Source organism: Sphaeramia orbicularis, chromosome 16 (genome assembly GCF_902148855.1).
Source record: "Sphaeramia orbicularis chromosome 16, fSphaOr1.1, whole genome shotgun sequence".
NCBI lineage: Eukaryota > Metazoa > Chordata > Actinopteri > Kurtiformes > Apogonidae > Sphaeramia > Sphaeramia orbicularis.
The window spans coordinates 8,021,108-8,307,332 of NC_043972.1; the positions used below are offsets into that span (position 1 = coordinate 8,021,108).

Consider the following 286,225-nt stretch of genomic DNA (forward strand, 5'->3'; position numbering starts at 1 on the left):
AATAATTGACCCTGTTACACATGTATTTGATAGGATGAATGGTTAAAAAGTTATCAGATATTTTGGATCAGTAGATGCATTTTGCTGTTTAGTTCTTTGAGGGTTATTAATAATCCAGTTCCAGGGTTTTAGATCATGCACAGTCTGCAGTTGTTCAGTACAGAGCTGCAGAAACAGAACCAGTGGCATGTAAGAAATGTCAAAATAATAGGTTATTATTTGCACTCGGTCTCCACTCTGCCCTCCATTTTTAGTGGCTGTCCTATCCCATATCTGTTGTTTGGGAAAGGCGCCCTGTAACTAGGGATGAAATGCATTGTGCGAGGCTCTGCTGAATGTCACGCACTGAGGGGATGAAGCAACACCTTAAAAATGGCTGCAGCCTCCGGACATGGCACAAATGGCAAAGATGGTGTCAAGGTGACCTGGCACAGAAGGAGTAGCTTTTCTTCGCCGCGCTATGGGACCATGAAGATGTTACATGTGGCCCGAAGGTAAATGAAATACCTAATTAGAATAGTAAAAAAAATGGTAAAGAACACTCTGTGGATGTGAAGAAATGCAGAAATGTCACAGTAATTCCAACCAAACAGACCCCCCCCCCCCACTGCAAAAGTGGGGGGGGGTGGATTGCTGTCCACTGCAAAAGACATTCCAAAATAAATAAATAAATAAATAAATAAATAAATAAATAAGTAATGCATCTGAAAAAAATGTTGCATCATACTGTTTCCAATCAAGGCGATTATTTAATGTAAAAAAAGCCAAATCTGTTACTTATCTAGTTCTCTGAAGGATATGGGATAAAGGAAGGCAATCATATAAAAACAGTGCAGGTCAAATCTGTCAGTCTCAGACCTCAATCACTGCTGAAATCTTTAGTTTTATTTAGAGCTATGTCAACAACATGTGTAAAGCCAGTTCGCTGCACCAGTAATCCAGAGAACTAACCACCGATACCAACCTTTAATCTGGGTGCCAAGGACATCATTTGTTTAACCTGCCACAGTGGTGAGTGTTGTTACTACGTCTAAATCTGTGATGAAATGAGTTTCCTGATTTCCCAGTGGGGGTCAGACAGCGAAAGGGGCGTGGGGGGGGCTTTGCTCACAGATGTTTTTTCCACTGTTGTTCAGACTGATGCAGTGGATCAGGTAGGAGTCAAGGGCAGAGTGACTGTTGTCTGACTGGCATCCACAAACTGTAGACGGAGGCTACAGTTGTCTGATTAGAATATCCTTCTCTCAGTCCTAATTATGTGGAGCTGGAACAGAAGCGAGAGGCTGAGAAGGCCCTGCATCATTAGGTTTAATCAACCCTGCGTACCCTGAAACAAAAACAACACACACATACTCACACAAACACACACACACACACACACACACACACACACGGTCAGCCTGACGGTGAGTCAATACCTGACATTCATCATTTTGGTCGAGCCAGGCTTTTTAATTACTGCAATGAATTCCCTACATGGCTGTATCCACCAGTCACCTGCTATCTAAACTGGGCTTATTGTTGAGGTTTTGCTTTGTCTAGACACAGTTTAATGGATAAATGGTCCAGACTGTCTAGCTTTATTTTCTCTTTGGTAAATATGAATGTATTAGAGAAATGGGCCTTACTTAGGGCTATTGGACCCTGAGGAGCCATTCATTTCTCATTGCAGTGTCTCGTTGCATCATTGCGATGACCTACGTTTGATGTCAAATTACTAAAAAAGATCGTCCTGTTACCCATTAGTCTTTTTAAAACTGATTTTTCCCTGGTGTCTAAAATGTGCAGGATGATTACAGACGTGGCACACAGCCAAACTGAGAACACATCAACAACAAGTGCTGTGTGAAAGGCTGTGTGGATGATTTGAATATCATCAGTGTCACAGCCCCTGAGTGACGCAAGCCTGCACTCTTTGTATGACTGCATAAAAACAGCCATTTGCATAAATTACATGTCCTGAGAGCAGCTATATTGCCCACCATAAATGCCTTATTAGACATGATGAGGATTTGATTGGCTCTTCTCAGAGGAGCAGAGGACACGCAGTCACAGACTTGGATTCTGATCATCTTCATCTATTTGGTCTTATCAAGACACTAAGTTTTGCATATGTTTAGTGAATGATCTGTAGTTTGTATTAGGGCTGCATTTCATTTGAGAGTCTGAGATATTAAACAGCGTTTTATTGAATGGTGATTAGAACCCAATCCAGTGTTAATCCTGCTGCCTTTACTGGAGGAGTCAATAGACTATGGGGTTGAATCCAGGAGAGGATCACGGCATACAACGACCCCTGCAGGCCGATAGTTGTACTGCAAACCACCCATAATACTTCAGAGAAATACAGTTAAATAAAATAAAATAAAATAAAATAACTGAAAACAAAACGAAAATTACTAAAAAAACAAAAACAAATAAATACTACTACTACCACTACTACTACTACCACTACTACTACTACTACTACTACTACTACTAATAATAATAATATAACAATAGCAGCAACAACAAAAGCCTTAAAAGTGAGTTTTTAAATAATATATTTTATGATGTGCTTAACCCAAGCATGAAACTGAGGTCATAAAATAATTTCCAAAAGAGTTTAACCAATTGGTAAAAATTTGAGAAAATATTAGAAATTACTTGGTGACATTATAGTCACATTTTAACATAATTTCTATACTCTGTACAGTCAAATGTGTTCTGTGTGAATACGTGCCAGTTAAAGACCATGAATGTGTTTTATTTAGTTTTTTTTGGGGTATTATTATTTGCTGCACCGCAACGCATCACGGACGTTTGTCCCTTATCGGCTCCTGTACGGACACCCGGAAGTGGCTGCTGTTCATTCATTGAGAACACTTTGAGAGTTGTTTTTGAATGAATATTTTAAATGAACCCGTCATTACTGTAGTGCAAAATGCGAAGAAGAACCGAAGCCCCAGCAACAAGCAAAGAACAAGGCGATGCTGATAAAAAGGTAACTTGGCGTTAACGATATCCGCTACATGTGATAGTTAGCTCTCTGCTAACTTTATGTAGCATTAGATGACAGGTAGCTGTTCAGCAGCCTTCACATCTGCTGCATGGGTCTCATTACCGTCAATCAGAAACAGAAGTAACGTTATGGCATTTGCATAGAGCAGAATACTGTCACGTTGCCTGTTGTTTTTTGGACAGGAATAAAACTAGCCAATCCCTTTTCCTATTTTTGCTATTTACAGGTATTTAGACTCAAACCTGCTCCTACTTTAACTTGGATATAACGCTTAAGTTCGAAACACGTCCAACAAATAATGAAATAATATAAAATAATATCATTTGACTGTGTCTCACTTCCACCTAAACTTCAAAACACATTTATTGTTTCAAATGTCATATCATTCCTGATTACACACATGGATAATTGTCAGATTAGTAGGCTATCTTTTTTTTTTTTTTTTTTTTACTTACTTATACAGTACATATTATATATTTCATACATCGTTTACTCTTTTTTTGTTATTACTTCTTCCCTTGTGTCTCTAATGTTGGTTGCCTGTTGGGATGGGCCTATGTTTTTTTGTTTTTACTGCTCTCATAACCAAATAATTTCCTGTAAAGCTCAATAAAGTATCTATCTAGTTGTTCATGCTTCTGATGTCACTTTCTTTTCTTAAACCAGGATCAGGATCAGCGACCACAAGGCCAAGCTGAAGCTAAAAGCAGACTCTCTTATGGTTCTGTGCTCATAAACATTGGAAAGTGTCTCCTTTTAATCATCTTCATTCCTCCATTTCTCAACTATGCTTCACTTCAGAGAGAGGGACAGATGCTCATCCCTGAAGGTACTTTAACTCAATTTATGCAAAGCCATAGTTGAATTTTTAGGGCAAATTCATGATTTTTATGTTAAGTTAAAGGGTTAAATAAACAGCCTGTATGACAAGTATGAGCAGATTTTCCTGTGAAATTACTTTCTTTTGCTAAGTGTCATTATTGTTTGTATTCGGTTTCCTCTTAAAATCAAGATGGCCAGATGGTTGATGTTGGTTTGGGTCAGAAGATGCATCTTTACTGCAAAGGACAAGGAAAACCAGTTGGTAATAAAAATATTTCCTGCATTGTAACAGCCTGTATTAGATGGTTTTGTTTGAAATTCTTAAGTATGGTCTATCTCTATGCGCTACCGTACAAATATAAAACTCTAACTGAAATTGACCTTAACCTAACCAGTCCTTTTTTCTGTAGTTATATTAGATGCACCAACTGGAATGTCCTCAGACATTTGGCTCTATGTCCAGGAGAGTGTTGCCACGCTAACAAAGGTAAGATATTGACACATGAATCCTGATATGTACAGACAGGTGACTGAATTAAAAGAAAAATCCACATAAAATGTCTTACTCTGTGAACTTCACTGGGGGGGATAAACACGTGTCCTCCAAATGATATCATCCTTTTTTTTGGTCATGAGGTGACTGTGAAGACCATAGCATATTAATCCACATTATTTTATACTCCTCAAACCATTTAGTGAGCCTTCATGCTCTATAGATGGGGGTGTTGTCATCTTGGGTAGGACCACCCCCATCACTTTGTTCTGTTTTTGTCATCTGTCTGTATTACATACGTTTATAAATTAAATTTTTCTGTTAAAACAATGGGCTTAACACTGGGGTTCCCAAAGTGGGTTACGCATACCCCCAGGGGTATTTGGAAGACACCCAGGGGGTACTTACTGGTAGGTAAATTCAACACTGATATAGATCAGCCACTGGGACATTGTTCAGAGTGCAGAATTCCACAGGACCACAACACTTAATACACTGAACTGACACAGAACTGAAATCACACTGCGTACTGCTGCATCTAACATGTAGCTCCGCCCACCTTCTCCAGCCTCCAGAGGAAAGAACACCATAAAACAACATATAGAGTATTTGGAACAATAATTCCTATTCTATACTATATACTATCACCAATTTGTCATTTCTTCCATCAATTGCCACAGTACTGCAGTAGCAAAATGCACAGAAGAATGCACTGAAATATACACCATACAGTATATCACCACAGTACTGTGGCAACAGGAGGCTAATGAGTTCATGTAACAGTATCCATGATTGGCTCTAGTACAAATGCTAGCATTTGATTGGTGTGTGGCAATAGTCAAACTGATATTTTGTGCCACAGTACTGTGGCAGTAGACATTGCTGTTTAAAATAGATGCATCTGACTGGTTGCATTTGAAGAGGGTGCATAATCAATAATGACTGTTCTGTGATGATGTGGTTTTTGTACAAATCCCATTGAGACCGCTATGTCCGAGACCAAGACAAGACAGAGACCAAATGAGTTGAGACTGTGACAAGACCGAGACCACAAAAAACTGGTCTTGAGAACTACATCACTATCAAAGATTCAAAGATTTTTTATTGTCAAGTCACTAGATGCACAGGACATACAGAGAATTGAGATGCCGTTTCTCGCTCACCTTGTTATTAAAAAAATAGAACAAGAATAAACTAGAAAAGCACTCGGTGAGCGCAGACCTCCGCCAAGGTGGATCTGCCCCCCCCCCCAATCACCACCAAAATTTTATCATTTGTTCCTTGTGCCAGTATCAACATTTCCTGAAAATTTCATGAAAATCCATCCATAACTTTTTGAGTTATCTAGCTAACAAACAAATAAACTAACAAACAAACAAACAAACAAACAAACCCTGTCAAAAACATAACCTCCTTGGCGGAGGTAATAAGAGGTATAAAGAATAAATATAATAGAATATAAAATGTGTACATCAGTCTATTTACAGTGGCAGTGGTAGTGCAATACAGTAACAGTTATGAGGTGAATAATGGTTCAGAACGGTACCAGATATGACAATAGTGCAATGTTTGTAATAATGCGCAGTATAGAGGATGACTTGGCATGTTTATACTGGTTTTTGTCTTTGACCAGATAAATCCACTGTGGTTATCGTACCCTGGAAGCAGCTCCTACTAATGTGGTGGTGTTTGTTGTCAGGGGCCAGTAGGGACATTCGTTGCAGTAGCTCTGCCACATCCTCTTTCCTCAACAAGGGCTCAGCATAGCAGAAAGTTGGGGCTGACAGGCTGCCCCTTGTCGTTTGTCTGAAATGCAGACCAAATGAGGTCACAGACTTGTTTGGGAAGGGCCTAGTTACATCTGACGCACAGAGCTAAATCACAGCAGCAGCAACAAAAACAAACTTACAGTGCACTGCTGGAGAAAGGGCGATTTTCTGCCACTCTGCCATCTTGCATATTATAGTTTGTATCCAGGATTGAGTTATTTTTTAGAGCATGATGTTATTTAAAAACCATGGTGTCTTTTTTTTTTTGTCACATATGCAGGTTTGCACCTATGACAGAATGGGACTGGGCTTCAGCAAACGGATGATGCAGAATGAAACCACAGGAACTGAAAGAGCTTGGGGGATGTCAACGACAGGACGGTGAGCTTCCTCTGAAGTTTTAAATCCCTCTGACACAGAATATCCATGTTTTCACCTCCTTTTGTCACGTACACCGCTGCTTTACACAAAGTCTACATTATAAACATAATGTCACTGCTCGGAGTTGCCCTGAAATGTTTCCAGAACGCAGGAGTGGGCTGTTTTACACCTACAGGGCCATCTGTCTCATTTTCCTGCTGTTGCTGACTTTGCAAAGTGAATTAGTGGAGAATCTTAAATGAGATGCAGCTCACTTTACAGCGCTGGAGCTGTTGCATCTGTATGCAACACAGGTATATATGGATGAGGACCTGAATCTGCTGTGGAGCTTTTACAGGTGACCCGGGCCAGGTTTATAATACATCTTTAATAGCTGTTTTAGTTTCCGTGGTGACCTCTGTGATGTTTGTGCCAGTTTAAGGACACAAGGCTATAGTAGGAAACCAGGATTGGGACTGTGTCATTGACCTGAAGGCCACAGATGTGGTTGATGTTTTTTTTTTTTTAACCTTTATTTAACCAGGAAGTCTCATTGTGATTAGGAATCTCTTTTGCAAGGGAGACCTGGCCAAGGTAGCAGCCATACATAGTCCAAACAACATAAAACACATACATGATACACAATGAACTATAAAACACAATAACAACTATTCAACCCTAATGGCATCAAGAAAAACAGTGACATTCCTCGTTCACTGCATTCCCCATGATACTTTTAAAATCATTAACAGAAATGAATGTATGTAGTTTTACAGTTTTTTGAAGATTATTCCACGACCATGGTGCATGGTAGGAAAATGGTGTTTTTTCAAAGTCTGTCAGAACTCGGGAAACAGTCAAAAGCAAAAACATGGAGGAACGTGAATGGAAACTACTAGAGCTAACAGAAAGAAGATTACTGAGGTATTTTGGGAGTTTACCCACCAGAGTTTTATAGATAAACATAAACCAGTGTTTTTGTCTATGGATGGTTAATGATGTCCAGCCCACTAAGTCAAAGAGAATGCAGTGGTGAGTGAGAGATTTAAAAAAAAAAAAGAAGCAAACTCAAGACCTACCTTTTTAGTCTGGCTTTAAAAAAAAAAAAAAAAAAAGTTTATTTATTTATTTTGTTTACAAGTTTTTAAAATTTATTTCTCATTTTTATCAGTACAATCTAATCTGCTCAGGTTGAGGAGCAGGAAAATAAACGAAAGAACAGAAAAACACACAAATGAAAAGAACAGCCTGTGTTGGCGAATATTTTAAGGTCCCTTAATAGATACATTTGTCCTTGAATGTCAGACATTTTCACCAGTTTTTCATAAAGAGATCAAGTGTGCCTTTTAATTAAACCTTATCTCCATGTTTATTTTTTATGTTTATTACAATTATGTATTTATCTATTCATTTACTTTATTAATCTGTTTTCTAGCTGGTATAGTCTTCTATTTTGTTATTTATTTTAATTTATCTCATTTTAACTTATTTATTTACTTATTGGTTGATTTAAATTCCTCTCTATTTTGAGTTTTTATCCTGCCCTAGGTGTTTCCTCACTAATGCTTGTGCTTCCTCAGCCCCTGTCATTTTTTTGAAGGTTGTTCTTACTTTAGTCTTTACCACCACAAAGTCTTTCTTTATGTGTGTGTGTGTTTTATTGTTATTATTGTGTGAAGTACTTTGTGTTGCACTCTGTTTGCATGAAAAGTGCTATATAAATAAAGTTTGATTGATTGATATCTATTGCAATTCACTGATTTAGATCATAAATAACTGTCTATTTAGCATTTAGTGCAGTTATTTTTCTTATGTGGGCACCTAATTGAACAAAAATAGTTCTCTCCAGAGCTGTGGCCAATGATAATTTTTACTGATTAATGTGATGGGTATTTTTTAATTGATCTAATCCTTGTACTATATAAACAAATACACAAATATAGTGAAAAATGGCTGTTATTACTTTGTACAGTGACACACTGCAGAGAAGACACATCAAATTCTCTCACTGTAGAAAGTAATATGAAGATGATGACAGAAAATCCTGAATACACTGTTGCGTTTTGTGTGTCTCAAATTCACCTTTGCTTTATTTGTTTCATACTCTGTATGGACAAAAGTATTTGGACACGTTGAATTCCAGTGTTTCTTTTCTAACAGGGGTCTGGGATATACAAAACAGTAATGACAAATGTTATAATATAGTTTTATATTGGGATAAATATCAGTGCATTGCATCAGTTAGTTTTGATTCAAATGTTATCTTTGCTTCCAAAATGCCTCAGAAAGGGTTTTTACTTAATTTCTCTCAACAATAATTTCTTTTTTATCCATGACTATGATTTTGAATGTTCTGCCTCTAAGTTTCTGAAACATTTTTCATGCTCTGACTGTAAATGATATTTTTTCTTTTTTTTTAACCACAACTAACGATGTACTTTCTTCACATCTCACTGAGGAAGAAAAATCTCCCATTAAACTTTAAGGAAATATTGATGTTTATATCTGAAATTTAGCATGAACAAGACATCTTACATCTCTAGCCATTATATGTCCCAATACTTTTGTCCAGATAGTTTATAAACATCAATATTTCCTTAAAGTTTAATGGGAGGTTTTTCTTCTTAAGTGAGAAACGAAGAAAGTAGAAGGTTAGTTATGGTAGAAAATGATTATTATTCCAAGTTAAGGAAACCTTTAAGGAAATGTTAATATTTATAAGCTATATAGACAAAAATATTGGGACACATCATGGCTACAGCTCTAAGATGTCCTAAATGAGACTAAAATCGTAGTCATGGAGAGAAAAAAAAATCAGAAAAATTATAGCATATAAGCAAAGATTAAAATTTAAACAAAACTAACCAATGCATGTATTGATGTTTATAAACTATATGGACAAAAATATTGGGACACATCATGGCTACAACTGTAAGATGTCCTTTTTATGCTGATTTGACATAGAAACATCAATATTTCTTGAATAAAACTAACTGATGCAATGATATTTATCCCTATATAATACTATGTACTGATATTTGTCATTATTCTTTTGTATCCCAGACCCCTGTTAAAAAAGAAACACCTGAATTCAACATGTCCACATACTTTTGTCCATATAATATACATTAAATATCCTCGGAGTAGTGCTCCTCGTCCTCTGCGGTTTCCCAGATAGACCCTTTTGCGCCCCCACCCCCCCACCCCATCACACTGCAGTGGGGTCGGGCTGTAATCTTCCCGTCTTTGACATCGTAACACTTTTGTCGAGCCTTAAATCTGCCTAGAGGATGAGCGGACATGCTTCGCCAACGGTCAGCAGTCTAGTTTACCTTGGCATCTGGCCCAGAAAGCTGGCGGTCGCACATTTCAGATGCAGGCAATCAATTTCCCAGAATTCAATATCTCAAGGAGTTTGATGACTACCTAACCTTAACCCCGCGAGTCTTATGAAATCTCTTCATTTCAGCGTGCCACCTCAGGTTTGATTTATTAGCACAACAAACCCAGGACAACAGATGGCTCTTGGAGAGGAGCTGCTGCATCTCATGTAATGATGATGCTCCCTCTGATGATAGAAGTTTGCTGGTGATTGTTTTTCCTGTGGTGTTTTGCAATGGAAAGCAGCCAGCAGCCCCCCTCCTTTATCTTGTCATTTGTGTTTCAGCCGGGTTGTTTATTCTGGGACATGTGTGCTATTGTACCCAGAAAGAGATTAAATTGAAAAATACTGGTGACCTTAACTTTCATTCACTTTTTGACGTTGTTCATTTTAATTTTAGGATCTCATTTCTTCTTCTGTCCTTACATTATTGTTCTTTCTTAATTATGACTCTTCAGTAGGTTCTTAATAAACCTGTTAATGAGGAGATTAGAGATTAATGAGATTAATGATGGCCTGTCGTATTCATCTTTCATGTCACGAGTCCTGGGCCCTCGTCGCTGAATAAATAAACCTGGCCCAGTTTACTGTGTGTCCTGGTTTTTGCGCGGTGACAGATGAGTGTTGTTGTCTCGCAGGATGGTGGATGATCTGCACCGACTCCTGCAGGCGACGGACGTAGCCAAACCCTTCATCCTGGTCGGGTCTGAGCTGGGCGCGCTCAACGCCAGGTTCTACAGCCACATTCATGACGTGTAAGTAAATCAGAAGAAAAGTGTACGAGTCATTATGAGACTGAATGGTCAGTGAAATGGATGATTTAAAGATTTCAGTACCAAACCTGTAGATTCAGTTACATTTTTAACCCATAAAGACCCAGTGCGACTTTTGTGGCAGTTCCCAAATGATTTTTTCTCTATTTTTAACCTTTAGTAAGTGATTTATCACTGTTTATTATAATATTATCCTCTGTATTTAGCATTTTTTGTGTAAATCATGTATTTTCCTGTATTTCATTCACTGATCATGTAGATATTCATAAAAGCTCAGATTAAAATTGAGGGTTATTATATCAGAAACAGAGAAGACTGAAGAAAAAGTGACCTTTTCAGTAAAATATGTTATTAACCGAACATAAACCAAGCGTCTCCTTCCACTGTCATTTATCAAACTCCATGTTTTTTTTTTTTTTTTACTGATGAATCAGTGTTGTAGACTAGTGGTTCTCAATCTTCCCTGAAATGTCCTCTTTTTTAGCCAAGTACCCCCAACTCTCGCTTCAGCATTTTTGATTGAAAAAAAATTGGCAAAATTTGTTCCTGTGCCAAACTTTGTAAACAAGCAACATATACTTAACTGTAATATATAAAAAATGACACATTTTTTAAAGCAAATTTTGTGTGCAAAATAGAAACTGAAAAGTGCCCTCTTTCATTGATAAGAAAAATAAATAAATTGGTCATTAATTAATTAGTAAACCTTTCATCAACACAAAATAATTCCTTATCTACTCAGATAAACTCATTTTGAATAATCTAAAATAGAAATGTTCTTAAAATGTTACCAAAGCGTAAACAAGATGATTGACAATAAACCTATTATATGAATGTATTTATTGCGTTTTATGTTTCAGCATTAATTCTCTGTTTTTATTTTGTATTCGATACATGATGACTTATTTAATGTATTTTCCCAAAAAAAATGTACGTACCCCCTTGGCTTCTTCCAAATACCCCTGGGGGTATGCGTACCCCAATTTGGGAACCCCTGTTGTAGACGATGACTGTGTTTCCACATTCACTACGGAGCCTCTGAACGTCCAAATGCGTCATATCTGATGACCATGAAAAGATGATAAACTGTATTTTACACCAGTTATTTACATGGACTGCTGGGATTAATGGATCAACAGGTATTAAACAGTTTAGGTCAGTAGATGAGTTTGGTCACTGGTGGATGCTTGGGTCTTTATGGGTTAATGAAGGTCAGAACAATATATCAAATTAATTGGATTAATCAAGGTTTTATTTTTCAGAAAACTGTGAAAAAAGCCTAAATTTCAAAATTCAGATTATTCCTCCAGAGACCTTTCTTGCCCAACAAATTCTTAATCTTGCCTGTTTTCTTCTTTTCATACTGTGTATTAATAAGGAATGTGTTTTACATTCATATGTGGCAGATAGTTTCAGTTCAAATTGCCAGAAAATCAGCTAAAATAGTTTTTAGTCCATAAATGCAGAGAAAACAATTTCTCTGTTGTCAGAAACCTGAGTTCCAGTTCCAGGGTCACAGCTGCCAGCAGGATTTGTGATTCAAATGTGATCACAATGTTTTGAACAGAACAAGAAAACAATATTTGTGTTGTGGAGATTCCAAATATTTGTATGAGAGTAGAGGAGAAGATCTTCTTGTTCTTTTTGTTGTCATTGTTTTTGTTCTTAATCTTCTTGTTCTTACTTTTGTTCTTGTTTTACTTCTTATTATTGCCATCATATTTATTTTATATTAGCCTGGTTCATAACAGACAGTGTGAAGCACAACACTTACATAGTTTTATAGTATTAAAAGCAGAATGAGATGATATTTCCAATCCATTCATATAATGATAATTTATATCCACTTGAGTTTGAGAATAATTTCACATTTTATAGCATTCCTGAAAGGAGTCTTTACATTTACAATATTTGCTACTGAGGGATTTGTATTAGTCTCTGAATTACAGTTTTGTAATCTGTGTAAGATCCAAATGTTTCTCAGAATATTCCTGAATAATCATATGTGATTGATTTTTCCACTGAAGATCTAATTAAAAGCGCCTAAAATGACACTAGTCTGTGAATATTTAAATAATGTTAATTTCAGAGTTGTAATTACAGAATACATGTTGTTTTCCTGCTCTCCTGCAAGTGTATTTTTACTCTATCTATCTATCTATCTATCTGTCTATCTATCTATCTATCTATCTATCTATCTATCTATCTATCTATCTATCTATCTATCTATCTATCTATCTATCTATCTATCTATCTATCTATCTATCTATCTATCTATCTATCTATCTATCTATCTATCTATCTATCTATCTATCTATCTATCTATCTATCTATCTATCTATCTATCTATCTATCTATCTATCTATCTATCTATCTATCTATCTATCTATCTATCTATCTATCTATCTATCTATCTATCTATCTATCTATCTATCTATCTATCTATCTATCTATCTATCTATCTATCTATCTATCTATCTATCTATCTATCTATCTATCTATCTATCTATCTATCTATCTATCTATCTATCTATCTATCTATCTATCTATCTATCTATCTATCTATCTATCTATCTATCTATCTATCTATCTATCTATCTATCTATCTATCTATCTATCTATCTATCTATCTATCTATCTATGTATATATATATATATATATATATGTATATGAGGTGATGGCTTGAAACTCCAATATCACACCTGTAAGAGCTGCGTGAATAAATTATGACTGAGATGTGATGAAACACTTCAACACTACGAAGCATTACAGTCTATAAAAATACAATAAGTAGGAAAAAAAACAGTTGTGAGAGCTGTATTGTCTGTCAGGTCCATATGCTGATCAGTCTGTCAGTGTCCCGTCTGCCCATTTATTGTTCCCAAGGGCTTTCGTTTTTTAAAATCACATCACAAAAGAGTCATTTTTAAAGGCGCTCGGTAAAATTCTGCATCAGCTTTGTACTTTTAGCTGAATGATGAGTAAGTATTACAATATGCGGGGACTATTTTCAGCTTTTGATTAATGCACACGAGGGAATATTCGTCGCAGTAGAACATTGGGGGACTGACTCAACAATGTGTAAATTTTTTTTTTTTTTTTTTTTTTTTTTGAGGCAACATTATTCGCTGTTGTTTAAATGAAACTGGATGAATATTAACAGACGTAGCCTGATGCCCTGGCTCTTTAATAAAATGTGAAAAGTGCTTATTGTACAACATTTTTACAGCATATGGGATGCAGACTCTCTTAAATTTGCTCTTGAAAAAAAATAAAAAAAAATTCCAGTCCCCATTTCCATCATCCCCTATAACTCAGCCATCTCAGAGACAACACGGTGATTAACGTGACAAGTGGTCGTACCAGGGATGAAAGATTTAGTATTTAATCAGACACGATGTTACCGCTGTTAAAGGGAGAAAATTAAGTAGTGGTGGGTGGGTGACACTTTTCCAAATGGAAATATTGCCCCTGGATCTATTGTATGTCTGATCATCTGTCTGAGGACGGACAAATCTATGAAGAGACGGACGGGATGACGCCATCCATCTCACGCTCATTACGCCCCGGCCAGGAGGGTAACGTGGACGGGGGGGAAGTCAATGAGTCTTACTTCATCTGAGAGTGTGTGTGTCCTCTCTTTGTCCCCAGGCAAGTGTCAGACCTGGTGCTGATTGATCCCATCCCAGAGGACGTTTTTGAGGAGGACCAGTGGAGGGAGTACTGGTGAGTTCCAGGAAGGATGAGATTGAGTGGGGGGGGGGGAAGAGAAGAGAAGATGAAGTGATGTTGAAAAAGCAGAAACCAGGGAGGGATGTGAGAATCCGGAATGGAAAAGAAGATTGAGAAAAGAGGAAGGAGCCTAGTGTGGAAAGGAGGACGATAAGGAGCTCTGAAGGGCAGAGAGGAGCAGATAAAAAGTGAGAGCAGAAGAAAAAAAAAAGAAGAGGATTAGGAGCGAGGAGAAGCTAGCATGTTTCACAAGTGACGCTCCAAACTCTTCCCTTATTGGCTTTTATGTGCAGATTTCACCCACAGTTGATTATCTTTCCTGGGTGGGGCTCATTAGCATGATTAATTGGAGGCCAAAGAAGCTCATTAGTTGTTCACACTCTTTTAGCGTGAAGCAGATGAGGGGAGAACGAGGGTTGTGGTGGTGGTCGGGCCTGACTGACAGACAGTGTAATAACACTGCTTTAATCCTTCAGGCGAGATATACTGTATGTCAAGTGGTAGTCATTGTCGCAGCATATATCTCATTATGCATTAATTATCATATAGGAGAAACTGGCTGTTATTAATGATAAGAGTGTGCGCAGGAGGAATGTTGGGAAAACTGTCAATTATGCAACGCTAACAGCAGCTCGCATTGTTTACAGTGCGAAATGTAGAGTGTAGCATGTCATGTGGAATCGTTTAAAGGTCTTTTGCTGAATTATTTAATTATGTAATTTTAGTGGACAATGCTAAGTTTTTAGCTGCAACTAACAGGCTAGCAACGCTGGCTACGTAAACAAATCTGTCCGTTCTGTTTTTGCAATTTAGAGAACAGGTTAAGTAGCTTAGGTAGGCCATGACTTATTATGAAGGTGCTGTGTCCGTTGTCGTCGTCATCATCTTCATTAGCCATTAGCCATCATTAGCCTCATTAGCCTAGCATTTCTTCAAAAATCTTCTCTGACAAAATTACTGGTTGGATTCATTTAAAATTTTATATGTAGCTTCCTTGGGAAAGCATTTACAAAGTTTTTTCACAGTTTTGACAAATTTTGATTTTTTTTTTTTTTTGTACAAATTTTCGAAATATTAAAAATTTGCCTTTACTTAAAATGGTCTATATTTTGAAGGCTTATAACATGGAAATGGTTAAAGATATTAATATAGTTAGTACTACACTTGTGTATATACTATAGTTAGTACTAGCACTGATACAAAGTCATATATGGACAGTCATTTGGATCCATGACCTTTGACCTTGAAGATTCAAGCTCAAGGTTACCAATGTTTTGACTTCAACAGTCTTCTTGTCCAAAACTACTGGTTGGATTCATTCCAGATTTTTATGTAGCTTCCCTTAGACAGTGTCTACAAAGTTAATCCACAGTTTTGACAAATGTTGACTTTTTAATTTTTGACGAATTTTGGAAATATTAAAAGTTTGCCTTTACTTGACGTCCATGTTTTGATGGTTTATAACATGTAAATGCTTAGAGATATGAATATAATTACTATTGAGCACTGATAGAAGTCATATACAGAGTCAGCCAAAATAATGTATACACACATCAGGAAAAGAAAAACTTGCATAAATATTTCAATACCAAATTTATTCAAACATCACAAGATTAATACAAGTTACCTTTGGCCTCTACAATTACAAGAGGTGTTCAAAGTGGTGGCCATTGGCTTCCAGACATTTATGTGTATGGTGAACTTCATGAATCTGTGAAATTGTCCGACGTGTAGGAGGTTCTGAACCAAACTCATGCCTCCATTGTCTTTGGACTTCAAAAACATTGTCAAATTTGAAGTACCACTTTAAAATGGTCTTACAATGTCTCAATCGACAATTGTACCGCCACCATGTTTTAGACGTCACTTGTTGATGCTACATTCATGAGGATAATGCCATCTGTTGGGAAAACATCATACAACAGTACACAGTGTTATTGTAATTTGATCAAACTTTTCAAGAGGTATCTATGTGTATAGAAGTACTTATATAAATTAAATATTTATGCAAGTTTTTCTTTTCCTGATGTGTGTATACATTATTTTGGGTGACTCTGTATGGACTTTAATTGAATTAGTTGAGTTCTCCTCCAGTGACAGTACCGCCCACTTCTATTGGCAGATTGATCTCCTGCATCCAGACCACAGGACTCTAACATAGAGACAGAACCTGGCAACCTCACAAATTCAACAAAGCAAATTGACTCTTGATAGAACATGGCAATTTTACAATTTAAAGAGCAGATTAAATAGTTTTTTTTCCCTTCTTTTTTGGATTTAATGGCTGTTTCTGCTGCCATCTGCGATCAGGTCTGCAGCGTTAATACGCGCATAAAAAAGTACGGCAAAATAACTAATCTCATTTTGGCACGGTCTCACGACTTGATGCATCTGTAGTTCCGTCCAGCGATATTAGCTCACACGTTATGTAAGCATGAGTCAAGCCAGATAAGAAATGGATCCCTGAAAATGGCCTAATTTGTACGTGAGTCAAAGTGGAGCAGCACCATTTATCAGGGGTATGTGTCCAATTATCCTCTGATTAATAGGCATTCATTTCACTGAGTACATGACAGTGCAGCCACAATCCAATTACTCTATAGAGAAGCAACGGAGAGATGAAATGAACCAAAGACTTACATTTACTCTGCAAAAAACAGTTTTATCATCTATGCCTGATTTCCACGGAGGAGTAAAAATAGAAGCAGGAATGGGATATACAGTATGAAGATGTAAGAGATGCACCTCCACGCATCACGGCATCCATTTTTTTTTTTTTTTTCTTCTCTGCTCCCTGTTTTGTGTTCCCTAAGCTTGCATGTAGGTGTGTGTTTCCAGCTCAGATATGGGTTTATTAGCTGTCGGAGGTCTTACAGTATTTGGTACACAAGATAAGTAATGCAGAGGGGAGCCGGGCTGCACCTGAGCGGGATTGTGGGAGACCGTATCAGCTTTGCACTGCAAGCAGAGGATTTACACATCAAAGACCTGCTCATTAACAGAGGCTCACTCCCAAAATTAGTTCTGTTACATCCTACAAAATGACTCGCTGCCGTCTCCGGAGAGCGGCGTTTCCGGTGCGTGCATGTAGGCAAACGTGCACCGGGTCTGGAATCGTTGTAAGGGGTCATGTGGGATTTTTTTCCTTTACAGCCGTCGCAGCATGTGTCTCATTTCCTCACGGGCATAGATAATACTTCCTGATGAAAAACCGAGCAGTGGGTCTTGCAGCAGAGATTAGGAGAAGCCCTGGCATAAGTCTGGACAAATTGCATTCAGGACAAGAGCCACTGTTGGACTGACTCGCTGCTGTCAGTCTTTGTTTCAGCAGCTCCAGTGATGGAAGCCTTGCATCGTCACACTCACATTCCCCCCCCAGTTTCCCTCCTTTACACACTGATCTCTGTATTTCTACTCCACTCCTTATGGACGTCAAAGTCACATACAGCTCAATTTTAACCAGGACCAGCACAATGTTTTTCTTTTTTTTGAAATGATCTTTTTATTAGAAAGGCAAATGTCCGTCACATATATTAATTACATAATCATTCATAAAAATACAATAGGATGGATGCCAAAATTTTAGATCATTATATCCATTTTGCCCTTCTCTAATTTCTTTTTTTATGGATTCTTAATTTTTAGTTGAAACATAAATACAACAACACAGAACAGGGGAGCGCACCACCTCATACAATCATAACTTCACATAAAAGGAGATAGATTAACACAAAGCACGAATATAATCAAATGAAATCTGATGTGGTTGGTTTTACGTACTCAGTCCATTTAGAGCAGATTTTATAAAATGTTTCTTCTTCAGCTTTGAGGGAAAACGATATCTTCTCCATAACATAAATCTCATAGACAGTTCCAATCCATTCATCCATGGTGGGCGGTTCTACTTTTGACCATTTCCTTGTAACTGATTTCTTACTGGCTGCCAACAGTATAGCCAATAATTTTTTGTCTTTAATGCTCCATGACTCAAACGATAGATTACCCAAATACATGGTCTCATATTTAAACAAAATGTTTACATTAAATACATTTTGTATATGTTTGTATATCTCTTCCCAGTAAGGTCTTATAACCGGACAGTCCCAGAAAGTATGGAAGTACAGTGTTTTTCAACCTTGGGGTCGGGACCCCACGTGGGGGGAATTCAAGATAAGATAAGATAAGATAAGATAAGATAAGATAAGATAAGATAAGATAAGATATGCCTTTATTAGTCCCACAAGATGAAATTCTCGGTTTACAGCAGCAAAGTATAAAAGCACACAAGAGCAAACGAAGTGCAAAATCAAGACAAACACAAATCAAGAAAAATATATGCACTTTTTACAGCTGTACACATGCTGATCATGCCATAGGTTTATTGCACGGTTTACTGTACTGTTTATTGCACAGAATTTTTGGAGCGGAAACGGGGTCAAATGGGGTCACCTAAAATTTCTAGTAATTTATAAAAAAACAAAACAAAAAACAAAACAGAAAACTTACTAATACAAAATATATGGCGAGTTGAGAGAGACAATCACAATACAGACTTTTTTTCTCAGAATTCTGACTTCAGTCTCAGAATTCTAAACTTTTTCTCAGAATTCAGACTTTTTTCTCAAAATTCTGACTTGAATCTCAGAATTCTGAGTTTAATCTCAGAATTCTAACTTTTTTCTCAGAATTGTGACTTTTTCTCTAAAAGATAAAATAAAATTAAGGTCCTATATATATATATATATATATATATATATATATTTTTTTTTTTTTTATTATTATTCTAAGAAAAAAACATCAACATTCTGAGATTAAAGTCAGAATTCAGATTTTTTTTCTCATAATAATAATAATAATTAAAAAAAATATTTATTGGATCTTAATTTAAATTTTTTTTCCCAGTGGCTCTAATCATCTTCTATACTTGACTGTTAATGTCTCAGTGTCATTTTTGTACTTTGCCTTCAGGCTGGATCGAACCCTTTGGAGGGCCAGGTTTGGCCCACGGGCTGTATGTTTGACACTCCTGTTCTGATATCTGTACAAGTGATTTCTCGTCTCAGCTCTGGTTCCAAACATATAAACACTATGCACGACCACGTCTTTTTCCACTATCAGCTTTAATCTGCTGCTATAATAGGATTGATCCCTCTACTAGAATCTGGTAGAGGGGGATTCACTTCCATTTGGCCACAAAACAGCATCAGATTGGACGTTAATAGTGGCTGATTGATCTGTCTTCTAACAAACTTCAATAAGGACAATACAAAATATAAAAGCTCATGTTCTGCTTGTGGAGTTTGTAGGTATGGCTTTTACATACCTGGATACATAAAAATATCATCAAAATATACAGTTTTCATTCATAAAAATACAATATGTTACAGACATAGAAGTACAGTGAAATTAGCTGCACAGTAAAACAGATTTAGGAGGATTTAGGGTGATCAAAATGCAAAAGTGGAAAAAAAAACACAACCTTCAAGTAAGTTTTTGTATTTTTTAGGCTGGTTTAACTTGGTATGTTTTTCTAAATAAGTAATAGGTGTGTTTTCCTTGACAACTAAGGAAGTAGATTAAAGATGAGTCACAATCGCACACTGATGGATCTGGAAAATCTTACACAGGGTAGGTTTTGCAGGGTTGGATGGAAGGACAGAAGATGGGAAACCTTATATAAATGTCAGTGGATTTAATGAATGACCCACAAAAATACTCATAAGCTATTTGTTATTATATCGTGCCTTGTATCCACACTCCTACCCCAGTGTTCTGAAAGCAAAACAGGAATCAGACCAGTGTTCTGAGAAGTTTGTTGGCATAGTGGCAAGGACAGCTTTAACCCTTAGATGTACGAGAGTCTGGACCCGCCACTCCTCCATAAGGGGGTCAATAATGACCCATGTTAATATCAATGTGATTTCATGTCACTTTTGTCATGTTAAAAATAATCATTTGTATTATATTTTAGTCCACAAAAGAATGATTTCATGTTTGAATTTTTTCATTTATTTTTTTACGTTTTGGAGGTCTGTGCTGTCTTTTCTAGAAAAGCACTCATAGAGCCCAGACCTCCACCAAGGCAGATCAGTGCCCCCCCCCGATCACCACCAAAATTTAATCAGTTGTTCCTTGTGCCAGTATCAACATTTCCTGAAATTTTCATCCAAATCTGTCCATAACTTTTTGAGTTATCTTGCACACAAACAGGCAGACAGACAGACAAACAGACAAACCAACGCCAACAAAAGCATAACCTCCTTGGCGGAGGTAATAAAAGTGGGTTTCGATAAATATGACCCCTTTAAGTATCAGTCAGACTCTTAACGAACCCCAGGGGACTAGGATCAGGACCAGGGATCAGTTCGGGGATATTTTAGTCACTGTTTTACTCGACGACTTGTGTTGGTCTCAAAGTAGGAGTTTGTCCGTACACACACATTTATTTGCATGTCGACCGTTGCGTGTGCGCGTTCACCTTCCCTCTCCAGCTGCGAGTGTGTGGGGTGTAAAACTAATTTACCCCATGGGGAATGTATCTGCTCTGAGCTGAAACAGTGGGGAATGCTTTGGTCTAATGGGATGGTCCTCGCAATTTAATGAATGCTGATTGATTGGCAAACTCTGCGTTTTCATGTACTATTACTGTGTTTAGTGCATCTCGGTCCTCACTGGAGAACCACTTGAAAGTCCTCTCACCCCCTCCTTCTGCATCTCCTCTCTTTTAACTGAGGTTTTTTGGTAATAATTTGAATAATTTTAGTTTGATGCTGAGAAACGAAGTCTGACAAAGGCTTAGAGGAGGAATCAGAGGAGTTTCAAGTGAGCTTCTTTAATGTGTGCTCTGTGTGAATGTGCAGGGCTGTTGGCTGTTTCATCTCTTCATGTGTGTGTGGATGTGACGTGTGGAAGTGGCTGCTGAGGGGATGTGAAGTGATGAGTCTGATGCACAGCTGTGGCTGCAGGTTTGATTGAGTTATGAAACCCAAAATGAAAATGACACCGAGCCTCATTCATCATCCACCCGGTCATTAATATGTCATGAGACCAGCACACAGTCATGTTCATGTAAACATTTACACACTACCATAGTGGATGTATACAGATGCACACACAGTCGCACACACACACACAGACGCACACAGACATACATACACAGACATACACACACACAGAAACGCACACATAGACGCACACAGACACACACAGCATCCACATCGGTGTATGTTGGACGGACATGTCTCTCACCTGGAGCCTGTTCTGTCTGACGGCCGGCGTCTGACTGTCACCGTGACAGACGACCGCTCACGGCTTCAAACCGACGCATTCAGCTGATTTATAACGCAGAACACATTTAATACAGTCCTGGTTTTATCCTCCCACAATGCACTTTGTTAAGGAGAGATTTACACACACAATACAACCTCATCTCTTCTACTCGTTTCCTGTCCTCTCCTCTTGTTTCCTGTCCTCTCCTCTCCTCTCGTTTCCTCTCCTCTCCTCTCGTTTCCTCTCCTCTCCTCTCATTTCCTCTCCTTTCGTGTCTTCTCCTTTCCTCTCGTTTCCTCTCCTCTCGTCTCCTCTCCTCTCCTCTCTTTTTTTTGCACACTATTCATTAGAATTTCACAATAGTTAAAATACAGAAGTTTATTAGCACATAAACAACACTAACAAAGCACTAATTCTGACCTATTTTTCTTCTTCCTTTCTGTCTCTTGGTTCTACTGGTTACTTCTACTATTACCAGGTTCGTTTCTGTCTGTGCGCTGGTTTAAGTCGGTCGTCCTGGTCTCATGCTGGTGCAGTAGTTCTGGTCTAATCCTGTGACTGATCACATAACCTCCTCTGTGTAGGTAATTAGATCTCTGTGTGATATTTAATTTGTGCAGTGATGATTTAGCATCACTAATATTGAGCTTGGCAGAGACTTGGAGAGTCACATGAAACAGGAATAATTCCAATACTAATATGCATTACGCACACATCCACAACATCTCTGACCAGGATTTGCTGGAGCTCCAGCCCTGCAGGCTCCAACAGTGTGTTATTCATTATACTTCATACTGTGGTTCTGTAATGGCTCCCATTGTGGCGGCCTCCTCCCTTCCGTCCTCTCCTGACTCAGCTGCCTCCCCCTTCTCCTGCTCCTCCCCCCTCATCCAGAGACTCCCAGACGAGTCAGGAATGCCAATTAATTGTAATTAGAACCACTGTAAGCGTAACTATTGCTGTTACGCTCCACTAATGAAGCAGGGCTGCCGTGGCCCCTGTGTACTTACCCCGGTGTAATCTATAGTATTGATGCAGGGAGGCATGCTGGGAGTGGACAGGGGATGCTGGACTTGGCCTGATGCTGGCTATGGTACAAGAGTGACACCTTGTGGTCGGTGGTAATATTGCACCTAGATTTTTTTTTTTACCATTAAAATGAAAGCTTACTTGCAATTGGATGTACACTACCAGTCAAAAGTTTGGACTCACCTTCTCATTTAAATGGTATGAGATGGACCACAGATGGCCAACAAGTGCTCAGCATCACTGCGAACTCCTTCAAGACTTTTGGAAAACATTTCAGGTGACTACCTCATGAAGCTCATCCAGAGAATGCCAAGAATGTGCAAAGCAGTAATAAAAGCAAAATGTGGCTATTTTGAAGAATCTAAAATGTAAAACATGCTTTGAGTTATGTCACGCTTTTTCAAACTACATAATTTCATATGTGTTCATTCATAGTTTTGATGCCTTCAGTGAGAATCTACAGGGTGGGGAAGCAAAATTTACAATATTTTGAGGTAGGGATTGAAGGACAGTGTATGACCAATTAGTTTATTGAAAGTCATGAGAATTTATTTGCCACAAGAAAATTGACATAATACAAAATGTTTTTATTCTATGTGTCCTCCTTCTTTCTCAATAACTGCCTTCACACGCTTCCTGAAACTTGCGCAAGTGTTCCTCAAATATTCGGGTGACAACTTCTCCCATTCTTCTTTAATAGTATCTTCCAGACTTTCTCGTAATAGTTTTGCTCATAGTCATTCTCTTCTTTCCATTATAAACAGTCTTTATGGACACTCCAACTATTTTTGAAATCTCCTTTGGTGTGACGAGTGCATTCAGCAAATCACACACTCTTCGACGTTTGCTTTCCTGATTACTCATATGGGCAAAAGTTTCTGAAAAGGTATGGATAATAGTGTTAGGTATGATTATGACATCAATATATGTTTGGTTTCAAAACAATTGACATAGTGCCTGCTGAGAAAAAACAACTAAATGTTCATTGTAAATTTTGCTTCCCCACCCTGTACAATGTAAATAGTCATGAAAATAAAGAAAAAAAAACAGGTGAGTCCAAACTTTTGACTGGTAGTGTATGAATTTCAGGTTTAAACTAGTCATATTATTGGTCTTTATGAAAAAATACACTTGATTCCAAATGAATAACAAATTCAAAATAAAATGTATCCCCATGTTAAAGGTAGGATTGTTTGTATCTGTGAAATATAGCAGTATATAGTGTTGACACTGTTTTTCTAATGCTAAGGTTGATGCATCTTAAATCTATATGTAGTCGTACTGGAAACATGACATATTTAGCAAAGTGCGGTTTGTTTGACATCATTAGATAGTAATATATAAATGCTGAAGAACAATATAAAGCTCAAGAATGATTGGCACTATTAGGGTGACATGACAGTGAAAATAAAGTCCAGCTGACCATCGGAATCAGAATATAGATGATGAATCCCTTTATCTTTAGGCTTTTACTTAATTTCAGGTCTGTTTTGCAACCTAATAATCAACTATGAATGTTGCTCTGGTGTAAAACTACATTACTGAGTGATATAATATGTAAAATAATAATTTTTTTTCATTCTTTGTTTACAGTTTTTCCACATTTTGTTTCCAAATCAGTATAAAACTCACTGAAACTGCGGGTTTTTCCATAGAGTCCAGTTGAACACTGAATATGCGACTATAGATGGTTAATCTCTTTATCTTGGGGCTTTTTTCTTATTTCCAGCTCTATATTGGTACCTGAGTTTCTTATATAAAGTTGCTCTGGTGTAAAACTCCATTACTGAATGATACAATATGTAAAAATATTCTTTTTTTTTTATTGTTTGTTTACAGTTTTTCCTCACTCTGTATCCAAATCTATCTAAAACTCACTGAAACTGTGGGCTTTTCCATGCAGTCCAGCTGAACATTGAATATCAGACTATAGACGATGAATCCCTCTATTTAGGCTTTTTTTTTTTTTTTTTTTTTTTTTTTTAATTTGAGCTGTTTGGTACCTGATTTTCTCATATAATATTGTTCCGGTGTAAAACTCCATTACGGAGTGATACAATATGTAAAATAATAAATTTTGTTGTAAAAGAATTCATTTTTTTTCTGTCTTTGTTTACAGTTTTTCCTCATTCTGTATCCAAATCAGTTTAAAATTCACTGAAACTGGGTTTTTCCATACAGTCCAGCTGACCACTGAATATCTGACAATAGATGATTGATCCCTGTATTTTGGAGCTTTTTCTTATATAATATTGTTCCGGTGTAAAACTCCATTATGGAGTGATACAATATGTAAACTAATAATTTTTTTTCATTTTTTGTTTACAGTTTTTTCACATTTTGTATCCAAATCTGTAAAACTCACTAAAACTGTGGGTTTTTCCATACAGTCCCGCTGAACACTGAATATCTGACTATAGAAGATTAATCTCTTTATCTTGAGGCTTTTTTCTTAATTTCAGCTCTGTTTTGGTACCTGATTTTCTTATATAATGTTGCTCTGGTGTAAAACTCCATTACTGTGTGATATAATATGTAAAATAATTCATTTTTTTCTGTCATTGTTTACAGTTTTTCCTCATTCTGTATCCAAATCAGTATAAAACTCACTGAAACTGTAGGTTTTTCCATACAGTCCCGCTGAACACTGAATATCTGACTATAGATGAATAATCTCTTTATCTTGGGGCTTTTTTCTGAATTTCAGCTCTGTTTTAGTAGCTAATTTTCTTATATAAAGTTGCTCTGGTGTAAAACTCCATTACTAAATGATATAATATGTAAAATAATTCTTTTTTTTTTCATTCTTTGTTTACAGTTTTTCCCCATTCTGTATCTGAATCAGTATAAAACTCACTGAAACTGGGTTTTTCCATACAGTCCATCTGACCACTGAATATCTGACTATAGCTGATTAATCCGTGTGTTTTGGGGCTTTTTTCTTAATTTCAGCTCTGTTTTGGTACCTGATTTTCTTATATAATGTTGCTCTGGTGTAAAACTCCATTACTTAGTGATATAATATGTAAAATAATTCATTTTTTTTCATTCTTTGTTTACAGTTTTTCCACAGTCTTTATCCGAATCACTATAAAACTCACTGAAACTGTGGGTTTTTCCATGCAGTCCAGCTGAACACAATATATCTGACTATAGAAGATTAATCCCTGTATTTTGGGGCTTTTTCCTTAATTTCAGCTCTGTTTTGGTACCTGATTTTCTTATATAATGTTGCTGTGGTGTAAAACTCCATTACTGCGTGATATAATATGTAAAATAATTCATTTTTTTCTGTCATTGTTTACAGTTTTTCCTCATTCTGTATCCAAATCAGTATAAAACTCACTGAAACTGTGGGTTTTTCCATAGAATCCAGCTGACCACTGAATATCTGACTATAGATGAATAATCTCTTTATCTTGGGGCTTTTTTCTGAATTTCAGCTCTGTTTTAGTAGCTAATTTTCTTATATAAAGTTGTTCTGGTGTAAAACTCCATTACTAAGTGATATAATATGTAAAATAATTCATTTTTTTCATTCTTTGTTTACAGTTTTTCCCCATTCTGTATCTGAATCAGTATAAAACTCACTGAAACTGGGTTTTTCCATACAGTCCATGTGACCACTGAATATCTGACTATAGCTGATTAATCCCTGTGTTTTGGGGCTTTTTTCTTAATTTCAGCTCTGTTTTGGTACCTGATTTTCTTATATAAAGTTGCTCTGGTGTAAAACTCCATTACTTAGTGATATAATATGTAAAATAATTCATTTTTTTTCATTCTTTGTTTACAGTTTTTCCACAGTCTTTATCCGAATCACTATAAAACTCACTGAAACTGTGGGTTTTTCCATGCAGTCCAGCTGAACACAATATATCTGACTATAGAAGATTAATCCCTGTATTTTGGGGCTTTTTCCTTAATTTCAGCTCTGTTTTGGTACCTGATTTTCTTATATAATGTTGCTGTGGTGTAAAACTCCATTACTGCGTGATATAATATGTAAAATAATTCATTTTTTTTCTGTCATTGTTTACAGTTTTTCCTCATTCTGTATCCAAATCAGTATAAAACTCACTGAAACTGTGGGTTTTTCCATAGAATCCAGCTGACCACTGAATATCTGACTATAGATGAATAATCTCTTTATCTTGGGGCTTTTTTCTGAATTTCAGCTCTGTTTTAGTAGCTAATTTTCTTATATAAAGTTGCTCTGGTGTAAAACTCCATTACTAAATGATATAATATGTAAAATAATTCTTTTTTTTTTCATTCTTTGTTTACAGTTTTTCCCCATTCTGTATCTGAATCAGTATAAAACTCACTGAAACTGGGTTTTTCCATACAGTCCATCTGACCACTGAATATCTGACTATAGCTGATTAATCCGTGTGTTTTGGGGCTTTTTTCTTAATTTCAGCTCTGTTTTGGTACCTGATTTTCTTATATAATGTTGCTCTGGTGTAAAACTCCATTACTTAGTGATATAATATGTAAAATAATTCATTTTTTTTCATTCTTTGTTTACAGTTTTTCCACAGTCTTTATCCGAATCACTATAAAACTCACTGAAACTGTGGGTTTTTCCATGCAGTCCAGCTGAACACAATATATCTGACTATAGAAGATTAATCCCTGTATTTTGGGGCTTTTTTCTTAATTTCAGCTCTGTTTTGGTACCTGATTTTCTTATATAATGTTGCTGTGGTGTAAAACTCCATTACTGCGTGATATAATATGTAAAATAATTCATTTTTTTCTGTCATTGTTTACATTTTTTCCTCATTCTGTATCCAAATCAGTATAAAACTCACTGAAACTGTGGGTTTTTCCATAGAATCCAGCTGACCACTAAATATCTGACTATAGATGAATAATCTCTTTATCTTGGGGCTTTTTTCTGAATTTCAGCTCTGTTTTAGTAGCTAATTTTCTTATATAAAGTTGCTCTGGTGTAAAACTCCATTACTAAGTGATATAATATGTAAAATAATTCATTTTTTTCATTCTTTGTTTACAGTTTTTCCCCATTCTGTATCCGAATCAGTATAAAACTCACTGAAACTGCAGGTTTTTCCATGCACTTCACGGTGTAATTGTCCTTCACGAGAGCTTGAGGCCTCATCATTGTACCTGTCCACGTCTCTTCTTGTTGTAATAGTCTGAGGAAGCGCTCGCTTTACAAGTTTTTTAAGAAACGGTCCTTTGGTGTAATAGTTAGTTGAGCCTCGTGTAATAGTCTGTGTTTAAATGTTCTCTGCTCATTGTAATAGTTGGCAGAAGCTCGTGTAATAGTTCGTGTTTTGTGTGTGAGCAGGCTCTCAGGTAACAGAGGCCCTGCATATGGAATGAGATGGTAATGAGGAGGAGGAGGGGAGCCTTATCACTACAGGGCCAAATTCCGACAGTGAATTGCGCAGTTGTAACAAAAGTAACAGAGCGTCCATTCAGCCTGCACTAATCCAGATGGGAAAGTCAAACAGCAGAAAGTCCACGGCACAAACTCATTTCATCACTTTATTAATTTAGATATTGCCTCCTCGCTCCTGTGGGGAGAAAAAAAAAAGAGCCCCTCTGAAATGACCAACATCGGTGAGGCGTTTTGCTCTACATGGTTCCCCCACTTCGTCTCCTCCCGTTATCTGTTTAATTCATCCCGCCAATCTTGGCTGTCTTTACCCACTAAATTTCCCTTTGACACGCATGCCTTGCTTCGCATAATCCTCACTCCGGGGCAGAATTAAAAATGGAAAAAAGAGGAGGGAATAGGACAGGTGGCTGGAGAATCCTTGAAATAATGTTCAATGCCAGACCCAGGAATGATTTGACCAGATTTGAGCAAAGGGGGCGGAGTATTTTTTTTATTTTTATTTTTTCTTCTTTTTTAAATTTTTTTTATTTTTGGAATCAAGGTGTAAGAAAAGGGTGACAGGTGGAAAAAGTGCAGAGATGGAGAAGTCCCTTAAGAGGCAGGTCGAAAAGTCAGTTCTAAATTAAGGTGCCAGAATGACTTCAGGGCGGGAAAACTGTGGCAAGGAAGATGAAAATGTCAAAACGTCACTCTCCGGAGGTCTGATTCAGAAAGTTTTCCCTGTCTACGAAGACTGAAATTAGAACAGTCAACTTGTTTCTTCCGCCCTCCTCTGCCTGTATCTATTATTGACCCGTACGTATCGTTTCTCCTACGTGAATATGGCAGATATGTTATCTTTACGTGGCTGAAAAACCTGTCTCCGCTGTTTTTTTTTTTTTTCTGTCAGCCTTATCTGACCAATCAGAGCTGACATGGTTTGCCAGAGCTTGATATTCTTTGGGTGGAAACACGCCATATCAATAACAGGTGAAATGGAGTATTTGGTGTGTGTGTTTTGGCTTTATTCTGATAGTGACAGTAGACACAGATAGGAAACGAAGGAAGGAAAGGAAGAGCTGAATCCAGGACGATGCTTTGATAAACGCTGAACGCTACAGGGGCAACAGAAAAGGCTTATTTTACACATGATAAGCACTTATTTATGATGTAGGTCTGATATAAGGCGCATAATGTCAGTGAAGCAGCGCTGAAAACGGACTATTAGGAAATACAGTCTGCTATGACACTGACTGAACGTAAAGTTACACCTTCTGTTTATTAGCACTGATACAGTTTGACTTTTAATCCAATATTTACTCATATTTCCACCTATATCTACAGATAGGAAATGAAGATTCTGCTTCTGGTCAATATTGTGTTTAGAAATTAAGCATCTGGAAAGAAAGAACCAGCAGATGGAGTTGGACTGATGTACAGGGTGGGGAAGCAAAATTGACAATGAACATTTAGTTGTTTTTTCTCAGCAGGCATAACGTCAATTGTTTTGAAACCAAACATATATTGATGTCATAATCATACCTAACACTATTATCCATACCTTTTCAGAAACTTTTGCCCATATGAGTAATCAGGAAAGCAAACGTCGAAGAGTGTGTGATTTGCTGAATGCACTCGTCACACCAAAGGAGATTTCAAAAATAGTTGGAGTGTCCATAAAGACTGTTTATAATGGAAAGAAGAGAATGACTATGAGCAAAACTATTACGAGAAAGTCTGGAAGATACTATTAAAGAAGAATGGGAGAAGTTGTCACCCGAATATTTGAGGAACACTTGCGCAAGTTTCAGGAAGTGTGTGAAGGCAGTTATTTAGAAAGAAGGAGGACACATAGAATAAAAACATTTTCTATTATGTCAATTTTCTTGTGGCAAATAAATTCTCATGACTTTCAATAAACTAATTGGTCATACACTGTCTTTCAATCCCTGCCTCAAAATATTGTAAAATTTGCTTCCCCACCCTGTAGAGCAGAATCTATAGTTAGATGAATTGGAAGGGAATTAAACAGTTAAAGGTGGTTTATTGATCTGTCATTTTTAATGTATTACACTGGGTTACAAAGAAAGGTTTTTTGCAAGTTGTCTAGGTTTTTTCAACTGAATTAGGACCATTTTGCACCGCTAAATCCAAAAATGGCATCTGTTTTTCTCAATCAGGTCAGGTTTTTTTGCTAATTTGATTTTGAAAAATTTGATCTTCTCACAAAATTGATTACATTTTTGTGACTTTATCAGCTGATTTTTTTTTATATAGTTCTCACCCAAAATAGGTTTTGAGAGAAAAAAAATAATTTCTAACAGGATTCCTGTTAGGTATAATGGTGTATTCACCGCAGATGTAGCAGAATACGTCAGGCTTATTTTTGCAAGATCTTCTTGTCGAAGCCATTTCATTCACCTGTAATATTAAAAAAAACATTAATCATAAATTGGCAAAAGTCAAATCTTCAGAACTCGTTTATTGCAAGAAATATGAAAGAATTTTGTATCATATGATGTGAAAATGCCCATAAATGTAAGCAAAAATGTTAAAAAGCCAATATGTAGCATAGTTAAGAAAGTTGACCTGATTGAGCAAAATTAATGTGATTTTTGGATTCAGCACACCAAAATTATCCTAAATCAGCTGAAAAAATTTACACAATAAATTTGTTGTTGACCAGTGTCATTATTTAGTGATTTAGTGATTTATTCCGAACATGCAATGAAATTTAACATGTATGCACTTGCAAAACATACATAATAATACAAATATCAAGAATCATAACAATCTTAGTCAGAAGAAAAGCACAATAATTTCATTTACATGCCTGAAAAGGGGTGGGAAGAAGTATAACTTATTTAATCCCACCCCCTCTCCCTACAATATTATAACTTTTATTTAACCCATAAAGACTCAAACAGTCACTGGCAGCCAAAACCATCTACTGATCTAAAATGTTTAATAAGTTCTGAACCACTAAACCTATCAATGCATGTAAATAATAGGTGTAAAATGCAGTTTATCATATTTTCATGGTCATCAGATATGACCCATTCAGACATTCAGAGGCTCTGTAGTTACCGTGGAAACACAGTTGTCTTCTACAACATTGATTCATCAGTAAAACCCATGGAGTTGGATCAATGACTGTGGATGGAGACCCTTGTTTTTACATTCAGTTATTGATATCTTTACAGTAAAAGTCACTTTTTCTTGACTTTTCCCAGTTTTTGATAAAATAACTCTCAACTTTAACCTGAGCTTTTATGACCATCTATATCACAGGTGTCAAACATGCGGCCCGGGGGTCAAATCCGGCCCGCCAAAGGGTTCAATCCGGCCCCTGGGATGAATTTGTGAAATGCAAAAATTACACTGAAGATATTAACAATCAAGGATGTTAAAATCATTTTAGGTCATTTCAGTCTAAAGTGGATCAGACCAGTAAAATACTGTCTTAATAACCAATAAATAATGAAAACTGTAAATTTGTTTCTTTGTTGTAGTGTAAAAAGAAGTAAAATTGCACAAAAATGACTATCCTTTTACAAAAAATGTGAATATCTGAAATGTCTTAAGAGAAGTATGTGGAATTTTAATAACATTCTCACTGTTATTTAATGTTTTGTGTATTTGTAGATCCACTGTGATCTCTAAGTTGTGATTCACATTTATAAATGATAAACTGAGGCATAATGTTGTTAACATCGCACTTATTTTACTAAAGAATTTTCAGGTTGTTCATGTTTGTTCATGTTATGTTCAAGTACAATTCGGAGATGTAAACATTTTCATTATGGAATTTACTTTTTTCACTCAAAAGTTATTATCCTATTATTTGTATTATTTTACTGGTCTGGCCCACTTTGCATCATTTTAGGCTGTATGTGGCCCCTGAACTAAAATGAGTTTGACACCCCTGATCTATATGATCCATGGATTAATGGTGGTAATAGCAAGTATTCCTAGAGACATTATACATTTTAAAGGAATTCATCTCAGAATATGGGAATTCACTGACAATAAAAGCAAAAATTAATAATAGAGGACAACTCAGCATGTGTCTTCACAAAAGAATTCCCATATTCTGAAAGTAATTCCTTTAAAATTTGTACTTTTTCCAAGAACACATGCTATTACCACCACTAACCAACTGATCATGTAGATGTTCAGAAAAGCTCAGATTGAAGTTGAGAGTTATTGTGTTAAAAACTGAGAAAAGTCAAGAAAAAGTGACTTTTTCAGCAAGGATATCAATAACTGAATGTAAAAAGCACCTCCATCCACTGTCACTGATCCAACTCCATGGGTTTTACTGGTGAATCAATGCTGTAGAAGATGACGGTGTTTCCACGGTAACTACAGAGCCTCTGAACGTTCAAATAGGTCATATCTGAGGGCCATGAAAAGATGAATAAACTGTATTTTACACCAATTATTTACATTGATTGATAGGATTAGTGGATCAGAACTTCTTAAACATTTAGATCAGTAGATGGTTTTGGTCTCCAGTGGCTGTTTGGGTCTTTATGGGTTAAATAAAAGTTGTAATAATACATTAAAAATGACGGCTCAATAAACCACCGTTACCTGTTTAATTCCCTTCCAGTTTGTTTAACTCCATAGATGCTGCTCTACATCAGCCCAACTCTATCTGCTGGTTCTTCCTGGTTTTCCAGATGCTTAATTTCCAAACAGGAAGTTGGTCAGAACCAGAGTCTCCACCCAGTCCTGCAGAACCCAAAATGAAACCACCAATAGACTAGGAGATGACTAATACTGATAGGATTGATCGATTAGATCTGTGTTTCTCAAACCTCAAACTGTGAGGTTGGTGAAGGCTTGTCAGGGGGGTCATGGGATCACTGCTGGGTGTTTTTTTTTTTTCCAGGTTAGAACATGTATCAGGTGGAACTAATGTTTTAGTGTTGGAGCACCCTGGACTCATTTTAGGGATGTACAACGACCAAATCTACTCCCATGGTGATATGTCACTGGATTAGACAAAGACTTTAGGTTTGGACAATGGACAAGAATTGGACTGGAAAAGAAAAATGTGACATGTTTCTGTTTTTTTTACAGTTTGTACAGTTTGCACTTTAATGTTCTGAGATGTGCAATGAAAATGGGCTCACTGACCCACTGATACTGTTAAAATGTTCATCTTTGTTACCAAAATGTGTTTGTTGTTCAGAAAAACTAACTTTATTCTCATATTTGTAAGATAATTGCACATTTCCTATTTTTATTTGGAAAAATATTGTCACAGGGAGAAGTCTGGTTGAGTTTATTTGTATTATTCAGGCAAAAATCTAAGTTATTTTTAATTTGCACAACAAATTATTCAAGGAAAAGCAAAAAGTATTGATATGATATTAATGTTTCTTTCAATAAAAGTTATAATTGCACCACACTTACAGTGTTGTTGGGGTTGAGGGGGGGCTGCAGATTGTTTGTCCTCCAAAGGGAGGCCAGACGGAAAAGATTGAAAACCACTGGATTAAATTTCCAACCTTGAATAATTATTTGTAGTTGTAAATACACCTGTAATATTGGAAAATATTAAGACGTTGCTTTGTGCTCAGATGATTATGATCTACGTTTGACAGTGTTTTACGTCCTTTCAACGACTTATCGATGCATTTGACAGTAATTGACAATAATGATACGATTATTAGCTGCGGTGCTTAAACCCCACCTCTGTATACGCCCCGTGAAAGCTTTTTAGGTCAATAGCAACTAATAGTTATTGATGGTTATCGATGACTTTTACGACCCACACTTTGTCAACCACTGTACAAAGGAACGCAGATAAGATATGAGGCTCCTGGGTTATATGTCATGCCCAGATCTGCAGCGAGACGCTTTGAGACAGGCGGCGTGTCGTGGTGAGCCGGGGCTCATCTACACTGTGTTGGCTTCGTGTCGGGGCAGGCGGCGGCGTGCGGCGATGGCGGCAGCAGGCGCGCTGCACTATTGATTGGGCTCCACAGGCTGAGACCAGGCAATTCAGAGCACCAGTGAGCCGAGACCGATTGGGCCTCCTGAGTTACAAAATCCCAGAGCTCTTCTTCTCTCATCTGCCAAAAAAAGAGTATTTCTCATTCCCCAGGCAAATGTTTTCGAGGAGAAAAAGTTTGAGATTGCGGGTTGGAAAAAAGACTCAGGGAGAGCAAATATTCATGTGTAACTCTGCTTGTATCGTTCGTATCATTATAAACTCTATATCAGGGACGTCGAGCTCAGTTTAGTTCAGGGGTACACATTCAGCTCAATGTAAGCTCAGATAAGTCCGACCAGTAAAATAATAACATAATAACCTATAAATTATGTAAATGACAAACTTTTCCCTATGTTTCAGAGTGAGAAAAGTAAAATTAAGTTATGAAAATGTGTACATCTGCTAATTCTTCTTTAAAAAACTGTAAATAACATGAAAAATCTGACAAAAATAAGTGCAATTTTAACAATATTCTGCCTCAGTTTATCATTTACACATGTGCATTACAATTTGCACATTACAGTGGTTCTACAAATACACAAAGCATTTAGTAACAGGCAGAATATTGTTAAAATTGCGCTTATTTGTCCTAAGAAATTTCAGGTTGTTAATATTTATTCAGGTTATTCACATTTTTTGGGAAAGGACAGTTTATAAGTGTAAATACTTTCATGTAATTTTGCTTTATTTTATGCCAAAACAAAGAAAAAAATTTGGAGTTGTCACTATTTATAGGTGATTATGGCAGTATTTTACTAGTCTGACCCATGTGAGATTGAATTAGTCTGTACATGGAACCTGAAATAAAATGATTTTCAAGAAAACCAGCAGTAATTTTTGCATTTCACAAGTTAATCAATTAATCCCATGGGCCAGATTGGACCTTTTGGCGGGCCGGTTTTGGTCCCGGGGTCATATGTTTGACACTCCTGCTCTATATTTATGCTGAAGAATTGCTGGTGAGAATGTCATAAAGACTATTTTGTTCTTTTTCAGTGTTTTTGAATTTGTGGAAAAAAGCCAGACTCAGTGATGCAGCGATGATCAATACTTTAACAGCGGATCAGATGAGTTTGTCATTTAGCTGAGACCAAGTTTTGAATTAAGAATGAAATGCACCAGAGAGGGGAGTCAGTGTACCCACCAAATTTAATAAAAAACCCATGCATTTTACATTTTTATGCTAGTTACACACTCAGATAAAAGACGAGCGAAAACCAAGTCTGCAAATACAAGGTGTTGAATGTGTAGACTTCCTCATTTCTAATGCATTTGATTCTCTTTTAGTGCATTATTTAGATTTTATCTCTCATATACTGTCATCATCTTTCCTCCCAGCAGCAGCAGATGATTATTTTCAGCGAGAAACATCTAATAAAGTAACGTAAAGTACCAAACAGACAAACAGGGCTAACTAGTGACACAGTCAGAAACCTAACATCTGCTTGATTCTCATGTTTGTGTGCTCTTTTGACAAGAAAATATGAAATAATGTTAAATTGCTGTATGCTATTTATATGTCTGTGATTAATTAATGCTAGTGCGAGTTGGTCTGCTACCAAAGTTTGATGTGTGTGTATTCTGTGTGTGTGTTAAGGTATGGGAAGCTGTTGCCATCGCTCCAAGCCAGGCAGTTTTCAGCCGCTACAGGGCTGAGTCGCATGCTGATTATTCTGGGGGCGATTGAACCGACTATCAGAGGCGAAAATGTCTCCGAGGAGGTCATCCAACGCCAGGTCAGGCTCGTGCACACACACAAGCACACACACACATACACACACACACATACACTTCAACGAAGCATGGGCTAAAAAAACAAGAACATCACATGATTTTGTGTCACAGTGGAAAGACACTACAAGTCAGAGCTGATTTGGAGACAAATAAGTGATGATTCTAAAAATTCACACACGAAAACAGATTTTCAACGTGCACTGTACGGACAAAAGTATTCGGACATGTTCAACTCAAGTGTATTTGTCAAATCGGCATGAACAGGACGAGCTGTAGCCATGATGTGTCCCAGTATTTTTGCCCATATGGTTTACAAAAACCAATATTTCCTTAAAGTTTCATGGGAGATTTTTCTTCCTCAAAGAGATGTGAAAAAAGTAGATGGTTATTTGTTTTAGAAAATGAGTATTTACAGTCAGAGCTTGGAAAATATTTGAGAAATTTAGAGGCGGAACATTTAAAATCCTACTCGTGGATAAAAAAAAAAAAAAGTAAAATCCAAACTAAATTAAAAATTTAAACCAAACTAACCAATGCGATGATATTTATCGCACTATAAAACTATATTATGATGGTCATTATTAACCCCTGTTAGAAAAGAAACACCTGAATTCCCAATGCTTGTAGTTCTTATAGTCTTTTCTTCTCCTAAATATGAAAAAAAAAAAAAAGACCAAAACCTTTACTTTGAGCCATTTCACTTGCATTTCTCCCATCTTTCCTCTGCAGCCACAGGATGGTGCTAGTGTGAGAATAATCAGGTCTGTTGCTCACAGGAGATATGAGTGGATGATGATTGCAGGAATATTTGTTTTCATATTGCCAGTCGCTGAATTTGGCACGAGATGACAGCAGACGTCATTTTTAAATAAATGAAAATTGAGCCGGTTCTCTGAGCCGACATGACACCGCAAATGCACTGTATCTTGTGATGCCTGCTATATTGTAAACTCAGCCTTTTGACAGGTCATACAGTTCCTGAGGAATAAGCTGTTAATATAAGCTACAAGCTTTTCCCCGTGTATTGCAGATGAGTTTTTTTTTTTTTATTTTTTTTTTATTTTGTATGTGTCCGTATTAAGATCTGCTGTGAATCACGTCCAGTGGCAGACACTTCAGCCTGTCATGAAGTCCTGTAGTCATTTTTATTTACCATAAAAATACATCCTAGACACAGGGGGTAGTAATAGATTCCAGGGATGAACAACAACCAATATCTATGGTAGTATGGGGAATGTTTCTCACCTTCTGACACTCAAAGGTTGCAAAAAGAGACAGAAAGATTACAGCACAGACGCTAATTCAGTCATTTATTGTATTTACACCCTTCAGTCCTTATGCGCAAATCTTTATTTCTCTCACTTTAGCTGCCCTCTGTGAACACTCAGTTAACATTTCCAACATCTGTTCGGAATTAAATGTTTTCTGCAGCTGTGTTTACGACGCAGCGATGCCTGCTCGAGGTTGAATGTGAGCGGTTCGTTAAGACGCCTTGTTCGCCGCTGCCAGCCACCCACGATTTGATGGCAGTAGTGATGAGGGACCTATTTCAGCTTTTCAAGTATTACAGTTGTTGCCAAGGAGATAAGGACATCATTGTGCTTGAATTCTCCAAGGACAGAGAAAGGTTTTGTAGACAGGCTAGTGAAGGTTAGAACGTGCACACACACACACACACACACACACGCACACACATGCACACACACACACACACACACACACGCACACACACACACAAGCCACCGAACTCAATAGAGCATGCAGTCCATTTCTCAAGGGCATGTTCTGTAACCACTGCTTAATTGAACTGAATCAGAAATGTTTGATTCTATGTTAATGTCTATCTGGTCTCATCACGTATGGGTTAAAGGCGGAATTTTGCTCAATTTAAGAATTCGCATATGTTGGAGTAAACTGCTGAACTTTTTTTCGCTCTGAGCTGAAGAATCAAAGAAGCAGGCCCGAGATCGGAGATGTGATATCTGTTCTGCCCGGAGCCGCCTCATGAATGTGCAGGACACCAGCTCCACGCCATTGTTACCGCCTTAAAGGAACAAGCCATCAATGAATTCTGCATTTCTATATGTACTTCCATCAATGACTTATTTACTTCTCGGCTAAAATTTGCTTAGAGGTCTTATTTATGTCTTTGTGCATAAGAAATCAATCTAAGTGAATCCTCAAAGGAACTTTGTGTTGGTAAATGCAAGTTATTCAAATTTACAGGATTTCAGTTCTGTTGAACTATGAACTATGTTTTCAGGTCAAAAATGTCCAATTTCATCACAATTAATGCTATATTTTCATGTCACAAATGGCCAAGTTATATTTTAAATGAATTTACCTGAAAAACAAATATTCTATTCTTTTAGATTCCCCAATTTTTCTTCCCAGATTCTATCCTACGTATCACATGTTTTGTTTTTACATGTTGCAATATGGCGTATGGTGCTGATCCATCCTGCTTATGTTACGCCAATACGTACATTAAGAATGTCACACATCACTGTTTAAATCAACAGTTTTCTAATAATGAGCATTTTTATAAAGAAATAATTCTATATTATTATTTACTCTTTAGTCTGATGATAAACTATACAATAAATAATTCTGATCCTAGTTTTTGCACAGGGATCATTAGTGTAAACGGTGACATGGCTGCTGAGCATCAGTATGATGGGATCCACAACAACCATGTCACATCTGTCCACTGACACATTTTGTGTTTTTGTGTCAGCTGTTATTGTTTTAGATCCACAATACTAACATTTATGAATAAGAGGAGAATTAGCAATAGTAAGTATACAAGTTTATTCCTAATAAAGTACTGGTACTGACCAGAGCATCATGGGTAATGTCACGTCCGTCCACCAGCAAAAGTTTTCACATACACGTGCTATTCAAAATCCAATATTTCTGAAAATAGAGCTTCCACTGTCAAATAATATCAGTAGTCTGTGCACAAATGTATTAGCATTATTTCAACACAGTTCTATGCATTTCTTACAACTTTTTTTTTTTTTTTTTTTTTTACAAAAATGGCCACTCATTTGACCCCCGAAGTAAATTTTAGCCGTTGTGTAATGCAGTGTTTGAGAAATTTGGGGATAACTGAGACATTCTGAGTGGAGCTTCAGTAGTATTCAGTCCAACATTCCAATGGGATCAGTGAAAAAATTGCATAATATCCTATAAATGATGTCAACTCCAAATTTTTCTCTTTGTTTTTAGTGTGAAAAAAGTACAATTACATTATGAAAATGTTTACATCTACAAACTATCTTTTAAAAAAATGTAAATAACATGAACAACCTAACATTTCTTAAGAAAAACAAGTGGAATTTTAACAATATTATGTCTCAGTTTATCATTTACACGTGTACATTACAACTTACAGATCACAGTGGATCTGCAAATACACAAAATATTTAATAACAGGCAGAATATTGTTAAAATTACACTTACTTCTCTTAACACATCTCATGTTGCTCAAATTTGTTCAGATTCTTCATATTTTTTGGGGAAATTAAAGTAAAATTATGTTATGAAAATGTGAATAACCTGAATGACCATGTACAAACTGAAATTTCTTATAATAGCAATTTTAACAATATTACATCTCAGCTTATCATTAACACAATTTACAGATGACAGTGGATCTGTGACATTGTTAAAATTGCACTTATTTTTCTCACATTTCAGGTTGTTCGTATTTGTTCAGGTTATTCACATTTTATTGTGAAAGGATAGTTTGAAAATGTAAATATTTTCATGTAATTTTACTTTTTTCATGATAACACAAAGAGAAAATTTGTAGTTGTCATTATTTCTAGGTTATTATGCTAATATTTTGCTGATCTGATCATATTGGTCTGTATGTGACCCCTGAACTAACATTTTGACATCACTGATTGTTTATATCTTCAGTGGAATGTTTACATTTCATAAATTAATCTCACAGGCCAGACTGGACCCGTTCACAGGCCGGTTTTGGCTCACGGGCCATATGTTTGACACCCCTGTTCTACATTTATTCCTGTCTTTACCTGAGAGATGCCAATACCTTCCAAAAGTCTGTCTTGCTTTATTTTTTAACACAGCTGTGTAAAAAAGTTTTTGGACACCCTTAAAATTTCACTCTCAAATATTATCATGAAATATTTGCTTTTGTGTTTCAAAAGGTGTGGCTGCATCACACAGACACAAACAAATGCAAATGATTTTTTTGGTTTATTGTTAACAAAAAAATAACGAAGCTAAATTCTTGACAGTTTCATCATCATGTCCTGGATGTGTTTCATTTTCTTCTGAAACATCCAGTTTTGACCTAAACTGAGCACGTGCAGAAGGAAGCATGTGGGTTTGGAGAATGAAACAATATGACTTAATGCAATATATCATAAATACATAGGGTGTCCAAAACCATTTTTCCACCTCTATCTACAAAATGAAATGTGTATTAACTGTTTACCCATGTTCTGTATACACTCTGTAACCAAGAAAGTGCATTTAACTTCTAATCTCAGTGTTTTTCCCTTTTAACCTCCTGAGGCCCAGCGATGCATGTTTGTCCTCTGTAGGGGACACAAGTTTGACAGTTTTACTTAAAAAATGCTGTCCATTGCAAAGGACGTTCCATTAAAAATGAAAAAATAAATAAAAATAATTGTAAAAATGTATCTGAAAAAACTGTTGGATTTTGCGGTTTCCAATCAAGGCAATTGTTTAATGTAAAAAAGCTAAGAATGTTCACTTTTTCTGGGTCTCAGGAGGTTAAAATGGAACAAAAACAGTTCCATCTCTGATATAATCACATCAGTAACACATTTTCAGTGAAATGACTTCATTCACAGGGACAATCGTAGTGTTTCCGTTGTGGACAAAAAAAAAAACAACAAAAAAAGTACTACAGATCAGTCCAAGTTCCTTAATAATCTCTGTTTCTATCTCTTCTAGAAATACTTACTGAGTAACCCTGCCCATCAGAGCAGTGCTGTGGATGAGCATTACTTTCTGAATGAAAGTGTTGCTCAAGTACGGTACGAGAAACATGCTTAAAAACCCAGATTTCGCATTTTTAACTTTTCAGCCTTTCTCATTCTCAATATGGAAGATGAAAAGAGAAAAAAAAAACTACATTTTGTCTTTACCTTTGTTTTTCTAAAGAGACATCACAAAGTTTAAGCCCCTCTCCAGCAGGACGTCAGTGAGCGTGATCACTGGAGATTGTTTTGACCAAGAAATACCAGAACACCTGAACCAGGTGAGCGTCTTTACTGCGTCTGCATGCCTCCACGCTGTTTTATCAGCTCTTGGACTGCGACTCTGGTGTATCACATACGCAGTCGCAGAACAACGCTGTGGTACTGATTGTGTAAAACCCATAAAATATCATCTATTTCCTGCACCAGATGGTAGCTAAGCTTCAAAAGAAGTTTCTGGAGGATTCCTACCCATCAGCCAATCATATTCACATAAAAGGAGCAGACCGGCGAATGATCTACAAGAAGCCATCTGCCATCAGCCAGCACCTGAGGAAGCTAGTCAACCAACGACAAGCCAAACGGCGGAGCGAATGACCCACACTCCAATGAGACCCCAGCAAAATAATTGTTCAGTATGTTGAAAATAGCGTCTAAAAATGTAGAATTTTTTTTTTTTTTCTCAGTCTTTTAAATTTTCTATCCGGTAAAATCCAATGATGGTCTGTTTTAACATGTTTTTCCAGCGGTCTGTTTTGTTGGAGACGTTGTAGGTGACGATAACTGGAGAGGATTCAGTCTGATGAAAAAACTGCAGTGTCTTAAGATTCAACCAATCTCATCTGCGAGGTGGTTCACTTCATTTACCAGGTTGGCAAGTGCTAAAAATGAATACATTAGTCCTTATCAATGTAAATGTCACACGTCACTGCTCAACCCTATACTTTTTATTTCACGCAGCTCTGTGTTAATACTCCACCATGTTACAGCTATGGGGAGAGTTCCGAACCAGACTCAGACCTCTGCTCACGGACTCACGTTGAGTCCATTAATATTATACATAACAGACAGATGAGTGTGGCTTACCGCGTTAATTTAGCATTTTGTAAATAATAAAACATTACGTTCTCTTGGGAGACTGTGCTGCGCTTACTGCCATGGAAAACATTAGCTGTTATGATTAGGATAAATGTAAAAGAAAGACCAGACAGCATTGGTTTATCCTGAGGATTTAAGTTTAATTATGACACCACATCAAAATAAAAATTTCCAACAGATCTGGAATTTAATTCCATCCATATACATGCATAGCAACAACGTTTTAAGAAACATTTTCTCCCATAATCAGGACATTGGAATGATCATTTTACATCAGTATCCCCACTGACCTCCCACCCATCTTGTTCATCAGCAATAAACTTAATTCTTGTACAACTTCTTTTTTTCCCTATGGGGTTACAAATAATTATATGCACAGTCCCCATTTCATAATACTGCTTTCAGTAATGTTCCCTCATTTACAAAGTATTGCATTGAGAGCAAATTTCAAAAAGGGAGACCAAAGTGTATCATCAAACAGAAATACAAGTACTATACAAGAATGCTGCCATCCTCATGAAAACATCCACATCTGAGTTGAAGAAAAGAGACAGGGACAAACAGCCACATATGTATGCAAAGCCATGTGTATATGCCAGAATGTGAAATGCAGGGTTGTGCCTGGTTATCACCTCCAAATGGTGACTTTTAAGGCTAACAAGTCATTAGTAGCAATCTGCAAGTGACATTTTAGGCATATACAGAAACTGGTACAGCAAATAAGAATACACAAGTGCCTCAGTAGCTATTTTTGTGTCTAAAATGCATCTCATTTTTGTATTGTCTATTGTTTCATTGAGCCTACATTACAGTGTAAACAATATGTGTGCTACACAAGAATGACTATACAATAACATTACAAACAACTCTGATATAAATTTCATTTTGAATTTAAATTAAGATCACTACTCCTATTAATACTGATTGTAAAATAAATTAATGTGAAAGTGGCACCAATATTATTCTTGATTTATTTTTCTTTTCTTTTTCTTTTTTAACCAATGGTTTTGCATTTTTAAGTCGTAAAACAATGAAAGAAGAAGCTTCTCTTGATTGTCCACAAGCAGCGGTTAGCACTGCATGATGCACTATTCCAGACACAACAGTGTACCAAAACAAAGGAGAAAAAAGGGGTAAAAGTTGAAGGGAAAAGGTGTAGGAGGGAAAAGAAGAACAGTTCTTATTCTTCGGAACTTATTTTACATGCTCTGCAGCATGTGATGAACAGTAAAACTTCTTATGGGTTATAAAGTTTGACAGGTTGTTGAACTGGATGTCACAAAGGCGGCAGTACTTGCCGCTTCCAGAGCCGTTCACACCTTTATTGGCCGCCGGTGCCGTGTCTTCACTCGGGGACTTGGCGGAGGGCGACATGTTCTCATTGGAGTCAGCCTGGTTCTCAGTGGGCCACGTAGGTGAAGGGTTGGGGGGTTGGCCCTCTGGCTGAGGCTGGTTCTCCTGTTGGGGTGGAGCTGTGCCTGAACGCTCCTCAGGCTTGTGCCCCCCGTTGACAATGACCATGCTCCGGTTTTTGGGCAAAAGGGGAAGTGGCTCCTTGCCAGGGTGGGGGCAGCCATTAGAAGCAGGTTGCTGGGCTGTTCCTGTCTCTCCCCCCGCTCCAGAGCCTCCTCCGTTAACACTCTGCTCCTGTTCACTGGCCTCTCCTTGCATCACTGGTCCCCCCGCCACATAATCGGTTGGCTTTATCCCAAAATAAGGGGATATCTGCTCAGGACCTTTCACCTTCTTTATTGCTCCAGGATAAAGGCAGTGGGGCAGAAACACATTCTTGTTCTCGTCCTTTGAAGGGATGAGCTGGGGCTCAGCAAAAGGCTTGAGTCCCGGCACAGGCCCCAAATGAGGGGGGAACATGCCTCCATTTTGCACCATCACCTTTCCATTGCCATTCTTCTCACATTTGCCTGGGCTCTTATCATAACCGTCATCAGGATTATTATTGCCTTCGCTCTTCACTTCTGGGAACAGGGCAGGCTCCAGACTGCCCGTCTCGTTGTGTTGTTGCTGCTGTTGTGGTTGTTGTTGTTGCTGCTGAGCAGCAGCGGCAGCGGCAGCAGCTGCAGCGGCTGTTGCGGGGCAAAAGTTCTGTTTGTGTGCCAGGTAGTTCTCCACTTTGTTAAAACTTATCTTGCACACAGCACATTCATGATAGTCCAACAGTCTTTTAGGGGAGCTACATGTCTTGTCAGAAACTGGCGAACACTTTTTGCTGAGATCGATGGGAGCGTCCAGCTCCTGCTGCTCGGTGGTACTGCATTTAGGAGTGAGTATAGGTTTAGTGACAGTCAGAGAGGCCTCCAGGTGTTTGGGTACCATGCCTGGAAAGATGTCACAGCGGGGGTGGAAGCGGTCTGTAAGGCTCTCCACAGCTTCCTGGGATGTACAAGGGTTCATGGGAGGAACACCGAGGAAACCAGGCTGACCCATAGGAGGCCTCTGATGGTCCTGGTCAGGGAGACACATCTCGTACATCTTCCTGCGCTTGCGGGTCCTCATGGTCCTCTGCATGGACGGCACCTTGTTGGCAGACATGCGTTTCATGGGGGGGTCGTGACGTGTGGCGCAGTAGTACTGCTTATGGACCATGTAGGTCTCATGACGGCTGAAAGTGATATTGCAGGCATCACAGGTTGTCTTGGTTGGGTCATTGTCACTTTCCACTAAACCCGTACTGGGGCTTTTCCCCTCCATCTGCTTTCCGTTCAGCCTCTCCTCAGCCCCAGTTGGAGTAGAGACTTTCTTCACCTGCCCTGTTAGATCCTTATCAGGCCCTTTGGCCCCAGCATTGATCATGTCCAACACATTGGAGTTCAGACATGCGGACTGCATAAGATGGCTGTCGGCCTCTGTCGGGTGGCAGCCAGCCAACATGCTAACAGAACTGTGGCCACTATTGGGGCTCACAGCCTCAGGGACCTTATCTGACAGGGCAGAAAAGTCAGGGGACTTTGTCATGTGTTGCCAGCGGCTGTTACAGTAGTGCTTTTTGTGGACCAAATAGTTGTCCAGGTTGCTGAAAGTGATATTGCATTCGAAACAGGTGGCCCCTTTGGGCATAAGAGGACTGTAGATGACAGGGGGGTAGCTGTTTCCACCATGGCGCAGCCTCCGGTGAACTAGCTCTGACATTTTAGCCAGAATCTCAGAAGCCTGCGGGACTACTGAAATGTCTTGGGAGAAAGCAAACTGAGACAAGAATGGGCCCATGGGAAATGTAGGCATGTTATGCTGCACAGGGGAGGAGGCCAGTCGGGGGCTGGAGGGCTCAGACTTTATCCTAGTGTAAGAAAAACTGGCTTTGCTGCCTGGGTGGGCCTCTCCCTTCTGAACAGACAGCATGGGCTTCTTCTCAGCTTTGTCAGGCTCTCCGTCTGTGCTGGTCTCCTTGTTGAGGGCCCCTTTGGGACTTCCCAGCAGAGCATCCTTCCTGTTGGCCAGCTCTGCGCGGGCCTGCTGCTGCTGCTGAAGGCTTTCCTCAGGCCCCCTGGGGGAATGCTCGGTGCCGTCGCCTTCCCTGTGAAGTTTGCTGCCGTGCCCATGTAAGTCCTGATGCTGTAAGAGTTCCCTGTGGCTCTGGAAGCTGATATGGCAGTGATTGCATCTGAAGGCCGCCTGTGACAGGTGAGACATGATGTGATGCTGGAATGTAATAAGAGAATCTGCCGTGTAGTTACAGATTGTGCATTTCAAGCTGGTGCCAGGAGGGAGGCTCTCTTCCATTTTGACACCTGTGAAGAAGATAAAAGGGAGAAATGCTCAGAATCTCGCCTCCCACTTCTCCTTTACAGTTAACTGTAGAAACCATCAAATGCTCATGCATTATGCCAGGCTTTTTCCCTTCCACTAGATTTTTTTGCTCAAGGATAAACTGTCAGCTATGCTTGCTGACAGCAGGACGTGTGTATTTCTGAAAAGAAATGACAGTCATTTTGAAACCTGTGTAAAACTCTAAGCCTTTGTTGTGTATTTGTCGAACAACACATTTTCAAAAACTATTGAAAATAACCACAAACAACATGAGTATTTTCTTAAAAATATATTTGTTTTGTTAAAAAAACAGTCTTTTTTTCCCCACTCACCGCTGTGGGAGGTGCTCAAGTGCATCTCCAGGGCCCGGGCTCCAGAGAAGCTCTTGTTGCATTGTGGGAAGGGGCAGATACTCGGGGTCTGGTGTGGTCCGGTGTCATTCTCCTCCACCACCGTCTCTGGCTCCCTCTGTCGCCCGCTGCAGTAGTACATCAGATGGGCCTGCAGGTTCCTCTCGCTCCGAAACCAGATTCCACACGCCTTGCATGGGAAGATGTCCTCTGGAGGGACACGGAAAAGGACAAAGGGGATGCGATATCAGGATATGTACAGTACTTTCATATTCAAGCACAGAGTAAGTCTAAAGATAAAGAGCTTGCACACATGGACACACATGCATAAACACTCTTCTTTTGTATACTTCTACAGTTCTGACTCTCAAAGCCTGTGTTAAAAGGCTTTTCCACCAAATCCTCAGCTGCTGCATATCGCTATGTTGCTACCACTGGGTTGGTGCCCTTTCTCAAGGGCAAACAAGAACACTGGACCATCTGCTTACAGAAGCCTCCCTGTTGAGCTGAACCCAGATAGCCCTCGCTAAGTAAACAAACACACTATTTGCATGAGGCGTGTATTTTGCAATTAACATGTTAGTTTGAGCCTCAATGTGTTTATGTGAACCCAAAACTTGAAGGTCGATGGCTCTTATCTCCAGTGCAGAGACTCATCTGGGTTAATCTACGCCCGGTGGAGACGACGTTTCTTGTTAAGCAGGTGACTGAGTGCAGGCTGCTGTGTATATGTGCGTGTGATAGTGCACGCCTAAACAAAAGCGTATCTGCTTCCAGCTCTGCGTACGTGCGCCCGTGTTTGTGCGTGGACACTCACTGTTGACGATGGCAGTGGGCAGGATGGAAGCCATTGCGGCCTGCTGCGGCAGGAGCTGGATGCTGTCCAGCAGCCTGGCTGGGTACATGCCCTCGCTCAGAGACATGTGGTTCACCGCCTGCAGACGTGAGTCAAAGTCCACCGCAAATGCCACCAGCTCCTCGCCCTCCATCATGTTCTTGGTGGTGGTGCACCACAGTTGGCCACCTGGACAAAACAGAGATAGAACAGACCTTTAAATGCTTGCTGTGAGAGGCGAGAAAAGCTTTGCTATATGTACACTTTAGTACTAGTGGCATTAAATGTCAGGGCTGTTATGCAATGGGAAAGAATTATTTTTGTGTGATCCTTCCCAGAGATTCAGTGTTTTAATAGTGTGTTGCATAACTGTGCATGCTGTGAAAGGAAAGTACACAACCAGGAGATGGTATTAGGACACATGTGTAGAAGTAGTGCATTTGGAGATTCTATGGGACAAATAACGCCAATCACTGTCATATTTTCAGGAGTTGTCCAGTGATCAAACCATTCTGGGAGCAGCTGTGTGATCATTTAAATAACATTTTTTACTGAAATAATTCCTTTTTAGTGTGAAGCCCTGTACTTAGGAGATATTTAATGTGATAACTGGACTTTGAAAGATAAAAAACTGTTGTTTAATGCTTTCGGCAGCGATCAAAAAGACTATTACTATAAAATGGTTAAAGCCTGAAGCACCCAAAACCGAAGAATGGATCGATGTTGTACAGGACATTTACATTCTGGACAAGTTGACATTTTGTTTTAAGGGTCAAAGGGAATCTTTTGTCACTATTTGGTCAAAATGGACAAACTATGTAAAACCTGTAATTGATGTGAATTGAATGTATCGGTTATGCGAAAACATTTACATGATATACATTTTTGTTGAGGTTGATGTAAACATAGACAACTTAGTGTGTTTTATATTGATATTGAGTTGTTATGATGATATGATAAACGGGTCAGCGGTAAGGCCAAGCAAATTGTAAACTGCCCTGATCACCCACTTTTTGGGGAGTTTAATTTGCTCCCCTCTGGTCGCCGTTTTAGGCTTCCTCAATTGAGAACTGGACGGGCTAGGGACTCCTTTATTCCTGCGGCTATTAGGAATCTGAATTCACGTAGCTGATATCTAGTTTTTTTGTTTTGTTTTGTTTTTTTGTTTTTTTTCTTATGTCAATTTTTAAAATCTTTTATGTGATTATTTATTTTTTAACGCTCGTGGCCATATGACAATTAACTTGTGTACTGCCCAATTGGACCTGTTCTTTTACTTGTGTTGGGAGGGAGAGTGGCTCCATTGTGTGTTGTCCTGTTTTATGTAATTTTATTGGTGTGGCATATGGGGGTGCTGTTTATGAGTATGTGTTTCTGTGTATGTGCTTATGTGTTTATGACCCCTGCTGCACACCGAATTTCCTTTTCTAAGGATAAATAAAGTTGAAAGTTGAAGTTGAAGTTGTTGATGAAGTAGGGGAGTAAGCCCTCGCCTCCCGCCCACTTTTTTTCTTTTTCTTTTTTTTTTTTTTTTTTTAAATTTGTTCTATATTCAACTAAAAATCTTGGATTAGCATCTTCGTTCAAATTCAACATATTGAATTGTACCTGAAAGCTAAGTTTTGTATGACATGCTTTTCCAAATAAACAAAGAATGGGAAGAAAAAAAGAAGTAGAGCATTTAGCAATATCAAAAGTGGAATATGTGACATTTGCACATGCTCATGTACATGTGCAAAGTTTGAGTCTGTGTTGTGTTGGGTCCTGGTTGATGGAATTAACAGATTTCATTTCTAAGATAATGCTTGCTAAAGTATGCACTGTTGTGTCGTTAGAGTAAGATTCATGTACAGGATGATCATTTAATGGTTAATTCACTTAAATTAAAGAAAGATTCTAATCATTCTGCTGCTAACTTAATGCAATGAAGGTAATCGTAACTTCATTATGTTTTCCTTAGTGTTGGTTTTATGAGGAAATCTGTTTTTGTGTTTTGGGTAAACCAACCCCCTCCATATAGGGTAAATCCATAGGTTGCCACCAGAAGGATAAACAGTCGTCTACAGTGCCATTGTCAGCTAGAACACAGGTCCTCCATACTATTAGATTGTTGTGTTTTGGGATTAAGCATTCCTCTGAAATCTTCTGAACATATTCATTAAGTCAGAGCAGGGGGGAGGGGGCATGAGGAAGGAAGAAGGGTAGAGGGAGAGAGTGAAGGTTTTAGCTTAGATAATATTTATCTCGGCACATGACAGGCTTTTCAGCTGCACTTCATTTTCCATTGAAGAGATTAAAGTTTTTAATATGACTATTTACAGAAATCTGGCTGGGGAGATAACAACAAACTATGATACGCTCCCGCTAAATGGCAGAATTAGGACATTGTTTCTGAGGAAAGCTGGACAATTAATTAAAGCACGCTGTTAGCTTTCAAAGATGTGCAAACATACCGACGGAGTGTCAGGCTGAGAGGGGACATGTGATTTGAGTCCTGGCTGATGTGGAATAAAAGCGAGTCCTGAGGAGAGGTGTGAAGGCAGGGGGACACAGCGAGAAACCCCCACACATGAGGAACACTGATTACTCATGTTTACACAAAACCCATGAATCACCAGGTTTAAACCCACTCTGTCGCCACAGTGGAGGTGCTCAGCTGAGGCTCCGGATGAAAACAACCCACTATTTTGTCGATTTATGGGACGTGGAAAACCAAAGGATGGAAAGAGAGCTGCTATAACTTTCCAGTACCCCAGCACGCGTCACATTTTAATCATTGTTAGGGATTTGCAACATTACGTTAATGAAACGCTTATGTTTGACATCAGTGTTATTAATAAAGCCTCTTTAGCCTTTCAACCTGCAGCGACGGAATGAAACTAAGTACATTTACTCGAGTATTTTAACTTTTCCTTGTTAATGTTACTGTGTACTTCTACTCCTACTACTTTTACCACATTACATTAACGTCATACTGCTTTCTCTTTGTGACCACAATTGCACTGTCCAATTTTTAACCTGCCTTTTACTTTTTAATCTGTTTTATTGTTTGTTTTATATTCTCCTGTTTTACTCTACGGCAGGGGTGTCAAACTCATTTTAGTTCAGGGGCCACATTCAGCTAAATTTGATCTGCAGTGGGCCGAACCAGCAAAATAATAACACAATAATATATAAACAATGTCAACTCCAAACTTTTCTCTATGGTTTAGAGTGAAAAAAGTAAATTTACATTATGAAAAGGTTTACATCTACAAACTATCCTTTCAAAAGATGTGAATAACATGAACAAACTGAAAAAATAAGTGTAATTTTAACAATATTCTGCCTCAGTTTATCATTTACACATGTACATTATAATATAAAAAACACACCAAACATTTAGTAACAGGCAGAATCTTGTTAAAATTGTACTCACTTCTCTTCAGACATTTCAGGTTGTTCATATTTTTTCAGGTTATTCATATTTTCTTGTGAAATTAATCTTTGTTTTAGTGTAAATACATGAAAATATTTACATTTACAAACAGAAAAATTTGGAGTTGCCATTATTTCTATGTTATTATGATAATATTTTACTGGTCTGACCCACTTGAGATTGAATTGGTCTGAATGTGGAACCTGAACTAAAAGGATTGTTCATATCTTCAGTGTAATTTTTGCAATTTACAAATTCCTCCCCAGGGCCGGACTGAACCCTTTGGCGGGCTGGAGTTGGCCCCCGGGCCGCATGTTTGACACCTGTGATCTCGGTGTCCTTGAGTGCCAAGAAAAGCGGCTATAAATAAAATAAATGTATTATACTTATACTTTTTAAAAGATAATGTGATATGATCCAGTACTATATGATTAATCTACTGTTTAAATGGTCTTTCTTGTATTGTTATTGAAAAAAAAAAACAGTTGTAGTCTATGATAATGCAACACTTTTCTCTATAATGTTTTTTCTTAATGATAATTTAAATTCTTAGAGGACATTTTGCTGATGAATACAGTAGTATACAAAAGTCAAGTCCATCTTTAGCCTTGTTAATGGTCTCATTAACAATAATGGTCTCATGGTCAATGGTCTATTTCTCATTCTTTTTACTTCAGATACAAAAACAGAATACAGGAAATATGTGCACAGCCTTACAAGACGCATGAAAAACTGAACTAAATATGTTGTAAAGGTTAACCCTTTCATGCATGAATTACGAGAACCTTAATCAACATTTATTTCCTGTTTTTATTCCTCTTTAGGCATGAAAAAAAAAAAAAAAAAAAATCAGACAAAATTTTCTTATGAACCTATTTTTCATAGAGTTCCAAAAATATCCGTTTGACACCATGCGATGAATTTCTGAAGCAAAAAAAACATGGATTTACTGATATATCGTGTGAAAACTATGAAGTGAAAACATTTTTAATGCTGCTAATCTGCTGTTTTCTCACATTTTAACAAACTCAAATACTAGTCATTACTCACTTCATGGAGATAATATGCAAAAAAAAAACCCCAACTTTTTTGTTAAAAAAAAACCAGTTAATTGCAGTTTAGTAACAATAACAAGCAATTGATTTACTTTTTTTTTTTTAAGTTTAGTTTATTTCAAATATGCAACAAGACAAAGTAATCTTACTTAGTCTTTAGAGATAAAACAGATAGTAAGAGGTCATGGAAGAAAACAAAAAAACAAAACTTATACATATACATGACTTCATTTGCACATTTGAAAAGGAGTGGGAGGAAGTCTAATTTATTTAATCCCCACCCCTTCAACACTCAAACATGTTACTGCAGATCTGGTTTATGTAGAACAGCAAAGTTACACTAATGGTATGAATTACAGTGGATGGGATGATGCGTAAGTGTCCACTGTGTTGGCTGATATGGAACTAAAACAACAAAATCCATAAATATACAAGAGCAGAGCTTTGAATAGCTGTCCACTGTAGTGACCACTATGCATGAAAGGGTTAAAGTCAATATATAGTGTGGCCCCTGACCCCTTGACATGAAGCAACACCAACAGTTAGAAACATCTGACGTGTGTTGAATGCAACCTGGTATAAAATATCAGTAAATTAATGCCATAAATATATATGTATATATATATTGTCTGAACAAAAGGGTTAAAGACATGTTAAGTACAAAGGGAGGTCACACTAAATATGACCGCTGTGGTTTATAGAAGCTGTTTTTTTTCCGTGAAACTATTATTTTTCCTGCTGTTCACCCTTCACATATCTCAGATTGGATCTAAATACGGAAACAAATGCATATGTGTGGTCAATAGAACGTCATTAATGCAACAAACCTGATGTTGGACTAGGACTTTTAACACTGTATGTACAGGGTGAGGAAGCAAAATTTACAATGAACATTTAGTTGTTTTTTCTCAGCAGGCACTACGTCAAATGTTTTGAAACCAAACATATATTGATGTCATAATCATACCTAACACTATTATCCATACCTTTTCAGAAACTTTTGCCCATATGAGTAATCAGGAAAGCAAACGTCAAAGAGTGTGTGATTTGCTGAATGCACTCGTCACACCAAAGGAGATTTCAAAAATAGTTGGAGTGTCCATAAAGACTGTTTATAATGGAAAGAAGAGAATGACTATGAGCAAAACTATTACCAGAAAGTCTGGAAGATACTATTAAAGAAGAATGGGAGAAGTTGTCACCCGAATATTTGAGGAACACTTGCGCAAGTTTCAGGAAGCGTGTGAAGGCAGTTATTGAGAAAGAAGGAGGACACATAGAATAAAAACATTTTCTATTATGTCAATTTTCTTGTGGCAAATAAATTCTCATGACTTTCAGTAAACTAATTGGTCATACACTGTCTTTCAATCCCTGCCTCAAAATATTGTAAATTTTGCTTCCCCACCCTGTACATGATACTTAGAATTTAGGACCTGAACTTGCAGTAGATTATTCCAACGGTCATATTTCTACTTTTACTTAAGTAAAAGATCTGAGTACTTCTTCCACTAATGCATATCTGCTGGTGAAGCAGTGAAAATTAGACCAGCACAAATGTGTCAAAGGAGTAAAACGGTATTAAAATATGCTATCTTTTAGAGTCCCATTTGTGTGCAGGCGTTCTCCCTGTGAATGTGTGTGTGTGCATGTCAGCGCCACTTTAAAGAGCAGTGCCTATCTGTCGGCCAATCTGCTGTGACGAGACACACACTTCAGGCCGCTCCACTTCATCGTTTTGATTCTGTCATACCACACACTGCCTGGAGAGGCCCTTTGAATTTTTATCTCCTAATTAAAATAACAAAACTCCTCTCCACTGTCTGCCCAAGTTACCATCAAGGTAGATACAAACTGCCACTGACAATGGCGGGGAATATATCGCAGTCATAGCCACAAAAGTTTCTCTCCTCTGTACGAATCTCTCAGTTCAGACGCGCTCGGCTAACAAAGAGAATTATGAACCAGGCCTCGATGCTCAGATAGAAATCAGTGTTTTTGGATCAATCTAAATCAAAGATTCTGAATGCTCTCCTCAGCCGAAATGAAGCAGATTATGTGGAGTTTGATGAAAATGTTCGACTGCATTTTTGACAGCGGAATATGCACTCAGATTGCATCCCTTCAGCCAAGAATGCTACACATCCATCTGTTGTGTGTGAGAATGCTGGAAGTCAGTTTTTAGGACTGCATGTCCCAGTTTTAGCGAGCTACACAAAACACTGAGGCAGCACTCTGCTTGTTACAGTCACTCAACCACGACAGGGTACAGAGATACATGTGCACAGGATGCAGGGGGAAGGTACCTACTATTATTCTGTCGTCAACTGAATTAGACATCATTGTACTCCGGCTTCTTTCGTATATTAATGCAATTTTGTCTGTTTGTAAATGCATATTCATTCCAGGACATAAATGTACTTCCTGTGCATATAATAGTGCAGGTAGAATTTTCACAAACAAAAACTGCGCGTCGTAAAAATACTGCGCATAGGTGTCAGGTGGGCAGCGCATACACACACACACACACACACACACACACACAAAAAAACATTCCATGAAGGAGCTCTTTTCGGAGATTCGTCATGGCTATTTTCCCCTGACAGCCTTTTCAAGACAGCCGATTTAAATCACAGAAACACAGGTGAGCCACCTACGACAATAGTCCGATCTGTATAAATGAGGCAGCGAGGAAGGGGGGGTCAAGAGTTAGAGCCAAAGACCAACACCGTAAGTCGCAAAACTGGGGGAAAAGGCTGGGAAAAGTGCAGCTTGTGATTTGCACTTGTTTGCCTGCTAACTGTCTGCAGTGAGCTGCCTTTGTGCAGTGGCCAATGCAGTTGGAATGAAGGCTATTGTCTAAATCCTCCTGCAGAGCACCTGATAAAAGAATAAAGAACTATGACATATTCTAAAAACAATGGAGGAATTAAGGGGAGACAATAGGCCAGCTGCCTCATTAAAACAATCAAAAACGGCATCCTGTACGTAGTCCAGATAATTAAAAACCACTGCTTCCTACAGTCTCTCAATACCATATCCACAGCTCACTGAGGCCCTGAGACTATGGCTCCGCTGGCTAAATGCCCTCTCCTCCCTCTCCCTTTGATTAATGGTTTATTTGAACATGTAGTTGAAGATGAACATATGAAGGAATTCATGAAACAAATTTATAATGCAAACCCTTTTCCCCCTATAAGTACTTATAAACTAATCAAACGTCTCAGGATGAATCGCGGGGCGGGCGGTGTGTCTCCTCCCCCTTTTTGCCTAAAGCCCCAAGAGATTTCAAAGTGCAGGCATCACGGGGCATTTTTTAAATTTCCTCACTTTAAATGACTTTATAAGAAAAAGGATGTGTACAGTATCTGTGTACGTATGGGGGGGGGGGGGGGGGGGGGGGGGGGGGGGGGGTAGGCCAGAGTATAAGATACTTGAGCAGAAATGAAATTTTTTCTTTTTTTTTTTCCATGCCCTGCAAACCGCTACCTCCACCATATCTTAATGAAGCCGCAAACAAATCTCTCATGCCTCGTGCAAAGCTCAGAGACAACAAAGCAGCAGAAATAACAGAAGGGCCTGGATAATTAAACTGGCCTGAAGACAGGTATTCAAATGTTGGTGTGTAAACAGCACAACTCTTTAATAGTTTAGCTGTAAAATGCGTAGTTAAGCACATCAGCACTTGCCTCTCCCATCTGTCCAAACACATTACCATTGCAGGGGCCATTACAGCACTGGAGTACAGTCCCACTGCACCACAGCCACGTATTATGGGAGGGGTTGGATGGGGCTTGTGGGAAAACCAACATTGGCCCGTGGCATCATCTGATTGCATCGTGGGTCGTGTATTATACAGCACCGCCGTGCACTTTGGAAGTGTGTGAAGATATGTTACTTATCCAAAATACATGGCCCAGTTAAGTACACATTAACCCTTTATAGTTCACTCATAGAAATACTCTGTAAGTTACAATTTCAACCTCAGTTTTTCAAAAATGTTTATTGTTCTGTAGAAAATCAAGGTCAATGAAGTTACCATATTGGGTTACTTACCCATAAGTGGCAAAAAAAAAAAATCAGGAAGTAAATATAAAAATACAATAAAAACACATGTAATGGGAAAGGAACACGTATTTTAGAACATTAAACCAACATAAATGCTGATCCATAAGTGGCAAAAAAAAAAAAAAAAAATCCAGAAAGTTGATATAAAAATACAATAAAAACACATGTAACGGGAAAGGAACATGTATTTTTGAAAATTAGTCCGACATAAATGCTGATCCATAAGTGGCAAAAAAAAAAAAAAAAAAAAAAAGAATCCAGAAAGTAAATATAAAAATACAATAAAAACACATGTAATGGGAAAGGAACATGACTTTACGAACATTAAACCAACATAAATGCTGATCCATAAGTGGCAAAAAAAAAAAAAAAAAAAAATCCAGGAAGTAAATATAAAAATACAATAAAAACACATGTAATGGGAAAGGAACACGTATTTTAGAACATTAAACCAACATAAATGCTGATCCATAAGTGGCAAAAAAAAAAAAAAAAATCCAGAAAGTTGATATAAAAATACAATAAAAACACATGTAACGGGAAAGGAACATGTATTTTTGAAAATTAGTCCGACATAAATGCTGATCCATAAGTGGCAAAAAAAAAAAAAAAAAAAAAAGAATCCAGAAAGTAAATATAAAAATACAATAAAAACACATGTAATGGGAAAGGAACATGACTTTACGAACATTAAACCAACATAAATGCTGATCCATAAGTGGCAAAAAAAAAAAAAAAAAAATCCAGGAAGTAAATATGAAAATACAATAAAAACACATGTAATGGGAAAGGAACATGACTTTACGAACATTAGACAAACATAAATGCTGATCCGTAAGTGGCAAAAAGAAAAAAAAATCCAGGAAGTAAATATAAAAATACAATAAAAACACATGTAATGGGAAAGGAACACGTATTTTAGAACATTAGACCAACATAAATGCTGATCCATAAGTGGCAAAAAAACAAACAAACAAACAAACAAAAAAATCCAGAAAGTAAATATAAAAATACAATAAAAACACATGTAATGGGAAAGGAACATGACTTTACGAACATTAGTCCAACATAAATGCTGATCCAGACCCCTGTCCACATCCACACGATCCCTTTGAACATCATTCCTTACATTAGTACCATTACTTCATGGTACCAAACAAAGCAACTTTTTATTTTTTATTTATTTATTTTTGTTAACCCTTTATTGGGCACTCATAGAAATACTCTGAAATTCAACATTCCAACCTTAGTGTGTTATTGGAGGACATAACAAGAGCGGATTGCTTTTATTTACTTTTTCATTGTTACGTAGAAAATCAAGGTCAATGAAGTTACCATATTTGATTCCTAATCCATAAGTGACAAAGAAAGAAAAAAATCAAAGAAGTAAATATAAAAATACAAGAAGAACACATGTAAGCTGAAAGGAACATGTATTTTCGAACATTAGACCAACATAAGTGCTGATCTACGTCCACATTATCCCTTTGAACATCATTCCTTATATTAGTACCATTACTTCGTAGTACCTAACAAAGCAATTTTTATTTTTTATTTATTTATTTATTTTTTTGTTAACCCTTTACTGGGCACTCATATGAATACTCTGAAATTCAACATCCCAACCTTAGTGTGTTATTGGAGGACAAAACAAGACTGTATTACTTTTATTTACTTTTTCATTGTTATGTAGAAAATCAAGGTCAATGATGTTACTATATTTGGTTCCTTACCCATAAGTCACAAAAAAAAAAAAAAAAAAAAAAATCCAGGAAGTAAATATAAAAATACAAGAAAAACACCTGTAAGATGAAAAGAACATGTATTTTTGAACATTAGACCAACATAAGTGCTGATCTACGTCCACATTATCCCTTTGAACATCCTTCCTTACATTAGTACCATTACTTCTTAGTACCTAACAAAGCAGTTTTTATTTTTTATTTATTTATTTTTTTGTTAACCCTTTACTGGGCATGCATATGAATACTCTGAAATTCAACATTCCAACCTTAGTGTGTTATTGGAGGACATAACAAGACTGGCTTACTTTTATTTACTTTTTCATTGTTATGTAGAAAATCAAAGTCAATGAAGTTACCATATTTGGTTCCTTACCCATAAGTCGCAAAACAAAAACAAAAAAAAAAAAAAAAAAATCCAGGAAGTAAATATAAAAATACAAGAAAAACACCTGTAAGCTGAAAAGAACATATATTTTAAACATTAGACCTACATAAGTCCTGATCCAGACCCCTGTCCACATCCACACGATCCCTTTGAACATCATTCCTTACATTAGTACCATTACTTCATGGTACCTAACAACACATTTAAACTCCTTGTTCATGCAGAGGTGGACCTTACAGACCCTGTAGACCACATTAGACCTGAGATTGTTGACTCACTGTCCTGACTGGGACTGTTGCAGTGTGTGTGGAAATTACCAAAAATAGTCACTTTAAAGGTGAAAGGTTTTCTCTCTGTGTTTCCAGGTTTCCAGGATAGTTTATATGTTTCTTTGTCCAGACTGGTGCTGATGTGAAACTACCTTTTTCTTCCACTGGCTGTGCACTAACTGCTGGTCTTAATTGTGAAGGGAGGCCAGTTTGCCTGAAGCCAAAGAAAAGGTTGTAATTAAAGACCTCTACTCTTCTTGTCTCCAAATCAGCTCCAACTCCTCCTGGTCAAATAGGAACAAGCTCCTCACACCGACGAATATCAAGTAGCTGCACGTCGTTAACCGCAACTCCCCGACAAATCTTTATCATAGAAGTAATAAATTACAACTGTACACACAAACAGTTTTCCCCCCCCCCGCCGTAAACTTCCCCTGCGAGGCCTGGATCTTGTGAAAATATTAATCATTTTGTAGATTGTCGATGAATAATATCTGTATCTGCACCTGACAGCAGACGGTGCACAGACAAACACTAAACAAATCCACCTCATGAATACTGGTAAATATTTGGACTGTTTCTGGATCATCAGAGTCGAACACATTAGGATGAGTCATGGCTGTCAAACCGCCGTCACAATCCGAGCTGGAGCGAGCAGAAAGGAAAACGCTGAGTTAGACCCGAGCGGGAACATCATTCACAGGGTCAAACAAGCTTACTATTATTGACGGTACACTAAACTAGAATTAGCTGACTCTACTATTATTTCACTAAGGCACTGACACAGATTGACTCTCTCCCTCTCTATCTCCTCCTTTCACTCTCTTCCACTCTCCTCCTTCCTTCATGTTCAGGCTCGGCCACTAGGAGGCACTCTTCTCATGCTCAAGCTGCAGCCGGTGGATGTGTTTTTGCTGTGATGATGGTCTGTTGATGCAGAGACGCCTCAGACATGGCATAGCAGCCAGTCTGCACATACATCTTTGCAGGTAGGTGCTAAAGATCTTATGAGAAATGTATTTGCAACAAAATACATTCAAATGGCCTTTTGGTTTGCCAGTAAAATATGTTAAATGGTTAAAATAATCTGCTTTTTTTTTTTTTTTTAACTTTTTTTTTTTTTTTTATCTTTTGTCTGTCGCCTGCTGTGTTTCTGTAATCACAGTAATCAGATATGCAAGAAAGCCTTTTTCACTTTATAAATCAGCTGATATTTATGTATTATGCATTAAAAAAAATGAAACTTCTAGTAGGTCACACAGGCTGATATTTTCCATCAAAACAAATATTGTTTGGTAAATATGTATTTCCAGACCCTGACTTGTCTTGTCTTGTCTGCCACCCCGAATCCCAGATTTCACTCCTTTACAGAACTGTGTCCAGACTAATTTTAGCATCAAGTGTTTTTTTGCAGATATAGCCAGTACCAAGAGCTCATGGATGGCCTTGAGCGAATGGCACGTGGGTCAGAATCCACAAATTAAAAAGTCCTCCCAGGGGAGCCTCGTACACACAACCTCTACAGTATACGTTCACAGGCAACAAAGACATAAAAGCAGCACAGCACACAGAACGGTGTCATTTAACACACATCTACAAACTGTTTGAAGACAGAAAAAGCCGTTAAAAACATCATAACAATCATGTGATTCAGCAAATGTTTTACTGAGCAAAAATTAAATCTTTCACTTTGAAATTCAGAGACATTTCTCTGACTGGTCTCTGGGGAGTCGTGGAGCTTTTTCAATACTGTGAGAATGAAACTGGCAGGGGGATGTTTGCCTGGTAATAATGTTGTAATAATTTTGAAGAAGAAAAAAATAGAAATGTGAATTAGCAGCTATTTTTTGCTCTATTAGGCTGCTCTGATAGAGCTTTACAATTTTGATTTCAATTTGCAAGTTTTTCCACAAAAAATTAATTACATGAGGATGAGTTAAACAAACGCCACCTGTATTTATATAATTCATAAATAATAATGTGAATGCAAAGATCCCCCCCCCCCCCCCAAAAAAAAAAAAAAAAAAAAAAGAAAGAAAGAAGAAAATGCACTAACAGTATTTGTTACAGTTATTTCTTAGTTAAGATTTGTGGCTTGGCGTTTTTTTTTTCTATTGGGAAAATAAAAATGAAATTAGATTTTTCATGAGCAGTAAATTGATGTCGCAAACATTTTACACTTTCTATATTAAGAGTAACACATGTGGGCTGTGCTGTCAGTCTGAGACAATACGAGGCTCCAGTTCTTACAGTACAAAGCTGTTCTCCCTCATTAGCTGCCACACACAGTCAGCTCCTCCCTGTCCACGGTAAAGTGGAGTAGACTATTAAAGGAAAGCTCTGACTGGCTCCTCTCCTCTCCGCTCCACTCTGCTTTATTCTTTATTTGGACAGGTTTGTCCCATTGAGCACTCTATTAGCTATCCTGCTCTGCGGGTAGTGCTGCCTGTGTCCTGGTTGTGGCCAGTCGACATGTGTTTACTGCGGCCCCTGCTGCGGCGGCAGGCTGGTCGGGGGCCCGTCCTGACCAAGCCCTGCTAATGGGACCAGAAGACCCCTTGTGACAGGACGCCGTGTTGAGTACCACAGCAGACCTTACCCCTCCTTCCCCTCCAGCTGCGGCCCCATGGCCCATGTCCTCCTACCCATCATGCCTCAGCGGGAGCAGGTGAACGGCGAAGGGCCAACGCCGGCGAGCTTGGTTTTCCTGGGAGAGCGGCGCGCCATTGCCACGCGCCTCAGTGGTTCCTCCAACATGGCTGCGGCCCTACGCCACATGGGCTGGCTGGCCGGTCCGTGTGTGTATGTGTGTTTGAGGGGGTGTATGGTGGATGCCAGCCCTAATGCAAATGCTTTGCCGTTTAAAAAATGGGAGCCTCTCTCCTCCTCTGTCTCTCCTCTTTGGAAAGGTCTATTTTGGCCTTCTGGTGCTGGCAGTTATTTTTTTCCTCTCCAGAATGACAGAGCGCCAGAGAGATGCACCTGTCATCCATTTTGGAATTCAACATTATTGATCTGTTCATGAGGAATGGAATTTATGAAGTTAGGTGTTTTTCTCCAGGAACGCTTATTGATTTTAAGCCTTAGAACAAACAAGCGTTCTCCTCTGCAATGTGTGCCTTATTTACCAGGATGCTCAATTGTTAGTCACAGCTGAGCAGCACACAGAAAGAATGTATAAGCACATGCTCAGACACACCTCCACGCAGCAGTCACCGGTGCAACGTCCCAGCATGCCCTCTGTCACTGCACCCCTGTAATTTTACATATTGCTTATAGTATGCGCTAATTAAATTTTCTGTCAGTTTGCAAGAGAAATAAATAATCTGCAGCTAAAAGGCCTAATTGCGTTTGTCACATTGTGTCTCGGTGGCTGGTGCATCGGGAGCACAGCCGCTGCCCTTGCTCATTGCCATTCTGTCGTCCTGGCAAGCCCCGGCGCTGCCCCAGGTATCACCACGCGGCCATCTGGAGCCGACATCTGTCTCTCTATTGATCACAAGGGTTTAGCACTTGATCAAACAGACTGCGACAGGAAATTGCTCTTTTCCCCACAGAAAAGGCCAATCGCCTGTGTGAGGGTAATAGAGTGGAACTGAGATGCAGCACCAACGCGGTGGGCAGGCGGGCACGGGCACAGCCAGGCGGGCAGCAGTACGCCGGCGCCGGACGCTGTGGAGGTGGCAGGCATGGCACGAGCGGAGTGGAGCGGAGAAGCCCACTGCCACGTTACCGAGCCAGTAGGGCCGTGTTTCTAACCTTTGCGCTAATGAAACAGGAGAATTTCTATTACAGGGACACAAATTATTAGAAGTTGCAATCACGGCTGTTTGAGCAGAGCATCACAATGTGCAGATGATCACTTCTGATTGGGAAAAAAAAAAAAAGGAGGCTGAAGAGCAGACTCTCACTTCCTACATATATTAATTTTATTGTCTAAGCCAACAGCTGTCTGAAACTGCTAAAAATGCTGCATGCAAGTGAAATATACGACATGATAAGTACACCAGATGGTGAGAAATTAATGTATTTCTTCTAGGGGGAAAAAAAAAAAGAGTATTTGAGCATTAATACCAGGGTTGCAGCCTGATATTGGAGAAAGGCTTTTTGTCAATTTTCATCATAATTAAAACATATGACACAGGCGAATTCAGCTGTGCAGTATAAAACACAAACCTTTTTTTTTTTCTCTATGAGTTTAATATGTAACTGAGCACCCGAGTGTAATGTTTCACTAGTGGGAAATCCCTGACAAGGCTGCAGTTGTCTCTTGCTCACTGGTATCCCCAGTGGAGTTCAGCACACTGTTAGTGCCTGAGGATCAACAGCTCCTGAATGTGTGTTACAGTATGTTAGCTGAGGCTGCGGTCCACATCTAAAATTGTGGTTTCTCACTGCTCAGGCATGCTTTCGAGGCACTCACTGTAACATCATGTTTAGCAAGTATGGACAATTTGATACTGAAGGTGACATTTATTCAGCATTGTAGAAAATATTTAATTGTTCCTGCAGAGAGCGAGATATGTTTCCCCTTGCCTACAGTGCTGGGATTGTCCTTTGGAATATGATGCAAATTTGGGATGAAGCAACTAATTCCTTCCTTGCACCTCTGTACACCCCCTCCCTCGATCTCTCCGCCAGCCTCCATCCTCCCCAGACACGAGGATTCTGATTAATCGTGTGACCGCCCCTCGTTTTGCATTTTACACAATCTCACAGCGCCACGGTGAGATGTGTGAGGTGTTTCGCCACTTTTGGCAAGCTGAAAAGATGTAGCCCAAGGAAGAACAAGTCGAAAGTATGAGGGAAAAAAATATGACCAGGGGACGTGATAAAAAATTATCAGCCAGTGTGTTTTCCTGTTTGGTTTTAATCTACATTTAATTAAATTCTTATCTGCTGTGTGCTTATGGCTGCATTTGAATGGCGAGGCTGCATTCATTATGAATGGTAAAATTGAACTCAGTACATTGTGTGTGGCCCAATAAAGAAACAAGACTCTTATTGCAGTGCATGCACAAGCTCCAACAGACATGCGGAAAAAATAAGTCAATTAAGATCGGTCTTTAAATTACTGCTGTATCAAAACAAGGGGCGGGAGCATGCTCCATAATAGAATCCTGACAGGGGAGAGCACAGTTGACTGTTGTTAATATACATCCCATTTGATACAGCCAATTGTATTAGCCTGTTTATGGAATGCACACAGTTGATGCACAGTAGATTTACTAGTCTGTCATGATAGTTCATAATCAACAGTGCTTGGGGAAAAAAAAAAAAAAGTTGACTTCTATGAATGTAGAGGTCAAATAAAAAATGGCTGCAGCAGTATAATAAGAGTTCCTCATAAAGATTCTGCTGGTTTATCTGAATGTTAGAGGTCAAAAGCAAAGGTCAGAGACAGAATATGTGGACAATGCTGTACGGGGGCCACACCAGATACCGAAGAGTTAAATCCGAGGGAACACAGAAGAAAAGAAGAATAACATTCAGCTCCAAAATTGTAATGCTATTGGCAAAAGACACACGGCTTATAACGGGCGGGCGCCACTTCATAAGCTAAGAACAATATCCCATAGGCAGCACCCCGGAAAACGTTGAAAAAGACTGTGAGCCGATACTACAAAGTTGGGCCCCGGCAAAATCCCTAAATCTTCCCGTTTGCTTATTCCGAGCAGCGAGGGGGAGAGGGAAGCTCCCCGCTGCCTGCCCATGTTTACAGAGTCATTCTCATCTCTAGGCCTCGCTCATCCACGGCACTGACACACGGTGTCGACATGATTAGGGGTCTGCCTTTGCATAGGGATGCGTGCGCGTACGGGGGGGTGGAGGATCGGCAGATGAATGACTTTGGTGCATCGGAGAGGGATCACAGCAGATAATCGCTCCCGACTGCTGCGCTGGAGCTCTTAGATCTGGTCTTTAAAATAATGTTGGGAGTCAAGTCTCTCCAAAGCTTTTCACAGGTTATCTTGTGCATTTTATGTTTGCAGTTTAAATCTTAACAGGACACAAGCAGCAAGGGAGAGCAAATATGTCTGCAGTCGGAGTAAGCGGAGTGGAAATGTTATTCCGAGGGGTTAAGATTAGCTGTTGCAGGGGCTAAGGAGATGAAACTCCTCTATTCCAATGGCTTTCATTCGTTGAGGGAAAAACTTGGAATGTTTGAATTTAACCTTGGGAGGCGAGATTCCTGCGAGGAGCACGCAGGGAATAATGAATCTGACCTCACGCTGGAGCTGACATCACTCAAAGGCATTGAGTCAAGACAAACACCAAATCTACTTAAGTACCTTTAAATACAGACAACCACTAGCACACAGACAGTGAGAATACAGTACGACATAAATTCCAATATCATAAATATCGCTATCACACAAACAGAGTAGTCATAAAGTACGGCTGCCTGTGTCTGGGACTATAAACCTCTGGCGTTACTCATAGGGAATAAACACACATGCACAATTTACTGCACGAGATTCCCCCTTTGTTTATCTTTTAAATAAGCACACTTTATCACCCTCCTGCATAAGCAAATTGCATGCAATGTGTGTTGTTTTAACATTTGATATGCTGTCCAGAAGATTCATTTCTCCCTACAAATTCAATTGTCTTTGCAATATCCTGCTGCCATAGGCATCAGGCCCCATCACCTGTTCGTTATCACTGGCCGTCCTGTTTGGGAGCTCTTGAAACGGTGCCATGGCATTGACTCTCAGTTAACAGCAGGTCTCTGAACTTCTCACGGTTGATGGCGGAGGCTGGAAATTACGCTAACAACTAATTAACATCATAAAGAGCGTTTAAATGGACCGACGACACCTGCAACCTTCATTTGCACACGCTAACGTAGAATTACCTGTGTTTTTATTTTTGCAGATAACACATGCATTTTTAACACCTTTTAGAATATTCATTTTTCCGGGGCTGACTTTAGAATTGGCAGCACTGTCCTTTTTACTATGTACTGTAAAAAGCCACCAGGCCAAAATAATAATTGTCAAAACAGAGCGCTGGCAAAATTCCTACAGCTTTTTTTTTGTTTTTTTCATTTTTTCTTTAGAACTACATGAGTTTGAGTGCACCTTGAAAAAAAAAAAAAGAAAAAAAAAAAAAGAAGAGTGCAGTGCCATATTCTGTGCCTGAAATGACACATTCCATTTCTAATTTCTATTTGAATATAAAATATTTCCAGGCGGCAGACATGGACCTCCAGTTACTGGTCCGAATAACAAAGTGCTGCCTGTCAAACTGAGACACTTTGCTGGCTGGCTGAACTAAGCTGGTTTAGACTGACAAGTCTTCAACGGTGGCAGCCTCAGACTCCACTGGCGGTTCTCTGGAGTCCTTTCTCATTGCCGTCACCAGCTCCCAGCTTCAGATTCCCTCCCTCCTTCCCTCCCTCCCAGCCGGTGAAGATGACTACAATACAGTCAAGTATCCCTGTTCTTTGAACCTCCTCCTCCTCCTCCTCTCTGTGTCTTTCTTTTAAAGGTCTGAAAAAGCAGCTAACTTCCACAGGACGGTAATGCACTCACACCTCATTACAGAGCCACATTATGGACTACAGCAGTAATACGGCTTTAATCTTCTCCAAATCATTATAAATGTCAAGCTGGGGCCAGGGACTTCCCAGTCTACTGCACCGATGGCTTAGCCTGCTTTCCCCTCTTTTCCGTATTAGCCATAGCCAGAGAATTACACTCGCTGCCAGATCCCCTGAAACTTTCAACCCTTTTGTTCCAACAGTCAATGTACCATTAACATACCCTTTGAAATTGTCTCTCTCCCCTCCCCAAAAAAAGCCCCAAACAGCTAAATATGAAAACAGTTGATACCCCATTCGCCGCCACATACACCGCCCGTACCTCCCCCTTCTTTTCCTTAGCCTCTCTTAATGAGACGCAACATCCCTGTCTCTCCACTGAAGGATCCAGACTTTCTGTGTGATAGAGAGACTGCGGCTGTTTATTAATAATGAATTTGGATGTTTGCGTGTGGAATGTTATCAGTGCGCACACAATCCCACCAATAGTTTGCCCTGATGGGGTAGCTGGGTTCCTCATTAGCAGAACATATTTAATCCAGAAGTTTCTTATCAAATGTCACACCTGCATCTCTAAATGGCATTTTCACATTCATTCGCCTGTATTTGGGAGATGAGGCTCCAAGGTGCTTTGCAGAGATTAAGAAGGAGAGAGAGTGCAAGCTTATTTTATCATTTAGCGGGTCTGGAAGGAATCCAAGGAGTTTTTGTCTTGTTGTTGTAATTAGAAAGCCTTTTAAGTGATAACGCCTGCATAGGAATATGAATATGTAGCGATCAGGCCAGTCGCCCCCCCCCCCCCCATCCTCCTCCCGTCCCCCCCCCCCCCCATCTCGCTCTCTCGTTCTCTGTCTCTCTTCCCTTCTCTCTCTTTCTCTCTCTTGGCTTTCTTAAATTGTTGAATGCTGAGTTTTTGTTCTATGTACAGCAAGGATTAACTCAGAGCTTCAGAAGTTTAATGAAAGACTTGAAAGTACACACTTTTTCTTGTTTCTGACTGTGACAATGTTTCTTTTTCCTCAGCCAGGGCGGACATGACATGAGTACGATTTCTGTTTTAAAACATAAAGGATGGACTTTTTTTTTTTTTTCTCCCTCCTTAAGGACACATTTCAGCAGCAGGGCGCGACAAAACCAAATGTACTGTAATAAAACAAAACCTATATTGTTTGGTACTTACAAACAATATATCCACAACTAGAAGGAGTTTTTAATAAGGTGCAGAGACAGACGAAAAAAAAATAAAAAATAAAAGCACTACAGACTCCCAGCCTTCACAGAAATCCATGTCAAATCATTTGGGTATTATATTCCCTGCATAAAAGGTGAAATATTTGGTATTTCTGTTCCGATGCTCCTCTCCAGTCAGAAAAAAACGGGGCAGGTATGCAGCCCTTCTCTCACTAGTGGCATTTACTTCCTGTGTATATCCAGAAAAGCGGCTGCTAACCATCGAGCCAGAGATAAGTACAAAACTGAGAAGTATTGATCCAGTAATAGTGGTTCACGCTTTGACTCTGACACCTTAACCCTGCAGACATAATGTCATAGCCTCTTATCCTTTCCTCTTAACACAACCTGCCTATCTCCCACAAGCTGTCACCTCTAGTAATACGCTTCTCAAAAGCTCCCCTAAATCACTGAAATCATTGCACTTTCAGACATTATTTATTTTCCCACCTCTTAAAAGTGAAGCATGATTTACAGTTCGGTAAAAGGTTGTGCTTTTTTTTTTTTTTTTCCTCTTCCCTTTTCCTACTCTTCCTCCATTTCCCTCTAGACCTACTGGCGCTTTTCTGTCAAGGTAATTCCATTTCTACCACTGTAAGAGCTGCTATGTAGCAATTACTATGTTAGGTCTGTGTAATTGTGTTGGCTTACAGCGCATGACAAATACAGTCAGGCTAGACCCTGCATAGTGATCCCAGATGTATGCTGCTTTAGACGTTTTCATTAATTGAAAGCGTCACTGTGTAACAGTGCAGTAGTACACTCTGGCAGGTATGAATGAAGTCTAATACAGCTTAATTACTCCGCAGCTAAATATGTATTGTAGGAATCCCTTATGTGGGGCTTTTTATCTGTTACAAATCACAAGTTTAAATCACTGGAGGGTGGGACGGATAATTAGTGAGGATTTAGGCATCCAGAATTCTAATAGAAAAATGCTCGAATGGATCCAAACATCTCTTGCACACACAAAAGGCTGTAAATGATCAGACGTTATGCCCACACTTTTTTGATCGATGTGTTTCAAAAGGCTGCCACAAGAGCGGCTAGGCCATCGCTGAAGGATGCCAAACGTTGACATTATATGCAAATTTTGTTTATTATCTTGCAGGCAGCACAGATCCTGCCTTGGTTGGGCTGGTGCAGCCCACAGCAACTTCCAAGCAAGGTTTATGCACAAGGGTTTCTAATTAGCTCTCTGAGGGCCACAGTTAGTGCAACACTTTTCACAACAGCCTTTGGGAAGTTGAACGCTAACTTGGAGGGCTCCATATGTTGCCCAGGAGGCCTGAGAGACAGACTGATCCTGTGATTCTACTGTGATAGGAAGAAAAGTAGGCAAAGGAATCAATGGAAGCTAACTCTGCAATCATCGTCGTTAATGTAGTTTTTGGACTGCCTTCATTGTAAATCCGTCTACATGCAAAGCCCTTGCATATTTATGCGAATACGTCGACAGCCAAAAGCGCTTTAACACAAAGAAACAACTGTAGCAACGTTTACTTACACATGTATGTACATTTAGATGCACTAAATGAAAGGGAACGCAGAAATGCAACCTAATTTTAGCACTTTCACTGACCCTAATAGAAAAATAATATTGATTCACTCCAGTCTTTTCGAAGGTGCTCTCATGTTGATGATAAATCTTCGATATCCGTGTAGAGTGGAGTCAGAGTTTCACTTGTAGGCCTTAACTCTTATCTCTTGGTACTTACTGAGATTTTATTTCAAACACTTTGATCTTTTATCACCTTCAAAGCTGCGTTTTACTGAAATAGCAGCCAGTGCACCTTCTTGATCCATTCTCTTTTCTTGAATTGCCATCTCAGTTTTATTTCCTTGACTCTCAATGCGCAAGTGTTCTGTTTTTGACCCCGACGGCACAAAAGAAAAGAGGAAAAAAAAAAAAAAAGAAAAGACGATCTGCCTCATTAACTGAGGCATCACAGTGGCTTTTTCAACTTATTGTCTCTCGTACCTTATCCAGCCCTTCATCTTAAACTTGGAATAAATTAGAGCGATAACGATCGCGTGTGTGCCATTAGTCACAAATGAAGTGGTTAATGCAAAAAAAAAAAAAGGGGGGGAAGATAAGGATGAGATCTGATGCCGATTCATAAAAGGGAAGGCAGATTGTTGTAAAATGGCAGATAGACCGTGCAAATTGGGTGCTGACATCATGAGGCGATGTTATTACCAAATTAGCTTGTGCTGTTTTCTCCGCTGATCCTGATCACAACCCCAAGGAATTGCAGTGAAAGGATACTATTGTGTGGAGCCCAGACATTATTCTTTGAACAAATACTTGAGATTATACAGGAGGCGCTGATGCTGCCTTTACTTCTAAAATGTATTTGCTTTTCATACATTTCATTCGTACATTTGATGGTGACATTTTAAACAATTTCTCAATTGAGACGTGATGCATTACGGGTCAAATGACAGTCCTGGGTAAATAGAAAATGGAAGAGGATGGGGTCTCGATAAGGGAATACTGTGTTTGTTCAAGTTTAGTCTGCTGTCTCTGTTGGCTCTGGTCTGTCTTTTGTTCGGAGGTGAAGCTTGGTTTACTATCTTACATTTAACGATGACCTTCCAGCCTCATATCACTAGTATTTGAGAGAATAATTTGTACCAGAGGGACAATTTCAGTCTCTGATTTTCATTTTTTCAAGGAGAATATTTTAGTTAACTAAAGAGAGTCGACACAATAACCCGATTCAGTGCAAAGGACAATTATCATGCAAAAAAAGCGCCCAATCGTAAGGCTGATCGTAGCATCCTTCCTTTCTGAAGAAGACAAACTGGTAGATTGAAGGTCTCTTGAATCCGGGCTGTCACTGGGGGTAGGGGAGCTCTTGTAATTTGCAGAACTGAATCCATGGAGCGGGCATAAGGGAATAAGTTGGAAGGGGAAGAAGACAGAGAACAAACCTGGCAGGCACGTTGAGGCCATGCCAGTCCTGCCTGCGCCACGCGGTGTGGCAGGGGGGCAGTGCCAGGAAATGTGGCAAGAGGAGGAAAGATCAAACAACAAGGGCTGCAGATCTCCACCAATCTGCTCTGTATTAATGTCAGAGCCAAGGAGCAGCTGAACCAGACGTGATCCACAATGTGTGACAGCGATGCATGTGTGTGCCTGTATGTGCGCGAGTGTCTATATGACCATTCGCTGCAAACTGGACCAAATTCATAATGGCCTGGTGGTATGAGAGACAACTCTGCCTCAGAACTGCCTTAGAGTGTGAAACATTTTTCCAACTTGTCTTTCGAAACTTGAGAGCAACGAACACTGCTTTTCAGATTGCGTTTTTTCACATCTTCGCAGTTATATTCTCAAATGCGAGCGTCATTATTTACATACAAATGCTCATGACGAAGGCATTTTCAGGTCTATTTTGTATTTTCCGGGTGTCAGACACACTGTAGCCCATGATGGAGTGGTGGGAACCTGGTGCCTGTATCGACACGCCTCTCAGCTCCAGTGGGCTGCACACCCGGGCCTGCATCCTGCTCCAAAAACTTGTTCTATATAGCTGCAATAAAGCAAGCAGACGGCAAATGAGCTCCACGCTGCCATCGCTCCCTCCCGGACAGATGGCAAAATTAGACAATATGCTTTCCAAAATTACACTGAAATCACATGGCCACGTGTCTGTCTGCCTGTCTGTCCATCCATCCGTCCATCCCACATGGCATCACGGCCATCTTTGCTGGGGTGTGGCGCCTGGGCAGAGGCGGCACGGCGTTGTTTGGGATGATGAGGAAGCCGGAGCCAGCCTCATTGCTGTTGATTGATATCGGAGCTGTGCGATGGGATGTAGGGCCAGCAGGAGCATCGGTGGATGTGGTGAAGAGAAGGGGAGGGGTACATGGGCAGGGGGTTTGTTGGTGGTGGTCGTAAGGGGGGGGGGGGGGGGGGGGGGTGTAGCTGGGGAATGAGCCTGTTCTATGACAATGCATGATGAACAGCCTGCTATTTGGAGTGCATCTGCAGGAGCCAGTTTGTAGCGCCGGGTCCTTAGAGAGATGTGGGAGGAGAGCAAATGTTTGAGGAGCGGACTCTGCAACTGCTGAATCTCCCAGCGCTCCATGTATTTTGGGAGTGACACAGAGCGTCTTATGACAATATTAGCCTCTATCCCTTCTTGTCTTTTTGAATAGGATCTTGAACTACAGACTGATAATGGTATCTCCACTGATATGGGAGTCTCTGCTGCGAACTGGGAAAGCTCTGCTGTTTCGGACGAATCTCTGTTGAAAATCTTGTCTGAGGGAAATTACGTTATTCCTCTGCTGTATGTGGTCCGAGATAGAATCGTAGAAGTTGGCAGCTTGACTGTCTTGTCATGTAAATAAAAGAGGAGGCATCTATCTGTCTTATGAAACGAAAAACACTCCCCCAAAAACATTTTTTTTTTTAGATGCACGAAAACAGAGAGAAACACCGATATCATCCCTAAAAAAATTCGTTAATAATTGACTCTTTGCTACTTTGCATTCTAGTACACAGCCCAGGCTCAGCTGCAATGATTTAAGTATCAATATGAAAGTGAAAAATGCCTTCTAATTGACTGCATAGACATAAACACAGCCATCACTGGGATAAAAGTGGGGCTGCAGATGGCAGGATAGTCTGATTCTGGACAACGTCATGAGCGTAGCAGCCAGACAACGCAAGTAAAAATTAGGAAGTTACACAGCGGCTCCAATAGTTGGGACTTTAGTGAAGAGACTAATGGTATATATTCAGTAGAGTGATCACAACGGCCGAATGGACTCTCACTTGGGAGAAACCTACGTCCCCTCGGTGAAGGCTCTGTCTCTGTCTTTGTGGCCTGTTCAAGCAATTACGCCCGGCTACATGTTTTCATATGGGAATGGATGAGGGAAGGGAGGGTGTGTGTGTGTGAATGTGTGTGTGTGTGTGTGTGTGTGTGTGGGTGGGTGAGGAGGGTTGGGGAGGGGTGGGGGTGTCATGTGAAAAAGTCATTTTGGCTGTGCACTCTTCAGTTCCGGTCATGCTCTGTACCGACGCAAATTAAAACCTCCCCAGTAGCCTATGTAAATATGCTGCCTACTGCGCTGCGCTTTAATGAGCCATGATATGAAAGACATCTAAAACCAACGGAAAATAACTGGCCACTTAAAGGTGTGGTGCGTCTGACAGGTGACAGGTAGAGCCAGGTTTAAGACAGGGGAGGTGGTGGTGGGGGTTTTGCAGGATGATGGGGGCAGACCAGCTCTGGCATTCAGGAATAATCTGGAGCTGTGAGCTGCAAGCCAGGGGAGAGTAACCAGCTTTTTAGCCTCAGGCATTTCAAAGAATTCTGGGTGGTGGTGATGTAGAGGGAGAAAAGGGGGGGAGCAGGTGGGGATTGTGTGTGTCTGTCTGTGTGTGTAGGTGTGTGTGTGTGTGTGTGTGTGTGTACCTGGTGTGTATGCTTGCTCATTTTTAAGGGGGTGGGATGTTGTTAGGTGAGAAGTGAAAGGAGACAGTTACTATGTCTCCTGCCTCGAGACACAGCTCATTGTCACCAACTTAAAAAATGTACATAATTTTCCTGCGTGCAGACACACACACACACACCGACAGACACACACACACACACACATACACACACACACACACAGCACTCAATCCTCTAATAACCTGTCTTCTAAAAACCTTACAAGGATTACCTATCTGGAAATCTGCTTTGTATGCAGAATGTGATGGCGGAATGGAAATGAGCAACTGTTCAAGATGGCGCCTACCAAAAAGGGAACCACATCTGCACAAACCGATTAATCCGAAACATTCAGAGGAATCTCAAGTCATTTACAATATCACAGAATCCATAATCAAGATTCACTGCCAGAGTCTGAGTCTGCGGCACAGAGTCAATGCCCAGTTCAATGAGGGCTGATGGAATGTATAATTTCATGACAGATGCACGCATTCACGGGGGAACACAGGGTCATTTTAACATTCACAGGCAAAAAAAAAAAAAAAAAAAAAAAAGAAAAAAAATACAACAACTTGCCCTAGAAAGGAAATGCATACCCAATTATTAACAGGCAAAAATAGGCAATAACAAATGAAATATGTAACATGTTTGTTCACTGATAGCAGAGCATTCATAAAATGCAAATGCACTATTCATACAAATATATATGCTGCTTTTAATAGTATCATACTGTATCTTTGCAGCTATTTAACCACACTGCATCCTATAGCTATAAATACATGTCTCTAATTGGACAAATCCCTGTGTATGCATAACATTAATTAGGATGATCATGTTTATTGTAAAGATTATGAGCTTATTTGTTCTAACAGGTGACTCACAGAGAAGACATATTAGAAACAAACCACTGCGTTCTTGGAATCGTAGTGGGAGGAGACCAATTTAATGTGTGTTAACTTGAATGCAGAGCATCCCAAATGTGAAAAAAAAAAAAAAACAGGACGAACAGATATGTAGATTTTTTTAAAAATCTGTGGCATGGTTTGTGGGTTTGAACCTTGCCAAGCCATGCTAAATCCAGTCTTTAAAGCGACGCAGCGAGCTATAAAGGTAGGAGCTGGCTGATAGGCTGGTGAGATCCATTGTTGTTGGGCCATCTGACAGTCTAACTCATGAGGACGAGGGAAACAGAGGAACAAACCAGTGGGGTGCCTTATGAATTTAGACTAAGTTGAGATGCAACATTTGGACAAAATACACTCTCTCCTGTGAACTGTCAACAAATGCAAACCAAACCCACCAAGAACTGTACTGCTGAAATGCATTTTGCCAGTTCCTCTTTGTAATCTGTCATACATGGGGGCCACTTTGACAACACGCGCCAAAATTGCTTATCTGGGGGTTAATGAAAGTAACAATGTGTGGTGGAGAAATAAATCGCGCTAACATTGCTGTAACATGTGACATGTTTAACAGAGGTGTGATATGTAAATGTGACAACAAGCGTTTTAAACCTGCACGAATCATAGTTTTCTTATTTTTACATTGGATCAAATGATGTGTTTAATGTGAAAGCAGCTGTTAATGGCACTCAGCCCCCTCTCTGCATCCAACAGACCTTATTTTTAGCAGCAGCAGCTCTGTTCAGTAGTCAAACTAGGGTGAAGCAGCTGGACTATTCTTAGCTGGTAAACATTACGGCACTCCTCCAAAAGCAGACGAAAAAGTAGGGAAAATACCTGCAATCACCAAAGTTTGGTGTCATGGATGCTAAGTAAACAAATTAGCTACAACGATTTTGCAGAGTAAAAGGCCAAAAGTGTGGTTTTTAAGCTGTTTTTTTTTTTTTTTTTTCTTGTGCTGCTTAGTGGCCACAAAATAGTAAAAATAAATTGATGCAGCTTCAAAGCCATGCCAAAGAAAGCAGCAGTGCACGATAAAAAAAAAAAAAAAAAAAAAAAATTAAAATCGAAGGTATGAGCTATGATGTGAAGATGCTGAAACATCTATGTGAGTTTGGGTCTTTTTCTATGCCACTTCTTCCCACCCTGATTGCGGAAACACTTTACAAGGAGGCCTCGGCAACTTTGCGTGACCTTGTAGGGCTGAATAAGACTGTAAAATTGATTCAGCTCCTGTAATAAAAGAGCACACACATTATCAGCATTCTAATTATAATTAATACAGGCAGCGGCGGCAGACCCATTATTTACGATGGGGGCCCATGGTAAGCAAACACAATAATAATCTGCTCCATATTTTTATTGATATGTTGATGAATGGCTCTCTTTCACACAAAACACCAATGGAATGTCTCAGTGGCCGATCATACAAGTACTGATTATTTTACTGCCAGTTTCCTTCACCCTGCTCCCCTCCCGCCTCGCCTTCCCTCCAACCCTCTCCTCTTCAGTCTTTCATTAGCCCTTTGTTTGTATCACCTTAAGTCCCTGACTCCAAACCTCATTACCGAGAGCTGGGTCAGGTGATAGAGTCAACTAACCTCTAAGAGGTGAATTACTGTCAGAAATAAACAGTCCAACGGCAACATCACACAAACTACCTCATGTCCTGCAAAGAGATACCCAACGTATTGTGGAGGGAGTCGTGTTAAAAATCTCCTCCTTTTTTTGTAAATGAAGTTATAAAATGGAAATGTTCTTTTGAGTGGGAATTTAAGACCCGCTCTCTGCTCAAACAAACTCGTTTTTAATGCATCCCCTTCACTCGGTTTCTTGTTGGCTTTCTCTTAGACCCTGAAAATCATCTGGCCCTCCCTGTGTTTAAATGATGATCCAGTAGCATAAAAAGCTTTTTTCAAAAATCATCCTTTTCTCTGTGGATTATATACTAGTTACAGAATGTAGACCGCTGGCAAACAATAAGAGAATACTGCTATATTAAACGGTCTCTGAGAGATACATCTGAATTCTCTCTATCCAATGAATATCTGGTTTAGTGAACACAAAAGACCCTACCGCCTCACAGTCACAGTGTGTAAAATAAAAAGACAGCAACCTTCATATCTAGGTTATCCTTTATAATTAGGTATCTATGTAGCTTATGCCATTTCCCCTGTTTGATAATTGTAGTCCATCCCTCCTAATTTTGCAGCGAGTCAGAAAAAAATGCTTATTTGTGCCTATCTTCCTTATTAATTCTCCTCACAAATCCTTGATTATTTTCCAATCCTTTCCTCTGATATCTCTGGCTCTGTTTGTCTGTTTCACTCACTCCTCCACTGAGCAGTCTGCCTTCCTTCTCAATCGCCTGTTTTGTTTCCCGTTTTAATGAACAGTTGGATTCTTTTATTTCTCTACAAGTGCTGGATTTGCCTTATCACCCCCCGTCCCTTTGAGGGTTGCCAATTGGTTTTATCCATGGATGTATCATTTCTTAGGCTTCCTCTTTTTTTCTCCACAAAGAGAAAGAACCACTCCGTCAACAAGCCTCTCCGGAGCCAGAGATTAAAAACCTCAACATCACCTACCTTCCAGCGCTACTCCCAACTGGTTTGTGTAAAACTCAATTAAACTTGTCCCCACTGAATTTCACATTACAGTACATTAAAAGGAAATTCTTCAAGCGTGATGACAAAGCTCAAACCTAGCTTCAGAGCCGCTATTTAGGAGCTTTCCTAAACGTTGTAGTCTTCAGGGTTTTAGCCTCATGTCGACGCGAAAAGCGCTAAACACAAAAACAAAGAAAAGGTTCCTTTTGACTTGGGAGAAAAACAAACTTTATGATTCATTTATTTACAGACACGCTGAAAGTCACTTCGTCTGCTTGATACGCTGCATGCAAACAACGAGGCCTCAGTCTATCAATTAAGTTCTCCACAATAGGTAAAAATGCTGGTGTTTGATGATAAAAGGTAAATACTTTCAAAAGTAACCAGGACATAATGATAGTTGTCAACCGTGTGACATTAGCAATCTTTGTAAAATACAGATGTTAATCTTTGGGGGGTTTGCAGATTTTTGATCTCAATTTCAGAGCCTCAGTGAGTCGATAACAAATTATTCCACCGCCTTCATACAATCTGTCTGGGTGAAAAGGGAGTGTTCAGTCAAGCAAAAGAACACTGAAGGTCGATGTGTGTGTTAACTTCATTCACATGTGATAATGTGCTTTCAAACTACATGATAGTGAGCCTGAATGCAGCGGGGGAGGGATTCTTAAGATGTCGTCCCTGTATCGGGAGCTTTGACGCTTTTGTAGTTCGTGTTTTCCTTCTGAGTGGGAGAGAACAAGCGTGGCTGCAAACGTGGAGGGTTTCCTACAAAGCGGAACCGGCTCAGCTCGGTTTGGCTTGGCTTTCCTTCAGCCAGGTCGGCTTTACAAGGGAGAATCTGGAGATATGCTTCTCCCCTACCCTCCCCTTCAATTTTTCTCTTGTTCTCCCCCATACAGCCATCCCTCCCCACAGCACAGGAATTTAAGGGCAGCTTTGAACCGTCTCAGTGTTCTTCAACAGTGTAGAATGTGTGTCAGCCTGTGCACATTCGCCTCCCGACAGCCACCCAAAGGTGTTTTCGTGCTGAGATTAGTGGATGAGGTGCAGTCTGTGTTTTGGGCCAAACATGCCCATCCTTTGACATGAGGGTGGACTCCGACTCTGCCTGGGCTACAGACCAAGATCACTCCCTCTTGTCTCCTCTGTTTCCTCCTCAATCCTCTCCAACACATGACATGTGTCACTGCCACAGATCTGCACTGGAAGATACGACCAGTTCAAGGTCAGGGCAAATCCCCAAAGCAGAAAGGAGACGAGAGAAAATCCCATAGACCTTTTTTTTTTTTTTTCAACTGATGGACTATTTAAAAAGTTCATTTTTCTTAAATACTCAGCATATTTCATGGTACTATAATGTGAACGCTATATTGTGAAATCTCCATTAGCCAAAGATGGTCGCTGCGCTAATGCAATGGATATGTCAATTTTCTTGTTCTGGAAAAAAGAATTTTTGTAGGGATTTAAAATCCATGTAATATTCATATTTTCTATTTCACAGCACAATAGCCAGTGAGGAACTAAAGTGATTATACATAGCCAGAGTCAAACTCTAGGGACGTTATCTATTATAGTTTAATAAATCAACAGAGAGGGAGCAGGGTGCACAAATATTCTTTAAGCATATTGGAACAGTTTCCGCAGCCATGTGATAAAAAAAATGGGATAAAAGTATTTAAATAGTGCATTATTTTACATGGAATTACATGGAAAGATTAATCAGGAAGTTCCAGCATCATCAGATATTTTCTTGCCTTAGGTTAACGTGGTCTATGTGAGATAAATGTTCCTGTGCCGCATCTTTTCTGCAACAAAACTTTAATTAAGTCCAAGTTCCACCAATGACAAAATGTTATTCAGTCCAAAAGCCTTTTCGGAGGCCAGGTTAGCTCAGACAGGATGGAGAAGGGGGCACCATGTAATTATTTGGCACTTACAATGCCCTACACTTCAGATTTCTGAGGATGGCGAGCAGAAAATCTGTTTACTATGGAGCCGAGTTCTTCACTCTTCTGTGTGGAGGAAGCCTTTGAATAATTCATAGTGAGAGCCATAGGCATATGCAATGGAAAAGTGTTGGAGAATATCACACCAAAGATGGCATCCTCTATTATGTGCACTGTGCCCGGCGTGCCCACAGACCTCACATAATGTAATTGGATAAAAGTCAGATGCTGCATATTGAAAAGCAACATAAGGCAGCGATATTCTTCCGAGTCTCTGAAATGTGCTAATTGACTCAAAAGCAGCTACAGGAAAAGATTGCATGGCTTATTGTCTTCATATATTTATCTCCAACACCTCATTACTTTTTTGTGCAGTTACAAGAAATAAGTGGAATAAATTTACTTACTACAACTTGTGATCAAAAAGCATGACCTCTCCCAAATAGAGCAGGGGGATGAGTAGGGGAGGAGGGGGGCCCTTAAATTAGAATGTCATTATTTGCATTTGATGCTGCGAAGATGTTTTTGTTGTCATTTTACTTTTGTTGACAACTTGTCTCATCGGGATGTTGCTGACTGAAACCGTGTGACGTGCTTTTTACATATCAAAACTGCCAAGCCTTTCATTTAAAGAGACTTCATCTTCCTTGACAACATTTTTATTGACAGGTAAAGCCCCGGAGATTAGACACGGTGGTCTAATTAGTCTCTTCTCCCACTATTTACACACTCAAACCCCCTGAAAGGAAAGTGATCCGCACAAAGCCAACGCTCTGAAGAGGGGACGATGATGGATGCGGTGGCCATCTAACTGTAGAAAGGAGTCGTAGGCTTGCTTAATTCCTGACATGAAATATTACCTGCAGCACTCGACAGAGCAGACCTGCTTGGATGGCAGCGGAGATAGCATCCATCCTTTCAGTATAAGAAACAAACAAACAAACAAAAGCTCCAGGACCCCTGACCCGACAAAGAAAGTACAACTGATAAGTTAGTACCAATTTCTCTCTCTTCTCCTGCTTCCCTCGCTTTTCCTTGAATAGCATTTCACTGCCTTTGGCCCCAGTTTCACCTTGCTACGCCTGTGCCCTTCTATTAAAGGTGGTAATGGCTGCCAACTTCCCTCAGGCCTTCTTTTTAATATTTGTCACTCATGAAAGAAAGAGAGGGGGGGGGGGGGTAGTAGGGAGATGATAAATCTTACTTTTGCCTGCTAAGGGCTTCTATCTCCCAAACAGAATAAAATCCAGCCCAAAACACTGCTGTGCGCATTAGGAAGCTGTGGGTTTAAGCCTTGTCCGCCATGATCAAACCAGGATTTATGAAGCATCATAACTCCCGACAACATCCAGCGGCTTATTAATTTTATATATTTCTGTCCATTCCCTGATATTTCCAGCCTTGACAGTCACTCAAGATAAGCCAAAAGCGTTCTGACAGGATGGAGTGTATATATATTTTTCACTGTTCTGCCGCTCCCCTCCAGTTGAATAGGTTTAGCAGAAACCTTGAGACTGCTGTGGTGTGATTTGTCTCTGGTTTTTGTCTTCACTTGCAACCTTCCCATTTGTAAAGGGCCCTTAAATCAGCCCTGCGCTCTGCTGAGGCATGAGAACAGGCCAGACAGAGACAGGGAGGGTGTGTTAGTGAATGTGTGTGTATGTGTGTGTGTGTGTGTGGGGGGTTATAGAGGAGGAATATTTGTGTGTATGTGTGTGCATGCATGTCTCAATGTATGTCTAAGCGATGGGAGACTGAGACAGAAAAGAGAGGGAAGGAGGAAGGTGATTGGCTCCATCCGAGTATCGCACATGCGGTTGAATTTTAATCAAAACACTCACTAATCACCATTTACAGACTGTCTATATAAAGGCCTGTTCTGCGATATGAGAGGGCAACATGCTGATAGGGTTTAATTTAACTAGAGTCTAGGTCGGAGGCTTGATTTAATGTGGCCCACAGGAAAACTGAGCAGAAAGGAGAGCGGGAGAGAGGGAGAAATTGTACTTCTTTATGTAATGATCACATAAGTTCACATCAATACAGCCCTAACACATTAGCAGAAACAGTACATGAAAGTGTGAGGCCCTCTGTGGGCAGCATCAGCGACACAAGCCGCTCTAACTCTCCTGACGGCGACTTCACGGCTATGACAGGCCATGAAAAATCAGTTCTGGATCCTGACGGGTTTTTAAAGATAATTCTCTTAACCTCTTAAACTTTGATTTCCTCTTATGTTCCCCTTAAGGAGCTTAACGTATGGAAAACAAATTTCTGTAACGCGGTGTTGGTACTTATATGTTCTGTAGCTTCCACACCTCTTACTACATATATGACACTTAAATAGCGTGAAATATGTTAAAGTTGATCCCGAAGATGCAAAGAGTCAGTATTACATTGGATATTTAACCTTTGGCGGAAAATCGTGCTTGATTTTTTGACTTATTTTATTATTAATTAACCTTCAGTAAAGATACATCGGTGCTAATTTGAATATTCTGTAAATTGTTGATCTTTGGTAGGTGTCTTTTCCATAAAATCCATCTTATGCTTTTAAGAATGTAAAATTGTTTCTGTTATTTTGTGAAGAAGTTGATCTCTTTTAGACTTTTAGAGTTTTGGGGCACATTGGATTGAGGCGTTTCATTCATTGTAACCTGGTTAGTTTTCCAATATCAGTGAGATACATTAAAAAAAATGCTTATGGGGGTTGAAGCTCCTAAATGATGACGACACAGGTCACAATATCATTTTATATTATGATAAATATCATTCCAATAACTGTTTTTAGGGCTAATTGTGTTGGTTTTGTCATCCACGCTTAAAAAATGCTTCAGAGTTGCTTAATTTTGACATTTTTTCATCCTTATAATTGTTTGTTTAATCGTTTTAAATGTTCTACCTCTAAATTTCTAAAATATGTGGCATGTTTTGACCAGAAATAATCATTTTAAGCTACAAATTACTATCCTGTTTCTTCAACTCCCACTCAGGAAGAAAATTCAGTCTTTAACCTCTTCCTTCCCACCTAATTTGTGTTCATTTTCTCCTGTTGACCAAGTTTCAAAGCTTATAACTGAAGAACCACATGGCTGAAATTAACCAATCACACGTCATTGGAAAGGTAATGAGCTCTAGATTCAGAAAATTGCCTTTTTTTGGTATGTGGCTAAAATATAACCTGAATTACACACAATAGTCCCGTTTGCTTTGATTGTTATGCGGGTGATTCTTTCACAATACTGTAAAATAAACTTAGAAACTCAGTTGCAGAGAATCTAAGCTAACAAGGTACAGCATTTCTATACTGACAAAAGTCGTACTGTAGAAACGTTAATGTACCTAATACAAAATGACTGAACTGCTGTTGATCTGATGGGAATGGAGCGGTTAAGCCTAAAAGAAATATTACATGTTCTGTGCTATATTTGGGTCATTTAACAGGAAAAGACATACCAAGAAAGGATAAATATTTGATTAAAATCCACTTGGTGGCGTCTAAAAAAGCCATCACACGAAAATGGTGTAAAAAGGACCCCCCTAGCCTAAATAATTGGAGAGACAATGTGGAAGAAACTCTCAACATGGAGAGACGTACTTATGTCATAAGACTACAGCAAACAACATGTGAAGATCGATGGGAAAAGTGGACAATGTACAGGACGACAACTGACACTATGTTCTAAATGTTCGTGTTGTAAAATTTCAAAAATTAAACAATTAAAATTTAAGTGTAAAAAAAAAACCCTAAAAGAAATATTGATTTGACATCGATTATGAACATTTTCATCATAGTATTTCAGTTGGAAGTCCTTCAAGCTGTAGGTCTAATGTGTCTCTCTCTATTTTTTTTAATCTGTCGTCGCTGTCGGGAGGAAACCTCTTATGTCCAAAACGGTTACTTTTCAGGAAACTGGAAAAACAATGTATATTCTAAATAAGTGAATGGAGTTAAGAGATATAGTCACAAGTCGTTTTCAACACTTTCACTGGTTAAATATTTCTACAACCATCAGGCCAATGTGAAGACTGACCAATAGAATCATTTTATGAGGAAAAAAAAAAGACCAAAAATGGACTTACGAGGTTTCCGTCCGACAATAATGCTTTACAATGTATATATCACAGTAGAGATTGAAATCCAGTAGGATTCGTAATCCTACTAGGACAGATAGGAATTTTAGTTTGTCCTAGGACAAACTGAAATCCTATCTGTCCTAGGGTTAGGGTTAGGGGTTAGGGTTGGGGGGGTTAGGGTTAGGGTTAATCTTCAGATCCTAATTTCTTGTAGGATTTCAGTTTGTCCTAGGACAAACTAAAATTTCAATCTGTCCTAGTAGGATTCCTATCTGTCCTAATAGGATTACGAATCCTACTGGATTTCAATCTCTACTGTGACATATATATGCCAAGCTGTTGCTCAAAATGTAAAGGAGAAAGAGTAGTTTGCCAAATAGCCATTACGTTTAGGAATTGTATAGCTTATTAAGAGGAAGTATAACATTTTTCAGAAATAGTTCATTTTCTCCTATTGACCAAGTTTCAAAGCTTACAACTGAAGAACCACATGGCCGAAATTAACTGATCACACCTCATTTTAAAGGTTATAGCCTGTAGTTTCAGAAAATTTCATTTTTTGGGGGTGTGTGGCTAAAATAGAACATGAGCTACACAGAATAATCCCATTAGCTTTGATCATTACACAGGTGATTCTTTTACAATACTGTAAAATAAACTTAGAAACTCAACTGCAGAAAATCTAAGCTAACATGGAATAGCATTTCTATATTGGCAAAAGTCATATTATAGAAACTTTAATGTATTTAATACAAAATGACAGAACTGCTGGTGATCTGATGGGAATAGCATCGTTAAACCTAAAACAAATATTGATTTGACATTGTTTATGAACATTTTCATCACAGTATTTCAATGGGAAGTCCTACAAGCTGTAGGTCTTATGTGTCCCTATATATTTTTTTTATCTATCATCTCTGTCAGGTGGAAACCTCTTATGTCCAAAATGGTTATTTTTCTGGAAAAATGTTGTATATTCTAAATGAATGAATGGAGTTAAGAGATATAGTCACAAGTTGTTTTCAACACTTTTCATTGATTAAATATTTCTAAACCTATCAGGTTAATGTGTAGACTGACCAATAGAATCACTGTATGACAAAAAAAAAGACCAAAAATGGACTTAACCTGTTAAACCCTGACCATATTTTTGGGGGAAAAACGCCTAAAAAGACATGCCCAAAGTAAATGAAGAATTACTTCACAATAATAAGGTTCATATGGATGTTCTTGGTGTCTATGGACATTTAGAGACCTCACATAATCTATTCCCATTGTCTAAAATATTGTATCTATTACTATGCCTGAGTAAACTGTAACAAACTAAAAGAGAAATTCGAATTTTTTATCCACGCCTGTTTTTTTCGGCTGAATTGACGATGATATGCATAAATTAATTGTTCGCGTCGGAGATTTTTTAATAGTGTATATTTCACCCCACAAAGATTAAAAATCATGTTTGAACATTAAAGTTTGCACTAAAATACACTTTTGATGTACTTTTATTAACATCAGGGTCTAAACTTTGAGCAAAAGTTGAAAAAAACATCCATTGTCCTGATTTATTATATATTTATAGTAGATGAATATTAATATAATTTTTTCAGGCCCGCCGGCGGGCCGACAGGGCTGAAGGGGTTTTAAGAGGTTTCCGCCTGACAACAATGCTATATAATGTATATATATCAGGCTGTTGCTCAAAATGTAAAGGAGAAAGAATAGTTTGCCAAGTAGTAATTACATTTAGGAATTGTATAGCTTATTAAGAGGAAGTGTAACATTTTACAGAAATAGTTTGTTTTCTCAGCCTGGACAGGGTTTCCTTTCACTAAAACTAACTTTCTTGTCATGCCAGAGCTTTACTGAAGCCTCCAACAGGTCTGCTGGGGCCTGGAGCCTCTGATGCTGCTCTCACCGATGCCATCCTCACTCCTCTTCCAGCTGCCTCCTCTCTGGCTTTGACCCCAGCGAAGCTAACTAGCAGCGGTGGCTATCACACCCAGCAGTGTCTGACTAAGACCCTATAGCGAACACCAGCCGGCTGCAGCCACAGCGACTGAAGCACGAGGTGGTGAGGAGGCAGGCAGGATGTAATCTCCAGGAGCTGTTGATACAGGGAAACACACAGGGTTTGGGTCAAAGGGATTAAAATGGTGGAGGTGCTGGTTGTAAGAAGGAGAGGGGCTGAGGAATAGTGGCGGGAGCAGCGGGCGAGCCACCCCATAACAGAGAGGAGTGGGGAGATTACAGGGAAAATGGCGTGAGGGGGATTCCTGCGAGGAGAGGGGAGGAAGTGACTCCAAATGGCATTGGAACACAGCATTAACACCGCGCTATTCAACAGTATGCAGGCTTAGCGAGCACAGGGCATCAGGAGACGTGGCCGTGTTTGGCGCGCTGGTCAGGTGACGCTCCGGTTCTATATGTGACAGGTGTGAGGAAATCGAGTTAGGGAGGGGTGAACAGGAAGTGCTTAGAGGGGCTGGAATCTTCACAGCACCACTCCAGGACTTTTGTCTTTGCTTCCCAAGTCGCCCTCTGTGCGACTGCGACTGTGTAAATATTGGCGTTTCCACAGAAAAAAAAAAAAAAAAAAAATTCAGATTTTAAACAAATGAGGCCAACTCCGCCGGGGTAACACTGAGCGAAGACGTCTGAGGTTTTAACTGAGCCCTTCATGCCTATGCAAACCTCACATGGTTTGGATAGAGTTCCATCAACAAAACATGTCAATCACTTCGCTGTGAAAAAGGGGAGAGATACGAGACTGAAACCTATCTCGTACAGACCCAAATACTGTACTCACGGCTTCCATTTCACAGTCTGTGGGTGAGCAGGGGTTCAAAAATCTTACATCAATTTTTTTTTTTTTTTTTTCCCCTTCAATCCGGCTATCCAAGGGCTCAGATTCCAGTTACATTTCACATTGAATAGACTTGTGTTTCCAGCAGTCTAGTCCTCTTCTAGTATGCTGGCTAGTGGAGCGATGACAGATTGGTTTCCACTCACTACACGGGGGAGCACAATGGAGTGGCTTTGACAGAGTTAAGAGAAACAGTGCATCAATGCCCCCCCATCTCTCTCTCTTTTTTCTGCACACACACACACACACACACACACACACACACACACACACACACATACATACACTCCTCTATTCCACTCTCTCCTTTTCTTCTTTCTCTGCCTCTCTCTCCCTCTTCCCTGGGGCTTAGAGAATGGATGGCCCTGTCTGACCTGGACGACACTGATGTCTAGTCCTCTACACTACTGTACCTACAGCACGCCTGTCTGCTCGCTCGCCACTCTGTCCACGCTCTGCTTTCACACATACGCAGGAAACGCGCGCGAGGATCCGAGCGCCCGTCTCCGTCACCCGCCGCCAACAGGCAGAGGTCAGCAGAGTTCAGCTGAACGTGAAGTAGAGTTTAACTCATAAGGAGGACGTGATACTGTCACCGGAAAGACTCAGACCGAGGCACCTGCTCCAATGAGAATGATAAACTTTACTTTGAACGTAAGTGGGAATGAAACTATAAAGGTTTAACAACACTTTATGTCCGGAATGGAGTAGGAAGAAGCCGAACTTATATTGTCCTACCTCAATTTTATATGACTTCGCTAATCGGCTAATGTATACAGTCTATAAAAAAGAATAGGTCAGTTATTAAATTAGTGAAAAAGAAAACAAATGATGACATATCATTACCTGTTACTGTTAGAGACCTGTTCATTGGTACTATATCTCTGGAAAATAAGGTTTTTATACATCTTCTTAACCCATAAAGCAGTATTTCCTCATTACTGATTAACCCATAAAGACTAAAACATCCACCAACAAACAAAACCATCTACTGATCTAAAATATTTAGTACCTGTTGATCCCTTAATCCTATCAATACATGTCAATAATTGGTGTAACATGCAGTTATTCATCTTTTCATGGTCATCAGATACGACCCATTTGGACGTTCAGAAGCTCCGTAGTTACCATGGTAACACTGTCATCTTCTACAACACTGACTCACCAGTAAAACCCATAGAGTTGGATCAATGACAGTGGATGGAGACTCTTGTTTTTATGTTCAGTTAATGAGAGATTTTATCGAAAAAGTCACTTTTTCTTCAGTTTGATCAATAACCTTTAAATAGACTCTGAGTTTTCATGAACATCTACATGATTTGTGAATTAAATATCCTCCTGAGACCTTGCAGGGCATTTTTGTCCTCTATAGGGCACAAAGGTTCAACAGTTTTACTTAAAAAATGCTGTCCCTTGCAAATGTTATTCCATTAAAAAATAAGTACATAAATAAATATATACAATTTAAAAAATGTATCTGGAAAAACTGTTGCATTATGCAGTTTCCAATCAAGAAAATTATTTAATGTAAAAAAGCTAAAATTTTCACTCCCCTGGGTTTCAGGAGGATATAGGAAAATACATGATTTACACCAAAAAAATGCAGAAAAAGAAGATAATAATAGAAAAAAATGGTGATAAATCAGTTAAGAAAGGTAGAAATAGAGAAAAAAAAATCATTTGAGAATTGCCACAAAAGTAGCACTGGATTAAATTTTATGATGCTTTCACTCTGTTTGATATTTAGTTCCATTTTATTCCACAAAACCACTCCACAACATGACGTTCACATCCTTTTAAGTTCTGTTCTAGTGAAATGTTTCATATTTAGTTTCTTTTTATCTGTGAATAATTTCTGTATGTTACTTGGAAGTCGTTTATTTCTTGATTTGTATGTTTGTGCTGTTGTAAATTCCACCAGATCCCTTAATTTGAATGTATGTGAATAATAATAATAATAATAATAATAATAATAATAATAATAATAATAATAATAATAATAAATTTAGTAATCTGAAAAAGAAAAAATGATCCCGTCCTCAATCAGCGCCTTCCAAGCTGACGGTCTTGATCATCTAAAAACAGGTCAGTACATGCATTTTCTGAAGTTTGATCAATGAATAATTGTAACATTAAAGATAGCGAATGATCTTAAATGAACAGAATCAACCCAGACGCTTCAAATGGTGTCTAACATAGCTCTACAACATAGATCTATAGCAACAACCTGGGTTTGATTGTCTATACTGTCTCTAAAAAAACACAAGAATTAAAGTTGAGAAACAAGTTATCCTTTTTCCTAATATAACAGCTAGGACCATAGAGTTTAGAAAAGAAAAAAAGAAATTCAACACCAAATTCCCACTACAGGATTTTTGCAGTGTTACAAAATAAGTCCAAATCATACCACCAGTTAACCCTGAAAGACCTCCAACTATGTCGGTGGTGACTTCCAAACGAATTTCCTTCTACATTTAACCTTCAGGCCAGCGTTCCCATGCGCCTCAGAGGAGAACCAACAGATATTCAAAATCTTTTATTCCTTCAGCTATCACACTTTTAAACTCTGACAGCAGTTATTTTAGTCATTTTACATGAGATTTTTTTCATGTTAGCAGAACCAACAAGGTCTTTTAGTCTTTTAGCCTGCATTGGTATTTATTGATTACTTATTGTCGATTATTTAATGCATTTATTCATAGTTGCTTCCAATGAGTTTGTATTTGTACACTGATTTGTGTTTGTCACATTGCACTTTGGATGTGATAAAGTTTTCTGAATCTTAATCTGAACCTTTACAATGAAAGATCACCACTTATTACTGTATTATCCTCTGAATTTTGTATTTTTTAGTGTAAATCAATGTAAATCCTATATTTTATTGAGCGATCATGTAGATGTTCGTGAAAGCTCAATTACATAAAGGATTATTATAACAACACTGCAGAAAAATGGACTATTTCAGTAAAATATATCATTAATTGAACATAAAAACAAGTGTGTCCATCCACTGTCATTGATCCAACTCCATGGGTTTTACCGGTCGATCAATATTGTAGAAGATGACTGTGTTTCCACGGTAACTACGGGTCATATTTGATGACCGTGAAAAGATGACAAACTGCATTTTACCTCAATTATTTCCATGTATTGATAGGATTAGTGGATCAACAGGTATTACACATTTTGGATCAGTAGATGCTTTTGTTTGCTGGTGGCTGTTTAGGTTTTTGAGGATTAAAATGATTTATCTGACGTGCAAAATTAGCCTTTTGTCAGCGTATAGATACCAGTAGTGCTGCTGTATGATTCATGCATCGAAACCAAAGATCTAAACCTTTATGGTGACAAGTTTTTTTAGATCTATCGGGTCAAATGTGAACTTGACATTGTTCTAACATGGTAACAGTACAGTGTATCTGCACTTTACACAGGTGAACAAACATCATGTCTACTTCAGCCTCTGCTGCTGATGATGAGACTCTTCATCTGAACCTCTTTGTTTGGTTTGGCATCCTGTACCATACTCGACTGCCAAAACCCAATCTTGATTGCGGCTGTTCTCATGTACGTCCATGTGAGTCAAACACAAAGATGAACCGTGTCTTGGCCGTGCTCCTTGGACGATTACGCACAGGTTTATGAAGTATTACATCCTTAAATCATGTTAATACACCTACGCATCTCATTGTTGATCCTACTTCATGCATCTCTGTGTCCTTACCCATGGCATTGGACTTAAAGAGCGGTGGAATAGCTAAGATCCCCTGACCAGATTGCAATGATAAAACAACCCACAGATAAGGTACTAGTCCTGGAGGTGGCTTGCAGTTGTGTTGCTCCATGCACCGCAATGAGAAAAGAAAAACTGTGATATCACACAGATACGGTGCTCTAAAGACTATAGGGCTATGTGTTTTTTTTCATGCAGGTGGATGTACAATCAATAAAATGGATTAGCTGCAAAGGTATGTATAAAGGTTATCGCCGAGTTCTCCTGCATGAACACAGTGGCGACCCTGCAAAACAATTTTGTAATGTGTCAAGCTATTTCTTCAGAGAAAATCTGATTATGGTTCGCCCTACCTAAAAATTGATTTGCAGGGGTATACATTACCAAAGGAAAAATAGATCCCGTTCTAGTAGACCCTATATATGGCTTCAATGCAATTGTTGCAGCTCTACTCTCTAAGCCAGTCGTATCGTTGGAACAGCCGGTGTTGTGTGTGTTTTTTTTTTTTTTTCTTTCAGGAATGCATCAGTGTTTTTCTTCCTCTGTCATGTTCTTTTTCCCCCCTCTCGGTGGGCTTTTTTTTTTTTTTTTTCGTAGTATGATCATCTCCTCCCTCCCTCAGTGCATCAGAGTTGCACCTAGACTCAGTTTCACTTGTCTGGTTCCACATGCTGCAGTCCTGTGTCAACCCTCAGAGAGACTTTAACTGCGTGGTTTTCCATCACGCTGACTGACGATCTAAACACCCCTCCACCCCAGTGATTCCTCTATCTCTCTCCCTCCATCTCTCTCGTTCACACACATACACACACACACACACACACACATATACACAAACTGTGACCCCCCACAAGCCTGATAAAAAGACACCAACACCACCACCCCCACCCTTCTTTCCAAAAAAAGCAGTGCGGATGTGCAAAAAGGCCCCTCTCTCCAGCTCTCAGCTTTTGTCTCTGATTATCCTCGCAGACACACACACCACTACAGCCCCCTACATCCTCTCCTTGCACATACACACACTTCTTCTCAACCTGCTCCTGGATCTAGTGTGTATATAGGGGGGGGGGGTTTGACTCTGACCAATGGCATCCAACAGCAGGGTTTTATCCTGAAGCAGACTGACAATGCTTTTCACACCTACTTACCACAGCAGAGATGGGGGCGGTGGGCTGGATCATACCCAGGCCTAAAAGCAGGCTAAGGGCTTTTAGAAGACACACACAGAATGGACTCTTTAATTACTGACTCAAGATCCTGCAGTAGATGAAAAAAAAAAAAAAAAACCCTCGCAGAAGCTTATTTTCATTCCGCAGAATTTTTCAATGAATATAAAAATGGTCATTGATTATGCCGTTAAGGGAGGGAAGTTAAGAAGTGAAATATAAAGTACATATAATCACATTAACTTGCAGTGATTAATGTAATAAAATGTGATCTTTTTTCCCCATCTGTATTGAACACATTCAATACTGAGGAGACATGCTCCAAATGTTAAGAAGCGGTCCTCAAAATCCACTTAACCAGTTCAAAGACGTCTGCGAAAGCAACACAGATAACTCATAAAACATGCTTATACAGCGCAGATAGAGAGAGGCTAAGTGCGAGTGCATGTGCATGTGCATGGATGAAGAAGTGAACAAATTTTTCACTAAACATTGACTTTTGATGCCTGTGCGTTTGTGTGTACTTGTCAGTTTATGTGTGTTCGTGCCGCCCGCACTTCCAGAAGCACAATCAGCCTCCCTGCATGATCAATACCAAAGCATTTCTCATCATTGATTATGCAATTATAGAGAAGTTAAGTCTGTGACAGGCTCTCATGTAGAAGCGTTAACCAGGGCAGCTGGCGGGGCAGACAGAGAGGAGGGAGGAAGCTTCCTCTTCACTCACTGTTTTTTTTTTTTTCTCCTATTTTTTTTTTTTTTTTTACGTGGTGCTTAAAGTGAGCTCGGTGTAGTCCAGGTACTTCACTCAGATGATTATAATGCCACGAGGGTGCAATACATCACTCTTATTAGCCACACTGGAGCACAATGGTATCATAATTAATGGTCGCAGCAGGATTGAACGCTGCCCTGACATGGAAAAGTGGGCCTACTTAAGCTCTACAAGGCATTTAAATATGCAGAGTGAATGGCACAACCCAAACCCTCCTGCTCTAAGGACAGCCCACACTCATTAGCCTGACACCCTCCGTGGCACTGATACAAGGACGACCAGGCTATACACGCTCACACATACAACGCAAATCACAAGCACACCCTCCAAAACGACCATGCATGTGAAACACTGAGCAACACTGAGAAAATGTTCCATGGTGATATAAGAGAAGAACAATCTCGTCCCCTCATCAGTGCCCATCACTTCTTTTACATTATCTCCCTGCATTGTTGTTTTTGTCTCAAGGCTTAGCCCACAGTGAATGCAGATGGACATATATGTGTCAGCAGCCATTATGTGAATTTTGGGTAATGGCGTTTGGTCTGTGTGTGTGTTTTGTAGTGAGTGTGGGTGCCGTGGCAGAGTGTGGTGTCTGGTGCTCGTGCTATACTGTCTAGCAGAGGGAAACCGGCTGCGCGGCGGGAGAACAATGCACATAAAAGGCTGTCGGAGGAAGCGTCTGGGGCTGACGTCTTTCACACGGCTCTGAATGGAGCAACGGCGGCGCGTGCGTGGGGTGCGTACGTGCGTGTACGGCCGTGTTTATACATGCTCGTATGCTAAGGAGTGAAACGGAAAAAGAAAAAAATAAAGCCCAGAGAAACGCCCTCTGGAGTGTTTGTAGTGTAGTGGAAAATAATGAGAGTGTGTGTTGTGTCATGTGTGTGCTTGTATGTGCATAAATGCCTGGGCTCCTAAACACATGTGTGGGATGGTTAAGTCCTCTCAGATGGCCATATGATGTGGATTTCGCTGTCCTGAACCCACCACACACTGCCCCACTCCTCCTCCTCCTCCTCCTCCTCCTCCTCCTCCTCTTCTCTATAAAGCCAGCCTTTTACAACTTCCCCTCAGTTGCTAATGTGGAAGCTTCAGCTACAAGACGCACTACTCAACGGCTGCCAAATGTCTAAACCAGCCGCTCCTCTCCACCCGGCTCGCTCCATCCTGACCGTACCCAGTTATCGCGTGGCTCAGTGCAATCAATTATTGTTGCAGTGGAATCATTAATAATTTCCTAATGAAAACGATTCTGTTGATCTCTGTTGTCTTTTAATTAAACATAATTAGTCGGCTGCTCGGAGCTGTGGTGGGGACTCCTTTAGGGTACAATTTTGTTTTAATACACTGATAATGAAATTTTTACATTGTGTCAGTTGTTTAGTTATTATTCAGTCACACTATTTCGCTATGTTCCCAGATAACAGATAATAACCCTCGCACCTCCTATTCGCCGCAGTCATTTTAAAAGAGGAGGGTTGAAATGAACAATTAAATTCTGAACTGTAAGACTCCTCTCCTCTCACCGTTTAGTGCTGCATGCTGTCAGGGAAGCTGTGCAGGTTTACGCTTTCATTTCTGCTGAAAGAAAAAAAGCCTCAAATATCGCTTGTACTGTACAGAAGCACCGTTTCAAGGCTGGTTTTATTTTAAGAAAAAAAAAAAAAAAAAAAAAAGGAAGTCAAATAGGCTACATCTGTCCAGACGGGTCATGTTAGTTCATCTTATGCCTCAGAGGTCTTCGGCTGTGGAGCAGTAGAAAGAGCAAATGAAGGCATAAAAAAGGATCTGATTGCGGGGACTTAGAGAATATGAAATAATACAAAGACACAGCGAGTTAGCTAATTCTGCACTGTCCGGGCTTATGTAAAATGGCCTAGTTACATTGGTCAATTTCTGCTCGAACAATAGGCTAAGTTGCTCTGGAGACTTATTGGACATGCTGTATCTGAATGTGGTCTGGCTTAAGAGGCTTACAGTTGAAAAGTTTAGGTGACCTCTGAATAATGCTGCATATAATGGTCACAGTGACTGTGTATAGTTTCAATGGGCTCAGATATCAGGTAACAATGGGCTAAGTACAATGAAGGCTCACGCTGAACATGAATGGAGTCATACATTGTACTTAAGGCCTAAAAATGACACTTGTCATTTATTTAACTGCTCAGATTGGACTGTGTCTAATAGCTACAGCCGGTGGGAGGTTTCACTTACAGGAAACATGGAGGAATTCTGCATTTATTCGCGGAAAAAACTATTAACCATCAAGTCGTCAAAAACAATGGTTATGCAATCAAGTGCTAACTCCTGAGTGTGTCGTGTGACTAAAACAGACAGAAAAGAAAACATGGAACGCCTAAAAGCACTGTTTTTCTCAGTACAATGCCATAGATATTGATGTAAGAACTGAAGTGATTTTGGTTATTATCAAGAAAACATGGAAAATGGATAGATATCAGCTCTGATATTCAAGTCTTATGAGCTATTTTTGTTGTTATCATTATATTTGTCCAAACAAATGTTCCTTTAGTTTTACCAGGCATTAACATGAACAAGAAATTGAAGAAAACAAGGAGTTGTCTAATAATTTTTTCTGCAACTGTAAAAGAAAAATAACAATGAAGTAATTCTAGCAACATGGAAAGTGTGATAGCTCCTGTAGTAGACCTGCATCTTTATCCAAAAATGATTAATAACACATCACACTGTTGCGGTGGATGTCTTCTGTCTTTATGTCCGTGAATGGTGGCGCTGTTTACTTTGATTCAATCCTATATACAGTTGCGGAAAACTTATTAGACCACCCCTTGTTTTCTTCAATTTCTTGTTCATTTTAAAGCCTGGTACAACTAAAGATACATTTTTTTGGACAAATATAATGATAACAACAAAAATAGCTCATAGTAGTTTAATTTAACCCTATAACACCAAACGTATCATATTTGATACATGAGTTTTGAAGCCTGTTACATGATCAGTGTGATATTTTTTTCTTGAAAAACCTGATGTATAAAATTAAATACATGTAATACACAGATAATCCACCGGGGGGAGAAATTCATTCACCAGAGGCCTTTCCAGTGACACTACAAGACTGTCATTAATGAGGAAGGAGGAAGAACTTTGACAATTTTGCAAAGGAATTACCAATTTGTTAGACATGTTTGTGTTATATTGGGTTTTTGTTTGTTCAAAAATAATAATTGAGCACTGAGACCTGATTTATCAAATATGATGCAAAATTGAAACTCATACATGGAAATTGATAATTGAAAAAAATGTGTTCAGAAGGACCAATAAAGGCTCCAGTTTCAAAGAACTGGAATTTTTTTGTCAGTGATTTAATGGTGCAGGCTTTACAGGGTTAAGAGCTGATATCTATCCATTTCTCATGTTTTCTTGATAATAACCAAAATCACTTCAGTTCTTGCATCAATTTCTGTGGCACTGTACTGACAAAAACAGTGCTTTTAGGCATTCCATGTTTTCTTTTCAGTCTGTTTTAGTCACATGATACACACAGGAGTTAGTACTTGATTACATAACCATTGTTTTTGATGACTTTTGATGGTCTAATAATTTTTTCTGCGACTGTACAGTATACCACCGTGCAAGTGTTACTTTTAGTTGTGTAATATCTCCTATATATGACACCTAGTGCTCTGAAATACCATCCTGGTGTACATGTATCATCACCACGTCCCTAAACCAGCAGTTTGACCACAGTAAATAGCATCACACCTGGAATGAGTCTGCGCTAAAACTTAAAGTCTTTCCAGTCTGGTGGGTTTGTAGCATCTGAACTGAACCTACGCTGATAAACTCCTGTATTCAAATGCAGAAACAAACTGAAGCAGATTTTTTTTTCCCTTTGCTGTTAAAATCTCTCCTATACTTTCCAGCTGCATTGTTTATCAATCTGTTGTTTATCTGTACAGAAAACTCTCCACTGGTTTCTACCTCGTCCTCTCTCTCTGCGTCCCTGTCTGTCATCCTCTCTCTCTCCTCGGTCTCCGGCATTACTGTAACATATAATTACTCTGCAGACTTGCTGCCTGTTTCTATAACTTCAGCAGTTCAAAGAAACTGTCGGAGTGTGGAGGAGAGCATTGTGGGAGTTCCAGGTGGATTTCTCGATAATGAGTTAGCGCAGTAGTAGAGTTGAGAGTTTTAGTAATGGCTGGCTGCTAAGGCTCTTCCTAGGAGTTTAATGTAAAACAAACAGGGCCATGCTGACAGCCTGGGAAAAACAGATATTGCACTTTTCCACTTTCACTTCAGGGCTCTCGCTGCCTCTCATTTCAAGAAAAAGAATTCAAAGAAGAATTTAAATTCATGAAATAGCTTTATGAATGATAATTTGGAACATTTAAAGGCTCCAACCACTACTCTTGGTCTTTGACTTCTAATTTCTACACTGCAAGAAAAAGATTTGTCTAAAAACAAGATAAAAACACTAAATCTGAGGAAAAAGGTTCTAAAAACAAGTGAAATTATCTGTCCATGCTGCAATAATTTCACCTGACAAGATTCTTGAATTCAGATCGTTAAATGTAGATATAAGCATGTCTACAGATGTATGAACGTTTAAAATAAGGAATGAACTCTTAAAACAAGATAAACTATCAAACACTTCTAAATCTAAGTGTTTTTATCTTGGTAAGAACCAAATAATTTGCAGTGTTAAGTCTATTCAGTGCACTTGTCTGTCTGTTTCTCTGTGTAAAGCGATACCGACAGGATAAACGTATACAAATTGTAAAGAAAGACACAGTTTTGGTGGCATCAGCATCCCAAAAATAGGTAAAAAAAAAAGAAAAAAAAAGCTTCAACACCGTGGTGTTAACTTGTCTGGGTGCTGATGACCAGGGGCGCCCTGTGGGGCCACCACACTAAGTCACCCCACTGCTTGTTACACACTCCAGCACATGTATTATACATAACACACTCCTGGTATACAAGTCTCAGAGGAATCATTTTGCTGCATCCTGTCCTCTCTCCCTCTCCACATATTTCCCTGACTTCCTGAATGACAAGTACTGGGGATTGAGGATGAGCAGTTGTGAAAAATGTAATGCAGAAATCATAGGACAGAATGCCCAGCAGTAAGCTACAGCCACTCAAACCAATCACCAGTCCTTACTTAGAGATACTCCCCCATAGATTCATACTGGCAAACATCCAAAGTGAACTGCTACTATCTTTGCAAGCAGCCATAAAGAAAGCCGAGACCACTGAAACGTGAGCCAAAACATATTCTGCAGGCATACTGTGTATTGAGATATTCACTGTTTTCCATAAGTAACGCATCTCAGGGAGCAATGAAGCAGCCTACAGAGGGGAAACAGCTCACGGGTGAAGATATAAACAATCTGGGCCTATGCTTTTCTAGGTGGCAAGAAAGTTCCAGTTGGACTCTGAAGGGCCTTTTAGTCAGTCCACAGTAGTTTTAACATGATAAACATGATTTCACTCCAAACCTGGAGCACACAGACCGAATTCAATTTGGAATTTGACAAAGATTTGATTTTTTTTTTTTCTGACCGTGTTAAGCAAACGGACATTCAATTTCAATGTCACCTCCAGAGGGTGCACGCACACGCAGATAGGAATATTTAAAAGAAGCCCCAGAAGAATGAACGCCATAAAATGCAGTCAGCGGACGCATGAGTCAGGCGGCTGAAAAATTTTCAACAGCATCAAACACTTCACAAGTTTCTGAAGTGAGTCCCATGTCCACTCTGAAAAAAGTCAGCGGGAACAAAATGTGGAACAATTTTGGCTACAGAGACACCCAACCAGGAGAACCAAAGACATGCAGAATTTTTTCCACAAATCGGTTGAAGTCAGAATTTGGTATTGCAGAGTGAGATTTTTTTATTTTTTTTTCCATGCAGTACATCATAGTTGTATCACTTTTTTTTCTCTAATATTTCAAAGTGTTAATAAGGTAACGGGATAAGCATGAAGACATATGAGACTTCCATAAGACCGAGGTAAAAGGAGGTTACAGGAGGAGCTGGACTTCATCTCACAGATTGAAATTAATTCTTTGTATTCGACATCCGCCTTATTATCATTCTCATCAGTTAGCAAGCGTCAAATGATTCTTGTTGAGGATTTACTGTAATGAACTTATTCAGCACAACACAGAACAACTCTCATAAGGGGACGCCTGGAGATGTTATTGTGTTTAATTTAATAAGGTCAAACTGGAGGCGACAAACAAAGGAGCCGTCAGTGACAGGCAGCCGAGGTGACGATGCTGTACGCGATGCTATCTGATGGTACATTTATGAAAAGTGGCTGAGGAAACTCCCCAGACTGAACAAAAAGTGAGAAATCTTGTTATTGCTCTATCTTTTTTTTTTTTTTTTGTTTCATACAGTCAGTCTCTGAGCAAAAAGATTAGAAGATTTTAAAGAAGTGCATAATCTTCTTTAACAGCTTATCAAAACTTTAATGATTTGGTGATAAAGAGCACAAAGTTAAGTAGCCGGTTAAGAGGATAACTCCCCAGTGCAGTCTAGTGATTAGTAGATGAGAATTGGGAGACCGAAAATCCGGGTTGCAAATCCCACTCCTGCCACTTATTCACTTTGAGGGAGAAGAAGCTCCATTTCAGCTTTGGGGTATTGTCACGGGGTAATCATTTCTGAAAAGTGATAAATGGAGCCCCTTTCCTTCACCCTTTGGAATCCAAAACACATCTTTATTTACGTATTTATTTTGCTGTGTCTCTCTGGTTAACACCCGTCAAGACCCAATTATAGCTGCAGAAGCCTTGTGCTTTCATAAAAAGTGAAGCTACAGACTGTGGTGTCATCGCTGTGTACAGTTTAAGCATCTCCTCATACAATCTGCAACAAACCGAGCCCTCTGCAAGATCCATGTAGGCTGTTTTAATGAGGCTGTGCCGGACACAATGCGGCAGATTGAAGGGTTTATCTTTATGTCAGCGGGTTGTTTTTGGTTTTGTGCTTTTTAGGGTCAATGTTCAATAAGCGGCGTGGATATTCTGACAGATGTGTTTTCCTCATATTTTCATAAATCCATTTGGATTGGTCGAGAGATACACAACTGAAGCTTTGCTAAATTAGCCGGAGAACAAATGAAGCAAAATGGAAAACCCATCTCCACTCATGCTTCGCTCGCTATCTTCTTTGAGATAGCGATTCACTTAGTATAAAAGAGAAAAAAAAGTGGCATTAATTACCTTGTGAAATCTAAAGACCATTAACTTTGTGTGTCAAGTGATGTTTCTCAGTTCTTAATCAGAGTTTTAGTGATATAAATTACTCTTTGGATGAGAAACACAGATATGGTGTGGCGTGCATGTGTGTGTGTATTAGCTTTGTGAACATGTGTGTGTGTGTGTGTCCTTATGGCTGCGTGCATTTGTGACTTTGAGAAGCGAGAAGAGCAAGAAAAAGGAAAAGTAAAAGAAAGACAGAGGCAGACGGAGAGGGAGAGGGAAAGAGAGAGAGGCAGGAGATGAGTGGATGGAGGATTGTCAGTGTCTTTGTGGCGGTGCTGTGGCGTGGTGTGTTGAGCTGCAGAGAGATAACAGGATGCCGCCGCTGCTTGCTTACCTTTGCTGTACACCACACAGTTGTTTTTGTTGTCTTCCGCTCCCTGCCAAGTCACATCCAGCAGCCACCTGGGACCGGCGCTCAGCACCACCGGGACCGTGCTCTTCGTCTTCTGGACGAGGACAGATAACAAACACTAATCATTTGCTTATTTTGGTGATTAAAGAAACATTAATAACCACTGAGTTACGCTCTTCTACTGCTCTGAATGGTCATAAACACACAATTTCAGAAACTATGCAGCATGCAACTCAAGTCCACCACAATCCTTTTTTTTTTTTAAACATGAAAATAAGGCAATGTTTTGTGTAGGTGTGTATATGTGTGTGTGTGTGTGTGTGTGTGCATGTGTGTGTGTGTGCGAGATGGCCTTCAGACAAAGGCTGTGCTAGTTCTTAGAGTGGTGAAAAATGTGCAAGAGAATTATCATCCAGGATTTAACCCAACGATTCAGTATCAGATCTCTCAGATTAAGAATGTCTCAGGTGTCTGGGAATTGAAAAAAAAAAAGGAGGGGAAGAAAGAAAGGAAAAGAGGAAAAAAAAAAAGGCCAGTGACTTTCAGAGAGAAGGAAGTGAGTGTTCAGCGGTGAACTTTGGGCACATTGTGCCTTCGCTATCACCAGGATCTCACTATTTCCTGAAACAAGCAGGGAAGAATTTAAAGAATCAGTATCCATTTCAAAGGGCGATTGAGGTTAGAGTTTTTATAATATGCCGGAAAATTATTCTGAATGTGTAAGGTCATTTTTCTTCTTGGTCAGAGGTCAAACGTAGAGTTTTATTTCTCGCAAAGGAAAAAAAAAAAAATAAAACAGGGAGATAGAGTACAACATCCCCCCCATATTAGATTCACAGGGTGCAGTGTCACCAGATTTGCTTGCTCTATTTATCCTCATATGATTTGCGATTCTGTTTTATTTTATTTTTTACAGAATGGTGTTTTATAAATGGTAGGAATACACTGTCACTGCACTTGCAAAATGGTGTGTTGGTGTGTTGTGTGTGTTTGAGGGGGGGGGGTGGTAGCAGCATCTCAGACGACTGGGTACAGTAGCCTATTACTCAAAGGCAAAATGTCAGTATTTCAAGGCCATTACTTTTGAACCCTAGGGCCCTCCTTCATTAGGGTGTTACAGAAATAGTTTAGCTAAAAGAAAATGGGTTGGGGTGCAAACTCGACACTTCATTTCTTTTTCCATCTGAGGCAGGAAGCGACAGGACACTGTCCATCTGCCTAATGCAACAGAAAAATACCAGTCCTCTCCGGTGCTTTTCACTTATTTCTCCCCCGCAAAAGGCAACAACCTTCAAGGATAAATGCAAATGTCACTTGAGCATGTTAAAGGTCTGAATTGGCACAGATATGCACAAGAGATGAGCACTGTGTGCCTGTATGCCCCCTCCTCCTCCTCCTCCTCCTCCTCTTCCTCCACCCGCCCATCTCTCTCTCCATGAACTCTATCTAGTCGGAGGCTGGAGGACAAACTGATTTTTTAGAGAGCATTATTTACAAATAGCAAATACATCTCAGAGAGAAGATAGGAATCTGCTCGGATTTGTCTGCAAAATTAAGAACACAAATGCAGAATCTAAATAAAGACAGACTGATACACAGTCGTTATATGTATATATTTATATATTTATATATATAGCGCTGCACATTGGCAAACTACACTGCCAAACTGATCAAACACAGACAGTAAATTATGTCTGTTGATATTCTTATTCCTTCTCCTGGCATCTTCTTATCCCGTCCTGGCAGCAGATGAGAGAGAGAAGACCTCTGTAATTTAAGTCATCCTCCATTTCACATTTCAAATTAGCCTCACAATAAAGTCTTCTATCTGCTAACCTGAAAATCTCACACCCCTGTCAAAGGAGCAGAGCAGACCGGCCGATTGTTGCTAGGACGACTATCTGAAATGGGAATCAGATTAACCCTTTCTTAGATCTCCAGACTGGAGCCATCTCTTATTCAGCAGCGAGAGGCCTCTCCGTTGTCCCTCTGAGCCTCTGGGAATTCACGATATTCCAGCTGCTCTTAATGGAGCCAACAGGGACAAAATACCACATTAACAAAACACCTCCTTCGGTGCAAGAAATCACTTCAGATTTGTTGCACATTTTTGCAGTAATTGTTATTGTGACAGAAATGTTTTAAATGTTATGATTAATATGTATTACTCGCGATTTAATTGTCAGTTTTTTACTCTTTTCCAATTCTCCTTTTCATTGCAAACTGAGCAGCAACAACCCATGACAATGTCTCAGCGGAGATTTACATAATGCATCTATAGTGACAATAGTGGCCTATGTGCTTTGTAAGCATGCAGCCTGAACCAGCCGTCACAAAGACAAAGAAATGCAGAGAAGCAACCGCACACGACATATTTAGGATTAAGGCACGGTGGCTTCATTGCAGAGGGGAGCGTCTGGAAAATGCAAATGAAAACATTTGTACGACCAGATCAGCTGGCCTAAGTGGCTGGGGCCAGAAGAAATGCAGATTGACAGGCAGAAAATTATGATTTCCCCCGCAGCAAGAGAGCATATGATGAACTGGCTTATAAAAACAAACTCCTCTTCTAAGTAACAATCAGCCGAGCGGGGGATGTGACGTAGGGGAAGCTGTTTCCTGTCCTAATGTGCACACTATTAAATATGCTGACCCCTAATGGATAAATAAGTATATTCATGCATATCCACGTGTATGTTTACAACAAGCAAATCCAAACTTTTTGCATAATTTTAGATGTAAAAAGGCAAAAATAGTAAAAATGATAGAATTTCTTCTTTGCACTGGATATTTAAATAAGCAGACATTTTTTTAAAAATCAAGTAAATATTTGTTGCATTTATATAGATGCAGCATTTAATATCAGTTTACAGACTATCATCCTTGTCAGAGCCTATAAAACCCCCTCTGGCCTTCCTCTCTATGTAGTGTGTTATGGTTTATCCACCCTCTGCCTTCACTCCAGTGGTTTCAATACTCTCCTGGTATTTTTTTTTCACTCCTGAGCTCTGTTACCGTTGCTCGTGTAAGAGATACAGTGACCAAAACAGTGTAGTCAGCGAGGAAGTGATTACAAACTGATGCTCCAAATTCGCTATAAAATGAAAATCAATATTTCCACAAGTTGCTGCAACATAAAAGATAACCTTCATTGATTTTTCTAGACTTAGGCCTCTGTGATAAAATCTAATATAAATTTTCAGCCACACGGATTTGGATCAGAGCGGAGCAGGGGCTGAACGATAAGTTCCGTGCACATCTCTCAGAGTTGGATTTTTTTCCCTCCCCTTTTCCTTCTTCCAAGGCAGGGCTGTACTATTTATAATTGGCCCTGTGTGAGCAAAAGCTTCTATCAGGAATCTGTTCTAATTTTTATTACTGAGAAGCTAAAGCCTGTTCCAGATAATTTGGAAATTTCAGGGGAATTGTGATAGAGCTGATGGCACAGCCGGACTGACTCCAGAAAGGAGCTAACCTGTAATAGCCTCTGTGGCTGCGCTGATTAAATGTTGCCATAGATGAAAGACCTGCCATCACCGCAATAAATTAACCAATCACACAAATCCCAAGTCGCTACTAATCCCTCCTTGATACCATGATCCTCTGATCAGCTGAAGGAGGTGAAGAAGAAAGTGGCTTGTGACACTCAGCCTTCTTCTAACTCCCTGCTTTCCTGTGTAAACAACAAGCTAATGATATCACCGCTGACCATTTCACCACCACTGGCTACTCTTAACCCGTTTCATGGTCAGGGCAGGTGAAATCGATACAAACCTTGGTGGGAATGATTATTTTCCTCATCGCTTTTTTTTTTTTTTTTCCCTCCACCAAGGTCACTGACTGGCACTGTATCCGTCTTGATCCCACAGCTGCAGGATTTAGACAACTGAGAGATCAAAACCACTCCGTCTGAATATCTGGAGACGTTCATTGGCTTTATACACGCTGCTTTCAACACCCACTCGGTATGTAGTAGTGCCATTTTGAAACAAAAAAAAACGCCAGCCTAAATATCACAGTCAAATAACATTATAAACATCTACAGAAAAATAACCTGTTTCCCCCTGTTTTTCCTCATTAATAGATTCAATTCATCAATGTTTGTTTTGTTTTTTTTCTTTCAATTAATTCCTGAACGATGATAAATACATTTGACTCTGTGTTCTCTACATTCATTTGACCCCGTGTTAACATCCTGCCAGCATGTCTCAAACAATTTTAATTTGCCATGTCCTTTTCAGGCGATGCTAGCAGTATAAATATAACAAAAAACAAGCTTATGTATGGGTTATGTCAAGTTTATATGTTCTCTGTTTCTAACATGGGAGTGGGGATAAAGGATTTGTACCTGTTTTACCAGTCAGTTTACAGCAGACAGCACACTCACACCTTGATAACGTCCATTGCAATTAGTTGTTCAGTGCGATGAAACAAATTGCATGTGGTCAACTGGAAATTTCATTAAGGGAGATTTTCCTCTAGCCCTCGTTATCGCTCTGCGTATTAATATTTTCTTACCCTCAAGGATGGATGGGTTGCAAGGGTCTTTTTGTTGAATAAACGGCCAAAGCCAACCTCAGAGCCTGTGTCTCCCACAATCCTCGCTGGGAAAAAGCTGTGTATATGCTTAGTTAGGTTCTGCATATTTTTCACTGCACCTTGAAATAAGATTCTCTGTCAACATCCTACATAAAGTGGGAAATACCTCCATTTCTCAAGTCTGCTTTTGTGTCATTTTCTCCTCTTCTAAATGGCTATGGTTACATCTGCTGAAATGAAAAGATACCTACATACTGCTTTCATTCCTTTCCCCCCCCCCTCCTCTCTTCCTCTCTCTAAGGCTATAGCATCTGCTATTGGGAGACTAAATAACAGAAATATGCAGGAATTGCACACTAATTCCCTTTAGAGATAGATCTTGGCTGCTGCCCTGTCATAAATCAGAGAATTTCGATATGAAATGAGGCAAGCTGCTCTAATCATTTCTGCATTTCAAATTGGATCACTGGCTCAATCGCTTGGCTTTTAAACTGCTTGCCTAAGAGCAAATGTGAGGTGGGAGATAATTCAGCTGAAATCTCTGCCTGCTCTGTGCAGCAGTTAGTTTACTGCTTGAGTGCAAGAGAATGCTTTTTTCTTCCCTTAGCCCATCTTTCTCTTTTCAACTTTGTTAAATTGACTTTTCATTTTAAAATCGATTAAATTGAGAGAGTCACTGCTGTTCCCGGAATCTTTAAAGGGACACCCATCACTGTGCGCATGTGCCTTTATTTGGCTGCTGCTATCATGGCGGCGCTATGGGGAATAAATATTTTCTCATTTAAATCACCTTTTATCCTGCTGACTGGACTGTAAGCATCAAAGTTCATGTGTTGCATTAGCTATTACTTATTCCACTCCATTGAAATGCTCACAGTGGTCGTATTTATATCGACTATGGGCGGCTTGGCGTGATTACTGTATGTTTCGGCTGCTTGTTCAAGACATAACTGAGCGGGGTGAATTATTAACTGCTCATCTAGAAATTATTTAGTTATATTTCTAAACACTGAAAAGGCTTACTGAATCAGGGAGGAGAAGTGTGAAGAATAGAGATTTAGAAGGAGAGCGGGGGACTCTATCCATACTCCTTTCTTCAGGACCTTCAGGCACATTGAGGTGCTCCAACTCTAAAGCCAAACAGTTTAGTGTAAGCTGTACCTGCCCTGAAGACAAGCAACCCTGTTTCCCCATCCCCACCTCCTTTCCTTCCCTCCTGTCATACTCCCTTTTTTTTTTTCATCTTTCCTTCCTTTTAATATTTTTACATCACCTACCGATTCAGTCCGGACTCATCCTGCCGTCCCCAGCCCTACAGCGTCGCGCTACAATGTCCCCAAGTTTCTTTGTGATGGAGAATGTTTAATTCAACTTCACAAGTACATGTGTATCTACCACCGTAACTTTGTATAATGTGTATGTCCTGGGAACTATTTGAAGTTGTAAACAAGAGGAGGCTGAATATGTAATGCATGTGCTCCAGGACTTAATCATGTCTCGGAGCTATAGTGCAAAACGTATACTTCTTGTGTTTGGCTTTGGTCAGGGGACAGAGCAGCACCTCGCTTCACTACTCACTGTTTGAATTACTTGAAATTTCCTATTTGAATTCAATTGGGAAGGACTTGTTTGATCTTTTGCATGTAAGTTAGGGGCCGACTCCCGGAGCAGCGAGAAGCTGTGTGAGAGAACATAATAGGGAACCCGGAGCCAGTAATGTTCACCTGTATGGATATTACCACGGCCCTCGGGGTCAAGGTGGCAGGTGGCATATTCTCTGGACAGATCCACTCTTTCTCTGTCGGGAATAAACATGTGGAAGGGGGATTTCTTCAAAGAGAAAGAAAGGGAACTCAGGAGTCAATCAGTCAATGGGGTCACAACAAATCCGTGCTCTCATAACCACACATGGAAGACTAGGATCAGTCAGAGGCAGTAAATAAAGACAAACAATAAAATAGCAGGCATGATGCTTGAATAAAGCCCCTGACTTTAGATAAACCTCTGTGCTCCCCTTTAGGTATTGGATTTTAATATTCTTTTGAACTCCTCTCTCGTCTCTGGTGGAGTCATAAATTTCATGATGCATTAGAAAAGCATCTACTGTATGTGATTTTATATTTCAGGAAGCTCTCCGAGCACGCGCAACGTCTCATCTCCCAATTCATAAAGCGAGCTCTATCCACATCTAGGTGTCTGATAACAATAAACACAGTACAAAGTACGACAAATTAAAAATCACTGGCGACCAAGAACAAAGAGAAGAAACGCATAAAACGCAGCTCCAATGTAACTTTGTTGTAATGAGGAACAAACTGAACAAAGCGGCTGTGATTTGCATACCACCTGATCATCTACATATGCTGTGGTGTGCAATAGTTTGATCCTCGCGTGCACTTCAGAGAAATGGGGTCTTGCTAAATCCACCGTAAAAGACCAACAATATTTACACCAAGTTAAGTAAATAAGATAAAGATGGTGAACTTGCCCCTCACTAAATGCATTAGACGTGAACCCTCTTATCAGAGTCTCAGCACACGGACCGTTAAAAGATGGGATTCCCAAGCTGGAAATGGTCTTTGTTACCCAATTAGTTTGCTGATGACCCCGAAGTATAATATTCCTGCTTTGACAGCCTCATACACATCCGTCTAATGAGGCAATGCTGGACCACCATGGAGCCAATGGACACTGTCCAGACCTTCATCTCCTCAAGCACCTATCAGCTTATCTTCAAGGCTAACCTTTTTTTTTTTGTCAGAAGACAGAATTTTTCTGCTTGGTTGTTCATCCGTCCAGAATCATTTTGACAGGGCTTTGTCTTTGGCAGGACCCGAGCCAACTAGGCTGAGGATCAGAGGGCTAAGGCCAGGACAGGGGACAGTGAGGACTTATCAAGGTCTACCAGCAGGGGTTTACCTCCCTGTAGGGTGGCTGTCCTTCTTTTTCTGAAAGAGGTGAAGCAAGCAAAGCCTCCATGTTTCTCCACCTCCCTCTCCAAGTGGGAAAGAGAAGAGAAACAGAACAGGATTTCAAAGACAGACAAAGCATTTTACATCACTTTTCTCTAAATAAAATATTAGATTCAAGATAAAAGCTGCTGCGCTAGTCTCATTCTGTCACTGTTAAACAAGCTGGAGAACCTTAACTTGAGATCTTTAAGCATCTTTTAAACAAGATTGTGGGAACGGTCAGCCATTTACAACTTCCATCCAAGCGAAGTCTGAGCTCACTTTGTGCTGAGACGCCAAGAGGACTATCAGAGGCTCGCAAATGGAAACAATCGAGGATTTTATCTCCACCACTTCTCAAGAAAGTTGTGTCAACATATCACACTTAGAGCCATGACAATGACAGATGGCAAAGCAGCTGGCACCGCTCAACTTTGTTTCACTTTTCTTTCTATCTGCTTCTCGTTCTTCTTCTCCTCCTCCTTCTTCCTCAAGCGCCTTTGCTGCAGTAGAGGTCTGTTGTGTATTGAAGTGTTGGATAATCATTCATTTGGGAAGACATATTGCATACTGTAAAACAAGGCGGTATGTGTGAAGCCAGGGAGTTCTGAGCTTGACTATTGTTGCTTGTCAGACTAACATTCTGTAAAGACTGGAACCTATCTTTGCTTATTTGTTGACTCCTTCAAAGCAAAGAATATCACAGCTAAAGCAGCATCTCGCCAAATCTGCTCCAAGCAGTCATTCACATTTATAAAACTCTTTAGATAAGTGTGTAAGTGATAGTGTGTGACTTAAGTATTTTGCTATCCCATATGGAACATTTGTTCATGAATGTTAATGCTCATATCAAGCTGCTTGTGCACGTTTATGACATACAGAAACCATACGCGTGCAGATACTACATCTCCTCAGTGTGACAGTTTGCTATCCAGACTGTGTCGCTCCCTGATGGGCCTATGGCAGACAGCGAACGCCCCGAGAGTTTCAAGGGGGGACAGGGACACCAGGCTCATCTTCCACAGCCCTGTGGGTGTGAAGAGTGGCCCCCCAGGACCTGAAGACACACTGGGGTTTGTAGGCATCACCGGTCTTGCTCTGCTGCTAAACTCACAGCCTGTAGAGCTATGACAGTGAACTGACTGCAGCTGTGTCATAGCACAGACGTACACAACATGCTTTATTCGAGGCGAGAAAAAGAATAAAGGTTTGGATTGGCTGGCATATACACAGAACGGTGCAGAAGTCATCGGCTGCCTGGAGCTTTGTTGTTCTTGCGTGGGTCTAATGAGCAATCACCACTTACTCTCAGTCCCTTTATTTAACATACAGCAGGAGAAACTGAAGAAATATGTGCACGTTATTCAAACAAACACAAAAAATACACTTAAATGGCTTCTACAGGTAAAAGTCAGTCGGTGGTGTCACCTGTACTTGGACAAATACATCTTGATGATGTGTAAATAACACTAAAATTGTATTAAGTTGGGTTTTTTTTGTATAATAGTAACATGTTTTTCCCCCTTTTTTTGTTTTGGTTGTCTTAGGTTGTTTATTTGCTTTGGACACTTGCGTTTGCTGGTGGTTGTATTGCACTATTTATATGTCTGAAGTAAAACATTCATTCATTCCTTCAATTCTCTATTTACCTGATTCCTTGAAGCTTCTAAAATATTCATATTTTTCTGAAATTTCTTTGTGTTTTTAGTGTTGCTACATTTTTCAGGTATATTCATGTTGTGTGTTTCTTGATACAGAGGCTGAAAAATGCATATGTGTGATCATTAGAAACCTGATGGTCACCCATGACTTCTGCACAGTACTATATATTTGAGTAAATGTGTATATTTCAAATGACATTTATTGCACTGTTTGGCTCCATGAGATATGACTTTTTGATAGGAGGACAGGAAGGAGTTGTTAATTTGATGTCAAACAGTTGTTCGTGATAAAAAGAATATTTGCAAGTCATTAAAATGCATAATGTGTTTATCTCTTTTACAAAGATAAACCAAGGGGATTAATTAATCAGGTTCTTTATTATTTTGCAGTAATTACAAGACAATAATGCAGTAATAGATATATAAATGCTTTACTCACTGATCTGCTGTTATTCTAACTATCATAATCTCTGTCTTTGTATTTAGTCAGTTTATCCTTAGCATGTTTGAAGAAAGCATGCAGCCATTACAGTGAGCACAAAGCAAATCAGTGAGTCCTGCTCTGCTTATCAGGGGACCCGCCATATCAGTTTGGGTAGTTGTGTTGTGATGTAAGGACAGCAAAATGTCAGGTTCACTTGTAGATCAAGTCAACCATGCATTATCTCTCAAACAGTGGAGCTCGACTGTGGCCATAATAGCTCTGAGTAGCTGACTGACTGAGAGCTTCACAGCTAATACATGGAGCTGTGGGCGGCAATGAGTTCCAGCTATGCACACACAACCTTTAACAGTGCAGACTTGGGAAAAGAAATATAAATAACGATTACAAAACACGACCAAAAAAAATAGAGGTTGCGAGTTTATTTTGCCAGAGCTTGCAACCCATTCTTCGTGGGACTCAAAAACAAGCATATACTACACATTTAAAGCGCTACGTTGACTGAATGTGTGTGAATGGATGTTCCTTTTTTATGCAACACGTCGGTAGCATAAAAAACCATTAATACTGTCAACAATAAATATATAGATGACATTGACCAAGGGAAAGCAGGCCAGATAATTACCATTTTACCCATCTGAAGAGACCCCAGCCCTGATATTGGTTTAAACCCAAGAAATAATTGATGCATGCAATCACAAATTGGTTCTCCGCCTAAAATTTGGGCCCATTATTTCATTAGATGAAGCCACATTCTTTGTGCCAAAATTATTTGTGTGTCCAACACAGAAATTCAAATCCTGTTAGTCCTGATAATGTCTGCCGTTTGTCAAACCATATCCAAGACAGTGTGACTTTCAGATGGAGAGGAGAGACCACCTTAAAATGCACAAATACATCGCAGTGTTTGGACTTGAAATTGTTGGTTTTTGTTGTTGTTGGTGTGGAATTGTTTGTTTGTTTGAGTGCAGGTTTAAGACTGTGTCCTGTATATGTGTGTCATTTAGCTGCTATGCTACACAGAGGTCCTATCCTGGGGTGCCTTCTTGCATATGTAATTGGATGTTACTGTAAATAATTGCCTGGGCATGTGCCAGTGTGATGATGGCGATGATTTGTGTGTGTGTGTCGGCTCATGTGTGACTGTATGTGTGTACAACATGTGTGTAGCCTTGTGTATGTTTGTGTGAAGCTGTCTGTATGTATGTGTATGCTTGTGTGTGTGCGTGCGAGCGCATCTGCCCCATCCGTACTCCACTCTCAAGTCCCACTGATTCTCCTTTCCAGCCATGTTGAATCCTCTTTTCCTTATCAGGCGAGCCCAGGCCTGCATCAGGCTCTCCTTGCTATGACAGAGGCTACAACAATAGGCCTGCGATACCGCTGCTTAGCGCTGCGTTTCGGAGGGGAAACCTGCCACGGGCGCAGATTAACTACAACACACACACACACAAAATAGATTGCAGCCTCCAAAACAAAACATTTTTCAGAATGCCTCCTCTTGATTAATGAAGCAATGACAAGAAGAAAAATATAATTTCTGAAACAGAAAAATCCGCCACCACTTGTTAAAGTTTAGGGGTAGCTAACAATAAACATATTGGAGGGAGAGGGTGGGCAAAAGGGGTGAGATAAATGGCTTGAGTGATGGGCTGAATAATTTCTGGAGCATTTTTTGGTGCACAGGCCCATATTCCTACCCTTGTACTAAATTACACAATAATCACACTCCATCGGTTGACAGCCTCTGCCTCTCTCTCTGTCCCAGGTGAAAATTAGGACAGTATCTTGACATTTTCGCTCTTCTGTAGTCTACAAGCTAAAGCTCTCTGTTCACAGCCAAAAGCAGTACACAGTCTGCACGCGCACTCTGGCACGCTCGCACATGCCCTCCCACACACCGGCGCACAGAGCACGCTCACAACAAACTGCAGGCACACCGACATCCATGTGTAAACATATATGCACGATGCCTCTGATTCAATGCAGATTTCAGCAAAAAACATGGTTTATTTTACAAGAGAGAATGACAGTGTTTTACAAAAGCCTAATTTTGTATCTGATGTGTATCTGACCGAATTCTACTAAAACATACCTGTACTGATGCTGTCAGCTGTTACCTAAGGTGACTCCCATCTTACATATCTCAAACAATATACACTTAGCTTAAGAGTCTGGATTCGACTGGCTCTATATGTAAAGTGTCATGAGATAACTTTTGTTAAGATTTGGCGCTATATAAATAAAATTGGATTAAATAAATTGGATTGGGCTTACTATTAGCTTTAAACAGTTGAAAAAGTATCATGCATTAAACACTACTGAGACTATATTATGCATGATTCACAGGGAATGTTGAGAGAACATAAATTCTTCTAAAGACTAAAGTGGTTATTATACTCAATCCCACAAAGCCCACAGCATTCACTGACTTTTATTATGTCCTTGTAACCTGCAATTTTTCACATCTTTGCCTTTGTAACAGCACCCTTGTGGGAGCAGGAGATTACAGCAGTAGATTTATTTGATTATGAACCTCTGCTCACAGCATATTTAGTTAATAAACAACAAATATATTAAGATAGAAGACAAGATTTAAAAAAAAAGTGCCTGCTAGATCTTAATCTAGAATTACACAAGTCTATATTTCAATTACCGTGTAATTAGCACTAAAAGGCCCTCAAAACACATAAAATCCACTATTCTATTGAATCCAGACTCATTACAGTGCACCTTGACTAAGCCCCAGTAATTAGCATTGGTAAGGCATTGTACAAGAGGCGGCAACACCCTCATCAACACACATTTACAACAGAGCCCTAAATCTGCTGCTCATTAATAGCTTGCCTCCCAATCAATTATTAACACCTACAATGGAAGCCAGGCTCGCTGGGGCCAGGCCTTTTACTCCAGGCAAACCACGGGCCACCTTCTCCTCTCGGTTCTGTCCAGCATAGGTAATTACCGCTTTTAAAGACACCTGCTACTCAATAGCTTCGACCCAGACTGTTAATTTAGCCCCCGATTGCAGACATTTATGTCTGAGTGTCACTATTAATTTGCGTTAATTTGGAGAATGTGAGAAGTCGGGCGGAGGCGTTGTCGGCAGCCGGCTGAATGTGCTCGTCGCTCACCTGCACCGGGGCTGTGGCTGTAATTGGAGTCTAATGGTCTGATTGATCAGTGAGAGAAGTGAGGGATGAGACGGCGCTCTGGCAGCTCCATCAGTCAGACGGAGAGGCGAGAGGAAAAAGGAACAGAGAAGGGAAAGTGGCTGACAGCAGCAGCACAATGTAACTCGGCTTTTTTTCTGCTCACTGTTATTTTTTTGTCTTTCTGTCTCTGACTTGAAATGAGCACACATACCCCCACCCCCCACCCTCAACCGCTACTCCCCCTCACCTTTCTCTCAGTGGCTACAAAGTGCTCTGACCCAGGATACTTACTTTGTTAGCAGTTCAGAGTCTTGACTGTGTGTTTGAAAAATCTAGTTGTGGGAGTATGAGAGACTTGCTGTATTACCTTACATGTGGAAACCAGTTTGAATGCTACATCTAGAGGTGATTCAGGTATGATAACAAACAGAAAAAAAAATAACGCGGCGAGGAGAATAATATGAGCCACCCAATACAGTGCAATGTGATTGTGTTAACAGGTCCACAAAAGCAATAACTATAACTCTCATGCCAGGCTCAGCCCCTGGGGTCCGCAGCCCCTTCCACAGCCGACCCATCAGCTGTGAAATCTGCTTTCCTCTTTGATAAACGGTCGAGATGTGACCCTATCTCTGTCCTGCAGATGCCCAGATTTCCTGTCATGCTTTTTTCCCCCCGCACTTCTGTTTTTCCCTGCCTCCTCTCTCTTTTTTTCAGTCTTTCTTGTTTCAAGCTTTCTACCTCTGTTTCCAGGCCTGCTTGGACAACTGCATGTAACGCTCCACTCGCCGTTCTTTTCTCAGCATCATCCATCACTCTGGTCAGCTACTGAGGCCTGTCATCCACCAGCAGCCAGCCCACAACGCAGCACATGTAGCTAGGCCAGATCCAGCCACGGCTCCCATTTGCTGCCTCTAGGGACCAGTAAACCCCCCACCCTCCTCCCCGTACCTCCTACTCCGCCATCAGGCTCTGCAGGACTACTCCCAAGACACCAGCCGGACCTAACAAACTCTTCTGCTAAACGGCTCCGCGTGAGCTCCGGTGCTGCTCCTTTCTTGTAGTTTTACACCGAATCTCCTTAAAAGTCTCTCTGTCTATATTCGTTATTTACTGTTAGCCACTTTAAGGAGTCATTACACTTTAGTCCTTGCCTCGGCGTGATGCCAAGGATTGAGAAACGGACCTGTGCGTGTGTCAGCTCTACAAAAATAGCTTGACCTCTATCTTAAATGACACGACTAGATGAGGGGATAAAATATGTCTGATTTCAGAGAGGGCATAACAATATCTCACCAGCGGGTCATGTGTTTCAAGCATGAGAGAGGTGTCACTCCCGCCGTACACCTGGCTGCCTTCGGGTAATTCATTCACCCTTATGGTTTCAAAAATCTAAGAGAGTAAAAGGAGATTTAATAGTCTTTGGAGGTCACACTTCATAAGAATGACTGAGAGTGCCTCCTAGGTGAGGTAGAGACCCGCCAAGCAATGAGCCTTTATTTCTACCTCAAACGCTTTCTCCAGCCTCCTGACCCTGCTCAGGCAGCACCGGCCACCCTGACATGCATCAAAACTAGCCAGGCCCTTTTTCTCTCCGTCACTTTCTCCCCCCCCAACACACACTTTTTTGTTATTTCAACTTTTCCTTCTTTCTATCTCCAGGTAAAGCATCGGAGTTTGTTTCTGTCTGATGTGTCAGTGTATGAAGATTTACACGACTCCCTCGCCTCCCACTGAAATAACTGAGATAAATGCAGCGCCATATTAGGGGATGTTGCCAATGGCTGCATGTTTAACAAGGCAACAACTCAATGACTGGGGGTTTGATTAGAAAAACAGACATAAAACTACGCTACTTCAGATGTGATGATTCCCTCATGATGCACAAAAATACAGGTACAGTAAATTCCGAAGTATTCCGAGTCCAAAAAAAAAAAAAAAAAAAATGAAGCTAAGCTGAACCCTAGAAGAGGCTCAGTAAAACAAAACATGCCAGTTAGGTCGACCTAGCCTTTAATGAGAGATAGTGAGACGCTGCTAACAGCCAGTACCCTATTTGAGAGATGAAACTTAGGAGAGGAGGAGGGCAAGCAGCAAAGCAGTGAAAGGGCCCCATGAGAATAGACACACTTGAGATCCTTAAAGGCAATATGCCAGAGCTTCTTTCTCTGATTTTAATTGTGAGGGAGGTTTGGCATACTCTGTAACCCCTCTGCAGCCTATTACAGGTGATGACCAACACCTGCTCACTTATAAAGAAAAAAAAAAAAACTTGACTAGAATCACTGAAGTAACAATGAATTCCTCAGAGGGCACTTAGTTAAGGACGTATCAGTCTTGCCGTGAGCAAGAAGAAGATGAATGCAATCAGTTTATGCACATATTTAGCAGGTAGTTGAGGAACTGGTTCACACTTTGAGTTTTCACAAGAAACAAACAAATCGGCAAGATGTTCGCCAAAGTGATGAGCCGCCTCAGGGTCATTTGAGGGACAGCTGAGGTTGGTTGGTTCTGGATGACGTTCAGGGAAATTCATGCGGAGATTGCCTGGGAAATATATGGACTATGTTACTTTGGAAGGCAACTTGAGGTGTTGCTCTGTCAAATCACTTTTCCACCCAAGGATAACTGGCTTTACCCTGAGAGAAGCCATATTTCATGGCTATAATACAGCCTGAGTTATTTAAAGCCACTGATGACTTCAAAACCATGAGGGGAGCTTAGAAAACAGTTGAAACTGTTCTGAAAATGATTTAATAAAGTTGTGCGTTAAAGGAATCTGGGAAAACGGAGGGGGAGGAGGGAGGGAGGGAGGGCCTCTGAGCCCGAAATCCTCATGGACTACTCCGTATGTTTCTTAACAGGATGAATGTTAGACTGGTTACAATGTTAATAGGAATTTCTTAATTAATCCAAATGTGGAGTGGAATATCAAACCCGTGGAGGACTTGTCACTCCACCAGAGCACCGGGTCAACACAAGCCTCTGCTGGGATCTTTGAAACAAGAGATATAAAGCTGCTGGGTACAGGGGGACATCAAAAATAATGGGTTGTGACTTCATTCAGCTAAAGCCTGGACGGAGCTCAAAATCCACCAATTAAAGGGGTTTTGTCATAAAATATGCAGATTAAATGGTTAAAATGGATCCACTTCAAAGCGTTTTGTTGGGGGGTTAGTTGGATCCTGAAAGAGTCACCTCAATAGGTTTGGATATCAGGGGAGTCGCTATTAATATGCTCTCTGCATGTACGGTAGGGCTTTCTAGTAATCATGTTTCCATGGCTGACGGATGCAAATCTTGACCAAATAGAATGATTTTATTAAGTTTTAGTAATCTGCACAATGGAAAGAAACTCCCAGTCCATGAGCTATAAATAATAAACATTTTATGAATTAAATGCTTTAATTAGAAGTTGCTAGGAAGATTTGAGCTTCTAGTTGGTGGATAAATGTGTTCATTAAGCCTTGTAAGCTAACACTGTGAACAATTTGACCACACAGGAAATTTGCCCGAGTAAAATTTACTATAACAAGAAACAAGCAATACATTACAGCACAGGTGTCAAACATGCGGCCCGGGGGCCAAAACCGGCCCGCCAAAGGGTTCAATCCGACCCCTGGGATGAATTTGTGAAATGCAAAAATTACACTGAAGATATGAACAATCAAGGATGTTCAATCTAAAGTGGGTCAGACCAGTAAAATACTATCATAAAAACCCATTAAAAAAATGGGAAAAAAAAAAAGCTTTTTTTTTCTTTATTTTTAGTATCAAAAAAGTAAAATTACACAAAAATGTTTACATTTACAGACTGCCTTTTCACAAAAAGTATGAACAACCTGAAATGTCTTAAGAGAAGTATGTAGTATTTTAACAACATTCTGTCTATTATTTAATGTTTTGTGTATTTGTAGATCCACTGTGATCTGTAAGTTGTGATGCACATGTATAAATGATAAACTGAGGTGTAATATTGTTAAAATTACACTTATTTTTCTTAAGAATTTTCAGGTTGTTCATATTTGTTCTTGTTACGTTCAAGTACGGTTTGTAGATGTAAACATTTTAATTACGGAATTTTATTTTTTTCACTCAAAAACACAGAAAAAACTTTGGAGTTGATATTATTTCTAAGTTCTTATCCTATTATTCACATTTTTTGCAAAATTATACTTTGTTTTAGTGTAAATACATGAAAATATTTGCATTTACAAATAGAAAAATTTGGAGTTATCATTATTTATATGTTATTATGATAGTATTTTCCTGGTCCGGCCCACTTAATATCATATTAGGCTGTATGTGGCCCCTGAACTAAAATGAGTTTGACACCCCTGCATTACAGGAAAACAGAAAGGTCCAACTCTTCATCTTTTATTTTTAACGGGAAGCTTTCTGGATTTTTAAACTCCAAGCCACTATACCCCCTGGACTAAATGAAGAGTTGGACCTTTCTGTTTTCCAGTAATGTATTGCTTGTTTCTTGTTTTAAAGACTTTACACTGTTTTGATCTTAATTTAATTGGGATATGTAAATTTTGCACTGTTATTTATCTATGTATATATGTAAATATTTCCATGAGTGAGTTTTTCTTGTTTGCGTATGGCCTTTTGACCTGCAGTGACACCCTCTGTAGGCCATTATCTTCATGCCCAGTTGGCAAGTCCCTACTGGTCAGATCCTACTATATAGGAACCTACAGCTTTCCAGGCTCTTGTTTGACTTCCTGATCAAGGCTTGAAGCCGAAACGCATAGAAGTGTTTTTTGGGTCTAGATATGACCATGCCATCTTAATGAAGGCATTTTAATGTTTAAAGAGAGCTCCTTGGATTTTTTTTGCAGTTGGATATCTACTTTATGAATCCCTTTTTCCAAAGAGTACCTCGAACAAACTCTTTTTTGGTCCGAGAAGCATTCCTTCCCATTAATTTTTTGATTTTTTTTTTTTTTTCTATTTACTCAAATTGAAGAAAATATTACTCTACTTAGATAACATTGGGTCCCTCTCTAAAAAGAGTAAAAGTTACTCTTTGGGTAGAGTTTATATCAGGGGTGTCAAACTCATTTTAGTTCAGGGGCCACATTCAGCTAAATTTGATCTGAAATGGGCCGAACCAGTAAAATAATAACATAATAATATATAAATAATGTCGACTCCAAACTTTTCTCTATGGTTTAGAGTGAAAAAAATAAATTTACATTATGAAAAGGTTTACATCTATAAACTATTCTTTCAAAAGATGTGAATAACATGAACAAACTGAAAAAATAAGTGCGATTTTAACTATATTATATCTCAGTTTATCATTTACACATGTACATTAGAACTTGCGGGTCACAATGGATCTACAAACACACAAATTATTTAGTAACAGGCAGAATATTGTTGAAATTGTACTTACTTCTCTTGAGAAATTTCAGGTTGTTCATATTTGTTCAGGTGATTCACATTTTTTGCAAAATTATACTTTGTTTTAGCGTAAATACATACAAATATTTACATTTACAAAGAGAAAAATTTGGAGTTGTCAATACTTACATGTTATTATGGTAGTATTTGACTGGTCCTGCCCACTTGAGATCGAATTAGTCTGAATGTGGAATCTGAACTAAAAGGATTGTCAATATCTTAGTGTAATTTTTGCATTTCACAAATTCATCCCAAGGGCCGGACTGGACCCTTTGGCGGGTCAGATTTCTCCCCCGGGCCGCATGTTTGACACCTGTGGTTTATATTATCCTTTTACTTATCCATGCTGCTATACTGATGAATGGTGGAACACTGAGCACTTTTTGTCTCGACACTCGATCAAGTACCTGCCTAACAGGTTCAATGTATGTTTTGTTGTAATGCCAAATGCAAACACTCTGTCTGCAAAACAAATCTACCCACAGGTATAAATAAAGTAACTTTGAACATTGAACATTGAACCTTGAGGTCTCCAAACTGAATACAGAGCCAAATTTACTCTTTCTGAGGAAAATACTTTTGACTCTGGAAGAAATGCTCCATAATTTCTCCTGTGCACTTACCTTCTGAAAAGCATCCACAGTCAAATCTAATGAATTTACTATAAAATGTGTCTCATTAGAACATGCTGGTTAAATGCAGAAATAGAACGTACCAGTGTGCTGCTGTCAGTGCTCATCTCAATCTTCCCTTCGAACGGTCCCCACGTTGTGCCCACTGGGAGCTGCTGCCGGCTGTGGATCCGGCGTTCTCCATCTTTAAGAAACCCATCCAGCTCCCCTAAAAACACACAAGAACCCAAAACCGATCAGACATAGTGCCGTAGATAGCCCACGAGTTCCACATGAAATCACAGTGACGTTGGTTCATTGTCCTTTCCCCTCAAACCTACAGATTAGTGCCTCCAAGCCCCGCAGTAAACAGTCGAGGTTACATCCAAGCAGTTTCAAAATGGATAAGCAAATCAAGCGAGCATCCATCTGATGGTGTTCCTCAGACACATGGCGTGCTAACCTTACTTGAAAGGTGTCTTCTGTTGAGATAATCTCTGTGAGACACTGCAGGCTCGCTGGCTGGCGAGAGCAGTTAGTGGCAGGCCTATTTCTGTTGTTCCAGGAAGGCTGGGCCCTTGTTGGTGCTGTGCAGAGCTCCAGTTAATTAACAGTGAAACCGGATAGCACTGTTAGTACTACCGGTGTTCACCTCCCTGACACCCCCCGCTATCTTATCTCTTAGATTCAGTGTACTTTTTCGGGATGGTGATTAATCAAATAGTTATGATAAACCCAGTGGCAGGCCATGACATAGTTTACCGAGGAGGATGTTTGCCTGTGTGCGCGCGCTTGTGTTATGAGTGTGTTGCAAAGGAAAAGTATGCCGCTCTCGAACATGCGTTTCCGAACGGTTGCCCTGACGACGAAGAAACCTTTTAGAAGTCCGATGATTCAGACGTGTGTAACTGCACATTCTATCTGGTTTTATCAACTTTCTAGACACAAGATGTTCCACAAACTTGAGCAAAAGACAGTTTTATCAAGTGTGAGTCATGTTTGAAGACTTTGTATGTGTAATTGTTTCGTTATTAGTCTGGCCTGTCAGAGGTCAGGGATAGCTGTAGCATGTGATAGAACAGTCGAGAAGGCTTCAGCTGAATCACTTTTGCACGAAACCTATGTTTTACTCTTGCCAGGTAGATAATTACAGTGTTGTTATTATTATTATTATTATTATTATTATTATACAAAATAAACTCCACACAAGATGTTAACATTGTGTCTTTTAACCTATTTGTTCACATGAGTTGCTAATAGGTATTCAGGGCATTCAGTTCATGCCGGATGGGCTGAAGTGATCACTGAACTTTCTGGTGCGCATGTGGCATAATGACCTATTCAGCCCTGTTCTACTCTGTAAATATCAGCTGTGTATCTGCAGCACGCCATTGTGTCCCTCTGTTGTGGCGGTATGGAAATGGCTGCAAATGTGCTCCCGTGCATACATAAGCATCATTTAAACATCAGGCTGCTGTTATTACCTGCTGCAAATAGCACCTTGCTGATCATATAGTCATCTACGGTGACAATAAAAAAAAGGAAATGCCACCCGTAATGAAAAAACTTGTCTTTCTAAACCAAATGGGTGTTCAGAGAAAACATGCAAAGTTTTGGTACCAGCCCAAAAGTCAGATAATCTACAGTGTGTTATCTTGTTTTTATTCTCCCCTTTCTCCCTCCTGTGTTCCCGCTGTTGCATGCTGTCTTCCTGGTGCTGCAGTGGAAGGTGGGTAAGCTCATTACAGAGAAATAATTAAACATTGGTGCACAGCTGGTCGTCATCACTGAGAGCAACAGCCACCGCTTGATGCATTCTGTTTGTCCTCAGATAAGACCCACGGCCTTTAACCGCTTGGATGCAAGTTCCTGTTTAGCCCCGCTTGACACACAGCTCGAGCCATCCCCCAGCCAACCATTCTGATTTTTTCCTTTCCCCTTTTCCGTTTTCTTTCTTTCTTTTTTTTTTTTTTTTTTGGGGTGGGATGCTTGGAGTAAAAGAAAAAAAAAAAAGAAAAAACAAAACAAAGGGTAGTGGGTATCGTGAGTACAAGATGGGGGAAAAACAGGGGGTTCGATTCAATTTGTGCAGTTTGCAGTCCACCATGTTTAGGTGCCAGTTGTGTGCATCTCACACCAAATGTTGCCTGAGGACCTTGGCTCACAGATGGCTTGTCACATCTGTTGCAGATACTAGTGGAAGATCTCCACAAAAACACCCATGGATGAATAATGAGTTCCCTTCGTGGACTGCCTGTATGTTCTCTGTGAGCATTTACAGGTTTACTAATAACAGAAATATACTGACAGATGTGTTCTGTTATCGACTGACTGACAATTATTTTAATTATGGATGCGAAAAAGTTGGGATGTCACGGAGATAATTCAATTTTTTACAAGCTCCCAAATCCCCACTCTATTACCTTACATGTCAAGAGGAGTCAGAGATAAATTTAGAACAAATTCAGAGGTCACAGCGTTTCAGTAGTGACAGAAATAAGAGGAAAGCCCATAAAGCACTATTAGAAGATAGAAAGAGAAGAAGAAGGAGAGCAAATAATTGTTAAATGTTCAAAATGTTCATGATTGTGACCCATTCTGTGTCTGAACTGCTTTAACCCTTAAAGGTCCACGGTCAAGGCTCCGTGACTGAATCACATGACATTTTCAACACATCATAGCATCAGAAGTCGGTCACGTAGACCACTGGGGACAATTGCACTCGAAAGTGCGGACTTGAAACACTCTCCTACTTTTTATTTGATGTTGATAGAGCAAATACAACCGGAGATATGATGGTTTGAAACCAGAGCAAACAAACAATATAGCGATATTATAACGATATAAAGCAAGCGTTATATTTCTGACCATATCTTTGTCATTTTTTGTCCTTTTTCAAAACCGAAAAAAACGGGCCAAATCTGCAGATTCTAATCCATAGACTGCATTAGCATTACAGGTAAGGGTGAGAGTGGAGGTGAGAAAACCGGTGAAAATTCCTATGTAAAGATATGCTTTTATGTCAAATATTTGAGCATAGTTTTAATTTATTAGAATTTTGATTTTATATACCTAATATTTGGAACCAATATTCACTTTTAAAGTCTTTGAAAGCATCTTTGTCTTATTTATGCAATAAATTATAAAAAATTTTCAAATCGGATTTTATTTTGTGAGTTTTTTGGCCTTTTGTGTTGATACAGTAGGTTAAAGTTTTTACACTACCCAAATCAAAAACAAATGCAATGAAAAGAATGGTAATATACAGAGCTATGCGAGAATAGAACAAATTACCAGAACACATCACATAAGAAAACTGTAAAATGAAATTTAAGAAATCAGTCAAGAAACATCTATTGACCATAAAAAATTGATGCCTGGGTTAATTGTATATATGTACTGTATATACTACACCGCTGCTGACCTAAAGGAGCTGTTGTGTCTGTATTTTTGTCTGTTGTTTATTTTTTTGTATGTTATGTAGTATGTGAAAATTGTTTTGTATGATTACAATTATATGTTATTCGCATGGACAAGTTGTAAAGATTATTGTAAGAACCCCAGGAAGAATAGCTGCAGCTATGGTACAGCCGGTGGGGATCCTAAATAAAGAAAAGAAATTAAAAAAAAAAAAAAAAAAAAAGTGAAAAAATAACACTGATCAACAACAAATTTATTGTTTAAGTTTTTTGAGCTGATTGAGGATAATTTTGGTGTGCTGTATCCAAAAATCACATTAATTTTGCTCAGTTAGGTCAACTTTCTGAACTATGCTACATATTGGCTTTTTAACATTTTTGCTTACATTTATGGGCATTTTCACACCATGTGATACAAAATTCTTTCATATTTCTTGCAATAAATGAGTTGTGAAGATTTTACTTTTGCCAATTTGTGATTAATGTTTTTTTTAATATTACAGGTGAATGAAATGGTTTCGACTAGAAGATCTTGCAAAAATAAGCCTGACGTATTCTGCTACATCTGCGGTGAATACACCATTGTACCTAACAGGAATCAAGTCACAAGTTTCATAAAGTGTGCTTACCAATCTTATTTTGGTATTAACTATTATATTTTGTGAGAAGATCAAATTTTTCAAAATTAAATTAGCAAAAAAACTTGACCTGATTGAGAAAAACAGATGTCATTTTTGGATTTAGCGGTGCAAAATGGACCTAATTCAGTTGAAAAAACCTAGACAACTTGCAAAAAACATTTTTTTGTAACCCAGTGTAATAAGCAGATGAGATAGATGAAGTTGTGCTAAAAAAAGATACCAAACATGGGTATAGTAAACATTTCTTTATATAGTATATAAAGGCAAAATCAAAAGTACTCAAAAACAGCCAAAACAGGCTCAGACCCCTAAAGGTTAAAGGTTGCGTTCAATTGCACCTAAACTGTAACTGAAAATATGTTTTATTTGGAGTATGTCTTATTAGAACATGCTAATTAAATGTAGAAATAGAACATACCATTGTGCTGCCATCACCAGTGAAATGCAGAGCTGTAAGACAAAAGCTCATAATGGACTATTTGAAGATTTGACAGACCTAGCACCTGTGTTCTGTCCTGGTCGTTCCCTGTCATCCAGTCCTCAAATGCCACACACTTGGCAAGAGGGACCTGGTGATGTGGCTCAAGAGCTGTACCCCCCTTCCTGCTCCAAATCCCAACCAAACCCCTCTACACCACCTTCACCCTCTACCCCTCCTCAATACCCCTTACCACCTACCCCCCACCCCTCCCTCGATAAGATCATCATCTGTCGCTAGACTCTAGGGTCTGTTCCTGCACTCCACAGATACTTGGCAGACCAATGAATGTCCCTTTGTGTGGAGAGATCCTTGTCAGATAGCACCCAAGATGCTCCACGCTGGCATCTGTTTTTTTTTTTTTTTTTTTTCTTTTGTGCATGTGTGTTCTGTCTTTCTTTTCTGTTATGGTGCAGAGGAACCGGCAACCTCATCTCTGCCTTCAGTGCCATACGACTGAATACTAATGGGTTTCTCGGTGGCAGGATGCCAGCCTGGTATGACTTAAAGAAGAAAAGGGTGTGGACTAATGACAGATGAAGACCTTAAAGGAGGTGGACTAGCCCTTTTAAGCAAAGATCAGGGGAAACATATTGGAGTTTTTTTAGCGGTAGGTGTATCTATGTTGAAATACTCTTATTCCGGTAACTCTTTCTACCCAAAATTCTCTGTTTTTGTGACTAAATCTTGACATCAAATGAATAAATTCTACATAAGTGATTTTGCATCCTTTTATCCACGTTTTAGTCAAAAAATGGAGCCCAGCATCAAGTCCTACACTTAATCAAAATGCAATGATAGAGTCACATTTAACAGCAAATGTTTCCATTAATGCGTGAGAGGTAAGAATGAATTTTCTTAATATAGTCTCTGGCCTGGAGTAAGACCTCTGCTAATGGTCAGAAATGACAAATGACACCATCAACTCGCTATTGCAGATTAACATTTGTTAAAGGAAAGTTATGGATTTCAGCTATTTTCAACATGAATTTGACTTCTCTAACTAGTTCAAAGAACCAGCTTCAAGGAAAGAAAAATCGCCCCGAGCGCTTAAAAAAACATCCTCATTACTGGCCGAGCTCGAGGTTTTTCTTCGCCGGTTTCCAGTCGCGGTTATAATAATGTTAAATGCGGACGTTATAGGGAAACAAAGAAAGACAGGATAAAGGAAGGAGGGCGGTAAGCGTCACATGGCAGACCATCCCTCTTGATATCAAACCAGCGTCTTAGAATCAAAGCAAATAAATGAGTGCTGTTCAGAGTTCAATAACCTGTGCGTGGCAATTCAGAGATGTCCTACTGAATCCCAGTCATCTCCACTGATAGGCCGCGTTATAGAGCCAGCAAATGGGCTATAAATTAATATACCATGCGAGAGGCATATGGGGTGAAATGGAATGCACTGTATCAGTTCAACAAAAGGTGCCACATCTTTAAAGCAGATATGTGATATGAAATTTTACAGCTGAAGGAGAAATGTCACAGAGCTTTGATAAGAGAGCGATGAACTTTCTCTTCCCCCCTGCCCAAACTGCTATTATCAGGTCCTGGTGAGCAAAATGCATCATTTATAACCCACAGCCCACACTATTATCTCTGAGAAAGGGGCTTGTTTTAAAAGAGTAAAGACCCCCACCACCACTACCAGCACCTCCACCTCGTCGTCTCCCCCTCCTCACCTACTTCCACCCTCCAACCCACCCCCAGCCGCTGAGACGTGGCTGCTTCGGGGGGGAAAAAAGTTGACTGTTTCCAGGCAACTCCATGAGTTTGACCACATGAGGATGGAGGTGCATGTGTGGGTTGGTGGGTAGTAGGTGGTGGGGGGTCCGACTTAGCCCCTTTGGGTCAGGTTTGTTTTCAGGCGATGGACAGCTGGGAGGGAAAGAGTTAAACAAGCTAAAGCAGTGTTTTTTAACCTTGGGGTCGCGATCCCACGTGGGGTCGCCTGGAATTCAAATGGGGTCGTCTGAAATTTCTAGTAATTGTTAAAAAATAAAAAATGCACGAATAAAAAATACATAATGAGTTGAAAGAGACAATCCCAATCCATAAAAGACTTGACAAACTGTGAAGCTGAAACTGAAGCACTGTGGTTCTGTTTATCTGTCAAATGTTCATCGTGGTCGGTTTCAGATGCTGCAGCTCTTTCATAATTCATAGTTTGAGTTCTTGTTTGTTCAGTATTCATTGTCAGCCTTGGAAATCCAAGCTGGACTGACTGTACATATCCTGACCAAGGAAAATAAAATTCTCCCTTTGTGCAGTAATCTACACCTGGCTTTTCTGCCTCTGTCCACAATAACAGACATTATATAGACTAAATGTCATCTAAAATTAATGTTTATTTGCAACATAGTATAGCAAACTATTACATGATCAAAAATAAATTAATTTTAGCAAAAAAAAAAAAAAAAAGTCTCTGTTTTGAATGTCTGGGGTTGCCAGAAATTTGTGATGTTAAAATGGGGTCACGAGCCAAAAAAGGTTGGGAACCACTGAGCTAAAGAGATTGAAGTATTTTAGCTCTCCCACCTCAAACAAGCTGAGCAGGAGGGGGTGGGGGTGGGGGTGGGGGTGGGGGCATTTGTAAGGGGCCCCTTGGATGGATGACCCATCACATCTACATCTTGTAGATTTGACCTTTTGTCAACTCTATGTTTCTTTTAATTGTAAAGGTTGACAGCTGATGGTTACTTGTGGTATAACCCCCAAAGACCCAAACATCCACCAGTGACTAAAAGCATCTACTGATCTAAAAGGTTCAATACCTGTTGATCTACTAATCCTATCAATACATGTAAATAATTGGTGTAAAATACAGTTTGTCATCTTTTCATGGTCATCAGATATGACCCATTTGGATGTTCAGAGGCTCTGTAGTTACCGTGGAAACAAAGTCATCTTCTACAATGATTCACCAGTAAAACCCATGGAGTTGGATCAATGACAGTGGATGGACACACTTGGTTTATATTCAATTAATGATAGATTTTGCAGAAAAAGTCACTTTTTTTCCCCAGTTTTCTCTGTTTTGATATAATAACCTTTGACTTTACTATGAGCTTTTATGAACATCTACATGATCGGTAAATTAAATTTGAGAAAATACATGATTTTCATTGAAAAATGCCAAATACAGAGGATAATATTGTAATAAATGGTACGAAATCACTAGAGCAAGGTTAAATGGAAAGAGTATTGATAATATTGAAAGATGCCTTGTGATTTGTATCAGACAGCTATTGTTTGGTGAATGAGTATAAATGTATAGCACTTATTTTGTTAGTTTATTTATTTTAATTGCATTGGGCTGTTGCATTATATGTCCAGTTTATGTGTATGTGTGTGTGGGCGTGAATGGTGTAAGATTAATGTAAATAATTAAAATTGTAATGTAATGTAGAGGAGACCCCAGGAAGAATAGCAACTGATGTTTCAGTTGCTAATGAGGATCTTAATAAATGAAATGAAAAGAAATGCAGAGGAATAATTTGGAAGTCACAACAAACAATGATTTTAGGTCTTTAAGGGTTAAACGGTTATTTATAGCCAAGACAATAAATTTTCTAGAAATCTAGATTTGAAACATTGAAGTAAATTTAAGAAACACGACCTCTGAATCATTTTGGAAGCATAGTCAACAAAATTAACCTTAACAGACCGAATGTTATTGCAATGTAAACTTATATTACGACATTTTTTAGTATGGTTTTGGAGCTTAAACATGTGAATACTTTTGTCCATGTAGTAGAGATGTAGAAAAAAGATGCTGTGGTTTAGTTTGCACAGAGAAACCCCAATGAGCTTCACATGCAAAAATAAAACAGTCTGCAGAGGTATTATAAAGAATGGCAGAGTGTCTTTATTACTGTATTTCATTCACTGAGTTATGTTACGGATGGAAAAATCTTTAGTTTTGTTTATCCACCACTTACTGAGAAATAAAGAAAGCGCAGCTACATAAACACAGTCGCACACAAGAACTGGGTCCTGCGGTACATTATCGACACTGAGACTGTTGTTTGGTGTCATTGAACAATTGAAATATACCAGCTGTCAAGCGTTCGGTTTCATCAAAAAGCCCGGTGAAGTTAGCAGCAGGCGCGCAGACAACAATCTCTGAAACATCCATCTTTGGAGAGGCACTGCAATTTCTATTGATAGCATGTAAAGGAAGACAGCAAAACTTAAAGGATGACTGTCCTCACGCCAAGATATCACAGTATCACTGACAACATCTAGAGGACACACACCACTCCTGCAGGAATCTGATTATTTTAAACGCTTTTCTTAAAATTTCAGAACCATCAAAAGGACATTACTCCACCTGTGTGTGTCACAATGAATGAGTAATTGATGGTGTGTTCACTGGTAAAGTATGCGTTTGGGACAGATGGGGGGGGAAAAACACTTTAGCTGCTGGAAGAAGTTGGTGTTTTGTCATAAATAAAGCGTATAAAACACAAAGTGACAAGACATATTAATATTTAGCAAAAGGAATAGAAAGGAACAGGTAGGAATTGGTTTGAAAAATCTTAATGTGGCTGCGACATGAAATATCGAAAGTACTTTTTAGTCAAGAACACAAGTAAATATAGCTACCTTGTAGTTGTGATATCCTGCAGTTAATTCAGGAGGAGACTATTTTTAAAGTACTCCTGAATCTCCTCCCAAGTCAATTACCAGGCTGCAACTTCCCCTGGGTAACGGGGAATTCTGTTTTTTCCTGGGTGACCTAGTTGTCTTTTGTGAGTAGGTTTTAGCCGGAGCAGTTTGACAGTCAACAGATAAGATGGATTAAGCTTTTTTTTTTTCATCCAGTTTTGATGTGAACAGCGTAAAAGCGGGTTAAATCATTGAGTTTCAGGAGTATTTTTAAATGCCTGGAGATAGTGCGATAAAGGAGCTAAACCTAAGTCTTGTGGCGGGAAGGTCAAGGTTGCGGCTTTGGAGAGCAGCTACCCGGTGACGGGGGCCAGCGCTCGCCTCGATCGGAGCGAGCCGAGCGCCGCCGCCGAGCCCACCTCTCATCACTCCCAGAAAAGATACACGAAGGAGTGAAACAAAATCCAGCGAGAGCTCGACGGGCGGCATCAAAGAGCAATGCTCCCTTTGCCTTGTGTGGGAGTGTGTGTTTGTGTGAATAAGCGTGTGTGTGTATGTGTGTGTGTGTGTGTGTGTGTGTGTAGGGAAGAGGAGGGGGTTATTTAGCTGGTGCTTGCATTTGCGTGCATGCATGAATGAAATGGGAGTGTGTGTGCCTACTGTGTGTGTACACTGTAAAATATCATTCCTCCATGAGCAACTAGCTCCATAATTATGTTTTGATTATTTGCGAGTACTAAAATAAAACAGCAATTAATCTGTTGATGTAAGACAGGAAATAGAAGTACGACGTACATATTAAACAACCCAGTTTACAGAGCGATGCGACATTAAAACAAAATCACATTTTGAGAATATAATTTGTACAACCCCCCCCACCAATACCCCCCCTTCCCACCACCACCACCACCACCATTACCTCCTCCACTACCTCCCCTTCCCGCCCCCTCCAAACCTGATCTGAGGCATGCTTAACATGCGCATAGGAGCTGACAGCCATACAGTCACGTGACGCGGCTCGACCAATCCTGAATTCATTTGAATTTTAAGCCTCACAGTGATGAAGCCACTTGAGCACAAGAAAAAGGTGAAGAGGCGACTAAAATAGCAAACGCAGAACGATACGCCGGGTCAGACGCTTTGTGTAGCGTGTTGGTTTATCGCGTATCACATCTGGTCAACGGCGAGAGATTTTTGGTTGAAAAACATTTCTGAGGGGACATATTTAGACACATTTTGTGGACGTGTATTCCCCCACTGCTCCTCATGTTGGTGACAGGGGAGAGTAATCCTATACACAGGCTGCTATTGTGAAATGAGAAACTAGCCTCCTTCACTGCCAGAGACCAGATGCACCTCTCTCTCTCTCTCTCTGTCCTAATCTGTAAACGACTTAAAGGAGCCTTATCTCCGGGCTCTTCTGCTTCATTTCATGCTTGATTTACTTTAATTTGTCTGATAGGGCACAAGGATTTGGAAATGGCCCATCTTTCGGTGGAAAATGTTCTGATTTTTCTCCGGCATTGTTATGTGGAGGTTTTTGACTTTTCTCTCCCCCTCTCTCTCACTCCTCCTCCTCTTTCTCCATCTCCATCTCTCTCCCACTCGCCCTCTTCCTCCCTCTGTCTCCCCCCTCTCTTTCTTTCTTTCTTTCTCCCTCATCTCCCTCTTTTTTTTTTTTTTTTTTTTTCCTTGTGATGGGGTTTGGAGGGGTGGGGAGGGTGAATCTTGCTCCAGTGCAACAGTCTGTTTGAGTGCATTTAGATTCGAGCTAACACAGCAGAAACAAGTTTTCCATGAGGTGTGATTTTGTGATGGGCGACGGCGACACTGGAGTCGTGTTTGCCTTTCAGATCCACATTGGGCGCAGAGCAGCCGAGTGCTTCAAACCACAAAGATCTTATGTTTAAGTTAAGAGGCAACTGGCCCTCCAGTTTAGCAAGTGGGTGAGCGGCTGGTACTGATAAAGTTGCTTCACAATGAGGGACAGGGACGAGCGACAAGTCTACAGATGCCTGGAGTTCTTTTTCCGCTTGCAGAAGTCTAGTACTTGCATGGCTGCCATCGCCGAGACATTTTTCCACTTCTATTTAGCGACTGAATGACAGTAGAGGCAGTGAGCTATGATTAGAGAAGCCCATATCTGACCAAATCCTGAATAATCTCCATCCTTTTCCACCAATGAGCGAGGCACAGAGGCGGCACAAAAGGCCAAAGAAAGGAGACAAGGAGTATGGGAGGCTCTGTCCTGTATGTACATGGATGTCATACAACTCCCCTGGCCTCCTCTGCACACCCACTACGTCCACTGAGAGGCACAAGGAAAACCTACATTCATGCAACTTGAACCATTCTGACTAATCTGAGCAAGAGGACGTCATAATCACAGAGTATTCTACAGCCACATCTGTGCAGGAAAAAAAACAGGATACAAAAAAAAAAAAAAAGAGCTGCTAATTGAATGGGAAGTCTGTATCAAACAATTAGAGATGTTCTCACCTGCTAGTTAAATGCTTAAATGCCCTAAAAAAAAAAAAAAAAAAAAAAGCTGATTTAAATTTGCCACACACATCGATATGAAACGTCACTAACCCCACCTCCGAACATGATGCACACACACCAACACACACAAACAGACAACGGAAGAAACTGAGAGACCATTGAAATTCATCTCACAGCCTGAATTTACTTAACTGCGGGTCTGTGCGCGGTGATAAACGGAGTGATGATCCGGCAACACGTCTTTATCCATGCTTTGCTTTAATTAACGGCGGCTTGTTTGTTGAAAAGATGATTAATATGCCAATGAAAATTGCATAATTGAATACCACAACACTCACACAATCAGGGAAGAACATGCCATTTTTTATTAACTTTTTATTATCATTATTATAACTATTATTTGGTATTTTAATTCACTTGACAAGTGGGACCCACCCCCCCTGCCACCTCTGTACAAAAAAAAAAACAGGAGGAAGTGGCGTGACCAGCGGGCCAAGATGGGCCCAGCTGTTTGTAGCAGTGACAAGACTTCACAGACAACGTTCTGACATCAGGATGAGTTTACTGTGTGAGGGGGGAGGAAAAAGGGGAACGAGGGGTGAGGTGTTAATAAGATAGAAATAAGATGGGAGTGAGTTCTGTGGAGGAGTAATGTGAAACATGTAAAATGTCTTGTTCACATGCATATGAAACTGTGGCATCCAGATTAGAAAAAAAAAATCATGCAGAGGAAATACAAACCAAATCACTTAAACATATTCAGAAATTTTATTAAAAAAGGCCAAAGAAAGGAAAATTTCCACATGTGAGTGAGTTACAGTTGAGCAATCCAGTTTACCCAGTATTATACCCCCCAGCACAGCGTGTACGAGGGTCTCCATGTTAATGCTAAATACACACATCAAATATTCAGCCAATTACAATGATACCTCTTAGAAAAACGTATGCAGCTACAGCGCCTGGGAGGGTAAGCATTGCAGAACAAACACATTCAGAGAGCTAAAGAAAGACGCGTTGGGTGTCAAGTCCCCAGGGGCAGCTGGAACGCCACCGTCGACCGCCGTTTTTTGAGTCAGCTTCGTATTTCGCCGGCAGATCTCGTTTCTTTCGGACTTTTTTCGGTGAAATAATAATTGCAGTAAAAGCGCGCTATTGTGAGTGGACACAAATTCGGATGAAATGTGCACAAATATGTTGGGAGTGAATTATCTTATTAAGAGCATTCTCAGTGTGCCACATCCCACGTATCCATACAAAACTAGAACTGAATATAGTGACATCTTCCTCAGATGATAAGAACAGTGATTGCATTTTGCCCTATTTTAGATTATATAACTAACAACCATGAAGTTCCTTCATAAAGCCTCTTAGTATAGCGGATCAGTGACTAAATTTGCATCAAGGCGATGCAGCATAGGAGTACAGTGATTTGTCTAATCTCTTGTTGCATATTTCATCATTATAATCACACATTGTACATTTGTGAGTGTGTGTGTGGCTGTGGGGGAAGGTGTTTTCTCGGTGTACAGGTGATGCACGCCATTTAAAGCATTCGTCAACAATCTCTTAAGGAATAAATATATTTGCGGAAAGACAGACAATGTTTACACGAAGCCCTTTGATTGCAATTTAATTTTACATCACTCAGGGCCCAGAACTCACAGAGAAGCTGATGATGGACTTTCATCATCAGTATCAGAAATCTCAGTGTCATTCATGTTTTGTGAGACTTGACAGAAGACTTTGAATAAACCCCTGGAGGAGTGAGATAAAACCAGCCTTTCTGAGAGAGAATTGCCATGATGCACGTCCAAATTTCTTGATTACAAGACGAGGAGGGGGGGGAAAAAAATAAAACCTTGAATGAAAGCCTGCACTGAAAGTTTTCAGTTTACTGATATAACCGTCAAGTGTGTCTATAAGTCTACTTAAAACGCTTAGGTATCAGCAGAGACAGCTGCGACACCCTCGTCTTATGATTCTGTCGAGACAGTACACTATCAAACCTTTCATACCGCTCCCAAGCTACATTTCCGGTGACAAAAGCTTTGCGAAAGCCTCCTGAAGGATTCATCTATATCCTAATATTTCCAATCCAATTTAACTGGAGCAGCCAGAGTGGTCTGAGCACTAGTTTACCAATCTTTGCTTTCCAAGACTCTGTGTGCTGAAGGCTTGAGGGGTTCAATCAATGGCGCTTTGATCTCGGCTGGAACCATAATTATTTAACATTGTTACAAGGATTTCTCTAATCCATCCTACCATTAAATCCCTTTTACACCCTCATCTTCTGCAGCCTAATCTGCATCTGGGTGCTCCGTTTGTCTCTCTCCCTCATTTCAGCTCGCCCCTCCTTCCTTGACGACACCCTGACTTTATAATGGACTTGGGTGCCGAGTTAGAAAATGCCTTGTTTACTGAGAGCAACCTGACTGAACTGCACTCAAGTGGATGGGCGCTGTGCAAGCATTTACACTCTGGAAGTTTTTCTCCATTTCTGTACCGCAGTCTGAGCCGAGTTCCCTTTTAGCTCATTGGGGGCAAAATGTTAAAAAGAACCTGCGAATAATATGCAAAAATACGAACAATAATCTAATGAAGTGCATATTTAGTCGCTTCAAACAAACTGATTTGAAGGTTAGCTGAAGACTGAAGTGTGCGCGCGTAACCTTCATTTCTGTTTTTCCATTTTTCCACAAGAACAAGAACTTTCTTTAGATGAACTAAGGGAATTTCAAAGTTCAGGTGACTGATGCCCAAAAGGTTTAATCCCATCTGTTTATTTTGGTGATCACTTTGACTCACAACAAAAAGGGCCCACTGTCCTTTTGCAAATATTTGCGTGTCTGTGTTTCACCATGATATAAATAGCAGCGCGGGCAACCGCAAACATTTGTTGAGGCACCTGCCACAGTATCGTGGCCATCTGGTCCTCCAATTCTCCTAGCATGACATATGTGCATTAAACCTGAAATGGTTATTGTTTTTTTGTTGTTGTTTTTTTTGGAGGCTGGAAGACGACGGATCTGCCACAGACCCTTCTGGGTTGGCTGGAGTCAAAAATGAGACTCGAGAGTTTTTACATCTGAGTGAAGCTACGTGTGCATGTTTGATGTCTTTAAAGGGGACGGGCGGGGGCGGAGGCAAATGGATCCTGTCTTAAGGGTTTTCTTTGCTTCGTGCTCCGTCTGCGTCCGGCCGTCAGGTATACACTCTCAGATGGCCACTCCTTCAGCTGACCCCTGCCTTGGCCTGGCCGACGCCCAGCTGGCACGGCGAGCTGAGCAAGCTGGGCCACGCCGGCCATCGGGGACGGCCAAGAGAAGAGATTTGTGGACAAGGTGATCATATCGCTTCTGTTACCTCTCTGTCACACTCACCTCCTCCTTCTGTGTCTCTGAAATGCTGTGTGCCTTATTGGAATGTAAATCTAAATGGAAAAGTGTAATATGCCAGGTGGTATGACACAATTGGCATTGGAAGCGGAAGAAAATGACAAACTAGCGGCTGGTTACTATGTCGGTTGAGCACAAAATCAAACTTGAATATTTTATTTTACTAATAATATTACATGAGAGCAGCCAGTAGTGTGTATCTCTGATGTCTGATATGTTATCATTGTCTTTTATACATTATATTTTCATTTAGTAAAGATTTAATTCTTTAAAACCTGGTGTAAAATAAATGTAGGGTTTGTTCTGCCTCTTTCAAAATAATCCATCCTGGCAAAAATAAATAGATGAATACCTCATTATGCATCTCATTGTGGAGGAAATACAGTAAATAACTGATGTGCAAAGTCAGTGAAGTATGCATTTCACATATTCAATAAGAGATTTATTTAAAGACAAATCTGTAAAACAGTTCTGTATCTATTAATAAAGCAAGAAAATGTACTAAGACCCTCCTGCAGCTCTAAATATGTTATATGTAGGTATGCTCAAGTGGATTTAGTAGTATTAAGTATAGTATTCATTCATTACTGATACAACTGTGCAGTTAACCACACTTCACTGTATCCTAAGCCAAAGGGATATGTGCAGATTTTCAAGTGTTTTAGTAGTGAAGGGTACATTAAAACATCAGTATCTGCCTCTAATCTGTGTTTAATGGTCTGTCAGTTTATACCAGTAGACTAAAATATATCTAACTAAATACCATGCACAAAAGAATGCTGTTTTACAGATTAACCACTTTTAGCAGAAATGACTGTGATCACAATTACAGCGCTCTTAACGAACCCTGGATTTTTATGACTTTCATAAGGGGGTGTGGTTTACACGAGAATCATTTAGATAAGACTCAGAACAAGTTCATTAGTAGAGTTAGCTAGCTAACACACACCATTCCCAATTAGCCTAGAGGAGAGTGACTGAGCCGGAGTCAGATTCATATCACAGCTAGTCCATGGAAATGAACAGAACAGTATGCAACGCTATCTCTCAAATCAGCGACTGATTGCGAAACATCCGTGACGAGAAATGAACATGAGACAGAAGATCAGCGCGTAGATTTGCTTAAGGACATACTCATAGAGACGAGAGGAGAGAAAGGGAACTCGCTGGGTGTTCCACATCAGAGACCCAGCACTCAGAGAAGAGCCAGCTATCAGATTAATAGTGAGTCATTCTGTACGGTTCTCTGCTGTTCTGCGCAGAAAGACAATCAGAGAACGGTGGGTAATCGTGGACAGCACTTGACATGAGTTACTAAAGTGGAGATGAAATGCAGGGACAAAAAAAAGTTCAATTACAGGATGTAGACTGTAAAGGCTTTTGTTGTTACTCAGCAAAAGGGAAACGGTATGGAGGTGCTTCAATAGAATCACCAAAGCAGGTGGGCATGTTCCGAGTTAGCCCACCTCATTAAAAGGCTTCACTCTCTTTTTATGTAACGGCCATTACACATCCTATTCAGATGCACACGCACAGTGATTAAAAATTATCTGTTGGTGATCATAATCACACCTGCTTAAACTTAAGCCAAAGAATAACAAAGAACTTCTGAATGCTCAACTATCTGAACATTTACAAAGAGATTAAAGGGGAGACAATTTCAAACTAAATAAATTTGCTTTTAATCGCTTTGAACAGGAAGTCATGTCATTTCAAATGTTATCTGATTGTCTGATTCCCTTTATTCAAATTATAACATGCCCATCTGACTTTTTGAGCACAATAGGAAAAATTAAAAAGGGAAATGACCTTTCATGGCAGCCATGATTGGAGAGTGAATGGCATTATTATGCGCCAAGATTAATTTCTGCCCACTCTACGCTGCCCATTGAGAAAACAGAGGAGGGGCACAACGCTTCAGTGGAAGTCACTCGCTAATTGGTCGGTATATCATAGAGATTTTAAGAAACTTAAACTGTGCCAACATGTTGCTGATGACCAGTGTTGTATTTTGTGTTCTGGAGGTCTACGTAGATCCAAACATGAAGCGAGATCCCATTCATCGCGTATGTAACGGCGTGTTTCTCCGAAGTGGATGCAACCATGTGCTCAGTTGTATTTTTCAGTATGTAATGCAGCAGAGATTAGGACAGAGTGCTGAAGTCTTCAAAGTGGATGTCACTTGATAACTCAGAAGCACTCAGGCTGTGGTTTAGTAAAACATGAAATGGGCATCGAGTCTCACATCACCTCTTCTGCAGTTCAGCCATCCACTGCTTCCCTCTCATACACACTCCCTCCTCTCTCCCTCTGCCAGTCCAGCAGTGTGTTTCTGAGCCTCTAATTCTCATTCTGATGGCTAAGTAGAAGCGGAAGCATAATTACAGTCAGTCATACATCTAGTCATGCTACATCCATCCCTCCTTTTCAAAGCGGTATTTTTAAGCTCAGCATTTTCTCGCCAAAAAGGGCCTTTTTCCGCATGTGATGCCTTCTTTTTGTCATGGCCCCCATAGTTCTGAGCTGACCCCCTCAGCCCTGTCTCCTGACTGATCACAGTGATGGTTTATTACTGTCGTCCCTGCGCTCTTATCTTTAGCCAGCAATGCTCATTTCCTTCCCCAGATTTAAATGCAAATGTGAAATTTAATGATAAATGCATTATCTGATAGGTGCGATAACACTGATTCACTGTCAGTATAAAATACACACCCCGGGGGGCTTCGAGCTAGCAAGCACAACTTGCCCAAATCCACTTTTTTCTCCCTCTCTCTCTTCTTTTTCCTTTTTTTGACAAATGCATGTACCTGCAATAAATTCTTAAGGTCATTTTATGCATTAAAAGGAATCATATTTTGTGTGTTCAGCAGTGTGGGTGCAGACTATTGCTGAGCAGTAATTGCTGTGCAACTATCTTGTTCAATGTATTATCCATCACTTTGATGAAGTTACTTTTCATAAAAGGGTCTAAACAAGATAAAAAAAAATGTTGTAAACTCTTTAAAAAGCTAAATCTGCATTGCATTACAGGAGTCTTTCAGAAAGGAAATGATAAGCCTGCTTTTTAAGCAAGCAGTTGTTGGTAATTTAATGTTCCTTTGACTGAATGGGGTATGTACGTAAAATGAGTTTATATTACATGCAGACCATCTGTAATTGGTATACAATAAAACATGCACCACTGCTCCTAGAAACTGTCCATCAATATTCCACTATTGTTTTGCTGTGAAGTAATACATCACAGAATAACTCAAAGTCTAGTTTACCTATGTTAACATACAGTGTGGTAACAGACTCATGCGTCCGGGTTCATAGTCGAGGCTTTACTTACTTGGTCCGTCCCATTCATCCGGACCCACTGCAGCATTCCTGGTCTTGTCGCCCGACGTGTCCATCTCCGACTCCCCTGCTTCTCGGTTGCCATCCTCCTCTCCTGCAAGGCAGAAAAAAATGAGGTTTTACAAACCACAAGATACATACTGAGCAGCACTCAATCCAAATTTAATGTTCAGACACTTAATTTAATTAAGCACTGCATTATGAACTGCACTGCCCTTCCAAAGGGTATATTCTTCTGGACTTTGGATATTATCCCAGCAAAAATTATTTTAGTTTCAACACTCTTCCCCTTTTCAGCGTCTTTACCACAATTTGCTCCCATGTAAGCTATTGTCCTTGTGTGTGTCTGTGTTTTTGTGTGTATGTTGTACTGTATATGTACATTTGCTTTGAGCTCGCCAGGTCCAGCTGTGCACTTTTATGTAAAAGGAGTTCCCAAGAGTGCTTGCAGGAACAGGAGGAAGCCCCGTGAAACAGGAAGGAAAGCAATGTGTGGGAGAGAGGTGGCTATTTATTACCGTTTGATCTATTGTGGAGCGAGCTAGAATGTGTGTTATAGGATGTAGGGCTGATTTACAGTCTGGGGCTCACACAGACCATGCTAAGGGATATTTGGGTATCTCTTTCCAGGATGTCAATGCTTAAAGACCCTGTTAAACAGACTCCAACTTCATCTATGCAGCGTTAACACTGATCGGACAGCCTGTCGGGTATCCTTAGATGTACCAACTGTAAAAAAAAAAAAAAAAAAAAGTATTTCTGCGTGCATACAGTAAGCACAGTTTGTACACAAAGTTTATAGGCACATAAATCAGTGCTTAGTAGGTGCCCCTAGTGTGGTGCTCTAAATAAATCCAATGTGGCTGACACAGTGGTTGTACAGAGTCTCTCCAAACTCAGGAAAAAAAAAAAGAGCAAACCTGCTTGGGGCATGTAGGGGTAGTTTATAGTTTGCAGAAGAACATTTCTCTCACTTTTGTCACCATATCGTTTTCATCCCTTTGATGTGTTAAACCCAATAGTGAACGGTCAAGGACAGGCCTGGATTACCACAATGGATTACTACACTTCATACACTCAACAACGAAGACAGGATGGATGTGTGGGTTTTAAATGTGAATATATTGGGGTGACAAAGACAATAAATTAAAAACAAGGCTCATATATACAGTTAGAAAAATCATATCTATCAACAAACACAAAAGGCTTACACTTATATGTTGTTGCCATGTGGTTGTTTACCACAGCTCTATCTGATTTTTCCCCCCAGAGCTTCCAAAAAGCATTTCAGAGTGTTAGTTATCACTTGCAGTGACAACTGCCACGGGACACACACTACTTCACTTCAGCGCCGTCCGTCCTCAGTTAGGTTAATCTCCAGATCAAGCACACACACCATGCTTGTTTAGCTTTTTTTTTGACATGGCTCACTTCAAAGAAGGTAGCAAACATTGCCAAAAGGATGTCAGCTTTCTGCCTCGCACTGAAAGAGGAGATGTATACGAAGAATGAAGTGATACTGAAGGGAAGTCTGCAGAAATGTCCTAGTTACAGTACATGAGGTCATTATGACCCAGTTTTGCTTATGCAAGTGTCTGCCTGGGCTGGAGATTTCTCCCCCTACTCCTTCCCTCTCCCAGTATATTATCAAGGAGCCCACTCAACTAAATTCCCCCACTATTTATTGTTGGGCTTGGAGAACCTCTTTAGCATACTAGGCTCGTATTATGACGAGGATAACAAAGGCGTATATCAACAGTTCCTTCCAATGGAGCGGAGTTTAAAAAAAGCTGGCGAGATAACATTAAAGGCACTACCTTGATCTCAGGCGAACATGTTAAGCCCTGTAACGAAACGTATTGGAAGTGTTTAATTACAGCCCGGGAAATGAAGCTACAAGATGATTCCTTAATTAAGCAGTGATTAAGGATTTTCTGCCTTCTATCTAACACAGTTTGCAATGCATTTTAAACACAATCGCCCAGGCAACCTCACAGGGAACAATGTCACAGGGCTTTGATGAAGTTTCCTGCACAAATGTCACTAGGAAAAAGCTGAGCAGAGGAAGAACTGCTGTAGCAGCACTCTTTTGCTCCCTGTACAGTATGCTAAAACCTGGACTATAGACGAATATGGCATTTTTCTTTCTGATTTTAGACAACATACAGATTTTGACCTTTCTTGTGTACAACTAGATTGATTGAGGCGCTCCATTTCCTTGCTCTTAGTAATAGAGACATTGCCTTGTTTCATCATTTGAGTTGAAACCCTCTGCAATCTTATCAAGGGAGACCCATTGTCAATGATCATACTCTGCATTATCACCCAGATCATAATTTACATCTGGCTTGGGGTTCTTTCCCTGTGCAATCAAATGGAGATACTTAAGGCTGAGTGAGAGAGGGCTGAACAGAAGGGACGTGGATGGGGGGTGGGGGGTGGGGGTGCTGGGGAGCGAGGCGGCCTGCTGGGTGCAGGGTTGGCGGGCATGCGAGAGGAGCCAGTGAGCTGTTAAAATCAGCCCTATCGCTGCTCTATCAAAGGACAGCTCTCTAGCCAAATCGCAGTCACACGCAGCGTGCCACACATTCAGGTCAATAAGCTTATAGGCGATTTACACAAACAATTCCTCGAGCAAGGTAGCAACAAAGTCATATTGGCTTTTTCTCTCCCTTTTAGCATTGTCTCTGCCAAGGAAGCCCTTGAAAATGTCAATCTCTTGTGTGTGACTTTAAGGAGCTCAGGGCACTCTAATCCTGACCACTGAGTCCACAGACAGGTCGCAATTTCTGCAAAATTGAGTATAAGTATTTTAAGTCTTTCGTATAGGATTGCACAGTTCTATATGTTACTGAATTCCAGGCTCGATGACTTTAACCCACTGCCACTTTTTAAACCCATCACAATCTTGCTAGTGTTGGAGCTTGGCAATGATTTTCAGAAAGCAATATTAGCGGGAATGCCCGTCATCCCCCCAGCAGCAGTAATGCTAGTCAGTTGATATTGCATATTTGGTTGTTGATGCAGATTATGCTGCAACAGATAAAGTCAATTCCAGGAAGCAACCTTTTCTCCAAAGTCAAGCATAGCTGTAAGACTTCTCTGCTATCTGAAAAATAGGTTTGAATTGCATGCAATTTGTGGCAGGCAGAGTACTCCAATGGAGGGAGGCTATTAGTGAAATGCTTTGCCACTGTCTCTTTAAATGCCAATAAATTCCCATCATTACAGAATCTGGCAGTTTTCCTCCCTGTCTGCAGCCTGGGTCTTTATCTCACTCTGCCTCAGTCTCTGAGCATGTAGATCTGGCCCAGTTAGATTGTCATACTTAACAAACATTAATGATTAATTTCCTGCACTGAGTCAAATGGGGCTAAAGGGATGACTCGATTCATCTTATCGCACCACAAATTAGCATTTCCCCATATTCTCCAGCCTCAACTGTGCATTAAAATTCCACATTTACCATTCTGGGCACTGGCAGCTGTGGCGAAACAGCCAAGGAGATCTTGCTCTACTGTTGCTGGAGATTCTGATTACTTCTGTGTTACACAAAAAAAGTACCATAATTAATTCTGCCACTTTCTGTTTTATTACCAAATGTCGGACTGCTGCAGTGTCAGAACACTCACTCAAAGGTTATTTGAGGGTCAAGGTAGTTCTGTTATTTGTGATGTTAAGTCCTTGTTGTGCAGTCCTGAGCTTTTACTCTCCCCTCACTCTATGATATATAAAAGAAAAAAGCATTCTATTCTTTTTTTATTTAAGGAGAATGGTTCACAACAGGGCAAATGGTCACAGTCAGTAGTGCTTCATGTGTTCTGATACATAAACACTTACAACACCCTCACAATCAAGCGGTTTGAGCCACAAAAAAACATGCAATATGACTTCACAGAAAGGTGTTTTACAACTAGAAAATGAGACATGTGAAATGACATGTAAATTTACTGTCAGAGCTAACTAAGGAAGTCATTTGTCATCAGACAACACTTGGAACGCATAAAGGGAACAGCTTGTGGCAACACCCTGTGCTGAACTTCACAGATAGCCAACAATAAAAGAGGGGGTAAAACAGCAAGGTGAAATTTCACAATTTCAGTAAAAAAGATGCCATTCTGTGTATAAAAAAAGGTATCTTTCTTACAATTATGGAACCAGGTGTGTCAATAGGGTATAAATCTTCGCTGTGGAGTCAGCGTGTTCGTCTGTGGATGGTTCACAAGAGGAGCTCCATAAATGTGAAATTGACTGAACTGAAGAAGTTGTTTGAGGTAACATTCGGTTTTTATCGCAAGGGAAAACCAAGGTTATTTCCTTAGATATGTGACTTCTCCACACAGAGCTTCTCTCTGGGGTCTCCTAGCTTCATGGATGTTGGTTCAAAGCCACTATGTTGGCTGTCACCAAGAAGGATCTCTATTTATGCATTTAATGGTACGTTTCCCTGTTCAATATGATGTATTATTGATAGTATGATCAGAGGTTGATCAGAGACCTCGGGGTCTTTATCCCCCTGAGGATTTTGACCTGCATTATTATTCTTATTTGTGTTTCTTGTGAATTATCTGAAGAAATACCTTTCCAGACCTGTAAGAATTAATCAAATAAAACAAGGCAAGTGTTTTTTCTGTTGTTCTGCAGCCAAAGACAGTGGTTTCTTTTGTTGTAAGGACATCTGTCATATGTGTAGACCTTCATGAAAGATCATAATAAGTGAATTTAAGAAAACAATACCATCATTGTGTATCCAATTCAAGGCTAGAGGTCTTTTTTATGTAAATCCACCGTATTACAAACCCATTCCCACTAAAGCACCGAGCACCAGTGGAAGCTTTGACACCATTAACTAAACAGGTGATCGAGTCAACCACCACCCAATTTAGAGGTTTCCAAGCCTCGGACCATGATGGGACGTCAAGGTGCTCCATGCACTTATCAGGGGAGTCCCTTTTCTGCAAGGGTAAGGCAAATGGCTGAGTCTTTGGTGGCATTCAACTTCCTGACCTTTGCGCCTTTAAGCGGCTTTGCTACTTCACCGCACTCTGATCAAAGTTAATAAGTGCTTCATATGTTAATGAAAATTGGTACTCCTCTTTGTGTTCCTACAGCTTTTTAATACCTATTATAGACTGAAACTTTTAATGGAGGTTTTAGGTCCCCCTGACAAGCCCATTTCAGAGAGTGACTACACAGATACAAGGCTAAGCTAAGACCAGAGAGTCACTGCTCAGTGGAGGAACCTTACACGGGAGACCTTATTCTCCGGGAAGCAGCAGAAGATAAAGGCCATGGGATGAGTGGCTGCTTTAAAACCCACGTTCAAGTCCGCACAGGGCTAATTACAGCACGCCATCACATTTGAGAGGGTTTAGTTAATCAAGGGGGCTCTCTTTTTCCTCCTATAGTCGAGGAATAACACACTTAAACCATTTAATGCCGCCAGGATTGCGTCCTGTTTAATTCACGGCACTTTCGCATAAGTGGGGTAAATTTAAGCCACTCCGACATTACTTTTAAATAGATCTAATTGAGGAAGGGATCATAGAGAAAATGGCTACACCTGATGATTGGACACAACTTGCCATGAGGAAAAATGAAATTTGGATAGTACATCATTTGGGTTTTAGAGCGCAATGAAAGACTTAGCTACTGTAAGCTTAGATAGCAAAGCAATAAAAAAATCTGACTAGTAAGGCTTGCATATGACATGAAACAGATTACCAGTGTAGTGCCGAAAAGTAGTATTTGACGTTTGGGATTGCTATTTAGTGTTGACTTTATTCATAAACATGAGGATTGAAAAGAAGATTTGAGGCCCGTTTCTTGCGGGGTTGTATCCAAAACAATGTGAATATCATATGGCTGTGACAAGGTTCTTTGAAGATTTTAAGAAGTTGTACTTTTTTCTTTTTCATGGTAACTACCAGTATGAGCTACAGCATCTATTTAATAGCTACTGGGTTATTACAGAACCATACATTTCACTTTGAAGTCTGAGTAAGGACATATTAAGAAGGAGACAAAGGGCGAAGCAAACGAGGCGTAGCTGGTAATTGCAATTTCCAAACAATTGTGCCGTCCAACTTTTGCCCAAGAACAAAAGGAAAGAATTATTGATACGATTACTGGGGCATAGCCTACCTGAAACATGAAAGATTTATTTTCTTCAATAATGTAATCCCACGAGGCACATCAGTTTAGAAGTGTGAAGAAATAATTCTAAACAGTTTTCCTTTGAAAAGAGAAAGAGGAGGCAGACATTCAAAGCATTGGTTCTTCATTAAAAAGTCAAATTTATGGCATCTGTGCGCCAGTAAGAGTGGGGACACCTGGGGTAGCGAAAGCCACAAGACTGGGGGGTAGGAAGAGGTGGTGGTGTTGGTGGGGGTGTTGGGGGGAGGCGGGACAACTCTGTCATCTTCACACTGTAACCTGGAGCAGACCACAAATTAGCTCCTGTGATGGCAAGGTGTGACCGAAATGAAACAAACATACAAAGAAGCAATCTAATTGAATTGGAGTTCAAAGAGGACTCGGGCGTATTTGGCGATGCTAGGCGCTTTATAGTGCTGGACCTCCGAGCAGTAGCAGGTGCTGCTGAGTGTTCACAGAGCTTTAGCGCAGGCTCAAAGGGAAGTGCTACGCTCTCCAGTGCATTGGTGTAGCGTAGCACAGTTTCACAGCGCTATCACAGAGGGAAAGCCGGTGTTGCCGATGCCATCTCTCTCTCAGATCAAACCACTGCTCTTAGGTGGATTGCAGGGATCAAATATCAAAATGGATAGTTTCAACTCTCCGCAGTGATGCAGGAGAAATTCTGCTGTGGATACAAGTTCTGCCAGGTTTGATTTGAACATGTTGAGGAATTTTATTAGACACCATTGGCAGGAGTTAAACTTTTTATGCTTGGCACGAGGGCTGCTTAACATATTGTCTCGTAATAGGTATTAAGAAAAGCACTGTACACCGCTCACTAACGCAAAAAAAACAAAAAACAAGAAAAGCTTTGGAGTTTGGTCTAAAATAACTACATGGTCCTCACCTTTGTTGCAGAAGTACTCCATGTCTTCACAACTTATGTTCTCAGTCTCAAACTCAGCAGAGAAGTTCTCCTCAACCGAGAACTCGTCTTTGGCCAAGAGCTCGTTCTCCTCAGAGACACACTCCTCCTCCTCTTCCTCCAGGCCATCTTCCAGAGGACCTAAGGGAACACACACATATACAGACATACGCACAAGAGAGATGTTCAGCAGTTTCATCACATCCTTCGGGCTTTATTTAAAAAATCTGCCTCTCCTTGTTTCTTTTGTTGAGATACTACAAATGCAGATGCAACTCAAAGTGCTGCTCAGCGCTGCTGTGTGTATGTTCAGATATTCAGCATAGACAAAGATAAGGCCATGTCGATACAGGACATTATTTTTACCAATAAAATTTCATGATGTCTTTCCATTACAGCTATTGAAAAAGCCCTTTGAGGCTGTATGCTTTCTGAAAAACAAGCTGACATGCAGCCAAGGTGAGCGTTGATGTTAATCCCACTACCTGCAAAACAAAACCTCACAGAGAAAAAGAGGGGGAAAAAAAAGAAAAAGTTCCTTTCCAGACTTTTCATACAGGCATCAGCATGGGAGGAGGAAAGAAAATACTTTTATTAATTTGTTAGCCTTATCACAGGGTACAATGTTGATTTTCCATTTACATTCCATGCCTCCGGGTAATACACCAGTGCAATCTTAAAGGAGACACTTTTCCGTGTGATTAATTTTTCCCCCCTCTGTGAAATATTATTTCTTTAAATCTAAATGATTTCAGAGTTTTGCTTGTAGCTGTACATCTCTTTTGGTATTTGCATATTACTATTTTGCTTCAATCAAGGGCGTTGATGGAATTACTGTACTGCTACCTGAATTGTATTAGTTCTGAAAAACATCTCACCCGGCATTTGAATGTTATTAAGATAATGTGCATCTTGCACACCTCTCCTTCCCACCAAAACATGTCTGCACTGTCTGCAAATGAATTACCACAGCAAAGACTTGACGGAACACTTTAAGTTTAGAGTTAGCTTGTATTAAAAATAATACACTCCGAGCAAATATGTGTCATTTTTGTGAATAAAATCTCCAACTGGAGCTGTGTTTAAACCCAGAGTGAATAATCATATCAGAAGTGCTGCCATCAGTGCATGCTAGATGTGGATGCTGTCTCCTTTTCTGCCTGTCACACATGATGCAGCCTCTTGTGCATCATCCAGGAGCTCAAACAGAGACGCTGATATCCTCTCGACACCTTTCAATGTGTTTGTTCTATTGTAGCAGGAGCCCCTCAGCTTTAATAAAGCAATAATTTCAGTTCAGAAAGTGGGGCTGGTGTGCCTCTCCTGTTTCTCTTTCTTCCCGCACTGAGCCTCATAAAAGACCCCCCTGATGTCCACAAACTGCTTGCTCTTTTCATTAGTCTTATAAATTACTCCTTTGTAGAAGCCTACATCTGCAGGAGCCCCGGACATGAAAAGAATTAGCACACGGATCTCTAATAGACACAGCAGAGGCAGAGTGGAGCTTTTAAATTAGGATACAGTTTTATGATCTTATCTGATGCCTTCTGCTGATTCGCTGAGGAGTGAAGTGAGGCGTGAAGTGACTCGATGAGTCTACCATCGCTTAAGATGATACTGAAAGATAAATATCGCAGTATCAAGGGGAGATTGTATGACTGGCGTTAAAAGCTCCTGCCAAGGCAATTGAAGACAGTGTGAAAGAAAGCGGGAAAAACATTTCTATACACACACTCTGTACACATTCCATTACACAGCTGAATAAGAACTGTGTGTACAACTAAATGATTCTTCCTTGTTGCCGGCAAATACAGCAGCACTTTTGCACCATAGAAAACAGACCTACAGTGTTGTGCGATAATAAGGGTAAAGGGAGATTAAAGATAAACTTCATGGTCAATAAGACACAAAGATTAGGTAGATAAGATGAGATAGAATTGAGGTTTAATAGACTCAGAATAAGGGCATCTCACTTCCCCACTCTAACAGATAGTAACTAAATGGAGCATTTTCAGACTGATAGAGATACTGGAGGCCTTACTGAATATGGAAAATGAAATACTTCACATCCGCACAGTTGCACATTAGAGGCGTCTGATGGCTACTTCTTGGGGACTGCGTAGATTACCAAAGTTTGTTTGCATTCTCACATGTTTAGTTTATTATACAGTATTCATTGCATGGAGAGACCTGAAATTATTTCAGAGACAGCAATGATAAGAATAATGACTTTCTAAACGACTAGCACCACACTCCTAACTCATTTTCTGATAGTGGCGTTCCTGCTATATTTAGTTGTGTACTGTTTAAAATCCTGTCACATTCACTGTGTGACCCACACTTGTTGGTGCATTTCTATAGGGTCTGCTGACGAACTGGGCCAGAGGAATGTCTGCCGCATCACCCTCTTATCAAGCCTGCTCTGGAGTTCAGATGGCCAACGACACTGCAGAGAGCGTCTGCGTTTCACTTCAGCACAGAAAACAAATATGTGCTCTAAGGGCGGCACTCATTACACACCAAAATCTGCAAAAAAGAGGAAATTCTAATGGAGTATGAAAAATCACACAGACAGAAATACTGTACCTGGTGAGTTTTTCTGCAAAGAATGTTTTATTCTAAAGATTTTTTTTGTGAATCAACTACTGCATCTGTCATTTAAATCACACATTTCAGAAATTTCCAAGCTGCCAAACCACTTATCAAAACCAAAATTTCTGCAAAACAATAACATTTCCATTATGTAGTAGCCCCAAATCTAAAATTTTCTGATCATTTATGAATCATTCAGTGTTATTTATCCAGGCAAATCAGTGGTTTAAGCTTCTAAAATGTCAGTGTGTGCATGTTTTTTTTTTTTTTAGACATTAACTCATTTGGCCATAACAAACACACAATAGTTTAATCGTTAGACCATCATAATGAAATTCAGTTATTATCTTTGCCGTTAAACCTGACAGCTGCCCCCCGTCTCCCTCACAGCCTCGTCATCCACACCCTCCACCCTGAACTGTATCATCCACATTCATCAGGCTCTTCCTCTTGACCACTAGAGAAAGAAATCTCAGCCCTGTTCAAACAGTCATGCAGTCGGGGCAGCAGGCAGGAGCAGCCAATGCTAATAGAGACATTGGTAGCTGAATGCAGGCTTGATCACAGTGGCTCTTTTGTTCATGGCATGGCCTCTGTCTGATAGAGATCGGCCATGCGGAGTGGAGCTCCGGAGAGGGATATGGTAATGCCCCCGCTGAGTCTATAAAATGGGGTGATACTCTGAGACCATATGATGGACAGAGGATTAATGAGTCACAGAGTAAGGGGAGCAGGGAAAGAATAGTACAGACCGAGGTGGTGGAATGAGCATATCTTTCAGGAAAACACTCTGTATACAAATCTGTGCCTCAGTGGACTAAAACAGAAAATGGAAAAAGCACACAGATGCGCCAACCTTGCATCCGAAACTCACACCTCGGGGGGAAAAAAAAAAAAGAGAGCTTTAAACAAACATGTGTGCCTCAAAACTGTATGAGTGACTACTAATTTCACGGCGTGCTTTTTTCAGCCGTCCGCAATGTGGGGAGCTTGTGGCCGAGCTGTGATAGCGATACCTCACATTATCAGCCGGCTCCACAGTGTGATGTGTGGATCACAAACCCAGCCTCCTCTATAGCTCCCTAATTAGAGGTGAGGTAATTGAATCTGACAGAACAAAGCGGCAGATCTCTATAAGCAAGGAAATCATTTTTGCTCCCACCTATACAGTTTTTCATCCAAAACGTCCATTGAAAATGTGTCCAAGCTGGCCTGGGGATAAAACGTAGCACCTGAGACTAAACATGAATGCATAATGCAGCCCTAAAATCCAACAGGGCCACACGGCTCAACCCCTGCCAACTCCTTTCCCTGTCACCGTCCTTTTTGTGCCAATACTGATACTGGGCCTTCCTCACTTCCAGGTTAACAAATACTCTGTAAGACTCTCCAAACCTCTGCGGGGGTGGAAATATAGACATATAGACTTTGTCTCAAGTTGCGAGTAGCAGCTTCACTCTTTAACTCGGAGCCAGGTAGGCTTAGATACACATTCATATGTTTACCCCCACAGCTGGAGAAAAAAAATGGATTAAAACTTGCTCCCTGACAAAATTTAAAAAAAAAAGAGGAAAAAAACTATTTTGTCTCAACGAACACAATGAGTTGAGAAGTCTGAGTGAGACAAGAAAGGAAAGCAGAAAGTGGAGAGAGGCGAGGAGAGACTGGGGGCCATATTTTCTCTTCAGCTCTAATGACCTTTGGGAAGCAGAGGGCTCCCTCAGCCTTGGAGGAAACTTAGTGTATATGTTACAGGGCTCAAGCCTCTAATTTAATCCTTGATCACTGTAATGAAATAGATACCATTTACGCAACTCCTAATAGCTTAATATGCTACAGGAACCCTCAAAGGAATTTTTCATTTCAGACATCTTTTTTTCATACCGCATAAATCTTACAAAAAAAGAGCCTTTTTCCAAGCTATACACTCTGTGATCAAACTAAATGTGGAGCTAATGCTGCAGCACAAGTCAAAAGTAAATTACCATTCGTACATTGTGTGTGAAGGGCTATGCTTGCGTGCATGTGTGTAGAAGTGTGCGTGTGCTGGGAGGAGCATGGAACGGCTTCACTGGAGACTGATATGTTCTCAGTGCTGCAGTCTGTGACCAAGAATAAGCAATGGTATTGTTTAACTTGATTTTCCGGTTGCTAAGCAATGTAATTCTCGTGATTAGAAATGGCTGCCTTCCTAAATTTGGGCACTTACAATCAACAGTCAACAAACTGCTTCAAAACTCAGCACCAACCCTCATCTGGAAATTATGGTGAAAAAAGAGGGAGGGTGGGTTCATTGGGAGATGAATACGTGTATTCACATCCCTGTGAAACACACACGTACAGGATATACACACACAAATATACACACCCTTCTGTGAGGCTGCAGCGCTAAAGATGACAAGGCATCTAAACGTGATGGGATGACATCATGCATTTAGATGGCCCGCTAAGTTTATATTCCTCTAAATTCATGGTTCAGGCAGTAAAACGGAGACACACCCATCGGCTGGGAAAAAGTATCACTGTCACTATCAGTGTCTGCTTATTCTTCATGACAGCTTGTGAAAGTGTTACCCAGATGAAGAATGGTGTTATTTTTCGAACACAGGGACTTATTTTTGTACTGTTAACATGATTTTGTCGAGTATCTTATTCCAATCAGACACAACGTTGGATCCCGGCATGTTTGCAGAGTTGCTAAGTTCTGTGTTGTTGCGCCCAGTGTTTCTGTCTGGACTGTTGAAGGGGAATAACACGCTCTTACTTCTTTATCCAATGAATTTGAATTGGAATGGCATGAAAACATGCTGGCATTTGACTATGCCATTAAAATGCTGGAGGCACCTCTGAGCATGCCCGAGGGCTTCAGCAGATGCCAGCCAGTTTCTCTGTGGAGTTAGCTGGGTCCTGCTTCACTCTACTGCCTCTACTTGTCTCTCTAGAGTGTACACGCACACACAGACGAGCGCACATGTCCAAGTGGACGCTGGTACAATGTTTGGTCCATAAAAGTCACAAAGCTTGAGCTCCAAGTTCTATGGTTTAGCTAAAGCCTCGCTTTCACAGTGTGACGGCTCCTTTGGAGGTCCAACAACCACGTTAAAACGCTGCTAAAACGGACCAAAGATCAGCACATTGAATACAGTCATTTTCAAATCTTTCTGTTACTTCTCCTTCAGCTGAATGATTTATTAGCATCATTCTGTTACATATAAGGAAATAAAAGTTAACCGTGTGCTTGTACACCGGACGTGACAGCTGAAACAAAGCAGGTAAAATATGTGTGGTCTTAATTACTGGTTTAAAAGTGAGCTTTTCACTAGAACGTTCACTTTTAATGAAGCCATTGAGTGAGGCTCCTCCAGGGAGCTATCATGGTTAAGTGGGGGCATCCATCTTCAGCCATTGGCTCGTCTGCAGACGAGTGGAGGCTCTGTCTACCGCACGCTCCCCTCATATTGGCTCACTTTATCTCCACTAAGTAAAGTCTGTTGGAAGGTGCTAACAGTGGCAAGAAAAGGCTTTTCTGTACCACTTCTGATGAGGTTGAGGGAGTTTTCATCCTGTAGACACACAACGTACTTCACAGTGTCTAAGTGCTTAATAAGATCCCACTGTTTAACCTAAAAAGCATCATATTCATCACATTTAGTGGCCTGTGAGCCTGTGGGGTCTAAAATAGCGATATTGTAAATGTTAAAAGTGCCTCTGCAACAATTAGCTTTTACTCGGGCATCATTTCAAAGAATTTAATGGGGAGTGTTCAGAAAAAGAAAAATGATTACTGTATCAAATAATGTAGATAAAACAATATTTTCCATCAAGGAATTTGTATGAAATGGATATATCTAAGATGTCAATTTCATTCCAGTATTATGAAGGATGGGGGGGGTTCCTTTTGCAATAAATTCTTCATTAATTCAATTCTAATTTGCCTCTGGTTCCTATTTCTACTATTGATAGTTCCACTTCTTAATACCTCGGATAAGGGGGAGAAAATCATTGCAATAACTCAGTGGAGACTGTGAGCTGCAGATATGATCTAAATATTACCAATGCCAAAAGAAGTGTGAAGTCTGATGAACATTTCAAAAGAACAATTCTTTATGGATCAGCTAAATCTTTTCCACTTTTTAATTAAAAGTAAAGAAAATAGAAGTTAATTATCCTGTAAAGATTAGCTGGTGGGCATCTTTCTGTAAATTAGTTCTAATTAAAAGGAAATTGTCAAATGACATTCAAAGCACTGTCCTTTAAAACACAGACCGAGATGGGCTTTTTTCCCCTCCTACCCCCCCTCGCAGCCCCCCTCCTAATTCTTGATCTGGCCATGTGAAGCTTCTTGCTGGAAGATTAGGATTCTGCCTGTGCTTCTGACAGCACACACACACACACACACACACACACACACACACACACACACACACACATACACACACACACTCACACTCCCTGGATAGCAGGCTTCTAGCACGCTGTGAAATACTGCTGCATCAATGGGGAGCTAGTGGTTGTCGGAGATAAATACTCCTCATTGATAAATGATTGCACTGATCAGCTGCTGGGGAAGAATCAGATTTGGACAGATATAAAGGCTGATATTGGCTTTTTATGAAATGTCACATTCAGTGGGTTGTTTCATCATGGATTTCGACTGACAATAAAAATCAGAGAAAATATTACAAGTATAGAATATAAACAGAAGACATATCAGTTGTATTATCGAAACTGTGACATCGAATATTTCATTTAATGGCTGAAAATTTCCATTATGGTTTAATTAGATGCAAAAAAAGTTGTGTTTCAAAAGCTGTAGGACAGGTTTTTTCATATTCTTGAAAATATTTATTGTAATTTTCTCTTTATTAATCACTAGTAACACTCTTTCGTGTTCGCTCAGCTACGAAACAAAAGAGCCCGAACTTGTAAACACACAGTACTTTACCAAACCTCCGCTATACTATCATCATCTCAGCAATAAATGATGAATCAGACTCACATTCAGTGGGTTGTTTCATCATGGATTTCGACTGACAATAAAAATCGGAGAAAATATTACAAGTACAGAATATAAACAGAAGACATATCAGTTGTATTATCTAAACTGTGACATCGAATATTTCATTTAATGGCTGAAAATTTCCATTATGGTTTAATTAGATGCAAAAAAAAGTTGTGTCTCAAAAGCTGCAGGACAGGTTTTTTCATATTCTTGAAAATATTTATTTTAATTTTCTCTTTATTACTCACTAGTAACACTCTTTCGTGTACGCTCAGCTACGAAACAAAAGAGCCCGAACTTGTAAACACAGAGTACTTTACCAAACCTCCGCTATACTATCATCATCTCAGCAATAAATGATGAATCAGACTCACATTCAGTGGGTTGTTTCATCATGGATTTCGACTGACAATAAAAATCGGAGAAAATATTACAAGTATAGAATATAAACAGAAGACATATCAGTTGTATTATCTAAACTGTGACATCGAATATTTCATTTAATGGCTGAAAATTTCCATTATGGTTTAATTAGATGCAAAAAAAAGTTGTGTCTCAAAAGCTGCAGGACAGGTTTGTTCATATTCTTGAAAATATTTATTTTGTCTTTATTAATCACTAGTAACACTCTTTCGTATACGCTCAGCTACGAAACAAAAGAGCCCGAACTTGTTAACACACACTGCTTTACCAAACCTCCGCTATACTATCATCATCTCAGCAATAAATGATGAATCAGACTCACATTCAGTGGGTTGTTTCTTCATGGATTTTGACTGACAATAAAAATCAGAGAAAATATTACAAGTATAGAATATAAACAGAAGACATATCAGTTGTATTATCGAAACTGTGACATCGAATATTTCATTTAATGGCTGAAAATTTCCATTATGGTTTAATTAGATGCAAAAAAAGTTGTGTCTCAAAAGCTGTAGGACAGGTTTTTTCATATTCTTGAAAATATTTATTTTAATTTTCTCTTTATTAATCACTAGTAACACTCTTTCGTATATGCTCAGCTACAAAACAAAAGAGCCCGAACTTGTAAACACAGTGCTTTACCAAACCTCCGCTATACTATCATCATCTCAGCAATAAATGATGAATCAGACTCACATTCAGTGGGTTGTTTCATCATGGATTTCGACTGACAATAAAAATCAGAGAAAATATTACAAGTATAGAATATAAACAGAAGACATATCATTAGTATTATCTAAACTATGACATCGAATATTTCATTTAATGGCTGAAAATTTCCATTATGGTTTAATTAGATGCAAAAAAAGTTGCGTCTCAAAAGCTGCAGGACAGGTTTTTTCATATTCTTGAAAATATTTATTTTCTCTTTATTAATCACTAGTAACACTCTTTCGTATACGCTCAGCTACGAAGCAAAAGAGCCCGAACTTGTAAACACACACTGCTTTACCAAACCTCCGCTATACTATCATCATCTCAGCAATAAATGATGAATCAGACTCACATTCAGTGGGTTGTTTCATCATGGACTTCGACTGACAATAACAATCAGAGAAAATATCGCAAGTATAGAATATAAACAGAAGACATACCAGTTGTATCATCTAAACTGTGACATCGAATATTTCATTTAATGGCTGAAAATTTCCATTATGGTTTAATTAGATGCAAAAAAAAGTTGTGTCTCAAAAGCTGCAGGACAGGTTTGTTCATATTCTTGAAAATATTTATTTTCTCTTTATTAATCACTAGTAACAATCTTTCGTATACACTCAGCTACAAAACAACAGCCCGAACTTGTAAACACACACTGCTTTACCAAACCTCCGCTATACTATCATCATCTCAGCAATATATGATGAATCAGACTCACATTCAGTGGGTTGTTTCATCATGGATTTTGACTGACAATAAAAATCAGAGAAAATATCGCAAGTATAGAATATAAACAGAAGACATATCAGTTGTATTATCTAAACTGTGACATCGAATATTTCATTTAATGGCTGAAAATTTCCATTATGGTTTAATTAGATGCAAAAAAGTTAGTTCTCAAAAGCTGCAGGACAGGTTTGTTTATATTCTTGAAAATATTTATTCTAATTTTCTCTTTATTAATCACTAGTAACACTCTTTCGTATATGCTCAGCGACGAAACAAAAGAGCCCGAACTTGTAAACACACAGTACTTTACCAAACCTCCGCTATACTATCATCATCTCAGCAATAAATGATGAATCAGACTCCCCTTCTTATGTGTACACTGTAGCTTTCATCTGATTTCATGTGGATTTCATCATTCATTGTCTGGCTTGGCTGTTGCTCTTCTCTACTCGCATTGTATCAAACCAGATTCCTGCAGTAGTCCGACACAAGAGAGGAAAACAGAGCCGAAGCCCCTCCATCTGCTCCGGCTAATGATGATGCTCTCCCTGGCCTGGAGCAGAACTGTGTGAGGGAGATTTACACCCATAATACCCCTGGGGCTCTGGAACTGCACCGCGCTCCCAAACACCGTCACTCCATCACTTTCTATATGATAGCTGGCAGAGCAGGTAACAATGGACCAGCAACAATGTCTTTTTGTAATACTGACAAGTGCCTTATTTGGTTGACATAACCTGCCTCGGTGTCTGAGGAGTGGCACTGAGCACACAGGAAAATGGATGACAGCTACACCATTGAGACATTGTGCTGTTGCAACAATCATACCAGACTGTGTGTTTTTTTTTTTTTAAAGAATCCCCGGCTCTGCACTGTGATACGAGGCAAACAAGAATAGCACTGACTGAGCGAGAGGTGGCTGTCTTTGCGATACACTAATTGGAATGATGGCAAGAGGGGAAATCAGCATCACAGAGAGCTAAACTGAACAGAGCTGCCTTTTCCCATTTACTCTATTATAAAGGTTTATAAGTTGTAATTGCCCTTCAATTTGGGAGCTTTAGACCCACTATAAAGCTCTGTGTGGGACTAGCCTTGACATCTATCTCCTAAAACAAGTGAGTTAAATGGTGAGAGGCAGAAAGAGACAGAAAAAGAGAGGGAGAGTCTGAGGCACTGGGAGATGTAGAGAGCCTCACTCCTCAGGGATTGAGTGTTCACACACAGTAAATGGAAGTGGCACAGCTCTGACCTTTGAGCCGAAGCATACGAGTAAAGTGAAGGCGCTGTCAAAATATTGCCTCAGAAATGACAATCCACCTCGCCAGTCCCAATTCTTGACATGGCAGGCAAGTGGAGAGCGGTAACCTGCTGATCCCAACATTACAAATGAGGGGATTATCATGACAACAAACCACAGCTCGACACACTGCATACCCTAAAGATATTCTGGCGTTGCCCCTTATTATCAGCAATGTCCCACACAGATAGCTAGCGATGACACTTAGAGCAGACACCAAAAATCGAGAGGAATGGCAGTCGTTATGTGTCGGAATCAGAAATGCGGTTTTTTTTTTCGAATCAGGTTTTACAAAATAACTTATTACTATCGACATCAACTCCGGCGTGCAGCGTTGGGATTACGCCGCTTCTGATTCTTGGAATTTGGAAGTGGCGCAGCTCCTTTGCATCTTCATTTACACCCATGTAATACTCAAGTCCACAGAGAATAACTCAATCGTAAAGAATACCAAAATATCACAAGCAAATTACTAGTGCTCTGAGAGGAAGCTTGGGAAGAACAAAGACAGGCAGCCATAATTATATCTTGGCGTGTATAGCATGTCAATGGCCCACCTTCATTCTGGAGGGCATTCCCCAGGGCCCCTCAGGCATCAAAATGATGTCCAAATTATTTTGTGCTCTATTGCAGCATGGCGCGATTATCATATTTACCGGTGGTGCATTATGACAACATTGATGTTTACACCTGTCTCTGTGAGAAGGCAAGGTTTACACTCTGTAATTTAGCAAATGTACAGTATGCATATGAGCTTGTTGGCAGGGATTTAAATTAGGTCAGAAATGGAATACATCAATAGCAACCCATATGTGCATCTTTCTTTTTCTTTTTTCTCCCTCCCCTCCCCAGCCTTCTTTGCTCTAAAGCTTGGCGATGAAGCAGCTTGACGACTGCAGAAGTGTGATATGTGCAAATCACATTTGCAGATGAGCTTGAAACTCCCTTTTAATATTCAGATATCAGACATCCCGCACTGAGAAGCCCACTAAGACGTGATTCGGGGGAGAAAAGCAAGATCCGCGTCATTAAGGGAATCGTTAGAGGCTCGGTTTACATTTTACATATTTCACAAAAAATGTACGACCAAGTAAAAACATCACCAGTTATCTGCGATAACAATGCAAATTTTTGTCAGAGAGCGCATGAAGATTCTGTCAAAATCCAAAGTCGCTCAGGTCTTTCTTTCCTTTTTTTTTTTTCCCCTCTCTGGCTTAACACCATCAGCTTATTGGCGCTTTGATTTCTTTCATATTTTTTCCTGAGAAGTCACACAGGCTTGTGGAGTCAAAGACGGTGAAAGGTATGTTTGCCACGAGGCACAGGAACACGTGTCCCCGTAGCCTGCCAATAGCTCATCAAACACACAGGCCTGTGGATGGATGCAAGCCCGGCTGCCGTTCAGGACGTCTAAACAGCATCCACTCTGCCACACAAACTGACTCCTGTTTACTTGCTTTAGTCACAGCCACAAAGAACATCCCCTGCTTTTCTGGACCGTTTTCTGCTCATAAATGTACCGCGATGACAACAACGCCACCAAAAGGTTGTGTTCTCTTTCTTTTTACCTGCTTCTTTGTAGTGTACAGTAGCGCTTTGACAATAATTTTGCCTCTTAACAGCCTCAACTTTTTCATTGGATGACAGAACATAGCCCCTGCAATTTCCCCCTACCTCCTTCATTTCCCCGTGTCTTAGCCCTGCGCCAAATTTGTCTCTGTGCCATTTTAATTACAGCCAAGGCAATCTTTATGGTGGTATTCTGCGAGAACACCAATCTGCAAAAAAGGTGATAAGTAGAACCGCCACCCAGCTTTGGTATCAGTAATAAACAGACACTTAATTGAATAATTTGACCTAAGAGGCTGATCCTGGGAAATAGCATGTTGGAAAAATTATTTTGAATATTGAAGACAGTTCAGTGTTTTGCATGACGCCTGCAGTAGGAGAACACACAGTGGATTTGGCTGGTTGCCCGCCAACTCGCCAATGTGGGCCATGGTGAGTCTTTACAGAACAGATAAGTGAGCCTTTGGTATCCTGGAAGCGCTCAGATGTATGTGTGTGTTGTGTTGGAGGAGGTTGGTGGGTGACACATGTATGCATGAGGCTGTGTGCAGGCGTGTGCGTGCATGTGTCCGATATGTACGAGCGAAAGGAGGGAGGGTGGGTAGGAGTGTGAAGTGTGCCCACTCCAGGTCCATCCCCAGCTAGTATCCACATGGGAACATCCCCCTTGCAAACACGCACACACACACACACACACACACACATAAACACACACAAACACACAGCAGCTTTCTGCAGAGCCTTAGAGACAATGACTTGAGGCCCCTTCCTGTTTAAGGATAGCTGTCAGAGGATGATGGCTCTGATTCAACACTGCAGCAGGTTTGCACACAGCTCCCTGATAAAACGGAAAAAAAAAAAAAAAGCAAAAGCCTCTACCCTCTCCCTTTCTCTCCGTCTTCCTCTCACTCTCTTCATCACTCTCTCTCTCCCTCCACAGTTCAACACTGATTTGACTGCTAGCATAATTTTGCAGAGGAGACTATTTGCAGATGCAGCAGAGTTATCAATCCGAACAGACACACAATCCGGGTCCAATGTCACTTCTCCTCATTATGTTAATGGTTAATACATGCAAATGAAAACATTCCGGCAATTTGATTTCTTTGAAGATAGTTTGCATATTGTCTTAGCCATAATGATGGTACACTTTCTCCCTAGCTTCGATTTATGCAAGGCTAGTTAGTTCATTTTTATCAGCTCTGAGTTCATTTCTAGGGCTACTGGAATGTGTTTTCCCCTTCCCCTCACTATTTAACTAATTAGGATTCAGGTACCATAAGCAGATTTTTCACGCTATTGGTGTTTTTCTTAATTAAGAAACAAATGAATTCTCCCCAGCAAAATAGATGGAACAACGGGATAGGGTGCCAGGGGCCAGATGCGGCGCTTCTTAATTAGAAGTCACTCCATTGTCTGAGGTTTTTTAATGAAGCTCCAATCTAAATGGATATCAAAAAAGCTTCTAGTGAAGAAAAAAAAAACACACACACACCGGCCATTTAAAATAATAAGGAAATAAAGATAATGAAAGACAAAAGATATGTACTGGCAGCCCCAGCTCACACCTCAAGTTCAGTGCATGCAGTACTCTCGTCACCTCTGGATGAGCCCTATTAAAACAGCTCGATCCCTCGCCTGCCCCTTCCCGCCTGCAGCCATGTCTAATGTTCTGCCAAGCCAACAGTGAAACCCTCTCTTTTCAACTTCTCATCAAAGGTGGAAGTTTCATTACCCCGTGGATGGTTATCAACTAACCATTTCTGAAAAATGTTGCAGCTGTCAACTTCCTGTCTCGTCTTGAAAAACAGTGGAGGCTAGCTAAATCCACGCTTATCATATCAATGTCATTTGTGATAGGCCGATGTTTTGTGTGGGGAAGGCCAACGCAAATTTCCAATTAGCTGGAACAAATTGTCACCTCAGCACAATATGCAAGACAGAAATGTCCATTTGCAATTATATTTGAGCATTTGGGATGTAAATATGTGATAAAAACAGTGCACATGGAAGAAAAGTAAAGTTTTTTTTTTGTTTTGTGGTTAATTTATAGGAAGATTTTTCTCCCTGTGAAGCTCAATCATCGGGGTCAGCCTCGGTGATGCTGCTGTGCCGGTGACTGACGGCGATAACATCGGGGCTGTTTTGACTGAAATAAAACCCGTAGCATGCCCATATGTGCTGCCAACCCCATCAGTTCTTCTTCAGACGGCATGGCTTAGGAGCTCCCCGAGGATGGGCCAGTGCCCACTGATATGGGCCCAGCAACCGTCTTGTCCAGGCCAAGTATCCCTGCGCCCAGGGGCTGTGCCATCAATGCCATGACTTGTGCCAGACTGGATCCCACCCAGCAATCCATTTCAAAGGCTTTTTTCATGGATCAGGTATGCAGTGTGATTTTCCTTTCCCTTTGTAATGTGCCGTGTCAAAGGCGAGCTAGGCTGACTTTAAAGTCATATACTAGTTTTTTCCGCCTTTCATTTGGGAAGGGGACGTAATTGATTTCTGACTTTCCAAATGTCAAGTTGGAAGAGATTAGAAAAAAGAGCAATGTCCGAAAATCAATGAGCAATATGGGCATGTTGATTTGGTCAGTATGTGGTGTTTTGGGCTTTTATTTATAGCTAACCCATTATCAATAATTAACAATTGCTAATTTGTCTATATCATCTACATAATTCCCAGGGGAATTGGACTTGTATGGCACAATATGTAAATCATAAAAAATGGCTGCAGTTAACTACAGTATTGTAAATGAGCTAAAACAACAGACTGAACAAGGGATCATCACCTCTGCATAATTAACTCATGCAGAATATAGGAGGGAAAAATATTCGTTGACAAATTTTTTTAGTGTTTCGGGACGCAAAAGACACAACTTTCTTACTAAAAGTCAGATTTTTGAACACCTTTATTTGTCCACAAATTACCATAATCCTCTGGCTGTTCACTCATGTGCTCTCTCTCATTTAGAGCATTACTTGTTTATTTATATCTGTGAATGAGATTAAAGGGGAAGATTACTTAGCCCAGCCACATGAATAGCGATCAAAGACCGGAGGATAATGTAAGTCTTTCAGTGATTGCTCAGCTCTTTTCACATCTACCGGTTGGAGTATTAGAACAATACAAGTGGCTGTGCTCCATATAGTACGACAACAATAATACAAAATCCTCCGGGAGTGAACCACATGTAAACACTCCAGATCAACACACGCTACACTGGCACCAAGTGTCCCTTTAATGCAGCAAAAATTAGCTTTGATCCTGATGAGGGCACTGCGTCGTATCATCAGTACAATGACTTCACATGTCAGACATATACTCTGGTTTAATCTGTGCTAAGACAGTTTTTTTTTTGTTTGTTTGTTTGTTTTTTTTTACCTGCTCTGTTTCTGGAAGTACGAGCAAGGAGTAAACAAGCAACATTATGTCCGTGTGATTATTCTAAACAAAAATGTGAACACAAACGTGACACTCTCTCATCCAGATGATTTATGAAGAACGTTATGACAGCTGACTTGTCTTTTTTTTTTTTTTTTTTTTTCCTGTCCGTCTGTGCTGCACACATTTGGAGAAAAGCACTGGTCCGGCCAATTATCGGTGGCAGGACAGAGAAACCTGTCACCGGAATATACATGACAAATGAAGAAGGGACAACAAGGCAAAACACCACCAACAACAACAACAAAACACACACACACACACACATATGCATGCATCCACAGTAAAAAGAGCCAATAGCATCAGCCTGCAGTTTTGACAAACAAACTTTGCAAAGAGAATTTATTTGTAGCTCCAAATGAAGGGACAGATCTTAGGACCAGTTGGCTAATTATTTATCCTGCTGGCTTTATGGCTCTCATTAATTTCCCCCCTCTCTCTCTTTACCTTCCATTCAAAGTCTGAAGTCAACCTGCATCTGGTGCTGATAACGCCGGGGTCTCAGCAGCCTCCCAGCCTCCCCTCTAACCCACCCACCCACCCACACACACACACAAACACACACCTACCACAAGAGAAAAGGAGCGTCTTTCAAAGAGACCCACCGGATAATGCCATTAGAAATAACACTGTATGCTTCAAATCCACTAAGATGTGTTCACTGAAGTAGGAAAACATACAGTAAATTGGGAATTGGCTGAGCTGCATCTCTTAATTCAGCGGGGTGTACAACGAGACAGCTCTGTGTTACCAGGCAAAAAGAAGGTGCAGGATAGAAGAACAGTGATTGAGAACAAGCATGGGATTACAATGACATAGTAAGGGTCTATTTTATCGTAAGAAAAACCTAAATAACCAAATCCCTTTTCTTTCAGATGCTCTCCCACTTTCTATTCTCTGTCATTTTTTTCCCCCTTTTTTTTTTTTTTGCTTGAGGGTTTAACACACATTGGCCCATCTTTGGTAGTTTGGTGAGATCACACCCCAGCAGGTCTGAACTGAGGGTATCTGCCACTCCCTCGTGTCCCAATCTGGCTCCTTCTACACTCCAACCTGTCTGCCCCCACTGCCCACCCCCACCCTCACCACCCCCCTCCGCCCGCTAGCTGTCCGTCATGTTCACCCCGAGACAACAATGTTAGCCAACTCTCACTTGCAAGGACCTCATCGTCAATCCACCGACAAACCAAACACCCAATTTGAGCTATTGCCTCCAAGGAGTGAACTGATAGAGACTCCACACTGGTCACACTTTCAAACGCAACAGAGAGACACAGTGGGCGAGAATTGCTGAAAAGCAAATATTGTCGACTTCTGCTGACTTCAAAAAGCAGTCAGATGGCACAGACTACCTAGGCAGTAGAGAAGCTGCATTACACACAACACAAGAGAAAGGGCCTAAAGAACTCTTGGTGATTCCTTTCATGTTTGTCTTTACAGGGAACCCAGAGCATTCATTTCGCTTCTTCTCTTGCTTCTTCTATGCAAAGGAAAATAAACATGGCACTCTCTGCAGGCTCATGAAATTGAACAGTTCTGAGCATAACGGCTAGCTCTTTAGTTCTTTCTTTCTCTCTTTCTTGTGTTTTAGAATTAGATGTGTTTGCTCTACTGCAGCATTGGCATATTCTGTATTTTTTTAATGTTAAAAAAAAAAAAAAGAAAAAAAGCTTCAAATACAAATTAGCATTTAATTCATGATACATATTTCATGCGAAATCTGCCGCCATTGATGTGCCAGTTCAGTAAACTCTGTTTGAAGTTGGGTTTTTAGACTGAACTTCTGCTCAAACGGCCACATTTACAGGTCAGCGAATCAATGAACGCACACATGCAAACACAAACACACAAACTTAATGGAAAAGAAAACTTAACCCAGTCAAGTTGTGTTTCAGTCTGCACAATGCCCCGGTAAAGCTCTCTTGCAGTTCTATTGGGCTATCAGCGCTCAGGGGTCATGGGCCTGGCCAGTCAAGATAAAAGAAACCCTGATGAAATGAACCATGTGGGAGCAGAGAGTGCTGCTCTCTGCTGATGGAAGAAACCCAGTCACTTTGAGAGGTGAGACTGTAACTGTGTCGTATTGACCTGAGTGACCCGGCTCACGACTTGAACTCCACTGCACTATGTTTGGGGTGGGGGGGGCGAAAGATGCTTTTACTGATGTAGATGTTTGGCAGATAACACAACTGTTTTGTACATTTTAATGTGAAATGTAAAACCCTGAATGAATTTAATTTGTTTGCACATGGTTAAAGTAACTTCAGTTCCAATTGCATATTTCCATTTTCTTCCAGCCTTGTACTACACTGCAAAAAATGGGTGTCTAAAAACAAAATAAAAACACTAAATGTGAGGGAAAAGGTGCTCAAAACAAGTGAAATATCTGTCCATGCAGCAAGATAAGTTCACTCGGCAAGATTTTGACAAATTTCTAGAAATAAGCATGTCTACAGATGTATGAACATTGAAAACAACAAATTAACTCGTAAAACAAGATAAATTATCCAACACTTCTAAATTTAAGTTTTTTTCAATCTTGGTAAGAACCAACTAATGTCCAGTGTATTTATTGCACTGTATATATTCTATTTACTTCTCTTTTTTGTTTTCTAAGATGCACTGACATTCCAAACAATACAATGCACCAAATAACACCACAGTGGCAAACTTACACATTATCAAACAGTAATAATTATCCAATTATTTATCTGTACAGTATAAGCAGTGAATGGGAGCGACTAGTTATATTTCACTAAAGTAAACTGAATAACAACATCAATAAAAATTTCATTGTCATTAGTTTCGGAGAAAAAAATAATTGCATTGTGCAGTAGTTACTAATCAAAGTATTGGCGATAACATATTAATATATTAATGTTACTAAAAAAAAACAACTTTATAAGTCAAATATAACAATAAACAGGAAATAAATTTTTAAAAAAGTAAACAAGGGCACCCAGATTACTCTATAGACTGTCAGTGAACGTATCTCAAAGTAATCGCATATAATAATAATACTCTGATGAAGTAATGTAGATATTTATAAGGGAATTTTCCAAATTCTCATTCACAGAGATGCATGATGACTGTCATTACAGCAGCACATGATTAATCTTACCTGGATGCAGCTGCTTAAATACTTTCATTATCTGATTGGATGATTAGATAGCAGACTCCAGACTTTACTGTACTTAACATTCACTGCTCCGTAAAGAAAAAAAAAAACAAAAAACAACGCCTGTAGCAGGTGTGGAAAATTTCCAGACGATGCAAAGTTTAAGACTGGCAGTTTTCAATATTCCACAGTACTCGATGCAGACGATGACACGAATCGCTACTTTACTATTTCCAGATCAGAGACATGTGCTGTATTGCTATCATTGAGCTGGTCAATATACATCACTTCCCCCAAAGGATTACACCCCTTATCTAAAATGATATTCAATAAAGTATGACCGCAGAAATACAGAGTGGAGTGTTCTTGCTTGGATCTGGCTTATACTGTGAAAAAAAATAACACTTTATTGGAATTAAGATCCAAGTCAAGATTACCTGAGGAAACAGCACTTAGATTTCTGTTCCAGTGCCACGTCCTACACTTTATTCTCAGCTGCTTGGGGACTAGACCACAGTGTACCGTTCCCCACAAGCCATGGGGGTGTAATAGGATGCCTTTATGAAATATATAGAGACTCTCCAGCACCTTCCACAGATCATAGCATGGGCTAGGACGTCTGGCGAGTCTAGCAGGACTTCCTGTATGTGCATTTTGGGCACAAAGAGAGAAAGTCTCAGCCTCTGTGCCTGGATAATATAAACTTTTTTTTTTTTTTTGTTTAAAGTGTAAGGAAATCTCAGAAGAAATCAGTGTTGCTACAGCAGAACTTTCCAAATGTCCCTCTATGATGACTCACAACCGTAATATCATCAAGGTGTTCAGGATGATACCACTCAGTCATTTGTGCTGCCTAATTAGCTGCTGCAACTTCCCTCCCCACTGCTGCGCCATCCATTCAGAGCTTCAAGCTAAGAAGTCATCATTAACTACAGCAGGATGACGTTAACTCCTCTGCTGCCAGAATATTAGATTCTACTGAGGCTGGTCCGCAACAGGAGCACACGGTAGTCTTTGGATTCTTTTACATGAGATTGTCTCCTTGTGTGTCTTAGTATGAAGTGGCTTTGTGGAAATTTCACCCATGCAGATACTCAAATAACTCTCACACTGTCTTTTTCATTTTTAGTGTTTTACTTTCCCTTGACATCAAATCCCCCACCCACCTAAACCCCCAGCCCTGCACTGTACAGCTTTTCTTTTCTTGACGGGAATTTGATAAAGCCTTTAGTGAGTGTGGTTAGAGCACTTGGGCAGAGGATCTGATGAGAAGTGTGGGGTCTGTCTGCGCCGTCACACACAAACACACACACTGTAAAGTACATTCTAATTAGCTGATGTATGCAGGACCTCATCCACGTTGGAGGGGTATCAAAAAGCAATCAACGCCCCATCCCTGATGAGCTCAGAGGGACACAGAGATTCACATTGTCTATGGAAAGATGATGCGTGGCTGGACCTCGACTCGGCTTTCCAAACCACCATAATGCCATGCAATCACAAGACATTATGCACAGATCTGAACCCCAAAGCCACAGGACCAAAAAAAAGTAAAGGGAATATTGAGTTCATAATTCAAAAAGCCTGATTATGATGGGCGCTCTTGTGAAAAGCTGCTGTGGAGAGCCAGAAGTGGGAGAATTGGCCTGCGAAAGCCACAAAATATGGTTATAAATGCAGAGCAGAAACATGTTTTAAAACCTGTCATGATCAAGAGCAATACAGGCATGGATAGCAGAGAGATCAGCAGAGTTAAGATGACAACTCGTTGCCATGGAAAAGTGAAAAAATGACTGCAAGTCAGCGGTGAGAGTATAAGGAGAGAAATTTATTAAAGTGATTCTTCTCAGTGTAGGGAAATCAAATAGAAATACAATATCAACCACAGCAGAAGTCCACGTTATCACCATGAAATGGTGAAAAAACACATCTAGGATTTTGTCACCCATTCATAATCTAATTTGACCTGAGGCCATACAGCCGATTCGTTTCAGTAAAGACCATAGGTGTTTTAGCTGCAGGCTCCAATGGAGAGAGGCATGTGTGTCACACAAAGACCATCGGTTAGCGACGTACCGAAAGGGACTCTGTATCACCATCTTATCTTCAAAGGACTGGGCAGGGGCTCAGGGGAGCTGTGCCACCGCCTCGCCTCCACACAGACACACACAGAGGGGGGATTTGGACCTGCAAGCAGGAACCAGAGATCTCTCGGCCAGCACCCAGGCCTGGACCCTCCTCCAACTCGCCCGCGGAGAACAGGCAAGGTTCCTGCACACGCGGCACGACATCAGTGAGCTGATCCCCACCACCACCACCGCCACCACCACCCCCCACCGCCACCACCTCGCACACCTCCTCCCCCTCCTCACCCCCTTCCCCTCCTCCTTGCAAACCCCCTCTGCCGACTGCCTGCCCATTTGCTTCCTGGCCTCAGTTTGACGGAGGGGATGGGATCTGAACTCAACTTAGACACAGAGTTTCCACATTTCACAGATGGCTGGGAGAAGCTTTGCATGGAGGTGAGGAAACAGAGAGAGGAAAAAGGGAGAGAAAGAGAGAGAGAGAGAGAGAGAGAGAGAGAGAGAGGGAGCCTCATCACCAGCGCCGAAGCGGGGCCGATTTCACACCGCGGTAGAGTGCGCTAAAGCAGGCCGCCGTTAATCCACTCACTGAGGGGAAGGCCTGGAGCTATTCCGCCGCCCGACCGCCATCTCCCTCCACAAAGCCATAAATGGTGCATTATACAACTGGGCTTCAGAGACACTGCTGATATGCTGATAGGTGGCGGACAAAGACCAAAGCAACCACAGGAGCGGAGCCACATGCAGGACTGAAGGCCTTAGCACAGGAGCAGAACAGCACACATGTATTCAGGCGTGATCTCTCAAATGCTGTACCTGCTGAGGTGTGGACTGTTAGAGTGCTATATCTGGGCTTTTGATCTGGGTTAGTTCAACCTCTGGATCCGGTCTCCAGACAGAGATGGACATGCACTAACACTTGCTCTTCTGCTCTCCAACAAAATAGCTTTTTTAAAAATTTCTCCCCACTGTGAATTCCTATCTGTAAAGTTACCAAAAGTCTTGAAGATGAGTCTTTGAACTTGTGAAAGGCAATCATTTTGAATGAAAAGAGACAGGAAATATATAAACATGGGGGAATTTAAATAAATTGCCACAAAGAAAATCACAGAGAGGGCAGTGAATTATGTAACGATAAGACAGCCACCAGCCTAAGCCACAAAATGAGATGTTTTACATGAAACGAACAGCGGTCTAGATTAGAGAGCCATCCTGTTTAGACATGAAGCCAATTGGGTTGATATCACATGTAGAGAAAATTTGAAAGATAAGTGGGAACTATGAGAATTGTTATAATCCAACTGTAACAAAAAGCTGAAGTATATTGGCTTTTCCCCCCAGAAGCACTGCACGATAAACATCTTTGATGAAAGAAGTTCATTACTTGTGCTCTGTGTAATGTAACATGCTGTATTATGAGTCTATGCCAACCTACAGTGAAGCAGTCTCTAAATGAAGCCTCAGGCATTTAATGGACATCATTAGGTGAAAACATATAAGAGATAATTATGGTAATTACAAATCCTTTTTATTCGCCCTGAGTCTTTGACAAGAAGGTTGTCATATCAACCACTTCAAACAAACAAAGAGTTGTTGTCTCTTCTCCTAAATGATGTCCGGTTCCATTTGGAAGGGAATTGTCTTCGGATTATCCTTTTTATTGTTTGGTTAGTGGCTGTGAATGGAGGCTACATTTCTTTCAATAAAAACTTGATTAAAACAAGTGATTCACAATAGTTGAATCTGACTGCCATTTGCATAGCCACTTCATCACAAGTGAGACCTTGATCATGAAAGCAGCCCCGTACAAAGCTAATGGACATGTCTGTTATGTCTATTAAAGATGGACCCACTGAGGGAACCAAGACCTCCTATTTAATATCAGAGACACCACAATAGGCACCAAAGGCCTATTTTATTAAATTTCAGCCCCGTAACAATGGCTAAAGAGAGAAAATGACAAACATTGGCAATATTACAGCTTGCTCTGACCAGAATTCATCTTCCAAGAGTTTGTTTTGGTTAAAGCTACTCCAAGTGTTACTCGTATCTTGCCGCACAGGGTCAAACCCAGAGCAACCCTTGTCACTTCATCTCAATGATACACGATCTAAGCAGCAAGGGAAGATTTAACGTTGTATGGAACATCTTTTACGGAGAGACTGAGACAGAGAGGCAAATCGTGAAAGACTTGGGTGTTTATTTACAATATGCATCCAATCATCCTTTGTCACCGTTCCATGTTCGTCTTTTTCCGAAACCACAGAGAGACACTCGCTGCAGATTCCATTTTTGGCCTCTTTGCTACACAAACTCATAATATGGTGCCGTCTTATCAGATCCTTCTTACAATAACAGATTCACTTCAAGTCAAAGCTGTTGTTTAACTTATTCGATCCCATGGGAAAATTCAGTTCAAACAAGTCAGGAGACATCTGCCAGTCCACAGCAGTTGATGATGTCAACGGGCCCTGCTAGTACCAGATTCCTCCACCACTTTCAATCATTCCTTGTGAGATTACTGCAATAGGATATTACTGTACAAACTATGACCATGTGTCCTGCTGCCACAAAGCTTAGCAACATATTACAGTTTGTCAAAGCAAGCTATTGCGAGGGAGAGATAGATACAGAGAGGAGGAGAGAAGCCATTGACCTTTGTGTCCTTCATATTTGCCTAGCTTCCCCTCAACCCCAATCTTAAGAGTGAAATCATCTGATCCCAAACTAACTGTCAACTGGCTTGTGATGGTGGCAAAGCCTGCAGACATCAATCAATCAGATTTTCTCCTCGTCTATCAGAGGAGGCTTTTTTTCCTGTTTTGCTCGGGCTTATCATCTGACCCAGTTGTTATCCTGTTTCTGAAGCTTAAAAAACTTGATTATGGTCAAATGTATGTCTCAGACATTCACAGACACATCCCAGACTGAAGAGGACAGAAAAAAAATATATTATCAGTATTTCTCCACAGAAATGAACACAGGATGTAATGATTGTAGTTTTTCAAAATGAGGCTCTTAATTCTACACTCGTGCTGGAAATAAGGAGTTTTAGCCAGTTATCTTCGGTTTTCAGGAATGCATGATTGCGTGAAACTAAGATAACAATCCAATCTGATATCATAAGACAAAAAGGCATTTTAGTTGGCTACAGCACTTGCTCAATGTCAACAGTTTTTAGTAATTACTAGATAAGCATTCTCTGAAATACACAGAGAAAGAAAATTGGCTGATTCTGAAATAATAGCGGCTGCATTTCTCTCCGGATGTTTACTCTGTCACTTCACAAAGCCTGCTTTGAGATAATAAGAAGCAGGAGACATGTACTTTGCAACACGTCACCGTCAAGTATCACACACGCACTGGGCCTAATCTGATTTGCATAATTTACTGTCAATATAATCGATCATCACCAACGCGTTTCAATTGCAATATTGCTCCATTTTTTACTATTTATGTTGCACTGTACGCTGCTAATCATATGCAGGCAGATATGGCCTCTGATCACATGATGTGTAAGCTGTGCTGTCAACAGCTTTACCAGCTTTGCAATGGTGCAAATCAAAACACAGCCTCTTAACGTATTAACATGTTTTGAAGTTTGTTTTATATTTTCAGCATATTTGACATAAATTGTTTATCTATTTACAAAGCTTTGTCATTAGTGATTTTCCACTGAACCCTTAAGATGCTATGTGTTTTGTGCCGTTCGTCTACTGGAAAATGCTGATGTACAAATTGAACTGAAAAGCTTGTTACTTAATCCTCTGTTGCCACCTATCCCTTAACTATAGAGGCTGGTGCATTTCATCCGAATGCAAAGTTCTGCATCGCGCTGCCCCCCACAAATACATCCCCACTAAATCCTGCCAAGCTAGAGATTTAGACTGAACAGCTATTAGGGCGTCACTTTCTGGTGCGCCAGCTACTATCCTCTGGAAATGGTGCTCACCAAATTATCCCCTGTTATTATAGTCTTTTTTTTTTTTTTTTTAATACAATTTCATTAAATTTTTAATTACTGCACCAATTATTAAACTGTGTGGGTGAAATCAAACTCAAGCCTTGGCCGGTATATTTACAGTATATTAGTGACATATTCTGACAATGACTGCTGCAAAATGTGACTCATATTTCCAAGGAGTCCCTTTCCTTTCTTTCATCCCTTCCCAGGGCCAAGATTCAGTCAAAACCCTACTATCAATTTTGACATATTCCATGAAAATGTTTTGATTAACTGTAGCTAATTAAATTGAAATAAACAAAAAGGATCTTAATAGACACGTAAAAGTTATTTATATCACCGCAATGGAAAGCTGACATATTTCTACCCCTGGACTTTTATTTCTTGAATCTGGCAGAGGCTGGTTCCTGTTGCAGCCACAGAGCTGTTTCTCTTCTGGGCTATGAAGATGTCAAAGCATCACACAAATGTGATGAACCCAATATCCATATCCATGATACATCAAAACCTCGGGATGGCACAAAAATAACTGCAATACCTCCGGAGCAACCTCAGAAATCCTTTTAATTGAGCAATATCTTCATTCCTGATCCATGTGCATCACCAAGGTGAAAAGGGACTGTGCAAGTTAAATGAAAGAAGAATTCATGATGTGTGGCGGCCTCTCTTACTCACCCTGGCTATTTCCCCTCTTGGCAGGGGCCAAATAGAGAATGTTAAATGAGGCAATTGTGTCCCGGAGGCAAAAAGAGGAAGAAAAAAAGGAAAGAAAAAGCAGGCAGTGCCCCTGCTCTCTGCTCCAACCCTGAGGAGCATTCTGCAGCATGATGAGGTACATCCAAGCAACCAGGCCTGCTGTTACCCAAATAGCTCAGACCAGACTTCACTTCCCATGAGAACAAGATACTCCAACGCTCTGCTATGTCACATGCAAAGTAACCACTAATTATTCCGATTCCTAAACAAGCTATTGTTTCGTCGCGTTGCAACACGTACAAAAACGGGGACGTAAAAAAAAAAAAATGACCGACCCTAAATATTACAACAAAATCCTGACGTTAAATACATGTGAGAAGTAGAACAGGCTTGTGTAATCACTTGTCGTGCGGGCGCCAGAATATAGGCTCAGGCCTGTAGAAATACCAGGATGTACAGTGTGATCTGTTAACATTCTGTAGCGGTGGCTGCAAGAAACTGATCTCCCCAGCAGTCCCACACTGTCAGCTATACAGACATACTCCACGGTGACACCTCTGATAATCAAAGCTTTGTCTGGGTCTTAAAAGGACGTACTTGAACAACAGCGAGACCAGAGGCCCTCTTTGCTGTAATGGCCTTTGGACATCAATATTTAAATCTTACATCTCAGTTGTGATTAGAATGCTGCCCCCCCATCCCACCCCCTCTCTTTTCTGAAACAACAAGGTGGGGTGAAAGAAGGCTTAAATCGATGATCTTTGAGTCTAAACTAGATTCCTAAGCAGTTTGCCACTCTCAGCAGCAAGATAAGATAAACTCTCTTTGACCTAAGAGATGAAGTTGCCATGACGATCAGGGAGTCCACTTTCTCTATTGATATTTTGCTGATGTAACAACAAATGGAACTAGATCCTGCTCTTGATAATGGTGATTAATTAATACCAATATTGATCCCTACAAGCAAGAGACAAGGCTATTAACTTAAAGCAGGCTGAAAGTCGATTGTTACCTGGGGGCTCAATGGGCATCATTGATATAAAATCTAAATAAACAGAGAGGGACACCGCGAAAGACGTTCGAGCAAAAAATTTTTTACAGAAATTATATCAACACATACAAACACAGCTAAGAACAGTAAAAGCAACAGCAGATCTGTCGGACGTATTTCTAAAATTAACATTTCGTTCATATTGGTGACATTTACAGTGCACGAACACAAACACAATGGAGACAGCTTGGACCAGCGGTTATTGGAATAATAGCAGTGGAATTCAGGAAAGAGGAAGATAAAGAGGAAACTGCGTGAGGAAGTGACCTCCACCTTTGCAGCAACCCTGCCCACATTTCACACTGCTGTCCAGGCACTGCAGGCTACAGCGAGAGAGAGGGCAGGACTAGGCACTGTCAGTCCATCGGCTGCCAACTCCTGCTCATCCAACACATCACACAGCACTGTTTTCAACAAAGGAAACAGCAGCACACAGCTGTTATACATCCCCCTCCCTATAGCTGTACTGTACATCATGTGACATAAGCAGTAATAGAAGGGCTCCGAGTACAAAGACTTTCTCGGCGCAAAACATTTTACTTTAGACACAATAGGAAAAAAACATTACAAGAAGATGACATTCATCTGCATTGTTGTTTTGTGTCAAAAGTGAGGAGGCAATTGGGGATCCTTCAGCTAAGACGAGGCAACAGCACAAGCTGTTATTGGCAGGGAACAGATGTTTGAGGGAAAGTTGGCATTCAGCAACCATTCTTCTTCTGACAGAAATCAACAAGACAAACACAAGAGACACGGCGTGATTGTCACCCAATGAAAGAGAGACCCTTAAATATACAAGGAGGCTGGCATGCAAACATTTTTTTTTGATTTTACACCCCCAAAACATCTGACTGCTGGAGTTGCCAGTGTTTGTGGACAAGGGTGAAACGCAGCGTATACGACTTCCACAACGTCGGCACAGTTTCCGAACACCAGTAAGCAGGGAACTAGGCTGAGCTAAGTTGGAGAAAATATAGTCGAGGAGTCTGTCCTCTGAGGAAAAAAAAAAAAAAAAAAAAAAAAATACATCAAGCTAACAGCTCCAATCGCTCCATAAAACATACAGCCACATGCTCCTTGCACATACTGTACATACACTAATGTATACACAAGCAAACACAAACACACACATTCACATACAGGCACAGGATGTTGGCAGTCAATTCAGTAAACACTCCCCTTATCCCTTACTACTGTAATCTGCCTCTGATAAATGCCCCTCAAAGATAGAAATGTCACCTGATATGATAAACAGTATGCTGACGTTACATAAAGTGGCCTTATGCTAAGGAGTTGGAAAGATTAACTGTAGAGAAGAGATGGGAAAAAAGGGTTGCTACATAAAGAAAACACTTTTTTTTTTAGCTCTACCAGTGTGTCAGAGAAACACAAAAACCATCATTTCATTAATAAAATACAAAGATACTTGACACTTTACTTTGCATGAGATTTAACTTAGAGATAAGGGAAGTAACAGTAAAGAATTCTGACCAAAAAAAAGCATAAAAAAAGCAGAGTTACTTCAGCCACAGGAGTGCATTCATAAGATATTAAATAGGGAAAGAAATATTTACCAGAGCATCATTACTTCCAACTTCCCCCATAAAAATAAAACTAAAAAAAAAAAAAAAAAACCCACAAAAAAGTATTACTGTAAACTGCAGTGGAGCAGCTTTACAGATGTAAGATCACTATCACATGAGCAGATGAGGCATTGTGACAGTATGACATAGTGGTACACTCCGGAGACTCGTGCACTTGCCGCTCGGGTGCTATACAAACTTACTGTAAAAGAGCAATATAATCACTACAGTATAGAGCCTCGTTCTGGTTGGACAATGTCGAGTAAAAGAGCCAAAGGAAGCCACATGAATTCTGAGTCGGTCCATATGGTGAAGACAACAGAAAAGGGGAGAACACTAAGTCAGTTTAATAAGCACATTTGACATTAGATGTCCGCGCATGGCCTCAGAGGGCTGCTTCAATATGTTCCCATAAACACTGGCGGAGGCACGCTCCCTACATCATCCAGATTCCCCTTTATGCCGTGAAACTTTGGGGGGCAATTTTACAGAAAAATTACTCTGAGGGGCCTGGTTTCAATTCAGCCTGTTCATATCTTTCCTTCCTATTAAGCATCAAAATGTTCTCCTCTCAGTACGAATAGAGGTATGGACACCACCAGGAGGAGGAGGAGGAGGAGGAGGGGTGAGGAGTGAGGAGGAGGAGGAGATGGAGGGAGGAAGGGAGGGAGGAAGAGAGGATAGAGAGAGCTTGGTGGAATTCACACATCATATTACAGCAGCTAATCGCAATCCGCAGAGCATCAGCGATATTTTCATCATTCCTGTCAAATTCTACTGACCTGCCTTGGAACGGCTAACAATCTGGGCAATTTATTGGCATATTGGCACAGGGTGATAAGGCTAAAAACAACAGCAGCTAGCAGCTGGCCCTGGGAGATGAGCTGATAACATTGATATGTGCTCCCACACAAAACACCTCCACCACTATCTCCTCTTTCTATCAAACTCTTATTACAATAAAAGTGTATGGGTTTTTTTTTTTTTTTTTGCTTTCTTGGAAAAGCAACAAGAGGAGGGGGATACAGAAGGGGGGCCAGAAATATATATTTATATATAAAAAAATCAGATGTAACGTTTCAGAGAAAAAAAAAAAAAAAAAAAAAAAAAAAAACAAGGGGGGAAAATACATAATTTATCACTGTATTATCGGGATATCCAGGCAGCCTAATCAAGGAGCACTGAGTGACTATTTTTTGCCTTATCATCCAAAGTGGTGGAAACGGAGAAGGAATTATCAGCCAGCTGCAGATTGCTGGGCTGGAATTTTAATGGTAATAATCGGGTTTCTGATGGTATATCTTCTCTGCTTATCTTTCCCATTATCTGGCCTTATCTCCCCAGTCATCGGAGCAAATTAATGGTGCTCTTTCAGCATCGCCTTTTTATCACCGCTCAGAGAGCACCCAAGGGGAAAGAATAAGCAAAATATTAAAATACTGCATAAATCACAATTTTAGATAACGGTCCAATGTATGCAGGAGGGGTGGGGGAACTGCGCCCAACAACCTTTTTGTCCTTTAGAATGACTGTCTGTGCTGACTTTCTGTGTAATGCCTCCTCGGCCTTTTTCCCAGAGTTCCCGGGGTAAGAGAGAGGATCTAGGCTCCTCGTGACCTTTCTGTTTCTAACTAGAGCTTGATTATACGACTGCACACTGGCTCCATATTAACAAGATCTTACACATGACATACTAATTCACACAAAGCCAGGTCACAATGACGAAAGCGTAACACAAACCTTACACTTCCTTTGCACAACAACAACAACAACAACAAAATTTGGATGCTCGGTTGCGATTGGCCCAAAAACCAGTGGGCCTATCACGTCATATGTCGTCGCGTTTCTTTGTTGATTAGAAACGGTTGCAGATTTGCGCTCGATGACAGAAAAAAATAAACTACAAAACACAACCAGAAATAAACTCATAGATACTTTAAAATATATTGATATTTATCTGTAATTATTTCCCTTCAGAGTTTAATGTATCAAACTATTTCAACTGTATGAAAAGAAATGAAAACACACAAAATAGAGCAGAATTAAATTAGTTAATTAATTAAATTCTTGTAAAAGTAGATGTGTATTAAAAAAAAAATCCGACTATATACGGAACATGACGTAAATGCACATATACTACAATATCCTCACTTTAAGAAACAAAGGCAAATTGCTCCCAAACAACAAAACTACCTGAAAAACTTTCAGAAAAATTTCCATGCACCATAAATATTTGAGAAGTGATCAGTTGTAATTGTGTAAAAAATAAAATACGTCACTAACCAAATGTCTTGCACGTACAGATGCACATTATGCCTCACGCTGATGTTCTAAAAAGCTCGTGGATATCAACATGCACATCTTCTCATGCATGTATATGAGCTCACACACATCTACACATGCACACACACACACACACACACACACACACACACACACAACATATTTCCATCCAGTCTGGTCACACATAATAACTTAAAGCACAGGTCAACAGTATCAGCAGGAAAAAGCAAAACACAAACTGCTTCGTGTAGTTTGTGTTTAAATATTTGGAGCCCAAACTGTCCACGTTGTTCATTTTAACATCTACAACAACAGCTAGAAGAGGCAGCGAGCAGTCGACAAAACCGAAAACTGTACACACACTCAGACGTCAGCTGCATTTAGGATGTAGCAGTGTGTTTGTGCTCGTGTGCATGTGTGTGGGTGTGAGTGTGTTGACAAATCCCTGCATATTTACTGATGTTTTCATATGTGGGCTTTTTTTGGTAATTAAAATGTATAAAGTTGAATTGAAGTTTTGATTTTTTTTTTTTTTTTAATGTAATAAAACTAAAATATAAAACATAACTATGACACACTTTAGTTCACACAGGCCATGATGTTTTGCTGTATTAATATTTCCTCTGCAAAACACACACACACCTGTAAATAGAATTAATGCACGAGGGGGAAAAAAAAATAACAAAAACTGCAAAGGAAATATGTTGCAGGAATGCACGGTGAAAACTTTTTTGTTGAAGAATTGGAGTAGTTTCGTGAAATTAAAACAATTTACAGCAAAACAAGGTTTACACATAAACGATGCATGTCAATAAAATACCAATAACAGGCCAATGCTGTGGGTGGGAAATGTGTGTGTGCATGTACAAACACTTGCAAGTGAATGGGAATGTGTAAGAAAAAAAATAAAATAAAAAAAAAACAAGGAATGCACGGGTTGAGTGTGTGAAGGAGTTGGAGTGTGTGTCACGTGTGTAACAGTCAAAACTTAAGGAATGTAATTCAATATAATATTTTAGAGGCTTTTATAGCAATATGAGGATGCAGCTTCATTATTTATTGTTGGCTTATAAATTCTGGAGGCTTGTGCATGCATGTGTGTGTGTGTGTGTGTATGCATGTGTGTGTGTGTGTATACATGTGTGTGTGTGTGTGCTTTAGGAGCAGCTGGAAGCCTGTGCATCCAATCAAAGTGATGCACTGATAAATACATTTGGACTAAAGCTATAATACACAGTCCCATTAAAACAAACGGCGTTAAGTGCGTTTTTGCTTCAGCTTGGCAACCGGTAAAACTTTTCAGCCAGCAGTATAACCGTGGGATTTGGGTTGTAAATCATCTACTCAAATAAAAAAATTAAAAAAAAAAAAAAAAAAAAAAAAGGTGAACGGAGGGTGAGTGGAGCGTCTTGGACCGTGACAGACAACACAAACACATGAGTGGCGGCTGTTTGACGCTGCTGAATCAGCTGCACATGTTGGTCACTTATCATTACAATATTAGTGCAAAACTCTAATCAGCTTGGGAAGACGCGGTGTAGCGACTAGACAACATAAAAAAAACCCAAAAACAAACACAAACACACACACACACACAAAAAAAACTTACGTTTGATCTGCCTGGGGTTGCTCTGCTTCCTTCGGGACATGCCTGCTGTGCGGCTGGTCAGTGAATCCAGGTGTAGTACTGACAGATCGATAGGTTTTGGTTCATCCAAGCAGTCGGTTTGGATTTTTTTTTTGTCTGATGGAAATTGAGAAAGAAAAAAAGAAGAAGAGGAGGAAGAAGAAGAAGGAGGAGAAGAAGAAGAAGGGGGGCACCAGTACTTTTTACGCACAGGTCTATCGTTCCGTCTGTCTTTCCTTTATCTTTCTCGTCTCTCTGGCTCTGGCTTTGGCTTCTCTCTCTCTCTCTCTCTCCCTCTCGCTCTCTCTCTTCCTCTTCCTCTCTCTCTCTCATACACTCCCTCCCTCTCTCTCTCTCTGACTCTTCCTCAGCTCCGTTCTCTCCGTGATGAGGCTGCGCTTCGCCGCGATCCGCACGGACTGACTGGGGAGGTGAAGGCGTTTCGCGCTTTTGTTTGAAGATAAGGTTTGTTCCTCCCCGGGTACCGTAGCCGCGGCTTGGTGTGAACTTCACTTGATCCACAATTACTTTCACTTGCACTTACTAGCCTAATTAGTTGGCCTTTAATGAGTAAGCTGCGCGTTTTGGGGGGGAAATACGCACAAGGACGCACCGGATCTAGTGGACGCATCAGTCACATCACTCCAATTTTTTTTTTTTTTCTAATCGTGTAAAATAAATAAGCTGTGATCGGGTTTAACAGCTTTAACTGATGCATTTTCATCCCCCAAAGGAAGTGAAAGTGTATTACACAGAAAGGGCTGAACCCACTGTGGCCCCTGGTAATTTCAGACGGCATGTGGTCCTCCTCATATCACCAAACAATCTGGACCTATATTGGTAAATGCCTCAGGATTAACCCAGTTGCACATTTTCCCATGATGCAGTTCGAGAGTTGGTGACCTCAGATGCCTTGACCCCTTCACCAGAAACTGAAAAAAAAGATCATTTCTTATTTTTACTTTTTTTTAAAATATATTTATTTCTTACAAAACCTTAAATTCAGTATGAAATGTATTACTATATATAAATAAAATACCAACTATCTTTATTAAAGCTTTAAATGAAAATGCATCCAACCTTTTACAGTAAAATACATTTATATTTGCAGTGAATTTCCACTGAGTGACTCCTTTCCTTTTCACACTCTGCTTATTTACCAACATTTGATTGAACTGTCAGTCAGAATTCAAGCAGCTTTCCATGCTTACATTTTGTCTCCCCATATGAAGGAGGAAAAAAAATTATTCTGAATATTTAATAAAAAAAAAAAAAAAAAAAAAAGACAAAATAAGAAAAAGAGACAGCCTTTAAATCATTCAGATTTTGACTGCCATGTTCTGAATAGTTACCCAAACTGGAAATCACCCTCTTCAATTAGCCAGTTGGACTGCCAAGGAAGACAAGCAAGTGGCCTGTGAAATTATCTTGTAACCCAATTCCACAACTTTGGGATAGAGTCTGAAACTACAGAATAATTTATGTGGCAGGCGGGTCAGCGGTGATTCACCTTGAGGAGAGCATCTGTCTTGCAAGCTTCCTCAGTTTGTCTTTTCTTTTTGCTTCCCGTCCCCTGGTGGCTAAATTTTTTTTTTTTTCCTTCTTCTTCTTCTTTTTCCTGTTCTTTCATTTTTTTTCTCTTCGTCGAATACACAGCTTTGGTCATATTCCAAATACGCTGATGTCATGGGACAGTGGAAAGTCATAAACAGTGAATCATTTCAATATCTGAGCTCTCTGCTTTGTCAAATACACACTTGGAAAGCTTCTGTTTGGAAAATAATAAACAATAAAAACATTAATAAAAATGTCATGAATGAATGACATGACTTTTTAGATTTTTTCTGGGTTTTTTTGTTTTGTTTTGTTGTTTTGTACACTGTGCATGCTCACATTTGCAGCTTCAAAAAAAAAACAAAAAAAAAAAAAACATATGCAACATTAAATAGTAAAATTAACCAATCACTAACTCTCTGAAATTAGCATGCTAAACATCTATAAATAGCATTTACTGGCTAAATTAGGAACCCAGCACCAAAATCAATAATGATTTGTAGTAAGAGCAACAACATAGTGAGAGAAGAGAGTCAAATTGCCAGCTGAAGATTAATTTAACGCCACTCCTAAATCCTCTGAGACTGGAGCGTGGTTCTTCTCTGCTGTTCCTCAGCCCCAGTGGCTTGTTTGAAGCCGACTTTGATTGACAGGTACAAATCTGTGAGAGGAAGAGAAAGCTTTTTTTTTTTTTTTTTTTTCTTTTTTTTTTTCTCTGCTCGGACCAGATGGTTGTGATAATTAACATGATACTGTTTCCATCGCAAGGGAAATCACTGACACAAGGTTGGTCATATTAATAGGTTAAAGTATACTGTATGCTGTGGAGATGCTTCGCAGTGCACTCACATAATCTGATTATGAGGGGAAAGGTTGATTTAATGTGCTAAATCATTTGATTAGAACTGCCAAGTCACATTTGGGGAATGCCATTCACTGTCAGGGCAGTGAAGGTGGGCTGTCTGTGGGCTTCATCCTCCTCACTCCTCACAAAAACATGCTTTAGACAATTATACAAAAGCAGGTTTCTACAAGTCGCTGGTCTGCAGAGGAGACTTCTGACTGAAAAAGCATCAAAATTATTATTACCTGCAACTCATTCACAGCCTGGAAATATTGTTGATAATCAATTATGCATAATGTTTTGTACTAATGTCTTTATTTACTGACAAGAAATGGCTGGTTTTTCATATTTCAGAACATGACTGGCATGGATTTAATGCAGTTTTACTTGCATTGTACAATTATTTTGACAGGATTTTTTTTTTTTTTTTTTCAGTATTTTTTGCTTCATCCTTTTGCTCAACCCCATAATTTATCCCCATTGTTTTAACATATACACCAGTAAGGGACTGTACAAAAATTACCAAATGGGGAAAGTGAGAAAAGTAAAAAAACAATCTGACATTCTTAATCTCTTCTCTGAATCATTCGCTATTATTCAATAAATGCGCTTCCTCTTTATCTAAATATTATAAAAATGACATTACATGAATTGTTTTATTAAAATCTCAAATCTTATAATATGAAACAATGCAAATTTCAGGTAGAAGTAATGGAATAATAGTCATTAAATTAGGTAAAAATTATTAAATTATATGTTCTTTTATCAAATATTCCAGTTATTCCTTTCAAAATATAACATCTAGCTGTAAATGTAAGACATATTTCACATAGCTGTATTTCTATTCTCAATTCAAATGCAGGTTTAGGAAATACAGAAGCTATTTTTTTGGCCATAATGTTTAATGATTAAAAATTATGAATTTATTTTGCATTTGAAAATAACACATAATAAACATACAAATAGCAAAATATATTGACTGTATTAGATTATTTGAAAGAAAATAAACCTCTGGAGACACACTTGCATGATCTGCATCAAATCTATTTACTTTTTATATTATCACAATAGGAAACAATAGAAATACATAAAAATCACATAAGAAAAAAATGAATAATTCCCGCTCTGTGATGAAAAAGATGAGATTCAAGCGCTGTCGTATATTTCTGCGCTGTTTCTTTGGTAACAAAAATCGACAAAAACATACCCGACTCTCTGCTACAATATATTTTCATCTGGTCCCTACATGGCATGCGACTGCAACGCAACAACAAAACATTTATTAAACAGTTCCAATAACTTGACCAGGTGTTCAGAGTTGTAACATGTAAAACCAGTGTTATCCCATGCAGTGTTGTATTTATTTTATGACAATCCTAAATGGGATTATTGGTGTAATTACAGAGGCGGTCTTCCTCTCACACCGCTGAAGTGAGCTGATGTGCTGACTGGGTAATATCACAGGGTGTCTGCCATGACAAATTACTAGGTTGATTTCTTTAAGGGATCACACATGTCCAGTGGCGCTGCGAGTGACAGCCATGCTTTGGACAGGGACTCCATCCTTATAGAGCAGCCTCAGCAGCTCAACTTGGACATCAGTGTTATGAGTTTGCCTGCTGTGGTGCAACCCTCTGGCTGTTGGGGATTGGTTTGTCTCCAGAGGATGTGAGGTCGATGTGTGTGTGTGCTGTAGAGAGACAAGAGCTGGAGAGGGAAATACTGTAAATATAAAAACTCTATGTCCTAATATATATGTCCTGTGAGAAAAATTGAAGCAGAAATGCACACTTCCAGAACAAAAACAGTAGAAAACTCATCCTAATTTCCTAAAACTCTATAATGTCTTGTCCTTGAATGCCCTGGATGTAACACCGCATCCTAATCCTGACTTCCACAATCCGAACCCCCAGCCTTACTCATAGCATCAAAAACTTCAAATAACTCTACATCATCTTTACACACGATATGATTTATGACTTTTAGGAGCTTGCACTGTTGAGTTGTTGTTGTTGTTGTTGTTTGTTCGGAGTAAGATGCTGGTGCTGGTTGTGGCTGAATGCTCCAGCTCTCCAGCCCCCATCCACGCAGCCAGCAGCTCCAGCAGCAGTGAGCAAACAGATGTCTGAGAGAGTGCCCACTCCGCTGGCCAGGCTGCCAAAACCACCCGCGGCCCTGGAGGCCTCGGTGCCAGCTCTTTCCAGGGAGGCTTCACTCTCCGCACCACCATCCAGTGCCCTCCATCTCTTCTCCTCACCCCCCCCACCCCCCTTCCCCACCTCTACCTCCACCTCCTTCGAAAATCCATCCTTTTCGTTAACCAGGGAGTAATATAATGCGCAATGCTTTGAAACACACAACCAAGCAAAAAAAAAAAAAAAAAGACGGAACCTTCAAAAAAATTAAATCAAAATGCCACAAAACCCCAAAGCATCTTAAGATTACTCCACAACATTAAGTCTAGGGAAGTGATGGAAATACTAAAAAAAGAGGGCGGGATGAACAAACTATGCTCCTCCCATTGGGAGTGAGTAAATCTGTAAATAAAGGCTTTTTGTCGAGGAGGAGGAGGAGAGAACTGCAGGCAGTATATTCTTACTGCTAATCTCAGTGTCTTTTTATGTGGTCAAAAAGTTGAGATTGCGACACCTCCAGGGGATAACCAGTGGGCCTTTTTATGGATTAAAATCATAAATATCCCTCATAGTTCCGAGGAGTTCATATCTTAAAATAATAGCGTTGCATTATTAAACACAGGAGGAAAAATTGATCTGACAGTGAAAGGTGAGGGAATGCAGCCTGTAGAATGAACAGAGTCTGTTTGGGAGCTTTAACATCAACCCTAAAATTACTTTAATAGTCAAATGGGATATCCAGGAGGTGATTTACAGAGTCTGAATCTACTTTAATATTCTAATTTCATTCATATCTTTATAAATATATAATTAATGGCCAAATTAAAGGTCATGAAATAAAACTGAGGACATTTCTTTCTTTCTATTTTCTGCGTTTTTATGGATGCTGTTTTTTTTTTTTTTTTTTCACATTGGAGGTTAAAATGTGAACAGGGTCTGATTCGAGGTTATGTACAGTTAGAATTTTCAGATGGAGGCTGAATGCTCAAACACATACTCAATAGATATGTCTGTTTATGTGAATCTTTCATATTAATTTATAATTCCTGTATTCAGAGTTTGTATTATAATTTTCACCAAAAAGAGCTGGAAAGGCATAACATTGAATATTCATTTTTTGCAGTTTGTATCTTGAAGGTCTGTAATATACTATGTGCAGCTATAGGGAAAAAAAAAAAAAAAAAAGCTGTTATTCCGTCTGTACTCCAGTAACCTCAGCCTTTATGTCCACCACATTATAGGTGACAGTATACCTCATTGTAGTGATCAAGTTTATGTTTCAATGCATCACTGCATGTCCAAATAACATATTTGCTGCTTTACACATGAGCATCTCATGTGTTCTGACATGCTGTGATTTAATATTATTCATTTTTATGAGGTCAAGTAAATTATATTTGATATGTGTAGTTGATTTTTTTCCCTCCTTCTCCTATATGTGCACGAGTAACTGAAGCCCCACATCTAAACACAGCATTATAATACAGTCTGTTGATGTATTTTATAAGTGTGTCTGCCGGTTTATTACATATGCAGAGGCATCAGTGCACAGCAAAATGGAAAAATGCATCAATATATTCACAGAAAGGCAGGCCGTAGACAGCTCAGAAAATAAATCTACATCTGCCAGGCTCCATGCAAACAGCAGAGCCATCCTTAATGGTGAAACCATCGATGAAAACAGATAAAAATATTAAATATTCAGACATTCCTTTCACCCAGTATCAAAAGCGTCCAGATGTGGGAAGCTGAAGTTGTTATCATGAAGCCAACGACAGGCATTGAAAGAAATTCCTCTGAATTTTCAACCATATAAAAGTATTTTATGGCATGCAAATAAATGGTAATTTTTCACTATGGAGAAAAAAAACATGCCAATAAACCCTATCATTTGGGACTAAAACTCCACAAACAGGAGACACTTTCAATTTGCTCTGCCTGTCTCCCCGCGTTAGATGCTTGCGATTGCCGCGAAATTAATCCATTTAACAATCTGTGGCTTAAATTTGAGGATTTCCAGTTTTTTTAGAATATCAATAAGTTCCAATTGAAGAGAGGATTCTTTTGCAATTCAGGCATGTGCAGGCGATAACGGCAGAGTTGGCATGAAGAGAGGCAAAGATGGATTAATTATGCAGAGAACATGGAAATTCTGCTTATCATCGCTTAGCAAAGGAGCCCAGCTCACATAATCAGAAAACGAGGATGAAAAAAAATAACAATGCAATGGCACCTTCCAGCCCATCATCTTACAAGTTAGATTTTTCCTGTAATTAAAAAGTAACATACAATTATATTCATATCTCCTATGCAGACTATGAGTGGGTGTATATTAAATAATTGCATTTGGATATAAGGGTTGAAGTAAAGAAAAGGACAGAAAGGAAGTTAAAAAAAAAAAATCTTGTTTCACAGGGGTATAGCTCCCCTGGGTTGGACTGAACTACTTAGAAACTGAAAACTTAAATTATCTTCGGGAAGCAAACAAAGACAAAGGCTAAAGAGACTGAATACAGAAGCTACTGTATATTTACTTACAGTCTGAACGGGGTGTTTGAAAACTGCTCGTGGTGCATATGCATTTTGCAAACAACAGAAATAATGTCTAGAAGCAGTTGTGGTAAATCCCCTCTGAGGATGTATGATATGCAAAGATATATGCTGCATTTTGTTTCTCATTTCATGTCGTCTTCAGATTTCACCATCACAGTTATTTCAGGATGTCGAGGAGCTGTGTTGAGCCTGCCAGCTCTGTGAGCAGCAGCTAATATGTGCTGAGCTTATGCTTACATTTCTCTTAGAGTAGCAGATTAAACTGTTACTGCTGTACAGTAGTTGGTTCCAAACAGGCATGAGGTTTAAAACCCCCTTTTTTACCGCAGATACCTCCACCAAAAAACACTCTGCGTCAAGGTCAGAGGTTAATGCTATAGCTGCTTTATTACCGCAGATGAAACCACCATATGAGATGGATTTGCTACTGTAATATGTGCAGAATCAGTGGAGCGACGACCGCCTTTGTGGTGACGACTGGGACGCGTGAAGATCTTTCTTAAATCTGGCTAATGAGAGTTCCAAGATGTAGTTGCTTTATGATGTTGAATTTTTGCAGCTTCACACTGAATGTTAACTAAAATACATCATGTCAAATCCAAGCAACAACACTTACGAAGACATAAGAGCAGCGGAAATCACACATGACACGTTTCACGGCGATTCTTCTCATTAGGAAACTTGTCATGTTGTGTTTTTGTTTCCGACTCAGTGAAAAGTTACGTCGGGATTCAGATTTCTTCCAGCTCCTGCTCTTTAATTCACTAATCACATTCTTTTGCTAAATTATGAACACACTGTAGCATCCTTGTACCATCCTTCGTAACTTTTTCAACTGACCCCATCGAGAAGCAAATCCCCAGAAACTTCTCGAATCAGTCTTTTTTTTTTATCCGAGATAGCTTTCCAGTTCACTTGCAGATTGCAGCAGCCTTTCAGAGAGCGCACCTGTTGCTTGAGCCTTGATTTCGCTTTTTGATCAGAGGGCCCTTTGACAAAAGAGGGAAAGAAGAGGCTGAAGAAGAGGGAGAGGCAAGAGAAAAGATCCTTATCGAATGCTCTCCACCGGACAATGAATTTTCCCCACCATTCAAATGTATCTGCAGAATGCTTGAGTGATTCATTACAGCAGATTCTGAAGTGTGACAATGGACCTCAGAAATGAGTGATGGTATCTTTTTGCTGATTTCATTTCCCTGATCCTCCTTATCCCTCTGGCCTGTGTACCTCTATTAATTAGAAAGTAGGGATTTCCACTCATCAACTGATGGGTTTCATGCTCTGCTCTGTCACAAATCTCCTGTCCACACTATCTCTCTTCCCAACCCTTGGAACGTACATAGTCCGCTCAGGCTTCAATCTCAGCTGCAAGTCAGGGTGGCTTTGGCAATTCATAAATATTTATAAACCGATTAAGAAAGAATAATAAAGTTATAAGACAGTGGTTGGTTACCCTTGAACAGTGCGGTGGATGACTTCCTAAGGAGGGGAAATGTGATCAAATGTGCCAGGATTCATTCTCGCTGCTGTTTTGTTAGAAAATTGTCCTCACTCATATTTTTAACGCATAAAGACCCAAACATCCACCGGCAACCAAAATCATCTACTGATATAAAATGTGTTAATAACTGCTGATCCACTGATTCTATCAGTCCATGTAAATAATTGGTGTAAAATAATTGGTGTTTCATGATCGTCAGATTTGACCCATTTGGACGTTCAGAGGCTTTGTAGTGAACATGGAAACACCATCACCTTCTACAACATTGATTCACCAGTAAAACCCATGGAGATGCTTGTTTTATGTTCAGTTAATGATATATTTGTTGAGAAAATCACTTTTTTTCATTTCTGATATAATAACTCAACTTTAATCAGATTTTTAATGAACATCCACGTGATCAGTGAATAAATTATAGGAAAAAACATTATTTTCACTGAAAAAACATAAAATATAGAGGATGATTTTATAATAAATATTGATAAATCACTTAAAAAAGGTGAAATCTACAGAGAAATTTATTTTGGAACTACCACAAAAGTAGCACTGGGTCTTTATGGGTTAAATGATTGCTTATTATTTCATTACTCAACCCTATAATGCCGAATGTATCATATTTGATACACGACTTTTGAAGCCCTTTACATGATCAGTGTGATATTTTTTTACTTGGAAAAACCTGATGTATACAATTAGATACATGCAATACACAGATAATCCACCAGGGGGGAGAAATTCGTTCACCAGAGGCCTTTCCAGTGACACTATAAGACTGTCATTAATGAGGAAGGAGGAAGAACTTTGCCAATTTTGAAAAGGAATTATCAATTTGTAAGACATGTTTGTGTTATACTATGTTTTTGTTTGTTCAAAAACAATAATATTTGAGCATTGAGACCCGATGGATCAAATATGATACAAAATAGAAAATCATATATGGAAATTGATATTTGAAAAAAAAAAAAAAAAAAAAAAAAACATTTTCGGTTGTTCAGAAGGACCAATAAAGGCTCCAGTTTCAAAGAACTGGAATTTTCTGTCAGTGATTTAATGGTTCAGGGTTTACAGGGTTAAAGAGCTTCATAAATTACATCTAAAATATTGTAAGTCTCACCTCAGAGTACAGTATCATATAGTGTCCATTAAACGGTTGTTTTTTAGTAAGAGCAGGACACTAATTAGGATTTCAGAAATGTGACAAATCTCAGTGCAGTAGTTATCTCGTACTAGAAAAAACAGCATTTAGTCGAGAGGAAAAAGGTTCTGCTGCAAAGTAAAAAGGCTATATTTGCTATCAGAGCAAATGACACATTGCATCGTTCCCAAAGCACCTCTTGCTTAGGTTTTTAGGGACAGTCTGACTCTTGAAAGTGTCATTAATTATTAATGATACCCAGCACAGCTGAAATGGCCAATTTCCCTGTTGTCTCTATGACTAGAAGGGTGCTTGAGGGCGAAGACCTGCAATTAGCAGTTATATGTGGGTGGCCATTCTAGACAGCATCAACTCTTGTTAGTAGCATGACTGCAGAGGAAAGGAGACTGAACCCCAAGACTAATTATCCTTTCCCTCTCCCTTAAATATGAAGACATTAAAGTTGATTAGTCTTTCTAATTAGGTTATGCTTTTTGATACAGCTTATGTTTTTTGCTTCTGGCTTTTATGTATGATAATCTTTTTTTTTGCATACTTGCCCGCAAAGTTACCCAATTGTATTCACACAAAGTGGAAACCGGAGCACATTTGGGAAAAGTGTGTATTTCTACATCTGCAGTGGTTAAGTAAAAAAAAAAAAAAAAGAAAAAAAAAAAACACCTGCTTTTTTTCTTGCAAAGTACTTGGCATTTCTGGAATCTTTCAGCATGTGTGCAGTCGTGTGATGTTTCTTTGGAACAAAAGCAGTGAGTCGACTTGTACATGTATTGAGTTTACAGAGAAATGAAACCACAAGAGCCACTTAACCCAACATTCTGCTTTCAAATAACAGCTAAATCTGATATGCCAGCCCCTCTCCCCTTTTGCAACAGCACACAAGGACATGACTGGGCAGAAAAAGGAGAGTCCTCATCTGTAAGATTAGGTTTGGCAACTCTACCCCTCTCCTCTGGATGTCAGATCAGCAGAGTAAATTATATTGAGATCCTCTCAGAGATGACAGATGAAATCTGTCTCTTTGGGCTTGACGTGGAGCTGCAGGTGATACATGATATGTGATAAGGCGGTGATGTCACGGCCGCAGGTGGCTTCCCCCCCTCCACGGCTACGTCCCCTCTACTTGTGTGGAAAATGGCAGCACTGTGAGCAGCTCACAGAGAACTTTTATCTCTCCCCATCTGTGTGGTCTCAGGCGCGATGATCTTGGACTCCAGCCATCTCAACCTTCATGCCATTTAAGAAAAAAGAAGGGGGAAGGGGCGGCGGTATGAAGAGAAAAGAGAGCGGAGAGGAAGGGAGGGGGTGACGAAGGCTGTTCGATCCTGCTTTTAAGTTTTAGGGCGAGCGAGCAGCTGTTTGACATGTTTTTGTTGTGCATGTAGATTAAATCGAATAGAAAAACAGGTTTCAGTTCCTCATTTTCTGTTACTGCAGTTTAAACAACCAGAAGAAAAAAAGATTAGTGAAGCAATAGTGGATAATGTTTGAAACGTTATTATAATAATTGTATTTAATGCTGTGACTTTGTTCAGGAATTACATGAAAATTATAAAGATCCTTTAAAAGATGTGACTATAACATCAGAAACAGACATTTCAGTGGGTCAAAGGTAACTTCAACCAACTGTCAGCTGCAAAAGTTACAACCCCAACCTAAGTGTTTTTTTTTCCTTTCAATGCAATAACATGAGATAAGAAGCACAAAGGGAGCAATCAAAATATGATGCATAAAAAAAATAAAAAAAAGTTAAGTTGGTTAATGGCTTCACCCAGCGCTGGAACAGAAGGGTATTTTCTTGCCAAGCTTTCCTGAACAAACAGGTACGCCTGTAGTTTTTGATAGGGACATCTTCACACTGCAGACACTGAGTGGAGCTTGAAGGACTTATCATTCTGAAATGAGGAAAAGTAAATATATGTTGCTTGTCAATAATTAGGAATGCCTTTCCTTTTGTTTTTATGCAGCAACTATGTATGTTGTTGTCAATGTGCCATTTTGGACTCAGCTGCACTTCAGAGATATAGAGGCTGGCCATGTTGTCGTCCCTGTATTGTGATATTACAGCTTGGCACAGTTCTTTCATGTTAATGGATAAACACAGCCTAACAGTATATCAACTCTCAGGTTGTGTGTGTTTATACATACGACGGCTTTTAATATGGGCTGTAACATCAAAGATTGTTTTAAGGTTATTCCATATAGTAATGCTAGAATTCAATTAATTTCTACGATTGTCTAAGCAAAATGAGGCAGGGGGGCACAACATTCAGCTAAATAGCTTTGAACTACAGATAGTTTCCATTAATTAAACTGGATTGCAAGTTGTTTAATCAATTTCAGAGCCCCAAACAGTGACAATCAACCGCCTGCAGTTGGTGTATGTGCATGTGCGAATGTGTGTGTGGTCAAAAAGAGACGAAAACTAAAAGTATTCGCCTGTTTGCAATGCTACCAGTGGCGCTGGTGTATAGGGTCTCACTAATTAACCTCCACGTTGATAATGTGCTTAATTACTTTATATTGTGATTTAGTTTCTTCCTAGAGGTTATTCTCTCTTTCAGATTGCAGAAATAATCTTACATGCCTCAAAGGTGTTGAGCGGAGAAAGCGATGCCCCAGTGAAACGTTGGTGCAAGCAGGCATCTGTGGATAGACTTTGTGATTACCGCCGCATTGACATCAATGGAAAACCGTTTGACACCTGGCCTAGAGAGAGGGCAGCATCAGGCTGCGAGAACTTTGATTAAATGAAAAAAAAAAAAAAAGACAAGCATAGTCTAGGGGGAAAAACTTGATGTAATTTTGTCTGATCACCACACTGGCCCTGCGTCCTATCAGGCAGAGGACCTCTCATCACCTTTAAATTTCTCTGGGCTCATGAAAAGACCAGACACAGGTTTGATAAAAAAAAAAAAAAAAAAAAAATGAAAGAAAAAATATGGCAACACAAAATGGGGTGAAATGAGACTCTGATCCTCTGCCTTTTGATATTTGGTGGAGTCACTATGCAACGATTTACTTGTAGTGCAACGTGAATGAGAATTTGTGCAGGTGTGCAGAGAAGGGGATGAAAAAAAAGAAACGCACTGAACTTTGGGAAAAGCAGAAGCACCGTATCGATGACAATACCATTTTAAATACGTATATTTTTGTTGTGAAGCATAGTTTGACCGTGCAAAGGAAAAGGAACAGTTGCGGTAAAGACTTCCTATTACTTCACTGAGGTGTGATTTATTTATGGAACAATACATTACAAATTACCACCGCTGTGAAAGTGAGGAAAATCAGCTAAATACACCTTCGCTTGGTAATGACATGGGATTGTTCATAGATAACAACACACACCTGCATCTCCACGTCCACATCCGCACACATCCGCACACTTCCCCCCCCCCCCTTTCTGTTTGTTTTGTTTTGGGCGGTGAGGATAACACCTGCCTCTTCCCAGTTAATGGTCTTTTTAATTCATTGCTCAAACCCATTTTAAAGCAACCCTTTCACAATTTGCTTAATTTCTGATGTCATTTCCACCCTATAATTACTGTTCTCTCCCTCATATTTATCAGTCAATGTACCTGCAATGAAAATATAAGACCTTGACACCACTTTTGCAGAATCAAAATAGTATTTAATTTGATGTCTTTGGCCGTCAAACAACATTGTTCGAGGGACGTAATTAGGACAAATTTATCTTTTTTTTTTTATTTTGGGGATATTGCCAAGACATGTGGGACCTTTATGATAAGAAGGGGGAAGAAAACGTTTGAACACCACTGCCCGGTATCTCATGGTTATTGTGAATGGCTTTCAGTAAAATTAATGGTGTGGGGGAGATGTGGCCGTGGTAAAACAGGATGCAGATGTGGTTACAGGGCATCCAGGTAAGGAAGCAGTCGTTTCCTAAACACAGCACAGATGCACTCGCTCGCATGCATGCGTGTTTTTATACATAAGAGTCGAAATGGGAATTTGGATCATTGACATTGTGTGCTCCTAATGCTCCCACTGTCCCTCTGTCTTTTGTCACTTTTTCCCCTCGACCTGCGTAGCTTTTCATCCAAACATTTACATTTGTTTTGAAGGATTTCCGTCTCGCATTAGGTCAGTTTTCTTGATATGAACCGTGCTTTCTTCAGAGGACATCAGAGAAGCTAATTAGAAACATAAAAATGTCTTTGAAATGGTTTACGCATGGAATACAGCAGACGTATTAATAAAAAATTTTGAAAATAACAATTATTTAAATTAAAAAAAAAAAAAAAAAACCTTCCTTCTATACCTGGAACTGTATCAGTGACATTCACAGCCTTGTACTGTGGAAATGAAAAGCTACACTTTCTTACTTCTACCTCCTTCCTTGGACTGCATTGATCTATATGCACATGAGGAGAAATATGTGCTAGACAAATGCTCCCAGCAGAGTGAGAAATTACTCTTGGGGGACAAACAGATTTTTGTGAGGTTGTTCTGCTCCTGTGTACAGCCAGATTTTCTGTACACAACCTGCTATATGTTATGTTGTCAAGACTGATTTTTTTTTCAGCGGCAAAAGGAAAATTAATTGCGAAGAGTGCCGAGAATTTGTTTTCATATTGGCTTGGTGGAGCTGAGTGCCAGGATGGAGGAGGACAGCTGTGGGGGAAGGCTGGCCGACCCGCTGCCTTCTGCCTCTCCCATGCCTAGCTGCACAGAGTCTGTGACAAAACAAGCCTCCAGGAATACTGGGCAAACACTGAGAGCCTCTCAGTGGGATCCGCACTATTTCCTGAGAGCATCACAGCCAAAAAGCAGCTTCTTTTTTTTCAGCTTTTTCTAAATTGAATTGTTGCCTCCATATCATATCGCTATCAAAGATGTGAAATAGTCATGATCACAAAATGCCTGTTCAGTCGGCGGGTTTGCAAATACGAGCACGGCGTCACTTGGAGAGGTGATGAAATTGCAAACAAACATGTTCTTTTAACACGCTTTAACAACTCGCAACAAGAAATAAGGTCAAGCATGTTGTAAGTGATTCCACCTCTTCTCAATCTGCGTGTGCTCTCACTGTACGAGCCTGTCGAGGCTGAGCCAGGAGAGATGAGCGAGATAGTGGAGGCTGAGGTAGGAACCATTTTCACACTGCCACAATTACAGGAACCGTCATTACATTGCTCACTCTTACTCAAATACAGATAGAAGCCCCAAAAAATTATGCGCAGGCTAGGAGGAGAAAGTGGCTCACTTCTGTTTGCTAAATTAATCGCTTCCTAAATGGCTCCAGGCCAGGCAAAGTTAACATTTGCAGTTTCAAAGGTTTTCAGCGCTTGCAATGAGCCATGAAATTACTGCATGCCGTCGAAAATGGCAGCTGATGAAAAGCCCAAGGAGCAGGTCCCACAGGCAGAGAGAGCTTGGAAGTGAAATCTTAAACACAAAGTCTCATTTCTGATTCGGATCATGGTGAAATTCAGAACCAAACTCAAGAATGTACGAGTCCATGTCCATACGCGGGACAAGCTGTGACAAAACAGATGACGAACAGCTGTTTACGGCCTGGCGAGCTGATCCGGGCTCGGCGGAGGCGAGGTGAACGCAGGGGTTGAGGTTGAAGGACCATAATGATGATGTTGAGGTGCTCAGCTGCAGCCAAAATGGACTGACCCAAATTAGGTTTGATTAAATCACAGGGGTGACTCTGCAGTTCCGCAGACATCATTAACATCAAAATGATTATGGCGGACCAATTTGGCTCAGCTGAACCTGACCAATTCACATCAAATGACGCTGGAAAACTCACATTTGCATACAGGCAGAATAAAACTATGATAATGTCGACATATATTTGAAACATTAAGACATTACTTTAGGAGGCAGAGTTAGTTTGTTAGACTTGGTGTGGGATTATTCCCCTCTTTCACAACGGAGGATGAACTTATTTTGACTCTGACATTTTTGATTACAGTTGATATTACAATAGAAAACAAACACCATGATGAATTTCCTCGTATTGAAATTGCATGATGTGTTCCCCCGCTCTGTAACTTGTGTAATTTGCTGAAGGCGTATACCTCAGAGATGATCATTCCCACAAACCCCCACTGAGTGTGGGGTCTCTGGTTCTTGCCTTGACAGGAAAAAAAATGTCCCCACATATCAATCTGCAATCATAGAGCCTAGCGGACACTCTGGATTGCAGAAACTTTGACCTATTTTTCAATGTTGGAGTGACCAACCAATTTTGGAGCCAATTTGATTTTTTTTATTAAGCATGTGTGACATGAAATTAGATCCTCAGTTAGTTGATATCTGGACGAGTTGAAGATAATCATTTGATGTCATATAAATGATAGCCTACCTCCTCTCAGGCTAAAAATACTCACCTTGGAACATGCAGTTTCTTATTTAAGTGAAATTCAACTACTGGCCTGTAAGAAATTAATTTGGAATTATTTGGTTAAAAACAGGAGGACCCTCTTTGCGGAGACACCTCCTATTACTGCTAATAGAATTTTTGAGTATGTTTATCTTGCTGTTCATGTATTAATGACATTTAAATATGTTATGCCTCCGCCATAAAACATTAAATACTCTATTGTTAGGTCAAATTTGGAGTGAGGGAGAAGTGGTGGATGTTTATAAATGAGTGCTTAATTAATTAAAGAATGCATTACATTTTAATGGTGAATTGTTAACTCTCGCTGCAGCCTCATTAATATGTGCCCCATGGGGATTTCAGTACCATCATTTCACCAGCAACCTGCTAGCTGCAGGTCCTGTGGCTATTTTATGGCGCTGTAGATTGATAGTTGACAAAGCAATTAATCACATGGAAGAAGGACCTTTTCTTCAGCCTGTGAAGCAGCAGGAGGAATGATTGTTTAAATTTTCATCAGTGATGAGCTAATACTGCATTTCTCAATTACCCGAGAAAAGTCTGGCACTGATGTTTGATTCTGACAGAAAGCAATCGATTATTTTTCAGGCATCATTTTAACCCAAGAATTTTTTTTTTTTTTTTTTTGTGGCGACTTGCAGATGATTTTTTTTTTGTCTAAATGTAATCTTTCTTAAGTGATTTGCCACCGTTTATTATAAAATTATCCTGTGCATTTTGCTTTTTTCAGTAAAAATCTGGTATTTTCCTATTTTTAATTCACTGGTCATGTAAATATTCATAAAAGCTCATTGTAAAGTCAAAGGTTATCGTTTCAAAACAGAGACAGGTGGAGAAAAAGTGATGTTTTCAGCTAAATCTGTCATTATCTAAACACAAAATAAGCATCTACAGCTGCTGTCATTTGTCAAACTATATAGGTTTTACTGGTGAATTAGTATCGCACATGAATCAATGGGTCATATCGGATGATGCGGAAAAGTCCAGAAACTACATTATTTAGGGTTAGTGGTTCAGAAGTTGATTTTAGATCAGTGGATGCTTTTGGTCACCAGTGACCGCTTAGTTTTAAGTAAATTACAACAAATATTTTCTTAGATGTGTATTCAAGAATTATGACACTGGGATTTTTGTGTTATTTTCATACATTTTCAATTAAATTTCTTTACAACGACATCTGTAAATAACCAGAAAAAGCAGCTGCAATGTGAAACTGAAATTCTTCTAATCACAGATTCCAACTTTACTGTTTACATGGATGCTAAATAACATGATTTTCCACACCCCAAAGAACAGAACAAACCATGTCTGACATGTCCAAAGTGGTTCTCCCTGCTGTGAAGCATCTAATCTGCCAAAAAAATTAGCACAGAATGCTTTTCCAACTTTTTTCCAACTTCTCCCGTGGAGGGAGGTTTGACTTTTAGCCTTGTAATAGTCAGCCTTCAAACGGCTTCTCTTCTATTTGGTCGATGGTTCAATGGATTCGGGCTTTGTTCATCTTTTCAAACACTTGTCTGAACAAGTCATTGTTTTGAGCCTTTCTACCATCAAGGCGTTTAACAATCCTTCAATCTTTTAACGCTTTCAGCAAAAAAAAGTTGCATCAGCCGCAGAGTGGTTTTGTTTTGCTGCCCCCCCCCCCTTTTTTGCCCCTCCCAGAAATGGATCTAACATTACCCCCACATGGGGAAAACCTGGACAAAAAAAGGCATTTATTCAACCAGAGAGCTGATCGGATTAATACTTTCATTTACTTTAATAATATTAGTCAAATCTAATGTTTTCCTATTGAACCAGTTGTCTAAACCCTCCAGATCAGATCAGACTGGACTCTCCAGGTTGATGTAATTGCATGATACATTTTTAACCCAACTGGGTTATTTTTTACAGATTTTTTGTGCAACATTAATGTTTGTAGTTTAACTCTTTATCGGGCAAGTGACTTTATTTGGGTCATTTCCGCTTACATTATAAGACAATGACAGCAACAGTTCCAGTGAGGACAGTGAGTCAGGGTCTGTAAGGTCCACCTCTGCCTGAACAGTGAGTGTACCTGCTTTGTTAGGTACCATGAAGTAATGGTACTAATGTAAGGAATGATGTTCAAAGAAATCATGTGGATGTGGACAGGGGTTTGGATCAGCACTTATATTGGTCTAATGTTTTAAAATACATATTCCTTTCACCTCATATGTGTTTTTCTTGTATTTTTTTTTTATACGTACTTGTTTGTTTTTTTTTCTTTGCCACTCACAGGTAAGGAACCAAATATGGTAACTTCACTGACCTTGATTTTCGACATAACAATGAATGATTTAGAAAAATTTCACAAAAGTAATACACTCTTGTTATATCCTCCAATAACACACTAAGTTTGAAATTAGAATTTCAGAGTATTTCTATAGTCACTTTTCCGTTGCATATATGTGCAAAACTTTACTGACATGTCGAAAAAACAGAAGTGCGTAATATCGGTTTTTCCATTAAATCACAAATGTGATGATTTATTATCGCGAGATGACACAAGAAGTCATTCCATAAACATGGCAATGAATGTAAATATTGTGTTGATTTACAGATATATTCATCATTATTACCCCTCTATCCCATACTAAATTAAAAAATTATTCCGTTTCCTGGTATGTCCACACATACCGCCCCATGTTTCTTTTAAAACTCTTCTTCTTCGCTTGTTGTAATATCCGTCAACATCCATTTTTTTATTCACGACTCTAGTTGCGGAAAAAGGTCTTTCCATTTCCATGATATACCATATACTTTTTTTGTTTTTCCATAAGACAAATTTTTATGCACAAGTTATATTTGCGCAATTTGAGAGTCAATGGAAAAGCGACTTGTGAGTGCTCTATAAAGAGTTAACAAAAAGAAAAAAATAGATGCACAAAAGTGTAGAATTGGTTCCTTATGGTATCAGTCTTTTTCAAAGGGTCACCTCTTTCACATTAGATATCAAATTAAAAATCATTTTCCTCCTGCTTATTGCGGTAGACGCACAAATTATCACCTGTGCAACTCAATGTAATCTTGCTGAATTAAACATTAACATTTAAAAGAAAAATTATTTCTGCATAGCATGAATGATTTCATATTACAACAGTGATACTGTGGGGAGAACCACGCACACCATGTGAAAACATGTTAACATGAACATAACAATGCCATGTTGACTGGCCAAAGGGCATACAAGTCCCTGTGCCACTTGAATAGTGCTGTTTAAAGCTTCTCCCTGAACCCAGTTGCTCTGAAGCCGCCATTTTCTCTCCTTTCACTCCTAATTACCATAGCCTCTCCAGAAAGTCCTCTGTTGCTCCATCTGTCCCCTCAGCCACTGACAGAGATGCTCTAATCACCTCGCATAGCAGGGCTCACATGGGAAAAGACTACACAACCACCATACTGTCTCAGATACAGAGCCGCTACTGGATGCCAGCGCCTCACAGGGGGTAAGCTATAAACACTGGCCGCAGCCTTGTATGGGATATGTTCAGTGATGTGCGCTGAAATGGAGCCATTTCATGTTACAGATCTCCCACCCAGTCCGACAACACTAATGCCAACCCGGGTTCTGACTGAAGTATATGTGACATATGCCGAGTGCGGCGGCGGTGCATCAGTAGTTTACATCAAAATGCCACAGTCATGTGAAGCTCTGTGTTTTGAAGGCTACTGTAGGTTTACATTAGGCATCATATTGTATGTAGAAATAAAATATCACAGCAGGAACACTTGGAAGGGAAAGTACATTTAATGTTCACTAATACCAGAAATATACATCTAATTGCAAAAGAGGGAGAGGGACGAGCAACTTGTAATTGGAAAAAAAACTTTATTTGAAAGCCTGTATGTGTTCTAAAGACATGCCTGCGCAGATCTATGCATTATTTAATCTTATTCTGTGTGCCCTGCAGCTTTATATCTCACCCTCCTTCTATTTGATTCTGTTATTCTCGCCCAGGTTGACACCTTCTGACTTCTCATTTTTGCTTCTCCTCCTTCTCTACGACTTTTATGTGTTACTTTGTCGGGCGCTGCAAGTTTCCTCCAAAACTTTTCCTGAAACAGAAAGAGAAACTTTCCGGTTCTGCCAGAAAACCGTCTCATCTTGGCGAAGGAGCAGCCGAGGGAACTCTCAAATGATGACAGCCATCGTGAAAGGGCAGATAAGCCCGTGTGGCTTTGCCTCTGATTGTATGTTCATCTCATTCTGATCCGGCCGCGATTCTAAGCCCCTGTCTCGCAGTCCTCACTCTCCCAACAGTTGATCTTCTGCATGTCATTGAAATCGTCTTATAGCTGATCCAGGAGACAGGGGGAAAGTGGCTGTTTGTCACCAACTTCAGTCTTGGCAGGAAGGACAAGTTCTGTGTTTTTTGTCCTTTTTTTTTTTTTTTTTTTACAGTGTGACTGACTGACCAGTTACTTTGTATGGTTTGATCTAGTATATATGGTAGATAAACCAATAAAGACTCAGCGCTCCTTATGCGGCAGTTCCCAAAATGAATTTTTCTCTCTATTTAACCTTTCTTAAATGATTTATCACCATTTATTGTAACATTATCATCTTTATTTTGCATTTCTTCAGTGAAAATAAGATATTTTCCTGTATTTAATTCATCGACCATGTGGACGTTCATAAAAGCTCAGAGTAAAGTTGAGGGTTATTGTATCCGAAACCGAGAAAACTGAAGGAATAGTGACATTTTCAGCAAAGATACAAGTGTCTCCATCCTGCTCCATGGATTTTACTGGTGAATCAATGTTACAGAAGATGATGGATGACATCCTGCAAATAGTCCAATAGGACCTGCAGAGGCTTTACTATTTACGTTAAGGAGCAAGTAGAAAGTAAAGAAAACAGGATCCAGAATAGAATCCCGAGGTACTCCAAAGCCTTCAAATTACTATAACAGAACAGTGAAAACGGAAGGAAAAGTGACTTTTTCATTAAATATATCATTAAATAAACACAAACCAAGTGTCTCCATCCACTGTCATTAAAGATGGCAGTGTTTCCACGTTTACTACGGAGCCTCTAAACGTCCAAATTGGTCATATCTGATGACCATGAAAAGATGACAAATTGAATTTTACACCAATTATTTACATTTATTGATAGGATTAGTGGATCAACTGGTACTAAACCTTTTAGATCAGTAGACAACTTTGCCTGCTAATGGCTGTTTGAGTCTTTGAGGGTTAATAACACATGAGCTACTGTAAAATACAAGTGGCAAAAAACTCACCACTGATATAAACATCACCATGATTTACATTTCCTGTCATTTTTTTGTTGTCTTTTTTCACCCAATTAATCACTGATATGTGATGTCATGTTCACAACATCTTAAATTTGACATTTATGTGAACATATGTGAAGCAAGTTGCAGGAAAAAATTATTTCGGCATCCACACGAATGCAGATATTGAGCAAAATTGCTCTTTTTGTCTACATTTAGGGCTCTTGTCTAACAAGTGAGTAACTACAAAAATGCAACTTTTTAAAAACGTGTATATTTTCTAAACTCTGGTTTGTGTGCATCAGTGTATTTCATGAAAAAAGTAGAGACTGTTAAACAATAGCATCCTGCTACATTTTGTTCATGTCTATTATATCATTGTGTGATTAACATCAAATCCAGGTGTATGAATCAGTGTATGACCTGCAGTAGATGGAGGTCAGCACCGATACCTTAGGGCAGTGGTTCCCAACCTTATTTGGCTCGTGTCTCCATTTTAACATCACAAATTTCTGGCGACCCCAGACATTCAAAACAGAGATTTTTTTTTTTTTTTTGTGCTAAAATTAATTAGTTTTTGCTCATGTAATAGTTTGCTATACTATGTTGTAAACACATGTTAATTTTAGAGGACATTTAGGCTATATAATGTATATGATGCACCTTTTTGGTGTCTGCTTCTCAGTTTCTCTTAGATGTCTTAGTGGGGCCAGGTGGGCAAAGAAATCTTTTCATTCTCTGTTTGGTCCAGTTTTCTGACAGCGACTGTGTTTGAGCAGGTTGAAGCGTTGTAACGCATGTGGTCACATGATCAGGTCAATCAAGATATGCCCTCTCAGATATTATATCCTGCATTTTATTTGAACTTGATTTTTGTTAGGAAAAGTGTGTGGTGGTCAGCAATTATTTTGAGGACTGGAATTGGGGGTAGGACTGGATAAGCAGTGGCTTCTTCCTACTCCCTTTCAGGCACAACAGTTGTTCCTTTTTCTATTATTCTATTTTTGTCTTGTTTTGTTTTTTTCCCTCTATGTTTTGTATTATGTTTGTGTCTGAAATAAACTAAACTAAACTAAATATATACTGAATCATTAAAAAATATTTATTAGTAATTTTAGTTATTTATTTTTAATCAATTACTAGAAATTTCAGGCGACCCCATTTGAATTCCAGGCGACCCCACATGGGGTTGCGACCCCAACATTGAAAACCACTGCCTTAGAGAGACGGACTGGACCAGACCAGTGTTATGGACAAACCCACATCAAGTAAAGAATACACTTCTACAACCAACACTTTAGTAACACAAATTTAGAACTGAGTTCCACCTTTGTGTCAGATTAAAGCCTCTGTGTCTGCTCCATCCAGTATTATCCACGGTGTCCACAGGTTGGACAACAATAACTATGGTTTGTCTGAGAGGTTAAAGCAGTTTGTAGTCCATACAATGTTAGCGATCAACCAACACACTAACAGAGAAATCCACGAAACTAATTCATTATGTACACTAACCACTAATGAGTCATTTTAACACAGTCAGAACACTGTCTCTCAAAAGTCTTATCAAGAGTAGATTATTTTGATGATGTCTGTCCAGTTTGGTCATTTTTACTCTTTCATCACCAAGCGCCTCCCATCATAAAACACACCGCAGTGTTTCCTCTGCTTTTTGAAGGGTGAATTCTTCCTTGTATTTCCATTTCGACATCGTGCTCGTGATTATGAGTGAGGAAATCACAGAAGTCACAGTGAACGTTACCTCAGCCACAGAGCACAATCATGTTTTCAGGTCCCGGTTCGTGAGAAGAGAGAGCGAAGCTGTGCATCCAGTATCTGAGCCCAGCAGACCTGCGTAGCAAAAAGAACACTCAGCTATTTTAATTAGGAAAATGAACTCACATATCATGGCATTGTAATGCATTTTACTTACACTTTACTACAGTGAGTTTCAACCTTGGGGTTGCGACCCCACGTGGGGTCACCTGGAATTCAAATGGGGTCGCCTGAAATTTCTAGTAATTAATAAGAAAATAAAATAAAATTACTAATAAAAAATATATGGTGAGTTGAAAGAAACAATCCCAATCCATAAAAGACATGACAAACTGTGAAGCTGAAACTGAAGCACTGTGGTTCTGTTTATCTGTCAAATGTTCATTGTGGTCAGTTTCAGATGCTGCAGCTCTTTCATAATTCATAGTTTGAGTTATTGTTTGTTCAGTGTTAATTGTCAGCCTTGTAAATCCACGCTGGACTGACTGTACATATTCTGAGCAAGGAAAATCAAATTCTTACTTTGTGCAGTAATCTACACCTGGCTTTTCTGGCTCCGTCCATAATAATATACATTATATAGACTAAATGTTGTCTAAAATTAATGTTTATTTGCAACATAGTATAGCAAACTATTACATGATCAAAAACAAATTAATTTTAGCAAAAAAAAAAAAAAAGGCTCCATTTTGAATGTCTGGGGTCGCCAGAAATTTGTGATATTAAAATGCAGTCATGAGTCAAAAAAGGTTGGGAAACACTGGTTTACTATTTGATGATGCAGGTCTGTGGTCTGTTTTGGTTACAAAGTTCAGGAAAGACAGGTTTAGATGATCATGAAGTAGAATGCACATTGGCTGTAATTACTGGCATTTTTCTGTGTGGATGTTAAAGATCAGAAATTTGTTTCTTGATGCTTTGGAAACCGTCCAGTCAGCAGCAGTTTCTCCTGGTTATATCCACCTGAGACGCAGCTTCACTTTGTCTCAAGACCCAAACATCCACCGTCGACCAAAAGCATCTACAGATCTAAACTGTTTAATACCTGTTGATCCACTAACCCCATCAATATGTGCAAATAATTGGTGTAAAATTCAGTTTGTCATATTTTCATGGTCATCAGATATGACCCATTTGGATGTTCAGAGGCTCCATAGTTACCATGGAAACACTGTCATCTTCTATAACATTGAGGCACCAGTAAAACCCATGGAGTTGGAAAAATGACAGTGGATGGACACACGTGGTTTATGTTCAGTTAATAATGTATTTGACTGAAAATTTTGACTTTTTCTACAGTTTTTTCTGTTTTTGAAATGATAACCCTCAACTTTAATCAGAGCTTAAATGAATATCTATATGATCAGTGAATTCATTGTAGGATAATACCTAATTTTCACTGAAAAATGCAAAATGCAGAGGATAATAATATAATTAAATGGTGATCAATCACTTAAGAGAGAATAAAAATAGAAAAAAATTCAATTGGGAACTGCCACAAAAATAGCACTGGGTTTTTATGGGTTAAAAAGAAAATGCTGTCCACAGCAAATGATATTCCATTAAAAAAAAAAAAAAAAAAAGGATTGAAAAAAAGTGTTGCGTCATTTTACTTAACTTCTACCTCCTGGATCTCAAGTGAATATCATCAAAAAGAGACTGTAACGCCTCAAAGACACGGTTGGTTTTTTGGTGTCTCAGCCTTGTGGGAAATGTAGGAAGATTATATGAAACGATTTGACAAGTAATGGACATGAAAAATCTGCCAGTTAACAGAATTACAGCTTACTGGACAAGTAAGCAGTGAGATGCAGCGAACAGTGCTGATTGATGAGATCTAACGGTTCGAGGAGGGTCTAAGGGCTGCATTTATCTTCAAGGGGAGAGGTGCAAACAGGCACAGGAAGCTACTTGAAGCTCCTGAGTTGGTGTAAAGTGATAAAGCAGGGTTGTCAAACATACGGCCCCCGGACCAAAACCGGCCCACGAAAGGGTCCAATCCGGCCCGAGGGATGAATTCATGAAATGCAAAAATTGCACAGAAGATATTAACAATCAATGACGTCAAAATTATGTTAATGTAGGGGTCACATACTGACCAATATGATCAGATCAGTAAAATAATAGCATAATAACCTAGAAATAATGACAATTCCTTGTTTTAAGGTGAAAAAAGTAAATTACATGAAAATATTTACATTTGCAAACTATCCTTATGCAATAAAACGTGAATATTCTGAACAAATATTGTTCAGAATAACCCTGAATTATCTTAAAAGTACGTGCAAATTTACCAATATTCTGCCTGTTACTAAATGTTTTGTGTATTTGTAGATCCACTGTGGTCTGTAAGTTGTAATGTAAATGTGTAAATGATAAACTCAAACATAATATTGTTAAAATTCCACTTATTTTTCTTAAGAAATTCCAGGATGTTCATGGTTGTTCTTGTTTTTCACCTTTTTTAAAAGGATAGTTTGCAGATGTAAACATTTTTTTAATGTAAATTTACTTTTTTCACTCTAAAACATAGAAAAAAGTTTGGAGTTGACATTGTTATATAATAATGTTATTAATTAACTGATCTGGCCCACTTGAGATCATGTTGGACTGTATGTGGCCCCTGAACTAAAGTGAGTTTGACACCCCTGATCTAAAAGAAATGTCCCACACCTCATATCTGACAATAATAAATATGACACTAAATTAACATAGACGATCTTAACAAGAGACCTGAGTGAGAAAAAGTGCTGTCATTCATGCTTTTAGAGCTTAATCCAACGAAAGCTGAAACCGAACCAAACAGTAATGCTTGGTTTATTGACAACAGGAAATGTCTTTAGAAAAATAAGTGCAATTTTAACAATATAATAGATCCACTGTCCAAGTTGTATTAATAATAATCTGAGATGTAATATTGTTAAAAACCTGCAATTATAAGAAATTTCCAGTTTCACATTCATAATTTTAATGCAATTTTACCTTTTTTACACTAAAACAAAGAGTAAAAATGTAGAGTTGCCATCATTTATAGAATATTCTGCAATTATTTTACTGGTCTGGCCCATTTGAGGTCCCATTGGACTGTATGTGGCCCCTGAACTAAAATAAGTGTGACACCCCTGATCTAAAAGAAATGTCACACACCTCATATCTGACAATAATAAATATGACGTTAAATAGACATAGACGATCTTAACAAGACGCCTGAGTGAGAAATAGTGCTTTCATTGATGCTTTTAGAGCTTAATCCAAAGAAAGCTGAAACTGAACCAAACAGTAATGCTTGGTTTATTGACAACAGGAAATGTCTTTAGAAAAATAAGTGCAATTTTAACAATATAATAGATCCACTGTAATCTATAAGTTGTAATGCACATGTGTAAATAATAAACTTAGGCATAATATTGTTAAAATTGCACTTATTTTTCTTAAGAAATGTTGGGTTGTTTGTGTTATTTACATTTTTTAAAGGGTAATTTGTGGACTTAAACATTTTCATAATGTAATTTTACTTTTTTTTTTTTAATGTTAAAACAAAGTTGTCATCATTTATAGAATATTCTGTTATTATTTTACTGGTCTGGCCCGTTTGAGGTCCCATTGGACTGTCTGTGGCCCCTGAACTAGAGTAAGTGTGACACCCCTGATCTAAAAGAAATGTCACCCACCTCATATCTGACAATAATAAATATGATGTTAAATAGACATGGACGATCTTCACAACATGCCTGAGTGAGAAATAGTGCTGTCATTGATGCTTTTAGAGCTTAATCCAAAGAAAGCTGAAACTAAACCAAACAGTAATGCTTGGTTTATTGACAACATGAAATGTCTTAAGAAAAATAAAGGCAATTTTAACTGTCATCTGTAAGTCGTGTTAACAATAAGCTAAGATGTAATATTGTTTAAACTGCAATTATAAAATTACTGGTTTCACATTCATATTTTTGTAATGCAATTTTACCTTTTTTGTGTACTTGTAGATCCACTGTAATCTGTAAATTGTAATGCACATGTATAAATGATAAACTGAGGCAGTATATTGTTAAAATTGCATTTATTTTACTTAAGAAATGTCGGGTTGTTCATGTTATCTACCTTTTTTAAAGAATAGTATGTGGACGCAGACATTTTCATAATGTAATTTTACTTTTTTTTTTTTTAACATTAAATTTATTTATCTAAATTATCATCATTCATTTAATTAAAACAAAGAGGAAAAATTTGAAGTTGTCATCATTTATAGAATATTCGGCTCTTATTTCACTGGTCCGGCCCATTTATTTTATTTATTTATTTATTTATTTATTTGACAGGGACAATGCAGTCAAACATAGCTGCAGATGATGTGATGCATACAAAGTTTATAGAGCTAGTATAGTATTAGTATAGAGCTAATTCTCAACTCCAGTCCCCGATTGGGCTCTTCCACAACATTGCTGTACAATATAAAACATACATCATTTAAAACAATCATACCATACCATTCAATAATCCAGTGTTGCATTTATATATGAGGCATTCATTCACTCACTCACTCTCCCACACACTATACACAATATTTACAGATGAGAACAGTTGTGTTTTGTCTTTAACCAGGTTTTGGTTCTGGTGGTGAACATCTTAAACTCTGAGGTCCCATTGGACTGCATGTGGTCCCAGAACTAAAGTAAAAGTGACACCCCTGGTTAGGGCTGCTCGATTACAGAAAAAAAAAAAATCACGATTATTTTAGCAATAATTGAAATCACGATTAATTAAAAACGATTATTTGTTAACCTTAAAGTTGTTTATTTTTTTCTTGCAAAACAATGTAAAATATACTCTTTAAACATTAATAAAGCTTTTAACCACTAAAACAAAGTATGTTCACTTTTGTACGAAACAAAAAAATCTTTGAATGCAAATAAGTGTACTGTAAATTCAAGTATGTTTCCTTTTGTAAACAAATAGTGCACTGTAATTAAACTGCTATAGACTTTCCATAGAACTGTAGCAATAAAAAAAAAAAAACTCACGTAAAGTGCAAATTATAAATTTAAGTATGTTCAATGTAGTATGAAACATAGTAAATTCAGTGGCGTGCCGTGAGGTTTCAGTTGAGGCCTTCTGTATACATCAGCCATCTAAAAATTCGTACGTTAGGGTTATACGGGTTAGGGTTAGGTTAATACGGGAGTTGCAGCGTAAAGAGATTCGGAGACTGAAGATTGCATTGCGGACAAAGTTGTAGACGGAGTTGTTTTTATGTGTTTTAGTTTTTCATAAGATTATGATAAAGGTGGCGGTGGTTAAACTTTAGATGGTTAAAAAGGTTTGTTGTGTTAGCGGTCGGTGCGGACACAACTACGAAACACTTTTTGCATGTGATGTGTTTTTGCTCTTCGTCTTCTTCATCAAACCCAAAGTGATTCCATACAATTGAATTTGACTTGCCTTTTTTGTTTACCAAGCACTTCTGCTGTGATTCTCCTGCCATTTTTCCAGACCGCTAGGTCCAACTTTCCTCTTAGGATGGACCTGCCGGCTAGCAGCAGTAGCTTAGAGGGGGGCGGGGCAGAGCAGCTCATGGTAGCTTGCGTGCGCGTGAATTAAAACAAAAAATTAATAATCGTTTTTTCTCGATTACATAATTTTTGTAATCGTTGCGTGTAATAATCGAAATCGTAATTGAATTTCGATTAATTGCACAGCCCTACCCCTGGTATACAGGAACCTGAACCACTACGGTTATGAAAGCTCAATGTTAGATTTTAGTTGACCATTTTCCATTAGAAACATGATAGTCGCTGTAAGAGTGACAGACCCAGACATCAGTCGTACCGAGCCCTCCCCGCACTGGGAGGTACATACCCTGCTTACTAGAGTGTGCAGCCTGAACACTTCCCTTCACTTAAGTTGACATTTTCAGCTGCTCTGTCTGCGGCGGGTCCTGTGTGGTGTCACTTCTATAGCCCCTGCAGTATGCACTGCTGATCGCTGCAGGTCTTAAATGAGATCCCAAAGGGAAAGCAGAGCTGAGGGTGAGGGTATGCCTCTACAGGGGGGGCAGGGGTGGGGGGTATTATCTTAGCCACTAATGAACAATTGTATAATTTCTATCAAAAGCAGTCATAAGGCCTGCTCAGTCTTACGGTATCTGCTCTAAATACTGTCATGATAAAGGGACTGTTAAAAGAAGAGGGTTGGTGGAGGGGATGGGGAGGAGGGGCTTGGAGCTGTCAAGAGGGGCCACTGTGGTCAGGAGGAGCGCAAGAAAGGAAAGTCTCTCCGCCTTTATCTGCCATTTCCTGCTCCCTTCCTGGCTACATTAATAATCTGTAAGAGCAGACAATCACGCACGGCCGTGAGAGATAAAACACGGATGACAAAATATCAACTTCCTGCTACAAAACTCAAAGCCGTTATTAGAATATCAGGCACAGACGGTAATTAATTTCAACTTTAATTACTTCCACTGTTCCTGTAGATTAGATCACAGGTTTGAGATGGGTTATTAAAACAACTGGGGAAATCTACAATATAAAAAAAAAAAAAAACGTTAATTTCTCCAACCTCGTCTCTTAACCTGCTTGTTGAGTGATGCAATTACATCTGTGTGGTGCAGACAAGGGTTGATAGGATGTAGATGAAAAAGACACCCGATCACTTTGGGTGGAAGCTGGAAGGTTTTACATCTCACACTTACAGATATCAAAACAGCGATGCTATCGTTCGATCACGAGGGCGGGATGACCTTTTTTCATTTATATCAATAACAGACAATAAAAGTGCTATAGTGACATTAAAGCAGTGACTTGAAGATAACGGCATTGTTTAAGAGGTTTGCAATCATATTGAAACAGAACACGACCTACACATGCAAGTTTTTTTTTTTTCTTTAATCATAAAAAGCTTTAATGTATCTGAGAAAACAATGAATTTATTGTTTTACTTGTTATAAAAAATCATAGATAAACCCTGTGCGCTTACTATTTATATAAGACAACATATTCATCAACAACCCAGTCACCGTAAAGTGGTTGATATTGTATTTTTCTGCATACTAACATGATAATATATTAACTAACTCAGTTACCAGATGTTATTTTCTCTCCTCAACAGGCAGGAGGTGTCTGGTGGAAATCCAGAACTTGTCTTTAAATATTACTAAATTATAAGTCTTTTTTATATGTGTATCCTCCTGAGACCCAGCAATGCAATTTTGTCTTCTGTAGGGAACAAGAGTTTCACAGCTTTACTTAAAAAAAAAAAAAAATTAAATTAAATCACCTGAAAACGACATTATATTAAAAAAATTTTTTTTTAAGTTTATCTGAAAAAAACTGTTGCATCATGCTGTTTCCAATTAAGGCAGTTATTTAATGTAAAATGGTGAAAATGTTTACTTACTGGGTCTCAGGAGGATATCAGATTTCTCTATAAAATTTAACCCTGGTATATTTCCTAAACCTAATGAAGTTTTATTAGTGTGTTCACAGGGGTGTAGTGGTTCCTGGAGAAGTGGGTATACTCTCAATTTTTGCCTTTTTTTTTTTTTTAAGTAGTTCAGGAAAAAACGCCCTGTTTTAGAAACAGTGACATGTCAGACTACTCTATTTAGTTTAACCAAAAATCCGTCAGTATTTGCTCCCTATTCTAAAATTAGACTTGATCAGGAGCAGTTTGTAGGTTTTACTGGTCACACAAGCAGCAGCATGAATGGAAATGGATTCAACAAGAGGCAAACATAGAATAACATTTGCCTTTCACAACATTAGCCTTTCAAAACGTTAGCCTTTATAACGTTAGCCTCCTCACACAGTTTAGCTAATGGTGACAACATCTCTTCTCTAAATGTACAGTCATATGTCCAGTAGTTTAAAACAGTGACTCATTCTGAAACCACCTTAAAACTTACCTCAGAATTATGTATTCCATGAAAGTAGGTTCTCTCAGTACATGCCACTCAATTGAAAGACGTTCATTCTACCTTTCTCGTTCGCATTTCCAATTATCGCACACCTTTCAACAAGATGTGTAGTGACCTGTCAATCAGCTGAGGTGCCACCAGCACCTGAGGAGGTGACCAATCAGGTTCCAGAGGTTTTTTTTTTCATTTATTTTTTATTTATTTATTTTTTATTATTTGAACAATTAACATTGAACAGTAAATATACATAATATTATACAACAACAAGGGTAGAAAGTTCCATAATTCACAAAATCTTTTACATTATATAGAGAAATACATGTAAGACATTAGGAAAGAAAATAAATAAATAAATAAATAAATAAATAAATAAATAAATAAAAATAATAAAATAAATAAAAATAAATAAACATGTAATAAAAAAAAAAATTGCTCGAGGAATAAATCAAAATTATACATATTTAATAAGATTATACGTTTGACTTTTTTTTTTGTTTTATTTGCTTAAGAATTTATACTGTTTCTCAAGTTGTCTACGTAATTGGAAAAAAGGGCTTTGAAAACAGTGATGTTTGGACGTTGATGTGCAAATTTGGAGCAATGAATGTGAAATTTGGCAAAAATAATCAAAAGGTCAATAATATATCTTTTTTCTGGAGTTATTTTATCAATGTGTGATAGGCCAAATAAAATGTGTTGAAAGTTCAGTTTACACGAAGAGTCAATTTTTGTGTTTATAAAATTATTTAAATCAATCCAAAATATATATGTGTAGGTGCAATCCCAAAATAAATGACATATTGTTTCATCTGCGTTGCTGCAAAAAGAACAAAGAGTATCAATATTTCTTTTATATTTAATCATATAGGTCTTCACCGGATAACATCTACGGATCAATTTAAAAGTAACTTCTCGTACCTTATTAGTAATAATAAATTTCTTTGACAGGATCCAAGTGTTTTTCCAGTCTATGTCATAGTAAATATTATTCCAATAAAAAACAGCTGCAGGTTTGGAAACAATATCTCTTTGAATTATTTCTCTAATACATTGGTTAGTTCAGGTTCCAGAGGTTACTGGCACTAGTCAGCAATATTTTCCCCAGCATGACCCGCCCTACTTTGCCTCTGATTGGCTCATCAGTCCTCATGCCTAAAGTTAACCAATCTAATCAGTGATGGCAGTGAGTACTAGCCAATTAGAGACAGAGTAGGGCGGGTCATAGCTTTACCATCTTAAGAGAAAAAATGAGCGATTTGGGTAACAGATACTACTGAATGGTGCACCTCAGGGGGATTTAGAAGTGGGTATACACAATGCTGACTGAAAAATAATTAGGTATACGCCGTATGTGAAACATTCTTTTGGTTCAGAAACTTTGGGGTTGACAGAAAAAGATAAACTAGAAGTATTTTATCCTGGAGAATGATTTGTCATCTGAAGTTGCCACTAATTTACCTTTTAGAAATCAGCTCATACAGATGCATTACTACATTACACAAGTTAATACGTGTAGAATTAAACTCTTTTATCTCTTACCAGTCTGTTCTAACCCTAACCCAGTCACCCACCAGTCACAAGTGTTTGCTCCTGGAGGATTCTGTTGGGTTTCTGTAAATTGGCTTAGAGTCTTGTTTTTGACCAACTCTATATGTAAAGTGTCATGAGATAACTTTTTTGTGATCTGGCGCTATATAAATAAATTTGATTGTTTGAGTGATTTAATTGGTTTTCCACTGTAAGTCGCTTTGGAAAAAAGCGTCTGCCAAATGCATAAACATAAACATAAACATAACCCAAAAGACAACTGGACTTCCTGTTTCACCTGTCATTACAATCAGTTCTAAATGGTGACAGGTTAGGATTTACAGAAATTCAGAGAAATCTAATAACAGAAAAGGAATATTTGTATATTCTTTTATACACATGGGGGTGTGGTCCATAACTAACATAACTAACACTGGTGTGAACCGAGAGTGAAACTTAACATCCTTTCAACGTCCACCTCCCAGCTTCTATGCCTCTATTATGCAGCAGATCTTACAAGAATGTTCACATCTTCTAACCTGTATCTACTAGACCCCCTCCACTGCGCTATGCCCCCCCCCCCCCCCCCCCCCCCCCCCCCCCACACACACACACACAGAAATGCTGGGCCCCATGAATTTGTCATGTTTACCCCCCCTTCACGGCACCCCAGTATATGTGTAATCAGGGTGCAACTGATCAAAAAAATAGAAGAGGGGATGTTTATTTTTTTGTTTTGTCAGAACATCGGAGGGGTGGGGGGTGGGGTACAGCAGTTATATATGTGGGGGGGCTAACATACTTTCAACGTCCGACTCCTGGCTTCTATCTCTCTATTATACAGCGGATCTTACATGAAATTTTCACAACTTTTAACCTGTATCCACTGGACCCCCTCCATTGCTCTATGCCCCCCACACACACATACACAAATGCTGGGCCCAATGAATTTGTCATGTTTACCCCCCCCTTTACGGCACCCCAGTGCATGAGGACCTTCGCGAATTCTAAGACTGCTGACAGTTTGGTTCAGGTGAACGTTAGTGCCAGTAATATAGGTGTAAGAAAACTGTCACAACCTGCCTGTTATTTACATTGGTTGGTTGCCGCCCCCCCCCACTGGATGAAATTCACTGAGCAGGAGTAGGAATGTAAAAAACAGAGGGGGGGGTTGATGCCCCCCATCCCCCCAGACAAATCACACACTTTGTGTAATAACACTTTACCATATACCATGAAAACATCAGCAAACCAGCACTTTTGTCATTTGTTTTCCAATTAATCTTTTTAAAATACATAACATTCAGCACATTTAATCTCTGAGGCAGATAATTAAAAAAAAAAAAAAAAAAAAGTAGACCAGTGTAATGCACAATAGTTAGACCAGTGTTTTTCAATCTTGGGCTCGGAACCTCACGTGGGGTCACCTGGAATTGAAATGGTGTCGCCTGAAATTTCTAGTACTGTACTTTCCGGACTATAAGCCGCACCTGACTATAAGCCACAGTCACCCCTTCTCCAACATCTCAACATCGCTTCATTGATGCCAAGCTTGCATGCAGCAGCTCTATTTCCTTCTTTCGTCAGCCGGACCGATCATTAGCCCACAAAACATAAATTAGCTGCATCATTTTAGAGCCATGGGTTCACAGTGTGTGGAAAAAAGTAGCGGCTTATAGACCAGAAATTACGGTAATTGATAAAAATTCAAAAAAAAAACCTCACTAATAAAAAATATATGGTGAGTTGACAGAGACAATCACAATACGTAAAAGACATGCCAAACTGTGAAGCTGAAACTGCAGCACTGTGGTTCTGATTATCTGTCAAATGTTCATTGTGGTCGGTTTCAGATGCTGCAGCTCTTTCATAATTCATAGTTTGAGTTCTTGTTTGTTCAGTATTAATTGTCAGCCTTGTAAATCCAAGCTGGACTGACTGTACATATCCTGACCAAGGAAAATAAAATTCTCACTTTGCACAGTAATCTACACCTTGCTTTTCTGCCTCCGTCCATAATAATATACATTATATAGACTACATGTCATCTAAAATTAACGTTTATTTGCAACATAGTATAGCAAACTATTACATGATCAAAAACAAATTAATTTTAGCCAAAAAAAAAAAAAAAAAAGGCTCCATTTTGACTGTCTGGGGTCACCAGAAATTTGTGATGTTAAAATGGGGTCACGAGCCAAAAAAGGTTGGGAACCACTAAATTAATTCTAGTCTAATTTACACCATGTATATTCAGTTACACATTACAGTCCTGCAATAAAATGTTAAATGAATAGGTTTTACAGTCAATAACCATAGACACTGGCACACTCTAAAACTGCACATATTCCATTTGTTTTTCCTTTTTGCCTTGATACTCACAAAGCCGCTCAGTGACACTTTAATGCCCCTCTAAAGGAGCATTCATGGTCATGTAAAGAGGGCATTCAGGAGCGGTTCTGATCTATCAACACAACTGCATGTTTACAGCGGATATCAGCATGATGAGGCCTTGGTTTCTTCTCAGTAAATAAGGAGCCGCATTCAACCATGCGCCTCAAATCCCAACCGGGCTTCTTGTTCTAATTGGACGACTCCATATCAGTTTATTCAATGCACACTTTTCTTCATCAATCAAAATAACATCACACACCCTTTCATACTTTGCAACCTATATGCAAATAATCTGCTCCGAATGGTAATATCATATAGAGCAGACAGCGTATTTGCAGTGGGATTATAGAATGAAAAAAAAAAAAAAAAAAAAATGCATTGCAGATATGCCATTTCAAATTAAACGCACAGCCTTTTTCTGCTATCTTTCTTTAGATAGTCTAATTAATTTACTTCAACTATAAATAAATATTTGGTTCCTCCTTAGCAAAACACACAGGCCAGAACTGGTTTGGTGCATCAAGTCTTCATTATACAGTAGTGTTAAGGAGTATGTGGGAACGGCTAATCTTAAAATCCCTGCCACACAATAAACAGAGTGACAGAAAGGAAGGATGTATGAGATAAGTCGCCAGTAATGAAACTGGATGTCAAAAGAAGAGGACAGTATGTAATGAAGAGAGAGCAGAGGGGAATGTTTAAAATAAGTTCAAGAACAAAGATAAAGCCCAAGGATGATGTTATCTGCAGGATTGAAGAAAGCATTTCAGTAACAGAATGGTCCCAATCACTTAATCAGCCAGACTCCACCCGGCACCGTCCCTGTCTTCCATCATATGCTATTTCCCCTGCTCCAAACAGTCAATTTTGCGTGTGTGTGGGCAACTTCTGAGTAAAAGGGTTATAGAAAGCGTTGATGGCTCTGTCATAGTGGAGGGTGGCCTTGCATTAACAAAGCACTTCAGTAAATACAGAAAAGACCAAAGGATGAAACTATATAGGTTGTATAAAAGACGGATTTATAAATGCTTGTTTGTAGTCTGATTTCCAGTCGTTTGGAGACATATGCTTGAAGGGTCTTCTTTAAAATCAACAAAGGGAGAGGGCACATGAAATTCTCTTGTAAGTCCTCAAGTTTTTTTTTTTTGTGTGTGTGTGTGTTAATATGAAATGTGAAAGATGGAACATGAAAAGACTCGAGTACAAAGACTGAGATTTCCATGTATCATATGAACTGAACAGGCATGTCATGGTCTGAACGTATGGAGCTGAACTTATCAAGGTGTCAGACGTACAGAACTAACTGATAAAACAGCTACATGTGTCCAATGTCTGAGACTCCCTGTAAACCAGGGGTGTCAAACATATGGACCATGGGCCAAAACTGGCCCGCCAAGGGGTCCAATCCGGCCTGTGAAATGCAAAAAATTACACAGAAGATGTTAACAGTCAAGGATGTTCAGTTCTGTTTTATTTAAAGAGCCCAATATCACAACAAAGTCGCCTCACAGGGCTTTACAGAAATTGTAGAAGTGATAAAAAAAGAAAAAAAACAACACATACACACAATAAACATAAACAGTCAAATAATCGGTTAGTTACAACGGCGTATTAGGGCCACATAAGAAAATAAAAAACGTTTGCCGGTACGAGAATAAAGTTGTAATATTTGAAGAATAAAGTCATAATGTAATGAGAATAAAGTTGTAGTTTTAAGAAACTCATTATTTAATGAAAACAATATCGTATTTTTATGAGATTAAATACGTAATATTTCAGACTAAAGTCATAATATAATGAGAATAAACTCATAGCTTTAAAAAACTCATTATTTTATGAACATAATGTCCTACTTTTATGAGATTAAAGTCGTTATATCTCGAGAATAAAGTCATAATATAATGAGAATAAAGTCGTAGTTTTAAAAATCTCATTATTTAACAAAAACAATGTCGTACTTTTATGAGATTAAAGTCGTAATATTTCGGGAATAAAGTCATGATATAATGAAAATAAAGTCTTGTTTTAAAAATCTCTTTATTTAACAAAAATAATGTCGGACTTTTATGAGATTAAAGTCGTAATATTTCGAGAATAAAGTCATAATATAATGAGAATAAAGTCGTAGTTTTAAAAAGCTCACTTAATGAAAATAATGTCGTACTTTTATGAGATTCAAATCGCAATATTTCGAGAATACTCGGAAACGCACTGGAAACTCTGTTGAATTTATTTTCAAGATGTTCCAACTTTAATCTCATAAAAGTACAACTTTATTTTTGTTAAATAATGAGTTAAACTATGACTTTATTCTCATCATATTATGACTTTATTCTCGAAATATTACGACTTTATTCTCGTAGTGACAAACGTTTTTATTTTCTTTTATGGCCCTAATACGCTGTCGTAGTTAGGTAAACAGTCGGTGAAGCAAGTGGATCAATGTCCCAGGCCTCTCCTGTCCTTAGACCCTCCTTCTTGGCATCAAAAAACTCCAAAAAACCTAGTGGGAAATAAAGAAACCTCAGGGAGAACCACAGTGAAGGAGAGATCCACTCCCATGGACAGACAGACTGTAGATGAGACCAGGACTGACGGACATCCATTTGCTGATGTAATTCCAGTCTGTATGAATGCAGTAGGATGTAGTAACCATTTTAGTTCAGGTTCCACGTACAGACCAATATGATCTGGAGTCAGACCAGTAAAATAACATCATAATGATCAATAAATAATGTCAAGAATGTTTTCTCTGTTTTAATGTAAAAAAAGAAAAGCAAAATTACTCAAAAATGTTCACATTTACAAACTATTGTTTCACAAAACATGTGAACAACCTCAACAAATATGAACAACCTGAAATGTCTTAAGGGAAGTTAGTCCAATTTCAACAATATTCTGCCTGTTACTAAATGTTTTGTGTATTTGTAGATCCACTGTGATCTGTAAGTTGTAATGCATGTGTAAATGATAAACTGAGGCACAATATTGTTCAAATTGCACATATTTTTAAAAGAAATGTCAAATTGTTCATATTATTCACATTTTTGAAGGATATTTTGTATTTGTACACATATACATAATGTAATTTTACTTGTTCACTCTAAAAACATGGAAAAAAGCTTGGAGTTGACATTATTTACAGGTTTTTTGTTATTATGTTCCAGGTTTGGCCCATTTTAGATCATATTGTGCTGTATGTGGCCCCTGACCTAGGATGAGTTTGACAACTCTGCCCTTTTGAATAGAAAAAAAAAAGTAAAATTACACAAAAATGTTTACATTTACAAACTATTGTTTCACAGAACATGTGAATAACTTGAGCAGATATGAACAACCTGAAATGTCTTAAGGGAAATAAGTACAATTTTAACAATATTCTGCCTGTTACTAAATGTTTTGTGTATTTGTAGATCCACTGTGATCTGTAAGTTGTACTGCACATGTGTAAATGATAAACTGAGGCAGAATATTGTTCAAATTGCACAGATTTTTCTGAAGAAATTTCAAATTGTTCATATTATTCACATTTTTAAAGGATAGTCTTTATTTGTACACATATACATAATGTAATTTTACTTTTTCACCTTAAAAACATAGAGAAAAGCTTGGAGTTGACATTATTTACAGGTTTTTATGTTATTACTTTCTAGGTCCAGCCCATTTTAGATCATATTGTGCTGTATGTGGCCCCTGAACTAGGATGAGTTTGACACCCCGGCTGTTTTAATGGAAAAAAAAGTAAAATTACACAAAAATGTTTACATTTACAAACTATTGTTTCACAGAACATGTGAGTAACCTGAACAAATATGAACAACCTGAAATGTCTTAAGGGAGATAAGTACAATTTCAACAATATTCTGCCTGTTACTAAATGTTTTGTGTATTTGTAGATCCACTGTGATCTGTAAGTTGTACTGCACATGTGTAAATGATAAACTGAGGCAGAATATTGTTCAAATTGCACAGATTTTTCTAAAGAAATTTTGGGTTGTTCATGTTTTTAAAGGATAATTAGTATTTGTACACATATACATAATGTAATTTTACTTTTTCCGCTCTAAATACATAGAGACATTTCTGGAATATATAATATTTACAGGTTTTTATGTTATTATTTTCCAGGTCCGGCCCATTTTAGATCATATTGAGCTGTATGTGGCCCCTGAACTAGGATGAGTTTGACACCCCTGCTGTAAACTTTGCCTTCATTCGCGGCGAACCACAGCTGTACTGTACACTACCATCTCCCCGACAAGCTTATTTCTAAAAGCTGCCGAAGCTCTACTCAAATCCTCTAGATCCTGGTCCCTGCTGGGGCTGGACCGCTGGCCAAACTGAGATCCTCAGACAAAGACTGGCCCGAAACTCCACTTAATTTGGACGGGCATCCGGTTGCTGCTTTCTGCAAACACCATAACACCATCTCTGCGCTCATTTGCGAGGCCTTTAGCTGTTCATGACTTCGCGATTAGCAGCACTTTGGTTTGATGGCAGCTCACCAGTTGTAAAAGTCGGCATGGACAGAGCCCCCCCTCTGAGAGCTCTTGGTAACTTGGCCTCTAATGCGCCGACCCCACATGTATCAGACAGGAAAGGTCCAACCGCGGCTCCAGAACCAGCACAATAACGCTGCTTAACAAGCATTTTGAAAGATAATGACACCACAGGCTGCACAAATGTTGGAAAGCAATGTAAACATGGGACCAGAATGGAAGATAAGACGGCATCTGCAGCTGATACCTGCATTGTTTTATGAAACCAAAAATCTAAATCACTTTCAAATGTCAGCTCTGCTTTTTCTTCCTGAGAAATAATTTAGTTTGTGAAAATCCTTTTTTTTGGTCGCTTGAACTTGGGCAGATAATGCATGTTGTTTGCTTGTTGGTTTAACATTGGCAGTGTAACTGACTAAGGCTACGTTCAGACTGAAGCCAAATGTGGCCCAAATCTGATTTTTTTGCTCATATGTGACCTGTATTCGATCTGTTAACCCTATAATGCCGAATATATCATATTCGATACATGAGTTTTGAATCCCTCTACATGATCAGTGTGATTTTTTTTTTTCTTGAAAAACCTGATGAATACAATTAGATACATGTAATACACGGATGATCCACCAGGGGGGAGGAATTTGTTCACCGGAGACACGGCAAGACTGTCATTAATGAGGAAGGAGGCAGAACTTTGCTGATTTTGAAAAGGAATTACCAATTTGTTTGACATGTTTGTGTTCTATATATTTTTTCCAACTTTATATTTTTATTGAATACTGCCACAGAAAAATACATTTTCCAGTTGTTACATTTGTTTTTGTTTTTTTACATTCTACTGGATCATAAGACGAAGAAAAAGAAACAATTTTTCACAGTTCCTAGTGTAACAGGGCCAATTATTTCACAGCAATGTGGGTATGTAGATGATATTGTGTATTGTTTGTTATAATTACACAAAATCCGTTCATTTTATTTTCATTTCTTTTGGTTACTACCTGACATTACGGGCCTCCAAGTCGGTATGTGGAACTTTTAATTTGAGTGCATTCCCCAACGAGCTATTTACAGTGTGACACTTCCTGCTATAACTACAGTTTTCGCGCCTTTACCTCTTCCCTTTTTTTCCGGATCTCTATGGGAGAGGTAAGCAGCCGTGCAGTCGGAGAAAATTTTTGGTTTAGCCTCTGCTAATTTAATCTTTAAATGAACTGGCTTGTTAAAACTGTATGAGGTGCTTATGATGGGCTGAAACACATTTCTGTATCATTTGGTTTGTGCAGGGGCATGTTTTATGGGGGTCGCTGACCAGAGGTTTTTGTGTTTCATGCCACTTTTGTCTGGAATGAAAAAAACAATAAACAGAGACTGCCTCCAAAGTCGTACATGCGGGTCTCATCCTTAAAAACTGCCCTGTATCAAATGTCGGAGGATCTTTTTTAAGCCAGTTAAGAGTAATTGCCTTCCCATCTGCTGTAAGTAGTATATGCAATAGATATGTCTTTTTCTTGCTCATCTTTGTTTCAGGGATGACCCCAAGGATGGCCAGCAGTGGGTTCCTGGGCAGCTGAGAGGCAAAAATTTTGTCCAATGTTTGTGTTATATTAGGTTTTTGTTTGTTAAAAAAAAAAAATATTTGAGCACTGAGACCCAATGTATCAAATATGATACAAAAATATGAAAAAAAAAAAAAAAGTTTTTGGTTGTTCACAAAGACCAATAAAGGCTCCACTTTCAAAGAACTGGAATTTTCTGTCAGTTATTTAATTGTTCAGGCTTTACGGGGTTAAAAACATTTTGAACAGCTCAAATCTGATTTTTCCAAATCCAGCCCAGGCCACTTTCATATGTGGTTCTAAATCTGATATGTATCTGATGTTTGCAATGCGACTTCAGTCTGAATGGCCAGGGCACATTTATCCAACCTTTACGTCACTGAAATGCGACAAACGTCACAATTCTGGGTCTCAGGGGGAGGAGTGGTGGGAAAAGCGTATTTACTTCTGTAAACACAGTGCATGTCTGTGTGGTCACGTATTACATCAGGACCTCTTTTGTAAATGTGGGTCATTGCAGGGTTGCATTCAGTTCTTACTCTAAACTGATAGAAGTTGCATTTAACGTGTAATATGAATGAGCACTGAAAAAAATCAGATTTCACCAAAAATTCAGAAATGTGCATTAAGACCTGCTGTCTGACTGTAGCCTAAAAGGAGAACAATTACAGCAACATTATATACAGGTGCTTCTATGAAACTGGGTTTATTTTGGTATCTGGCAGTTTGCCAGCTTTTTAGACCCAATAATAAAAGAGAAATTTAGACACTCCCCCCCCAGGATGTACCTAATGGTGACCTCAGATAAATGCATAAAAATTACATTCTCACTTTGAGCCATCCCAAAATTAATGAATTTTTAATCAAATATTTGGGCCAAAGTAGGACCAAAATTGGGACATGAAACACTACCTAGGTGTCAGTTCATCTTATTTTGAAAACAGCTGTAAATGGTCTTATATAGCGCTATAAATAAAGACATTGTGTTAAATTTGAAGATTCTAGTGTTTTTTTCTAATCCAGACGTGGGTTTTTCATGAATCTCAGTCTCATTCCAGGTTTTGTATGTAACCCATTGTGTCCACTTGCGTTACATACAGAACCTGCCCAGTTAAACACGTATAAATCACAAATGATTTTGCAACAGCGGCCATTTTTGTGAAACACTCTGCCTTGCATAATTAGTTCAATTCCCAAAATGTACCTGTGAGAGAATAAAGAAATAGGTGAAAAAATAGTAGTGTGTAATTTTTGTGTCCTTTTAACAATGTTACATGCAGATTTTTGTATTAAATATAATGTAAAATAATATAAACATGTGTTTCATCTGAAAAATAGTTTTTCTTTTATCTCACTAAGTATTTCTTTTTAAAATAGACCCAAAGTGCTTCCAAACTTGCTTCATAACATTAGTCTACACCTGGTTTGAATTTTTACCCCCCCATGTCCTGGTTTTAGGACCAGTTTCATAGATATACCCATATAAAAAAAAAAAAAAAAAGGTTAATTTAACTTTTAAAAATAACTGATGAAAAACTTATGGTTAATTACAGACATAGGATAATTATGAAGAATAAAGATACAGGAAAAAAAAAATGCTGTCTACTCTTATCTGCTTTTCTTGGGTTTTGTACATTTATATAAAACATACCTTTCCTGCAGAAAAGGACCCTGCATTTCAATTTAAAAAATAATTAAAGTGTTTGATAGAAAAAGTGTATAGGAGAAAATTGCAGATGGTGGCGGTAAGATGAACAGTGACAAAGAGAAAGAGATTTGAGAGTTCACTGGCTGGACAAACCCTTAATGGCACTGTGCTGTGTGGGCTGGAGTGGACCAAACACAGTAGATCATGGTGTTTACAGCCGGTTAACAACCTGGACTCAGTGTGTCAGCTGTGGTGGAAGGATCGCCACCGGGACAACAGGCTGAAGGTGCTCAGTTGCTTTCAATATGCCTGCATGATATATGAAAAATGTTGATGAAGGGTTAGTAGCAGCCCAGTTTTCTGCTGCAACAGTGAAAAAGAATAAAAACATATGCCTTTCAAGATCTACAGCTGCAGGTTTAGTGGAATTTTAGTGCACATTTCTGTTGGCTTCAGTGCATAGAAATACTGTAATTCTGTATCCTTATTTTTTTCTGCTGCTCGGAAAAGAGGCTGCTGATTATACGAACGCTGCCCGATAGATCTTCAGAGCTCGGCCTAGTGGAATGTCTCCCCTCCTCTGTTTAAACAAAGCCCGAGATAAGATTTAAGGAGAATCCTTAAGGTGATCCAGCTGCCCTCCTCCAAGCTGCAGCCGGCACAGAGCCATAATGAAGACTGAGGAAAAAGGCTCAGAGACCCACCTCCAGAAGGCAGGGCTGCAGATGAATACATTCACTCTCACATTTCCTTACAGCTTATCCCCTCTCCAGAAAAAGGGAAAGCAAAAGGGAGATGAGAGGAAGAGGGATGACTCTGTTTTTAGTTTTGTCACACTCCTTACTATCTTTTCCTGGTTTGTTTCTGAATAGCCACTGCTGTTGTTGACCGTTAATCACAAGTCCCTGTCATTTCTCTGGCATTTTCTGTTTTCGGATTTACATGTGAATTACTTGGAGAGCAAATCATTTATGTGCCACATCCATTCCTTACAGCACATTTTAATGATAGCTGTATGTTTGAATTTTCTCAATTATTCCATGTCCCCGTCTCTTCCCCCTCACTCTGGGCAGGCAAATGCATTTTCTCTTTTAATTGCATTCAAAACTGAAACTGGAAAAAAAAACAACAACTGCCCAATTGCATAAAAAAGCCAGAGGATGCATATAAATGCATTTTTGTCACATGCGTGATTACATTACATCAAAAGAATGTTTAACATTTTGTCACATCAAGCTGTAATTAATGCAAAACATATTTGCAAGAACAACACATTTTATTTAAAAAAAAATATATAATAATAATTCGGCCTAATGCTGTGTGTTGCTCAGGATAATCCAGAGAGAGAGAGAGAGAGAGAGAGAGAGAGAGAGAGAGAGAGAGGGAGGGAGAGAGAGGGAAGAAATAATTAGCAGAGAGAAGCGATTGCACTAATGAGAGGAGAATTTGACTAGGATACTTTACTTGACCCCCAGTGTTCCTTGGCTGTCCAAGAAAAAAAGGCTGATTTATAATTATACTCTGCAATGCACCATGAAATTGTTATTGTGGAATACCTTTTTGAAAATGTTATCAAACAATTACTTTAATTTTTCCCCCTGGAAACTGTTGCACATGTCTACCAAAATGAGATGGTGGAGCAGAGTCTCCTGCCTGTCATCCACTGCTGTTCATGCAGATGAGCTTTTTTTTTTTTTTTTTCTTTTTTCTTCCTCCCTTCCCCAGAGTCTCTGTTCCGAGGGATGCTGTGGCAAATAAAATAATACTCTGATAAAACTGAAATATTTTATGACAGAATGATAATCATTGCAAGCATACGTGCCACTGATATGGGGCTGTTGCGGTTGGGAGAGGAGAGGAAATAATCCTTTTTGTGGGCTTTAAAAAATGAATCTCAGTTGAATCACATCAGAGAAAAAAAACTCAAAGACAGTTCCAAGATGAGCCAACTCCAGGAGAAAATGACCTCCTCGTTTTGGTGATAAAGTTCTAGCCAAAATATGATATCAGCCTGCGACGTGACTCATTAGAAATGTGTGTATGGCGTGGAGGCAGCTCTCCCTATCTGCCAGTGCCTGGCTTGCCGACTGATAAGAGGCAAATGCAAATGTCCTGATAAGAACTGAATGCAAATATTTATGATATGATATTCCCTGGGAATTATGTGTGGATAAAACAAAGTGTATTATTTCCCTGTAATTCTTTCAGGTTTGCCAAAATGTCCTTTTTTTGCTTTCAGAATTTGCATTTCTTCAAAATTGATTGGGCCTGCGTATTATGTTAAGCTATTTGTTTGCTGAGGATGGTAATTAGTTACTGTAATTACAGCGATGACAGTTGCTAAATTGTTTTTAAAGCATTACAGTGTGTCTGTGCCAGAAGATTGCAGTACTTATTTTAGGATTTAAGCATTTGCTGGAAACACTCCCACTCTAAGGCCAAAGTGGGAATTTTTTGAACTACAAAGCAGCCATTTTCTAAGCAAAGACATTTTTGAAAATGTCTGTTAATTTGCACTAATTGCTGGTTTGACTATGTTGTGCAGTTTCTTCTCCGATCAGGGACTTGTTACTGATAGGATGTCTTGAGGGATCAAAATGGGCTTGAAATAGTTTAAATACATGTGTTTGGTAGCTTTGTACGCTCATTTAAGTCAGACTTTTAATGTTCTCTGTCACCCAAGAAACAAATTGTTGTTGAAGGCACATTTGTAATTATGGTTCCCAGTGTAGCCTATACAGGCTTTCAAGTTTAGTAAACATTAATTAGTGTGGACACAGACAGTTGGGTGTTTTAGAGGGCGTTTCATGTACAGCATAAACAGCAAATGTCTGAATCACATGGATCAGGACTGTTGGTGCTGCTTGTACATATTTCTAACGTGGAAATACAGAAACAGAAGCAAAGCACAACATACTGTCGACCAGAATGAGGAGATATAAATAGATTGCAAAGATATTTTTGTCAAATCATCCTCATCAGCACAACCTGCTGTAGGTTGTAAGTGTTTATAGTGCAGCAAATACATTAACATTTCCTTGATTTTAGTGAAGACATACATCAGGCTTCATACCCTTCTGAATGTTTTGATTAATACCTTTAAAGTACAGGTGTTAAATATACGGCCTGGGGGCCAAATCCGGCCCGCCAAAGGATCCAGTCTGGCCTGTGGGATGAATATGTGAAACACAAAAATTACACTGAAGATATTAACAATCGCAGATGTCAAAATTATTTTAATTCAGATTCCGCATACAGACCAATTAGATATCAAGTAGGTCAGACCAGTAAAATACTATCATATTAAACCTATAAATAATGAAAACAACACATTTTCTCTTTGTTTTAGTGTAAAAAAAGTAAAATTACATGAAAATGTTTATATCAAAAAACTGTTATTCTACAAAAAATGTGAATAACCTGAAATGTCTTAAGATAAGTAAATGTAATTTTACCAATATTCTGCCTGTTATTAAATCTTTTGTGTATTTGTAACTGTAATATAAGTTATAATGCACATGTGTAAATGATACACTGATAATCTGAGGCAGAATATTGTTAAAATTGCAGTTGTTTTTTGTTAGGTGTTTCCAGTTGTTCATGTTATTCCGATTTTTGTAGATGTTAACATTATCATAATTTAATTTTACTTTTTTCACTGTTATTATTTTACTGGTCCGGCCCACTTGAGATCATACTGGGCTGAATGCGGCCCCTGAACTAAAATGAATTTGACACCCCTGCTTTAAAGTATATTGATATGGTTTATGCAATGACACATAGTTTCAAGCACAAACTATGTAGAGAAAATTAAATAAAAGTATTGATTCCAAATAAAATGCTCTGTGATTCCACTTTTTGAGGGCCCAGGGGCAACAAGCCCAGTTTCCTTCTAAAGTATTATGCTATAAGTGCATAATTGGATTTACTATTAACATAATCGGACAGCGTGCATGTTGACTCAGATATTCCCTCATGAGATGCACTGCTCCTCTAAACCTTATAGAAGGAGACGGTGAACGCACATCCAGGTCCCATGAGCTGCTCTTTGTTTCTCTAACATCATATCTAATGTTGGATGAGCCTGTTTCCTTACAAGGGTGTAAAAGTGGAAGGAACATTTTATAATCAGACGCGTCGTAGACATGCTTACTAATTACTGTTGGACACTTTTGTCAGTGCTCGAGTTTACTTTTAAATTTTGAGAAGCAAATCTTTTGTTCTTTATTTCTGTGAGACAAAAAAAAAAAAAAAAAGCAGAATAGAAAGCTCTGGTAAGTGCAGAAAAGATGATGCTTCAAGCCTTTTTTATTTAACCCTTTATCAGGCAGGTGACTTTTTTGGGTAATTTCTGCATACATTACAAGACAATGACAGTTACGGTGAGGACAGGGAGTCAACAGTCTCAGGGCTTATGTGGTCCACAGGGTCTATAACAGGGGTGTCAAACTCATTTTCTTTCAGGGGCCACATTCAGCCCAGTTTGATCTCCAGTGGGCCGGACCAGTCAAATAATAGCAGAATAACCTATAAATAATGACAACTCCAAATTTTTTGTACGCAAAAAATAACATTAAATTATGAAAAAATATTTACATTTTACAAACTAGCCAAACAAAAAAGATGTGAATAGCCTGAAAAAAACGTAAATTTGTGATGAAAAATAAGAAGAAATTATAAGAAAAATTTGATCATTCTCATGCCTCAACTTATGATTTCTACATGTGCATCACAGATCAGATCTACCAAGACACAAAACAGGCCGAATATTGTTAAAATTACACTTATTTTTTTTTACACATTTCAGGTTGTTCATATTTGTTCTGGTTATTGACGTTTTATTATTAAAAGATATCAGAGTTTAATGTTCTTTGCACTAAATCAAAGACAAAAAACTGGTGTTGCCATTATTTATAGGCATAATGTCATAATACTTTTTTCACAGTAAACCAAGAAGAACATTTGGAGTCATTATTTCTAGGTTACTATGCTATTATTTTCAAGTTTGACGCCCTTGACTGTTAATATATTCTACACTTTGCAAATTCATCCCGCCGGCCAGATTGGAATCTTTGGTGGGCCGGTTTTGGCCCCCGGACCGCATGTTTGACACCTGTGGTCTATAAGGTCCACCTCTGCATGAACAGTGAGTGTACCTGCTTTGTTAGGTACCATGAAGTAATGGTACTAATGTAAGGAATGATGTTCAGAGGGTTAATGTGGATGTTGATCAGCACTTATGTTGGTCTAATGTTCTAAAATACATGTTCTTTTCATCTTACATGTGTTTTTCTTGTATTTATAATATATCCTTCTTTGATTTTATTTTTCTCTGCCACCTACAGGTAAGGAACCAAATATGGTAACTTCACCAACCTCGATTTTCTACATAACGATGAAAAAAATTAAAAAATAAAAGTAATACAGTGCCCAATAAAGGGTTAACAAAAACAAACAAACAAAACCCCTGCTTTATTAGGTACCACGAAGTAATGGTACAAATGTAAGGAATGATGTTTAAAGGGAAAATGTGGAAGTTGATCAGCAATTATGTTGTTCTAATGTTCTAAAACACACTTTCCTTTCAGCCTACATGTGTTTTTCTTGTATTTTTTATATAAACTTCTTTGATTTTTTGTTTTTCTTGGCCACTTACAGATAAGAAACCAAAAATGGTAACTTCATTGACCTTGATTTTCTACATAACAATGAAAAAGTAAATAAAAGTAATCCACTCTCGTTATGTCCTCCAGTATCACACTAAGGTTGGAATTTTGAATTTCACAGTATTTCTATGGGTGTCCTACAAAGCAGTGTTTCCCTTGTTGAGCCGCAGCACATATTTAACATTAGAAAAATTACAAGGCACACCATCAGAGACAAATTCCAACAAAAGTATGTGAATTGAAATATAATGCAAATATTGTCTCAGTTTACTTACTGTGTGAAACCTGGGCCTGTTAAGTTGAACACAAAGTTAATATTCTTGCAGGAATTGAAGAAAGACGCGGGGCGTTTGGAACGACAAAGCTGAGAGGGGTGTGTCAGCGACCCCTTGGATTGACCCCCAGTTTACGGATTGAGATCCATATTATAGAGGCATACCCCCCCCCCCCCCTCTCCACGGGTATCCCGCTGATCCGTACATCACTAGTGAGGGGGGCTTTATCAATAGAATACACCGCATCAGTGTCGGTTCACTTTCATTTTCACTTTGCAAAGGGAAACTGTTGTTGTAGAGTGGATCATTGGCGTGTGCAGTCATACCTATCTATACGACGCCGCTTGCTTATTTATTTATTCATTTATGTATTTATTAGGGACCAATCCAATCCAACTTTATTTATAAAGCACTTTAAAACAACCACAGTGGACCAAAGTGCTTTACAGACAAATAAAAGCACAATATAAATTAATAAAAGCATTAAAACAAACATTAAAATCAAATCAAATCAAATAAAACAAGTTAAAATATAAAAACAGAAACAAAATGTCCACATTGCATGAGTGTTAAAAGGCCAAGGAGACAGTGCATATTAATGAACATCTACAACAATGGCAGCTGTAAATATGCCAGATTGTAGCAGCAGTGCTAGTTTCCATCTGTAGTCCATTGGCAGGTGACAAGAAAAACAGTTGACAAAAGACCAAACATCATAAAAACACACAGAACAGCACAGTGAGGCTTAGAGCTTAGGGCAGTGGTTTCCAACCTTTTTTGTCTCATGACCCCATTTTAACATCACAAATGTTAAAATGTCTGGCGACCCCAGACATTCAAAACGGAGACTTTTTCTTTGCTGAAATTAATTTGTTTTTGATCATGTAATAGTTTACTATACTATGTGTCAAATAAACATTCATTTTAGATGACATTTAGTCTATATAATGTATATTATTATGGACGGAGGCAGAAAAGCCAGGTGTAGATTACTGCACAAAGGGAGAATTTTGTTTTCCTACAGTCAGTCCAACTTGGATTTACAAGGCTGACAATTAATACTGAACAAACCAGAACTCAAACTATGAATTATGAAAGAGCTGCAGCATCTGAAACCGACCACAATGAACATTTGACAGATAAACAGAACCACAGTGCTTCAGTTTCAGACTCAGAGTTTGTCATGTCTTTTATGTATTGGGATTGTCTCTCTCAAATCACCATATCTTTTTTTATCAGTAATTTTATTTTTATCAATTGCTACAAATTTCAGGCGACCCCATTTGAATTCCAGGTGACCCCACGTGGGGTCCCGACCCCAGGGTTGAAAAACACTGGCTTAGGGCCTAGAGTACCAATCAGGTGAAAGTGGATAATCTTCCACAGCACACTTGATGATTTCTCAGTGCACACTTATGTGGTTGGGAAACACTGCTATAAAGGGTTAAGTGTATGCAGTAGTTGCCTTTTAATTTGCAACCATAAGAAAGAAAAATCAATCATATCATTGCAAAAGGTAAAAAACAAACAAACCACACACTCACAAAAAAACACATTCAACCATGAGCAAGGAATCAGTAACAGCATCAGGACCCTGTTTCTTATTGCCCGGAGCAAAATGGAAACTTTACCTGAAAGATACACATTTAAGAGAGCCTACAGAATAAAGCAGTGGAAGAGGAAGAGGAGGAGGCTGCAGATAGAAACGCACAACTCCACACACAGCTCTATCAGTGAAAGAGCTGAAATAACCCGCTACTGGAGCTGAAATGTGGCCTTGGTGTGTGGGGTGAATTCCCATGTTGTGTTTCTGTTGCGTAAATACCCAGCACCCCATGAGCCAAGCCTAAATCCACGCCTGCTCCGACACACACACACATACACACAGCATCCATATTAGATGCACCCGCTAGTTACTTCTTAATTAACACCTACTGCAGCCATAATAATAGAATCACTTTTCCCCCTTTCTGAAATCCCTTTGAAATTACGCAGGATTAAGGAAAGTTGGTTGCTAAATTGGTGTGTGCATCTGTAATTTAATTGCATCTGAGGCCATTAATTAATAAGGTGCCTCCTTTAATAGTTAATGTATAATTGCTATTAATTAACAGCCGGTCTTGATAAAGTGTCACCAAAATCAAACAAAAACAATTAGCTTTTTGAGGTAAGTGTCTTTTAAAAGCCTCATTATTAGCACTAGAGGTAATATACAGTAGTTAGAATGATAAAGAAGCCAGTGTAGATTTTAATTTGGATGAGGAGAGATGGGAAAAAAAAAAAAAAAAAAAAACACAGTTGACATCCATGAGGGAATTACCATGCAGTAATTATGGGATAAGCTTATTGTAACATGATAAATAATGCTGTGAATCTGTCCCCTCCAGTTAGGTTGTCTCCTCTTTTTATTAGGACAGACTATAATTCCACATCTTGTGTTGCTCGAGCACAAAATTTAGTCCTGTTTAGTTCCTCATCAGCGTTTTGCAGATCAAATACAAATATAGCAAGAGTGATTGTGAGACAAGTGCAGGCCACCTATAGTTTTTATGGCCAATTCCTGTGTTCGTGACTCAGGTTTATGCATCTGAAGACATATTACTGCTCTAAATCTCTGCTGCTCTCACTTCCAAGTTAAAGAGTTCCATTCCCTGATGAAAGCAGCTGTGTGAAGTCCTCGTGTTTGTTTGGGTCTCCCTTGATTGCGGTGTCACATGGAGTAAATATAACAAGTAATAACTTAGACAACAGCGTGACCACTCTTTTACAAACTTGGTGCGAATAGCAGCTTTTGCGTTTGATCTCACGCAACCTGAGGCTCATATAAGGAGAAACAGCGTCGAAACAATATGTGAGCTTTGTTCCTGTTATCTGGAATAAATCAAGAGGTTGTGGTTTTTAGCTGAGATTTACATGTGCGGCAGCCGTCGGTACAAAAATGAATTGGGTGCCGGGTTAAGAAGCATAAACATACATCTGGAGCGTGGAACTTTAAACAAACCCAACTATTATTTGCAGTGCTGTATTACCATGAATACAAATGACAGCATGACCTCAATTTTCTGCACTGTGTGAGAGAGTGGAGGAAAAACCAATGGTTTAAGTGCTATTCCTTTCCAAAGTGCTTGTTTGGTCTCAGATTCACTCCTATCACAGAGTCAACAATCATACTGTTTAGTATTGAATTGGCCAAAATTATATTCAGTCTGCCTGTCCACAGGCGACTATTGCTGCATTCCAGGCAACCCGTAACTTATGTTTTTCCAACCTTCTACCGGTGAAAATGCACTGGAATCGCAGTCAAACCTGTGATTTCCCGCCCGTGATCACTTGCACTAGATCGATGTACTTCCAGTTCCGAGTTCTGACGTCACGTAGCAATGGCGGCCCCCATGGATGAGGTGTTTATGCAGATTGTGTATTAAAACAAGGTATATATATTATGATATATATATATATATATATATATATATATATATATATATATATATATATATATATATATATATGATATTATTTATCTGCAAATGTTCTGCATAATCAGCAGCTACTCTAACATTAGCTAGTTTTCAGTCCATTGAGTGCAAGAATAAATTAATGCCAAATACATATCCAAATATACAAATGACATAACATAAAAGGTATAAGAGCTTCTCTTGCCTTATGTGCTGTTTTTACTCCTCTGCTACCCTCAGATAAGCAAAGAGCAAACACATCTGGGCGGGGGCATAGAATTGCATATGGACGCTAGAACATGTCCCTGCCAATATCCAGTCACTACTGTGTAGTCACTATCAATACAACTGCTGTCCAGTAGTGTTTAGGCAGTGATTCTGGCACACAAAGGGTTAATAGTTGGTCTCTGCTTGAAGTCCCGCCTCTAACGTAAATATCGCTCTCTGATTGGCTCTTCGGTTTTGCTAACGTACATGTGATTGGCCGACCCCGCTATCACTCCATCTACTTGTAAAAGGAACCTGCTAGTTGGACCGCTAACGTAAGTTGACAGTATGTTTGGCATTTGTTCTGCCTGGGTCACGTTAGCTAGATGGATTTGAATATCAGTGGTGTCGTTTACATGTACATTTCAGTGGCAGCTGCTTTTCCTTCAGACAGGGGAAGCTCATTGTCGGCTTACATCAAAAAAATTGTCAAGTTATTCAAACATACATTCAGCCCTCCGTTCCTTTTTAAGAAAATGCTCAGTGACCTTATTGTACCCAGTAGGCGTCTTTTCCAGGGACTGGACCAGTGTCCTCTCAATGTACAGCAGAGCTTGGCTGCTTTGACGGCCTTGGCCCATTGTGTTACGAGTGTAAGATTTCAGCCTTTTTAAACAAGAGATGCTCCTTTCACTCCAACCTAGCCGACAGTTTGATTGATTTAACTACTTACAAAACGATATTAAACTCGAACAAGAAATGATTAAATTATGGAACTGAAACAAGAAAACATTGAAATTATGTTAAATTGAAACAAGGAAGTACAATGAGTGTGTTTTATTTACAGTGCAAGAAATGACTGAGTTATTTCATAGTGGTTTATCTCTCAATTTCACAGCAGAATGTGTGACTGTGTTAAACTGAACTGTGTCAGTGAAGGAGTAGATCTCAAACTAGCTGTCAATCAAATGGGATTCAGCCTTTCGACTGATCCTCCAATCAGCACGTGGAAGCCCAGTGTCCAGCCCGGCCGAGCTCCGCCCACAGCTCCATTCACCCCCAGAGACGCCGGGCGTTCGGGGGCGGGACAACATTGTGGCATTTATCCAATTACTGTCCAGTTTTGAGGCAATGAAAACAACTGTTCCACTCAGTCCCATTGAAGTGCATGGACGCTGAGCGTCTACGGACAAATGCACTGAGCAGAGATTGAATGAGCAAACAGAGACACGGGAATGGATGAGAAGTAAACAACGTCGAGTCTGTTGATTTGTGATAAAGCTGATTCTGAACGAACTCATCTGTGAGATGAACGTGTTCTAACACATTTGTAGTCAATGAAATGTCAACACAACCGTACATATTTAACCATTTAATTTTCGTCATTTTAGGGAAAGCCAGGCTTCCCTTGCAGTCTATGAGAAATCGCCTCTGGTACATTTGTACATGTGTTTGTTTGCGTGCGTGTGTGTGAGTGCGTGCCCGTGCGCGTGTGCTCGGTAATTAGGATGTAAAGGATGTCAAAGAAAAGAAAACTGGTCAGAAGACATTTGTTTAGGAGTCAAAGTGTAAGTTAGTTCAAGGGTATAGAAGTGTAGAGGCTCAACACAGATATTGAATAAAAGACACTATTTAACACCAGACAGATGCACTTTTTAAAGTTATTTTTACTTATTATTTTCATGTGTTTCTATGGAAGAGAGCAACTGTTTAAAAAAACACAACTAAAGAAAATTTGTGGGGGAAAATACAATAAAAACTCAGATTATAAATTCTAGATGTGATTTTATCCATATTTTTGGGGAATAAATTACATGTAATAATTGAGAGTACAAGCCTTTTTTGCTCAGGCAGTAACTGTACCATCAAACTGTATGATCAGTGTATCCAGAATCTGATCATATGTTATGCATCAACATATTTATGTCAGATGACAGACAGTAGAGAGGAGGGAGGAGGAAGAGGAGGAAATTCACAGTTGAGTTTAAATAATAATGGATATATTAGTCATGAGAATAACTTTGCAGAAGGCATTAAATTCTTGTACTGTCCTTAGATATTCAGATATGCATTATAAACATGTCAGTTACTGATTTTTTTGTTTTTTTCTGACTATGATTGTTTGCTTGTTTAATCAGCTCTATTTGATGGGAAATTATGAAAATGCTAAAAAACACATCATATTTCAGGTGTGCTTCCTTGTCTTTCTGACTTTTGTGTCCCCACCAGTGTCAGTATCAAACCTACTCCCTTGCCTCTGGGATAGAAATGACTGTAAATGAACAAAACGTATGGTCCGCCATGCTGGTTTGTTTACATCTAACTCCCACAATTCCTTGCACTCTGGCAGTTTAGTGTGACTTGCCTGGAACGTTACAAAGTCATGAGTCGTGGTTTGAAGTCGTGACTTACACGCTCACAAAACGGCCTGGAACGCAGTGTATTACAACAGCCCATTTTTCCCTTGCTCTATGGTTCCCAGATAGAAATATACATATATATACATATATACATATACACTGCAATTTTAGCCTGTTTTAGCCTTTATTTAATGAGGCATCAGGTATAGTAAAGAACCTAAACACTTAGCCTCATAAGTCGTTTTCACCTTGGTTCAGTGTAGAGAGAAGCTCCAAGCCACTCGCTAAACAATTACAGCATATTAGCTACTTGTCAGTCAGACCTTTTGGAGACGATACATCTCCATTTATTTCCTCGCTACATTTTCTTCCCCTGCTCACTCGCTCGCTCGCCTACTCTGCTCTGCTCTCCCCAGACAGGCAGGGATGTGCGGGGAGTCCATAGGGAACTGTGGAATATTTCACTCCGCCAGTGAGGCACCCAGTGGGAATAGGGGTTGAAACTGTGCGAGTATGTATCTCATTAGTTCAGTTATGTAATTTGGAGCACTGATAATCCTCCAGGACTGCCAAGTTGCGCACCTCAGAAACAAGAGTTAGAGTCGTCGTCAACACGCAGCCAAGTACAATCTACGCTGCTAATTGCCTGGTGTGGTAATGTGACTGGTAATGTAAGCTCCAGTCCCCTTCTGCACCCAAGGTAAACACTGTAGTGGCAATGGAGAATGAAACGCCTAGTGTTATTTTTATTATTAATCTTCAAAGAAAGTTCTAAAACCATTCATAAAATACAAAACTAAAAACACAGTCAATAATTTAAAAGGTACTAAAACAATGTTCCTTAAAAGCAAAGCAGAACCAGATTCAATCAATTAGAAAAACATCTACATCTGGATGTAAAAGGTAGAATTTCATCTCCTTAAAGCTGTGATCAATGATTTTATAGAAAGATAAATACTGTAGCACAAATGGAGAATGAAACACTTATTGTTATTTTTATTATTAACCTTTAAAGTCAGTTCTAAAACCATTCATAAAATACAAAACTAAAAACACCATCAATAATTTAAAAGGTACTAAAACAATGTTCCTTAAAAGCAAAGCAGAACCAGATTCAGCTATTAGAAAAAACATTTACATCTGGATTTATCCTTTCCCCATTCATTTAGCTTAAGTAACTGATAACAAATAACATGAGATAAAGCAGTTACTGTAAACGTTTATTACACGTTTATTAATATTTCCTCTTCTTAAAGCTGCAATCAATGATTTTATAGAAAGTTAAACACAGTAAAAATCAGTTCTAAAACCATTCATAAAATACAAAACTAAAAACACCATCAATAATTTAAAAGCTACTAAAACAATGTTCCTTAAAAGCAAAGCAGAACCAGATTTAATCAATTAGAAAAACATCTGCATCTGGATGTAAAAGGTAGAATTTCATCTCCTTAAAGCTGCGATCAGTGATTTTATAGAAAGGTAAATACTGTAGCACAAATGGAGAATGAAACACTTATTATTATTATTTTATTATCAACCTTTAAAGTCAGTTATAAACCATTCATAAAACACTGAACTAAAAACACCATCAATGGTTTAAATAATACTAAAAGAATACAATAATGTTCCTTAAAAGCAAAGTAGAACCAGATTCAACTATTCGAAAAACATTTACATCTGGATTTATCCTTTCCCCATTCATTAGTAACTGGTAACAAATACCATAAGATAAAGCAGTTACTATAAACGTTTATTACACGTTTATTAATATTTCATCTTCTTAAATCTGCGATCAGTGATTTTATAGAAAGTTAAACACAGTAAAAATCAGTTCTAAAACCATTCATAAAACATTAAACAAAAAACACCATCAACAATTTAAAAGCTACTAAAAGAATGTTCCTTAAAAGCAAAGCAGAACCAGATTTAATCAATTAGAAAAACATCTGCATCTGGATGTAAAAGGTAGAATTCTGCATTGAAACTTACAACAAAAACACATTTATTAATATTTCATCTCCTTAAAGTGACCAATAATTTTATGGAAAGTTAAACACTGTAGTACAAATGGAGAATGAAACACTTACTGTTATCTTTATTATTAACCTTTAAAAACACATAGCAGTTCCAAAACCATTCGTAAAACACTGAACTAAAAACACCATTAATAATTTAAAAGATACTAAAACAGTGTTCCTTAAAACTAAAGCAGAACCAGATTCAATCAGTTAGAAAAATATTTACATCTGGGTTTATTCTTTTCACATTCATGTAGCGGGTAACAAATTCTTTAATTCATAGAAAGGTAAAAACTGTAGTACAAATGGAGAATGAAATGCATTTTATTATTATTATTATTATTATTATTATTATTATATTATTAAGCTTTAAAAACACATAGTTAAAAACCATTCATTAAACACTAAACTAAAAACATCATCAATAATTTAAAAGGCACTAAAAGTATACAGCAATGTTCATTAAAAGCAAAGCAGAACCAGATTCAGTCAGTTAGAAAAATTTATCCTTTTCACATTCATTTAGCTTAAGTAACAGGTAAGTTAATGCAGTTAAATGCTAGTGTTTGCACCATAATCTATCTGCTTTAATTAAAAGGACAATGTTGCTCTTTAGGTTAGAATTCTGCATTGAAACTTACAACAAGAACAAGTTTATTAATATTTCATCTCCTTAAAGCTGTGATCAGTGATTAAATACAAAGTTAAACACTCTAGTACAAATGGAGAATGAAACACTTACTATTATTTTTATTATTAACCTTTAAAAACACATAGTAAAGGCCAGTTCTAAAACCATTCATAAAATACTAAACTAAAAACACCATCAATAATTTAAAAGCTATTAAAACAATGTTCCTTAAAAGCAAAGCAGAACCAGATTCAATTAGAAAAACATCCACATCTGGATGTTAAAGGTAGTATTTCATCTCCTTAAAGCTGCGATCAATGATTTTATAGAACGGTAAATACTGAAGCACAAATGGAGAATGAAACACGTATTGTTATTTTTATTATTAACCTTTAAAGTCAGTTCTAAAACCATTCATAAAATACAAAACTAAAAACACCATCAATAATTTAAAAGCTACTAAAACAATGTTCCTTAAAAGCAAAGCAGAACCAGATTCACATTCATTCTTTTCACATTCATTTATCTTAAATAACAGGTGAAGCAGTTAAATGCTAATGTTTGCACCATAATCTATCCACTTTAATTAAAGGGACAGTTTTGCTGTAAAAGTTAAAATTCTGCATTGAAACTTGACAATGATTTTATGGAAAGGTAAACACTTTTGTTCAAATGGGGAGTGAATGGGGAGAGATTTTCTTTTTTTTTAGGTTTTTAAAAACAATTAGTAAAAGTCAGTTCTAAAACCATAGGTAAAACACTCAATTAAAAACACCATCAATAATTTAAAACGTACTAAATGTTCCTTAAAATCATCTCAAACCAGAACAGAACCAATTACAAAAACATCTACATCTGGATTTATTCTTTTCCCATTCATTTAACAGCGAACAAATTCTTTAATTCACAGAAAGGTAAACACTGTAGTACAAATGAAGAATGAAACGCATTTTATCTTTAATTACAAACCTTTATTTAACCAAGAAAAAAGACAATAGAGACAGAAAATAGAGATTTCATCCACACATCCACACTACAAATGTGCATAAAACACATAGAAAAACTCAGTTCTGAACATAAAACACTCAATTAAAAACCTAGACCTACATATAAAACACCATCAATAATTTAAAAGGTACTTAAAGTATACAGCAATGTTCCTTGAAAGCATCTCAAAGCAGAACACAATCAATCAAAGTTAGAATTCAGCACTGAAACTTACAATAACAACACTTTTATTAATATTTCATCTCCTTAAAGCTGCACAAATCAGTGATTTTATAGAAAGGTTAACACTGTAGTACAAATGGAGAATGAAACACTTATAATTTTTTCTTATAATTAACCTTTATAAATCATTCATTCTAAAACCATACATAAAACACTAAACTCAAAACACTCTCAATAATTTAAAAGCTACTTAAAGTATACAACAATGGTCCTTAAAAGGATCTCGAAGCAGAACAGAATCAAGCAATTACAAATATATCTACATCCAGATTTCTCCTTTTCACATTCATTTAGCTTAAATAACAGGTAAAGCAGCTAAATGCTAATGTTTGCGCCATAATCTATCCACTTTAATTAAAGGGACAGTTTTGCTGTAAAAGTTAAAATTCTGCATTGAAACTTGACAATGATTTTATGGAAAGGTAAACACTTTTGTTCAAATGGGGAGTGAATGGGGAGAGATTTTCTTTTTTTTTAGGTTTTTAAAAACAATTAGTAAAAGTCAGTTCTAAAACCATAGGTAAAACACTCAATTAAAAACACCATCAATAATTTAAAACGTACTAAATGTTCCTTAAAATCATCTCAAACCAGAACAGAACCAATTAGAAAAACATCTACATCTGGATTTATTCTTTTCCCATTCATTTAACAGCGAACAAATTCTTTAATTCACAGAAAGGTAAACACTGTAGTACAAATGAAGAATGAAACGCATTTTATCTTTAATTACAAACCTTTATTTAACCAAGAAAAAAGACAATAGAGACAGAAAATAGAGATTTCATCCACACATCCACACTACAAATGTACATAAAACACACAGAAAAACTCAGTTCTGAACATAAAACACTCAATTAAAAACCTAGACCTACATATAAAACACCATCAATAATTTAAAAGGTACTTAAAGTATACAGCAATGTTCCTTGAAAGCATCTCAAAGCAGAACACAATCAATCAAAGTTAGAATTCAGCATTGAGACTTACAATAACAACACTTTTATTAATATTTCATCTCCTTAAAGCTGCACAAATCAATGATTTTATAGAAAAGTTAACACTGTAGTACAAATGGAGAATGAAACACTTATAATTTTTCTTATAATTAACCTTTATAAATCATTCATTCTAAAACCATACATAAAACACTAAACTCAAAACACTCTCAATAATTTAAAAGCTACTTAAAATATACAACAATGGCCCTTAAAAGGATCTCGAAGCAGAACAGAATCAAGCAATTACAAATATATCTACATCCAGATTTCTCCTTTTCACATTCATTTAGCTTAAAAAACAGGTAAAGCAGCTAAATGCTAATGTTTGCACCATAATCTATTCGCTCTAATTAAAAGGACAATGTTGCTGTGAAGGTTAGAATTCAGCACTGAAACTTACAACAAGAACACGTTTACTAATATTTAATCTCCTTAAAACTGCACTAATCAATGATTTTGTAGAAAGGTAAACACTTGTACAAATGGAGAATGAAACACTTATTTTCTTTTTTTATTAACCTTTAAAAACACGTAGTAGATGTCAGTTCTAAAACCATACGTAAAACACTAAACTAAAAACACCATTAATAACACTGGTCGACAACAAATTTATTGTTTAAGTTTTTTGAGCTGATTTAGGATAATTTTGGTGTGCTGAATCCAAAAATCACATGAATTTTGCTCAATCAGGTCAACTTTCTGAACTATGCTACATATTGGCTTTTTAACATTTTTGCTTACATTTATGGGCATTTTCACATCATTTGATACAAAATTCTTTCATATTTCTTGCAATAAACGAGTTCTGAAGATTTTACTTTTGCCAATTTATGATTGTTTTTTTTAATATTACAGGTGAATGAAATGGCTTCGACTAGAAGATCTTGCAAAAATAAGCCTGACGTATTCTGCTACATCTGCGGTGAATACACCATTGTACCTAACAGGAATCAAGTCACAAGTTTTATAAAGTGTGCTTACCAATCTTATTTTGGTATTAAACTTGGTGACCAAGATAAAGTTGCAAAAATGTAATCAATTTTGTGAGAAGATCAAATTTTTCAAAATCAAATTAGCAAAAAAACCTGACCTGATTGAGAAAAACAGATGTCATTTTTGGATTTATCGGTGCAAAACAGTCCTAATTCAGCTGAAAAAACCTAGACAACTTGCAAAAAATATTTTTTTGTAACCCAGTGTAATTTAAAAGTTACTAAAACAATGTTGCTTTAAAGCAAAGCAGAACCAGATTCAATCAATTAGAAAAACATCTACATCCAAATGTATCCTTTTCACATTCATTTAGCTTAAATAACAGGTAAAAAAAACATAAATTAAAACAGTTAAATGCTAATTTTTTTTCACTGTAATGTATTCTCTTTAATTAAAAGGACTATGTTGCTGTAAAAGTTAGAATTCTGCATTGAAACTTACAACAAGAACATTTTTATTAATATTTAATCTCCTTAAACCTGCGCTAATCAATGATTTTATAAAAACAAAAGGGTGCTCGTGATATCCATAGTAAAATATCACCACCACTGATTCCCTAAAAGAGCCGTTTAACTTCCTTCAGATCATAGTTTTGGTTTTAGAATCCACAACTTCACTGTTCTGGTTCCATCCATCACTCGCATCAGCCATGTTTTCCATTAAAGATGGAAGGAAAGTGATTATTTTCTGCATTTTCTGCAACTTATTAAACTGTATTATGCTGTATTAAGATGATGATGATCTGCAGTGTAAATTATTTAGGTTGTGTGTATATATATATATGTATATATATATATATATATATATATATATATATATATATATATATATATATATATATATATATACACACACACACATATATATATATACATACATATATACATATATACATACATACATATATATATATATATATATATATATATATATATATATATATATATATATACATACATACATACATATATATATATATATATATGTTATTTTATTTTATTTTTTTTATTTATTTATTTTTTTTGTCCATCATCATGTGTTGTTGAGGCTTGAATTACACTGGGTTACAAAAAATTGTTTTTTGAAAGTTGTCTAGGTTTTTTCAACTGAATTAGGACCATTTTGCACCGCTAAATCCAAAAATGACATCTGTTTTTCTCAATCAGGTCAGGTTTTTTTGCTAATTTGATTTGGAAAAATTTGATCTTCTCACAAAATTGATTACATTTTTGTGACTTTATCAGTTGATTTTTTTATATAGTTCTCACCCAAAATAGGTTTTAAGAGAAAAAAAATCATTTTCTAACAGGATTCCTGTTAGGTACAATGGTGTATTCACCGCAGATGTAGCAGAATACGTCAGGCTTATTTTTGCCAGATCTTCTAGTCGAAGCCAATTCATTCACCAGTAATATTAAAAAACAACATTAATCATAAATTGGCAAAAGTAAAATCGTCAGAACTCGTTTATTGCAAGAAATATGAAAGAATTTTGTATCAAATGATGTGAAAATGCCCATAAATGTAAGCAAAAATGTTAAAAAGCCAATATGTAGCATAGTTCAGAAAGTTGACCTGATTGAGCAAAATTCATGTGATTTTTGGATTCAGCACACCAAAATTATCCTAAATCAACTCAAAAAACTTAAACAATAAATTTGTTGTTGACCAGCGTTATCCAAACCACACTGAATAAAATAACATTTCTGCTGCAGTAGAAGTGCATTATGGATAAAAAGTGAACCTTTAAAGCACTTTTCTTCACAGATCGTGACCGAGACTCATTGTTTTGTTGCACCTTCTTTTCTTGTCAGATTTTGATCAGCCTGTTGCTCCGCCCACCGTCGGTCCAAGCGTAATCAGCCTGAATTAGAACCACCTGTGTGGACGTGCAGGAGCCCTAATCAGTCAACTTTAACCCTTCGGTTCTTGATCTTTGTCGACTGCACCCAGAGGAGCTGCTGACCTGCTGATCAGTGAGTCATGTGCAGATGGAGCGACAGATGAGTGTGGTTAATGTTATGGTAGAACCTGGACCGTACCCAGACCATAATGACACCATTAGAACCACTACAGTATGGGTCCGGCTTTTAGAAGAACAGCATATATTAACCCTGAAACATGTATTTTACACTATTTATTATTGTCTTTTGCATTTGCTGTTTCAATGAAAAGCAGGTATTCTCCAGTAGATGTTCATAAAAGTCAAAATCAAAGAAAGATTTTTCAGTAAAATATGTCATTAACCTTTTCATGCATGAATTATGAGAGCCTTGATCTAGATTTTTTTTCCCTTAGTGTTTTTATTCCTCTTTAGGCATGAAAAAAAAAACAAAAAAAAAAAAAACAATGCGATTGAATTTTTTAACCCTTTCATGCATGAATTATGAGTTCATAAAAGTCAAAATCAAAAAAAGATTTTTCAGTTAAATATGTCATTAACCCTTTCCTGCATGAATTATGAGAGCCTTAATCTAGATTTTTTTCCCCCAAGTGTTTTTATTCCTCTTTAGGCATGAAAAAAAAACAAAAAAAAAATGCGATTGATTTTTTTTTTTTTAACCCTTTCATGCATGAATTATGAGTCAATATTTTTTCCTTGAGTGTTTTTGTTCCTCTTTAGGCATTAAAAAAACAATGCAATTGTTTTTTTTTTTGTTTGTTTGTTTTGTTTTATGAACCTCTTTTTCGTGGAGTTACAAAAATGTCCACTCAGCTGGACACCATGTGTTTAAGTTTTGAAGCAAAGAAACATTTATTTAAAAATCATCATCAGAAAGTGATATACTGTGTGAAAACTATGAAATAAAAACATTTTTAATGCCGCTAATTCCTAAATTGCTACTGTTTTCTCACATTTTATCATACTCTAATATTAGTTATTACTCATTTCATGGAGATAAAATCCTCCTGAGACCCAGGAAATTGACAGTTTTAGCTTTTTTACATTTAAAAATTGTCTTGATTGGAAACTGCAAAATACAACAGTTTTTTCAGATACATTTTCAAAATTATTTTAATTTATTGATTGATTTTTTTAATGGAATGTCCTTTGCAATGCATAGCAACTTCTGTCCCCTACAGAGGACAAAATGCATTGCTGGGTCTCAGGAAGATTTGAAAAAAAAAACCCCAAAACAAAACAAAAAAACTTTTGTTAATTGCAGTCTTATAACAATTAGCAACTGATTCACACTAAAACATGTTACTACAGATCAGGTTTATCAAGAGCAGTAAAGTTACAGTAATTGTATGAATTGCAGTGTTTGGGATGATGCATAAGAGTACACTGTGTTGGCTGATATGGAACTAAAACTACAAAACCCATGAATAAACAACAGAACAGCTGGAGAAGAACTGTCCACTGAAGTGACCACTATGCATGAAAGGGTTAAATATTATTTTATTTTTCTTATACTTATTTCTTATTCTTATTTTATTTTTTTTTATATTTTATTTTTCATGGAGTTGCAAAAATGTCCACTCGGCTGGACACCACACCATGCATTTCATTTTTGAAGCAAAGAAACATGTTTACTGATATACTGTGTGAAACCTATGACATAAAAACGATTTTAATGCTGCTAATCTGATGTTATCTCACATTTTGACATACTGTAATACTAGTTATTACTCACTTTATGGAGATAATATGAAAAAAAAAACTTTTTGATTTAAAAAACAAACAATTTGTTAATTACAGTCTAATAACAATAACAATGACAAGGTCGAGGTTTATTTATGTAGCACACTTAAAAACAGACACTACTGTCCCAAATTGCTGTATATATAATAATGAAACAGAATAGGAGTAAAAGACAATACATAGAATGAAACAAGACTGGCATATAGTTCATGCATTCAAAACAAGCAACTGATTTACACTCAAACATGTTAGTGCAGATCAGGTTAATCAAAAACAGCGAAGTTCTAGTAATTGTATGAATGTCAGTGTATGGGATGATGCATGGGCGTCCACTGTGTCGGCTGATATGGAACTAAAACAGCAAAACCCATGACTATACAAGAGAACAGCAGGAGAAAAACTGTCCACTCTAGTGACCACAATGCAACGGAAAATAAGAACAACCATCTACAACCAGGGTGTCAAACATATGGCCCGTGGGCCAATCAGCCTGCCAAAGGGTCCAATCTGGTCCATGAGATGAATTTGCAGTCTAGGATGTCAAAATCATTTTAGTTCCAAACGCCAATCTCCAAAATTTTAACAATATTATGCCTGTTACTAAGTCTTTTGTGCATTTGTAGATCCACTATAATCTGTAATGCAATGCAACTGAGGTAGAATATTGTTAAACGGTACTTTTTTCTGAGGTATTTCAAGTAGTTGACATTTTTATAAAATGTATAAAAAGTATCAGCGAATCAAAAGTTATTAAACATTTTCGATCAGTGGATGATATACAGTTGAGGAAAAAAAATTATTAGCCCACTCCTGTTTTCTTCAATTTCTTGTTGATTTTAATGCCTGGTAAAACTAAAGATGCATTTGTTTGGACAAATATAATGATAACAACAAAAATAGCTCATCGTAGTTTAATTTCAGAGCTGATATCTGTCCATTTTCCATGTTTTCTTGATAATAACCAAAATCACTTCAGTTCTTACATCAATATCTATGGCATCGTACTGACAAAAACAGTGCTTTTAGGCATTCCATGTTTTCTTTTGTCTGTTTTAGTCACATGATACACACAGGAGTTAGTACTGGATTGCATAACCACTGTTTTTGATGACTTTTGATGGTCTAATAATTTTTTCTGCGACTGTATCTCTGTATTTTATACTGCTCTACAATTTCTTAGAAAATATCTGCTTCAGATATTAAGTGGACGAAATCTTACATATTACAAATTACAAAAGTGCTGGTTAGCTCATGTTTTCAATATATATGATGATGTGTTTATGTTATTACACATATATGCTTTTTTATTACATTTATACAATAGATTTATAAATGTTCCACTAGAAAGAACCTGTAAAGTGAATGTATTGCAATGTGCAGACACTGTTTTGAGGTAGATCTGGTAGCTCTGAGACAAACATTCCTTTTGAGTAAAACCCATTCTCTGATTAATTCTCAGAATTTCACATTCACAGGAGTTAGTACTTTATTGCATAACCATTGTTTTTGATGACTTTTGATGGTCTAATAATTTTTTCCGCAACTGTTTCTGTTTATTCCCATTTTATTCCAATTCAAAATATTACCATTCACATTATACACTGTAAAAAAAAAAAAAAATCCTGTTGTTTTTACAGAAAAAAACTGGCAGCTGTGGTTCCCAGAACAATACTGTAAAAAACACATCCAACTGTAAACATTTACGGGGTAACATGTAGATTTAACATTTTAAACATGTAGATTTAACATTGGATTTAAATGGTAAATGGATTGCACTTATTTAGCACATTTTCTACACCTTCATGGTGTCCAAAGCACTTTCCAAAACCACCAGGTCCAACTGGGAACAATTTAAGGTTCAATGTCTTCAATGGACATATGGACAGTCGGAGCCAGGATTGGAACTACCAACCCTTTGGTTATTGGACGAGCTGCTCTACCAACTCTACAAAGCCATTATTTTACAAATTTAAAATGCTACTTTGTTAAATGTTTACTTTTTTATAACTTTTCTATACATACATATATATATATATATATATATATATATATATATATATATATATATATATATATATATATATATATATATATATATATATAAAAGCAAATACGCATTTCAACATTATGGTCTTGCAATTTAAACGGCACCACATTGTTTTTCAATTTATGGTTTTATTTTCTAAAAACAATAGAAATACATAATTTCTACATACAAATCTGGTTTTGTTCACATACTCTTCCTGTAAAAACTACAGATATATTTAAGTTAATTGTTAACACAAAAATCTTTTCAAATAAACAACTTTGCATTGTATTGACACTTACAGTTTTTTTATGTTGCAATTTTACAACTTTTTGGTGTTCATTCTACAGTCATTTTTTACAGTGTACATAATTTTTAAAATCAACTTTTTTTTTTCTTAGTTTCATATTTGGTCAAATAAGTGTTTCTGATTCAGGAGTTGTACACGTATGTCTCCTCATAACACATCCCACAGTAAAGACTTTTAGCAGCTACTAAATAATTTTCAGGGTGTTAACTGTCGACTCTTAATTAATTAAAGAGCCCATGAAGCGCTCACAGATATATAGTCGTTCTGTATACATTAGGTAATTCCAATTATATTTATTGGACCTTTAAGCTGCACTCTGGACAAATGACTTTGGTCAGCGGTGACGGTTCACTTGCTGAGTTAGCTCAAGGCTTCCAGCTTTTGACCCTCTCTTCTCGGGATCATCGAGGGGCCTCAGCCTCAACCCAACCTGCTGCAGGGGAAAGAGAAAGGGCAGGAAAAAAAAAAAGGTGTCAGTATCATGTAGTGTGACATGCCCTGTCCAATAACAACGAACAACATAACATCATTTAACCTTTACAACACATGTATTGATCCATCTGGTTGTTATCACGCGGCGATCGCAGCTCAGGGCTCGGCTCAGCTCAGCTTCAGGGGCTGCTTGAATCCACCCTGCAATATTACCGGGAGACAAAGAGATCTAGACCTTTTTTTTTTTTTAACCCTGTCCTTGGATCATCCTTTTCCCCAGACCACTTTGTCTGTGGAACAGTGGGAAGATGTGTCACCGCTGTTTCCTTGCGATGACTAAATATACAATGGGAGGTATGAGATATAATCTTGGCACAGTGGAGAAGAATGATTAAGAAAAAACGCCCACACAATCCCCCTGATGATTTTCCAGTGATGCAATTGGGGGGGGGGGGTCCTATACTCATTTTGAACATGCAAAAGATGTGTGTTTTATTTATGGAAAGATATGATTCAGAATAACTTAATCAAGTGCCTTTTTTTTTTCTCCTCGTTATTAACATACTCTCATAATAGATGCAGGATTTGAGCACACATTAATGAACTTGCTCATTGAAATTCGTTCTTTTTACCTGTTAAAATAAATCAAAGATGCATTCCGAATTTAAAGCAGAGTGAAATTGTAATACTTTGAAGAAGTACAGCGTCCTAATATGAGCTACAGTTGTGAGAAGTTGCCTCCCTCCCTCAGGAGACGTGCACCCAGATGGATTCACATACACCCAGATGGCCTGATTTGTCAGTCTGTTCCATGTAATGCTGTAAAGATGTAAAAAGCTCAGATCTATACGACATAAATGCTTTGTTAATGGTCACATGTTAGCTTATTTTAATAAATGAAATCTCGTATAATGAAAAGTCGGCTAAGAAAAATGAAAAGCACTTACTGTAAATACATAAACCATGTACGCTAATGTCATAGGGCAGTTATGGGAGCAACTACTGTAGGGTAACATTTGGTAAAGCGTATGTTTTGATGAAGGAAAGCTTTATTCACCAGGAAAAAAAAAAAAAAAAAAACACTAAAGGGAAGCGTTCCAAAGCAAGAAGAATATGTCAAAGCAGCTTCTTGTAGGCTATAGTCAAACATCTTCCAATTAATAAGAGGAAGAGACCAATGAGCACAATGACACAGCCAGAGCCACAGTTATCAAATTTACCGTGAAAGCTGATAATAGATATGTATGCTAAGGAAAATGGTGCTTTAATAGAGTTTTTAACTGTAGATCTAGAATAGAAAATTGGACATACATTCTAATTGAATACCTGGTTGAAAATGCACCCGGCACACCGTTATAAATCATCTGGAATCAGTTTTCTCGAACTCCTCTCTCCCTCTCACCCACTTTACAAACACAGAGCAAGGCTTTTTCAGCCTCTGATAAGTGTTAATAAATTACCTGAATTTGAAAATTAATGGCTAGCCGCCTGCTTCAGGGAGATATCATTGTGTTTCATGAATATTTTGATTTTGTGATTAGATCAAAATGCTGTGAATTCCTAAACAGCCCTATGCCCAAGCTCCACTGATCATAAACTCTCCCCTCTTTAAAAAAAAAAAAAAAATCCATTCCATGCAAATGTGCTGATATGGAATAATTAGAATGAGTTTTGCCAGTATTTTTCTGCTCTAACATTTGCATGACTTTAGATCTCGCCCGACTGATCTCCTCCAAGCAGAAGGAAAATGTATGTTTTGTGTGGCTCCCCCCAAAATTTACCTTGCCAGGCAAGATAATGGCTTATATTGTGATGTTAAAGAGGCTTGTATTTACAAAAAGAAACAAAGGCGAGGCGGTTGCCAGTCCTGGAGGACATTGATTAGGCTCTTCCTGTCATTTCCTATTCACACTGTATCAGTGGCATTCCAGCTCATCTGCTTTTGTGCGTGATAGGGATCAAATAGATTTCCACACATTGTCACAACATTTACAGGTAGGGGAATGTGAGGAAGGGAGAGTCTGAATAGCAGAGCAAACTTTGACTTAATAACATATTCTTGCACTGTCTCCATTTCTACACAAAGTCTCTCAGTGTGTTTGCAGGGCTCTCTCTCACACTCACACTGACATCGTTACTGCTCAGAAACATGAAAACACACGCACACAGTCATATACCAGGACACACACAGGCAGAAGGTATACGATTAAATAATTTATCTCACATCTCTGCAAAAAAACAAAAAAAAAAAAAACAGGAATGCAGCAGTTGTATTACGCTACAATGAAAGCATTATGTGCAGCATTCGCATTTTGTTTGGATACATTTTTTTCCTCTGCTGTTGGCACTTTAACGTTCTCTAGTTGGCACGCAGGAATGTGTGTGGTGTAAGAAAATAACAGATACTCTATGTGAAGTTGTGCGACTTCAGATCTTAGTTAGCCAAAGCCTGCTTTCAAACGTAGAGGGATGCTGGTGGCTGTATGCATTTGTGTGTATGTGTTTGTGAGTGCGCGCATACACATGTGTGTGTGTGTGCCCGGCAGCTGCACGGGGCCCCAGGGACAGGCCTGTGTAGATTGGGTCTACTCAGCCCACAGCTCATTAGTGGAGAGTGAAAGGAATCCACACAGATGGCTGTCAACGTTCAAAAAAGTCGGCTGCGTGAGACATGTCAATTGAGGTTTAAGTTCCTTCTGCTCATTTCTGTGACATTGCAGTATTCAAGCAATATTTGTTTATTCTACCCAAAAAGTACAAAAACACAGAAGCCTGGTGACATCTGAAAATGTGTTTTCTAATGAGCGCTCAGACTACTGAACAGGAGCCTGCACTTGTCATTCATCACCACAAATTACTCGTTCTAACTTGACATGTTTTCAGTGCTACAGATGACGGGCTTGTCTGTTCTGCAAACACTGAGAATGGTCGGCGTTTAAACTGGAAATATGGCATTGAACAGTCCGGCAAGACGCCATGGAAAATCAATTAGATTGTTTACCTGTCAAAGTTGGAATGGAGGCCACGCCACTGTAACAGTCGCTCATCATTTTCACTCCAGCACTGTCACCTGCTCTCCTCCTGTTATTCAATTAATGCAATTGAATACACAGTTGTGATATAGCGCTTTCTACAGCAGGGGAGTTTATTTGACCGTGCTCAGTCTCATGCTAGATATGATATTCAGTAACCGTATAGGAAACTTGTTCTTGAACCAAATGAAAGTAAAAAGGTTTGAACTAGCGAGATAAAAGCGCTTTGGAAAACGGTGTGATACGTTGTGCTGTGACCACAGGCTGGCGGTAAACAGAAACTACAGAGGACTTTGAAAGAAAAACCCCTGCATAGTTTACCTCAGATATGACCTGTAGCTCAAATTAACCTCACACAACAGCGTTTCTCTGTAATTCAGGCGTATGTTCTGTGCAGAAAAAGGGTTGAATATACACGTTTTGACTAGACGCTGTTGTAAATGCATGCTCTCCATTAGCTCTAACAAGATAGTTGAGAGAAACATACTGCACCTAAAGGAAACTATTAGATCTGTTCTATGAAATCTGTTTCCAGCAGGAAGGAGGAATTCACAGCAGCTGTTTTTTGACACGACAACTCATAGGTGCACCAACAACACCAACATGTAGAACAAACTGTCGCGGATTAAAGAAGATTTTTTTTTTTTTCTATTTGTATTTTTTTTTTAAAAGTTGGTGAGGGAGAAGTTGACTTGGTTCATTCACTTGAGTGTGGATTAAAAGTTGCTCTGGACCAGAGATGCTACTTTTCAGTAATTGTACATAACAGCAATCTGAACACCACATGAGCTGACCTACTTATGGGGCTCAGAAACTTTTTATCCTGCAGCCAAGTCTAAAAATAACCCTGTGGCCAGTTTTAGATTCATCTCAATGGTAACCCTGACAGTTTTACAGAGTGCCAGTGACAGAGTCCTGTTAAGCAGCAGCAGTCGGCAACAGCTTAAACACTGTTCCACGCATCAATGGACTTTTCCCTCCTCTGCTCAACAAATCTCATTGCTCTGCTTGGAAATTAGCGCACAATTAAACCGTGTGAATTGCACAAAAAAAAAAAAAAAATTACAGGCAAAGTGCAAGATCACAGTTTTACCCCAGATGATGCAACGGCAAATACTATGTGCAACAAAAATCAAAGCCGTGCAACTCCCAGCGCTAAATGTTTGCATTCCCTTGTTTAGTTAGTTGCTTGTTGAGCTCTGTGTAAGAGATCACTGAGAAGTAGCTCCCCTTTAATCATTTACTGTGAATGGCAGTAAAATGATTCTCTGAACAAATTGGTTTCATGTCCGGGCGAAATCACATGGAGTTTTTTTGTGCTCTCTTTTCTTTCCTTCCTTTTCTTTTTTTTTTTTTTGTGTCATTGTACAGACATTCTCTCTTGCTGTACACATCGCTCCTTTAAGATGATTTGGAATTAGAGGCTTTTCATACAGCACATATTATGTAGCTTGGTGGGACTCCATTAGTCTGAATCAAAGAGGACAGCAGCCTGCGTGGAGCCACACAATAATGTGGCAGCCTGTGTTTCAGCAAATAAATAACAAATCCGCCGCTTACTGTACCAGCCAATGCAAACTAACTAATTAAAAGATGAAAGGGGGATGTCTTCCTTGCAGTTTGATGATGCATTTTTGTTGAATGCTAACACTGGAGTCTTGAATACTTGGCCAAAATGACTGTGACGCTAATAAGGATCTTGAGTGGCTAACAGGGCGAACAGGGGGCGCCCAAACCCTAATCTGCAGTTGGAACCAGTACAATTAGGGCCAAAATGTTGTCCCTGGACTGACACCGGCCTATGGGAACACTGAAATCACTTCTTTTACTTGAATCTGTGGTCTCCGCCCCCCCCCCCCCCCTTGCCACCTCCTCTCCTCCAGAACTCCTTCTCTCCTCTTGGAGCATCTTGGGAGCGTTGAGCTCAGACAGCAGGATTAGTCAAGGATCCATCTTGAGACGCAGATAATGTTTAGCGCGCAGACTCCCCTGCTCTCCGCTGGCTTCTGCTTCACTGATTAGAACTCAAACTCCACCAGAAATGGCTATTTGTTCTTAAGCTGTTTTTTCCCTTCCCTTTGTTGAGCTGTTTTTGTCAGCCATCCCTCTAATTCAGCGCAATAACGAGTCACAAGTAGGTCAAGACAATGCGGCGAGCAGCAGCATCTCGGTCTGAGAGCGGACTGACAGCAACATGGAAGAGCCACGGGGCTGTTTAAATATGCCCTCTGGTCTTTCCTCTCACACTGCCTAAATGGCTAAAAGTGGGTGGCGCTGCGACAAGTTTTCTTCCTCCACAATGCAAACCAATTTCAGGGTTTGTTTGAGTAGCAGCGCCTTTACCTAACATGACCAACTTATTTTTTTTTCTTTCCCTTCCTTTTCCTAACAGTCTGAGAAGCATAAGTTCAGTGCACAGTTCCCTTATGGCGTTTGAGTAACACACACCTTAACAATTGTGCACTTGTAGTTGATGTGAGGGGGAGTGTGTGTGTGTGTGTGTGTGTGTGTGTGTGTGTGTGTGTGTGCTGGCTGCTTCACCTGCCTGTCATTGTGAGTGACAAGAGAAGAGGCGGAGGGGGGTGTTCATGAGCCCGGCAGCTGGCTTCACACCTGCACAATCGCACACGCACCTCCACCGGGGACCATCGCATTCCCTCCTTCTTTGTTAGCATGCAGTGACGCCTTACAAATAATTTATTTGTTCGCTCTTGTTGTGCCTTTTCTTTCTTGCAATTTGTCATGAAAATAATTTATATCCGAAACAGCCCAGGTAGACGTCTTATAAAAAATAAATAAATTAATTTTAAAAAAAGTCTAGCATGACAAGCGTGTTGTGTCTTAGTAAAGCAGTTAAAATAAAGTACATTACACAGACACTCAAAGAGGCCTGGACTGGCCTGCTCTGACATCCCTGTTCACTCTCCACTTAAACTTCACAATTATTTAAATCAAGCAAGTTGACATTTTAATATTAATAGTCTCCACTTGCGCACATGAAACAATTACATGTTTTGTGTGATTGTCAAGAGGGGTGAAAAAGAGCCTCAGTTCTGGCTGTTACACACACACATATACACACACACAGACTCACACACACACACACGCACACACGCACACACGCACACACGCACACACACATCCACAGTGCTGAGGCAGGGCCCGAGCAAATTTAATTTGGAGACATTCTCTCTTTCCCTCCACATCCTGGGCTTTTAAGACACTGAAGTGACTGTTCTTCGCCCGTGTAAAAGAACCCCATTATCAAAGCATTAAGATATGATTAAACTGACATTTTCTTAAGAAAACGAAAAGAGTTGGGAATAAAGGGAAGGAGAGAACTACATACTCGAGATCTTATCAGGAGGGAGGTGGGGGGTGTACATACTGATCTTTGAAGGAGCTTATTACAGAGCAAGCTAAGAAGACAAGCACAGTGGTGTACTGATCAGAGGTATGCAAGCCAAATGCACCTGCTAGATTTCACTATCATTCACTGGGTGTCAGTCAGTGCTGAGGCCCCAGACTGACGCTGGTGCAACCTGAACATTACTGAGGGCACGCTGCAAACTATATCCAGCTTAAGCAGCCACTTGGTCCAGTATTAAGGCTGGGAAAGTAGCTGAGGAAGTCTCCCATTTGGATTTATAATTGAACATGTTATAAACCCTTTCTTTTTTTTGCTTGTCTTTGATTTCTCACACTGGTAATTGTAAAATATTTTCATTTTCTGGAGCGTTTACAAATGTGTTTTCATCAGCCTTCATAGGGAAAAGACAGGGGAACGTCACTATTAAAGATGTCACGAAAAACTCCTATTTTAAAATCAAGACTAAATGACTTGTTAAGACGGATATTTTTTGCAGAGCTGACCAGGCAGAGGAGTCGGCACCCCCTTCTATTTGTCTTTCATCGTCCCCACAGACAAAATAAAGCCTACAGTAGATACGAGGCTTGGGGGTTGGTGTGCATGAATGTCAGGATTTTCTTCTGAGGCTTCCAACTGAAGCCGAGGTATGCTCAGCATGTGATGTGAAATCTGTGTAATTTTTTGAAAGGCATCACATAATCAGGAGGAGTCAAAAGCTTTCTGGCAGTAATTGCCTTTTGGCCACAGAAAGAATGTACAACACTTTGCAATCTCTCCCTGCAGAGATTTCTAACAAATAAAACCCAAGAATGAACTCTGTTCTCCGCTGCTGCAATTTGCATCCATCTCTCTATATTTAACTGAGTCACTGATTTGCGGAATCTAAACCAATATTTTTAACTAATAAACTATTTGTCGGGTTTCTTCCTAATTTTTTGCGTCAAAGTTAAGAACGAGCCATCTGCAAGAAGAAAAGATTTTTTAAAAAGTTTTTCCCAGTAAAGTCTTGATTGAATTGGACAGGCAAGATAACATTTGTGTTTTAGATTTCAGCATCTAAGACGGGATTGAAAATGGAATCTTTATTTACTGTACATCTATCCACTTGATGTGGAGCCAGCTGCCATGTTGCAAGAGGAAAACAAGCAATATACTGTCAAAAGATCTGAACCAAGATATAACTGAGACATTTTGATTTACAGTCTGATCAGTTCTCTTCTGTGTGAGCTGCATGCTACTCCGTCACTCACTTTCCTTTAATTATCCCATCATTTTCCTTCTCAGAGCCCACTTTCATTTTTTTTCTTCTTTTCATGCAACCCTTATTTCTTTTTATTTCTCATTTTTTCCACTCCTCCTCTTCCTCCTCCTCCTCCTCCTCCTCCTTCTCCTCCTCCTCTTGCCACACCCCACCATCCTAAAGCCCCCGGACCCATCGGGGGTCTGGTGTAGGCTGTATCATCATTGAAGGATTGGGGAAAAAGAAGGAGGGGGTTGTAGAAAAGACAGCATCAAAAAACTAATCAAAAGGAATCAGTGAGCAACATAACATAAAACAAAACTCCCCCTACCCAACCCAAGACTCCTTCCCTCCACTCCCATGTTTCTCAGTTTTGGCAGGAAGGGAGGGGGAGGTGTGTGTGAGTGTGTGTGTGTGTGTGTGTGTGGGGGGGGTATAAAATGTGCATTGGTGTGTTAAGTGGCACAATGTGTAGCGTTGTTGCTGATTTCCACAGCTTCACTCAACATACTCCTGCTGAGTTAATAAATCTGACCTCTGCTTAATTAAAATAACAGACCATCCTCCAGTGAGAAAAAAAAGAGAAGCAGTTTGAGAATTATTCTAACTAATCGCTAATTAAGATTTAGCAAAAAACAACAAAAAAACGGTCAAGGAAGATGTATCTATTTTTAGAGCAGATTCTGCAGAAGGAGCAGCTGTGTATGGACACTCAGTCGGACCCGAAATGAAGAAATATTACTGCTGCTTTAATAAAGAAATTTAGTCCAAGTGAATCTGTACATCTCGACAATACAGCATAGAAACCGAAGAAACAAATCCCTTAAAAAAAGACCAACCCAACAAGAAAATAATCCCATTTACAAGTGCTTATTTAGGATCTGTGGATAATGCACCCTTTCCTGAACAAACAGTCCCTTGCATTGCTTCATTAATTGCTAATTTTGTAGTGTTGCTCTTTTGACCGACTAAGGTGAACGGGGCCACAAATACAGTCCCAACATAATGATTGTGCTGTAATAACTGCTTCTTCTCTCTAGTCTTGAATCTTGGCCCCTGCTGCCGCGAGGGCTGTAATTCTGCAGCAAGGAGTGTTAAGAGGATATCATTATCATGTGTTTTCTGAGTAAGCTGCAGATTTGGTTAAATATAGTAGTGTTTTTTTGTTTCCTCTCCTTTTCAGTTTTGCATAAAAGCTGGGTCAAGCCGACCCCTCCCATGGCGATTCTTTCAAACGGAGCTGCCAAAGCGCCTCCTCTGCCACAAATGTAGCCAATATCGATGCCATGCTCAAAAACTGATTGAAAAGAGACTTACATGTTTCAAAGCATGCTGGGAGCTGGGGGCCAGGCGAAAGTCCAAAGTATTAAAGCTGAGATAGTCACCAGTATGCTATAAAAAGGCAGCATATGCCCATAAGTCCGACAGTGGACCAACCAGTGGATGTAGAGTGAGATTTGTTTTGTGTTTTCTATTTTTTTTTTTTGCAGAAGGTCGGATGTTTTTCATGCTTTTATTTTGTTAGAAAATTAACATGCTTTGTCTGAGATACTTGGAAAAAATATGAACATAGAAATGACATTTTTATCAAATAAAAATGAAGAAAAATAATAATTTACTGAACTGAATTAAAAGGAACATGAGGTCAGTTGCGATGAGCTGACAAATTGAATATGTCTTTCTTCTGAATGAAGGTTTCACATTGTTAATCATCTAATTTTACAGCTTGTGTTATTCCCTTTTTTTCTTTCAATTCCTCCAAAACCTCACAGGTAATAAGGTCACAGCAATGAAAATGTCTGTGATGCAATCACTTCCTGCAATAAAATAGATTTTGAAGGACACAGCAGAGCTGGTGAAAGAGTAAAAGACATGACACCACTGACTAAGTTAATTAATCAGTGATTTCATGAATCCCATTTTATTCTGTTAAAGATCTCTTCAGAAAATATCAACAGCAGATTTGTGAAAAGAGACTTTTAATTAGTCTAAGTGAATGAGTAAGAAGTGTCTCGATTTTTTAGCTGATATCTGTAGTTTATCAGAAGATAATGAAAAAGAAAACCCCATTCATCCAAATCCCCAAAGAGTGCCATTGTTATCTCAATATACTGTTCGTCTAAATCTGAAAGCATAATAGAAATTCTGTGGTGAAGTGTGGAGCTGCGCACTACGTTTGCATATTTATTCAGCTGTCATATCTATCTGAGCAGATCATCAGAAGAGATAAACTAAAGAGATGAGGGAATAATGGCTCTTGCTGAGAGGCTGCCGAATGATACAAGCATATTCCAGAAAACACCAGGAACTGGGTAAACAAAAATGTACTCCACAAAGCCATGCAATTCAAAATAAGCAGCGGTTAATGATGGTGATGATGGTAATCATAATGATGATGAAGATGCTGTGAACAAAATTTGAATGACGGAAAGTTTGGAGGATACGAACAAAGTGGTGCGGCAAACTTTTTTTCTCCTCCTGTTTCTTGAATATAGTTACTTCAACAAAAGAAAAAGCGTGGGTTTTTATGGCAACATTCTTGAACATGACAACGAGAGAGCACATCATATACCTAATTATTTTACAGACAGAAACACTGACCTGCCTTGCATCCAGCAGCCATTGTTAGAATTTATTCCAACATAAAGCCAATGTTATAATGCAAAAAAAAAAAAAAAAAAAAAAAAAAAAACAGGCTCAAAGGTGCTCTAAATACAGGGCAACCTTTGTGGAAGATGTTCCTGAAAAGAACACAGACACTGACATTTAGTGAAAGAAGCCTCTAAGGTCACGCTGTTGATACCTCTTGTGAAAAACCAAATTAAACATTATCAGGTGAGCGACGAGACATGCAGGAAATGTTCCCTTTGATTCATACCAGATACATGCAAATATCACTTTTTAACCAGGATGCATGTTGCACTTGTTGAAAACACTGACCTTTTGTTGCATCGCTGCAACACTTAATAAATGTTGATCTATGAGTGAGGGTATCGGGGGGCTCTCGGGTCATCCATCCTTCAGTGCATATATGTACGCCCACTCAATGAGGACAGTATAGGACAGTTAATTGAACAGTATCTGGGAAGTGACAAGAGGACAAGCGAGGGGAAACTCTGCTCAATGGTGCCATCTAGTGCCTGGTCACGTCCACCCAGGATGAGCTCCACAGTCACACAGCTCTCCCCTGCTGCTGCTGCTGCTGCTGCTGCTGAGGAAGTTTGGATAACAATTATCTGTTGTATTTGCATTAATGTGATTGCTTTGTCTGCAGACTCATCTGACTGCAATTATAAAGAGTAGCATTAAAACACTAATTAATTAACTCAATTGTGGGTAGATTGATTAATTCTAAACAAACATGAGATCGCAGCAAGCAAATGAGCTCTGGAGTGCCGATGCATCTGGGAGTGCTGCTGCAGAAGACATTTTGATTATCTGCAGACACATGTAGTTGCAAATCTTTTAATTAACACAAATAGATAGTGGGAGTAAGTCGGTTGTGCAACTATCCTGCTTGTTACTTGTAATCATAATTTGGTCAGTTTAAAAGAATGAGGGGTGTGAATGTGGACTGTGGGTTTCAGTTGATCGAGAAGCAGCTTAATTATTCCAAAAGTTGTGTTGCCCATGCGCGTACGGTGTGTGTGCATATGTGTGTGTGTACGTAACCAAATGGGTCTTGACATCTAAAGTCATCACACAAAAAGAGATAATCAAATTATGATCAAAATAAAACAGATGGTCACATAAATCATCCATTCACATGTTGGACTAGTGCCTCTGCAGCAGAACAATGAATCACTGCCTATCAATGCTAGAATCAAAACATAAGGGCAGCTATGAATACCAAAGACTCCTCCTGTTATTATTACATCCTGCACTACAACCACTTTGAGCAATATCTTAAATATTTACTGTTTTTAGGATGAAATATACCTGGAAAAACTGCAAATCTAAACTTAATTGTACAAAAATGTCTTAAAATGTGGAGCATGTTTTATGATTAACATAAAACTGGTTTTCCATTTCAATACTCCAACTTCTGATTGTTTTTTTTTGTTTTTTTAAATAAAAATTACCGTTCTTAATTAGGAATTTCAGTGAAAATCGGTGCCTGTACCTTCAGTCTCCATCGAAATCCTCAAGTAGATTTACCAGGGAGCAGTCAGTCAGAGCTCCCCTTTCTCAGTGTTCTGTCAGCATCTGCACATGCAGAAAAGCCTAATCAGAGAGATACCAGTAAAGTGCATGTAATACTTTAGAGATTTAATGCAATTTTTAATTGGATAGAGGCCCATTATTTTTCAATACAGAAGGAGCACTGAGGCACATAAAGCTCTTGAATATTTTTGCAAATCGTGTTCAACAGCATAATGATTAACCATGGCACTAAATTTGCCTCACAAAATGAAAAGCAAACTTCATGCAAGGCGTAATTTAATTGTTTCCCTTCACATTTTCTGCCTCCCATTGTTGGAAGCTTAACATTTTTAGAGTCTGCTTAACAGCTGCCTTGTGATGCTTGAGCTGCAACAATGTGACTGACAAATGTTTTGAAGTAGCTGCAGACTTCCTAGTGTCTTTTCGTAACCAAAGTGTCAGGGAATCTTACATCACTTTATGTCACATTTGTGGCCTTATTACGTGGATGTTCATAATTAAATTTAAAGCTGCATATTACCGCTAAATACATCATTCAATACTATAATTCTTCGTTAATGCTGTATTTTGGGAAATTTGGTGATCATCACTCCTAACACAAACCTGCCTGCAGTTTCCAACCACAACAGTATTTAAATATCAAAGATATTCTTAATAGAAAATGACAAATAAATCTCACAAAGAACCACATACATATATTATTTTCTAACTCACATTTGATCAAAAACAAAAAAGCTGCCTCATTCTGAACAGGTTTTTCATCACTATATTATTGTTTTTCTTGTGTGTGAGTGTTTTGTTTTTCTTCAGAGATAGAAGAGAGAGAGAGAAAAAAAAAAGATTTTTGCAGACAGAACTGCAGGTCACATTTCCATTCCAACCTGAGGAGAACACTGCCATCTGGGCTGCAATTAGTGGTAATGCAATCCCCAAGCATTCATTTGTGTGCATGAATATTCACAGGGACAATCTGAATTCATGTATTAGACTTTTTCATTGGATTGTGTACAGTGGAAATCAAACATACAATAGACTGGTAAATAATAATAATGGCAATAATAACAATAATATGAAGAAATAGGCATAGAAATGAAGCATATAATGAGCAATAATGCAAATAATCACATTGGATTTACAGCAAACATAGTATGGCAAGTTTAGTTTTAGAGCATATTTCATACGTAAATGCATTTCAGTGTGTTTCACTGTTGTATAAGTCTAAAATATATAAAAACATAGAAGAAAAGACAGATTTTTATATAAAGTTGTGGAAAAAATTATTAGACCACCTTTGTTTTCTTTAATTTCTTGTTCATTTTACAACTAAAGGTACATTTCTTTGGACAAATATGATAATAACAACAAAAATAGCTCATAGCAGTTTAATTTCAGAGCTGATATTATGCATTTTCCATGTTTTCATGATAATAACCAAAATGACTTCAGTTCTTACATCGATATCTATGACATTGTGCTGCCAAAACAGTGCTTTTAGATGTTCCATGTTTTCTTTTCTGTCTGTTTTAGTCACATGACACACACAGAAGTTAGTACTTGATTGCGTAACCATTGGATTTGATGATTTTTGATGGTCTAATAATTTTTTTCGTGACTGTTAAACAATTATGGGCGGGCATAGCAATAAGACTTGAATGTAGGTTGCTGTTGTTCATTCATGCACAACTTTACAACTGTATTTATTTATTTGATATCTGCCTGTGTGAGTGTGTAAGTGAGTGTGTGTATGTGTGTGTGTTTGTGGGAGTGATTGACCAGCGAAGAGCTTTTAACCCTTTCATGCATAGTGGTCACTACAGTGGACAGCTATTCTGCAATGTAACTTAACCTGAACTTCTATAACAGTACCTGCATAATATCTGCATGAGTGAATATAAAGGCAAGGAAATAAAATGTTATTAATATTTAACCCATAAAGACCCAGCGCTTCTTTGATGGCAGTTCCCAAATGATTTTTTCTCTCTATTTAACCTTTCTTAAGTATTTATCATCATTTATTATTATATTATCCTCAGTATTTAGCATTTTTTCAGCATAAAGTAGGTATTTTATTATATTTAATCTGTTGATCATGTTGATGTGTATTAAAACTCACAGTAAATTCAAAAGTTATTAAATCAGAAACATGGAAAACAGGGGAAAAAAAGTGACTTTTTCAGCAAATCTATCATTAATTAAGTGTCTCTATCCACTGTCATTCATCCAACTCCATGGGTTTTACTGGTGAATCAATGTTGTAGAAGATGGAGGTGTTTCCACTTTGACTACAGAGCCTCTGAACGTCCAAATGGGTCATATCTGATGACCATGAAAAGATGACAAACTGTTTTTTACACGAATTATTTACATTTTCATGGAGTTAAAAAATGTTCAGCTGAGTGGACTTTTTTTTTTAACTCTATGAAAAATGGGTTCATCAAATAAAATTTCAATTGCATTGTTTTTTTTCATGCCTAAAGAGGAATAAAATCACTCAAGACAAAAAAAAAAAAAATTGACTAGGTTCTCATAATTCATACATGAAAGGGTTAAATTTCGTTGTATTGTACAATGCAATGACAATAAGTGATTCTATTCTATTCTATTCTATTCTAAAAAAAAATGCATCAATGTGATTAAAAAATATATATATTTTCTGCGAATCTAAGCTCTATTGGTTGTTTGATTCATTTGTTTGCAACATAACAGGTAAAAGCTGTTAAATTATGTTCAGTTTAGGCTCTGGGCTTGACTATTTGACCTGAGTCAGAAGAAATACGAGTCTAGAATCAAGAAGAATAAGGTCAGGATAATGTAAGAGTTGCATATGGAGGTTTAGAGAGTGTTTTCATACCTGTAACATAAGATTATTATTATAATTCAGATGTGAAAATGGATGCTATTGCAGAGGTATTTGCACATACAAATATACAGCCTCTATCGTATCCTGTGTGGGTTTTATAAATAGGGAAACGACATATGGATGGGCTTTGTTAAATATGTTTACAGTGAGTGTTTGTGTAACTGCAGTATTTGTAATTGTGCAGTAATGGCATGAAAATGACAAAGAAGCAGCTGTGAGGCGTTGGCATGGCTGAGTGAACTGGAAGTGGAACCAGTGATTTGCTTCTGTGAGGACAAAGATCAGATCAGGTGAGTCGCAGGTGTGTCTGTGCAGGTTTTCTATGCCTTTACCAGCCTCCTGCAGGTGTACATGTCTTCAACAAGTACTGGACTCTTTTCAGAAACCCTTGATTTTCAGATGTGATGTGCATAAGAGAAGACTCGGTATCGAACGGTAAGACAGGAGCTTAGGGAAATATATCTCATTCTGGGCCTTGTGATGAAAGGCAATGTCAGTTTTCAAGTAAAGATTGTAGATTTAATAAAAAAAAAACAAAAAAAAACCCCACAGGTGTTAGCCAGGACTGACCTTTGCATGTGACGATGGAGGACAATGACAGACGACGCCAACCTTTGCTTCCTCTGTTTTTATAAAGTGCTGGTTTTAGGTATTTCCACCTTCACTGACAGTGGTGGATAGCGGAGGCAAGGCAAGTTTATTTGTATCGCACATTTCAGCAACAAGGCAATTCAAAGTGCTTCACACAGGACATTGAAATACAGGGTGACACAAAAAAACGGGAACTTTTTAACAATTTAATAAAACCAAGAGTGATGGAAGAAAAATATTTTATTCATAGTAATTGAAACCTTAAAACATGCCATTTAAGAAACAATGATGGAATTTTCATTTTTTTTTAAATTACAGGGTGACCCAAAAAAACGGGAATTTTTGAAGTGCGTATTGGCAGACATGAGCAGTGGCAGCACTGCGAGACAGTGACCTTGAGCAAGTAAACACACCCCCATTTTAGTAACCATTGGCAGCTGTGCGAGAATTGTTCGGTAACCGTGTGATCTCAAGATTCGGTAACGTTCCCTGGCCCCCTAGATCGCCAGATTTGTCCGTTTGTGATTTTTTCTTGTGGGGCTATCTCAAGAGTAAAGTGTACACGACTCGACCAAGAACTCTGGATGAGTTAAAACAGAGAATTCAGGATGAAATTCACAGTATCCCAGCTGAGATGTTGCAGCGGTCAATGAGGAATCTCAACAGCAGATTTCAAGAATGCATTCGTACAGGAGGACGCCATCTACAGGAAGTAATTTTTAAAAAATGAAAATTCCATCATTGTTTCTTAAATGGCATGTTTTAAGGTTTCAATTACTATGAATAAAATATTTTTCTTCCATCACTCTTGGTTTTATTGGATTGTTAAAAAGTTCCCGTTTTTTTGTGTCACCCTGTACAACGACAGGGAAAAAGAAACACATTTAAAACATTATAAAAGAAACATGTGAAAGATGATTAAAAACAGCAAGTAAGAAAACGAGACATAAAATTAAAAAAATAAATAAAATAAAAACACACACATTAAAGTAAGAATTGCAGCGCAGAGTTTCGAAAGAGAATATAATATTTAAAAAGTCAAAAGCCTTTTAGTCAAAGGCGGCAGTGAACAGGTGAGTCTTTAACCTGGACTTAAAAGAACTCAGACTCTCAGCAGACCTGATATTTTCTGGTAGTTTGTTCCAGATATACGGAGCATAGAAACTGAACGCTGATTCTCCATGTTTAGTTCTGACTTTGGGAACACAGAGCAGACCTGCACCAGATGACCTGAGTGGTCTGGATGGTTCATACTGGACTAGAAGGTCTCTGATGGATTTTGGGCCTAAATCATTCAGTGCTTATATGCTAACAAGAGAATTTTAACCCTTTCATGCATACTGGTCACTACAGTGGACAGCTATTCTGCAGCTGTTCTCTTGTATATTCATGGATTTTGTTGTTTTGTTTTTTTTGCACATATCTTTATTAAAATTTTAAGACACTACATATCTTTTCTGACATGAATTGGTAACATTGTGCAGGTCTCCCCTAAGCGTAATAGTTATAGTTTTTACACAATTTATCAGTAAATACATGTTTGTTCGCTTCAAAAATTAAATGCATGGTGTCCAGCTGAGTGGACATTTTTGCAAGTTCATGAAAAATAGGTTAATAATTTTTTTTTTAATGTATTTTTTTTTTTTTTTTTACATTTTTTATTTATTTATTTATGTTTAAAGAGAAATGAAAACACTCAGCAAAAAAAACCCAAAACAAAACCTTGATTAAGGTTCTCATAATTTGTGCATGAAAGGGTTAAAGTCTATTATCTGAGAGCCAGGGAGCCAGTGTAGAGACCTCAGAACTGGACTGATGTGGTCCACTCTCTCGGTCTTAGTGAGGACTCGAGCAACAGCATTCTGGATCAGCTGCAGTTGTCGGATAGACTGAGGCAGGAAACATAAAAAAAAGTTGTTAACACAAAGAAGTGCTAACCTCTAAGATCATGGGTGTCATACTCATTTTAACCCATAAACACCCAGTGCTACTTTTGTGTCAGTTCCCAAATGACATTTTCTGTATTTGGGTGCTTCTATGAAACTGGTCCTAAAAACAGGACATGGGGGCTAAAAATTCAAACCAGATGTAGACTAATGTTATGAAGCAAGTTTGGAAGCACTTTGGGTCTGTTTTAAAAATAAATATTTACTGAGATAAAAGAGAAACTATTTTTCAGATAAAACACATTTTTATACTATTTTACATTAAATTTAATACGACAATCTGTATGTAACACGGTCAAAAGGACACGAAAATTGCGCGCTACAATTTTTTTTGAATATCTTTTTAGTCTGTCATAGGTACATTTTGGGAATTGAACTAATTATGCGTTCCACAAAAATGACCGCTGTTTCAAAATCATTTGCGATTTATATGCGAGCCTGCCCGCGGGCCGAAAAATTTATTTTTATTTTATTTATATTTTTTAAATTTATATATTTATATAAAGCACTCATATTTAACGTTTCTTAAGTGATTTATCATTTATTTATCATCATTTATATAATATTATCTTCTGTATTTTGCATTTTATCAGTGTAAATCAGGTATTTTTCTTATATTTAATTTACTGATCATGCAGATGTTCATTAAAGCTCAGATTAAAGTTGAGGGTTATTATATCAGAAACAGAGAAAACTGAGGGAAAAACGGACTTTTTCAGGTAAATATATCATTAACTGAGCATAAACCAAGCATTTCCATCCACTGTCATTGGTTTTATTGGTGAATCAGTCTTGTAGAAGATGACAGTGTTTCCATGGTAACTACAGAGCCTCTGAACATCCAAATGGGTCATATCTGTTGACCATGAAAAGATGACAAACTGTATTTTACACCAATTATTTACATGTATTGATAGGATTAGTGGATCAACACTTATTAAACAGTTTACATCAGTAGATACATTTGGTCATAGATGGATGTTTGGGTCTTTATGGGTTAATTCAGCCCAATTTGATCTTAAGCGAGCAATAAAATAAGAGAATAATAACCTATAAATAATGTCAACTCCAAATTTTTCTGTATGTTTTTGAGTGCAATAAGTAAAATTACATTATCAAAATATTTACATCTACAAAGTATGCTTCAAAAAATGTTAATAACATGAACAACCATAAACAACCTGAAATTTTTATGAAAAATAAGTATAATTTTAACTATATTCTGCTTCAGTTTGTCATTTACACATGTGCATTCCAACTTACAGATCACAGTCGATCTACAAATACACAAAACATTTAATAACAGGCAGAATATTGGTAAAGTTTTGGAGCGACACTCTTCACTGTTTATATTGTTACGCCCCGGCCTAGGGGTTCACCAGGGCTAACATAATAGGCTCAACTTTTGTCCCCTCCCAGCTCCCAAGCACACATGTCAGTCAAAAACTAAGATTCACAATATTTATTATCAGTATTTTGTTCAACTAAGGAAGGGTTAGGGGAGGGAGCGGCTAAAACAACAAACAAAATATCTTCTTTTACAATTTACTAACTTACCTAACCAAAATAAATGCAGGAAATAAAATACAGAAAACTTACCTAACTACCTAACAAAAACAGGAGAAAAGGTGAAAACAAAAGAGCCGACCTCCCCTACCAGAAAAAGGTTCAATTTAACAAAACTATTTACAACTACAAACAATCGGAGTTTTCCACGAGCAGGAAGACTGACGGTCACACACACGAACACAGGGTTGGGAGCTGACAGGAGGCAAGAGCGAGCGAGGACAGAAGTTCCAGGGCCATTTTTAAAGGGCTGGGCAATCATGATCCACCAATCAGCAACCTGCAATAGACAGACACAAAAGGGCACAGCACACCTACAGGACGGGGGAGAACACACACACTAAACAGAAAACACATACATATACATATAAATAGATAAATTATGACCCAGGGTCATAACAATATCTCCAGTGTAATTTTTGCACAATTTTATCCCACGGGCCGGATTGGACTCTTTGGTGGGCCTGGTTTGGCCCACGTGCCGTATGTTTCACACCTCTGTCTAAGATCAAGACCATCATCTGCGAATTAAATGGCTATTTTTCTAAATGATTCAACTATTTTTGAGCCACTAATCCAGATGTATGCCTTTGAAAAGTGAATTAAAGTGAAGTTCTTCAACTTTCCACTAATATTAGATGTTATTTGTTCGTGTAGAGGCTTCATAGTCAATGTGTTTAGACCCTAACCTTGTGCACCACTGATTCATCAGACTTACCTATTTGGAGTCAGTGAATGAATCTAATTTGGAAATTTAGAACAGACAATAATTTATTTGAAAGTCTAACACATCTACATTCAGTTTTCTTAATAAACTGCAGTAATTTTTGTCTGAGTTACTCATGATTCACATGATGTTTGACGTCTGACTCTATAGACAGAAACTACTAGAAAAATTCAATAAACTAATAGAAGTCAGGTTCCACAAAAGCAGTTATTTCTCTCAGTTAAAGAATCCGCCTCAGAATAGATGTGATTTTCAGTTTTTTGCTGCTTCACATCTTTTACAGCGATGACTGTACACTGTACATTAGCCCTGTAAAGTCTGAACCATTAACAGAAAATTCCATTTCTTTGAAACCAGAGCCTTTATTGGTAACTCTGAACAACCCCCCCCCCCCCTTTTTTTTTTCCAAGTGTCAGTTTCCGTGTATGATTTTCAATTTTGTATCACATTTGATACATCAGGTCTCAATGCTCAAATGTTATTAGTGTTTTTTTTTTTTTTATTCAAATTTTTATTCAGAACAGTCTCATAACATATTACACAGGACATCACTGGAACAAAGTACACCATTCTCTTTTCTTTTTAAAAAGAAAAAAAGAAAGGGTGTCAATATTGCTCGCTGAAAGGAAAAAAAGGTGTAATATAAATAAAGTAAATAAGTAGGTAAATGGATAGTAATAATAATGGTAATAAAAAGCTTGTACATATAGCCAACCACACTTCAAGGAAATACGACAAAAAAAAAGAGATAGATAGATAGATAGATAGATAGATAGATAGATAGATAGATAGATAGATAGATAGATAGATAGATAGATAGATAGATAGATAGATAGATAGATAGATAGATAGATAGATAGATAGATAGATAGATAGATAGATAGATAGATAGATAGATAGAAAATACATATCTATGTGTAAGGCTCAGAACTTCTTAAAGTAATTTATGTTGAAGAAATGTAAGGTTTAACTGTGAAATAAATTACAGGGAATAAGTTAATTCATGTATTTGTCAAACATATATTGACAGTGTTTACCCAATTAACCATTTACATTTATGTTTGCAGAATTATTATTTACACATTTAATTATTCTAATTTGTTGTATACAAGCAGCTAAGATAATCTGTGGACTCTGCCTTTCTAAATCGCTGACATTTACCGATTTAAGTACTGCTAGTTCCTGATTGGTTAGTTCAGTCATGTGAGGAGATGTGTCAGGAAGTGTTGTGGCGGTAGTTGTCGTGTGAAAAGTAAAGCACTGCTCAAGAAGAAATTTGTCTCCGTCCTGCAGTCTCATTTTATAAAGAATGAACCATTAACCACCAACATGACATATGTAAACACACACAGTAGTATTAATAATCGTAATACAAAAAAAAAGAAAGGGGGAAATATTATTTTTGAACGAACAAAAACATACACACAAACATGTCTAACAAATTGGTAATTCCTTTTTCAAAATTGGCAAAGTTCTGCCTCCTGGGTGTGAAATTATGGAATGGACCTTATGATGCATTTAAGTTAGTCACGCCTTTGGCAAAGTAAAAAAAAAAAAAAAAAAAAAAAAGTGCCTTAAGTTTAAAATTATTCAGAAATACTGAATTGACATGGTAGATATGTTTTTGTTGTTGATTTTTTTTTTTTTTTTTTTAGAAATTTTTTATTATTTTGGTGTGAATGCTCGATGCTGTACACATTTAAGTTGATGCAAGCAGTGTATTAGGTGAAAAGGATTGACGTAAAAATAAGCTTTTGCTTCTAGGCTATTCTTTTTTTGGTTTTTATGTTTATTACGATTAATGTACTATGTACAATGATTGATGTAAAACAAAAATAAATCATTCTTTCCTTCCTTCCTTCCTTCCTTCCTTCCTTCATTCATTCATTCATTCATTCATTCATTCATTCTTGTAGTGACACGGAGAAGCTGCGTTCAGCTTCTATGCTCCACATGTCTGGAACAAACTTCCAGAAAACCTCAGATCAGCTGAAACACACAGTTTATTTAAATCCAGGTTACAGACCCACCTGTTCTCAGCTGCATTTGAATAGAGTTTATATTCATCAGTTCAGATCTGCACTGTTCCTTTTAAGCTAAAAGTTTTTATCTGTTTTATCTGTTTATCTGTTTTTATCTATTTATCTGATTTTTTTTTCTAATGCCCATACTTTTTATTGCTTCCATGCTGTAATGCTTTTAATGTTTTATGTAAAGTACTTTGAATTGTCTTGTACATGAAATGTGCTATAGAAATAAACCTGCCTTGCCTTGCCTAGAGTCACTGGAAAGGCCACTGGTGAATAAATTCCTCCCCCCTGGTGGATATTGTATGTATCTAATTGTGTACATCAGGTTTTTCAAGACAAAAATTATCACACTGATCATGTAGAGGGCTTCAAAACTCATGTCACGTTCGGCGTTATAGGGTTAGAATGACAAGACTGTAGTTACGTCACTAAAGTGGATAAAAGAGGAAAAATAATAAAATAAACAACGGAGCCTGGAAAAGCAGGCGTACAGTGGATAGTATTACATTTCCTGATCTGTTGTCTCCTCGGTGCACATGTACTGTCGCTGCATTACCATGTGTGAAGTTCCCTCTAACACAGTAAACAAGCCTCTTTCTGCCTGAGCAGAGAGCGCTGATAATCTGCCTGAGCATTATCTTATGTCACTTTTTGTGCATGCTCTGCCCCTCTAAAGCCACAGTTTTACCATGTCAACACTCGGCGCTGCGCTCGCTGAATTTCAATTCAGTGGAAAAGGAAACTGACATCTGTGTTGGTTTGTAGTGCGGGTAGAGGAAATAAAATGATAACAACAGCCTTCCTCTAAATCCAGCGGAATGGCAACTTTCCTCATTCAGCAACGCAAAGACTTTTGAGGAGATGCCATTGCTGCCTCATTGGTTTTTCACTCCCTCTGATTACTCCTCTCATCTTATGTAAATCCTCTTAAGTCACATGTTATTGTTTATTGCAACTGTGAAGGTTAGGTGTTCCTAAGCCCTGTGCGTGTGCTTATCTCACCAGCGCATGCATCTTTGTCTCTCCAATGTGTCTTGTTTTCATAATACACTAATGGATGAGGAAAGTTGTCTGGACTGATGCGGCGCAGACAACCAATCCACTGCAGTAAAATGCTAATCTCTCCCAGTGGCTAACAACTCCTCATGAAAGAGAGGCAGTTGCATGCTCCAGGGATATCACAGCATTATCAAATGCCTGCTATATTTTGGGTCTTTTTTTTTTTTTTTTTTAACTCAATGTAAACAATGAAACACAGTCACATAGTTGAGCTTCGGGGGTGAACTAAGGGCTGCAGTCACAGGATTTCTAAAAGATGACCAGTCCAAGATTAAAAAATAAGACTAATGTTCCTGTATGTCAGCGTCATGTTCTGTCAAAAATCAATACCAAGTTGAATTTGTGAGGTTGTCAGGTTCTGTTTCTGTGTTAGAATCCTGTGGTCTGGATAGAGGAGATCAATCTGCCAGTAGAAGTGGGTGGTACTTTCACTGGAGGAGAACTGAACTCATTCAGTCAAAGTCCATATATGACTTCTATCAGTGATCAATAGTAGTGATGTTGATATCTCTAATCATTTACAACAGGGATGTCAAACTCCTTTTAGTTCGGGAGCCACATTCAGGTAAATTTGATCTGAAGTGGGCCGGACCAGTGAAATAACATAACATATATAACAATGTAACAATATGATATATACTGAACAACAAAAGAAACGCAAGTATGTTTCGGTATTGGTTTATATGGGAGTTTTATTATGAATATTGGTTTCATATGAGATATTTATATCCAGCTGTAAAATTTACAGTAGGTCTCTCTTGCTGTCCTTGTAGCACTGAGTTGACGGTCACGGAGATGGGCCAAGCGAATATGGCGATCCTGATTATGGGTGGTCACACGTGGTCTTCCGGATCTTGGTCTGTCCCGAGTGGTCCCTGTGTCACGGAATCGTGTCCTCAGCCTACTGATGGTGGACTCGTGCACTTGCAGATGTCTGGCAACGTGGCGAGCCGTTAAACCAGCATCAAGCATACCAATGGCGCATTCTCTCAGATTATTGTTAAAGTGAGGCATCGTGGTAATGCAGTAACTTTTGAATCTTACCATTTCTTTTTATAGCCCCCGGACAAACAAAGGGAATTCCCACTGCCATTTGTTGCTCCCACTACCATATCACTCAAAACGTACCGCACCTCCGATACTTTGTACACATGCTCAACACCACTCGTGGTCGTGTTTGCCTGCAAACACACGCTCCGATGGTTACAACTCACTTATTGTAATGTGTATCTCAGTTGACAACTCAACAGGACAGCTGAACTCTTGCCTAAATTAACGACCAAAACTTACGTTTCTTTTGTTGTTCAGTATATAAATAATGTCAACTCCAACCTATATATATATAGAGAGAGATAGATAGATAGATAGATAGATAGATAGATAGATAGATAGATAGATAGATAGATAGATAGATAGATAGATAGATAGATAGATAGATAGATAGATAGATAGATAGATAGATAGATAGATAGATAGATAGATAGATATAAAATTATTATTATTTTTCATTTTAATTAATTAATTAATTTATTTATTTTTTCATACAAGACCAGAATAAATGTACAGGTTAATATATCTGTAGGAGCCATTCTTTATGTTTGTTTGTTTTCTGTCTGGTTAATTGTGGCTTTGCGGTTTGATTTAGGGGAGGGTAAACGGAAATCTATTTAGTGGGCAGGTAACTAGGTCACTGTGAAGGGACGGGGAGATCATACGTTTTTTACTGCTACCCGTTAGAAGTCAGCATCATTCAGTGCTCATGTTGTCATGTAATCTTCATGAGACGTAGATGTGACCATCTAAGAATGTTTAATAAAAGTGGGAAGCTCACCGAAGGATTCTGTCTGGACATTAATTGTTTCGAAGCACATCAAAAACGACGTCTCCACCCACACCCAGCAGTGACAGGTCAGGCGCTACAATATCAAAACAGAGAAAACTGAAGAAAAAAGTGCCTTTTTCCAACTAAATATATCATTAAATGTACATAAAACAAACCAGTACATCCACTGTCATTGATCCAATTTTAACTGATGACTTAATGCTGTAGAAGATGACGGTGTTTCCACATTCACTACGGAGCCTCTGAACGTCCAAATGGGTCATATCTGATGGGAACATACAGTATCTTTGTTCAATGGTACCATATTCCTCAGAGCCTGTGTAGCCCTAACCCTAAACTGGTGGTTCCTAGCCTTTTTTTGGCTCATGACCCCATTTTAACATCACAAATTTCTGGCGACCCCAGACATTCAAAACAGCGACTTTTTTTGTTGTTGCTAAAATTAATTTGTTTTTATCATGTAATAGTTTGCTATACTATGTTGCAAATAAACGCTAATTTTAGTGGACATTTAGTCTATATAATGTATATTATTCTGGACGGAGGCAGTAAATCCAGGTGTAGATTACTGCACAAACGGAGAATTTGATTTTCCTTGGTCAGGATATGTACAGTCAGTCCAGCTTGGATTTACAAGGCTGACAATTAATACTGAACAAACAAGAACTCAAACTATGAATTATGAAAGAGCTGCAGCATCTGAAACTGACCACAACGAACATTTGACAGATAAACAGAACCACAGTGCTGCAGTTTCAGACTCACAGTTTGTCATGTCTTTTATGGATTGGCATTGTCTCTCTCAAATCACCATATATTTTTTTTATTAGTAATTTTATTTGTATCAATTACTAGAACTTTCAGGCGACCCCATTTGAATTCCAGGTGACCCCATGTAGGGTCCCGACCCCAAGGTTGAAAAACACTGAACTAAACCCTTGGTGAAACTAGTGAAACACCACTGCCTGCAGTTGTTGTTTGTTGGCCTTCGTCTCTCCATATGGAACTACATTCCTGTCATGTACAGTCATGGAAAAAATGATTAGACCACTGCTTGTTTTCTTCAATTTCTTGTTCATTTTAATGCCTGGTACAACTAAAGGTACATTTGTTTGGACAAATATAATGATAACAACAAAAGTAGCTCATAGTAGTTTAATTTCAGAGCTGATATCTATCCATTTTTTATGTTTTTTTTTTTGATAATAACCAAAATCACTTCAGTTCTTACATCAATATCTATGGCATTGTACTGACAAAAACAGTGCTTTTAGACATTCCTTGTTTTCTTTTCTGTCTGTTTTAGTCACATGATACACACAGGAGTTAGTACTGGATTGCATAACCAATGTTTTTGATGACTTTTGATGGTCTTATAATTTTTCTGCAACTGTATACTGGGGAACATAAGGCCGACTCCACCTGATGACCATGTAAAGTTGAGAAACTGCATTTTACACCAACTATTTACATGGATTAGCGGATCAGAAATTTGTAGTATTTTAGATCAGTTGATGCGTTTTACCGAAGTGTATTGCATTCAAGGTTCTAATAGTTCTGGATTTTTCGTTATAGTTTAGTTTTATTTAGTTTTGACTTTTTTTCTCTAATTCACTTAGTTTTAATTAGTTCTTAGAGCAGGTTTGCTAGTTTTTATTAGTTTTTGTTATTTTCTAAATGCTTAGTTTTAATTTAGTTTTACTTTTTTTAATGTCTTTTTCTCTTCTCCGTCGTATTCAAATAAATCCCAGACAGGACTCTGCTATTTTTTCCCAACTTTAGTCTCCATGTTTCCAGGTAGAGTGGGGACCAGAAGACGACTGGAAACCACAAGTGACAAGAAGTGACGGACCGTTAAACATCATATGATGCCAGCAGCTAAAATTGCTTGAGGGAAATAAATCTGTTTCAAATCAATCCAACATTGACAAAGAGAAAAACGAAGGGAATTTTATCCATAATTTTTATCCGTTTTAGTTAGTTTTGTAAACACACAATACAGTTTCAGTTAGTTATTGTTTTTTCTTTTAATTAGTTTTTATTTATTTCAGTTAACAAAAATGTTTTTACAATTCTAGTTTTCGTCTTTTCGTTAGCTTCCGTTAACAATAATAACCTTGATTGCATTCACACAAAAAAATCTAATTTGACTCTGTTTTTCCAAATTAACGAGGCAGTCATCTTATAATTACGAAAAAAAAAAAAAGTTTTAAAAGAATTCATCTCTGTTTTTCTGAATTAACAAGATACTGTTTTCTGAAAAATTTAATTCGGCTTCATTAATTCAGTTTAATTCTCGTTAATCCGAATTTATTTTTTTGTGTGAATGTAATATGCTTCCGTAGCTTTTGGTCGCTGGCTGTTGTTTGGATGTTTGAGGGTTAATCTCCCATTTGAAAGATGTTTCCTTTAACTTTACCTGCTTCTTGTCATGGGGTCAGAGGTCACATTAAATAGTGGTTTTAAGCTTTACAACTCATTTAGTTCAGTTTTTGTGTGTCTTTTAAGGCTGTGCATTTATTTCCTGTATTTTCTTGCTGTATCTGAAGAAAAGTGAATGAGAAATAAAAAGAAAATTCATAAAAACCAAAGTTAAAGGTGGAATCAGACTTTTACACAGGACTGTACGTGTATTAGTAGACAATGATCAGACTGTAAAAACTTTTCACGCATTAAAGCAGGGGTGTCAAACTCATATTAGTTCAGGGGCCACATACAGCCCAAAATGACCTGAAGTGGGCCAGATCATTAAAATAATAACATAAAAATATGTAAATAATATCAATTCCAAAATGTATATGTCTAACTTCTATGTTTTAGAGTGGAAAAAAGTAAAATTATATTATCAAAATGTTTACATCTACAAATTATCCTTTAAAAAAATGAGAAATACATGACAACCGTGAACAAAATGAAATTTATTAAGGAAAAAAAAGTGAAATTTTAACAATTTATGCTATTATTTGGCCTCAGCTTCTCATTTTCACATGTACATCACAACTTACAGATCACAGTGGATCTACAAATACACAAAACACATAAGAACAGGCAGAATATTAGTGCAATTACACTTAATTCTCTTAAGACATTTCAGATTGTTCTTATTAGTTCAGGTTACTCACATTTTTTGTAAAAGGCTAGTCTGTAAATGTAAATATTTTTGTGTAATTTTACTTTTTTTACAATAAAAAAAGGAGAATAATTTGTGGTTTTCATTATTAATGGGTTATTATGATAGTGTTTTACTGGTCTGACCCACTTTAGATCGAATTGACCTAAAATGATTTTAACATCCTTGATTGTGAATTTCTTCAGTGTAAGTTTTGTATTTCACTAATTCATCCCACGGGCCGGGCCGGATTGGACCCTTTGGCGGGCTGCTTTTGGCCCTTAGGCACCAAGGGGGGTATGGGGGGGGGGCAAATTCCCCCCCAGTCACAACCTTTGCCCCCCCAGTTGCCCCCCCCACCCAGATTTGGGCAAATCTTTGAGAAAATTCAGGCAATGAAGAAATATGAAAAATATGGCAATGCCTTTTGAATACACTGCATATTATAACTGCATTCTCTTCAAGAAGAGACTGAAGTGTAGGTCTAACATGCAGAGGTGGTTTCTTATGAAAAATATAGTTCTAGGTTCATAATGATATGTGTGCCTTCAGTTCTGGAATGGATTGATACCTCCGCTTGTATTGCATTCATCTTTCTTCTCCATAAGAAATGTAAAGCAAAGAATTAGCACAAGTAGCATAAGGACTAGTTTTTTATGTTTTGAACCCACCTATTAATTACAAATAGTTTTGTTAACTGTTCAGGTCTGTTTTATCACTCGATTTAAATTTCTGCAAGAAGATTATACCGGTCAGTATGAAAGTGTACCTAAGCCTACAGATGTTGTCAGTGATTCTATACATGTGCATGTAGTGGAAGCCATTGTATACATACGTTTTATTTGATTAGTTGGTTAGGCTATTAGTTTTATTTTGTTTTCAACATTTATTAACTTGCTTACATTGGCATTGCTGTTTGTTTGCTGCATGTTTTCTGATGTGTTTAGAGAAATATGTGACAGTAGATTGTACCTATTAAATAATCATAACAGAAAGTCTGAGTTGTTCATGCTGTAGTTTTTAACAAATACCTTGAATACATTAAGTATTACCTGATTTTACCTAAAATTGCCCTCTATATAAAGTGTAACGGATAGGCTATAGATAGATACAGGGTGGGGAAGCAAAATTTACAATATTTTGAGGCAGGGATTGAAAGACAGTGTTTGACCAATTAGTTTATTGAAAGTCATGAGAATTTATTTGCCACAAGAAAACTGACATAATTGAAAATGTTTTTATTCTATGTGTCCTCCTTCTTTCTCAATAACTGCCTTCACACGCTTCCTGAAACTTGCGCAAGTGTTCCTCAAATATTCCGGTGACAACTTCTCCCATTCTTCTTTAATAGTATCTTTAAGAAAGTCAACATTGCTGTGTGATGTTCTATTGGTAGCATGTTCTAAAACGCCCCAAATAGCAGAATCCAGAGGGTTTAGATCTGGACTAGAAGGCGGCCACAAACATGATTCCCAAAAATTGCTAAAGTTGGATTTGTTGCTGTTGTCAACAAGTGTTTTGGTGTTCTTGTGTAAGATTTTAACTTCAAATCATATTTTACTGCATTTCTAACGGTCTTGTTGTCTACCTCAAGTTCAATTGCCATTTTTCTCATGGATTTGGTTGGATCCTTTAGGATTTTGGATTTGAGAGCTTTAATAAAAGCTTTGGTACGTTTTTTGTCGCTTCCTCCACTTCCAGACTTTCTCGTAATAGTTTTGCTCATAGTCATTCTCTTCTTTCCATTATAAACAGTCTTTATGGACACTCCAACTATTTTTGAAATCTCCTTTGGTGTGACGAGTGCATTCAGCAAATCACACACTCTTTGACGTTTGCTTTCCTGATTACTCATATGGGCAAAAGTTTCTGAAAAGGTATGGATAATAGTGTTAGGTATGATTATGACATCAGTATATGTTTGGTTTCAAAACAATTGACGTAGTGCCTGCTGAGAAAAAACAACTAAATGTTCATTGTAAATTTTGCTTCCCCACCCTGTAGATAGATAGATAGATAGATAGATAGATAGATAGATAGATAGATAGATAGATAGATAGATAGATAGATAGATAGATAGATAGATAGATAGATAGATAGATAGAGAAGCCACTAAAGCGCGAAGTGTTACTTTGTCTGCCCCCCCCTCCAACATTTTCTTTGCCCTCCAGTTGCCCCCGCACTTTTAAAATCCTGGTCCCGCCACTGCCCCCGGGCCGCATGTTTGACACCCCTGCATTAAAGTCTGTATGCAGTGTGCTGTGGGTGGTACATTAAACATAATAAAGTCCTCATTGGTTCTTCTAACCGGGAGGAGCTGTGGATGTTGCGTAATCCTGCTCAGGGCGGTGTCTGGGATGAACCTGGTTGGACTGAATGGATCCATATCTGCTGTGAACTTTGAGCTTCTCTTTTTTTGTAAAGTTTCTAGTCATCCCTGCTCGGCTGCAGACTGAAAACAGACCCAGCTTCAACTGTCGGTCCTGGTGATCCGAACCCAGTCCTGTAGACGCGCTCCAGCAGACCCAGGTGGAATGGCACAGCCTAGTGGGATCCTCATCAAAGGAGGGAAAGTTGTGAACGAGGACTGCTCCGTGTTCGCCGACGTCTACATAGAAAATGGGAAAATCGTGGAAGTTGGACGGAACTTGCAGATCCCAGCGGGGGTGCGCGTCATCGATGCCAGCGGTAAACTGGTGATACCGGGAGGCATCGACACGCACACGCACATGGAGCTGGCCTTCATGGGCACCAAGGCTGTGGATGATTTCCACATTGGAACCAAGGTAAGGAGGTGGTTTTTACACTTCATATGTTACAGGATGCGTCACTGAGTGGATCTAAGTGCGTAAAGCTCCTTCACAATTGAATTTACTCTCTGATGTTTTCTTTCTTTCTTTCTTTCTTTTTTTTTGATATTAATATTTTAAGTTATTATTATTATTTGACTTTTCTTCTTTGTGTCTGCAAGCCTTTGTATTATGTTAATTTATTTGTTTGGATGATTTTTCCTTTTGACATCTTGATGTTTGTTCAAAATTTCTCAATTCTTTGTCTACACATATATTTTCAAATTCAAAAATAAAATAAAACAATAATAATAATGATAATAATAATAATAATTTTAAAAAAGCTCCTTCACAATAAAGGAGCTGGTGCGTCAGGAGACACCAGGAACCAAATATGATCAAATATGGACTCATTACGCACATAAATGATAAATGAAATACCAGTAATTATTAGGTGAATTTATTACATTAATCAAACTACTATGAATTCAGGCTGATTCGGAACATATTATCATCTATAATGACTGATGTCTGAATTCTACTCATGTATTTTATTCATTTAGTCACTTTGTTCACCTGTTTTAAGTTAAATACTGAGGACAATGCATGAGCCGTACACATAGGCCGTTCTATATCGAGTTTTTGTGCATATAGTCCTGTGCAAAAGCCTTATTCCACGTTTATTTATGTTGTTTTTTTCAAGGTTGAAAAGAAAAGGCATATTTATTTCTCATTCTCTTTTCTTCAGATACAAGAAAATACAGGAGGTATGTGCAGACTGTCAGCTTTAACCCATACAGACCCAGTGCTGCTTTTGTAGCAGTTCCCAAATTTGTATTTTTTTTTTTTTCTTTCTATTTTTAGACTTTCTTAAGTGATTTATCACCATTTACTCTAATATTTGGCTCAGTATTTTGCATTTTTAAGTGACTGACTGCTTCTTCTCTGAGTGTTTTGTTTCAAAAAAGAACTTTATTCAACAAGTCCTGAACAACAAGAGAACATGTGTATACAGTTTGTAAAATATGATAGGGGACAATGAAAAATAAATGGATCTAAAAATAAATAAATAAATAAATAATGATAATAATAAATAACAAAGTGTCCATTTGCCACAGTACTGTGGGACTATTTTCTCATTTGTCTGTTACCAAAGCCAATCAGCGCCCTTGTTCTATCATGTGTAGACTGATAACCTGTCACCTGTCCCCCTGCTGCCACAGTACTGTGCCATCGGCCTATACAGTTACAGGGAAAGGCTAAAGGACCAGTTACCGGAAGCTGGTTTGTGCTTATTCACACTTTCAGTTTCAACATGTAGGCAAACAACATGAAACGTGGTGACTGTTTTGCCTCATATGAGGAATTTGCCCGGGTTTTTGATGAATATAAATCAGCCACTGGAAGAATGTTCAGAGTAGGGCTGAACAATATGGACAAAATTTCATATCTTGATGTTCATGCCAGATATCTCGATATTGATACGATACGATATGACTACGGGTTCGGTGAAAACCAAGCATTTTTCAGAAAAATACAAACATCATAATACAAAAGAATGTGGAAAGTGCAGTTTTATTTATAAGAACTCTCTGCCAGTCATCAACATTAACATAAAGTACAAATAAATAAAAGTTGTTGTGACTTCCAGAGCTGTACATGCAGGGCGAGCGCGGGGGAATCTATATCGTTTATATCGTTGCTTTTTCGATATTAATATCTTGAATGTTCATATCTAGATATCGATACGATAATGATATATCTTTCAGCCCTAGTTCAGAGTGTTGAATTTGGATCATTTGATTGGCTCTGTGGTAATAGACAAACTGATATTTCATGCCACAGTACTGTAGCAGTAGCCATTGCCTAATAATAGTAATAATAATAATAATAATAATAATAATAATAATAATAATAATAATAATAATAATAATAATAACAACAACACAAATATCTCGTCAAACATTTCTTTTGTTTATACATTCTCATACAACTGTACATTCTAAGACTTTTTCTTTATATATTAATATTTACTTTTCTGAATATTAGTAAATTTTTCATAATAATCAAATTAATCACATTAAGAATAAGTATCAATCACAAACAACACATAATGTACATTTGAGATTAATATAATTAGCAATAAAAGAGGACAGTTTACTCTAGACTTGTCTTGTGTGAAGGCTAAATTAAAATAAATGTGATGTTTTCTCCACAAAAAGTAAAGTTAACTTCACTATCTTCTTTAAGTTCCAATAAAACTGAACTAAAACTGAACCGTTCTGAATGAAGAGAACCACTCTGCCTTTGTCCTTAAATGACCTTTTTTTTTCTTTCTTTTGGTCAGAGGTCAGTGTTACATAAGGGACTCTGTCGCCTTCTTATGCTCATTCAGCTGCAAATAAAACAACCACAGCTGCTCTGGTGTCATTTAACTGTGTATTTGTTCTGAGTAACCTGTGCTGATAAAAGCTCCTGTATTATGTGAATCATTATAAAATAATTATTGAATAAATCTCCTGTTCTTTTCTCTTCGCCTCTTTATCCTTTTTTTCCCACTTATTTTATTCTTATTGATTTAAAAGTGATTATTTTATGTGTATTCGGTCCTGATTTTGACCCGGTCATATGTTAATCTTCAACTTGTGTGTGTGTTTCCCTGTCCAGGCGGCTCTGGCAGGAGGAACCACAATGATCCTGGACTTTGTCATCCCTCAGAAGGGTAAATCCCTTCTAGAGGCCTATGACTGCTGGCGGAGGACGGCTGACCCCAAAGTCTGCTGCGACTACTCTTTGCATGTTGCCGTCACATGGTGGAGCGACGAGGTGAAAGGGGCCAACACAAATATACAGGGGGTCCATAAAGGGTCTTTACAATTTAACACATTTAGTACAAAAGCAAATGAACAAACAAATCTGTGGAAACTATTACAAAATGAAAAGTAGATGTTGAAGCTTTTGCCTTATTTAATACACCTCTATTTGGACACAATTAATAGTAGACTCATCAGTGGTGTCGGTGGCATCAGTTTATTTATTTATTCATTTTTATCAGGGACAGTGCATATTAATGAACATCTACAACAACTGCAGCTGTAAATATACCAGACTGTAGCAACAGTGCTAAGGCCGTTGCTTCAGGTCGTTGATGTCCTGTATCTCTTTTTTTTTAATATAAATATTTTTATTGGAAAATATGGCACATCAAAGACAGAAAATTAATATTTCAGTAAATAAAAATTTGACAAACAGATAAATGTCATAGTTATTGTTTTTGCATCACACTGTTCTGGAGCCAAAAAACAGGTAAGAAAGTAAAAATTTTGATCACAAATATTTTTTGGAGTGTCCATTGTGTTGTAGATACAATTGTTTCACTAAATAAGCTCAAGTAGGAGTTTCTCAGGTTTAATTTGATGTGTTGCATTAGTGCTAGCTTTGAAGCTAATTGCTAAAAAGTGTTAGCCTTCTAATGACTGCCTGGCACGGGGAGGGTCGTAACTGTTCTTACAAAGTGTAAACAAATGTATTATGCCTTAAGTTGTTTGCTTACTTAATATTACTTACTAAGTACTTCTGCACCTTAAAGACACACTGTTCAAAGGTGTTTGTTTATTGTTCAGTAGACAGTTCAACTGTTCAAATGACTTTTAGTACTTACTAAGTAAGAACACTGTTCAAAAGTGGTTTTGTTGATCGTTCCACTGATGTTCACATTAACCTGTTTCATTCTACAAACATACACACACCACTTATACTTTATTATTCTTTATTTTATTAATTTTATGTTATATTTATTTATTTATTTATTTTATTGTATTTATTTTTATTGCATTTAACTTACACTTTTTATTTATTTTATTATTTTTTTTTATTATTTTTGTAGTCTTACAAGTTTATGGGTCCTTCTTTATTATTCATTAAAGTGCTTCCACATATTTATTAGTGTGGATCTTTTCTAAGCATAATAATTTAATCGTTACATCCATTCTGAAGTAGTGTTACACTCCCCACAGTACTTGGGTAGGTTCTAACAACATACCTCTTTGTATTTGACATTAATTTACATAATCTGTGATGGTGTGGTAGAAGTCCACGTGTATGGTAGTTAGTTTAGTTTTATTTCGAGCACATAAAATCATCAGATAACAAAGAACCATACAACGTGTCAAACTAAATTTTCAGCTTTCAAAGAGGAGTGGGAAGAAGTATAACTTATAGTCTCCCACCCCCTTTTTTACAAACTAATATATGTCATTTATAGCAGACAAATACGGGTACCAAATGTCAAAATTTTTGATCTCTAGCACAAAGAACCACTGAGTTATACTTGCTCAAACAAAAAGTGTTACTATCATCCCCGGTCTCCCCTATTATGACATTAGTCATTATTGTTTTGTATCGCAGACCCCTGTTAGAAAAGAAACACCTGAATTCAACGTGTCCACATACTTTTGTCCATTTGTGTATAAGTTAGGCAGTTATGAGGCTAACAGTATCAAAAGATCAAGGTAAACATTTACACTAATTGATCTGTCATTGAAGAAAAATGGACCGATGATTCGATTGCACATGATCCCACAATGTAATTAAAAACTGATAACCATTAAGTATGAATAAATGAATGAATGAAATCTTTATTTCGAACATGCAGACAGTGAAATCAAAATAAAAATCAACCAACAAAATATAACTGCTGGTACATAAATGATTGATAAGCAAACAAACAACAAAAAATAAATTAATAAATAATAATAGTAATAAATAATGATAATAAGAAGAAGAAGAAGAAAAAGAAAAAGAAGAAGAAGATAAATAAAACAAATGAAATTAAATTACTCATGCTCGAAAAGGAGTAGGAAGAAGTAAATACTTAAAAGTACATAAATAAGTACATAGAATAGATCTGATGAACATATCTCATCAGTTGCTTTTGTAATAATTATTTTTTTAAATTGTAAAGAGACTTTGTGGACACCCTGTATAAACAGCTTTTCTGTGATGATGAAGTCTCTAATGCTCCAGTTACTTTGTTCAGGTCAAGAAGGAGATGGAGACTCTGACCAAAGAAAAGGGGGTGAACTCCTTTAAGATGTTCATGGCCTACAAAGATGTGTTCATGCTGCACGACTCTGAGTTATACGCTGCGTTCTCCCAGTGTAAGGAGGTTGGAGCCATAGCTCAGGTGCATGCAGAGAATGGAGACCTGATTGCAGAGGTTGGTATGAGACAACTATGTGGACTTTTGCATTTAGTCCAGTGAGTTCAACCAAATGAGTCAGTAATGGGAATACTAAGCTTTGTGTTTAACCCTCAAAGACCCAAACAGCCCCTGGAAACCAAAAGCATCTACTGATCTAAAATGTTTAATACCTATTGATCCACTAATCCTCTCAAAACATGTAAATAATTGGTGTAAAATACAGTTTGTCATCTTTTCACGGTCATCAGATTTGACCCATTTGGACGTTCAGAGGCTCCGTAGTTACCGTGGTAACACAATGTTCAGACAAAATGACATTCATGGCATTAATCCTTTCATGCATACTGGTCACTTCAGTGGACAGTTATTCTACGGCTGTTCTGTTGTTTATTCATGGGTTTTGTTGTTTTAGTTCCATATCAGGACTCTTATGCATCATCCAAAACACTGCAATTCATATAATTACTGTAACTTTGCTGTTCTTGATAAACCTGATCTGCAGTAACATGTTTTAGTGTAAATCAATCGCTAACTGGTATTAGACTGTAATTAACAAACAAATTTTTTTTTTGCATATCCTCCTGAGACCCAGCAATGCATGCATGAATTATGAGAACCTTAATCAAGATTTTTTTTCCTGAGTGTTTTTAGTCCTCTTTAGGTATGAAAAAAACAATGTCATTGATTTTTTTTTTTTTTTTTTAAATTAACCTTTTTTTCATGGAGTTACGAAAATGTCCACTCAGCTGAACATCATGCGTTAAATTTTTGAAGCAAAGAAACATGTATTTACTGACATACTATGTGAAAACTATGAAATAAAAACATTTTTATCCTCCTGACACCCAGCAATGCATTTTTGTCCTCTGTAGGGGATAAAAGTTTGACAGTTTTACTTTAAAAATGCTGTCCATTACAAAGGACATTCCATTAAAAAAAAAAATTTAAAAAAATCAATAAATAAAAATAGTTTTAAAAATGTATCTGAAAAAAACTGTTGCATTATGCAGTTTCCAATCAAGACAATTTTTTTAATGTAAAAAAGCTAAAACTGTCCATTTCCTAGGTCTCAGGAGGATATTATCTCCATGAAATGAGTAATAACCAACATTAGAGTTTGATCAAATGTGAGAAAACAGTAGCAATTTAGCAATTAGAGGCATTAAAAATGCTTTCATTTCATAGTTTTCACAGTATATCACTTTCTGATGATGATTTTTATATAAATGTTTCTTTGTTTCAAAACTTAAATGCACGGTGTCTAGCTGAGTGGACATTTTTGTAATTCCATGAAAAATACGTTCATAAAAAAAAAAAAAAAAAAAATGAATTGCATTGTTTTTTTCATGCCTAAAGAGGAATAAAAACACTCAAGAAAAAAATATCGACTAAGGTTCTCATAATTCGTGCATGAAAGGGTTAATTTTCTGTTTCATTCAACACGTGTCAGATGTTTCTAATTGTTTGTGATGCTTCTTGTCATCAGGTCAGAGGTCACACTAATGACTTTAACCTTTACGACAAACACATTTACTTCAGTTTTTTGTGTCTTTTAACCCATAAAGACCCAAACATCCCTCAGCGACCAAAATCATCCACTGATACAAAATGTTAAATACCTGTTGATCCACTAATCCTATCAATACATGCAAATAATTGATGTAAAATACAGTTTGTCGTCTTTCCATGGTCATCGGATGGGGCCCATTAGGACATTCAGAGGCTCCGTAGTTACCATGGAAACACAGTCATCTTCTACAGTTTTTCACAAAACTAGATGTTTCTTTAATATCTTTATTCTAAACTGTAAATAATTTTATTGTAAAATTATTCTTTAAACTGACAAACATCGTAAGTGTAGATGGTGACACAATTAAAACAGGATAAAAAAAAAATCATTTATCTGTCATCACTGACTGCTGTTAAAGTTTATTCTGAATTTATTACCCATGATGCACAGCAGCAGAGGCAGGACTTCAGATCTTTATATCATATTTTATGCATATAAACTTTTTGATTTTGATAGAGGGGAAAATTAATCATTTATTATTAACGAGTCATTTAAACCATACAGATGTAAATATCCACCACCAACCAAAGCCATCTAAATCTAAAATGAATAACTACTGATCCACTAATCCTATCAATATATAAAATGCAGTTATTCATCTTTTCATGGTCATCAGATATGACCCATTTGGACGTTCTGATGTGGAAACACTGTCATCTTCTGCAGTTTTTCACAAAACTAGATGTGTCTGTAATATCTTGACTCTAAACTATAACTTTCTTGTAAAATTATCTTTTAAATTATCAAACATTGTAGGTGTAGATGGTGAGACAGATAAAACAGGATAAAAAAAGTAAAAACTAGAAGCACTCGGAGAGCGCAGACCTCCGCCAAGGTTGATCAGTGGCCCCCCCCGTGGGCCCCCCCCACCCCTGATCACCACCAAAATTTAATCATTTCTTCCTTATCCCCTTTCCAACAAACCCTGAAAATTTCATCCAAATCTGTCCATAACTTTTTGAGTTATGTTGCACACTAACGGACAGACAAACAAACAAACAAACAAACAAACAAACAGACAAACAAACAAACCCTGGCAAAAACATAACCTCCTTGGCAGAGGTAAAAATTACTTCTCATCACTGACTGTTGTTAATGTTTATTACAAAATTATTACCCATGATGCACAGTGGTAGAGGCAGGACTTCAGATCTTTACATCATATTTTATGCATCTAAAATGTTTGATTTTGATAGTGAGAGGAAAGGATTACACTCAAAAGTTCTAGTCGTTTAACCCATAAATGATGAAATTCTTTATTCCGTCATCACATAATAATACAACCAGTGTCAACAACCACAGCACTTCAAACATTACAAACATTACCAACAGGTTAATGACTGAAAAGGCAAAGGCAGAAACAAAATACTTATATTAATGCATGTCCTACATAACAAATTCAGCTACCCAGCATCCAATATAGGAAAAAGAAAAAACAAAAAAACAAACAATGTATCCAAGCAAAAAAACAAGTGAAACATAAAAAGGTGAAAATAAACCAGAGAAATAGAAAACTTAATCACCAAATTAATGGTAATTTAACCCTTTCATGCATAGTGGTCACTCCAGCGGACAGTTATTCCACAGCTGTTCTCTTGTATATCCATGGATTTTGTTGTTTTACGTGCATATCAACCAACACAGTGGATACTTATGCACCATCCCATAATACACTGCAATTCATACCGTAACTGTAACATTCCTGTTCTTTATCAACCTGATCTCCAGCAACATATTTGAGTGTAAATCAAATGCTAATTGTTATTAGACTGTAATTAACATTTTTTTTTTTTTTTAAGTTGTTGTGTTTTGTTGTTTTCTGCATATTATTTGAGTGAGTAATAACTACTATTACTATTACTATTTTTAATTTCAGAAATTCAAGCAGTTAGTTTTTTTAAAAGGTTGAGAATTTTCATATTTACCCAAGAATAACTGTCTGAGCTATTGCATATCCTATAATGACATCATCTAGACGGTTTGTTTTTTTGTTTGTTGTGGAGCTGTTTTTATTGTTTCTATTTTTATTTTATGTGTTTATTTTTTTGTTTCTGATTTTGGGTTTATTTATTCTTTTTTCTGTTGTTATTGGTATTATTATTGTAATTGTTTTGTATTGTGTGCTGTTGCTGATTTTTGGTTTTGTGTTGTTGTGTTGAGTGTATGTACATCCTGTTTGTTGAGTGAGTTGTGGGAAATTGTTGGTGCTTTGTTTTTGTGTTGTTGATGACCCCAGGAAGAGTAGCTGCTGGGGTATGCAGCAGCTAATGGGGATCAAACTAATAAACTAAACTAAACTAAACTATTGTAGTATGTTAAAATGCGAGAAAACATCAGATTAGCAACATTAAAAAAACATTTATTTCATCGTTTTCACACAGTATGACAGTAAATGCATGGGGTTTTTTTGCTTCAAAAATTAAACACATGGTGTCCAGCTGAGTGGACATTTTTGTAACTCCATGAAAAATAGATTCATAAAAAACAAAAATTTCAATCACATTATTTTTTTCATGCCTAAAGAGGAATAAAAACACTCAGGAAAAAAAAATCTTGATTAAGGTTCTCATAATTCATGCATGAAAGGGTTAATGTAGAATCAAAAATAAATTATTTACCTATTGCTTATTAGAGCTTAACAATTGTATCCTTCAAAAATTGCCTCACGTACCACTTTTTTTAAATATCAAAAATGGACCACACATTCTTAAATCTGTGCTGGACTCATTCCATAGTTTAACTCCAACAACAGATAATCATCTTTTTTTTGTCTCTTTTTTAGCTTTTTGTACAACAAATTTACAAACATCTCACAAATCATATTTAGACTCATGTGTTGAGAAGAACCTTTGTACACAGATGGGTAAAGACCCACACATCCACCACCAACCAAACCATCGACTGATCTACCATGAATAACTATTGATCCACTAATTCTATCAATACATGTAAATGATTGGTGTAAAATGCAGTTATTCATCTTTTCACGGTCATCAGATATGACCCATGTGGACGTTCAGAGGCTCTGTAGTTACCATGGAAACACTGTCATCTTCTAAAACATTGGTTCACCAGTAAAACCCATGGAGTTGGATCAATGACAGTGGATGGACACATTTGTTTTATATTATATTATATTATATTATATTATATTATATTATATTATATTACAGGGTGGGGAAGCAAAATTTACAATATTTTGAGGCAGGGATTGAAAGACAGTGTATGACCAATTAGTTTATTGAAAGTCATGAGAATTTATTTGCCACAAGAAAATGTACGTAATAGAAAATGTTTTTATTCTATGTGTCCTCCTTCTTTCTTAATAACTGCCTTCACACGCTTCCTGAAACTTGCGCAAGTGTTCCTCAAATATTCGGGTGACAACTTCTCCCATTCTTCTTTAATAGTATCTTCCAGACTTTCTGGTAATAGTTTTGCTCATAGTCATTCTCTTCTTTCCATTATAAACAGTCTTTATGGACACTCCAACTATTTTTGAAATCTCCTTTGGTGTGACGAGTGCATTCAGCAAATCACACACTCTTTGACGTTTGCTTTCCTGATTACTCATATGGGCAAAAGTTTCTGAAAAGGTATGGATAATAGTGTTAGGTATGATTATGACATCAATATATGTTTGGTTTCAAAACAATTGACGTAGTGCCTGCTGAGAAAAAAACAACTAAATATTCATTGTAAATTTTGCTTCCCCACCCTGTATATATTTTGCTGAAAAAAGTCACTTTTTCTTCAGTTTTCACTGTTTCTGATATAATAACCCTCAACTTTAATCTGAGGTTTTATGAACATCTACATGATCAGAAAATTAAATATAGGAAAACGGTTTATTTTCACTGAAAAAGCACAAAATGCAAATGATAATATTATAATAAATGGTGCTAAATCACTTAAGAAAGGTTAAAAAGTGAGAAAAATTCATTTGGGAACCATCATAAAAGTAGCACTGGGTCTTAATGGGTTAATTTTCCCAATATAAAGACAATTTGTGTCTTTTGGTGTAATCTACACATTCTATCTACACACAAAAAAATCTACACACCATCAAGAGTATGACTAATAATAAAATTAATGGTAGATCATATACCAATGAAATAAACCTTGCACAGTAGAGACAAAGGTTCCCTGTGCTGATTGGGCCATTTGAAATAAGCCATATGTAAATACCGCAGATATAACTGAGTGAATATTTAACTCTGTGGTTTCACTAATGATCAGCTCTGGTTGTGGAACATTCTGAGCAAAGGACATTTTGACAAAGTTCACCTCAAAGTTCATGGTCTGATCTGACATTTAGCAAATATTTAGAAAAAGAAAGCTGATGAAATACTAAACGCCTTATGCATCTGCCAGTAGTCGGACCCCAGATATTTCACTGTGTGTCACCAGGGAGAAAAAACAGCTGCATTTAACAACATTAACAACACATTTGACTTTTATTAATGCGGTTATTCCAAGTGTGATTCTATGTAAAGGTTTATTGGCTTTACTGCTGATGTATAAGGCACACATGGACCTTTTTATGTCTCATTTCTTGATGCTTTTTCTTGATGTACGATCATCATTACATACAAATATACAAACAAAAAAGTCACCCCACTCAGATAAAGTACGAAAATAATGAAAAGTCAATTACAGAGATGAATAATTGTATGAAATATCACAGATTCTTATGTTCTGAGCAGAAGCACTAAAGTTTTAGAGTTCACACTGTAAAATATATAGAAAAAAATGAAAGTAAAAATGTATTATAATGAGTAATTCATGCTCAATGACCTAAACAACCAGCACTGACCAAAAGCATCTACTGATTTAAAATGTTTAATAACTGTTGAACCACTAATCCTATCAATACATGGAAATAATCAGTGTAAAATACAATTTGTCATCTTTTCATGGTCATCAGATATGACATAGTGAATGTGGAAACACCGTCATCTTCTACAACAGTGATTCATTGGTTAAAACTTCGGAGTTTGATAAAAGACAAAGGATGGAGACACTTGATTTTATGTTGGGTTATTGATATATTTTACTGAAAAGGTAATTTTTTCTTCACTTTTCTCTGTTTTGATATAATAATAATTGAATTTACTCTGATTTTTTGAGAGCATCTGCATCATCAATAAAATAATAAAAGTACAAACATACCAGATTTAGATGTTTTAAGTTGGCAAATGCTAAGGCTAATGTTGTAATGAATAGTGATACATAACTTAGGGAAGATTAAATTTAGAAAAAAAATAGAAGTCACAAAAATACTTCTGTTTTTTTTTATTTTTTATTTTTTATTTTTTTTTTAATAATTAAATGATGATAATAAGACTGGTCATGCATATACTGTTCAATTGTTCATTGTTCAATAATAAATAATTTAAAAAAAAACAAAAACAAAGGATTTCTGTAAAAGTAAAGGTAAAAGCACTGTATATTTTAAGTCTAAAAGTAAAAACAGGTTTACTGCTGTAAAAAAATTTCAAAAATAAAATAAATAAGACTGGCCATGCAATAAAGGAAATAGAGAGAGACTGTATTATTGTCAGGATCTGTCTGGATATTTTAAAAAAACAAACAAACAAATATGTTAAATAAATGAAATACAAAATTGCACAAAGGCTCTTCATGAATCTTATATTTGTCAAAAGTAATGTGATGCCTTATTTTATTTTATTTTTTTAATAATGTAATTGGCCCTTTTTGCCACTAGGGGGTGTCCAATGCCTATAAACTCCTGTCCCTGCTGTTACTGAGTGTGTGTTAAGGTCACAGCTCATATTTATTCCTTGAGATGCTTCCTTTTGCAATATCCATTTTAAAGTATGAGCAGATATATTTTCTATTCATTGATTTGTTGCAGTTATTGATTTTTCTGATGTGCATGTGTTTATAAAGCTAGTTAATAGAGGTTATGAACAAATACTGTAGTGTTGCATCTTGTTCCTTTAACCTTTATCTTGCCTTGCGGTCCTTGTTTCTACTCTGACTTGACAGGGTGCCAAGAAGATGCTCTCCATGGGCATCACGGGTCCGGAGGGCCACGAGCTGTGTCGGCCAGAGGAGGTGGAGGCCGAGGCCACCCAGCGGGCCATCACCATCGCCCATTCTGTCAACTGCCCCCTGTATGTGGTCCATGTCATGAGCAAATCCGCTGCCAAGGTGGTGTCCAACGCACGCAGAGACGGTGAGTGTTGGCCTGCTGCCACCTGCTGTTACAATAGGGCAAAGCTGCAGGGCTGTGATGTGTGTTTCCCTTTGTCCGCAGGCCGGGTGGTGTTCGGGGAGCCCATCGCTGCCGGCCTGGGCACTGATGGGACTCACTACTGGAACAAAGAATGGGCTCATGCTGCCAGCTTTGTCATGGGTCCTCCTCTTAGACCCGACCCCAGTACCCCTGCCTACCTCATGGACCTTCTGGCCAAGTAAGTGGAGCAGACAGTCCAGGACATACAGGATGTGTGACCTATAAATGCTTCATTTTAACCCTTTCATGCATACTGGTCACTACAGTAGACAGTTATTCTACAGCTGTTCTCTTCTATATTCATGGATTTTGTTGTTGTTTTTGTTGTTTGGGTTTTTTTTTTTCACACATATCTTTATTAAAGTTTTAAGACACTACATATTTTTTCTGACATAAATTGGTAACATTATGTAGATCTCTCCTGAGCATAAACCCCCAGAATCACAAGCCTTCCCCATAGTTTTCACACAATTTATCAGTAAATACATGTTTCTGTGCGTCAAAAATTAAACGTGTGGTGTCCAGCTGAGTGGACATTTTTGCAACTTCATGAAAAATAGGTTCATAAGAATTTTTTTTTTTTCATTATTATTTTTTTAATGTATTTTTTACAATTTTTTAAAATTATTTTTATTTTATTTTATTTTATTTTTTTAAATTTATTTTTCAGAAGAAAATTTTCAACCGCATTGTTTTTTTCATGCCTTAAGAAGAATAAAAACACTCAGGAAAAAAATTTGATTAAGGTTCTCATAATTCGTGCATGAAAGGCTTAAACATGTACTGTAACTCAGTGATTTATTAAACATGTGCTATAACATAGTGATTTATTAACCCTTTCATGCATAGTGGTCACTCCAGTGGACAGTTATTCTACAGCTGATCTCTTGTATATTCATGACTTTTGTTGTTTTATTTGCATATCAACCGACACAGTGGACACTCATGCATCATCTCATACACTGACATTCAAACCATTTCTGTAACCTTCCTGTTCTTTTATCTAAATCAGCTGTTAATTGTTATTAGACTGTAATTAACAGTTTGTTTGTTTTTTTAACCAAAAAGTTTTTTCTTTTGTATATTATCTGAGTGAGTTATAAGTAGTATTATAGTATGTTCAAATGTGAGAAAACATCAGATTAGCAGCATTAACCTCCTGAGACCCAGGAAAATGAAAATTTTTGTTTTTTTTTCCATTAAACAATTGTCTTGATTGGAAACTGCATAATGCAACAGTTTGTTTTTTTTCAGATACATTTTTAAAATTATTTTTATTTATTTATTTATTTAATGGAATGTCTTTTGCAATGGACAGCATTTTTTAAGTGAAACTGTCCCACTTTTGTCCCCTGCAGAGGACAAAAACGCATTGCTGGGTCTCAGGAGGATAAAAATGTTTTTATTTCATAGTTTTCTCATAGTATGTCAGTAAATACATGTTTCTTTGCTTCAAAAATTAAACGCATGGTGTTCAGCTGAGTGGACATTTTCGTAATTCCATGAAAAAAAGGTTCATAAAAAAAAAAATAATAATAATAATAATAATAATAACACTGTTTTTTCATGCCTAAAGAGGAATAAAAACACTCAGGAAAAAAAATCTTGATTAAGGTTCTCATAATTCATGCATGAAAGGGTTAAAGGAGAAACACTTTTGCACTGGTATAACGAAGCTCAACAAAGCTCTTTGGTCTTAACCCATAACAACCCGGTGCTACATTTGTGGCAGTTCCTAAATGAATTTTTCTCTTTATTTAACCTTTCATCAGTGATTTATCACCATTTATTATAATATTATCCCGTGTATTGAGCATTTTTTCAATCTAAATCATGTCTTTTCCTATATTTAATTTACTGATCATAGAGATATTCATATAAACTCAGATTAAAGTTGATGATTATCA

The 286,225-nt window shown here is 38.4% G+C and overlaps 3 protein-coding genes across 4 annotated transcripts in view; 2 read left to right on the top strand and 1 right to left on the bottom strand.

Annotated features, from left to right (window-relative positions):
• The first annotated feature begins 2,831 nt into the window (after positions 1-2,831).
• LOC115435885 (uncharacterized) lies at positions 2,832-42,758 on the top strand. 2 transcript variants are annotated; one of them, XM_030158495.1, is made up of 11 exons: positions 2,832-2,983; positions 3,668-3,830; positions 4,014-4,085; positions 4,234-4,310; positions 6,366-6,466; positions 10,466-10,582; positions 14,253-14,327; positions 35,589-35,727; positions 40,682-40,764; positions 40,892-40,988; positions 41,137-42,758. In XM_030158495.1, exons 1-11 carry the CDS (start codon positions 2,924-2,926, stop codon positions 41,302-41,304), a joined length of 1,152 nt encoding a protein of 383 aa, XP_030014355.1. In that variant the 5' UTR covers positions 2,832-2,923; the 3' UTR covers positions 41,305-42,758. The 2 variants fall into 2 exon arrangements, with proteins under 2 accessions (XP_030014355.1, XP_030014356.1); XM_030158496.1 differs by having other exon boundaries at positions 3,674-3,830.
• A 112-nt stretch (positions 42,759-42,870) lies between these two features.
• Positions 42,871-174,415, bottom strand: zfpm2a (zinc finger protein, FOG family member 2a). Its single transcript, XM_030158494.1, has 8 exons — positions 173,995-174,415; positions 141,813-141,971; positions 134,760-134,861; positions 116,490-116,614; positions 97,594-97,705; positions 46,738-46,944; positions 45,903-46,130; positions 42,871-45,551 (listed from the first exon to the last, which is right to left on the bottom strand). The coding sequence occupies exons 1-8, from the start codon at positions 174,032-174,034 to the stop codon at positions 43,000-43,002; spliced, it is 3,525 nt and encodes a 1,174-aa protein (XP_030014354.1). The 5' UTR covers positions 174,035-174,415; the 3' UTR covers positions 42,871-42,999.
• A 96,569-nt stretch (positions 174,416-270,984) lies between these two features.
• Positions 270,985-286,225, top strand: part of dpys (dihydropyrimidinase) — a 33,397-nt gene continuing 18,156 nt past the window's right edge. Inside the window, exons 1-5 of the mRNA XM_030157047.1 lie at positions 270,985-271,280; positions 273,951-274,109; positions 276,322-276,501; positions 284,069-284,258; positions 284,340-284,496. Coding sequence (XP_030012907.1) covers positions 271,029-271,280; positions 273,951-274,109; positions 276,322-276,501; positions 284,069-284,258; positions 284,340-284,496 — 938 coding nt within the window. The 5' untranslated portion in view covers positions 270,985-271,028. The remainder of the gene's footprint in view (positions 271,281-273,950; positions 274,110-276,321; positions 276,502-284,068; positions 284,259-284,339; positions 284,497-286,225) is intronic.

Bases quoted from the DNA above. Each gene is read 5' to 3' on its own strand.
- LOC115435885 (XM_030158495.1), top strand. From the start codon at position 2,924: ATGCGAAGAAGAACCGAAGCCCCAGCAACAAGCAAAGAACAAGGCGAT. The intron at 4,311-6,365 runs GTAAGATATTGA...TCACATATGCAG, and splicing joins GTGTTGCCACGCTAACAAAG to GTTTGCACCTATGACAGAAT. The intron at 35,728-40,681 runs GTCAGGCTCGTG...TATCTCTTCTAG, and splicing joins AGGAGGTCATCCAACGCCAG to AAATACTTACTGAGTAACCC.
- zfpm2a (XM_030158494.1), bottom strand. From the start codon at position 174,034: ATGTCCCGAAGGAAGCAGAGCAACCCCAGGCAGATCAAAC. The intron at 116,615-134,759 runs GTAAGTAAAGCC...GTGTGTTTTTAG, and splicing joins GGATGAATGGGACGGACCAA to GGGAGCTGGATGGGTTTCTT. The intron at 97,706-116,489 runs GTACGTTCTATT...GTCCTCGTCCAG, and splicing joins GCACTGACAGCAGCACACTG to AAGACGAAGAGCACGGTCCC.